Genomic DNA, 232,192 nt, shown 5'->3' on the forward strand with positions numbered 1-232,192 from the left:
ACCCACACCAATCCCTTTCTGTTGACGGGGCTGATGGGAATCAATTTCTGCTCTGGTAGCTCCTCCTTTGTAAGATGAGGAGAAGAGGCACTAAAGGGACGGGGCAACTAGGTTCTGCTGCTCTTTCGCCCTACCTCCAGGCAGTAGGGGTTAGGATTATGGTCAAGAGGCTGATACACTTGAACAGAACAAGTTCTCTCCCTGGACAGAGACGTCTAAGAGATTGGGAATAGAAAAGCTTCAGGATATTCCAGTACTTTAAAAGAAAAAAAAAAAGCTACAAAGAATGAGCCATGAAGACAGTTGCTGTTTGATATAGGCCAATGGGAAGAGTAAGACAAAACTTCTTGGCTACTATCCTCCTCCCACTCTAACCGTAGACTGTATTGTCCTACAGGAGCCAACAGGACAGCTCTTTCTCCTATAACTGAGTGTGTGCCCAACATTCATTTTTACTTGGGATACAGAAGAAAGGGATATCATTTGAACTTGGCCATCTTTTATACAGTCCTCTCAAGAGCTTTCAGTTGAGAATATGTAGCAAACCCAAACAAAGGGGCAGAAGCTCACAACTGTTAGCGACATTGTCCTATGAGACAACAGAGATAAAGGAGGTTTGTCTACCCTTGGGTAATTCTTGGCTGACCCTCTTCCCTTTGCACAGTAAGTACAATGCCTGAATGGGGACCTCTGTCCTCCAACCCAGCTGAGCCCCACCCTAGCCTGGCCCACACACCTCCCCCTTCTATCCTACTGCTAGCACACAAAGCACCTTTATTTCAGTATTTTTTTCCACGTGATGCACAAACAAGTCAAAATGTCACTTATCCAAAAACCCAACGTGCAAAACAGAAAGGAACCGGCACAGACAGGCCCCCTTGGCCCTGTCCCCTCCCCAGGGCTGCCCCCTCTTCCCCCACAGTACTTGGGGGAGCTCCCACCTTCTCTAGGAACAAAGGCAGGTCCTCCCTCGGTGCATCACCCGGCACTTAGTGCAGCTGTGGGGTGAGGAGAGGGATAGGGCCCTGTCGTCTCATTCCCAGAGGGGAGCAGGTGACTCCGCAGGGCACGGCATTGGGTGCAGGCAGCAGAGCGCTTGCCCGTGTCAGTGGCTCCGGTGAAAAGTGTGGCTGCCATGAGCTTGCAGGGTGTTGGTGGCAGCCAGGCAAGTGGGGGTGGAGATGGTGTCCTTAGTTGGGGGACAAGTCTGGAGGGCAGCTACCAAATGCCACTAGACCTGCCTCCGGGGGGAGCGAGAATCCGGGCCGAAGCTCGCTTTGGAACATGGTCATCGATTTGAGAACCTGTGGCAAAAAAGGGAGACAGAGAAGGTGCAGGGTCAAAAGCAAACTGGCAAGGAGAAACCACATCCTATTCATCCTGTCCCTACAGGATCATTACAAAGACCAGGAGAAATATCACCCTGCATTTATCATTTAATTTTTGTAAAATAATTTATTTGAAATCATCTTCAGTAGAAAACAAAATAGGACATGTGTGAATGAAAGGATAGAGATGGGTTGGCAGTCTTTCAGATTAGCTTTGCACAGCAGATACTCCCTCCTGTGATCCATGAAGAGAGATTTCAAAGAGTTCCTTAACATTATTAATAAAGTTTTGTGAAAGTCCACAATTCTTGATTGTGGAATTTCCAGCACCCAGCTCTGTAGAGTAGAACCCATAGATTCCCCCTCCCCCAGTTTCATCAAAAAGGTATTGCAAGTAATATATATGATCTGGAATTGGAGGAACTCTCTGTGATTCTCTTGTCATGGTCAGATCATGACCTGGTAACCTTGCTGACTAATGGATCCAGAAAGGTTCCAGAGGGAGCCAGGGGTTGTCCTAGCAGTCTACTGCACTATGCAACTGAGACCTTAGAGCCGCTTGGAATGAGAAGGCGGTTTTGGCCATGGATTGGATTGTACCCATGTGACCTCTCCTTCCCATGGATCCCATTGCGCTCTGTGGTTTATGAAGGAGCTGAGGGAAATGAAATGAGAGAAGACAAGGCCGCTGTAGGACACCGAAGGATTAATTCAACCAAACAGGGATAAAAGCCTCTATTGAGGCCTATCTTGTGGTAGTAGGGGCAGTGAAACAAAATTTCTCTGCCCTTATTGTGTTTGTAGACTGCTGTCGAGGGGCCTTGTTTTGGATGACCTGAACCCTTCTGGAAAAGGGTTCCCAGAGATTAATCAGCAAGGTTGGGTGAAGGAATTTTCAGAGCCTCTGACAGACAAAATGACTCAGATTCATTCCCAGTTAGATACCAGCCTTGGTGCAGATCTGATGGAGATGCCTGGGGCATAGTCTTTCTTATTCTGGGAATAAAAATCTGTTGGTCCTGAGGAAGAGGACAAGGACATTTTAATTGCAAGATCAGCCACCTGCTCCCTCCTGCTGCACCTGCCCCTCCCATCCACCCATCCCATCAGGTACAGTGGGGGGCTGCTGGGTCCCATCTGCGAAAGAACTCCCATCAGATGGGTCCTAGAGCCTTTTCTGTTGCAGCACCTGCCTTCTGGAACACCATCTCTCCTGAGGTTAGATCAGCCCAACCCTTATGGCCTTACAAAAATCCCTCAAAATGTGTTTTTTTTCAGCTAGCCTGGGGACCCCTGGTATAGTGTTGTCTACATTTTACTGTTTACATTTTTACTTGTGGCCTTGTTTTATCTGTGTTCATTGTTTTGATTGCTTTAATTGTTCTTAATTGTTTTAACTGGTTTGCCGAACGTTTTTAATTGTTGGTTTTATTGTACACCACCCAGAGTCATTTCACGTGAGATGGGCAGCCATATAAATTTGACAAAGAAATAATCTGGAAGAGAAAGAGATGTGCTGAAATCTAATAGGCACCATAAGCAGCATATTGCAAGTAGTTAACCTGAACATTTTATTTTGTATAAAGAACCAGAGGGAAACCTGAACAGTGGCCATAGTCTAAGTGATGGTGAAGGATAAACTTGTTTCTCTTTTCCGGCCTACCTAGGGACTACATCTTGGAAGCAATTTATATTTTGATTAAATATTAATGGGACGTTTTTACGTATTAAAAATAGCAGCTTTAGAGAGGAGATTTTTGTTGGAATATAACAAGAAATGAGATAGTAACGTCTAAACAATATTAATTGTTATGAAAAGACCAAATAAGGTCAGATCTATTAAGAGTTTGGATAGGACTCCATCAAAAATCCCAAGCTTTTCAAAAACTGAAAACATGCTGGGAAAAAACTAATATTTTTTTTTACATAGTTAGCAAAGAAAGTACATAAATGTGTCCATGAAATCAGCAAAGAACTGAGCTGGAATTGAGGGAGTCTTTATTCTTTTAGCAAAAGGTGATGCAAAAGCAGTTTCTTCCATTTGTGTAATTAGTATCGTGTGATGTACTCAGTTATTAGGCTTTCCGAGACACGGGTAAAATAAGACTGCAGCCGTAATGTTTGGCAAGATCCCTTTATAATGAGCACAAACTACATCTTTGCTTTCCATTACAGATTATAAATCCAGACTTGCCAGACTGGACCATCTGGCTTCCAAGGAGGATTGAAAGAAAGGGCTTTTCCCAAAGCTGATGCTATTCTGCCTTTCAGTGTCCACAGTTGGTGGTTGTGCTGACTTCACTTCAGCTACCTTTTTCCTTTGGACCTTTTAGGTGCATATGATCCAGCCAGAAATGTCAGTTCCACTTTAGTTGTTCTGCGCATACCAGAAGGGGAGAGCTGAAGATGGCTCTCGGACAACCATCACTTTACAGAGCTATAGCCAGTAGCACTTAGACTTATATATTGCTCCATAGTGCTTTATAGCCCTCTCTAAAAGGTAAAAGTAAAGGTTCCCCTTGCACAAATGTGCTAGTCGTTCCTGACTCTAGGGGGCGGTGCTCATCTCCGTTTCAAAGCTGAAGAGCCACTGCTATCCGAAGACATCTCTGTGGTCATGTGGCCGGCATGACTAAACGCCAAAGATGCATGGAATGCTGTTACCTTCCCACCAAAGGTGGTCCCTATTTTTCTACTTGCATTTTTTACGAGCTTTCAAACTGCTAGGTTGGCAGAAGCTGGGACAAGTAACGGGCGCTCACCCCGTTACGCAGCACTAGGGATTCGAACTGCTGAACTGACTGAGCCAATCAGGATCAAATTCCTGGCAGAGAGCAGTTAGCCTGCAATGCTGCATTCTGCACTACGATGGCTCCTTATAGCATTGGCATATGTTTTCTTGAAATTTTTGGCTGGGGTCAAATAATATGGCAATCCTAAATGAGCAAAATTGGCATCTTCGTTTAAGGTACTACGCTGCAACAAAATACATTTATAGCTGGTCCACACAAACTGTTAAGATTATAGCTGGATTTGTTGACTGGTGAATCCACAAACTCTTCAACCCCATTTTAGCTGCTGCTAGTGGACGATGCGAACATAGTCCGCTAGCCTTGGAAGGTTGCTAAGAAATGCTTTATGCAAAGAAACATACAAACCAGCTTGCTATTTTAACGCCGCCAAAATACTCCAACAGACTATTCTTTCTTAAGCTCTTGATTCAACCTCCCTACAGATAGTTGTAGTCAACTAATTTTATTTCTGCCTTTTCCTCTTTGACACATATCATCTTCCGCCTGGGTCTTCCAATCCTCCTTCTTGTCTCTTTTAGCCAATACACAGTAGAAGCCCTCCACCCCACCTGCCCACCCATGAAAAGCATCACACATTCTCTAAAAAAAAAGTCAAGACAAGACTAGGAACAGGCAGTGCAGGCATCAAAGTAAATCAGAATGGGAAGTAGCTGTTCAGAAACAAAGGCATGGAAGGATGAAGGGGGAGGGGGAGCTCAGGACCAGATCCCAGTCCTAACAGGAAGTCTGGTCCCATAGGTCGGCTGTATAAAATCAGCCAATTCTTCTAAGGAAGGACTTAGAAAGTAGCCCTGTGAAGATGGGGAGCGAGGAGGAAGCAAATAATACACAAGGCAAAGACATAGAGGAGGAAGAGAGTAATGCTGGCGACCTGAGTCAGAGGAGCATGAAGGGTGGGCAGGATCTGCCATTTTGCTATCCACCCCAAAGAAGACTTGCTCCAGCCCCCTCCTTACCGGAAAGGCTGAAGCCGGACTCGTGGAGGTCCCTCATGCCCCCATGTCTTGTGGCTGGCCGAGTGGGGGTGTCTGCAAGTGGTGTCCCCGTCTCTTTTTTCCCAGCGTGCACAACCATGGCTACGTCCCCCAGATATGGGGTGCGGTCCACGCCTTTAAGCTTTAAGCTCTAATTAAAAAAAAAAATACACAAAATAAAATTCAGCTTTGGCCCTCCCCAAAATACTATCTGTGGAAACTCATAATCTTTGGAGAGCCAGGCCTTAAGGAGTTAAGACGCCTAGTGTGAGAAATCCGGATTAATCTTTTGGAGTGGATGATGGGGTTAAGACAAGTGTGAGCAAATGGCCCAGCCAGGCCTTCTTTGGCTGGATGAATGTTAGAAGCCAGCTGTACCTTTGGCCAGAATCTGACTTAGTCAGCTGGATCTTGCACATGCCTGATAGTTTTGGGATGGGTTTCACTTGGAGAGGAAATACTGCTGAGTTGCAAGAAACAAGCACTACCATGATGGCAGGATCTATGCTAGCTTCCTCCGGAAATATTTTTTCTGTAAGATCCCTCACTTTTACCTGATTTTTTAAATTTATTTTTAATTATGAAGAAAATTTATATGGCTGCCCAATTCACAGTACTTCAGGCAGCTTATAGAAGTACAAAATTAATTAAAGCCCATCCCTCTGGTGATAACAATCACTTGACAATAATTATTCTCCAAAATAAACACTTCTTATTCCCAATACATCTCTCCCTCTTCCCTTGAAATTGTCCCCTAGCTGATCCCACTCCCTGTTTCCATAACTGTATTTTTCTTTCTTCCTGCCTCCCCCCTTCCCATATGCAACATTTGATTTTTCCGTATAAAATTAAAGCTAATTTTATGTGGTGTAGAAAGGGGTGACCAGGAAGAAGAAGGCTGAGAGTTCCCTCTCTTTTCCCTCCCTGTGATCATACTAAGTTTGTTCTGCATTGCACAGCCTCATTCTTTGGATTTCTTCACTGCATTTCAGAACACCTGAATTTTGGAAAGGAAGTGGCTTTTAGCTCTGTGTTTGAAGGAGTAGAACAGGGCTGTCAAACTCCCGGCCTGTAGGCTGGATGCGTCACATGCTGGCCATGCCTACGCCCAGTTTAGCGAAGGGGAAAAAATGTCCCGATATGTTACGTCATGCTGCCATGATGACGTGAGTTTGACACCCCTGGAGTAGAACCACAGGGCACAGAACTCTGCCTCCTCACCTGGGCAATCTGAGAGATTTCAGAAAATCTAATCATGGTTAAAAGCTTGCATTTTATTTGAATAAATACTGATATTGGAACCAAGGGGCACCACACCAATCATGCCCATCGACCCTCTGATCTTCTGAGGATGTAAATCATCCCTCCCAGTGAAATCTCTTCCTCCTCTTGAGTCCTCCTTCTGCTTAGCAAGTATCTAGCGAATTCCTTTTCTCTCTTTCCCTCAATTTCTATCAACTCACTAACATTAAACTTTAACATTAAACATTAAAATCTGGTCATGGCCAATTTTCTTTTTGTAGGAAGAAGACTATAATTTTATTTTTTTAAAATCCCTTGAGGTCACTTTCTGCAGCTGTTCAGAAAACGAGAAACTCCAGTGGGAAACCTGTCCCTCCAAATGGTTGTTTCCACCCCCATTTTCCTGAAATCAATTACTGTTCCAGAAACCAATATTCATAGTACTTCTCTAAACAGAACCCTCCTCATTGTGGAGAACTTGCTCTGCTCAACCATCTCCGCTTCCCCCAAAACCATTCCTACTTTCCTTAGCAGCAGGAAGTGCTTTGGGTTCTGTCGAATAATTCACAGGTGATTTAGCCACTAATGTGTTATGGATTGTAATGTGTAAGATTTATGTGTTATGGATGACTACCAGTGTTAGGGGAAACATGCCTCTGAGAAGCATTTGTTGAGGAACATGATCCAGTAGATGTAACTGCAGTCATGGACTGTTGTGGCCCCCTTGAAGTTATTTAATTGGCTGCTGTGGGAAACTGGACGTTGGCCATATAAGCTTTTGGCTTACTCTGTGTGTACTTACTGGTCTTTGGCCACTGATCCTTTAGTATAATAAAAATGCATTTTTATTTGCAATTATATTGCTCCATCATTATGCCTTTACTGTACCTTGTTTTGCAACCCTTACCTCATTTTCTATTACAACTGTTCACTATCCTAAGGGAATAACTGTCCTCAGATCATTTTTGTAATGACATCTTTATTCACCATGCACTTTTCTGCCCCAGCTTTTCATATTGTTGCTCTTCTGTCATGCTGAGTGACTGATTTGCTAACGTACAGTGTGAATTTATGGAAAAGGGATAAGCAGTACAGTGAAATCCCTCCCAACCCCACTTAGTCACATGTCTTTTGACTGCCTTTTTCCTTGTCCCTTTTGGTACCTTTTCTCGCTGTACCAGTTTCTTGTACACAGAGTCTGGAAAGGAGCGGAGAGGGCAGAACTTCCCGGTGCCTTCAGCACACATAAAGACTCCATTCTCGTAGACGACACGCCCGTGGCTTATAGTAACCAGTGGTACCCCATGGCAGCGCATGTTCTCATACAGGTTCACATCACCACCCTGGACCTGGGTACTGGCTGAGATGGTCCTAGGAAAGAGCAAAGAGCAGTGAGATCTGCAGGGAACTGGCTCTACTATCTTAGCACTGACAGCATCTGGTCTTTTCCATTTCTAGACTCTCCTAACTCAAAAGAAAGGGAAGGCTGTTGATCAACCTTAGTTGTTTTCAAAGCATGAGGGTAGAACCACTCCAATGCTTAACAATTATAAAGTCAAATTGAGGCCATAGGGAATTCAAATAAAAGGCAACAACTGATTCCAATAATTTTCTGGAAACTTCTTTCTCCTTTCTAATTTTCCAAAACTCATACAATCTGAGTTATTAAAAAATGTAACATGTTCCCATCATCTTTAATATCAGGAGGAACATAAAAAAAAATTAGGGTCACATTAGCATTGCAGGAGCCCAAGTCAACCTTCCTCTCCTCTCTCAAATTCTTAATCAAAGAGTGAGGGCAGGAAAACTTGGGAAAAAGTTTATTTATAAAATGTGTATATATCATATTTATATTGTGCTTTATGGAAAGGAGAATCGTGAAGCAGGACATATTTGAAAGGCTCTCTGAACAAAGATATTCTAAGTGTAACGTTCTGTTTAAGACCTTGCTAATGTATCTCTTAAAGCATGTTCTTTCTGACAGAGGTGAGATCTTTGCAACATCTACTATGTATTGGAGAAAGGTGCAGGATAAAACTACAGGTAAATAAATAGAACTAATTTTTTGGTCAAAGAAATAGAAGCCTTGCTTCGTTTCTTAAAAACCACGGAAAAATCTGTGAAGATTCTTACTTAATATGCTGGTTTCAGGAAGTTCAGGGAACCAAATCAGATCTTCCTTTCTATTGACTTAAACATCTGGTGAATTTCAAGGGGTCAACTTTTAACACCATTTGTCCTGAGAACTTATAAATGAAAAAGTGGCTAGGCCTATAGAACATGTTTAATCAGTTCAGTTGAAAACTTAGATGGCTTAGCTAGCTTTTTAACACGACTTACTAGATCTTTAAAAGACACTAGATCAGGATATTCTTATTATGATTTTCTATAACAATGTTTAGATATTATTATTTTGCTTTAATTCCTTAATTAACTGTATTTTCTATATAGAGTTTACTTCCAGTGTGATTGCACTGAATATTTCTTTTTTTTATTCACTGTCCTTAAATTTAGATTATACTGACTGCTACAAATTTAGAATAAAGCTCCATCAGATGATATAAGAGGACTTAAGACTAAATAAATATGACACTTGCAGCTTAATCCGATTACTTACTCTTATTTAGATTTATTTTGTTTTTAATATCTTTCTTTAATAATATTTATTGATTTTACATGTTATTCTCATGAAAGCCATTGTATACATCTTAATTTAAGGAGAGAAAGGTGTAACAAATAAATAGATAAGTAAATGCAGTATTTTCCTGGAAAAAATAGTCAGCAATTCTGTCAAATGGAGTACCTCAAAGAAGAAACTTCATTTAATGACTCCATAATCTAGTATCATCATTAATCTAGTCTGACAGTTTTCTGCTTTTTGCAAATAAGCAGCCTGGTCTAACCTATTGAAACACCATCCTTGACACTGGACTAATTCATGTGGAAGAATCACAGGTTTCTGGCTTTATTTTGACTGTTACTGGAATATGGATTAAAATTCCGTTCTCTCTGCACCTAGGTCCTGGAAGATTAAATAGATTAAACTACTTAGGGATTGTTTTTGAATAAGAAATGCTATACAAAAGTTTTTAGTAAAGTAGTTTTCAATTTATGCCACATAGTCGATAGTTTTTTGCTGTGCCAGTCCCCTGTCCTATTGATTGGGGAGTCCTCTTGTCTAGTGATTAAATTGACATAGGATTGGTTTTTGCATTCTCCATAGAAACACTAACTCAAATATTTATGGCATCAGGTCTTACCTTAATGCTAAGTTATAAGGTTGCCTTGAGGCCAAATATTCTGCCCACTGGCTCTGCCTTTGAGGGGATCAGGTAGCAATTTTTTTCTGTGGCTTTATGGTTTTGTTATCTGGCATACTGAGATCCTATGCTCACATGACAATGTGATGTGGTAATTAAAGTGTTGGATTGGCACCGGTTAGATCCAGGTTTTAGTCCATTCTCAGTCACAGAAACTCGTTGGGTGACTTTAGACCAGTCACTTTTTTCCCCCAGCTAAACCTACCTCACAAGATTGTTGTTGTGGGGGCGGGGAGAATCAGGGGATGGAGCATTATGTATGCCACCTTGAATTCTTGAACGAAAACTGGGATATACATTGGTTAATGAAATGATGGACAGTTTGATCATTCAATCAATATTTAGATACTGTGGTTAATATCCTCTTTCCCAATACCTTACATGGCAGTTAGAAGGACTAGCACATGTTCCCAACTATCTATCCATTCATACCCTTGGATATTTCCAGTGGTATAAACAGAGTTAAGTCAGCAGTTGCAGCCACCTTGGGGTCCCTGGCACAAAGGGCTCTACTTGGATTTTCACTGTTAAAAAGCTCCAAGGCAACATCTCCCCATACAGCAATCTAAACATCTTATCCTGCTCAATGGATTAAGGCTAGCGAGATAGGAAACAGGGTAAACATGGCAGACAATCTAGCCATCCTCTGCACATCTGAAAACTGTCAAAGTTGAGAAACACTGAATTAGAGGGACAGCAAATAGCCACCAAACCTCTCTTTTTCTCCACCTAACAGTCATCCAGACTCTTGATCTGGCAGCCCTAAACCTGCTGGTGCTATCCATTGGCAAAAGAGTGCCCTGAGTCCTCACTGCTGCCATTCCTCCCTGAAAGTGATTTTTGTGTATACGCCTTGGCATCAGAACCAAACCTAGTGGCTTCTCTCATGATTAATGTTGGGATGTCCCGCATCTGAAATTTGCACAGACATTTCTCTGTGCTAGGACTCTGGCTGTTCCTCTCTTCCCAATCCCATCTTCCCCAGTGCCTACTTGGTGGCCTCAGGGTCCCACACAACTACGTCTGCATCGGCTCCAGGAATGATGCGGCCCTTGCGAGGGTACAGGTTGTAGATCTTGGCAGCATTAGAGCTGGTGATTGCAACAAAGCGGTTCTCATCCATCTTGCCCCCTACCTGCAAAGGAGCAGAGTCAGAAGATTCAGTTCCTGCTCAGGATGAGGTTTAGAGTTATAGAGTGGTGGTGTTAAAAAATTTTATTTGGGAAAAGGGACTATAGTCTCTGGAGGGGGGAAAGGAAAATTAGTTTGGGGGAACAGGTAGTAAAAAAAAGCTACCGGTTGGTCTGAACCGGTATTTCCGACAATCAGCTGTGCCGCGTGATTTATATTCGCTAGAAAGCAGGAAATCCTGCTTTCTAGCAAATCTAAATCGCGCGGCACAGCTGTTCCCCCCTTCGCTGTTCTACTTACCTTGTTAAGCCTTCTTTTTCTGCGCAAAGTGCGCGTTTGGCAAGCAGTGTGTATGGGCGCGTGTGCAGTGTGCATTTGGTACGCATTATGTTTGCTATGTAATGCGCATGTGCACGCAGCGTGCTTTTGGTGTGCACTGCGCATGCATGCGCACGCAGCACACATTTGGCACATACCAGACATGTGCAGGCAGTGAACCGATAGCAATCCGCGGAGGATTTCACCACTGGGTAAGAACAACAACTGTCTGCTGTTTCCTGCTTACTCTCTTATATGAACCATCACTTATTGCTCAATTCTTTATTTGCAGTTTATTTTTCCTCAAATGCTGTGTTCTTTTCTTCTTTTCTTTTCTTTTCTTTTCTTTTACTAAGGCCCAGCTTTTAATTTGGATGATAAAATGATATGCAAGTGTGCAAGTATAGAGCTACAGAAGCCACTCAGTTGCCTCAGAGTGTGAGATGGATGGCAAATAAATTTAATAATAGTAATAATAGTTACAGGGAACTGCCTTTTCATGAAGATTGTGACCAAAGGATAGATTTGAAAATATCAATCTGACAGCCATTGTTCTTATGCCCATTGGGGACAAATGGCTTTGAAGACTGAGCTTGTGATGGAAAGCAGGAAGCTATAGAAGAATGGCATAGAAACACTAGGTAGGAGTCTGCTATACTATAAGATGAAAAATAGCAATTACTTATTGAATGGATTTGGAATCAGCCAAAATACTCTTGGGTGATTGCCAATAAAAGAAAATAATTCTTTTCTTTAATAATAAAATACAAAGAGTATAGTGGTTGCAATGTACAACTTGACCAGAGAGCTCCCTTCTAATTTTTGGACCAATCACATTTTCAGCCTGACTACTTCTCAGGTTTGTATTGAAAAAATTGAAAAGAACCAATTATATAAGCCACTTAAGCTGTCAGAGAAAAGGCAGAATATCAGTGAATGAATGAATGAAAATATAAACAAAAGCAGTAACAAATAAATCTAGCAGCAAAAAAACCAATCCAATAATAAACACTCTTAATAGGTGTTAGCATGTATTCATAAATAAAATTATTTTTATCAACTTTCAGTAATGTATGAAAGCACCTCAGACACATAGAAGATACCTTTTTCATATGGTAATTGGCTGCCTTCTCAACGAACAGAAAGAAAAGAAAGCAATGTAATTATCCTGAACAGGCTTCTTTTGAAAACAGAGAATTTCCTTGGGAAACCGAAGCACAAGATAACAGCACCTGATTATTCTTCATTTCCTGGAGTAACTCCCATTCACAACTCAGTGTATTTTTTTTTCTTAAATTAGAGAACTTAAAAGAATTTAGCATTGCCTACTCTATTTACAAAGCAACTTATCTTCTCTAAGAGTGAAGCAACGGGAGTTTGCCAACTGAGAGCCATTGGGAGGAATATATTATCAAGATAAAAATGGAGGCTGAGCATTAAATTTATGTGTGTAGCTGCAACTAAGACCCAGAAAAAAACACTCCAGAGAGGGAGAATGGAGTAAGAAACAATTTCAGGAAGCATAGAAAGAGAGGGAGAGTCATTTGAGCAACACAAATCAGATCTGGAGAATTTCCAGAAAAGGAATGAAATAAATCCTTACCAAAGCCATATAGAATCTTAGAGAACCTGTGTGGAAAACGCTAACAAATTTCTTAGATTTCTAACAAATAGTTCAACTTTTCTCCTTTAGGACTCTTGGTCTCCAGAACATTTTCACTTCCAGTTCTATAAGGAAGAAGTTATATTGCAAGTTAACTGTCATAAATTTTAAAGATTATCATAGAACCACAAAATATGCTGTGGTTTTTTTTAAAATGTGAAGTCCTAAGAAAGTGTATTCACATAATGTTCCAAAGGCTACATACAGTTCAGCTTCAGAGATACTTTCTGTAGATGACACTCCCCAATAACAGTACCACAACCAAAATGGCTCTCTTTCACGCCTTGGGTAACTGCATCTCTTTGGGATAAGCCATTCAGAAAAGTCCTTTGGAAATGAGCTTGAGTTGATAAGCAATGACAGGATTGTGAAACCGAAACAGTGGATTGTTATTGTGTAACAGGATAAATCATCTACCTCACAATCCAGCCTCCTCGCACATGATAACCAAAAAGCTGAAGGAAGGCTGTCTTCCTCACTGAAAAGCTTGCAAGCCACAACTGTGCCTCAGAGCTTTTCCAATTAGTTGTGACCTCTATGTCACAACTATCACTGGCTCTGAGAACAGAAACTTCACTATTCATATCTAAACCGTAGTTACCTGGAGATTGAGTATTTGAATAGAAAGAAGAGCAAAGAAATTACAAAAATGTGGAACTGCTTCCTCAACAGAGTATCAGGAAAATGGATTTTGGGAAATTCAATACAAAAAAAGACCAGTATTCTCTCATTGTTAAAAAATGGGTCAAAGGAGGTACAGATAACTATTGTATCAGTTAATTTAATTTTTTTCCTCCTGATAAAAAGCATTAACAGATAGGTATCAGAGATCCAGAAGAATAAGTCCTGATGAACAAAATCAGCCCAGCTTTTGAGAAGCTAACTCTTATTACACTGTTCTGCTAGATTTCTTTAGGCATATCAGTAAGTAAATAGATTGGAGCAAACTGATAAGATATTACATATTTGGAGTTTTAAAAAGCTCTTCACCAAAGGCTCCAATGAAATTAACCCATTGGATAAAAGCACAGGTCTTTTCATCTGGCTAACAAATAGTAAACAGAGCCTAGAAATAACTCTCAAAATAATCTTTCTTCCTAGGAAGATCTACATAAGGTGAGCTTCCACAAAGTTCAGCATTGGGAATCTGTTTTAGTATTTATTAGGAGTGAGCAGAAAAAGACAATTTTGTTGATATCACAAGTAATTCAAGACAGAAAAATGGGGGAAAAAACAACAGATTACAAAGGGCTTCAAAAGGGTATCTTCACATTGGTTTAATGAGCTTTAAAATGGCCAATGCAGTTCAGTGTAAGTTAGTGCAAAGGGTTGCATACTGAAGGAAAAGCTCAGAAGTCTGAATTAGCAAATAGTTACACAAAAAGGGTATCGCGTTTTATAGCACAGTGCAAAGTCCAACCCAGTATATGGCTGCTGCAAATAAGGTGAATTCCTAGGCTAAAATCTCTAGCAAAGGTACTGAAAATAAAACTGAAGTATGGTAATGTCCTTGTAGGGCTGCATTTGAAGCATTGTCCCATTCTGGTCCCTTTAAAATGACATCCAAGAACTGGTACAGAAACAGGCACTGAAAATGATGAATGGAGTAGCTCTTCTAAGAAGGAAAACTGATGGCTTGATTTTTCAAAAGAAGATAGGTACTGTAAGGGGTACTATACTATACTTCCATGTTGGAAGCATCAAAGTGCTTCTGTGGTGAAAGGGTCAGCCGGTGACATCACTGCTGCCCGGGGGATGCCCAGTTAAGGGTTCCTTTCATGTCCCTGTTAAGTTGTCCACTGAAGTGGTACTCATCTATCTACTCATGGTTGCCCACTTTCAAACTGCAGGGTTGGCAGGAGCTGGAGTGAATGAGAGCTCACCCCGCCATGCGGCAGCAACCAGGTCTTGAATGCGAGCCTGCCAATCATCAGCCCTGTGTCATAACTACGTGAGCTGCCACGCTCCTAGGTAAGAGATGAATGTGGTAAAGATACATAAAATTGGGTTTTTCATGAAAAATGTGGCTAGCAATTTTTTTTTCATAATATTAAAAATTGGATCATCCACAGACACAAAAAATGATAATCCCATGATTTACTCCTGCAGAAATCTTATTTCTGAGATCAGTAAACTCTGCTTATGGGACGCGGCGGCTCAGTGGCTAAGACGCTGAGCTTGTCAATCGAAAGGTCGGCAGTTCAGTGGTTCAAATCCCTAGTGCTGCATAACGGGGTGAGCTCCTGTTACTTGTCCCAGCTTCTGCCAACCTAGCAGTTTGAAAGCACGTAAAAAATGCAAGTAGAAAAATAGGGACCATCTTTGGTGGAAAGGTAACCTCATTTTTTATTTCTCTACCAACTTAGTATATTTATTTCTCTACCAACCTTCCCTGCTCCTATTTAGGAAACCAGAATGGGCATCCTTCTTTCTTAACAGCCAAATTCTCTTTGATACCATTACTTACCACTCCACGTTCCCAGATGACAGCCATACGGTCCTGTACCCCACTGACTCCATGGGGGATCTTAGTGAAGTCTTCCTTCCCCATTGCCTTCTGTTTAGTGGTGAAAGGGCAGTGATCAGAGGCCACAACATTCACAGTGTCACTGAGGGGAAAGATAAAGGAAACCATAGGGTAAATCTTAAGTACTGTTTGTTGTGCTGATATTTCACCCTAAATTTCACATGAGTCGTAGGGTTGAGTGGTCTAAAAATTTCATGAATGAATGAATGAATGAATGAATGAATGAATGGTCACAGACTTTCCCTTTCAGATCTGCCCTTTTCTATCCCTTTTAGATTACGTTGCAATTGGTTCTTCAGGTATTTACTAGAGTTAAGTAATCCAAAGCTTCTTACTTGGCAAGCAAACTCATGAGGTAGGCGGAAGTGTTTGTATCTAGCCGCAAGGGTGGCACCGTGACGTAGGCTGCTGCATGGGACCAGTCTTGGTGATAGTAGTGTAAGCCTGTTAGCGTAGTATGTGCTGTGGTGGTCTCTGCATACACAACCTTCCCTGCAGGTAAGAAAGGGGAGAAACCATTGACCCCCAAAGAGTTAGATCCAATCTTTTTAAAGAGTTCATTACCTTATAGGGTGATAAATAGATAAGGCGACGCATCAGTCTTTATCTGATATTGAATTATCTGCATAGAGTGAGTAAACCCCTGGTAAAGACTTTGAGGAAACTGAGCATAGAGATTGGAAGAGGAAAATAGCACTCTTTATAGTGCCACATTTAAATATATAGCTATTAAAATGTAGAAAAAGTCTTTGGAACCAGGATGGGGTAAATGGCAAGGTAGGATTCAAAGCCTTCTTTCCAGCTGTCTTAAAATAATAATAAACACCATGTATTTTGCATTAAGTCTTTGCACTCAGAATCAGAAGTTGGCTCTCACCTTGCATTTTGGCTGTAGCTATAACATCCCCGGCTGACATGCTAGAAACGTTGACCAGATAGACAGGGCAGTGAGTCTGCCAAAAGAGGAAAAAGGGGGAAAGCATCAGATTGAGTGGTGAACTAAGTTTCACAGTAGAATATATACAGAAGGGTGCAAAATATTCTAGCTTTTTGCAAGGAATTGGATAATGAAAGTAGCCTATGGGAAATTAGGGCTCAAGTGGCCTGTTGTAGAATGAGAGCAAAGAATCCACCCAAGAAATTTCCTTGAAAAGAATAAACTTGTAGTGGATATAAGGGCTCAGCCATTAGCTCTAAGGTGGGTAAATTTGGTTCCCCAGGGAAGAATGGGGAGAGCTGGCTCTTACCCGATTAGCAATGGTGATGACACGATGTGTAGCTTCAGCCTCTAGCTGCAATGAGAAAAGGACATGAGACAGTGCAAAATATAATGCATGTTACTTCTCTGCTATTAGTACCCCATGTGTGCTTAAAAACCCTACCACATCACTGTCACTCAAGCAATGTTCAACTATTTTAAAGTCAGCTTGAACAATTGATAGCTTCATGGTAAGGTATTCTAACTACAATATGTCAATAATAATGTGCTATAAATAGCAATTAAGTCAGTGAGCAGACATAATCATGTCGACTGGGGAGGGGGATTCCCCCCCTTCCATATCCAATCACACAGGTTCATGGGACGAGAGAAGAAGGAGCAATTTCTGACTGGAGGATGCATGAACATGTGTACATATACCACATGGCATTTTTACCTCTTCTGGTCGGCTGATCTCAATTCCCTCTGGACCAGTGATGCCCAAATCCAGAGCTTCTCTAGCCCCCTGTACAGAGAATCAGAACAAAAAGTTCAGGATTGAGAGAGCAGTATCCTTTTCTTCTTCTTGATGCTTTAATTACACATTTTGAAACCAACTTCATAATCTGGAATGCCAATGCATGATCTAAAGGTTGTGTGAAGTGTCTCCCACTTCACATTTTCAGTGCGTATGGTGGCTGAGATGGTGATTCCAATCCATAATTCTTATTTATTTTTATTTATTTATTTATTTATTTATTTGATTTGATTTATATGCCGCCCTATCTCTGCAGGACTCAGGGCGGCTCACAACAATAAAATATCCGAACAAAAACGTGTTAAAATACATGTTAACCCCCCCAGTCCAGGCTAAACAACCATGTCTTTAAGTCGTGGCGGAAGGTGCGGAGGTCAGGGGCCAACCAGAGTCCCAGAGGAAGTTGGTTCCAGAGGGTAGGAGCACCCACAGAGAAAGCTCTGTTCTAGGGGTCGGCAGTCGACACTGTCTAGCCGACGGCACCCTGAGTAGGCCCTCCCTGTGAGAACGCACTGGGTGATGGGGAGCTGTTGCTGGTTGCAGATGGTCTGACAAATATCCTGGACCTAAGCCATGTAGGGCTTTATAGATCATCACCAGCACCTTGAATCTCACCCGGAGGGCAACCGGCAACCAATGCAAGTCGCGCAGGAGAGGTGTAACATGGGCGTATCGGGAGCCACCCATCACGACCCGCGCGGCTACATTCTGTACCAGCTGAAGCCTCCGGATGGTCCTCAAGAGCAGCCCTAGGTAGAGAGCGTTGCAGTAGTCAACACGGGAGGTGACTAGCGCATGAGTGACTGTGCGTAGGGCATCCTTATTATATGTGAAAATAAAAAAAATGATGATACTGGATTAATGAGAGCACAACTGCATGGGTAGTGTAAATTGCTTGTGGAAACACGTCCAATTGTTCAGATGACACTAATGATAAGAATGAGAGTATGTGTGGGACAAAGGCAAATTTTGCAACATTCAGAAAAGGATGATGGAGAAGATGATGTGCCCATCCAAACAACTTGCATCTTGGAAAAGTGGCAATGACACTTTGAGACCCTCCACATTCATGAAAACAGTGGCACTCAGATCCATCTAAGGTGGCATTGTTGGACACACCCTACCATCCTCTAAAGCAGCTTACCTCAGCCACTAGCTCGCCATTCTCAGCATGAACACGTGCAATCGCTCCAATATCTTTGCAAGCACGGAACACCTGATAGAGCTCACTGTCTCGGAGCATGTACAAGTCTTTGTATGTCATGAACATCTGGAACGAGTTGACACCCTTCTCTCGAACCAAAGTTTCCATTTCTGATTTTACCTAAGATACCAGGAGGAATGGGGTTAAGAAAGAATACATTAATCACTATTTGTAATTTTAAAGAAGTCCTGCAGACAAAAATATCCTGTCCATCCACTCATAGACAGAAAGGATAGGAAAATACTGCATGTCTGAAACTCAGAATTCAAGGTCTTCAGAACTGCCAAATAAAAAGGTAAAAGATCCATGACGACAGGATAGAACCTGCATTTTAAAATTTGCCTTCTTGCCGCCCCACATTGTACCCTAACCAGCTCATCGCTAGCTCTGAGCAAGAAACTTCATAGCATATTGGTGCATAGTAATTGTGTAAAATCACCCAAACTTTTGCTTCAAGGATAAAATTTTAAACCTTAGCTCTACGTATTTGCATACCAGCTAGACAAGCTCTGTGATACAGGGAAGTTGTTGTAACTCTTGTTCAGGGGCCCTGAGTCACAATCTGAATTTTTCAAGAATGTCCTTTCACAGGTTTATCTGCTCTGCTTGAACTTGAATGTTTCATAGGATGTTATAAAGTCATCAGCACAAAAGGTAGGATATAAAACAAATCATATATATATATCAAGTTACATGTAATTGTATATATGCATAATATGGTTGTCAATGGTTCACATGCAGCCCAAATGTCTAAAGGAAAAATATTACATGATATTCTATAATCACAAGCCCTAAAGCAGCTAACTGCAGCATGCTCCTTCCTCCTCGGTCACCATCAGAAAAAGGACAAATGATAGCCCAGAAAGTTGTACAAGAGGGCTAAGCCAGGCCCTCCATAAGGGATATAGGGACAGCTTTCCTTAGGATGCTAACGAAGTCTTTAAAACAGGAGTCCTGATACTGACAATATTTTTAACGAACTTAGCGAAATGCCATATGCAAGGGAAAACTATAGCTCAGCCTACTGCCTTGCAGAATTAGAAGCAGTACAATAATGAATGAACCTCCTAAAATGGGTAAATTGAGTAATTATGTAAAGTGTGCTATATAACAACAGTCACTAAAAAGCCATTTTGGAGTTACAAATTGAAGCATGAAGTGAATAAAGTGTTTCAAATTTTTCTGCTTACTACTTCACTACTCCATACTAGTGTTTCTCCATCCATCTCTTTCCAAATGTACTATACTACAAATCCATCGGAGTTCATGATTTTGGGAGTTGTAGCCCTGGGCTCAACTTGGAGAAAGCTCTTCCAAAGCATGTTTCTTCTTAAAGCTTCTGGGACCAGACATAGAGGATAAAACCACCAGAGAAGAAAATTCAGAGCAGAGTGAACAGAGTGAAAGAAAAAGAGTTCAAGCAGAGTATTGTCAGAAACTGAGGGTGGTAGGAGTTTGGAGAAAAAAACGACTGAGCTGCAGAACCCAAACAAAAAACTACTGTATCCTCAATCACCCAACCTGGACAAGATGACCAGAGGATAGATGTATATAATCCAGTAAGCAGGGTCTGTAGTTCCTGAACAAGCTCCAGATATTTGAGGCTAAATACATACTTTGTAAGAGGAACTGCACAAGGGCCTGAGTTGAAGTAGACCCCAGCAGATGATAACATGAGGACATGAAAATGGATGGAAACCTGTACGCAACATTGGCAGAAAGCTGGGCTGTTGGACGATGATGATCATTATCCTGGATGAACAGGGCAGGGCCACAGTTCAAGTTCAATTTTTGGTAGGATTTGACAGGGTACTGCCAGCTACTTTAGAGGGTCACTTCTTGTCAATTTAGAACAGTTTTCAATGTTATAGGATTAAGCATTATTTAGATTCCTAAAATCTTTAATCAGTATGCCCAATTATGGTTGTTGCAGCATGGAGAACCACACTGAAGGCTAATTCTGGAACACATATGGTGCCATTGCAATGCAAATCTTACATATTTGCATTCAAATGTTGTACCTACATAGGAATCCAGTATTGGGTCTTACTGGTTCTTAAATACACAAATCTTAACTTATGGGTTAGAACTGCAGTCAGACCAAATGTGGTTTGCATCAGCAGCACACCCACTGTACAAAGACATGGAAGAAATTGTGTGCTTTTAAAGCAATGTTAATTCCTGGTGACTATCTAGATTAGTTGCTGCAGTTTTCTTGGCAAGATTTTCCATTGCCTTTTTTCTGGGGCTGAGAAAGTAACCCAAGGTTGCCCAATTGGCTTTGTGCCTAAGGTGGAATTAGAATCACTGCCTAAATATTATGCTTGCTAAAGAGGATTTTTGATCTAAAAAGATTGAAGACTAGTACCCGGTTTCCCCAAAAATAAGACATCCCCTGATAATAAGCCCAAAAGGGCTTTTGAGCGCATGCGCTAAAATAAGCCTCCCCCCGAAAATAAGCCCTCCCCGACAAAATTTAAACGCAGAGCTGGAAATCAGGTAAGACGGCAAGAGGAGCCCCAACTTGCTCCATATGCCCCAAAATAATAAGACCTCCCTGAAAATAAGGCCAAGCGCTTATTTTGGGGTTCAAAAAAATATAAGACAGGGTCTTTTTTTCGGGGAAACACGTTAGTACAGAGGGTATTAAACTAGACAATTTTTTTAATTGCTTCATATTCCCTACCAGGTTCATCCCTCTTACCTTAGGTGCCCACCAGGTGATGCCCATATGCAGGGCATAATCACAGCACACTTTTGGGTCAGCCAGGCTGCGACATTTCTCATAAGCATCAAGCAGGGAAATTTCTTTATCTGGAAGTACATGTCCAATAACCATGGTGGTTCCCCCAACCAGGGCTGCCTACATATGGAGGAAGAAAACAACTCTTTAGAGATTTATTATATTTATATACTTGAAATTATTTCTATTCCTTTCTTGTATCATTTTTATAACTTTCAGGGACCTAAATATCAATAATAGTAATTATCTCATATTAGCAAAAGTATGGTAATATATTACAGGCATTAGCAACAGTAGGATATTAAATTATTTAAAAATCCTCCCAACACAAGAATCACATTATTTTAAATAACTGAACAAATAAAAAAGGCTGTTCACTTTATATTGAAAGTTTAGCCAGATGATACCAGATAAAGACTATATTCAATAGAGAATAATCACAACCCATCTTGCCTCCAATAGCAATGCAAAAAAAGTTTTTAGATAACCTTTAAAAATTTTCACATACAAAAATAAAAACTAACAAAAACTAATAATTGATGTAGAAGAAAGAATGAAAAAAGAAGCAAAGCTAGAAGTGCAGAAAAAAGAAAAAGAAATACAAAATGACTTTTATAGCAGGTACGTATAAATTTGAGTTATTAAACTCGTATTCTAGGTTTACTACATAACTGTCATTTTTTTCTGTTATCTAACTTTTTTCTAATCATCAAATCCATGTCATAGTTTTATTTTTTTCTGCTTCATGTGAAATGTTTGAAAGTACAGGAAAAAATCTTTAGCTATTAAGATATTAATAGCTAAATCTTTAGCTATTTTTCAGTTTTCTGGCAGTCAGCTGATTTAGAAAGCCAATGGGAATTTTGCAGGATTTTAGAGGTAGAATGGTAGATTCATTTGTTCTGCTTTTCTGTTGATTTCTCTTCATTTCTTAAGAACAAACTATGCATTCAAAGAAGTCTTGAACAGATTTCTGCAGGTCAAGAAGTGCTATACAGAAAAGCAAAACATTTTTATTTTTATTTCTTTGTTGCTGGAGGTAAGCAGAGTTTGTATGGTTAGTATCTATCAGGAATGTTAGAGTTGTGTCATGCCTTAGATTTGGGGTTTGTGGAGGTACACTAGATGGCCTCCAAAATCATTCTTATTAAATGTATTAGAACATCTCTGGTTCAGGCATGTCTCTAATGGGACATCATTGTTTATATGAAATGTTTTTTACTAATTCCAAGAAGCCTTTAACTCTTCGTCCTCCAATTTTAGAAGTGATGAGATAGGCACTCAATGATGGAATGATGAGATAAGCACTCAATATGCTGAGAAATACTCTTTTAAAAGGCCAGAGATAGGTAGTTCTACTTAACAATCCAGAAATAGATAACGGGAAATCCTTGATTAAACCAAGCCTAATCAATTCAAAGAATAATGCCTTCTAGCCTCATCACCCCTTATGTCCCCAAAGTGTGGGACTACAAGATGTTCTAACAGGTCATGAGATATAGAGTGGAAGGAGTCATCCTTCAAGTACCCAAGTGCTGCCCAAGTACTATAAAGAGTTTTAAAGGTTAAAACCAGCACTTTAAATGTATTTAAACTGAACTGGTAACCAGCACAGTATCTATGGCATTAATGTTACATGTTTCCAACACTGGAAATTAGCCTGCTGCATTTTGTAATTTTTATGTAGTCTTTAAAGACAGCCTCATGTGAAGCATTTTATTATAATCCTCATGGGTGGTAAGAAGGACACAAGTTAACTATGCCAAGTCCTTCTGCACCAGGTAAGACTGCAATTAGCATACCAGCTAGAGCTGGTGGTTCTTGCGTCAGTGATTAAGCAAGAACTGAGAGTACAAAACAACCCTCAATTTGCGAATCTGCTTCTTTACAGGTAGTACCTGCCCGAGAGATGGCTTTGGTTGCTCTTCCAGGTTATTTTTGTTGGGATTGGATGGGGGTGATGTGCCTCTTCTGTTGCTTTTAAATTTCTTGGTGGGTTTTTTGATACTGTTGATATGAAACCATTGTGGGAGATCATGTAACAGTTTGAGGCGTGGTATCATTTCACTGTAGGCTGTTCTACTGGGGATGCCTAGAATGTATAGAAAGGCCTAAGAGGGAGAGAAGAGATCAAAATCGAAACAAAATGGAGTTGTTGTTTGTATATCAGGATTCTCCAATACTAGCATGGTTGGAGAACCTGATATACAAATAACAACTCCATTTTGCTTTGATTCAATTTCAATATGTTCCCTCCCACCCAATTTCAATAAAGATAATCTGGAAGAACAACCAAAGCCATCTGTACCTGAGCTGAAGTCTGATTGAAAAGGGTCAAGATTTCTAGAGTGATGAGGTTTGATTTGCCACAATTGTCTGAACAATCCTTCTCACAAAAGGAAGGTTTAAGCCTGGCCGGTAGTCTTCTAGGAACATAGGATCCAGAGACGGCCTCTTCAAAAGGGGGCATACCACAGCTTCTTTCAGGGCTGCTGACAACTCCCCCCTCAAGCAAAGGGATAATTAACAATCTCATGAATACAGCAGTGACTTATCCTCCCTTTCAAAAGCCAGGATATTAGCTGAACAAGGGCTCCATGTTCAGCAAAACAAATATTGGCAGGGAATCAAAAGGAGAAAGCTACTGCCCATATGCTTTCCTTTGGAACTTCCTGATAGGAAAGCTAGGCCGGAGCCAGCAGAGCTGTTTGGTAAAAAATAAAACCGCCCAGCTTCAAGGCCGCTAGAGACCATGCCAAGAATCTGGAATCTGTTAATTTAAACTACTGCAGCAGGGCAATCAGCCGTTTTGAATGCCTTTGTTTTTGTCTGCAGTAAATAAATCTTATCTGAGACTTTCACGTGTCTAGATAAAGAGCTGAGCTGAAGCAGGAAGTATCTATGATTTACTGCTAGCTCCAGAGAAATACAGCTTGACAGCTAGGAACATCTGGCTAGTTTCTAGAAGAAACAGCATGTAAAGTTCAGATCAGAAGTAGGGATTTGAGATGCTAATGAATTATAATACATCTCATCCCTGACAAAAATGGATATTCTGACAGGGGCTACCAGTCCTCTCTCCCTGGACAAGGCAGATGTTTTATTGGCTCCACTATTACAAATTAAACATGCCAATAACCTATCTCAAATAATCAGAAAGTTGGTATAATATATGTTAAGTAGATATACAATAACTTACTCAAACAAAAGGAGTTGCTTTGAATACTGAATAATCCATGTTTCACTGCCTGGATTTTTATGAATCCCACCCTGCCTGAGACCCAGGAGATGTGCTTCTACTAGGGCTAAACCACCATCAATCTGACCCGACATTGCAGGCAATTGCACACAGTGTCTCATGAGGACTGTTTTGAACAGAATAATTTCTGTCATAACAACCACTTCTGGTTTCTTGCCAGTCTAACTTCATCATTTGCATTATTGCTTTGCTCGGTTAAAAAAGGATACATGTACCGCATTCTGCTTTTGGGTTTTGCCTCTGCTTTAACTGAAACCTATTCAACAGGCACTGCAACCCCAGAAACAGTGGAGTGGAATGCTGACAAGCCCCAAACCCAATGATGTTGTGTGATGACATTTTAGGACAGGCATCAACATATACAGTATGGGTATGTGCACACAAAAGCTGTTGCAGACAGGCTTCTACATTATCCCAGACCAGAAGAGAACAAATTTAAGACCAGGTGATAATTAAGGCGTAGACACAAGGACTTCCTTATTATAGTTTCTAGGGATGCCTGTCCTCAACTTATATCACGAGTGGACTGATATATGAGGACAGGGTGTTGACAGCTATTTGTCTAAAATCTGCAGACAAGGAGAGTTTTTTAGGACAATCTCGGTTTTTGTCAGGAGATGGTCATCACTTCTGATTTCTATTGGCAAGCAATGTATCAGACAGGACTGTTTATTACTGTTTAACTTCCAGAATCTAACTACTACCCCGTTTCCCCCACGATAAGACATCCCCTGATAATAAGCCCAATCAGGCTTTTGAGCGCATGGCAATAAGGCCAAGCACTTATTTCAGGGTTCAAAAAAATATAAGACAGGGCCTTATTTTCGGGGAAACACGGTAGCAACAGAGGTGGGTTTCAAATAGTTTTACCACCAGTTTGCTGCGCACTGAAAATGTGCGCATGCGCCTTCCATGCATGCGTTTTGCTCGCCTGCACGGCTTGCACGCGGCTTAGAAAATGTGGCTAAATAGGACAGCATCGCACCGGGGCGGATGGGCAGGCTCACCCGCAGGTCCCCACTATCACCTTGCCTGAACTGGTCCGAACCAGCTGAATACCACCACAGACTAGTAACCTTTACTGTATATTTCTTCTGGAAGACTTCCAAGAAATTCCATGACTCTCCATTTCCATTCAGGAAAAAAATGGGACTGATAACTTCCTTCAGTTTTCTAAATGGAGAAACATGGAAAAGCTATTACAAATTGAAGCAGAAACCAGCATAGATACTGGGACAGTGATGCCAAGAAATTAATTTTAGATAAGCATTATTTTGAATACAAGGCTGAAGCCTATTAAATATGATGTGTGAAATGAATTTCCCTCACTTATTAGGCTAGAGATGAAGTGAAGGAGAAATTTCAGCAAATACTGGGGAAAGAGAAAATGGAGTTTTAAAAAAAAGCTTAATGGTGTTTAGACCAGGCTGTAGCGTAGCAGCCCCAGTTATGAGCTGGACTTGTAGCTTATCTATCTATCTATCTGTCTGTCTGTCTGTCTGTCTGTCTGTCTGTCTGTCTGTCTGTCTGTCTATCTATCTATCTATCTATCTATCTATCTATCTATCTATCTATCGTTGTTGTTAGTTGTGAAGTCATGTTCGACCCATCACGACCCCATGGACAACGTTCCTCCAGGCCTTCCTCTCCTCTACCATCCTCTGGAGTTCATTTAAGCTCACGCCTACTGCTTCAGTGACTCCATCCAGCCACCTCATTCTCTGTCGTCCCCTTCTTCTTTTGCCCTCCATCATTCCCAGCATTAAGCTCTTCTCCAGTGCCCTCCGTTCCCAGCATTAGGCTCTTCTCCTTAGGTGCCCAAAGTATTTGAGGCCAGATCATCTTCAGGATCTGGCCTTCTAAAGAGCAGTCAGGGTTGATCTCCTCTAGGACTGACCGGTTTGATTGCCTTGCAGTCCAAGGGACTTGCAGGAGTCTTCTCCAGCATATCTATCTATAGTCATGTTCAACTATATAATAAATATATTTTTCCTGAGTTTGTAAATGGAGTTAGTATATTATAATAATATCATTATGATATAATGATGCATTTATTTAGTATTGTTGTTGTGCAAGTAATTCTCAAATAGTAGAGGGATCGGTAAATTGGCATTCATGTGAAGTTGACTGAGGAAAGATACAGATTTTTTAAAAATTTTTTAAAAAGGAGATCTAGTCAGTGTTCTGTATTAATAAAAGCTAGGAGCTTCTTTTATTTGCAGTAAATGCCACTTTTACTCCTAAAAAATAGAAAACAGGGAGTCTTTTTAAATTGATAATCAGAAGAATAATTTGGTGTAGTCACAACAATCTTGTTCAAATCCAATCATTTACTGCCTCTCAACTACCACCTCCCATCTGGGGATCACTCTCCAAAGCTAATTGAAGGAATTGTACCTCTTCACATGCTCACAGCTAGTATCCAGTAACAGAATCAATAACTCCCAACATTGAATCTGTTGCGATGTTTGGGCATGTGTCCAAGGAAGAGCAACTGCAGATTCATATTAAGCTTCTTCTTGAAACATGAAGCAACCAGACACTAATTTAAGTAGCCGGATAGGCAATAGTTGAGTGTATATATAATATGAGACAGAAAGTGAAACTAATATTTTCATATTTTTATTAAGACTTAGTATTATAAAAGCTTATAATATTGACCTTATAGACATAGTCTGAGTTACATTAGTAATACATGAAGCATTTTTGAGAGTCTTTTCAACTGAGTGACAGTTGATAGAAATTAAACATGTTCCACATAACTGTCTTTGTCATTTAAGAAAGTAAGTTGTTGGTGAAAGACCTGAAATAAATCTTTCCTGTGGAAGATACAATTCAGGGAAACTTATCTGTAAAGTTAGCAAGAGCAAGGGCAAGTCTGATACTGCTTCAAAGTGCTTTACAGCCCTCTCTAAGCAGTTTACAGAGTCAGCATATTGCCCTCCCCCAAAAATCTGGGTCTTCATTTTACCGACCTTAGAAGAATGGAAGGCTGAAGTCAACCTTGAGCCGTTCAGAATCAAACTCCTGGAGTGAGCAGTGAGTTAACCTGCAGCACTGCATTTTAACAACTGCGCCAGCACTGCTCTTAGTTCAGTCCATAGCAAAAGGTCTGGGAATATTATTGAGCAGCTTTTTACAGCCTGTGCACCCTCCAAGCATGTGGATTTCAATTCCTAGAATTCTCTAAAATTCTCTAATTCTATAAAAATATATAGGCAAATTGATTTGAAGTTTAATCTATTAAATCAATTAATCAGAATTCAGGTTCCACACTAAGGCTGTAAAAAGCTAAGGACATAATGCCCCAGTTTCATTCCACTACTAAGCTTCATAGCAACTCATATTATGTCTTGCTGTTGTCTAGTGAGTACAGATGGATTCAGCACCAAGAGCCTGGACAGCTCCTGACAACCTCAAGAAAAGATAGCAACAGCAAGCAGATGAGCTTCAAGCTATTTAAAAAGGGGGCATTTCTGCCAAAAGTTGCTTGCTTGTCAGATGGGTAGCTATATAAATTGATTTAATAATAATAAAACTATCAGATACTCTATTTAATAAAGTAGCATTTGAAATTGGGCTTTGGCCAGGCTGTGATGAAAGCTAAAGCTATTTCTAAGTCTCTATACAACCAATGAAATCATATGAAAGGCCATTTTCAGGCAGTTTTTTGGGCCATTTTTTGGGTGTTTTCAGGGTGTTTTGGCCCCGAAAAACAGCCCAAAATGGCCAGAAAACAGGCCAAAAAATGAGCAGGGGTGGCACCAGCCAGTGGTGGGATTTGCCGGTTTGCCAAATTGCACAGAATCTTAACTACCGGTTCGCCTGAACCAGTGCAAACTGGCAGCAGCCCACCTCTGCCTCTGCTTGTCGCCACAGAAGCAGGTTGGTTTCCTATAAGACTTACATACAAGAGATGGATGAATATGAATAATTCCCTCTTGAGAAGAAAGGAAGCAAAGGCTTCACAACAGCTATATAATTTCCCTCAACCAAGGTCCTAATTTACTGTATGAAGCTACAGCTATGAAAACTTCCTTTCATGGACTATTTGACACCTTAAGGATTAACTTTATTTTGGAGCACAAACATTCATATGCATGTAATTCCATCCATCATTTGACATGGAAAATGATGGTTTGGGAACAAATAATGTGAAAGATTGTGCATATCCCAAGAACCTGTTCTGTTAGTAATTTGTTCCTCAAACACATAAATCAATAATTATTGAAGGATAGACATTTAAGATTTAATTACAGTCCATAACTGAGTCCATAGCCCATAACTGAGACTCAATTACAGAAATAGAAATGTTTCAGCATGGTTATTTTCTAAAGGTTTTGCAGCTAAGATTCCCTATTGGTGTATCCTAGTTTATTCACGCATGGCACCAAGGATGCAGAATGCTCCACCACTTAACAAATTTAGGCTCCTTTCTTCTGATCTTCTTTTGTAAGGCCAAGCATCATTTCTGTCCCAGCCAGCTGTTCATCCATTCTTTTTGGCTGGCTGTTTACTGCTTTGCTTACTTATTATATTATCTGTACTTCAATTCTTCTTTCTAGGAATTCAATACTGGAGTGGATTCAATTGAGAATGAATGACTTTTGATAACCTGGTAAAAATTATCTAATAATAGCTGATTAGAGATTTGAATTTGGTAAGCAACAGATGTAGCAATTCTGAATCAATTCATTTCTGGGTTAATATAATGATTGATAAACTAACTAAACTGGGTTCCCAGTTTAGGTTCTATAGCTTAATAAAGATTAACAGTGCACAAGTTTATCCCCAGTCCCATTGTTTCAGGATCAACTAGAAATTTAGAATTAAGCCAGTATTGTGAATGTCAACTAGCATTGCAAACAGAATCATACATTCGGTTTGCCTTCTGATACAGAATCATTTTCTTCATAAGGAAGAAGTACTCTCTCTCTCTCAGTAGGCAGAGAGATAATCTCAACTCCTCCCTTGGCTGGGAGTAGGTATACAGGTCATATAAAGTTTTTTTGTAGAAATAAATCAAAGCTCTATACTAACATAGTTTAGAAGTTATGAATATAAACATGAGGGTTACATAATTTGAACTATGCAGAATAAACAAAAATATCTGGTTTCTCCTATATTGTATAATCTTTTCTGACACTTTGAGTGCTTTAAAAACAAAGGCCTATTCAAGATGAAGGTGCATGCTAGAGCGAAAAAATAATTAAACTAAGAGCAGTCTTCTCCAGACTCTGATGAAAGTAGACTTTTCAGGGAAAAGACATTCATTGGTAAACTACAGAAGGGACACATTTTAAGAGTTTTCTGCTTTTATAGACCTAAGTGAATGTCCAGCTAGAGAATGTGCTAGGATTCTTTGAATCCCCACCCAAGGGTAGCTAAGTGTTTCTGTTTTTCTGGACTACTACAGGAAGTTATATACCTAATCTTAGCTTCTGTTCATCCTGCCTTTGCATATTAATTTTATTTGGAATATTGTCGTAATCTGTATTATTAAAGGTAGCATCTCTCCTGTTTCCCAAAGGAAATTGCACCATTTGTAGCAGACCACTGCCATCTTGTGGTCCACCTGAAACATTGCATATACTTTTGTAAATACAATTTTAATTAGGAATTTTATGTTTTAAAATAAAGCTTGCTTTTTAATAAAATTGTTCTACTTTCTAAGGAACAGCTGAACTTCTAGTCACATAACTATACATGAAGTGATCAGGAGGTTATACTGCAGAAATTATTTCAATTTTTATATTTTTAATAAACAAATTGTGGCAAGTTCTTAAAGAGATGGGAGTACCAGACCATCTTATTTGTCTCTTGAGAAACCTATATGTGGGTCAAGAAGCAAAAGTGAGAACTGGACATGGAACCACTGATTGGTTCAAAATTGGGAAAGGAGTCCGGCAAGGCTTTATACTGTTGCCCTGCCTATTTAACTTATATGCAGAGCACATTGTGAGAAAGCGGGCTAGATGAATCAAAAGTTGGAACTAAGATTATCGGGAGAAATATCAACAACCTCAGATATGCAGATGATACCATTCTAATGGCAGAAAGTGAAGAGGAACTAAAGAGCCTCTTGATACGGCTGAAGAAGGAAAGTGCAAAAGTTGCTTGAAACTCAACATTAAGAAAACTAAGATCATGGCTTCCGGCCCTCTCAATTCCTGGCAAATAGATGGGGAAGAAATGGAGGTAGTGACAGATTTTATTTTCCTGGGCTCCAAGATCACCGCAGATGGGGACTGCAGCCAAGAAATTAAAAGACGCTTGCTCCTGTGGAGGAAAGCTATGGCAAATCTAGACAGCATACTAAAAAGCAGAGACATCACCCTGCCAAAAACAGTGCATATAGTCAAGGCTATGGTTTTCCCAGTTGCAATGTATGGCTGTGAAAGCTGAACTATAAGAAAGGCTGAGCACCAAAGAATTGAGGCCTTTGAACTATGGTGCTGGAGAAGACTCCTGTGAGTCCCTTGGACTGCAAGGCAATCAAACTGGTCAGTCCTAGAGGAGATCAACCCTGACTGCTCTTTAGAAGGCCAGATCCTGAAGATGAAGCTCAAATACTTTGGCCACCTAATGAGAAGGAAGGACTCACTGGAGAAGAGCCTAATGCTGGGAAAGACAGAGAATGAGGTAGCTGGATGGAGTCACCGAAGCAGTTGGTGTGAGCTTAAATGGTGTTGAGACTCTAGAAAGAGTGCAGAGAAGAGCAAGAAAGATGATTAGGGGATTCGAGGCTAAAACATATAAAGAACGGTTGCTGGAACTGAGTATGTCTAGCCTGATGAAAAGAAGGACTAGAGGTGACATAATAGCAGTCTTCCAATATCTCAGGGGCTGCCACAAAGAAGAGGGAGTCAAGCTATTCTACAAAGCACCTGAGGGTAGGACAAGAAGCAATGGATAGAAACTAATCAAGGAGAGAAGCAACCTAGAATTAAGGAGAAAATTCCTGACAGTTAGAACAATTAATCAGTGGAACAACTTGCCTCTAGAAGTTGTAAATACTCCAACACTGGAAGTTTTTATGAAGAGACTGGGTAACCATTTGTCTGAAGTGGTGTAAGGTTTCCTGCCTAAGCAGGGGGTTGGACTAGAAGACCTCCAAGGTCCCTTCCAACTCTTTATTCTATTCTAGTCATGCTTTCGCAGGTGAGCTGCCCTTTCTTTTTCCAAACACTGCTGCTTCAAACACTCAGGATACAAATACTTGGAAGCTTCTTTAGGACTTCCTGTCCAAATGAATTAATTCATAGCAAATATCAAGAGAGCACAGCAAAAAGTAGGCAAGCCCCATAAAATAATCTTGCTTAAATTTTTATCTGTAATATGATCCTGCTTGAAAAAACCCAAGAATACAACAGAACATTAACATTCGTCTGAACGTGGTTTGTAAACTCTTATCTGATCCAGTTGACAAATGAATTTATTTCAACTGCAAGGCTGATCTGGAACCCCCAGGCTTGTGGTTTGCAAATCTTAATACAATCTCGTAACTAAATGCAGGCTGAGTATTTTTAAGTAATCCCTTTGAATAGATGCATGATTCTTCTTTGTGGTTTTTTTTAAATACATAATTTCTGAATTTTAAGGTTACCTACTAAATTCAGATTTTAGGAATATGTGTAGCCTGTCTTCAGATATTATACTGTTGACTTGGAGAGGAGAGGGAAGGGAAATGGAAGCAAATAACTCCTGTACTTTGTGTGTTTGGTTTAGCTTCTGACCCAAAGCAGACTACCATGGAAGTGAGAGATTGGATCTAAGTCCAGCCCACCTTGAATTCCTTCTACTCTTATCCCCTACTAATTTCCCTTTGCTGCTAATAGTTCAGATTCTTGTTGACAGTTCAAGCTTACAATTAGACATGATACCAGTAGTGGGTTTCAAATCCCGGCGCTATCAGTTTGCTATCGGTAGCATGTGGGTGCATGCGCTTGTTTTGTAAGCGCACGTGTGACGCTTCTGCCCATGTGCAGAAGCTTCTGCGCATGCACATGGCATTTTTGATGATATCTGGGCGTGTGGGCGGAAATTCCCGCCACCGCTACCAGTTCGTCTGAACCGGGATGAACCGGAAGAAACCCACCACTGCTTTATACCCATTTGAACTATCTAGATCTCCTGATTTTCCTAATGTGTGACACTACTCTTAAAAATATGTAGCAAGCAGATCACCGCATCAAGTCTGTGATTCTACTGTAAATGCCAATGGATGTCCACTGTTCAGGACTCGGGTAGTTTATGAACTAATCAGAGGACATCTATGACAGTCAAACATTTCTCTGAAGTTGTGGAAATTGAGACAAAAATGTATGATCTCAAGAGAACAGGTGCACACAAAGAGGCAGCTGATAATTTTGATGAATCATGACTGTTCAAGAATGAAGAATTATACAGGTATTCACTCCTAGATTATTTTCATTCTCACTATGTAAGAAGCATGGAGGGAGGTGAAAGGTGAATCCTCTGGAAAAGATATCATACAATAAGAAGTTCTATTAAACCCCATTTGCATTACAATATTTTGATATGAGTGGATATATTTTGAGATTTGGCAAAAATGGCTGCCATGATAGGCACAAATTGTTGCTATATTTCCACTTCACAGAAAAGCATACTAATGGGATCCAAAGACAAGTAATCTGCCCCAATCTGTGAACATGTGTCACATCTTAAAACAGAAATCCATATCTCTGAAACAGAAATCCATACCTCTGAACACATAATTTTCTGCTCCAAAAGAAACAAATTTAACAAAAAAGCAAAGCAATAAAGCCAAAATATAAAAAAATAAAGTATAAAAAGTAAATGTAGCACATGATGTTGGAACATAATCTAGGTTTTATGAGTTCCCTCTTAGAGGGTGAACTTTCAATTCATACACCATCATAATAGGAAAATTATGCTCCTTTTTCCTACTACTCTTTGGTTTTTTCCTGACTCTTCCCTGGATTATTTCCAGTCTTTTTTTGTTCCCCATTCGTCATTCCCAAGTATCCTTCTTGCTATATAAAGAAACAAGAGTTATTCACTGAGGAAGAGTGAACAGCCCACCATCACCTCTGAAAAACTTTAAACATTCAGTTAAATTAAAAGTAATAGGTAAATAAATGAGATAGATTAGCACAGTATTGTGAATGCAAAGAGATGTTCCACAGGCACTGATTATTTTTTTCTTTTTTAAATTTAGAGCTATGTATGTTACAAATGATGTTGAATTGCTGTTTTGATATCACAGTGGAATATCATGCAACTTCTGTCTGACTTTTCCCATAAGATACAAGAATGGATGAGCTAAAGAGGTATTAGCCTGCTGGCTCCACAAGGATGTAAGCACAATATATATAATTGAAGGATTAAAGGTGACTTTCAGATTCTAACAGCCTCTGCTTTGCAAACAAGTTCAAGAACAAGAAGATATTTCTTTTTGCCTAAAAAGATGTCTGAAAGATTCTATTTGCCAACTTCTACATGAATCAAAACAATAGAAATTGTGATAATTCAACAGTACCTGCAGAAAAAAGAGCTTTGATAAGTAAAAATAAAAATAATTTATAATCATTACGAAAATAGAAAGAATGTTTTTTTAAAAAAAGCTGGCAATAAAGTTGTTTGAGATTACCATTATAGGGGTGAGAAGGGAACTACAATGGGCAGAAGCAGATAGGTTTTTATTACCTATCTGTAATTAACCTGTATTTAAAACTTATTTTGCTAAGGATTAAAAGGAGCTCACTTGATGCTTTAAAACTTGTTTGTCATTAAGAGATGACAAACAGTTAAGCAATTTTCAAAAGTGATTGAAAAATAAGGCTTGTAGTTATATAGGCTACAATATAACTGTGAGATTGATTGAAATCCCTCAACTCCCAGCCACTTGATTCATGAATCCAGTGGTGGGTTGCTCCCGGTTCGCACCGGTTCTCAAGAACCGGTAGTAAAAAAATTTAATAGTTAGGAAAACCAGTAATAAGATTGGCTGGCCACGCCCCCGAACCGGTTCCCGGCCCGGTCGCCGTTCACTTACCCACCCACTCCCAATCTATGCTGCCTCCTGAGTCCCAGCTGATGGCTAGAGGGAAAAAAACTGTTTAAACTCTTGCCGCAGGGCTTCAAAGGGCCGCCCTACAGCTGATCAGTGTTAAAAGAAAATAAATGAGTAGACCAGTGCCTGCAAAAATAGAAAAAACAGCCCCTTTCAGCTTCAGTATAGGTTAATTAGCACAAGTTGATTAGATCTGCCTCCCGACTCTCAGCTGATTTGCTCTCAGCTGTTTTGCGCAGGGATCAGTCTGTTGCTAGCTGCAAAGAGTGCTGGAGAAGATTTTTTTTTTCCCTAGCTATGCTGAAAAAATGAAACTGAAACTAAAGCAGGTTCTTTGCTGCAACGTGACAAAATGAGGCAGAGAGAGATCTCTTTTTCTTTTTCCTCACCAAAAAAGGTAGGTACAAACAATGGGAAATTTAGGGAAAAAGAGGAGAGTTCAAGATTTTAAAACACAAAAGAAAAAAAACTATATTTAACTAGGGAATTGTAATAATTGAGATACTATTAATTGTATATTGTGTTGAAAGCAGAAATGGTTAAGTTGTGGTTTGGAGGAATATATGGGGGAAATTATTTGGTTTATTATTATTGGTAAATATAATTAATTGATTTGTAAGAAATTGGATTGCATGGAAATAATTGGAATATTCATGTTCATATTGATTAATATACAAAAAAGATAGTTATATAACTAATTGGTTTATATTAATATGTTGAATTTATATTAAACAACTGTAATATTACATAATTAACCAATGTGAGGATGGATATAAAAATAGATGACAATGGGAAGGGGTATAATATAGAATAGGAGGGAAAAATTGAATTTGATTAAGATTAGAGATGAGGATGAAGGGTAATATTGGTTTTTAAAAAAAAATAGATGAGGAATAAATATGGCAAAAAGGAAATATAGAAATTGTAAATTTAATTGAAATGACTAAACACTGTTTAAATTTGTGAACTGGCCAAATACTCTGTTCAAAGAAAACACATTGTATGTTTGTATGTGTGTTTCTAATTATTGCTATTTATTCATATTTGTTCTCTTTTATTCTTTAAAGTTTAACAATTCATTCTTTATCTTAATATCTTTATATTTGTTTGGGATTGGCTTTCTTCCCTTTCATCTTTTTTATTGTACAGCAATCTTTCTCCTCAAACCTACCACCTCTCTCTTTTCTTTCCTTCTAACTTTCTCTTCTCCCCCTCTTCTTTTCCTCCCTACTTCCTCTTCCTTTCTCCTTCTCCTCCTCTCTTACCCTCACTCATACTCTAATTTCCCTTCCCTTCCTTCCTCCCTTCTCTTCCTTCCCTCTCTCTCCTTCCTTTTTCCACCTCTCTTCTCCTTCCTTCATCCCTCTCTATTGCTGTATCCTTTTGTGCATATGGACTACTCAGAGGGCTGAAAAAGTTATTTTTGACTGGTCCTCGCACTTTTGACCAGTCCTCGAATTTATGACTGTCCTCACATTTTACGTTTTTGCCCTATCTTGTCACCATGGTGAAGAGAAGCAGTTGTGAAATGAGTGACACGGTTGATAAGAATGCTACAATGGGCATAAATGATGACCAGTCATAAGTGCGAAGACCGGTCAAAAGTGCGAGGACCTGTCAGAAATGACTTTTTTCAGCCCTCTGGGTAGCCCTTTTGTACATATGGACTACTCAGAGGGCTGAAAAAGTTATTTTATTCTCGCACTTTTGACCAGTCCTCGAACTTATGACTGTCCTCACATTTTACGTTTTTTGCCCTATCTTATCACCATGGTGAAGAGAAGCAGTTGTGAAATGAGTGACATGGTTGTTAAGAATGCTGCACAGGCATAAATGTGAGGATGGTCATAAGTGTGAGGACCAGTCAAAAGTGCGAGGACCTGTCAGAAATGACTTTTTTCAGCCCTCTGAATAGTCCCTATATACATACCCATGGCCACCCAGTCACATGACCAGCTAGCCACGCCCACCCAGTCACATGACCTCCAAGCCACACCCACAAAATAAGCCACACCCACAGAACCAGTAGTAAAAAAAATTAGAACCCACCCCTGCATGAATCAATCAAAAACATTTCAATTTCTGCAGTCTACTCACAAGGAGCTGCTCTCTAAAATACATGTCAGTGATACCATAACTTCTCCTTTTTCCAGAGAGAATTCGCTAGCCAGAATTTGTCAACTGGCTGTCGATCTCCACTGCAAGGCTGTCCCCGCTCCTTCAGGGATTTACAGTTTGCCATGAGTCCTCACAGGAAAATGACAAGGCATACAATTGTTTTGTTCACTATGTCAAGATAATTCTCATCAAAATGTCCATCTTCAAAATGAGCAATCACCAGCCAGTCATATCCAGCAATTCAAGTGGTTTTGAAATTAGAGAGGAAATAAACTAACACACAAGCTCAATGATTGTTTAGATGCTACATATTATCATATATGGTGGACCTGCAAGAAAGCGAAGGCTTTTTGGATAAAAATTTGGTGGGTTATGCAAAATGTTTTGAAGAAAAAACTTCAGTTTTCTCCACAACTGTTTTTATTGGGTATAGTTAAGGGTTTTACATTGGGTGAAACAAAGCTGATATTGTATATGGTGACAGCAGCGAGATTATTGATAGGTCAATATTGGAAAAATGATGCTATGCCCACTATTGAAGAATGGACTTTGAAGATGGCCAGTTTTGCAGAGATGGCGAAGATTTCAGCATATTTAAAAGATCAAACTCAAGAGACTTATGTATGGGAGTGGAAAAAGTGGATAGATTATGTGCAGAATAAATATCAAACTAGGAAATATCAGATAGCTTTTAGCTGAATGTATTATGTAGGGATAGATTAACTGAGTTCTATGAAGATATAAATAGTTCACAGGGGGTGGAGGGGTTTACGTTTCAAAAAATGTAATTTTGATTTGGATTTTATCTTGAGGAAGTCATGGGGGGAGGGGAGGGCTAGGGAGGGTTTGGTGGGGGGATTTGGGGAGAAAATGTATTTGTAAAACTTTTTAAATTAAAAAAAAAAAAAAAAAGCAGAAGGCTTCCCTGGAAGGCAGATACAATAACATTTCTTAAGAAACAGTGAACTCCCTCCCTCCCAAACTATATATATAATGGCATTATCTGAAATAGAAATTGTGAGGTAAACCTTGATTCTGTAGAAATAAATATCACCTCTCTGCCAGGGGTGGGCTGCTGGGGATTCGCAGGGGTTTGGGAGAATCTCTAGATTCTGTGCAGTTCTGAGAACCCCCAAATCCCACTCCTGACTGGCCCCGCCCCATCCACCCTTCCCCTCCCAGGAGTCCCGTGGCCCGTTTTGGATGCAGGTAAGTGCAGGGCACGCGCGGAGGCTCGGGGAGGTTGAAAAATGGGCCTACCAGAAGTTCAGCTCCAGAGGGCCTCCGGAGCCTGGGGTGGCCGTTTTCGCCCTTCCAGAGGCTTGAGGAAAGCCTATGGAGCCCGGGGAGGGCAAAAACGCCCCACCCCTGCTGTTGTGCAGGAGGCTGACTAGGCCACGCCCACCCAGCAACCGGGCAGAGAACCCCTGCTCCCTGGTAAGCAGAGGCATTTATTCTGAAACAGGAGGTCAAGATAGTAGATCAGCTGTCTCCCAACTGTCACAGAATGATTAGGATGAAAGGAGCTGGATCATTAAGAATATACTGAGTTTCTTTGGAAATATAGGAATGTTGTAACCGCAGACTGTCTCATCCACAACCTTACTCTGCTCTAGTACACTTTCTGGTAAGACAAAAGAGTTGACCATAAATTAACAATAGCAGGAACTAGGAATGGGTCACAGACGGATTAAACATCCATTTACAAGTCCGCTTGAAGAAACCCATTAAGCTATTGTTGAAGCTGATAAAGTGTATTGTCATTAAGAAATAGTATTCATAAATATACCAAGCTAATTAGATTCAGGAGTGTAAGAGAATGAGTCCCATCTTTCATATTGACTTAGAACACTACTGTAATATTGTCTGTGGAAGAGCAGACAGAATCTCAAAATTAGGAGCGCTGGCACAGTCATAAGCAGCAGCAACTACAAAAATTATGAATATTTGAGTACATTTGACCCTCTGTGAGTTATGAGAGGATGATATTTTTCTGAATATCATCTGAATATTTTCTGAATATTCTTGACACGGTAAAGACTAATGAGGAGGGAATGGAAGTGGGGACTTGTACATCAAGTATTTTCTAATACAGAGCTACCCAATCATAATATGGAAATATATGTCCTTAAGGTCAACTTATTCATCATAGTCTGATATTCAGTATTCAAGTCTTTCATTAAGTCACCCCCATTCCATTCTGCAGGTATTAATTTTTTTATTTTTCAATCATCTCAAGAGTATCATCCATTATGGTACTGAAATTATTCTCAATAAAACAAAATGTATTTTATGTGACAGTTAGTCTTCTGCAAAAGATCCGGCCAGAACAACTATTTTTTTTAAAAAAAATCTTCAATTGCCAACTGACATTGATTATTATTTTACTGTGAAGATGACTAAATTAAAATTCAGATTTGATAACTCGAAAGCTGATATTATATCTTGCAGGTTTAAATATTTGTAATCTTCTTTAAAAAGACAATAATTCTTGCATTCCATAGCATCTAATGTATCACTCTCTCTGGCAACAGATGTAATATAAGATTGAATAAGTGGTGATCAATAAAAATAGTATATGAATTGCCTCCATGACAATGAACTTTTGAAAAAGTTGATTTTCAGATGTTGAAAAACAAAATAGCAATCATATTGTGGAACTCGAGATAGTTTTCCAAACTTGATGAAGATGTTCCTCAAGCCTTATTTGCTACATTCAGAAGTGCTTGTAGAATTGGCACAATCATAGGTATACAGATTTCCAAATGCATCAGCTGCAAAACTGATCAATCAAACAGGAGATATTGGTGAACTCTTAGCTCAAGGTGTGTTCTCGCCCACAGAACCTTGGGACACAGTGATCCTTATATCCTTATCCTTATTATGAAAACATCCTTATGTTCCAAGTCATATTCTGCTCTTCTGGAAATCCTTCCATTGTAGGTGAATAACTAAGCTGTTCTTGAAGAAGTAGCACAAGGCAATTTTTTAATATGAAGGCAAGCATGGCTGGATGGTAGATTGTGATTTTATTGCCATGCCATTGAATGTTTAATATAACTTTTGATTTAATTACTGCATATTTTAATTCTATTACTATAATGAGTATAAGCAACTTCGAATATTTTGTTTCTTTGAGTAACATGTAAGTAAGTATAAATAAATACATAGACTTGCAGGTTTCAACATTACCAAGCTTATCTTTGTTTCTTGGAGCATTATTTCAAAAAACACAAATGCTGGGTTGCAACCAATCCATCATTTGTGTTTTCTAAAAATGCCTATAAGGTAAGACCTATGGAAGGCCCAGAGGCACACTTATACACAAATATATAGCCTTCCATTATATAATAAATAATAATAATAATAATAATAATAATAATAATAATAATAATAATATGAAAAATAGAATACAATCGAATAACAGAGTTGGAAGGGACCTTGGAGGTCTTCTAGTCCAACCCCCTGCTTAAGCAGGAAACCCTGCACCACTTCAGACAAATGGTTACCCAATCTCTTCTTAAAAACTTCCAGTGTTGGAGCATTTACAACTTCTGGAGGCAAGTTGTTCCACTGATTAATTGTTCTAACTGTCAGGAATTTTTTCCTTAGTTCTAGGTTGCTTCTCTCCTTGATTAGTTTCCACCCACTGCTGCTTGTCCTATCCTTAGGTGCTTTGGAGAATAGCTTGACTCCCTCTTCTTTGTGGCAGTCCCTGAGATATTGGATGACTACTATCATGTCACCCCAGTCCTTTTCATCAAACTAGACATACCCAGTTCCAGCAACCGTTCTTTATATGTTTTAGCCTCCAGTCCCCTAATCATCTTTGTTGCTCTACTCTGCACTCTTTCTAGAGTCTCAACATCTTTTTTACATCGTGGCGACCAAAACTGGATGCAGCGTTCCAAGTGTGGCCTTACCAAAGCATTATAAAGTGATATTAACACTTCATGTGATCTTGATTCTATCCGTCTGTTTATGCAACCTAGAACTGTGTTGGCTTTTTTGGCAGCTGCAGCACACTGCTGGCTCATATTTAAGTGATTGTCCACTAGTACTCCAGGATCCCTCTCACAGTTACTACTATTGAGCAAGGTACCACATATACTGTACCTGTGCATTTTGTTTTTCTTGTCTAAATGCAGAACCTTATTTTTTTCACCATTGAATTTGATTTTGTTGGATAGCGCCCAATGTTCAAGTCTGTCAAGATCCTTCTGTATCTTAAGCCTATCATCTGGAGTGTTGGTTATTCCTGCTCAATGTTAAATGGATGGGAAGGAAAAATCAGCAGAAGTCAAGTGATGTTTTGCTGGATTCATTGTCTAGTCATGAATAAAGCATTCTTCTCAGAAACCATCTGTGTTGGGAACTCAAGTCTTCCCACCATAATCTTTCTCACATACTACAACTAACTACTGAATATCTCATCAACAGCCTTAGATGAGGCAATCCTTTGAGTGCCCGCTTTCCCACCTGCCCACTGCAGCAGCATGCACAAAAGAGAAATGTACCTTGGTGCCATGATAAAAATCATCCACACAGGTTGCATTCATGAAGGTTTGGTGGAAGTGGGTGCTGGTATCAATACCACCAGGGATCACCAGCTTGCCAGTGGCATCTATGACTTTGGCCCCACCAGGAATCATGAGTTCACGTCCCACCTGCTGTATGATGCCATTCTCAATATAAACATCAGCTTCGAGGGTGCAGTCATCGTTCACCACTTTCCCCCCTTTGATGAGGATCCTCATTATTGCAGCGTTGGCAAGCATGATTCTGAAAAAATTAAGGCAGCAGACAGGTTAGAAGAAAATTGAATTGGCAAAACACAGTTTCAGTCCAAACAGCTGATGGCCAAACAACTCTGTTAGTTTAACAGAACAACCGTATTAGTATTATGGTTGGTCACAGAGTCATACAGATGTTTAGACTAGAACTACATTTTTGTCCATCTATCAAGTCCTTCTCAAGGATCAGGGATAGACAGATGTTGAATAGTCATAATCATAATCATAATTGTACAGTTTATTGATATTGCTGTACCAGGAGATGCCAGAGTCAAAGAAAAAACTGGAAAAAATCACGAAATATCGTGACCTGGCCATCAAAACTACATGGCTATGGATGAAACATGTAACAGTGATACCCATTGTCATCGGGGCACTTAGTACCATGTCCAAGAATTTTACAAAACACTTCAAGAAATTGCAGCTTCCTGCAATAACACCAGAAAAACTGCAAAAAACTGCGCTACTTGGAACATCATATATTTTAAGAAGGTACTTGGTTGATACCTAGGATGATGGCAGCAACCCGTATCAACCACTAGCACCAGTCAATCGTATTTGCGACACATTTTTAAATGTTCAGTTGACTGAATTTCAAGTTTAATGAATAAAAGAGATGATGATGATGATAATAACAACAATAATAATAATATAATACACAACAATGTGAAATCACAGCTGTCAGTTCTTTAGCTGGTGTTGGCCTTTATTTGCATCGAGTTTTTCTCCGGGATGTCATAACGTATCAGCATAGTGTATGTGCAGATCCAAGCAATATGGCTTTTTGTAATTGACAGATGGAAATTTCATCAATGCACAGATTCATCCAAGGCTTTTTGGTATGGCACCCAGTATGTGGATAATTATTACTTTTTATTATAATAAATTATTGATAATTATATAATCAACTAATAAATTATTACAGCTTACAATATCCAATACTTAAAAGACAATTAAAAACATAAAGATAAGGCAGCAAGGCCAAAGACAACCATTTCAATTTTTTAAAAATCCAATTAAAATCCTCGACATACAACAGTTCATTTAGTGACCCGTTCAAAGCAGGGGTGAAATGTAAAATTTGTTACTACCGGTTCTGTGGGCTTGGCTTGGTGGTGGTGATGGGTAATGTGACTGGGTGGGCGTGGCCAACTTTTTTTTTTTTTTTTACTTTTCAAAGCATTTTTTCTAATGCTTTGAAAAGCCTCTGGATCAGGCAATTCAGCTGGGATCGTCAGAGAGGCTTTCTAAAAAATACCTTTCTGCTGATCAGGCAACTCAGCTGGGATCATCAGAGACTTTTCAAAGCATTTTTTTTACCACCTCTTCGGCCAAGAGGTTGCAGAAAAAAAATGCTTTGAAAAGCCTCTGAGGATCCCAGCTGAGCCACGCGATCATCAGAGGCTTTTTTTTTTAACTTTTAAAAGCATTTTTTCGTCGGAAGAGGTTGTAGAAAAAATGCTTTTAAAAGTAAAAAAAAAAGCCTCTGATGATCGTGCCGCTCAGCTGGGCATGGGGGGGGGGCTCGCAGGGATTTTTGCTACCGGTTCTCCAACCACCCGCCGCCATCACTACCGGATCGGGCGATCCAGTCTGAACCCCTGGTTCAAAGTTACAATGGCACTGAAAAAAAGTAATTTATGACCATTTTTCCCACTTACAACCATTGCAGCATCCCCATGAACATGTGATCCAAATTCAGGAGCTTGGCAACTGACTCATATTTATGGTGGTTGTAGTGTCCTGGAATCATGTGATCCCCTTTTGCGACCTTCTGACAAGCAAAGTCAATGGGGAAGCCAGATACACTTAAAAACTGTGTTACTAACTTAACAACTGCAATGATTCATTTAGCAACTGTGGCAAAAAAGATCATAAAATGGGGCAGAATTCATGTAGCAAATGTTTCACTTAGCAACAGAAATGCTGGGCTAAATTGTAGTTGTAAGTCAAGGATACCTGTACAATCAGTGTTTGTCAGGCATACTAGTACCCTCAAGGCTGGGAATAGAGCTGAGTTTAAAGGCCTTCCAGAACCCCAGGAAAGTGGGTGCTTCATTTTGGGGGCATGCTTTTCCAGAGGTCAGAGGAAGAAACAGAGAAGACATGTTTCCTTATTTCCCAAGATGAATTGAAGGAAGTGGAGTGCACCCATTATACCTGAATGTACCAGGTGGGAGAAACAACTGAAGATATATGGTGCCTCAGATATCAGGTCCTGAAAGGTGAGAGCCAGGCATGAAAAGCTTTAAAAATAATAACCAACACCTTGAACTTCATTCAGAACCCTGCTGGCAGTCAATGCAGCTCACAAAGCACCAATGGTAAATGGGCATAACAAGAAGTGCCAGTTACTGCTTGCACCACTGAGTTCTGAACCAGCTATGGCTTCCAGATGGTTTCCTAGGGCAATACTATGGGCAGTGCATTTCAATAGTCCAATTGTGAGGCAACTAGGACATGAGTGCATCTAAACGGCCTCCTGGTTGAAGAAAGGGTGCAACTAGTGCAAAAGATGAACCTGCCCAAAGGCCCTCCTTCCCAAAGTTGGTGATTCAATGAAAATTGTCCAGGATGGTTGGGTCCAGCAATGAGGGAAGGGTGCACTACTGTCTACTTCTAGGCCAGTAGAACTATCCCCTCTCTTGGAGGCCAGTATCACTGCATGGACTCAACTGTCCTGCATGTCATTTCCTAAGTAGCCTTTACAATAGTCAGAAGGATCAAAGATCTAACAAAGAGGTGGCTAGGTTAACAATCGTAAGGATGTTGTCCCTCTTCCCAGGTAATCAAGCATGATTACACCTGCATACTTTGACTGGTCTAGACATCTCTAAGATTTTCCTGCATTCTTGTTCTTCAGCGCTATTCTGATTCCAAAAATGAGACATCTGAATGGCTACCACATACTGAGTTTCCAGACGCAGACAACAGGAGCTATGAAAACATACAGACATACAGTACTATGCCAGTGCTGCATAAAGTTGTGTTCAGTGAACAGATATGGACTCTCTGAAAGCTGGGAGTTGGGCAAATAAGCTCAACAACTATATGATCCCCATTTCTGGGCCCATGAGAAAATAGTTGTGGGCTTTTTTGCCCAACTCACAGCTGACAGGCAGATTGGGACAGGGCAGTTGAAATACTCTATTATGCACGATTTTAGTTACAGTCCCTTAAAATCAGAGGTGAAAAATGTACAAGAAAAGGCAACCACCATCACCAAAGGAAGGGTTAGATAATTTATTTGGAGTAAAATGACAACATTTGGGGCTTCTTAGCTTAGAAAAAAGGACAAATATGCAAATGTGACAAATGCATAAAATTAAGCAGAAAAATTGATAATAGTAAAAGATGGTATCATTCACTGAAGGCAAATGGGAAAATAAATTAGGACTGAAAATAATCTTCTCAAATGGCACAATTCAATTAGGAAATCTACTCCTGCAAGTTTTAGTGACAACCCAACTTGAGTAACTTAAAAAAGAGATGAGATAAATTCATAGATAACAAGGTTTCCAATAACTACTATTTATTTTGGCATATATTTCTGGAATCAAAGACAGCAGGTTTCATGGTATCAGTTTGTTTCAGTATTCCTCCTTGTAGAATGCTGGAACTAGAAAGACATTCATTTTGATTCAGTATGATCCTTACTATTTTTTTATCACATTTCTTTAAAATATACATAAACAAACCACTTTCAAGCTCAATTCATTACTTTTAAAGGACAAAGGAACTTCTATAAGATCTTAGGAAGCCATCCTTTAGTGGGAGAAATATATTCTTGAGTTTGAAAAAAAACTTTGTTCATGTGTATGTACAGCATGAGAGAGGGAGGGGGACAGGGATCAGTCTTATTCTAAATACAAGCTAATGTTTTGTTTGTGTGGGCAAATATATTCATGATAGCCCCAAAAAGGGAGAGATACCAATGGCTCAGTGACTAAGACGCTGAGCTTGTCGATCAGAAAGATCAGCAGTTCAGCAGTTTGAATCCCTAGTGCCGCGTAATGGAGTGAGCTCCCATTACTTGCCCCAGCTTCTGCCAACCTAGCAGTTCGAAAGCATGTAAAAATGCAAGTAGAAAAATAGGGACCACCTTGGTGGGAAGGTAAGAGCGTTCCGTGCGTCTAGGGCGTTTAGTCATGCTGGCCACATGATCACGGAATTGTCATCAGACAGCGCTGGCTCTTTGGCTTAGAAACAGAGATAAGCACCACCCCCTAAAGTTGGGAACGACTAGCCTTTTTGTGCAAGGGAAATCTTTACCTTTACCTTACCAGAGTCCAATGGCTACAATGACTCCTGTGATAATTCTACACCCATGCAGTTTCATTGGAGCTGCTAGTGGGGAACAAGGAGAAAGCATGTGGTTTTCATCAGGTGAAAGGCAGCACCAGAATACTTAAGAAGGGTTGCTGGATATAGACAAAATCCACACAATGAGACTGAAACCACTCAAGGAAAGCAGTCCTCCTGCTTGTCACAGTCAGTTTCAGAACTGCTGGAAAAGCTGTAGCAAGACATAATAGGGCCAATCAGTTATTCAACAACCAGATCTCAAGGTTTCAGAAGCACTTCAGCTCAACGATACTAACGGATACAACCGCTTGAAAAAGTAGAACTAGAGATGATTGGGGGAAAAAACAGTTTGTCCAAGCTTCTAGCCATAAGATCTGTTTATTCACCTTTCGGCACCATTCAGTCATACACAATACAGAACTCTGTGGACTCTAAACAGAGTGCCAGAATATTGCAGGAAGGGTATCTAATGATAAAATATGCAAAAAAGGCAAAGCAAGCAGACCAGGGGCACTCTACAGAGGAGACAATTTATTTGCTCGGCTTATGGCAAAGAATACAGTTTTGAGATTTGCAGCTATGGAAAGCTATACACAAGTACATGAAGTTTAGAGCTGAATTAAACATAATTCTTCCTACCCCATTCAAATGGTTAAACCCTGCAGCCCATAAAACAGCCCAATGAATTTTATCTCACCTCCATACCCATAAAATCAATGACTTAAGGTGGATTTTGTACTGTCATTGGAGAGAAACGCTGCAGAACAACTGCAGTCAACAGCTGTGAGTTTGCAGTTATAAAACTGCAGCTATAACTTTGTCTCTTCTCATAGCAGCTGAACACATCAGAGCAACAACTGAGGGAGGAAGAAAACCCAGATTTTGTGTAGTGGCCATCTTGGAAGACTGACACATACACAGCACCAAGCTGTGCAAAGTGCAACTATCTCACAACAACCTTAAAAAGGATTATCCCCTCTGGAATAGAAAACTGAAGCTTCCTCACCAGGACACTAGAAGATTATGGATCAAATCCTGAGAAATTCAGAAATGAATTATTTTCCTTTTACTTAAAGTGATGGAAGAATTATGCAAAATAAAAAACACCCCGCACTCGGCCATCTTACCCAGCTCTTCTTCCTCTGCAAGGCCACTAAACATCACCTACACATCAGGGGTGGGTTTCAAATTTTTTTACTACCAGTTCTGTGAGTGTGGCTTGGTGGGCGTGGCATAGCTTGGTGGATGTGGCTTGGTGGGCGTGGCAGGGGAAGGATACTGTAAAATCTCCATTCTCACCCCACTCCACGGGAAGGATACTGTAAAATCTCCATTCCCTCCCCAATCCAGGGGAAGGTTACTGCAAAATCCCCATTTCCTCCCAATCAGCTGGGACTTGGGAGGCAGAGAATAGATGGGGGTGGGGCCAGTCAGAATTTTTACTACCGGTTCTCTGAACTACTCAAAATTTCCACTACCGGTTCTCCAGAACTGGTCTGAACATGCTGAAACCCACCTCTGCTACACATCATCAAGTCTAGAAACTCCTCTAATAAAAGAATTAGAACAAGGATAGCAGGAAGGACTCATGAGACTCTACAGAGCTATCAGTTAAAAAGACAATCCTGGGTTCCTTATTACTCCAAAGTATTTGATTTGGAGTAAAGCAGGTACCTGTTTTTTAAAAAGAAAAAAAAACCACTAGAAGCAATATGATTACAGTATTTGACCAACTGAAGTTGCACCAAATTGCTGCAAACATTCAGGTTTGAAAAATTCTCATCAAGTAAATTGAACTGCAGAATTTGCAGAATCTCCTGGAGGGAAAAATATATATATATCCATGGAATGGAATTACTTCCAGAAATTATGAAAGACTGTTGAACTGACTTTTGGCATATTAGTACTGGGTCCTCTGATTTGCCTATTCTCTTTTGTATTAAATGTGCCTATATTCCAAGCCACATTGACATTTCCTTTCCCTCTTTCAGGATTCATTCCTCTAAATGTTTGTATCCCCAACTTCCATACTTGCCTGCTTCTTCTTGCCACTCGCTGTTGCTAGATTCCCCTCCCACTTTCAGTTTTAAAAAAGTGTTAAGAAGACCCAAGCCCACAGCCCAAGGATTATTTAGTACACAGGTGGCACCAAATGTTTCCTTTTAGCAGCTTGGGACTAATAAATGCCAGTTTTTCTTCTCTCCAGGGAGAGAAGCAGCAATGAGATGATGAAAAATCCCCACAACACAGAGAAGCCTTTGTGTCCTCAAATGAAAAAAATCCCCACTATCCCCTTTGTCCCATCTCTATTGTTCACACTCCCTTCTGCTGCCCACTGTTATTTATTTCACCCTATCAAAACCCAGAGGGTTTTTTCTTCTGAGCCTATTCTAGCACCTAACACATTTAAGGACATCTTTAAGACAGTAAGAAAATGAAAATGATTCTCTAACATCATTTGCAAAGTTACTAAGCCTATTGCATGGACCCTAGATGCAGTTTTAGACTAAAAGAGCAGGAGTTTATGAGTGCAAATTGGTCCCTCTCCCTCAGTCCCAAGACTAGATTCAGCTGGGGGGGTCAGCTGTGCAATGTCTGAGTGGGAACTCCTCCTTCTTGTGCCTGGGCATTAGACCCACTGAAATAAAGTTAGACATTTCCTCCCCCAAAAAAGTGATACAGAGCATGGGGACCAGTTTATTTATATTTAATTTCTCCCTCTACGGATGCTTTTTAAAAAGGTGCTTCACCCCAACTTCTTCAGGCCCTTTGCATCTTTGTACATTTGCAACTAAACTCTCCCAAAATACACAATACCCATGATCATACTACAATTGCACAAGACAAGCCATTATCTATACCTCTGAATACAACCTCAGGGGTGTCAAACTGGTGGCCCACAGGCCAGATGTATCACGCACAGGCCATGCCCACCCCAGCTCCGCAAAGGAAAAAAACATCGTGACACGTCACATGACGGCAACGTGACGCGCCGGGTTTGACACGTGAATTGGATCATCTAGATATGGTTTTTCTTCGTTCCAAATATTAACTTTTGAAAGGTATTTCCACAAAAGGAGATCCATTTCAGTGGGGCAAAGACAAAACTGGATATACTTTCATCAGGACCCGAGAGATCAGACCAGGGGTGGCTGCTGGGGGTTTGCAGGGGTTCAGGAGAACCTCTAGCTAAGATTCTGTTCAGTTCGGAGAACCCCCAAATCCCACTCCTGGCTGGCCCCGCTCACCCTGTCCCACCCCTCCGAGGAGTCCCCACACGGTCCATTTTGGATGCAGGTAAGTGCAGGGCATGTGCGGAGGCTCGGGGAGAGCAAAAAACAGGCTTACCAGAAGTTCGGGAAGAGCCTTCGGAACCTGGGGAGGCTGTTTTCGCCCTCCCGGAGGCTCGAGAAAAGCCTCTGGAGCCTGGGGAGGGCAAAAATGCCCCCACCTGCCATGGTGCAGGAGTCCGACTAGGCCATGCCCATCATGGCCACACCCATCCAGAAACCGGGCAGAGAACCCCTTGCTAAAATTTTTGAAGCCCACCCCTGGATCAGACGGATACTGTACTTGCAGTAAGCGAAAACAAATGAATCACATTACAGCTTAAAGAGCGATAAGTAAACACAGCCAACAGAGTTTCTTCCTAACATTCAAGCTTTACACGTGCAAAGCAATTAAAAAGCATTTCTGGGATGGCACAGGTCCATGAGGGATTGTGTGAGTTCATAAATACCTGAATTGGAACAGAATACATCAGACTCTGTTGCCCAAATGAACTGGAGACAGGAAAAGAGGAGAGTTTTTATCCTCAATGAAGCACAAAACAGACATAAACATTTTACAGTCGAAGTAAAGCAGAGATGCTTGACCAGTTTGGTGCTGGGATTTAGAGGCAGCAGGAGGGCATCTTACAGATTTTTACTAATAGCATATATGAAACACAGAGAGAATCCATCCATTAAAACATGCCAGCAAAAATCAGACACCAGTTATTTCTCTTTCACAAAAGTGCCAGCAATTTTCAATAATGACTGGTGCATTGCAGCACAGAGATGAAAGCAGGTTTTGTTTTGGTGTGTTCTCTCTTTTTTTTTTTGACAGGAGCTGTTAGTGAAAGCTTAATGAGCAAAGGGGTTTGAAAAGATTCCAAGCAATGACAGCAGTTGATTTTTATACAGCTCTTTGTTTTGAAGTCCATGTAGTGAATGTTGACAGTCTGTTGAAGACAAGGATCATTACAGAGATCTGAAGGTAGGCAAAGGAACTGTACATCTGTGGCCTCTTTTAGAGACTTCTGCATTTCTAGGGCAAACTATGAGTTTAATTTTCCAAAGCTGTCAAGGAAGCCACATTTGGTATAAGACGTAAGAGTACACAAGTCAAAAGTGGTCTCCGGTCACCATCTTCTAGAACCATCCTTGTAGGTTTGCTGTCACTCCTGGGGAATGCACAAAACCATGAAACTGGTAAAGGAACAAGAGGCACAGACGGTAATATATAAGCCCCCTCATTTCTAAACATCTAAATAGAACAGGGAAACTCAATTTCAAGAGCTAAGAAATATGTGGCATAGTTTGGCTGCAGAAAATCTTTCTTTATCCCTGAGAGGCTAAGTATATTTAGAAAAAGGGGCTAATGAACTGTTTAGAAAACAAAATCAAGACACTGAGAAAGTGATAGGCAGCAGCATAATCAGTGGTGGGTTCCTCCCGATTCGGTCTGGTTCCGCCGAGCCAGTAGCGGTGATGATATGATGTCCCCGAACTGATTCTCCCCCCCGCCCTCCCATCCCCCCACGTTATCCTTACCTTTTATTTGGTCCCACCCCCAATCTATTGCTGCCTCCTGAGTCCCAGTTGATGACTACAGGGAAAAAAAACTGTTTAAACTCTTGCCGCGGGGCTTCAAAGGGCCGTCCTACAGCTGATCAGTGTTAAAGCAAACAAATGAGTCGGGTCGTAAGTGCGAGGACTGGTCCTAAGTGCGAGGACCTTCCAGAAATGACTCTGACCAGCTAGCCACGCCCACCTAGTCACATGACCTCCAAGCCACGCCCACAGAACCGGTAGTAAAAATAATTAGAACCCACCCCTGAGCATAATGTACCTGAAGTATTTCAAAAGTAACACTGACAATGTCAGATCAAAACCTGCAAGTCACAACACTGGAATACAAAGATAGGAAAAATGCAACAATGATGGGCAAATCATTTTTAGAAATCAATAAATAAATTATTCATGGCCAGTTGCTGATCTCTCAATGTTCAAATATCACACTAGGGTTGGCATTAGCCTTCAAATATACTCAAGTGTCTCTAGACTTTTCTTTTGGTGACATATTGTCTCTGTTCTAACTGGGCATGCCACATGGCAGCCATTCTATAAATGGGCAATCTCCGCCACAGCAACCATAATGTCTATAATATACCATCAAAATCCCAAATGTGGTAACTCATCAAAAAGAATGAGGGATCCTATGCTAAGTCATGATTTAATGAAACAAACAGAATCGCTTCATTTGCATGAAGCCATTCCTAATTGCTGAGTTTACTCATTATACTAAATTAAAATTTTTTAAAAAAATACAATACAATTTAGCAAAACATCTCTGAAAATAGAACACTCAGTGCTATTATTCCGGCTACAAAAGTGAGACCAGGCAATCCCAGTGATTTGCAGACATCTAAGTAGAATAGGGAAACCTATTCAATTCCTAAAAGTGGGAAATATATACATAAGGAAATAAGTAAATAAATACATAATGCAAATTAGCCCATTTAATTAAAACCAAGTTAATTTCTGCAATCTCTGAGAAGCTTATAGAAAACAAACCATGCGACAAATTCAATTTCAATACATCCTAAATTTCTGTGATTCATCGAAAGCAGCAATACTCCATTGCTGCATCTTTTTCAGCAAGGATCAGTCCTTAGACAGTCCCAAATTCTGGAGCTCTTTTGACAATCCCAAATTCCTCCCATTACAGCAATCACAAAACAAAACAAAACAAAATAGTCCCTTGGTAAAAGAAAGGCAGGAAATTAAATTCAAGTTTCATCAGTTATCCTAAATTAAATTGGGCTGCTAGTTCTTCTAGTCCAGAGTGGTTTGCCTTGATGACTTCAGCTCATTATTTTCCATTACCAGTTATACATTTGGGGCTTGAACCCACACATGAAGCATTGAGCTAGGGTTCTTCCATATTCAAAAACCTGAACTAAAATTCTTGCCTATCTTAAAAAAGAAAAGAAAAAAACCCAAAATACAAAATTTCGTACATAGATTCATTAAATATGAGCTATACTTAAATAGATAATACTTGTTTCCCAACACAGTACTGGAGATGTGAAAATATAGAAGTTTTGGAAACTATCATTACAAAAAAATTATCTCAGAAGACTCCACAAGAAAATGCTCACTTAAAAACTGAACAAATGTATTAGTTATATCATCTGCACATGCATATTCTTAGTGCTTAATAACCAAATATTTGAATGTTGTATGAAACCTCCAGTCCAAAAGGGTCACAAGTCCACAGTTCCACTGGTAGTGGTTGCTTTAAGCAACAACCTTCTCTTTAATAAAAATGAAAGGCATCTTAAGAAAGGGGAGAACCAGCAATCGCCAGATTCTTGGTTTCTGTCAACAGTGAGTCAAATGCCTCTGAAACTCACTAAACCTAACAAATCCTTAACAACCCCATTGCACCATTCCACACCTTCCATGGACTGATGTAAATTGTGGTTTCCAAGTATGGTCCTTAACAGATATCACAAAGCTTTGTAGTGTTTTTAAGTCATCAGAACATGCTCACTTAATGGAGTACACCTATTATGCATGGACACTCCATTCAGCTACTATAGCCTTTAGTAGATCTATAGTTTAAATAGTTAGCTAGTTTATTATTGCAGATAACCAAAGTTCACAACAGACATCAAATTAGATGCATCATTGAGTTAAAATAATCAACTTCTCCTTTTCTTCCCATCTTCCTTATTATTATACCTATTATATATTATGTTGACTATTTTAATGCAAACAAATACTATAAAAAGACCTAAACAGAATTGGGACTGGACCTGTAAAGAAAGAATAACTAATTGTTCCACGGGTGAAATGTAAAATTTGTTACTACCAGTTCTGTGGGCGTGGCTTGGGGGGGTAATGTGACTGGGTGGGCATGGCCAACTATTTTTTTTAACTTTTCAAAGCAGTTTTTCTAATGCTTTGAAAAGCCTCTGCCAATCAGGCAACTCAGCTGGGATCGTCAGAGACTTTTCAAAACATGTTTTTTACTACCTCTTCAGCCAAGAGGTTGCAGAAAAAAATGCTTTGAAAAGCCTCTGAGGATCCCAGCTGAGCCGCGCGATCATCAGAGGCTTTTTTTTTTACTTTTAAAAGCATTTTTTCGTCAGAAGAGATTGTAGAAAAAATGCTTTTAAAAGTTAAAAAAAAAAGCCTCTGATGATCATGCGGCTCAGCTGGGCACGGGGGGCGGGGGCCCGCAGAGATTTTTGCTACCGGTTCTCCGAACCACCAGCCGCCATCACTACCAGATTGGATGATCCAGTCCGAACCAGGAGCATTTGACCCCTGAATTGTTCCCATTTCTTCAATCCTGAAAGAGATACATGCTACTTACAAAAAAATTATTCCAAAACATAACAGCAACATTGATATGCATATGAAAGGAATTTATAGGATGGCAGAGAAAAGGTTAAAACTTCCATTGGTCAGACATAATTTGCATGAGTTTCCAACAAAGCGTGTTGCATTAAAAATACATGAACCCTGGATAAAATATGCATTTAATGTCAAATGTTGTTCTATCTTAAGTTATTAGCAACAACAATTCCATTTGTTGATAATTATGCACTATTGGATCACATTAGTTCATCAATTCTAAACTAGAGAGGATACAAAGAGAAAGAATATTTGTATAACATTTTATTTTTCTGGTTTTTGAAATCTATTTAAAACTTTTATTTAATAAATGTTCCAGCTTCCATATTAAGAAATAAGAAAAAAACCCAGTTGTCTTCTGCATAACCATTGCTTTGTGAAGTCTCTACTCTGCCATTATTTCTTCCATGTTTTCTTCTAAATAAGGTCATACTATTGGAACCATTGTAGGATAACACCAATTTTAAAGTCATTACGCAAGTTACGCAAGTTACTAATGGGCTTTGAGGTCCAAACAAACTGTTGGTTATCATGTTTAAAACGTATGAGGAAAACTTTCCATTTTCCTCATAAGGCATTCCAAACTCAAATAAAGTAGCATGATGACTAAAATACAGATCAAGAAGGCACCAGATCCATGTCTTATATATACAAGAATGTGTTTAAAGCAAAACATTCATTATGTGTACATTAAAAAAATACTCTAACTCCCAGGAGGATTATTTATGTGATCTTACAGAATTAAGAAACTGAAAAATATACTTCTAAATAGTTTTAACACTCTCAAGTTCTACATAAATGGTTACTATTTAAATTTTCAAGCTCCAATCCATTACTATTTTGTTTTCAATACAGTGGGACTTCCTTATTTTTAAAATCTTTATATGCATTTTCTTACGCGCGCACACATTCAAATGCATCACATAGAATGACTTAAACCTATCTTGTTAAGGCAGGAATATCTGCTTAAAAAAAAGCAAAACTTGGCAACTGAATTTTTAATATTTACTCCACTTTTTTAAAAAAAAAGATTGTAGGGCTAAATAGTTTAGAAGCCAGCTGCAAGTTGTCTTTGTATCTATCTAATATTTTAACCTTTTTTTCAGGATGGGATAGAATTGTTTCAATTGTGCCTGTTTTACACATTTATATATTGAAATCTGTAACTCTTGATTCTTTGACAAATGCATGAAATAAATCATTATCTTTAGACACTCTAGTCTAGAATGACTAGGTGCATTTAGGAAGCTCTGAATTACCTCAAGCAAGCTGCATGCTTCGGAATATAATTCTGTTATATATCACATCATGTTCAATTCCTCAGAATTAAGCATCAATTATTTAAAAAGTGACACGAATCTTTTTATGTTACAATATGAACTGGAATAATGTCGAAAAATGAATTCCTTTACCATCAATGCCTTTACTCTTTTTTCCAACAAGAGAAACCATGAAAAAGAAGTTACGCAGAGTAAACAGCCATAGCTAAGGAATCATCTAGATTAAGGGCTTCAAACTCAATTTCATTGAGGGCCACATCAGGGTTGTGTTTGACCTCAGGGGGCCAAGGGTGTGTGACCAGGGTGGGCGTGGCCATCTCAACATCTGTTTTCAGCAGTGACGGCCTCCTGCAGCCCTCTGCCAGCAAAAACAGAACTCAGGAGTGCTATGCGCGCCTCCCCAGCTCCATTTTCACTGGCAGAGGCACTGCAGGCTGGTCTTTTGCTGTTTCCAGGGTGGCCCCATGGGCCAGATCTAAGCACCCCATGGGCCTTGAGTTTCACACCCCTGATCTAGATCACCAACAGATCTATGCTTTTCTATTCAGTGATCTCTACCACCTAGCTGTATATAGCCACGCTAGGAGTTTGCTTCTTGCAGCAGTCATATATGATCAAAAGATCTTAACCAAAGAATCACAGAACTTACCAGAAGGCAGCATTTTCCACATTGCTAATGTGGAACTGGAGACCCGGATGAAGAGAATGTCAACCCACTCAACCCAGTTCCAATTCAGTTTGATGGGATTTTTCTTAATCTGAAATTCAGCCACACTAATTCAAATTATAATTGCAGAAGATCTGCAAGCTCCAAGATTGCACAAAGCTGAAGAAACCATAGCTTTAAAAACAAAAGTAAAATATCCTACAAGTCAAAACTTGAGTCTATAGACACATTCATACATTGTTTTGTTTTCTTTAATTTTTTTAATGGTTGTAAACCAACATGAGTCATACTATTTTGGTATATAAAAGTTAAATAAATGAGGTAATGAACATTTTCTTGGCAAAAATATTGAAAGTCATTGGTCATCTTCTTTTGGGATGATTTTCAACTTTTCAGACTACCCATCTAATACTGGCTTCCCTCCAAATTGAGAAAAATTGGAGCACTGCCAGGAACCTTAGTGAGCTGAATAGCACAAAACTACCTGTCAAATATTCCCAGGTGCTGCCTCTTGCTAAGATTTAATACAATGTACTGAGCCACAAATTAGACAGCCACATTTTAGCCTAATGAATTTTATGAATCTAATCAATATGGTCATGTTGGGATTCAATTTATTGCATAAGTCCAGAATATGAATTCTGATTAATGCACACATATCGTATTATTGCCTTTTTTTCCACTTGCTCTTTCTTTTTCCTACTCTTTGCCTTTAGTGAGGATAAGTGAAACCCCTTTTGATTGGGTAGGTTAATTTCTTTTTCATTCCTGCCCATTTTTTTGTTATCTTTGCCATTCTCTATTGTTCAGTTTTATATTTTTCTTGTTTTCAATGTTTTTACTTGTAAATCACCCAGAGCCATTGAGTGATATATATGTTTAGTAAATAATAATTATCCTATTTTGGCATCCCTTCCTTTTCCCACTCCTTCATCTTCATAGCCTAATGTAATGCATAATGTTAACTAAGTCAAAGTGTCACATAGTGGCATTTTATTTTTGCATTGTTGCTACATTCAGGGAGGATTAACCCCTTGCCATCTTCAGCCTCTCTCTCCTCAGTCAAGAAGCATTGATCAAACCTCTAAGTTCTCCAATGAATCCTGGAACCACCTCTGAACTGGTAGGTAGGAAAGGCAAACCCAACATAACATGAAGGCACACTTAGCAAAAAAGAAAAAAGAAACTAATGCCAAAAGCAAGGAATAGGCCAAATACAGGATATCGGATGCAGAGACAGACAGATTGACCACTCTGCATTTAGATGGAACCAAGTAACACAGAGCTTTAGCTTCCATCTGAAAAAAGTGATGGTCATCCTTGCAAGAATAGAAGGAGGGCATATTTTCTCCTAAGAGAGAGATATACATATCATTATATATGCATGACCAGCAGTAGAACTGCAAGTAACGTAGGAACTTTGGTACTCCTCCTGTAGAGAAATAGCTTGACGCATTTCAATCAGGTTTGATTGAGGCTTCATAAAGATTGAACTTGGGCTTACAGTCATGTTCACATTGTTTCTGTTAAGGTAAAAGTAAAGGTTCCCCTTGCACATATGTGCTAGTCGTTCCTGACTCTAGGGGGTGGTGCTCATCTCCATTTCAAAGCCGAAGAGCCAGCGCTGTCCAAAGATGTCTCTGTGGTCATGTGGCTGGCATGACTAAATGCCAAAGGTGCACAGAACACTGTTACCTTCCCACCAAAGGTGGTCCCTATTTTTCTTACTTGCATTTTTTATGTGCTTTCGAACTTCTAGGTTGGCAGAAGCTGAGACAAGTAACGGGAACTCACCCCGTTACGCAGCACTAGGGATTCGAACTGCTTTTCTGTTAGCAGTTTGTAAAATTGGGTTTATGATTTTTTTAAAAAAAAAAACCTTAATTTTTCTCCCATTTCTCCAAAGGACAGGGCTCTTTCAATCAAATTTATCCTTGAGGAAGTAGAACAATAGTAATGCCTTAGTTACAAGGCTACTATATGGTGTTGTCCATATACCAGGAGGAGAATGCTCCTCTTACAACAATGCAGGGACCCACTCATCCATGCAATGAAGAAATCCCTTCATGACTCTGGATATCAGGCCAGCTCAAGACATTTTATTGTCTTGAACAGCTGCAGCATATAATTAGAGGTTCCCTTCACAACTTGCAGCTCTGTTACAACAACCAAATGTGCATAGCACAACAATGAAGAGCCAGGCAGCTCCTGGTTCGAACCCCACTCAGTCACAAATTCCCTACAGAATCATAGGCAAGTCATTTATTTTTTTAGCCCCACTTGATATATGAGGATATTAATCCTTGTCTAACTTCCAGGCCTGCTACAGGAATAAAACGGATATAATACTTGAATATAAAGATACCCAATCTAGTTACTAAAAATCTAATGAGTTAAATCTGCAGTACTATGAAATCAGCTCAGGAACATAAGGCCAAGCCTCTACTTGGAAGTGGATGGGGAGAGGGGTTAGTTTATTTGCAGAGGGACTTCTGCACACAGAGCAGCACTGTGTTTTAATTAGACTATAGAAGCAGTAATTAAACAACTATTGTTTGTGTCACAGCAACCTGACTAAAGGCAGCTGCTGCCATGCCCCATCAACAGACCCAACTTTCCTAGGCAAGTTCCAACTCTGGTGCATATTTTTTCCCCATCCATAATCATTGGTCATATTTAAGGAGGAGGATGGAGATCAGGAATCTAAAGGATAACAGGTTCAGAGGGCCTCAAGTCTTCTGCAAGAGGAATAACTGAACAGCCCAAAAGGAGAAAGCAATCTATGTGTGTGTTTGTGTCTGTGTTGAAATAATTCCCGAGCACCAATCTCAGGCTCTATGGGAAAAAAAGATTTTTCTAAGCCTTAGGCCAGGGTAACAAAAACTTTATTTGTATACCAGTTTTTGTTCAACAGAACATTGCTCAAGACAAACACCTACATAAACCTGCTTGTTCCCAATGCATTATCAGAAAAACATTTTTCCACATCCATCTGAGTACAGAAACAGTTCGTAATATTGAAAGTCTAGTATATTGTTAGGAAATTAAATTCCATTGACTCTTGTAAGTTTTATTTCTGACTAAACATGCTGAGAGAAAGAATTTCTCTCTAAAAAAAGGAGGAAACAACTCCAAGGCTATTTGCACGCAAAATGTATTCTATTAATCAAGAATCAATGCTTAGTTTAACGCAAAGATTTAGGTGGGCTTTCCTTCTCCAAAGAGTCCAGGCTGGGCAATCAGTAACTCCCTTGATAGATGTCAGGGAGAAAGCAATGTGACAGAGAAAAGGCTGCACCTATTGTATCTTCTAGCCTAATTGCATGGATGTCCCACTTAGCTCTAATTGTATTAGATATAAAGAAAAATCAGGCATAGAGAAAGTTGTGAGAAGGAACAAAATGCAGAATACCTGTCCTTGTTCAGTATACTGCATAGAGATGAATTCAGCATAGGAATCTGATTGTTTCTGGTTTTTAAAAGGCAGGGCACACCTTCCCCCCCTAAATCCACTAATCAAACGTATCTCTTTTCCCTAAAGGTTCCTCTACTTAGACTTCATATCTGAATGAGTACAAGACTCATGGAATGACCTTTCCATCAGGTCAAGCATTCTTTTTCCAGGGAGATTACTTTTAACTACTATATGGTTTATAATGGACTAGTAGATCAATGAGAAGCCTCCCAGAACAGTCCTAAGCAGGACTTGAGCACTTCAGGCATTCTAAGACAAAATGGCTCGTATGGGATGGATGGAAGTCTATAACTCAAAGCAGAATAGAACACAAAAGGCAGGTTGAGTGAAATCTTCATTATTACAAACAGGCATCATTGGAGGTTCTTGGCCACTCTTTCAACATGTACTGGTGGCACAGAAGCAGATACTAACTACAACCTTTGTTTTTTTTAGATATGGCTCAGAGGCAGCTCTTCTAGAAAAGCAATCTGTGTGCATCATCTTTCCCAAATCTTATAAATTACTTAGGTTAGTACTATACATTAAACTTTGGAGCTGGATTATAAAATGTGCTTACCTTCCCAGAAGCTGTTATGCGCAAATAAATAAACCATACAATGACATGACACAACAGGCCAAGGGTACAACTGAATGCTGAAAATGCTGAGCCACAAACAAGCCAGCCTCCTTTACTTTTAGCCTGAAGGGTTATACAAATCCAACCACTAAGGCAATAACAGCAACTTTTCAATGGGTCTGCCCCATTCCCTTTTCTCTTTACAGAAGCTGCCCAGAAACTCCCCCTCCCGTTGCTAAATCCATAGCCTTTCTCTCCACTGGGAAGCTGGGAAAGGACCCTTCCACCTGCTGCCTCAGTTTCCCTGCTGGGAAACAGGAGGGTCACCAAGTCTAGACAGGCGCTGGAAGGCCGAGTCTACCAAGCTGGAGCTGCACTGGAAAGGGGAGGTCGGCGAAGCCCGACAAAAGCCCAGCCCTGCGCCAATTCCCAGTGAGGAAGCCATTGTCAGTAGGCAACCCACCCCCAGCATCACCAGACCGAAAGAGCCGGAGCCGCCGCCCCGCCCTTCTTCTTGCGCGTCCCCCGAGAAAGGGCAGCGACTAGTCCAGCGCGCGCAGACAAAGGCCCCACCGTCGCCCTCTTCGCCTCTCCTCGCCGCAGGCGCACAAAGAGCGGGCGCCTCCAGGAGCATCCCAAAGGGAGAGGGAGGCGTCCGAGCAAGGCGGCGAGCGTCCGAATAAGGCTCCTGTGCCAAGGCCGGGCGCAGACCTCCGGCTACACCCTTCCCGCCAATCGCCCGCGGCCTCAGCCAGCCAACTCGCCCGGAGGCAAACTAAGCACCGGGGGGATGGGGGGGGAGAAGGGAGGGTGCGTACAGGTGCAAAGCATCCCACGCCTCCCCGCGCGCAGCCACCCGCCCTTCTCCTACAGGCGATCGATGCTGCTCCTGGGCTGCGACGGGCAGCAGCTTCTGCTCCCAAACCCCGAGACAAAGGGGGAAGACACGCCCCGGCTCATCACCCCCATCGTCCGCCCCGCGGAGAAAGCAGCCCCCGAGGCAGCTCCCGCAAGGCGTCGAGGGGACCGCGCGGCTCCCTCTCCGCGGCTCCGCTATCTTTTAACTAAGCCCGCAGATGCCTTTTTCCAGGTAGACTCTTCATCGGTTGATTGATTGATCGGGTTGGTTGGTTCGCCCGCCCGAATTCCCGCGTCTGCAGAGAGGGATGGAATCCGACGGCCTCCCCTCGACACCCTTCTACTCACCCTGCGATGACTGTTCCCAACGCCCGCTGGCTCGCTTGTCCGCCGCCGATCGTCCTCGCCCAGCTGCCACCCGCGTTCACCTGCTTCCCCCCGAGCGAGGAGGAGGAGGAGGAGGAGGAGGAAGGGATCCTGCCCTCCCTCTATCTCTTGGACCAATGGCAGCTCTTCCCTTGCCTCTGAGGGGGCGGGGCCCTGAGCAGCAGAGAACTACGATTCCCGATAGGCTCAGCGCCAACCAGAGGAACAGGCCTTGAAGGGTAGGGTGCGGCCTTCTCCATCCTCTGAACCGGTGCCTAGGTTACCATGGTGATTGTGGAGTAGGCACTGGGGCCTCTTTGAGGACCAAAGACGCCCCCCTAGTATAGGGCATATTACAAGGGGAAGGCTTCCCTGGTGGTGAAGGTTGCATCTAGGACTGTAACTTGGACTGCAAGCTCAAGTTAGAAACAAAAAGATGATGGGAAGGCAATACTGGGACCATTAAACTACACAGATCTTAACTGTTAGGAATACAATGTTATCTTTATTTCTTGTTTTTGCTTTCTACAACTCTGGTTAATATGGTAGCCTGGCCTGAATTGGAACCAGTTTTGTCACCTGTATTTCAGTGTTGATGGCTTTCTGTTCATTCTATATGAATGAATGAATCTGCATGTCCCAAAGCAATGATAATTTGGTGCTCTTTAGAGAAAGTAGGCAACACAGGAAGCCATGTTTTATCCTTGCTATCACCTTCAAATCCTTTGCATCTCAGTCTCCCTAACACATATAAAAGCACCAACTGCATAACCCAGATTAAAGTAGACCACAATCTATTACTTGATAAAATAGAAAAATATGGGTTAGACAGCATCGCCTCCAGATGGATTCATAACTGGCTGACCAATCTCACTCAACATGTAGTCCTCAATGGAACTGTATCTACATGGAGGGAAGTATGCAGTGGAGTACTCCAAGGCTCTATCTTGGGTCCAATACTCTTCAATATTGTCATACATGATTTAGATGAGGGGATAGAAGGGGAACTCATCAAATTTGCAGACAACACCAAGATGACAGGAATAGCCAACACTCTAGAAGATACGGAAGGATCTTGACAGACTTGAACACTGGGCCCTTTTTAACAAAATGAAATTCAATGGTGAGAAAAATAAGGTTCTGCATTTAGGCAAGAAAAACGAAATGCACAGGTATCGAATAAGTAGTACCTGTCTCAATAGTAGTAACTGTGAGAGGGATCTTGGAGTCCTAGTGGACAGCCACTTAAGTATGAGTCAGCAGTGTCCTGTAGCCACCAAAAAAGCCAACACAGTCCTAGGCTGCTTTAACAGAGGGATAGAATCAAGATCATGTGAAGTGTTAGTATGGCTTTATAAGGCATTGGTAAGACCACACTTGGAATACTGCATCCAGTTTTGGTTGCCACAATATAAAAAAGATGTTGAGACTCTAAAAAAAAGTGCAGAGAAGAGCAACAAAGATTATTAGGGGGCTGAAGGCTAAAATATGTAAAGAACAGTTGCAGGAATTGTGTATGTCCATTTATTGAAAAGAATGATGGATGACACAATAGAATTATTCCATATTTAAGGGGCTGTTGCAAAGAAGGGGGGGGGACATCCTATTCTTCAAAGCACCTGAAGGCGAAACAAGAAGCAATGGATGGAAATTAATCAAAGAGAGAAGCAACTTAGAACTTAAGGAGAAATTTCCTAACAGTAAAAACAACCAGTGGAACAGCTTGCCTTCAAAAATTGTGGATACTCCAACACTGGAGGTTTTTAAGAAGAGATTGGACAACCATTTGTCTGAAATGGTATAGAATTTCTTGCCTGAGCAGGGGGGTGGACTAGAAGACCTCCAAGGTACAGTACCTTCCAACTGTTCTTAGTCTGATACATAGTAGCATACCAGTACATGCCAAAAATGGAATGTCGAAGTTGGAAAAAAAGTTTTTTTCATCTTTTGTTCACTTTGCATTAGATTGAATTTACTAGATTTATTATGGCCATCCATTCCAGAATCCTCTGTGGCTATTGTTTTTCTCTTGATTATGAATAATTATTCTCAGTAATTTTGTACTGCCTATTTGTCCATTCAGAGAAAATTTATTTTTGCAAATATAGAATTTTATAAACAAGACCCTCCAATATCATCACCTACCACTAATGCTAATCATTTTGTGGGGGAAAAAATGCTAGAAATTTTAATCCATCCATTTATGTCATGTCATCCTGCACTGTTCTTATTTCTGGTCATAAGAATATTGCCAAAGAAATGGGATGGCTTTTTAAATGAATGAAATAAGAATGCATCAGCTAGATTCTTAACTACGCTTTTTATTAAAAAGTCAGATGTTCTGCTGAAATAGCTGCAATGAGTGTCAAGTTAGTTTCCCCAAATTCATTTTGAAATTTTATTGATGATCTTTAAAGTTTTTAGCGTTTTAGGTCCAAGAAAAATAAATTAAGTTCTTTTCTTATGTGACAGTTCAGCTGCTAAGATTACCCTTGATTGAAGGCTTACTTAGGTGTTCCTAAATTTTGTTTAGTCATAGACAGGAACTATCTTGATATTTGCATTATGTGCTCCACATGTTTTCTCCTAATAGAAAAAGATACGTCTTAAGGGCAGATAGGCAGAAACAAATAAAAGTAACAAACTTGGTAATAGTATTGATATGACAGTATTGCTGTCATCTGGTCCTTTATTTTATTCCACTGCTCTTCTGCCAATGTCATGGTTTATGCTTTTTCTTTTATTTTATGCTGACCAATTTTGCCATTTAATTTTAAAACATTTTAAAAGTTCTAACAATGGTCTTGAACTATTTTAAAGAACATATGGTATTATTGTTTTAAACTTTTTAATCTTACAGAAGAGAAGAAATAAAGTTATGGAAAGCATCACCTGTGATATAATGAACAAGCAAAGAGGATATAGCTCTATAATGAAGGTTAGAAACTTTTAAATATGCTTCCGAAAGGTCAGTCAGGAAAAAGGTCCAGGACCCAACAAGGCACAAAAGTGGTATAAACTTACATTCAAATACAAGGCTTTTTTTAAAAAAAACCAAAACAATAGCAGTTGTTGCAATAATTGTTATCATCCTGATAGCACTTTTCAAAATTCAGAGTGTAAAAATTGTGATAAATCAGGGGAGTTTAGGGGTTAAGAAATTGGATTGGGGATCACAAAGGGGAACAAGGGAAATACAGGATGATGGCAAAACCAAGGAAGAGTCTAGTAGTAATTGAAAATGGAATCTTACACTAGAGCACCCTCTCCTGGGCAAAATCTCCCACTGCATCTCAGTTTTCCACAAATGCCATTAGTATATTGCAGAAAATATAACTTTAAAAAATAGAGATAGAAAACGTCCTGATCCAGACACTTGCATTCTTAAATCCAAAGACTATGCACACAACATACATGGTGTTTCTTGTTCTGTTTTCTCAGCCAGGAATACTATGCATTTTTCTGCTGCGTGCAAGGAATATTCAGCAGAACTAGATTATGAAAGCTGCCTGTCTATATTTTTTATTATCTACCTTGAGTCTTTAATATGACATGGCCCAGAATTCTACCAGCAAAAATAAAAGTGATTTAATGGCTTATATTCTTGTTTGTTACTTGCTGTTGTATAAAGAGCTGTGATGTCTTGGTATACTTTTCTCAATTTAATAATGTTCAGTAGAAAGTACCATTAATCTGTTTCTCTGCCTCTGACACATGCGTGTGCACACATATAGGCACATGCACCACCACACAAAGGCATTTTCTACACCTGGTAAATCTAAAGGTAGCTTGAATAGTTAGTCCTTCTTCCTGATCAGCAAGAGGGCAGAGGAGACAGACTAGTACCTTGGACAGCGAATGGAACGCTATGCGCATTCACAGCGTGAAACCTCTGCTCATATAAACTCCGTTCCTGCTGATTGCTGGAAATCTCCTTTGCCAGAACCAAATTTCCTTTGGTGTTGTGTAAATCCAAACACTATATTATCATGTTCCCTGAACCCTCCATATTAAATCATCCCGTAGTTTCAGCATGTGAATCCAACAGGTGAACATTGCATTCAAGGCTAGGGATTTTGGGCATTGCAGCACAGCAGTTTTCTTCCCAAACTCATGCCATTAGTGTGTATTTAGCATGGTATAAACATTTCAGAATAACTAAACCTTTCCTCAACTTTAGGAAATATCTTACTAAAGATTAAGGGCCAAATAAAAAAATATTCCTTGGCCCAGTCTGTCTTCTCAGAATGTGAGGAAATCTACCATGGCACCTAGGATGAATGGAACTTGCTTGAACAACCATTTGTCTGAAATGTTATAGGGCGATGGCTAACCTTTTCTGGACCGAGTGCCCAGAGTGTGTGAATGCGCGCATGCACCCGAACCCCCAAAATGCAATGCATTTATGCCCCCCCTCACGCACCCTGCCCCATGGCAAAGACCCGAAGACCAGCTGGCCATTGGGAGGCACGCACACAGGCGCAGCAGGGCTGAACTGAGGCGACAGCTCATGTGCCATCAGAAGGCGCTGCGTGCCACCTCTGGCACGCATGCCATAGGTTTGCCATCATGGTTATAGGGTTTCCCACTTGAGCAGGGGGTTGGACTAGAAGACCTTCAAGGACCCTTCCAACTCTTGTTATTCTGCTTGTGGTCAGACAGCAGTTAGCTCAGATACTCAGAAAAAGGCAGATAGAACTGAAGATGTACTGCAGTGGGTTTCCTTAGAACTTGGGAAGAAATCCAGATATTTGACGTTTATTCAAGAACCAAAATGGCTGCCTGTATTTTTTGTATAGAGATGAGAAACAAATATTCCCATTGGTTAACGGTGTGTAAATACCATGTTTTCCCAAAAATAAGCCCTCCCCTGAAAATATTTAACCGCATGCACGGCCGGTCCCCACCATTTCCTCTGGTTAGGGTTAGGGAGACAGAGCTGGAAATCAGGTAAGATGGCAAGAGGATTCTCGTCTTGCTCCACACGCCCCAAAATAATAAGACCTCCCCGAAAATAAGGCCAAGCGCTTATTTCAGGGTTCAAAAAATATAAGACAGGGTCTTATTTTCAGGGAAACACGGTATTAATATTTGGCACAATAAACTCTGGACTCAACTTGTGTTTTGTAATTTACTGAACTAGCTGGCTAAATTTTAGCATGTTATGTGAACTGTACTCTGTGGTTAGTTTGTGGTTCAATAAATTTGTTACTACTGAGTCATGAGTAAGTCTATCAAACAAACATAACTGAAAAGCAGCATTAATTGAATTCAGGTAGTCTTATTTAGCATACGTAATTAAAAGCTAGATTAAACACTGATGGAGTGCTATCAAGTCAGTGTTGATTCTCAACAACCATGTAGATCTTCTCTGGAGAACCTATCCCCAGCTTGGTCCTTTCACCAATGAATCTGTAACATATAATTGAGTCCATCCTCTTTTCTTTCCTCCTTTCCCAGCATTATAGATTTCCCTAGAGACTTAAGTCTTCTCATAATATGTCCCATGAATAATTTTAGCCTGTTTGTGCCTTGAGTGAGAATTCTGGGTTGATTTGTTTGGTGGCCCGTTTGCTTGTTTTCTTGGTTATGAGTAATAATGTAGTTGGATACAGATTTTAAAATCTGTTTATTTTAATCCACATTGAGTGTTCTTGAGCAACATTTTCCCCATTTTCTAACTGACCAAGAAATTAATGCCCGAAGTTGAATGAAGTCAATCCTTTTAGCGCTTTAAAATGTCTTTGTTTTTAGAACTTCATGTACATATTAGTGTAATTGTTCAGCCAAATCCAAGCAGCTAAAGTACTGCAATCTGAAGGATCCCTGAAGGAAATCTGCAATTGACAAATATTGTTCCAAAAAAGCCATTTTGCTATTATGGAAATTAAATGCAGAGCATAAAATCCCACTTGACAGACAGCCCTTGGGCTCATTCATTGAAATATTGGATAAAGAATTACAGGGCTATTTTAATAGTTTCCTTGTACTTTTCAGTTCTTTCATAGTATTGGGCTATGTCCAACTGTAGCCTAACAAAGTGTCCACGATGTGTCACGTGAAGCAGTTTGCACAATACAAGTAGTTGCCATTTAGTAAAAAATTGGTCAGCAGTGCTAAGTGAAAAATCATGACAACATTTATTTTACTTCAGCTTTCCTTTGTAGTATCAGAAGGATACGGCCCTAAACAGCTGAGTGAACTGAAATAACAGAAAAGATTTCTGGAGTAAGATTCACAAGGCCGGGTAAAGGAGCAAATCTTATAGCATGGATCACCGACCCCTGGTCTTTGGACCAATACCAATCTGTTTTCCACAGAATCGGTCCCTGGTGCCCAAAAGGTTGGGGGCCATTGTCTTATCCCCCCCAACCCCGGCCACCGCCTTTGAAATGCTCTCTGATGCTGGGATAATTAGCAAGGTTTGTATTTATATTCACTGGAGAGAAAGGAATTACAAGAGAGTAAGTAGGTACACAATGGGGCATACACACTCAAAGGAATGCACTGGCAGCAGCTGTTAAAGCCTGTATAGGGCCTTTTGATTTACTACAATTCAGATTGTAATGTTGCTGTGGTAAGCAGAATTAAACAAATCATCATGGTTGTTAAGGAGACATCACGTGACTGCAACTTGTGATCTTTCCTGCTGGCTTTCCTATTGACTTTGCTTCTCAGAAGATCAAGCTATTTTCTAAAGCACCCGAAGGCGAGACAAGGAATAATGGATGGAAATTGAACAAGTAAAGATTTAACCTGGAAATAAGGTGAATTTTTTTGACAGTGAGAATAATCAACCAGTGGAACAGAAGTTGCCTTCGGAAGTTGTGAGAGCTTCATCACTTGAGACTTTCAAGAAGAGATTGGACTGCCATTTGTCAGAAATGGTGTAGGGCCGAGGTGGCGAACCTATGGCACGGGGGCCAGAGGTGGCACACAGAGCCCTCTCTGTGGGCACACACGCTGTCGCCCCAGCTCTGTTTCAGGTTTCTGCCGTGCATGTGCGTACACCTCCCGCTGGCCAGTTGATCTTTGGGTCTCTGCCGCGTATGTGCGGGGCATTCGTGGGGGCGAGCATGCATGTGCGGGGGGCAGGTGCATGCCTGCGCCTTGCAGTTTGGATGGGGCGCGGGTGCATGCATGGGGTGCTCACACGTGTGGTGTGTGTGCACATGCGCTCACACCTTGCAGTTTGGGTGCACGCGCACACTTTGGGCACTCGGTACCTAAAAGGTTCCCCATCACTGGTGTAGGGTCTCCTGCTTGGGCGGGGGTGGTGGTGGGTTGGACTAGATGACCTACAAGGTCCCTTCCAACTCTGTTAATCTGTTAAAATGGTTGGGAAGGTTGCAAATGGCGGCCAAGTGATTGCAGGATGCTGCAATTATCGTTAAGTATGAACCAGTTGTTAAATACCTGGATTGCGAGAGCGTGAATGTGGGGACTGACAATCATAAGTGTGAGGACCAGTCACAGGACTACTTGTGTGAAACTGGTCATTAGGGTCTTGTCAATTTCAGGAAACAGCTGTAAGCTGGTAAGAGAGATCTAACCATCTAATTAAGATCACAGAGCTGAGCCTGTTAACTTTCTCTTAACATTTTAGGGAAACCTATGCTGTGGAGAAAAAAAGAGGTAAATTGTTCAGGCAATCTCCACTCTGTGAGGAGAGGGAAAAAGACAAAAAAAAAAAAAAAAGGCAGGCATAGAAAGTGTACTGACTAAACAAGTAACAGATACCGTGAAGATTATTAATGTTGGAACAAAGTCACCATTGTAACTGCAAACAGCCGTGTTTGAAGCACTCAATATTTTATATACTAAAAATTATTTTATATTATGCAAATCACAATATAAATTTAATTAGCAGCATATATATTCATAAAATAAAGTGAAATCTTTAGTGCTGTGAGCTGGGTTGTTTGCTTGGAGACATTTTATTACCCAAGTAGGCAATATCATCATTGCCCCATTTATGTTACCTTTTTGGGTAATAAAACATCTGCAAGCAAACAGCCAAGCTCAGAGAGCACCAGGTACCCCATAGCTCAACCTTGAGCTACATATTTTACTAGATATGTAAATATTTTAGATATTTTACTAGAAGACTACTCAAATCTTCTGCTCGAAATAAAATTCCCTATACCACCAAGCTTGAAATTTTAGGTCTGTATAGCCTTGGTGGCGCAGCAGACTAAAGCACTGTTAAGTAAAACCAGCTGCCTGCAATTACTGCAAGTTCAAATCTCACCAGGCTCAAGGTTGACTCAGCCTTCCATCCTTTCGAGGTAGGTAAAATGAGGACCCGGTTTGTGGGGGCAATAAGCTGACTTTGTATAAAAACGAACACCGCTTTGGGGGGGGGGGTCCCAAAAGCCCTACTAAGCAAGTATATACAAAAGTATGAAGGCTATTGCTTAACGCATTGTAAGCCACCCTGAGTCTCCGGAAAAAGGCGGCATATAAATCGAACCAATAAATAAATAAATATAGCCTCGAACTATGCCGTCTACATTCCGACCTACGCTTAGTTCATAAGATTATTTACCAAAAAGTCCTACCCATAAATGAGTACTTTTAATTTCAACCTTAATAACACAAGGGCTATCAATAGATTCAAATTCAATGTAATTCGCTCTAATCTTGATTGTAGGAAATATGCCTTCTGCAAGAGAGTAGTAAACGTCTGGAACACTCTACCTGATCCTATTAAGTCTCGCTAATCCCATACCTTTTACCTTAAAACTGTCTACCGTGGACCTTTCATGTTTCTTAAGAGGTCCCTAAATGGGGCATGTATAAGCGCACCAGTGTGCCTACCATCCCTGTTCTACTGTCCCCATTTATATGTAATCATTCTATGTGTTTATGGCTGTTTTGCCTATTTATATCCTTTTATGTGTGCCCATTTTTTTTATGTGTCCATGTCTATGTCTATACTGTTACTTGTTTCCTTGTACTTGTTGACAAATAAATAAATAAATAAATAAATAAATATATTCTCTTCTGTTGGATAAAAGAAAGTACATTATATATACTAGAAGAAATGAATGTGAACTATAATATACAGTAGCTTTAAGTTGTTCAGATAGAACAGCTCAGAAAATTTTCCTAGTGCATCATTTTCAGAGGAAAAAAAGACACTATATACGCCACCCTCATCTTTCTAGCATGTGTTCTATTCATAACTAGAAATTCAAACTAGGGTTCATTGAACAACAATGAAGAACTACTATTTGTTATTTAACAGGCTATCTAGCTGTGTTCACAGAACTTGCGAGAACCATACTGGCAAAGATCGAGTGGCTACATTTGCGCATGTTTAGTTATTGCTTCTGTTGGGTTAGTTTCTTTGGAGCTTAGCTTATTGTGCAAACAGTCAGTTTGATTAGTTTATGGTTCATTGTGTTGGGCAATCCCCAAACCAGGATTAATTTAATGTTAATTGAATTGTGCAAACGCAATGTTTTAGAATGCCATTCTAAAGAGGGTTTGGAAAAAAAAAAGTTGTTGAAAGTATCCTTCTCAGAAATTAAATCCATAACTCTTATGCTTTCATATGAATTCTAGCTTCTCCCCCTACAGCAGTTATAAAAATTAAAGACAGCCACAATATTATTTTAGTTTCAGCTTAGCAACATTACTTCCAGATTCGTTATGTTCTTATTAGAAAAATGTGCACATTTATAATTAAAATTTCCAAATACATTTGTATTTTGAATTATAGTTTACCACTGTTGTGGATCACGTGCCATCAAGTCAGTGTCAACTCTTAGCAACCATACAACCATTCTTCCATGATGTACCCATTTTCTATTATCTATTTTTTGCCAGTAGTTTTAACAGCACCTACTAACAGGTTCCTGTCAACGTCATGTATGTTTCCTAGAAGTGTATTCTGTAGAGAAGTGCTTCTACAAATGCAGTGAGTAATTTCAAAATAGGAAGCAAATGCTCTAGCGTTTTCTGTATTATATGTGACTTTTTTAAAAACTACATGAATCTGCAGCAATGTTATTTCCCCGTTGATACGGTGTGCTGCCCATTTTATGCAACTTGGGATTCCTCGGGTGCTACTTTAATCCCACCAGCACTGCCTCAGAGCACCTATAAACACTCATGGACACAGGGATACAAAAAGCACATGACAGCAGACAGCCTCCTTTTTTCTTTTCTTTTTGCACAAAACAGAACATTTATTCAAGTGTTCTCCAGCACAAGTACATCAGCAAGGAGCCTTCCTTATTCGAGTGTTCTGAGCACAAAAGAAAAATGCAAAGGATGGGATGGAGGCGGAACGGACAGACTTTCTAACATCTGCTGCACCATTGACCTTTTTAATTAGTTTATAAAACAGCTATGTCACGAGCAATACTTACACAGAGATACAACAGCCTGCCCATAGGGATGAGGAGGTGGGCCTCCCCAGCCCTGGCAAAGCAGAACCATACTCTGAAATGTACATTATTTATTTGTCAATAAATATAGAAGCAATCCTAAAAAAAAGCGTCTGAAAAGATGGGGCATCCCAAAATCATCCAAAAAGAAAAAGAAGGATTAAAAGACGGAAGGGCTGGGAGAATGGAACTGAAAGAAGGAGAGGAAGGACATCTGGGTTGAGCTGCATGGAATGTCAGATGGGAGGCGGCTGGAGAGCAGGGAACAGGGCTAAGCTCTTCCCAGGATCTCAACACAGTTTATTCTTCAGCATGAATACATGATTTCCCACAAACAGTAAAGCGTCTCAGCTACTTCAATGTCTAAGCTAAAACACATGAAATCTTTTCCTTTAGGTTTCAAGTACAAAGTTAAAATGCCTTTTTTTTTTTATAATAATATATAAGAGTAAAATAATAGAGCTCTTTTAAACTTCACTACAAGAAAAAACAAAACAGTCATTGTCCAGACAGCAGACTTAAGTTAATAGAGATCTGTAATAAAACTTGTTTAGCACCTTGGTTGTCACCTTGTCCCTCTGCAAATGCCAAAGGAATTCAGGCAATGGGGGCAGGGGCCCGGTTGCTTTGCTTTTCAGTCTAGGGCTGTGCAACCTTGACAAAAGGCTCTTTATAAAAAGATCTGAGTCACATCAGTTTGTAAACTCAGTCTCCCCCTCTTGCTCCCCACCACATTGGGAAAACAGCTGGATTCTGTGGTGGACAGTGAAACAGGCCCAAGGCAAATACATCAGGAACGTTTGAAAGACAACACAAATAAAGGCTTCCCAAGAGGCCACTTCCAGTTTGGGGACAGAACTGGATGGGTGCAGTGCCCTGCTTGAAGAGAGGTTGGACTGTTCAGAACTAAAGTCTACTGGCAGTGCCATGAATACACTGAGGATCCAGCTAAGCTGACAGCCACTGGAACTGACTTTAGGAATTATGTGGCCAGCCCCATGTCTAAACTGAATATGCTGAAAGGAAGACTTTGGGGAGAAATGGATGTAACTACTAAAGATATACCTTCCCCCCAAATAGATTCTTCTCTGAAGCATACAATTGGAAAAAAAAAAAAAAACCATACCCCTTCCCACCATTTGGGGAGATACCTAGAGCCTCCTCTCCTTCAACCAGCCCTTTGGCTCAGATTACTCTGGCTGGAAACCAGCCAAGGACAAACTCACAGGAAGCTGCCTTATTTTCTGAATGATACCATAGATCCCTTAACCTATTACTGTCAACCCTGAGTGAGAGGATCTCTACAAGGTTTCAGGCAGGAGTTTTTTCCAGCACCACTTGGAAATGCCCGGGTTTGAATTTTTAAGATCTTCTACATGGAAAAGATGTACTCTGTCGTTGAGCTACAGTCTCTTCCAATAAATACTTCCCATTTAGCACCAGTGAAACTAGACTACAAGAAACCCAGAGGGAATCTCTCCCCCCCTAGCTTTGTGGCAAATGGGTTGGGAAGAAAGGCTTGGAAATCCTGTAAGGAAAACCTCCCTTTGAAGAATTTTGCGCAGACGGGCAGTCACCGAACCAACGACCAAGGGGTCAGAGGAAGAATGGAGTGTGAAGGAGACTGCCTATCATGGAGGCAACAGGTGGTGGGGGGCATATCTTGCCAGAGAGCCCCGTCCGAAGAAGCCACCATTCTCCCTTCCCCATTCGGCCCTGAGCGAGACCCCAGCACCCTTCACAGTTTGAAGGGAAGTGAGCAGAGGCACCTACCTGCCACCCTAACTCCCCCAAATTTTAGCACCAAGACCAACAGCCTTCAACAGAGACCTTCCTTATCTGCTGCCAACTGTTTCACCGCTCAAGAGATTGCGTTGGGGAGTGTTCATAAGAAGGCAGAGGGAGATCTGCTCTCTTCCACGAACATTCCCGCCTGCTCCTGAGTTTTGCTTCAGCATCTACTCCATCGCCTCCAAGAGCACCATGGACACAGGGAAGACAGGAGCAGAGGGGAGATGCTGTCCCCTGTGGAGGCACAGATGGAAAAGCTGCTGAGGCAAAAGCTGGTTGGTGGGGGAGTAGGGAAGAGATATCCCCATTAGCACCAAGAACTTTGGACCCTGTTGGGATCAGTCTCTGCAAGCAGAAGGGAGAAGCAGCCTCAAGTCCATGCACTGAGGATTGACCAGAGCCCAATGGCCATCCCTTATACATTGTGCATCACAGACTCATGGTGAAGGTCATTTATCCCCTTGCCCCAAAGAGTAAAGTGCACACAATTACCAAGATATACTCCAGGAAATTTTGACTCCTAAGCCAGACCTTGCACATGAGAGTTCATCAGGTCCTGGAGAGACTCTCTTCACATGAGAACTGCCCACCTTTATTTTTGCCCCTCTGTACCCTCAACATGTGTGTGGGGGGAGGAGAAAGGTAGCACAGCCAGAGTCTGATCAAGCAAAACAGGAAGTCTATAATAATTTGTGTCAGCCACAAATAGAAAGGAGGAGGGGGAGAAGGAAGGCAGCAGGTGCTGACCTCCGAACACACAAAATCACAAAGGAATGGGGCAGAAGGGTTACTGCAGCGCAGGATGGCAGGGGCTCTTCTCTCTCTCTCTTTCTCTTTCTCTCTTCCTCCCTATCCCCATAGTTATTCTGCAGCTGAATTTGTCTTTTAAGGGGCAAACGTGGAGAAAAGGAGCAGAACCAAAAGCTCTGATCAAGAACCTTACAGCCAGTGAGTTCAGAGATGACCAAAACAAGCACTGTTGGTCCTTGGGTGCTCTCTGCCTCCTGGTCTGGCAGCCAGGTTGGTGACAGGTGGAGCCCCAGGAGGACCCTAGAAAACGCCAATTTCAATAAAGCACCACTAACATTAGGGCCCCTGCCTGGAGCTCTGCAGGGGGGTAAGTTAGCCCCATCTAGCAAGGCCCAAGCCCCTGGCCTGAGGGAGGTTTGCCTTTTCAGGAAGAAAAGTATTATTGCATGCCACCCGGGGCGGAGAATGGTGCCCGTCAGCCTTCTCTCCCTTATAAGATGGGGCTGCAATCAGTTGGAAAAGCTCCCCCCACCATTCCTGCGGGCTAGCATGTGAAGCACCACGGAAGCTGCCTTCAGCCCCACCCTCTGTGGTTGTAGAAGCACCATTTTGAAAGTCAGTTGTACAGTAGTAACAGTACCTTTTATATATAGATATTTCTCTCACATAACTCTCACATATATATAAACTGTAAACAAGAGGTAAGAGCGGCTGTAGGAGCAGGGTGTATCAAGGTCTCCTGTGTGATAGGCACCCAAATACTCTATAGTGTGTGGCTTGGGGGGACCAGGTAGGACTGGGAGTTTCCCAGCTTGCGCTCGGCCCAGGAATGGCGCTGATAGACGCAAGGAGGTCCCGTTGCACCTCATTTTGTGCTCCTAAACTGAGCTTGGGCAATAAAGCCCCAAGGCCCATTCAGCTTTGGGCTTGGCTGGAAATTTCTCTTTTGCGGTGCGTCAATGGACAGCCCGCATTGCTGGGGGCTCAGCCGAGGAGCGGCAGAAACCAAACTAACAGGCAAACCCATCCAGAAAGAGCAGGAAATTAAAGGATTACCAACAGAAAGTGGGATTGGTTGGTTTGATTGGGGCATTTCAAATTGGGGAGAGGATGGGTGAAGATTTGGGTGATGGGAGCTGCATATGTATGCGGGCTGTCCTCTCCCACCCTCTCACCCACCAGCCATTTCCTCCATTCTGGTGCCACTTCTCTTCTGTTCCTGGGGGTGGTTGTGTTTGAGACTCCTCCTCCGCTTTGCCAGTTTTGTGGTTACGTCTCTTTAAACACAGGCAAAGTACTCCTTTAAGGGGGCGAAGAGATGGCGGATCACTGGCACGCTCCAGGAACGACCCAGCAGTCTCTGCCTTGCCAGGCGGCTCATGTTGGACACATCCGTGTAGTGGACCGGAAAGCCAAAGACTCTGTAAGCACAGGATGCCAAATGAATACTAAGACCCTGACATAAAAAAGCTAACAAAAGGCTGCTGCAATTTCATCTGCAATTGTAATGTGTGCTGTTAGGATTGGGGTAAAATAAATGGTTGCTATAATTGCTAGTGACCATCAAGAGGTACTATGTGATTAATTTTGCCCTTACTGAGATTCACTAGCCCCAGCTAGTGTCCATATGCCAAACCCTTTACCGCGCTTTGAATTCATAGCCCTTTGAACTTAGATTAGTACAAAGATGGGACTGATGAATCCCAGTAAAGACAAAACCAGTTCCATAATGCCTTCTACTGGGCAATAGCAAAAACAGCACTGTTAAAATATAGAAACTCTCCCTAAAGGGAGGACTCTTGAAGCTTCTAATATGAAGCCCAAATAGCTCCCTTTGGTTTATAAGGCCCAGTAGCTGTAAAGTCTGAGAACTCTGTAACACATAAAAACAAATTGTATTGTGCCAATGGAAAAAGGGGAAAAATAGATTGCACGGCAAGAGAGGCCTTTCTAAGGGCGAGTGGGGTGTTTATAACCAAACATATAACCAGGCCACAACTAAGCCATGTGGGGGGCAGGTTCTAGAGAAAGGTTATGTGCTGCAAGTTCTTCAGCTCATTCTTGAAAGAAAGCCCAGCCCCCCACACCATTCCCACCTCTCCATCTCGGTGCACCACAGGATGTCCTCCTTCTCATTCATAAAGACAGGGAAATGCTGGTCCTTGCCTTGCTTGATAGAGTTGGAACGTGTGGTGATGGTTCGTACTTTGCTGAACTACATTGGGAAGACAAGATAGACAAACAAAAAGTGATGATCAGCAGGTATTCATACCATGCATAATAAAGCTACCTCTGAGCTAATTCTTTACATTAGCCTTTGGCTTGCGGGCAGTCTCTGCGCTATTTCCACTGCCTTCCATCAATGTGATGATTATCTCTTCCTAGCCTTAATTTCTGCGTAGTATGAAAATGACCGTAAAACCAGGCTTCTCTAAGCTATTGCCATTCAATGGTGGGTTCTGTTTTCTCTCTTTGCCTTTTGAGCTATGAGAAGATGCTCTGTTTGATGTTCTCTTCTCAAACTCTTCCGTGAAGACTTGTACATCGAAACTCATTTTGGTTTCTCATGCTCACCTTAGCTATCCGGCCATGTTCCAGACACTCTTGCAATTCCAACTTATCATTCATAGTTGAAGCCAGAGGCCTGTAGGAAAACCAGGTTCACATAATTAGCTCCTAGGAATCTCAGCTCTTTTCGGTTCTCTCTCTGAAAGTTCTCTTTTAAAGTATTTGTACAATAAGAACAGAATGGGTTATTTTGGATGATTACTATTTTATGAATCAGGACTACTTTACTGAATCATTTTTCTCAAGCTGAATAAAACTGGACAAATAGTTTTGTTGAGGCCAAGAAAGTTCTTAAAATTGTCTGACCCAATTACTTCCCCCCCCCGTCTAGAATAATGTCACACACAAACACAAAACAGACTCCATTGTTTCACACAAGAAACATCACAGTGGCACAGTGGCAAACTAGATTCTTGCCTCACAATTAAGCAATTACAAATTGTTCCACTACCCCACCTCACCCAGGATATGCCAGAATTACGTCTTAGCAATTTCCCTTAATTTAAAAACCATGGATATAAATGGACAATATTTATGAAGATATTTTTAGCCTGCCTTTAGCACTACCTGTGGGTCTTCTAATGAGTCATAACCTCATCAAATAAAGACCCTGAGGCATGTTTTCTCAATGGTGCTCCTCCCACCGCCCAATGCTAAGGGCCATGTTCCTATGCCTTTTGCTTTGTAAAAACTCTTGCTACTGTTGTTACTATAGCTTTTCTCTTTTTTAAAAAACATCATACTTTCTTCCTTCTTGTTCCTCAATCCTTGAATTTCCTTCCTTGCTTTACCACTGTTATTCCATTACTTTTCCCCAGCACTGAAGAGATTAAGTATTTCAAATGGAGCTCATTATTGACTTTTTCCTGACAAGTATACTTGTTTGCAAGTCTTCCTGTTTACATCCAATCACATTCAAGATGTTTGTTTAGTGCCTATATCTCAATAAGTACATTGAATCATTGTATTTAGCCATGTTGCTGCTGACTGCTGTTAATAGCTCAATCTCTTGTCCACTGAAGAGACCACTAAAGTCTCTTCAGAAAGCTTCCTCTGCCATTGTTTCTGGACTATAGTTAGGGTTAGGATTGACCACACTGCTATCTCTATGAAAATTTACCAAGGGGTAATGAATCAATCTGTAGAGAGATGCCTGTGCAATACTTCCCCAATTCCCAAATTTGTAATGTATTGTTCCTTTTCCCTGCTGCAAATTTCCTTAATGCCCCCAAGCACAGGGTATCCCTTTCTAGCTTGTCTTTCACAAGGCAGTAGAAGCAATCCCTTCTGTGATAAACTTTCAAGGTAGATGATTGATCTGGGTCCATCTTCATAAATTGTCATTTACACTTAAGGGTTTTTTACTTGTGCTGTTATCAAAACTGCTCTGAATTGGTCAAAATATGACAGCATACCCACAACACCCATGTAACATATAAATTTGCTAAATAAATAAATAAATAAAAATAAATAAGTTATGCTGATAAAAAGATTTGTTCAAACCTACAGAATTATCAGCAAAATATACTGTATTGAAGTTGATTTGAGGCTTGAGAAATCACAACAAAACTAGCAATCTTACCTAGTTGGGTACTGAAAGTCTGCAAGCAAACAACCAAACTCAGAAAACACCAAGAACTCCACAGTTCAATCCTGAGCTACAAATATTCTTTTTTGTTAAAAATAACAAAACCATAGAAGAATCAAACTCGTGCAAATATAGACACTAGATTAGTGTTTCTCAACCTTATTTATTTTTATTTTTTAAATTTATTTGCCACTCATCTCACCACAAGGTGACCAACCTTGGCAGCTGGCTGGGGAATTCTGGGAACTGAAGTCCACACATGTTAAAGCTATTCAATAGATATGAGAAGGGTAATGAGGGAATCCAGACAAGCAATTCTTCACACATTAAAGCATCAATAATTGAACAGGTTAATACTTTTAAACAAAAAAGTGAGTCATCTGCTGGTAGTTGGTGCCTGTGTAGATAGCGTATGCTTATTAACTGACCTGTTCATGCCAGGCAGATTTCCCCAGAAGTATCGGGCTCTGTGGGCTGCAGAGACTTCTTTGGCATCGATCATCACTGGATTAGACTGTAAGAAGGAGAGAGGCAAGGAAAGTCACACTATAGGGCAGTGATGGCTAATCTTTTTGCCATCGCGTGCCAGGAGCAAGGGGACTGCGGGTGGGGGTGGGGGTGTGTCGCATGTGTGCATGCCCACACCCATAATTTTATGCACACTCCACACATGTGCGTGCGACCCCCCCCCGCTCCTGCCACGTGATGGCATGGTGGGTCCGGTAGGCCCGCTTTTCTCTCTCCCCAGGCTTCAGAGGCTTTCTAGGAGCCTGGGGAGGGTAAAAATGGCCTCCCCCCACCCCGGAGGCCCTGTTTCCCTACTTCCGGTGGGCCCAGAAGGCCCAAAAATCAGCTGGCCAGTGCGCGCATACGCACCGGATCTGAGCTCACCTGCCCACCAATATGGCTACGCCTGCCACCTGTGGCACGGGTGCCATAGGTTTGCCATCACAGCTATAGGGTATCAGAAGGAGGCTACCTCTTGAAGTTTGCAACAGGTGATTCGCCATCTGAACCTTTCCAAGATTTTCCCTCCTCTCAACCTATTCTATTACTTCAGTCACAGTCCTGGCCATTTTGGTTCCTTATAATCAGGGCTACAACCAGTGGTGAAATTCAGCCGGTTCTATCCGGCTCAGGCGAACTGGTAAGGCCGGTGGTGGGAGGCTCCGCCCACCCACCCGGACATCGTCATATCCTGTTTTTTACCCTCTGCGCATGCGCAGAAGGCTCTGCTTTGCCCAAGCCCCATCCTATCTTTTTAGGCCATGGTCCCATTCCCCCATCCCATGTGGCAGATAAGGCTTGCTCTTCTACCCAGTAATATCCCAAGACTGGCTATGGGGAGAGCCCCTCACCTCACCTCACCTCTAGGAAGCGAGAGATGTCCCTTTTGTCGCTGACGCCCATGGCCACCACATTTTCAAACAGCCAGAAGAAAGGTCGCTCATCTCCCTCCTTGGGTCTGGCCTCATGAAGGAGACGATAGAATTCAAAGAAGAGTCGCCCTGTGCCCTCTGGGTTAGGAAAGCAAAGGCAGGGAGAAGTGGATGCTTGCAAGAGGAATTGAGACACAGGCCAACAGTTTCCTCTCCGTAACCATTAAAAATCTGATTTATGGAGCGTAGGGACTTTTTAAAGCGCCGAAGATCTATCTGCTTCAGATATGACAATATAAAGTAAAAGTAAAAGCAATGCCCTGATCATAGCTTTAACTTGATTTCTCAGTTGTAAAGGCTGCGCGTTACTCAATTACATCGATTTCTCATTTACATTACAAAGATGCATTCTGAAGCTCAAGAATTTTACCTCCATGGTTAACTGGCATCTTTTGAAATACTAAAGTTCTGTTTGTGTAATCTCATAGATTAGTCACTAAAACCAGCCTATCAGGTTTCTTATTATAAGTACTCAATGTGCTAAGAAGCAACATGCACATGGATTTCTTTTCCAATCCTCAGGGTATCTGAGATAGTAATACCGTGTTTCCCCGAAAATAAGACCCTGTCTTATATTTTTTTTGAACCCTGAAATAAGCGCTTGGCCTTATTGCCATGTGCTCAAAAGCCCAATTGGGCTTATTATCAGGGGATGTCTTATTTTGGGGGAAACAGGGTATATTTTAATTTCCAGGTACTATCGAAGTATAATGCCCATTAATTCCAATCAACATGTCTATCAACAAAGGATGCTGTGAGCTGTAGTTAAGTAGTTTCTGGAGGACCATAGTTCTTTATCCCTGGATCAACTGCTTTAAAACAACATGTCCTGAGTAAACCACAGAAGGGATGGATGGTAGCACTTACCATAAAGGCCTTTCCTGGCAGGATTAACAATGGAGAGGTCATTGCAGGGGCTCCCTCCAATCACTAAGTCGAAAGGACCCCATTCCTGTATCTGTAACATATGGAGATTTAATAGTCAGATGCAGGAGGAAGATGCACCTGGGGCTCTGCCAGCCTCAGTTACACAAGCCAAAGAAAGCCTCCCCATCAAAGCTCCACGTACATGTTTCTGAGTGACATTGCGGACGTCCCCAACATACATGATCTTGCCCTGGTGTCGGACCATCCCAACTGTGATAGAATCTTCACACACCTCAGATGCTATGTATCGATCCACTTGGATGCCCAAATCCTTTAGCACAAGGAGTCCTGGAAAATGAAAACCACACTGATACTGTTGCTCCCGCGTGGCATTCACGGTACCACTTCTTTTCTGATATTAGGAGGGTCAGAACTCACCTGTGGCAATGCCATCAAAAAGTGACAGCACCCGAATGGGCTTTCTCTTTTCAGCAGGGACCGGAGGGTAAACCTTTGGTGGATCCTGCAAAAAGCAAAGGAGCAGCATGAAATGGTTGGGAGTGTAAGCTCTGGCAACAGTCACCACAGGGAGATGGCAGGAGGCTCCCGAGTTTCCCAAGAGTTGGTGCTCAACAGCAGTAGAGCCACTGGTTGACTGGTTCAGGTAGCTAGTATACTAGGGGGCTGCAAGCAACAAGAGAAACCTGAGAGTATTTGCAGATTTCTCTTGCCTTCTGAATTTTCCTGATATCAAAAGCTACTCTTTGTCCCCATTCCCACCTCCACTCCATGCTGAACTCACAAACTCTTGATCATGATTGTTGGCAAAAAACATCTGAAGGCGTGAGGGCCAGTCTTCTCGTCGCCGGAGCAGGCCATAGACACCCTTGTGGCCACACATGTAGCAGTTCCAGGGATCTTCCTTGATAGCTGCCTGAGCAGCCCCAGGACCCACCAATAAGTCCACACACTCTACACAAAAACATCTACAAAGCAAAATAATTAATGCTAAGTGTGGAATGTGCTCAGCTCAGGATGCAACAGACAAACAATGGCTTTGATTTAGGTAGTCTGGGCCCTTCTGGAATTCCAGCATATTCTCTTAGTTCCAGAATCACCTAGGCTTTGATTGTCTGAAAATACTGAAAAGTCAAGTCGAGCATACAAGCCATCTCATTCTAAATACATTTTCCCAATCCCTTGTTCTTAAGCCTGCCTTGATCCTAGTTTTCTTTTCCTTTCCTAGGTTATACTTTTCTGTTAATAGAAACTGAAAAGACAGACACAGGCTCTTCCCATGGGCGATTTTCCACAGGAAAGATGCAAAAGTTATATTAATTTTCTCTTGAATGCAAAACCTCAAGGGAGAGGATTTGGCTAATGGTGACACTATCCTAAAAAGGCAACTGGGGTGGGGATGGGGGGACGGACAGAGATGCAATCTTTCTTGACTCACCTGCAGCAATTGTTGTTCCCACACATAAGGACTTCACGGCCACCGCAGCAGATGGTGCAATATGATTGATAGCCATCATCATCATATTGATAGGCGCATTCCAAAAAGCAGTTCTAAGGAAACAAAGGTGTGAGGGATATTTCTAAGCCCAAGACATTAAGTTTCTCCCATCATAAAAGTATTTTATAACCACAAGTGTTTTTTTTTTTTAAAATCTTATCTTACAGATGTACAACAGAAAGCAATACAGTAAATGTTGCTAAATACACTCCAGACATCCATAGTGGAGGCAAATGTGGTACTTGCTCTGAGAAAAAAATATGTAACCATCAGGCATGAGCTAATCACAGAGCTGTTAACTGCTATGATCAGTTTTTGTCTGACAGGATTACAATTTCCTCTAAGGAGGAAGGTATTTGAAACATGACAGGAATTTGGAAGGATTTAATTTTTTTCTAGTAAGGGGTTTTCTTTCCTTTTGCCCTAATTGCCTTTGTCCTTTTGTAGTTCTACAGTCTCTATATAACAGGTTGACTGTCCCGCCACTCCCAAAGTCACCCTTCCATCTCTGTTCTTTCCCCACTCCCAGGTTGCTCCTGTGTCCTGTACATTCTTACCTTGCAGTTTTGGCACATTCCTCCAATGAAGAGAGGGTGTTCCAGGCTGACATTCAGGCTTCCACAGGAAATGCAGATATCTGAGAAATGGTGTAGTTGTTGAGTGAGGAAAGAAAAGAGATGCATTACCCTGGGCTAGTGAGGAAGATACCACTCTCTATCCCCTCTGACTCAATGGCAGCATTCTCCTCTTTCAAAACCACACACAGCAATAGGCTCACTGAGCATGGATCATCCTGGTCTTTTCCATTAAACAGTTGAGATCCATAAAAGGCTTTTCCCATGCTCAACTGTGAAAGTGCTGGGCTGCTTTTGGATTTGTTCTTAATGATTTTCTTTGTGATATGTTTCAAGCCTACTCTGAGTCTACAAACTCTAATGGCAGAAGGCTCCATTTGCTAACTACTGAACTGCAGCTGTGATGATCACCTTGAATTTTAGAGACAAATACTTGCAGCAGAGTAGGGAGGAATCCAATTGGTTGTCATGCCCTATACATAATTTAAGATGGGGAAGGACAAAGAATGCATTTGCTTAACCTCACCTTCAATATTCCTGCATTTCTGTCGAACCTCATAAACAAGACGTTCTAAAACCGCAAAAGAATTTGTTAAAATAAGGAATCAAGAAATGCCACAGGATCAATAAATATAGTTGAAATTGAGGGCAACCAGAAAGGCCTAGTCTGGGTCCATGAATCAAAGCCTTAACTTAGCATTTGCTGCAGAAAACTCTGGTGATGCAATACTATGATTTTAGACCTAAGGAATTACATGAATTCCAATTAGAACAAGTTCTAATATTAAAGATGAAAAAGGGAAGGCAGTTTAGTTCACATCAATAAGACAATAGCTTAACTAGGCACAACTGACAAAGTCATACAACATTTGTACAAGGTTAGTGTTAACTTTGGTTACCTTTTTTGTGCCTTGTACATGAATCTTGCCAGTGTAACTAACTTATGGTTCTATGTACTGTACAACCTTGACAGTAAATCTATAATTAGGTTGTGTGTTGGGTGAACACAGCCAATATTCTGCTAATTTATATTAATTCAATGAGTCCAGTTCTGGAACTAGCGAAAACAAGGGAAAATATTGCCTTTGTATTACAGAGTTAGACTAAATGTATTCTTGGAGAATGGGAGGTCCTATCATTCTTCCCTTTTACCTATCCACATTTTTTTTGGTTCCACCCATTTTTAAATATAATTTTTGGCAGGCTGTATGAGGCTAATATGGAATTTGGCCCCCAGAAAGTTGCTCATCCCTGGTTTAGATCAGGATGAAATTCGTGATTTATTTGTAGCTATGTATATAATCCTACCCAAGAGCTACATTTTTTTCTGGGTTTTTTTTTTTTCAAAGGCCTGCTACTGCTTGTTTGTTATGGTCTGGAAACAGACTTCCAGAAAATCTCTGCATTACTATCTAATCATCATGGGATAGTGGCAGCATTTCCCCCTTCTCCTTCACCTTCCAGTATCAAAGTTCTCAAGTTAGGGAATGGAGGGCGAGTCCTTTGAGCTTCAGAATGGGTTTTTATGATAATTCAGTGAAAGATAGGAAAAGAGAAGCAAACATGTGGGCTGCAACATGGGGAAAGGAGAAGATGAAATTAAAAGACTGAGGCATGGGAGAAAAGACCAATTATCCAGATAAGATTGGCATGCATGCCGCCCCGCCCCCCAAAATGGATGAACATCAGGAAGCCCTACATCTTGCTTTATGTAAAATGTGGACTTGTCAAAGGCAAAAACTAATATTTTTTAATACTTCCAATTTTGTCTTTTCTGCCGGGGGGGGGGCGCGCGGGAACTCGGACTACACAGACTGCCCTAATGGTCCCACAAACAGCAGCAAGAAAGAATGTTGAGAGTTAGAAGTATGCAGTGGTTTTGACTACTTGTCTATCCTCAGATATAGCTTGGGATTTGGAAAAAAAGATAAAAGTGGAGATTAGCTGGGATAAGTCAACAACCTCCAAGCTACCCATTCCATTCTGTCCCAGATATACCTCGGGTGCGCTCATCTATGATTTCCTTGACCTTAGGCTTCTCAGCTGTGCTTTTCCTTGGTTTTTTGGCTGGTGGAGGAGGGGCATAGGCAGCAGCTTCTGGTTCCCCCCACATCTCCGTGTAAACTTCTTTGTAGGGATTGCGTTCCTCTACGATGGCAGAAAGAAGTACATCAGTGTGGCAGCAAGATAAGCAGGGTGGGAAATCAAGCTTTGATTCTTTTGATCTGGAGGCTTGTCTGTCATCAGACTTCGTGATAAGATGACAGTGTGCTAACCTCCAAAGAGTTATCTGATTGTTCTTTGTCCTGTAGAATCCTGCTATCAGAATGAACAGGACTCCACCACACCTCAGAAACCAATGAGCCAAAAACACCTGTTTGGTGTTTTGGGGGCTGTGATGATTTAGCTCTATTTCATTACCTTCAGGAGGCTCCAATCCCTTTGGGCCAGATGGCTGGAACCCTCCTAAGGCCCATTCAATCATCTGTTTGTTCTGTATTTCGACCACTTTAGAAGTGTCAGTTTCATCATTCTCTGGACAGGATGGAAAGATCTTGCCTGATCTGCTGCTGGCCACCTGGAGGGGAGACAGATGGACAGAAGGGTCAACAGATTTTGGAATGAATGGTGTTCAGCTTGTACAGATGTCTTTCCTGAGCTCCATAATTTATTTTATTGTATTTACACCCCACTTTTTCTCTCAGAGTAAAAGTCACATCCATAGAATCTTCGTTAATTTAATCCCAACAGATAAGATTGGTTCAGATAGGTTAAGCTGAGCGCCTTCCCTGAATTCCATGATCAAAATGGAACGAGTTTGGTTCCCTGTTCCTAGTCCAAGACTATAACAACTATATTACATAAACAGAAATGACATTCCCCAATCTCCACATATTTTATTGGGCTTTCTTACATTCTTTTGAATTAGTGAAGTTGTCCAAGACAATACAGAAGGGAAAACAGAATCTTATCTACATAGGAAACTATTTCTCAAAAGCCAGATTGTTCCTGCATCCTAAAAATAATTGTTGAGTTTTCCCTCCTTTCTCTTCTCCTCATTTTTATTACCTTCTCTTTTAGAGCACAGTTTTGCTTGCTTCTATGAACTATCTCAAATTATTGAATGGCATGTGTTGCATAAGGATAGGTAAAGGTAAAAGTTCCCCCTCACATATGTGCTAGTCGTTTCCAGCTCTAGGGGGAGGTGCTCATCTCCATTTCAAAGCCGAAGAGCCAGCGCTGTCCGAAGATGTCTCTGTGGTCATGTGACCAGCATGACTTGACGCCGAAGGCGCACAGAACACTGTTACCTTCCCACCAAAATGGTCCTATTTTTCTACTTGCATTTTTTACGTACTTTTGAACTGCTAGAATTGGCAGAAGCTGGGACAAGTAACGGGAGCTCACTCTGTTACGCAGCGCTAAGGATTCGAACCGCTGAACTGCCGACCTCCTGATTGACGAGCTCAGTGTCTTAGCCACTGAGCCATCGCGTCTGCTTGCATAAGGATACATTGAGCAATTCCTAATGAAAGGATATTCCTTTTTCATTCTCTTGGATAGCCAATCTGAGATGGGACAGGGATGATTCTGAAGATTATTTCTGTCCATCTATGAGCAGTCCATCTCATCTCCTGCAGACTTAGATATCCTTATTCCACCATAGAAGTTAGTCACTACAGGGGAAAGACTGCCAGGGAAACAAGTCCCAGAGGAACGACAAAGGTAGCACTTACCTGCAGTACTTCATAGATGGCCTTTCGATACATGGGCTGCTTGTTATATGTGGCCTGGTGAAAGGCGCTAGCAAAGGAGCTGAGTGGAAGCAGTTTCTCCACACAGACCTGCCAGAACAAAGAAATCAGGGAAATAATACCAAGTTCTTACTTCCCTATGAATAGCATTGTGATTAACACCAGCTGTCTGCAATTACTGTAAGTTCGAATCTCACCAGGCTTAAGGTTGACTCAGCCTTCCATCCTTTCTAAGATAGGTAAATTGAGGGCCCAGTTTGTGGGGGCAATAAGCTGACTTTGTATAAATATACAAAAGTATGAAGGCTATTGCTTAACGCATTGTAAGCCGCCCTGAGTCTCCAGAGAAGGGCGGCATATAAATAAAATTTAAAAAAAAAAAAGATCTCTAAGGCTGGTTCCTCCACAGCCTCACAGAAGGCTGTGAAGTGGGAAACAGAACTGAAGACTCAGCAACACTTCAGTTTCCTTTTTAAGAGGGTTTTTTCCCCCAAAAATGTTTTGGGGTTGTGGATTTAAGGAGCAGGATGGGTATCACGAAATGTGTACTGCATATACTTAATGCAATTTTTTCATCCATCCTGAACCCGTCGATAGCACATAGCATTCTCAATACTGCTGTCTTTTTCCCTGCCTGTCACACCAGACACGATCAGATATTCCAAATAAATATTTCTCTCACACGTGTAAGAAAAAGGCAGATTTACCCCAACGCCTCCCTCTTCAGGAAGAAGCAACTTTTGGGAGACTGCAGGCAGTTCTCTTGGGAAAGAGAAAGAAGGCAGTAGAGGTAGAGATAAAAGAGAAAGCTGGGACCATTCTCCTTAGGCACAGAATTAAACTTAAAATTTCTACAAAAATCAAGAAGTTTAAATACATTAAATCAGAAGGAGAAAAATCTGATTCAATGCTGTTTCTCTTTAAATCTTTGATTAGAATTGTGCTAAATTTAATCTTTGTTTACATATTGTAACTATATTTATTTTCTTCAGTACTGAATTTCTGCCTTCAGGGAATCTGTGTTGAGCTCTTAAAATTAGTTTTAAGTTTGTCCGATCCTGTCATTGGCCATAACTTTTATATTTACTTTATATTTTCTGTTGGAACTTTTTAAAAATTCCATTGATTTGCAGTTGCTGGATTCCCAGATCAGAACAGAGCTATACTTTATCTTTTCCAATACAGATTATTTCCCACACTTTTTCAACTCAATGGAAATTTGACCCTTCTCTTCCTGGCCAGGGAGATATTTATGCAACATTTACATAATGGTTTTCACTAGCCTGATACTAATTCTTAATTCATAAGCTTGAGAAGAGTGGGAAGTCAATTGGGTTGATGGGATATCCCATAACAGGGCAGTGGAGAAGCAGAGAAGGGAAGAAAAGAAAGGCAAGTTTGAGAGGACAGAAAGCTTGACTGGTGGGATAATCTACTCTAGCAGTTGCTAAGAGGAGGATGGGAGTAAGTGCAGTGGCCTACATGGCCTCATGGTCAAGCTACTTCATGGTCTCTGAAGGCTTTGTTTTGCTCAAAACCCAGAACAACAAAGTAAGTTCTAGGTTTTCTTTCTGCCAAACCACGGCTGATCCAGTAATTTAGCAAAACAAAAGAACACAACATTTTTGCTTTTTGTTTGAGAAAAAACACATTTCTCTTTTACACATCCATAATCATTTTGTTAAGCAATCACATAAATATTTATATTTTCTAGTGTAACATGCAACAACACATCAATAATCTGCAAAAGTATACAAATTAATAACATTCAAAATGTTTACCTTTTATTTTAAATCTCTAGGATTTCAAAATATTTTTTTTTATGGAAACGAAAAAGCTAAAGATAAACCATCTATTGGTAGTGCTGATAAAAGCCAATAACGTCCTATTTGTGTGAGTCAGGGTTTCTTATAATTGCTGCTAAAAATAGAAATATCAATACAAAATAAATGGGGAATGAAAAATGACAGTGGCTGTTTTCAAAATAAAATTTAAATGAATTGTAAAAAGCAAGCAAGTTCATCATTACTTCCTATTAAAATACAGTTCAAATTTCACTGATTTTTATTTCCAGTGGAAAGGTTTTCCTTTATAAAGTTCTATCATCATTTTAATTGATACATACATTAAATGTAATTTTTAAAAGGAAGTAGTGTATTTATTTCTTGCCAGTTCTAACCACAATTAAATAATGTTTTATATTTTAGGGGAATTGCAATATTGCAAAACTTGCAAATCCTTAGTATATATTGAAACAGTATTATGGTATATTACTGTTTTGTGATTGTGGCACCACACATATCACAATTTTAGAAACAGCAAAAACCTAAAAATACTGCTGATTAATTTGGGACTCAGAAACTGGACTATACTTGCAGTTATGGAACAAAGTGCTGAATGAACAATGCTGAATTCATACATTGTACTAAACCATAATGTGGTTACTTTCATTCTGGCTTAGCACATTGCATTAATCCAGGAAACCCAACTTGTAAACTAAAGCTTATGGCACAGATACACAACTTGAAGCCTCAGAATTGTATGCAATCCTTAACACTCCAAGGAGAGTCCTAAGAGACTCCTTAAGTTGTTAACTGGTTGTACTTTCTAATGTTCTAATAAACAATTGATCAGGCTTCTGGATTCAACGCGCTGATTTTAACCTCTGAAGCACTGTTTTTAATCTGCAGCATCACAGGTATAGGAGACCTGCCTCTAAATAGGCATAAAGACATGGGAGCGGAAACTGTGAGTGATGGCAAGATAGTATAATATCCACCTAAAGAAAGTCCTTCTCGCACCAAAGAAAAACTTCTTCAGTGGGCAGTTTTATCTGCTACCTTTTAGCCAGGGGTGAAATGCTACCGGTTCGGCCTAATGGTGATGGCGGCGGGTAGTTCGGAGAACCGGTAGCGCCAGTAGTGCGAGGCTCTGCCTACCCGCTCGGTCGTTGTTACTTCTTGGTTTTAACTAGGAAGTAAACCTGTTTTTTACCCTCTGTGCATGCGCAGAGGGTCTGTGTGCGCATGTGACGTGTGCGCGCGCATTTCCGAACTGGTAGGGAAGGTAAGTAGATTTCACCCCTGCTTTTAGCACACAAAAAAATGAGCTGCTGTGCTATTTTCAGCTGTATTTTAAAATGTTTAATAATTATACAAGGATTGCTTTCAGTACTTGAAAGTTGGCATATAAATATTAGAAATAAGATAAAATAATAAAATAAGAGCACAAGAAGGACTTTTCATATGACGAAGCAGGTTGGAGGAAGTGCCCCCTCCAACCCCCAGTTTGGGACCTTTCCAGAAAACCCAGCTTGAGTTCAGTCACTTACCACAGAGAACTTCCCATCACCGAACCACATGACCCAACGGGTACCTTCAGCAGCCCGGCTCCTGCCAGTCATCCACCAGGAAACAATGCGGCCTGGCCACCAGGAGAATCCACGCAGTTTTCCCCACACCAGCTCCCCGATCCCAAACCCCCGGCCATCCTGCAATTGAAAAGAAAAAAATAAGCAAATTGTTATAGTGACTGGAAAACCTGAAGAGAATCACACATAAATACTCAGTCAATGAGGTCCAGGGTTTCTGCTAAAAGCTCTCACTTTGGATGATTTTCATGAAGGCTGCAGCACAGTTGTTAATCCCGTATGCATGATTCACAGAGAACATGCTGAAGAACAGAGAAGCCACATACAAACAAGGTGAGTAAGCAATGCTTTGGAAGAAACTTGAATGTGACTTAGGAAATGGGAAAGGCAAGGAGATGAGGCTTGAAAAACTATATAGGAGGAAAAAGCAGATGGGTAGGTATTTATTTTATTTGTTTATTTCTCACTTTTCTGAATCAGAAAGAGATTCATCTGCTGACTTTTCTAACAGTGCCAAAAGTTATTTTCTGGCAGCATCAATAGCTAAGTGAAAAGATCTGGATTTCTCATTAGCCCTCTGACTTAGATATGCTCTTGTCTATACTCCAGTCTACAACTGCCATCCTGTTTCTTTACCCATTCCACTTCAGCTATTCCCTACATCCAGACTTTGGCCTCTTTTTATTTCTTCCACATTTTTTTCTTTTCCTCTCCTCCTGTAGGCTCTTCCTTGCAACCCTTATGTTAAACAAACTTCTTCCTAAGCCCATTCTTCTCTTCCATTTCCTTGCCCTTCATCATCATGTGTCCACTTCAGGCTCTTCCATCCATCTGCAGTGCATATTCACTGCATCTAATACCGTGTTTCCCCAAAAATAAGACCCTGTCTTATATTTTTTTGAACCCTGAAATAAGCGCTTGGCCTTATTGCCATACATTCAAAAGCCCGATTGGGCTTATTATCAGGGAGTGTCTTATTATGGGGGAAACAGGGTACCTGGCTGCAGCTTCACTACATAAAAAGGAATCAGCAGGGGTGGCTTCTTCCACTAGCATGGCACTTTTGATGGGTGGCACTTCCTAGCTTTCTTTTCCTTTAATCCAACTAGCAGTAATACAATCACAAATGCCATTTGGAGACAGGAAAGGAAAGGCTAACTAGGGATGCCTCAAGAACAAGGTTTCCCAGGAGCTTAGAATGGTGGGAAAATAAACTTCTGGGAGCAGAACTCTGTCTCTGATTCACCTCATATTCCGGCTCATCGTCAGCTGACTTTGATATGCTCTTGTCTACAGCATCAGGCCCCACAGGCTCTGGGGTAGTAGCCACACTGGGAGAAGCAGGGTCAGTTGGCTGCTGTGAGGCTGGAGGGCTAGCCTCCTCCTCCTTCTGGGGCTCGCTCCGTGGTGTTTCTTCCACAGCATTCATTCCAGCAATTACCTTAGCTTTCTTTTCAGCCTGCAGAAAGAACAGAGTAAAGAAGGTAGAGAGTCATGAGAATGTTCTTGAAGAATTTATTTCTGACTTAAGTTTTTAAAGTTTTACTCTAATCCTTGATCTCTCAATAATTGTATTTTCATAATGTACTAAATTTGGTTATTGAATTAATCTACTTTCTGTTTCCTCACAACACACTGAGTAATAAAAACAACCAAAAGGAGTGGCATTACAAATTATATTAAACTGCCAAAACACTTAGGTAGGTACAATTACAGGTATTTCTTGATTTACAACCATTCGTTTAGTGACGTTCAAAGTTACAATGGCACTGAAAAAAAAAAAAAAAGACCCAGGATCAGTTTTCACACTCACGACCACTGTGAATGATCCCCATGAGCCGTGATCAAAATTCAGATGCTTAACAACTGACATGTATTTATAATGGTTGCAATGTCCCAGGGTCATGTGATCACCTTTTGTGACCTTCTGACAAGTGAAGTCAATGGGACACAATTGTATTACTAACTTAATAACTGCAGAGATTCACTGAACAACTGTGGTAAGGAAGGTCATAAAATGAGGTAAAATTCACTTAACTGTTTTGCTTAGCAATGGAAATTTTGGGCTCAATTGTGGTCTACAGGACTACCTGTATTAAGTATTCAAATCTCTGCTTATGCATGTTGTGTGAATACAAGCATTATGACAGAAACATAGGTTCACTTAATCCCTCTAAGGTTATGGAACACTTTTTTCTAAAACAAATCTAGATGATTTGAATAATTGCATCGCTTTACATGTACCACATTGTTTAGCACATGATTCTACAAGGACTCCAGAATTGAAGTATATCATATAAACTACCAGAGATTTAGATAATGTTTTACCATAATGCAAGCCGACATCATCTTTCGAACAGGAGAGAATGAATTACATTATATATTATTTTTAATTGCTGTACAATTTACAACAGTCTGCCCAGCCCCCATATCTTCCATATGTCATGTTTCTACTACGCCATACTTGGCACGCTTAAAAAAAACAACTAACAGTTGCTTTTACACAATGAAAATGTGTTGAGTGTGTTGTGTGAATCCAGCCTATATTTTATTACTGGCTGAGGAATTCTGGGAGTTGAAGTTCATCTATATTAAAGTTGCCAAGTGCGAAAAACACTGGGCTAAAAAGATAACAAGTGCTGCATTCAAATGCCTTTGGAGAGTATCAGTTTAGGGAAGTCTAACTCATCTTGCATTTGTCTTCAGAAAAACCAGAACGAAATCATTTGTATTCCCACAGTAAGGAGACTGTGATGGTAGAAGGGAATGCTGGCTTGTTTCCTGTCTATGGCAGGAAATGAAAAATTTGAATCTATGACTGCCTGGGTAGAGAGAGTTTGCCCCACTGGGACAATCCCACATTCTATAACAGAGCAGTATAAGATAGACAGACAAAAGAGTAAAAGCACTAAAAACAGAAGAAAATCAGGGAGGGCAATCCTACTATGAAAAAAATAAAAAATATGCCTTACAGTGTAGGAAAATAGCTCTATTTATTGAACTACACTGCTTTGTACATAACCATAAAATACGTAGTCAGTTAATTGCTTTTTCTCTGTTAGGAACATATTTGGGTTTCCATGAGAATGTAGGAGCTGTCAGTATTTTCTGGAATAGATAAATCAAGAATTATAATATTTGGGCAGTCAGAGATTACACTTAGCGATTTTCAGTTGGATCAAACACCAGAGTAGATGGGGGGGAATGCAATATAGTCTAAGTTATGTTATACACCTGGCAGAACTACAATTACAGTAGAGAGTAATGGTTAATTAGGATTTTTTGCTTTTTTATATTTATGTAAAATCTTGCTATACCATCTGTTGTGCCAGACCTCTCATGGCAGCATACATGAAAACACATTTTGTCCAATTTCAAATAAGGCAAATAAAATATAAATATATTAAAACCTGTAAAACAAACCAGAAGCAAGAAAAACACAGAGGATCATCAGGCTACAATATCATACATTAAACTGGTTAAAAAAAACATTCAGAATGTATTTAAGCTGCATTAAGCATATTTTATGGTTATGTTATAGTTTTTTTTATTTCCTGCCTCAAAACAACAGGAAACTGATGATTTTCAGCAAACACACTGATGAAATTTGACAGCATAATCTGCATAGTCTCTGGAGGATACAAAAAATAATGCTTGAGATCACAGGATGTCTTGATGCAGGGCTAAAGTGTCACATTAAATCCAAGCTGAGCAACCAGAATCCTGAACTCTGACCTCAAGTAGTGAGTTACATACCTCAGGCAAATTCCAAACAAAAATAACTGTGCAGAAGTAGCTCCTCCTACACATTTAGAAATTAGAAATAAGCACAAAACTCTTACTAAATATGTATTATTATGAATATGCTTATCTCCAATTGCATTATTAGGAAGGTTTAACCCTAAGACCATCCCTCTTTTCTCTTGAGAGATGAATATGTTCCAAAAAAGAGAAGAATGAAAGTATCACAGCAGTGTCTGAAGATGGGAACAGGCCTGAGCCAAAAGGAAATATTTTTCTTTAAGTTTTCTCATATCTTAAATGTCATAAATATTACAAAGGAGGGATAATTGGAAACTTTCCTATGGATTGTAAATACATCAAATGCTTATCAGTTCTGTTATTTTCCAATTCTTTGGCATCATAGTGGTCTCAAGAAGGATGGCAGTAACAAGAGGACATGGCAGAAATTAGTTCTTTCCTATATCATACATGCACATAAGAATCTGGATTAAAACAAATACTTATCTTCTCCACCTGGAGCTGCTCTAAATTGAATAGGATTTCCAGTCATTGCCAAGCATAAATCGCATTTTGAATTATGACCAGAGGTAACCGAAGTGGACTTCTATAGAACCTCATATGAAAATAGCTAAAGTGTTTTCCATACACAAAATAAAATGTTTTAAAACAGGGTGGATTTGATTTAAATCGAGTTGATTTAAATCACACTTTAAATCATGATTTAAATCACTAGTAAAAAGGCTTGATTTAAATCAACTCGATTTAAATCATAATTTTTAAAGAGCAACTGTCATCTCTGCTACTCCTTTGACCCACTGTTGACTCACCGATAGTCCCAGTATTGCAGAATATACAGCCTCATGCTACATAAGTAAGCTCCATTTCACGCTGAATAAACTAAATTATTTATGTATCTTAAATAGAAAACTATCTTACGATAGATTTTTACCCCAAAAGTTTTTTATTAAAATAAATTCGATAAAAATAAAAAAAATCCAATTTAAATAAAAAAAATCTGATTTTTTTGATTTTTTTAAAAAAAATCATTGATTTTTATCCACCCTGTTTTAAAATTAAAGGCATTTTCTTTCCCAGACACTGCTATACGCACAGGCACAGATGCACATCATATTTGATGACAGAACAGCAAGTCAAGCTGGTGATCACTGCAACTCATAAATGGTCTAAACTTTTAAATTGAGATAATGGCATCATCATAAAAAAATAAAGACACACTTAAGTCTCCTTATTATCCAAGTAAAATGTCTCCTTCTCTAAACTGATTTACTGATTAATTTTCTTTCATTTATTGCATAATTTCTAAGAGTCATAGTTTTCAGTTTTCAAGAGGCAACTGGACTTTCTGTTTTTTCTTTGAAGACGTTTAGCTTCTCATCCAGGAAGCTTCTTCAGCTCTGTTTGTACTTTCAATTCTGAAACATTCTTACCTTGCATTGGAAAGATCTCTGGCAAAACATAGCTATAAAAGACCCACAATGCAGATCTGGGGCCAGCATTAAACATTTCCTCCCCCACCCCACTCCCTTCACTGATTAGATGGGCAATTCACAGAGTGATTAAGGGCAATTTCCAGAGTGATCAGGAGCCTTCTGTAGGTGCACTCAACCAGGAATTTTCTCTCCCCACAAAATATCTAGCATTTCTTTGATACCTTTTAGATGCTAAATTATGTAAAATACCTCTTGCTTCATTATCTAACTTTTTTCACCAATGTTTTTTTTCTATTCTTGCTCTGTTGATTAATTACTTTGAATAGATGCTTTTACAGAGCATCTGTGAGCCTGCCTTTGCTTTGCCTTTATCCATACTGGCTAATGACTATTATGTATTGTATTATGCTGTTTACTACTTCCCTTAGCAGTAATAAAAGTAATTACCAAAACATTTTAGTTTATTACTTCAGTTACTTTGTGAAGTATTTGCATAAGGAAGGCCTAAATTTTTTATATTTAGCTTGCCACTTGAAATATAATCATGGTTAAGAGTTTCAGTCATGTATAAATTTTATGAACTAAACAAATTAAAAACTAAGCAGGTCTCTGCAAACATTTCATTTTTAAAAACAGGACCCAGAATTTAATGTGTACATGGGTGAGAAATACATCCCTGCTTAACTTCCCAGCCAAATACTATTGTATTTGAACAATCAATGAAGCATAAGCCAATCAAGTGGACTAGCATAACAACATGCTAAGCTATGAAAAAAAACCAATCAAATTAAAATTAAACTATCTAAACTGATCTGGTTTAGCCATGTCATGCAAACTAATACTAGGATTCTTCATTTATTTTAGATGCAGGAATTTTATAAATAACAAAACATGTATTACAGATTCCACAGCTTAATTTTTGCGTCATGAATATTTATGATGAATACTCAGGTGGGATCCCTGTGAATTTTCTCCAAATACAGGGTTAAGGAAACATTCCCCCTGAATATTATCCTATTTCCTCCCTCCACAGGGCATGCAGCTGAACTAATACAAAACAGAATAACGATAAAGGAAAATGGAAGGACCTCAGAGTGCATTCAGAAAATGTCTTGAGCATCACAAATACTGTGCCTCTGTGCTGCTCATTAAAGCAGCTCACTCGTTTTAGGCTTCTGAACAAAAACAAAACACAGCTGGTTTAACAACTGCATTGTGTAACAAGTTGACTCCATAATGCAGTGGCATCTTTTTCAGTCTCATGAAAAAGCAAACACACACATACACACACAAAAAACAACCCCAGTCACTTTAATGTAAGGTAGTCCTTGACTTATATAACCATTTGTTGCTCTGTTTAGCAATGGAAATTTTGGGCTCAATTATAGCTGTAAGTCAAAGATTACCTGTATAGCAGAGGTACAGTGCCTGCCTGGGTTCTGAAGCAGTTTCTTGGAGAATGGTTAGCATATAATAGCTATAAGTACATAAGTGCATAAGTGTGTAGCAGAGTGTTTTGTGTATTTCTGAATAGAAGTGTTCTTCTCGTCACAGCTTTAGGACTTTAGAATGCTGCATTTCTTAATTTCTGTTATATACTTTTGCATTGGAAAAATACATGTGGTCTAGTATTTATAACAGAAGGAGATAAATGGATATTTATCTGCTGTGTCTTAATCTCCTCCCCCCCCCCTTCCGAGCTTCTTGAATGATAGGAAGATACCCAAGATATGTAATTTCTTTACTGGGTAAATTATTTCAACCTTTATTCTATTTTCCCCTGCCAGCTTTTAATACTAAGAGCTTTACAGAGATTGATAGATAGAGGAACTATAGGCATCCATATGGAGTGGGGGAAATGAAAATGGCATCATCTGCATTGTGATAAAATCTGACCCCTTACATAGTTACATGCAATGTATGTGTGAAAGTGTGTTCTCATCATGTCATGAAGCATATTTCATCATTTTAGCATCACTGTGTTAGGAACTGAGGCCTATGGTGGTGATCCAGTAAGTCTGAGGAAAGGGAGTTGGTTAAGCTGTGGTGGCGCAGTGATTAGAATGCAATATTGCAGGCTAGCTCTGCTCAGTCAAGAATTTGATCTTGATTGGCTCAAGGTTGACGTTGATAAAATGAGGACCCAGATTGGGGGCAATATGCTGACTCTGTAAACCGCTTGGAGAGTGCTATAAAACACTGTGAAGCGGTATATAAGTCTTAAGTGCTATTGCTATTAAGGGAGTGGGGAGTCTGCAGGTGCTTGTGTATTCCTAAAACCATAACTTTATAGGTTGGCACAACTCAACCTGAATGCATTAACTTAACTTTTTATGTTCAGGCAAAACTACACTCTAAAGTAAACTAACCCATTAAGTTGATTTCATTTAACATGTGAGGCAGAAAAAAGTAATCAAAGTTAACATTAATCAATTTTGCACATTGTGTAAACACAGCCTGAAGATTATTAACTTGTCTTAGATAACGTATTATATCCAATTGGCCCATACAATACATAGGCAGAACAACCCTCTATGCATATGGAAAATATTCATAAAAATGATTATTATATTCCCACAGCCAGAATAGACATACACATTTATCACTGAAAACAAATGAACTTAAAACAACTTTTCCCATGTGCTGCCAGATTACAAATTCCATCATCCTGAGTTTACCTACCAATTGTGTGAAGGGTTACGGGACACATTCTTCCTTGTCTCCAGGAAATATAGTGGTGGGTGTTCTAGATTTGAAAAGAATGTAGTCTAAAATATCCCCCAAAGTAATGTGCCCGCTTTCTGACATAAGGAATTCTTTATTTTACATGGAAGAAATTTGAAACTATAAAGGTAAATAAGGATGAGACATATATGAAGAAAAGTGATGTTTTAATTGTTTGTATGTTTGGTATCATGGGTGTTGAACCTCTCTGTAGGTCATGCCCAAGTGGTTCTGGGGAAGGCTGACCTATAGGAAGAAAAGGCGATATCAAGGAAGCCCACAGTGTACACTGTGTGCTATTTCTGGGCTGTAGTAGAGAAAAACAGTGTCTGACTTTCTGAGAACTGAGCCTCCTCTAAAGTAAATGTGTTTCCGTTGCTTACTTGAAAAGGGGGGAAAAAAATAAGAGTTCAAGGAAAGATTTATGTGCCTGAGATTAAAAGTATAAAAAATAAAGAGGGCTTCTGTCTGACCTAAAACAGGTCACAATGGGAAATCTCTAATAAAAGTAGATATTCTCTTGAATTCTGAAACTACAAGGTTCTGCTGTTACTAGTAGTTTATTGTATTTATTCGCTTTTAAGATTGATAAAGCTGCCCAACTCAACCAGTGTTGGGCAGCATGCAGCAGAGAAACAAATCAAAAGAAGAAAACCCCCATTTAATGAACAATATTGTAAATGTCAAATATAAAATGGTAAGCAAGCAGGTAACAAAAGAATCACAAGGAGACTCCCAATCAACTAGCCCGGGGAAGAGTCGGGTCTTAACAGCTTTCCTAAAGTCAAGAAGAGCAGAGGCCTGTGGTGTATTTGGGGGGTGGGGGGGCAGGAGTGATCACTCCACAAAACAGGCATAAGGTGACAAGATTAAAAAGAAAGAATCTGAAGCCTGCCCTCCCGATGTTGCAACAGTTCACAGAAATCTCGAAAGGACTTTTTTCAAAAGGTAACTGAACTGTTTTTTCCTTGAGAGGAAGAAGAAGACATTCCACTTCTCATCCAAGAAGCTTCATCTGTTCAATAGAAAGCAGTTAGCTTAACTGCTTTAAATGTTTGTTAGTCCAATAGAAAGCAATTAGTTTAACTATATTTTGGCTGTATTCACGTAACAGATTTAATTGTGGTATCTTCTGAGTCTGCATGATCCTAATCCTACACTAATCCTAAACCAATAAAAAATGAGTTCGTTCAATCCATCAAGTTACAAAATATTAATTCAGGTAATATTAACTGTCGTTAGGAGAGGTTTAGAGCAGTGGTGGGACTCAAAAATTTTTACTACCGGTTCTGTGGGTGTGGCTTGGTGGGCGTGGCTGGATACTGTAAAATCTCCATTCCCACCCCACTCTAGAGGAAGGATACTGTAAAATCTCCATTCCCACCCCACTCCAGGGGAAGGATATTGTAAAATCTCCATTTCCTCCTGATCAGCTGGGATTCGGGAGGCAGAGAATAGATGGGGGTGGGGCCAGTCAGAGATGGTATTTACTGGTTCTCCGAACTACTCAAAATTTCCACTACCGGTTATCCAGAACTGGTCAGAACCTGCTGAAACCCACCTCTGGTCTAGAGCCATTAGCTGTTCACCTCTCCTAATTAAGAGTGTTGTCAATGCAGCCTTCATCCACTTATTAGTTCTGTGATTCTATCAGTTTCTCATGGCTTGAAAGCAAATGGCTTCTGCTAAATACAAATACTGGTTTTGACCTTTATAACGCTTCAGTTCTTAGGATCATACTACCTCAACAGATACCTGATATATAAAGTTTAACAGAAACTCTTCTTTGGTTACTCCTGTTTAGTGATAGCTACTCAGAAAATAAACGTCTTGGTGCTAATACTCAATTCTAGGGAGACTTGTTTAGTACCTAATATTTTGATAGAAGAGAATATTTATAGCTCAGGATTGAACTATCGAGATTTATGCTCCTTCTTAGGCAATGTACAGAGACTCTCAATTTTATTCTCCTGATGTCAGAAAATTAGGTGAGGGGCCCCTGGTGCTCTCTGAGCTTGGTTTTGTTGCAAACACTGCAGGGCACTGCATGATATGACAACATCATCAGTACTAGTAGGGAGTGGGGTTTGCTCTCAATTTATATTCTTAATGGTTTCCCTGTCAGTTTTGGTAGGAGCGGTCTTGGCTTGGTTTACCATGGTCAAAGTTTCCTAGTTGAAACTAATCTTAAGTCTGTCCATGTGTTGTGAAATTAAAGAATTTTTATCATGTCTTCTAACTGCTAGTTGGTGGTTCTGCTAGTCTTCTTTGCTAGTCTGCTAGTCTGTTTGTCCTATGTAGTGACTGTTGCAGTCTTCACATTGTATGTAATGATGTTACTTAGTTTGGTAATGAAACCTGCAAAAAAACAGCCACGCTCAGAGAGCACCACGGGCCCCTCACCTAATTTTCTGACATTTGGAGAATAAAATTGAGAGTCCCTGTACATTGCCTAAGAAAGGGCGTAAATCTTAAAATGAAAAAAATGTGTGGTTTGTAATCATGCTTCTTTTAAAATGCAAGTCCTGTTTAATTTTGTAATATTAAGTTGTACTTTAGCATTCATCTATTTAATTTTTAAATTATTTTACCTGTTGCATTTTGCACTCCATTCTATTACTGACTCTCATTTTTTTGGGTTATTTTACAATTTTAAAAATAGGAGGAAAATATTTCTTTTAAAATACTGAGAATGTTTGTGCTTGCCTTCAAGTCAATTTTTGACTGGTGTCAACTGTCTGGAAAAGCCCCTGCATATTTTTTTGGGGGGAAAACGGTTTGCTATTGCCTCCTTCCTAGGACTGAGAGGGAATGACTGGGCCAATGTCACCCAGCCAGCTTCATGCTCAAGGCAAGACTAGAACTCATGGTCTTGGTATATGGTTCAGTCAAACCCCAACCATTATTTTAGCATATTATGAAAAACAAGATCACATATTGAGCCAAGGTTAAAAAACATCCTAGGTCCTGGGGACTACACAAATCATCCAAATTTCTTAACAATATGGAGCAGTTTTCCATTGCTTCCTTTGGAAATGTTTTTTCCAACTTCGTAACTTTCAGCCCTGGAATTTTCCCTTCCAGGTCCTGACTAAAATGTATCCTGTTTAGCTTCTAAACCTCAACAAGGGTGCCCAAATACTTCTGTCCAGTGACTCTATTTCTAAAACCACAATGTATTTTGTTAATCCAGGTTAAAGATTAAGCAAACTATATGAATCTAATCACTCACCTTCAATGCTTTCTGGGTTTGCACAAGGGAGTTTTTGTTAACTCAAATGATTTCTGCATTAAGAAAAAACACTGTTTATATCTTTTGGTTTTGCAAAGCCAGCATGTTGTATGTAGAAACCAGAACAGTGAGTTTGGAAGAAAGACACAGCTCAAAATCTTTACTGAGTTACAAAGCCTCTTGAGTGGATCTGGAGCAAAATTCTCTACTTCACATGAACAATGGCTATGATATAATGCTAAAAAGCTACTGCTCTTGAGAACCTCAGAGAAAGGAGCAGGATACAAATGTCTCCTGGTAAAATCCACTTAAGAATACAAGCACTTGTCCTTGTTTGCTAACTATAAAGCTGGATTTTCAGTCCTTGTACTCTATAGCTAAATCTAAATGGCTCACTGTGTTAATCAGTGCCTACAGCCACTGCCCAGTCTTCTCCATGCAACTGATAGAAAGCCTTAATACACGAGCCTAGGGGATATTGCTAAATATCAGAAAATAACACTGCCAATGGGGCTTTTATTTCAGCGTTTAGGAAAGATTCAGAGCTTTCTCTGTTTCCCTTACAATGTCTGTGTTCCCAATACAGACCAGGCAATTGGGGAAACTGTAACTGTTAATACTTTCATACATGGTTGAGAAATGTTCTGCTATTTGAGGAGCTGAAGGAGTTTCAGAGAAAAAAAAATTCAACACCTTCAAGGGATCCTCCTTTCCCTTGAAAACAATTATATTGAACTGCTCTGACTGTATATGTTTGTGAAACAGGGTTTATCAGTAGATATCAAGAACACACTCAGCTACTAATGAGGAGGCTTCACTCTACAAGCCAAACAAACTGGGAAAGAGGAAGGAAAGAAAGTGGTCAAAATGGAAATATTTTAGAGAAGCACATCTAACTAGTTATACCTCCACTCTTTACCTGTCCCTTAGGCAAGGAACAGTTCCCTGGTTGACAGAAATAAAAAGATGTGAACAGGAACCAAGGGCTGCACAAAGTGTTGTTTTGTTTTGTTTTGTTTTGTTTTAAAAGAAATAAACAGGAGCGTTTCTTGCTCATTCTATTACTGACTCTCATTTGGGAGATCCACAACATGTGCTATTCTCCCATGAGACTGGCCAGGGCTGCAAGATTTTGGCTTCTTCCACAGCTTTCACTTCCACAGTGCTATTTCACTTAAGCCAGCTGGACTGTTTTATTCAACTACTGACTCAACAGATCATGTAAGCATTCCTTATTGGCATAATGCTCTTGCTGAAAGGTCACTAACCCCAAATACCCTGACTGGTCTAAGAAGAAGCCAATGTAGGTTTACATAGGGTGGAAGATTCATACTGGATGGTATTGGGAGTCTTCTGAATTATGGAATTAGTTTGTCCTTTTCTATGAATTAAATATATTTTATTCTTTAAAGTCACTCCACAGGCCTTCTGAAGTTGCTATTTTCTTCCTAATAGTTTCATTATTTGATTTAAATAGTTTCAAATATCTGCTGCACCAAAAATAATCACTTTATGAACCATCCTTACTATATACTTAGCAAGAGCAGATAGTTCTGAATAGTGAGGAACAGAAGCAGGTACAGGTTATGCAATAGCAGACCACAGATTGAAACTCCCTGAAACTTTTGGGTCTTCGTATGTTATGTGAACTAGGATTCACTGTGATTTACTTAGGCAGGACATATTATGTGAATACATCAGCTTTGTTTTGTAAACCTGACCTATGGTTTAGTATGTTGTTCTTCATATTTCCTCTCCAATGAATAACAAGTGGTCTTTGGAGTTTAAATTGTTCAAATGAACCTTGAAGAAGTGGAGCAAATGGAGATTAATCCCTGAGCTGTCGAGAAACAGGAAATAGAACAAGGCTGCAATCTAAAAGCAGCAGGAAGGCCAGAATGGAAAAAAAAAATGATGAGTGCAATGAGTTTCAGTTGGTTTTCCTTGACCAAAATTTATACCATATAAACTTGCAGAAAGTGTCTTCTAATGGAGCAGGACGGGGAATATCCCATTACTCCAGGACCAGATTGAAGAGAAGGGTAAAAATTTTGAAGACTCCCAGTAAAGCATTTAATCTTGTTTGCATTATATGAGACCTGGCCAAGATGACAAATGATTTTGCTTCTTGAATACTGGTTTAATTCTAAGCTTCTTGTAATTAGGGAATGTTATTTTTCTTGAATAGATTTATTTCCAAGTGCAAATGGTTTCTGGTGAGAATGTGCATTGGAAATTCAGGCCCACATTCAAATCCAAAAAAAGTTATGCTTTTACTCTTTTCCTTTAGCCAAAACCTCACACTTTTCCAATCTCAGTGGCCCCTTACTGTATCATATCATGAAGGAGCAGCCTTTTCCTCTGAGGTTTTTAAAGTGCTTGTAGGAAGTAAGAAACAGCAGCAGCCTGGCTTCACGACCCTCCACCCATCGGCCCACAACTAATATCTACCAAACTGAGAATTTTGCCTCAGTTACTGTGTTGGGTGGGGAGAAGGGGGATCTGTTCTCCCACCTCCAATATTCCTTCAAGGCATTCTGCCAGTACCATCTCCCTGCCTTTCTTCAAGTCAGTTCCAGTGCCTGTTTTCCCACCAGCCAGGCCTTCACCTCAGCCTCCCTCCACCCATCTCCACTTCCTCACATAATGCATAGTTGGTTCCAACAAGGGTTGGAGTAAGTGTGGGTCCAGGTAATCTGGCAGAATTATCATGCTGGCTGGGCATTCAAGGGGACTCAGAGAAGGTTATCAGGAAAAAATCTTCTGTTTTTCTCTTCCTCCTTTCATTTGTCCCCTTTCCTCCCAAGAAAGGCAGCAAACCAAGGCTTTGGGGCCTGGCCAGTTTGGAAAAAGAAAAATGGTAAAGCACAGGGAAGTCTCTAAAATGGAGGGCTGACAGTTTGAAGGGAAGGAAGGCAATAGCTAAGAAGCCCCCATTCTTAAGTGATTGCTTCGTCCCACTATCTATCCCTAAGGAAGAAGGACTCTTTCTAATCACAAGGGTGGATTTGACCAAAATATATATGAAGAGTCTGGAAACAATGAATCTCACTGCACCTTCTCTTGCCTTGCTTTTAAAAACTTTTTATAGAGCAGAGGCAAGCAGAGACTGCCTTCCCCCACCTCTTTTTATTCCTTCTTCCCACCCACAAAAGTTTTGGATGCCAGTTGCGTCCTGCTATCTTATCAAGTGACCAGGCAGCCTCCCTAAAAAACTAAGGAGAAAGACCATTGCCAAATAATGACTTTTTCTCCCCTCCCCTCCGTTTCTTAGTGCAGCTAATATATTCAAGTACTTATTAGCATCTCAGAACTTGACTCCCCCCCCCCCACAAAGATGCTCCCATTAAGTCCACTGCATCCTCTTCCAAAAACAGAACCCAAAAGAGAAGTTCTGACCCACCACCCTTGGGGATGCACCCCCACTGCAAAAAAATAAAAATAAAAATCGAACAAGTACTGCAGCCCTCTCGTGTATGCAATAGGCGCTGAGCGAAGCAACGACCCCCCTTCCAATTTTCCTGCACCCCCTGCTCTCCTCCATACCTGCCTGCATGTCCCAGCGCTGCAGCAGCCACGATCCTGTCGAGGGAGCACAAGCGAGGGGGCTCAGCGAGGAGGGGGCGCAGAGGGGGGGGGCCCTCGCCGCCAATGTTCTTTGTCTGGGAAACTCCGGCCCACGTGACGACGGGCCGGGCTCCTGGTTGGCCAAAATGGAACGGGGGGTGCGAGAGAAAGGTGACGGCGGGGGGAGCGGGGGGGGGACGACGACAAGAGTGCTTGCAAGGCTCGTCTGGCTGCCCCGGGGAGGAGGGGGGGGGGCGGCAGGAACATAATATACGGAATCAGCGCCACCTCCCCCTTCCCAGCACGGGGCGCAGGCTTCTCCCAAAGTTGCAAGAGGCCTTCCAGCCATTTGCGCGCCGGGGTGGGCAATCACTGGGCTACAGTGGGCGCTAACGCTGCGCAAAGGACTAAGGCTCCACTTTTCAAAACTCTTGCTTTTCACTCCGGATCAGCGGAAAACGGGACTGAGTCCGCCTAGATTTCAGGCGCTGAGCGCCTTTCGGGGAGGAGCTGCAGAGGCGAAGGATGCGCGGCCGCTCCCGCTGAGAATGAAATGCCAGCCAACACCGGTGGCAAGTACAAGTGCATGTGGAAAGTACAAGGCCTCTCCAACGCCATTCAAAGCCAAAGGGGTCAGACGCCTAAAAGTACTTTTCCGTTTGAGCTTCTGGCTCCCACCTCATAGGCAGAGCGGCGGCAGCAGGATCTTGGACCGCAACGCTTATTTACGCCTCTAAAATTACCACGGTATATGCCAGCCACCCAACCTGCTGCAGGCACAACCTCTGATCCCAAAAGGGACGAAGCATGGGAGTTCAGGGTGGAAGAGGAGCCATTGAAATGTGGAAGACGGCATTAAGAAGCCTGCACAGCAACTACGGCTAGCAAAGGGGCATTTCTCGTTTTTAAACATAAACTCTGCCCAACTATTCTCAGGCCGCAGAGGTAGAAGAAATTCCTCCAGCAGAAGCAGCACCATGTGAATGATTAATGATGGATAAGGGACTGTACACTTAAATATGTTTATGAGAAATAAAAATTAAAAAAAATATGCAAAAAAAAAAAAGAAGCAGCACCATCTTTGGTAAAGCAGAAGACACCTTCAGGAAACCTTCTGTCATCTTACATGTTCTAATCTTTTGATAAGCACTGCATATTAACATTTATCGTGGCAGCGCTGAATATTTTTTTTTGAAAAGCAGATATAATGCTCAATAAATACAATAAAATCTAAATATCAATTATGTATTACTACATTTATGACATAAAAAAGGCAAGTTATTTGAAATGAATGGCCTAAAATCTTGGCACAATGACACACTGCCCAGCATTTACTATATAACTGAAATGCTAGCAATGTTGCAAAGGAGGATCATAATTATCTCCCGACAAACTAACATCTTTTCTTACCAGAAACAAACCTTTGCAAAACAAACTCTAAGAGTATTGACACAGTAGCTGTGCTGTAGCAGCACAATTATCAAAGTCTTAGGCTCCCAGAGTACTAGACTCTGGGCCTTAATTCATGAATGATTTGTGCAAATGATTTTAATAGGGCTGAGCTACACAAAGACCTTGATCAAGAGGTTCTTGAGAGTTTTAGAGGATGTTTTTATAGTATAATTTGTGAACATTTATAGAAGGTGCAAATAGTATCTTTTATTTATAACAGAGCCATGTTTTCTGTTTTGTTTATATCCATCTTCCATACAAAACGGGGGAGGGGAGACCAATTTGTCTTGATTGGTAGCACTAGGAGCTGTCCATCACATTCCCAGGTCTCTTGATCTCTTTTCAATCTATGGGCCCACAGTCATGTACAATCTTTGGTTCAACTACCATGAACTTAAATACAGAGAGCTGTACTTCCGTTTTACCATCTCTTCTTACTCCCATTGCTTACTCTCCCTTTCACCACCGTTATTATTTGCCCACATATTGTTGCAATACAGATTTATAAGGTTTTTTTGGGGTTAGGGAACTAGGATCTGTCTTGCATGTGTAATTCTATAAAGACAAACCAATAAGCAAACAAAGGCAATATGGAGTATAATACAATATGTGAGTTCTAAGCCTTAGAAATGAAAACTGACTGGGTGAATCTGAACTAGTCATTCTTTCTCAATCGAGCCCACATCCCGGAGTTGTGAGTAAAGTAGGAGGCAGGAGTATTTGGTATGTTGGTCGCATTGAATTATATATAAAAAGGGGGATACAAATATAATGATAATATATTAAAGCCCTATGTTTATTTATTTAGTAAGTACTTTTACTAAGTCAAAGCATCAAATTACACCTACCATGTCTCAACCTTCAATTATCATATAGCAGCAGCTTATGAAAGTCTTGGCAATGATATAGACAATTATTGGCAAACCCTTAGGAATATCTGTAAGAATCTGCTGGAAATCTTCAGAAGGTGACCTCTACTTTCTGCTTTACTGTATGCCTTCCATAAGCAATTAGTTCAACTTCTGGCTACAGCAACATTACTTTTTCTTAGCAGACCAGCCAGAAGAAATGGGGATGACAGAAAGAGGGGAGAGAGAGGCAGCTCAGGTGTGGTTTTGGTCCTGCCCATTTCTGGCATGTACCCTTACTGCACAGGGAAAGCAGCTACCAAATAGGAAGAAACAGTTGCCTACTACTACAATGTAAGGTAGTAGATTTCTGAAGCACAATGGCTTTAACAGGTAACAAATTCATACCACTGAAATCAAAGTTCTGCATGAATATCTCTGTTAACGAAGTGCAGATGTGGAAATTTGGTCTTAGAACAAGTATAGGCTGCTACAACATAAACATTACTGGAGGGAAGAAATATTCTCTCTTCATCATACTGACACCTGATCAGCCTAGCTGGGAGAGAAGCAGAAATGACCCCTGCTCCCAAATACTTTTAACTAGGCAGTACTTGCACAAACAGCCAGTTCATTTGTGTACACTTGGGAATACTTGTGCTCTATCACTTGCAAGACAAGCATCAGCAAGAAGGGGCAGGGGAATACATGCACAAGAGTTTCAGGGCAGCCAACTTTCCTGAAATTTCATTTCTATTTTCTCTGTGTCAGTGGCTACCTCCTTCTCTGCAAGGGAGCATGAATGAAATGTCACCTTCTGCTTCTTCCCCCTTCAGGGGGATTCAGTTACAACATGCCTGTCTCATTCCACTGGAAGGGGAAAATCCAGCCTTGGAGGCCTGGAGCAATAGCAGTTACAGTTCAGAGCAAGTCAGAGAGTTGGGATATTTTTAGATGCACTTCCTTTAAGAAGGCAACTGTCATATCAATGGTGGTCCTGGTCTGGCCATTATTGATCTTCTGACCTGGTTCCAGGATCCTCCCATGCTTTTTGGCAGCCAAACTCAGCACATAATGAGCTTATATAAATTTAGGACAATACTCAGACAAATTCAAAAGTGAACTCTGTTTTCTTATACTGCCTTAATTTAATTAGCAACTTTTCTTCCACAGATAAATATGAAAAGGTGCCTTTTCTCAGGCATAATAGAAGCAACGAAGAAAATAGCTGCTAAGCGAGATAAACACTGAGGCAACACATACTTTAGTGTTACCCAACATTGTTGGAAAGAAAAATCTCTTCTGAATCCATAAAGAAGAAAAGTATTTTCTTCTCCTTTATTCCCAGAACCCTTCTTCAAAGGAGACACAGGTCATTTATTTCCATTTCTTTTGCTAAAAAGCATTATGCTAATGGCTTCCCCTTTCCGTTATGTCCTAATCAACCTACACAGAATCAAATCACAGAATGTGCTACAAGCAAAAAATGGTCTATCTCAACAGGGTTTAAAATTCCAGCAGACTCGTACAAGCAAATAAAACATTATGCTACAAAAAACTAACAAAGTGAACTTAATTTACTATAATGCCTAAGTAGGAACATTAAGCAATCCTCCTGGAGAAACTTTATTTCAACATATTCACAGTGCTCAATGCCATGTTTTTAAAAGAGCAATTACTGTATTCCAAAGTGGTAGAATCTTATTATCCATGTTCTTAAAGGAGCAAATATTCCAAAGTAATAAAATCTTACTTCTGCTTAGAAAGTAGAAACTCCTTCCTGTTTCTTTCTATTTATGAACCATTAATGCTCCATTATTTTACTTATGTTGAAATATAAATGAACAGCCATCTTAGGTATGAGAAACAATACATACTATGCTAATTGTTTACCATATTTCTTTATTGTAATTGGCCAATTACTTGTTTAACTATTCCTCCCTCCCACACCTCCTTTCATATGGAAGACTAGCATGTCTGACATGCTGATTTTGTAATGCCAGGAGTTTGTATGAAAAAATTAATTAGATTAGGCTATTTTTTAAAAAAAAATTAGCCTGGCAGTGTTCTGCCCAAAATGGCACATATAATTATGGCAATCTAAAATAGTCCCTTCCATGATTATTTTATCTCAATGTACATAGGAACATTGGCCCCTCAGCCACTATTGTACATAGACAATGGTTCCTCAGCCACTAATACTTACAAACTTGCAACTCAGGCTTCTTTTAACATACAGGAATATGAATTTTCCAGGCATAACCTTTGAATGAAAGCCAACACTGGGAATAAATAGATTATGCATGGTAGATTATGTGCAAGTCTCATATAACCTCAGTTAAAAGGATCAGGTAGCAGCAGATGCAAAAGGCTTCTTTCTATCAGAAACCCAGGAACATTATTGCTGCCCGTTATACTTGCAAGATTGCTATAATTAGGTATGGCTCTTGCTGGCATTGCAACTCCCTTAACCTGCCTTTTTAAACCTGATGCTATGCTTCCAATTCTGTTGAACTATTATTCTTATCTTCTTGAAATCTTTCGGCTAAATAGTGTTGAGGCTATTGCAGTCAAATCCACATAGAAGATACCAGATTGGGAAAGAAAACACTAGGATATTATTCATTACCTACCACCCTCCCTGTTTCTCTTTTATACTACCTGAAGAAAGTGCTTTCTCCCATGCAAAGTATTGGTCTAAGTTGCTCTTCCCCATCACTCAGTAACTTTTGACCCATGGCCCTTCCTATGTTGACTATTCTGATCTTTCTCTGCTACAGATAGTCCTCAACTTACAACTGGTCACTTAGCTTATTCAAAATTATGATGAACCTCCCCAGAGCTATTTATGGCCTGGTTCCGAAGTTCCAACAGCCACTCCCCTCGCAGTCACATGACTGCATGTTGGGTACTTGGCAACCAGTCTGCATTTACAAGTGCTTGTAGGGCCCTGCAATCATGTGACACATTTAAGACAAATTTACTTTTGGCTTTTGGCAAAAATGGCCCACAGTAAAAAAACAAAAACAAAAACCGGTTTGCTTTAAAATTACAGCATTCACTTTATAATCGTGGCATTGTTTAATGACCTCTGCAAAAAAATTAATAAAAGCAAGTAACTTGTGTGGGTGACACACTTTATGACCATATGACTTATGATCATAATGGGCAAGCTCCATTAAGATCATAAGTCGAGGACTATACTGCACTGCAGAGCACTTCTGATAGCTCTTTGCTACTGAACCTGGCTATTTATGAGGAACAGACCTTCTCCTAGCTGAAGGGTAGCTTGGCATGGATTGTTCTCTCTTTCTCAATAACCTTTTCTGGATTATTGAGCCACATAAACAGGAGTCTGCAAAGCACTTACTAAGGCCTCTGTTGCTCCAGAGAGATGTGGCTTCCATGGAGAGCTCCTCTTTATCTTGACTCAGGAGGCAGGGTACATCCCCTGCCTTATATTTGCTTACAGTGTGCCAATGGCAAAAAGCTGCCAGGCAGAGCTATATATAGAACAGCCAAGGGGACCTGTTGCTAGGGAGACACAGTGGTTCAGCAGGAAGTACAGGGATGGAGAAAGGCAGGGAACAAAGCACAAGGTTGAAGGCTGGGATAGCATAGCCTTGCCCATGTCAAAAGGCCTTCGTCAAATTGCCATCTTTTCCTGTTTCTTGCTGCAGCAAATGCTCATCCGTTGCAGATTTGCAGACACCAAGGGTCTTTCCTTCACACAGACATTATATATGCCTACATCAACAACTCTCAAATTTTCCACCTTCGGAGGGATTTATGTGCTGGATGCTTCTCAAGGCCTCCAGACTTGGACCCAGTGGTCCTGGTACGCATTGGCTTTATTAGAAAAGCCCCAGGGGCTGGGCTTGCCTATTCCAACAGAAGCATTTCTGACTGTAAAAGTGAGTCAGTGTGGAAGGGGGGAAAAACATTGAATGCTATCTACTGATACTTTCTCAGAAGCCTCTTTTGGAAGCCACAAAACAGTCTTGTGAGCCAGCTTGAACAAGAAACAATTGCAATATCTTCCCACTTCTTAATAACCCAAACTGTTCTTGAAAAATAACGAATGACGATGTCAAAGGGAAAACCTGGTCCCAGAGAGGGTGCATGTGTTAAGAATTGTGACCCTCTTTCATCTTATTCTTTGCTCATGGTAAAACACAATGGTGGCTAATCCAATCCATTCCAATTGACACACTTCCAAATTTATTTTTAGTTCAGTTTTTAAATCCCCAGGGAGTCTGTTCTGCTTACAAATTGCTCTCATGTCTCTTTGACCATCACCCATGTGACTCTAGTGCAACATGTGCTCTCTCCACAGAAAAACACAAGGGCTATTTTCTCTGTACAGTTGCACATACAGCCCCACCTCTGCTCTACTTGTGGCTTTGCCGGCAGCAAAACTGATGTGATCTGATGACCTTTAGCACTTCCTAGTCTTCTGCCCCTCCCATACTGCAAGACATTTTGGCTGGGGATACCTAAGGGGATAAAATATGAGCTGAAGGTGAAGTTAGGTACTGGTGAACAAAGGAAGGATATGAGCATATTATTACACATTTCTACTTTCACTGCAGAGTGTAGCAAATGGGAACAAAAGCTCCATGGGTACTTCTTATTAATAGTAATACTATACAGATCTAAGAATGGTATTGACTGAAATTTAGCCACAAGTCAGACCTACACACTTGATCTTGGCCAAAAGGCCAAGAAGCAATCAATAAGCCAACCGAGAAAAGCCACAGAAATACAGGAACAGAAGAGCAGTGATAAGCTAATTATGCACAGAAAAAAATGAAGCTTGGACTCCCATATTATAAGCCCTACATACTACGGATATCCAGGATATCCTCTGCAGTATCACTCTGAAATATACAGAGTGCTTTGAATTTGGTTCCCAAAAGCTATTTTGAAGTACACTAAGGACTGAACATGGCACCTATCTTCATCTCTTTTAAGCAGTTTTGTCTTTTCCCAGAAGTTTATGGCAGCTGCATAATGGAAGAGTCATTCATACGAACACTCCCCCCCCCAACCCATTGCATTTGGAAATGTTGCTGTGAGGTGCTCACATTTTGTTTGTGGTTTTTGGTTCGTGTTTTGCTTTTATTTTATTGCACGTCGGGTGGTCATAACTGGGGGCTGCAGATGGGAAGTGGTGGTGGTTGTGACCTTTGCTGGCATCCTGGAAGCCCTTGGAATTGCTCTTCAACTATGTAGACTCTGGAGAGCAACAGTGAAGACAGAGTGGAGCAAGAGATCTTGGAACCAGAGGCAATGAAATCTCTGGCAGCTGCAGCTGGAGCCTGAGGCCAGAGGCAGCATTAGTTACTAGAAAACATCTGGCTGAACGTCAAGGCTTGGATCACCACAGGAAGGTCTCTGGGGAAGAGTCCTGTGGTTTGACATGGTGTGGCTTCTCTTGTTGGCTGGATGTGCTGAGGTTGATGGCTAGTCTGTTAGGCTGGCAACTGGCAAGCTGAGGTGGTCAGCTAATGAGATTTTTCTGGATGTGCACTACATTCTTCGCTTTCCATCCCCCAGTGCCAGAGTTGGATATTGTGTGTGAATTAGGGTGATGCCAATCTGAAACGTTTACATATAGCTTCTTGGTTTTGAATACTAGAGCTGCCTGTAATAAATCTGTTTTCATCTATAGTATGATTTCATAATGAATAAATGCTGGTCTGGCGTTTATAATTGAATTGTGGACCTGGAGGATGGAGTTCCCTTCTTGGAGATGTATTTTGAGTTTGGCATGGGGAGGTTTTGTCATCCCTGATTCGTGAATTGTAATCTGTCATCTGTGATTCGTTGAGGCTCTATAGCACATATAACAATCTGCAAGATCCTTGAAATTGGGCTTTTGGGATTACTATTTGCACACCACCTTCTCTGATGCACAGCATGATCATTGTTTGAAATTTCTGGACTTCATTGCCACACTGGCTACAGGCAGTCCAAGATTCTTAGTTATCAAGGCTTTCAATTTGCCACTAGATGCTCAGGAGTTTATGGCCTCCATAACAACCATAAACCTGTCCAAAGTCATCAACATAAAATATACACTGATGCTCATCTTCAGTATCCCCTCCCTGGCAGTTTCAATGTGAACCAAAAGTGGAGGATTACTGCTATAAGTCTGTGATTGCTTTTTGGCTTGCTGGTGTGACCCACCTTGCAAGGAGACAGGGTCTACTGATTGGCCTGCTCCAGGCAACTATGGACCCTTTTGGGTTTCAGGGGTAGCTTGTGGTTTTCCCTGAGGACCTGATGGGTATTTCACCCGAGGCCTTGGTTGCAACCTGGAATGAGTGGACGACTGAAGCCTTTCCCTGTGTACCAATTCTGAAGATTTTCAGGAAAGGAAGTGTCAAAAGAGATGCCTGGAACACCACTGAAGGAAGACAAAGGGGGACGAGTCTGACCAAACACAAGAAAGAGTTCATATTTAGATAAAAGGTAAAGGTTTCCCTTGTCCAGTCATATCCAACTCTAGGAGGTGGTGCTCATCTCCGTTTCTTAGATGAAGGAGCCAGCATTGTTCAAAGACAATTCCGTGGTCATGTGGTCAGCATGACTATATACTGAGTGGCACAGAATACTTTCCACCAAAGTAGTACCTAATTATCAACTTATGTTTGCATGCTTTCAAACTGCTAGATGGGCAGGAGCTGGGGCAAGTATTGGGAACTCATCCCATCACGCAGCATTCAAGTCTCGAATCCGGGCTGCGAGCTCTCCAGCTGACCAACTCAATGTCTTTGACCGCTAAGCCATCACATCCCCATTATATATTTAGATGACATTGTAGCAATAAGAGTGCCACAACAATGTGATTTCTCTGCCTTTACTGCATCCATTAATAGATGAGCATTAGCCCTATTCAAGTGATTTGCTCCTTGCTAGGAGAGGTTTCTATTGGGGTGCTGTGTTGAATATTCTAGTTATTTGGTGGCTAAAGCTGGCCAGATTCACTCAGAGTTGGATTCTAAGTGGGCAGGTCCAGGTGAGATGCCTGGGACATGGTCTTGTGCATTTACCTTCCTGTAAACATCTACATGGAATCGCTGGGTGAGACCACCCATCGGTTCAGACTTCAGACTCTGGTATCATCAATGTCAATAATGATACCCAGAGGTACATTCAAACCTGCACTTTCCAAGTGTTCCTGTTGATGTCCTAAAATCTGGATACTATATGGATCTGGAAGGGGAGATGTTGACTTAGACCAGTGGTGGGCAATTATGGCCCTTTTACGACTTGTGGACTTCATTTCCCAGAATTCCTGTGCCAGCATGGTTGGCTCAGGAATTCAGGTCGTAAAGAGGATGTATTTGCCCACCCCTAACTTAGACTAATCCTGATAAGGCCTATTTGCTGGGGATATTTGGTCCCCCTGGCCTTGACCTCTATCAGGGCCTCAAAGCATGCCTTCTCTGTTGTAGTGCTGAGTTTTTGGAACTGTACTCCTCCATAATGTTGTATGGTTCCTATCTTGATGATATTCTGAAAGGGATGAAAAAGATGGCTATTCTAATCCTTGTTAGTAAGCTTCTGTTAAATTCTATTTTATTAAGTTTTATATTCTTCTGTATGGTTTTTCTAGAGTTCTATCATCAGTTTCTTTATTTTATTTATTGCTCAGGCTTTCTGTTAGGTAATGTGCTCAGATTCAGTTGAAGTTGGGCATTCTTTAAATCAATGTAAATAAATAGGCTGTTTTAAAAGGTTACAGATAGGTGCACATGCACACTGAAGAAACTTTCAGGAGTCAAATCTGAAGCATTGTACATAATCAAGAATGATGGCAAATGAAGGCATTGCACATACTCTAAATTAATACAGGCAAATTAGATGATAGCTGTGAAAGATTTTCATTATTAAAACTAATTAGTATCTTTCTTTTAGTTGAACAATCCAATCAACTAATTAAAATATATTTAATTATATTTTCCTCAACTTCAACTCAACTCTTAGCGACTATATGAATATTTACATGCAGTTTTATTAATAACGGTATGGGATTTGTTTGCCACTTCTTCCAAGATGTTTTTCTGACTTTCTAATCTAGAAATCAGCTTTGAAGTTTGACAGGTGCTACCACATGCAGAGAACAAACAAGTTTAGGAATCCCAATTTTTCAAAGAAAGGTTCTTTTTGAGAATTATGCAAAAAAGATCACCTTTGAGGATTTTTGAAATATTATCAGTGGCACATCAGTAACACACCAGCATCAAAAAGCAAATTCAATAAGTGTTATGAAACATCCAGTTTTGAAAGAGATGACTCTTTCATCAGGTATCCAATCTAATCCAGTTTGCTATTACCAACAGTGATCATCTAAAAGATTTTGGAGTTCACTGGGCAAGGTCTTGATCATCTTGATCCTCATCTTGCTCTTGTCCCGAGATCGACTGCTTCTGAGTATGAAAACTCAGTCGAACTACTGAAGTTTATCGTAACTGATAGCCCTATTCTGTTTTAGAAGAATCAAGATGTACCAGAGTTGAGAACACGAAGGGTCCATTTCAAGCTTCAACAAGCTTGTCTACTTTCCCAATCTGCAAAGGCTGAAGTATCACTGTCAAATGCAAGGTCAAATTCTATATGAGACTGAAAAACATAGTAGGGCATAAGCTTTCAAGGGCTAAATGGCCACCAAGCTACTAAAGCCTTTGTACTATCAAGCCTCCCCTAGAAGCAAGCAGTATTAATTCCATTACAGCAAAAGTGCCTTGTAGGATCTTAAAAACTGATATAACATTGCACTGCAAGATTCTCTGCTACCTTTGCTGGAACAGAAAATAATCTCTTTGTAAACCGGAAGAGCAGCTGCCCTGGGTCTTCGGAGAGGGGCGGCATATAAATTGAATAAATAAATAAATTGACAATCAACCTGGAATTCGCACTGGAATGAACACAAGCAATTTTATCTTCAATGTACTGTGCAAATTGATCATAGTAAGCTACTAAAAGTTAATAAGGGAACTAAGATGGAATGGTCATTATTCCATCCACCTTCACCCACAAAGATTGGATGCCATAGTAGCAAGGGATTTCTTTGCCAGTTCTACCCCAAAGCAATGGTCTCTATCCTATTTTGTTAGATTCACTGATGCGTTCATGTAACATATAATACTTGACCAAGCTAAAACACGTTTGTGTAGTTTATAGCTCAGCTCACTATACAAGCCTACCCATTGGCAATGAACCAGGCAATCACACTGTGTTATGTTAAAATAAGGTTAGAGTGTAGCATATTAAGTGGACCTACTACTGAGGGGCTCGTCCCATTACTCTTGCCTATAACTGCCATTTCCTAGCACCAAGCCCCAAAGAAAACCACAGTGCTTACCTGGCTCTAGTAAGTAGAAGAGGCCAAGTAGAAGGAATTATTCACAATTAGGACTTCGATGGGATTGGCAGATTTGGAATCAAACATTTCCTTGGAACGGTCAGAAAACCATCTGGAATTCCATCTAGAATTTTATAACTTCCTGCCCCATCATTATGAACTTTGAAAGCTCTCTCTTGACGTTCATAATTATGAAACTGAAGGCAATGTGTAGCTCTTCTATCTTAGTGTTAGCTCTTCTGGCTAGAAAAATTTTAGGGAAAGAGTTCTGCCTCTGTTTTGTGGCTTCCTGATTTCTGTTTCAACTGTTTATGTCTTGCTAAATATGAATTTTCCCAGACTACGAGTTCTCTATCTTAGATCTGATGATATAAGAGCATCCTGGGCATCCAATGAACATTTGAATATTTGAAACACAAACCTCAAAGTTGGCTTTGGGTGCATGAAAGAGAGAAAGGAGGAGAGTGGAGAAGAGAGAGTGGAGAAAAGAAGGGGAGAGCAAGAGTGGGGCAACGGAGAAAGCTATCCTAGAAAAAGGGTCATACATATTTAACAGTCCAGCAGCAACAGATCACACCCCCCATAACAGTTTCAAAACCACATTGTACAGAAGCAAAGCATGTCTGGAGGTGTGCATGAGCAAATACAACTCTATGGCAGCGGGCACACGCATGGGAGAATGTGAATGCATGTCCGCGTGTGCACATCCACACGCTTAGCACACAAGCCTGGTATGAAGGCCACATGAGAGACAAGCCGCCTCCCCCCAAAACCCCAAAGGTGTGCCACGAACCTTGTCAAGCTGAGCTGCCGCTGGGTTATCGGTCTGTGGGAGAAAGGTAAAGGAGAGGAGGGAGTTAGCACACACAACCACAGCAATCAGCACCTCAGACGCCATCCGCCACCTGCCCCAGGTGCAACAGGGCAAATCTGGTGGGCTACCAAAAGGCAAAGCTTTATGGTGCCACTTGTTCTGCTTGAGAAAGAATCCCTAATCCATCTCCTTTGCTTCCTAATGATGGGTGACAGGATTATAATGAGACTCACTCATGGCTCTTCAGATGTATGTTATGTTTGTCCATCACAATAGATGTGAGGTGTTTGCACTGGGTGGAGCTGTTTGAAAATCAACACATAACTATTGTGCTACGTGTCACTGTATTTCTGCTTTTAATCATTGCTGAAACATTTTCTAATCTGATTTTTTTTAAAGAAAGAAAGGTATACTGTAGAGATAATAACACTGTTATGATAACTTTTTAAAAATTCCAATTCTCCCATCACTTCCTTTTTTCAACAATTAAAAAAAAAACTGAATTGTATAGTCATGTTACAGAACTATTAACACCATAATACAAATGTTAACATTATACACTATGCTGCTATGTCCTATATCTCCACAAATTTTCTCTAAAGAAAAGATAACACTAAACTGCAGTGCTACATCTGTAATGTTTGTATTTCAGCACTAATAGTGTGCTAATATATTCACACAAAAATGCTAATTTTTAAAACATAATCTTGATAGATACTGCCATTTTGACTACGATTAAAAGGGATTTCTGGATTATTATTTTTTTTTTGAACTGAACATTATAGAATTACAGCGCTATTGTACTAATGCTCTCATTCAGAAAAAAGTAGCCAGGAAATAATTAAAAGATTAATTAAGAGAATAGGGCCATCAAGTAGCAACCCTTTTAAAGGTTTATAATAAATGTGCTAGGCTGGATTTTTCTAATTCACCACTGCCTGTACCAAATCCCCTTAACAATAAGAAAGGCAAATGAGTAGACTAAATCACACATACAAAGATTACGTTCCATTCGCATTTAACTGAAAGAACGCAAGCTTTTCTAAAATTCAAGAAAACACAGAAGAATTATGAGGAAAAGATAGAATAAGGGTAACAGGATGATGGTGCCTTGCTGATCTGTCCCAAACTCAACCCAAATAAGTATACAAGATCTCTAAGCCTAACTATTGCCCTCTCAATGGAAGCACTTCCACATTTTGCTCTGGCTATGCGACTGAGATGATCTTAGAAGGCCAGGCCATTAGGTCAGAAAGCAGCTTGAATTTATCCTGCAGTCTTGTTTAAGGACTGATGATGTGACAGTTATTCATGGCTTATGAGCCAAGAGCTACAGCTCAAATTACCATTAGTCTAAGAATGGACTTCCATCTCAATGTGCCCTGCGGCAAGACAATTATTTTGGCACAGCAACGTCTTCTGGAGGAGAATCACTTTTGCTGACTGCTCCTTTTAAATCAAAGATATTCTGCAAGGGCTTTTTGAAAAAAGCCAGTTAAATTTGTATTAAACTACAGCCTTGAACAGAGTTGCATTGTCACACTATTAAAAATAAAACAAATGGACCTCTGGAAGTGGTAGAAAGACACTAAGAGTAAAAAAGAAATGAGAAAAAATGGATATAGAGCAGTGGTGAAATCCAATTTTTTTTACTACCAGTTCTGTGGGCGTGGCTTGGTGGGCGTGGTGTGGCTTGGTGGGCGTGGAAGGGGAAGGATACTGCAAAATCTCCATTCCCACCCCACTCCAGGGGAAGGATACTGCAAAATCTCCATTCCCACCCCACTCCAGGGGAAGAATATTGCAAAATCTCAATTCCCACCTCACTCTGGGGCCAGCCAGAGGTTGTATTTGCCAGTTCTCCGAACTACTCAAAATTTCCGCTACCGGTTCTCCAGAACCTGTCAGAACCTGCTGGATTTCACCCCTGATATAGAGGAACAAGTATTTCGTGCTACCTGTAATGCAAGTCTCAGAACAATCAATGAAGGACCATTTTTATCTGTGGTGGGCCTTATCCATCCTCTAAGTATCCTTTGTGGACTCCATATGCAATTATTTCTAGGAAGTTCCTCCCCCAATCTTTTCATGTTTTCATAAGTAGGCTTTTTAACATGCTATCAGCCTATGCACTTTAGGCTGCATGATCCAATTGTGGGTTTTCTTTGAGTTAATATTGAGTTAAACAACTGGTCAACTCACGCATTCATCACTTCTCATGGAAAATATACATTATGACCATTCAAGAAAGAACAAAAAACTATATATTAAAGTTCCCATACATTATACATACTTTTTTATGAACCTTAATGCAAAATGTCAGGATATTTATTTATGATATTTATTTATCTATGAGCCTCGTTGGCGCAGTGGTTAGAATGCAGTATTGCAGGCTAATTCTGCAGACTGCCAGCAGTTCGATCCTAACCGGCTCAAGGTTAACTCAGCCTTCTATCCTTCCGAGGTCAGAAAAATGAGGACCCAAATTGTTGGGGAAAATATGCTGACTCTAAACCACTTAGAGAGGGCTGTAAAGTAATATGAAGTGGTATATAAATCTAAGTGTTGTGCTATAGGTATTTATTTATTAAATTTATATGCCACCAATCTCACAGTTCAAAGTGACTCCAATGTCCAACAAGCTTGGGGGATGTACATACCTCAAACGTATTGTGTACATTCTTTGGAGAATAAGCACATTCTGCAGTCAATGCACACAATCATCATAAAGTTCATTTTTAGTTTTGCTCTGAAGAGGGAAATGTTTGCTCCATAGGTCCTACTTTGCTATATTCTCTCCCACCCATCCTTTTAATCCAGCACACAAATATGAGGATCTGCTTTCCAACTGTTCACTTTCCTCTGATGAACAGCCTTGGGGTGAGAACCGTTGTTCCCTTCCTCTGATCAAATAAGTAATGGAAAAAAGAATAGCTGCAGCAGCAGCTTTATTTTTCTATTGCTCATCCATTCTAAAAATCTCGCACTGGAGGTATGATTGGTGGTGGAAGTTAACCCCTTTTTTGCACTGCTTCCCATAGCTTTTAAGCTTAGGAAAATATCCGTTCCCTTTCTTCTCCCCTCCACATCACTCAATAGAATGGCAGGGAACAGTAATCAGTGTTGGAGAATTGGGGGGGGGGGGTGTTGTTATAACTTTAACTGAAGTTTGTTCTGTCCCCCACTGCTCAGCTGCTCCCTGTCCATTAACTGAGCAGTGGAGGAGGAGATTAACCTTCTCCTCTCTCCTCACTTCTCATGCTTCCGTTTAACATTTTTTCCCTTAAGTTTCATAGCAGTGTGCGAAGAATGAAGGAGAGTAATTTTTAACAGGATTGTGAGGAGAACATGCATTCAAAATGCAACAGAAACATTTATATTCTTCCAAACCTGTAGACGCTGTATAAGCAATCTCCATGAGGCAGAATAACCAATTATCATATACATTAAGTTATTGAGGGACGTGATGGCTCAGTGGCTAAGATGCTGAGCTTGTCGATCGAAAGGTCGGCAGTTCAGCAGTTCGAATCCCTAGTGCCGTGTAACGGGGTGAGCTCCCGTTACTTTTCCCAGCTTCTGCCAACCTAGCAGTTCAAAAGCACATAAAAAATGCAAGTAGAAAAATAGGGACCACCTTTGGTGGGAAGGTAACAGCGTTCCGTGCGCCTTTGGCATTTAGTCATGCCAGCCACATGACCATGGAGATGTCTTTGGACAGTGCTGGCTCTTCGGCTTTGAAACAGAGATGAGCACCGTCCCCTAGAGTCAGGAACAACTAGCACATATGTGCGAGGGGAACTTTTACCTTTACCTATTAAGTTACTGATTCTGCGTGTGTGTGTGTGTGTTTTATGTGTGTACATGTGTATAAAATATATGCCTGTATAATATACAAACATACCCAGGAGCACACTAGATCAGAAAAACAGTCCAGTTTGGTGTAGTGGTTAGGATGCTAGCCTAGAAACAGGAGACTGAGTTCTAATCCCAGTTTAAGCATGAAAGTTAGCTGGGTGACTTTGGGCCAATCACATCCCCTCAGCCCAACCAACTTCACAGGGTTGTGCTTGTGGGGAAAATAGGAGGAGGGAGGAGTATTAGGAATGTTCGACGCCTTGGGTTACTTATAAAGTAATAAAGATGGGATAAAAATCCAATAAATAAATAAAACCAAATGGGAAATTTGCTGTTAGAATAAGGTGAATAAGAGTCAAGCACATCATTGGAGCAAGTTCAGAAAACAAACAGCCTAGTAAATAAATCAAATAATTTGCAAATATGTGCCCGGAGGGTTATAATGCCCATCAAGATTGTTATTTCTAGTATGAAGCTCTAAATTTAGAACTGTGCCAGAACTAAATTATGATTTTGCACAAGCAGTAGCTAGTGGTATTTTCTGGAACTGATCCACAAGTGGTGGAAAGGAAGATAGATAAGCAAAAGCAAAGAAGAAAAAAAGTCTGGATATTAGCATTTAGCTAAAAATGAATCTCAAGCCTCAATATTTTAATCTGTGGGACCAAGTTTTCATGGATGAAAAAAACTCAGGAAGCCCTTGAAGGACAAGAGTCTGGACCAGCTCCTGTGAAAAGAAATATCAAAATAGCACATGCTATTATGAAAGATGCAAGACGGTTAGTTTAGTGAGAGCTTTGAAAAATGCAGCTTAGATTCTTTTACATCAAGTGGCTTCTGCTAGCTGCGTAGAGAATTAATCCACTTAACTACCGTATTTTTCAGAGCATAAGACACACTCCCCCCTCCCAAAGAGGCTGAAAATTTGGGTGTGTCTTATACTCCGAATGTAGCTTTTTTGAAGCTTTTTTTCAACCCTAAGGAGGCACTAGCAAGTGAAGCAACTTTCCACGTTTTGCCTGCTTTTCTCACTGCTGCTCCCTCCGACAATCGGCTGTGCTCTAGAAGCTGTTTTTTTTATCCTCAACCAGGGGATAAAAAACATGTGTGCATGCACTCAAAACCAGCGAACTAATGTGCTGAAACTGACCAGACTAAGGACGCTAGCTAGATGAATACCTGGTAGGCAGATCCCCCCCCCTGCTATTTTCCGCCCAAAAAACTAAGGTGCGTCTTATACTCTGGTGTGTCTTATACTCTGAAAAATACGGTAGTTTGATGTTTAAGTTTTACAAGTGATGGAAAGGTTTTCTGGTTATTGCCTCCATGAAATGTTACAGTGAAACCAAGAGTTTAAAGAAACACATGCAAATACATAGAGCAGAGAGATAAGAAACCATGGCTTCCCAGCATACCAGAGTCCCTTAGAAGGCCAAATAACAGAGTCTCATCAATTAATAATGCGTTAATTCATTATGAAGGCTCAAGTTCATTTGTCCTCAGTCAGCATGTTTCTGAAAATTGAAGGATTCTTTGACGCAGACCATATGTCATGGCCCTTGCCCTCATTCTACCTCTGCAGCAAGGATAAAAGTGACTAAAATTGACATACAGATACGTATTATATCCATAATATGAATCCAAACATTTCACATATTCTTTAGTTTGTCTCTCAGTGATAACCACCTGCTTTATTAGTCAAACTCCCCAGGTGAAAGGATGCTGAGAAAGGCTATTCCTTTCTTGCGAAATTGGAGGGCTGCTGCCAAAGCAGACAAAGTTTAACTAGGTGGACTATTGATTTTGCCCAAAATAAGGCAGGTACCACAATTCCAATCTGTACTTGACTGTACCAGTCTCCACATATCCACCATAATCAGAAATCACATAGTGAAAGTTTTTTCAAATATTTGGTGAAGAATTACAGATAACTGTCTAATTCACAAGTGGCTATTTTGGTAAATTGCAGATCTTCTTGCCTTCTGAAGAGAAAGTTCTCCATGCTGATGAGTGTACTTCCCTCTGGAGCACTTTCCTAAGAAGATTGCAAAGCTCTTTTCAAAAGTTATTTGTCTCTCTCGCAAGCAACTCTTGAGAAATAAGCTGTAGCTGTTTTAGAGGAGAATGAGGTTACATGGCATCAGAATATTACTTTCTATACAACTATTAGGGGATCAGCTGAGCAAAGGATCTTAGCAGCAGCAAACAAGGTTGGCAAGCAAATGGGTGAAAAACAAGAATGTCACCAGCTCTTCAGGAGGAGGCCTACAACCCGATTCTAACTAAAAAACTAACAATAAATACTCTAGTATAATCCGAAATCCATCTGTTCCAACCTGGCAATGACGAAACCTGGTTTAAATTAAGTTGTGAATTTTTTTTTTAAACCATAGGTTTTAGTGTTGTGATATTTCTCATAATTTTGACACAAGCATCCGAAGAAAAGTGGGAGCAAATCCATGCAACAACTGAGAGAAATAGACATGACAACTGAGAGAGAAGATTGCACCCCCAATTTAGAGTCTAAACTGGATGCTGTCTAAAAGTATCCCTCACTATCCTTCCTTGAACACAAACTGCTAATGAAATTCAGGCATCTTAGACATTTCATTTTAGCCTATTTTCAACTGTTTATATGACAGCAAGTTTGGACTAGTGGTTAAGGAACGAGACTAGAAATTGGGAACCTGGGAGTTCTAGTGCCACCTGAGGCAGGATGTCAGCTGGGTGACTTTGGGACAGTCACTCTGTCTCAACCTTAGGAAGAAGGTAATGGCAAGCCATTTCCAAAAATCTTGTCCAGAAAACTGCATGGATTTATTCAAGCAGTTGTCAGGAGTCAAGATTGACTTGAAGGCGCACGCAGACATACACAAAAAATACAATTAAATGAAGTACAATAAAATCCAAGCCAAAATTTAAAATTAGGGAAAAGGCAGCAAAGCTGGGACAACATGCATCGGAAAATTGAATTACAAACAAGCCTGCTTGCATTCTTTTGTTTACAAGTTCCCAACTTAGCCCAGTTTTCTACTAGGTAACATCCAAAGGGGTCTAGCTTTAATGGTATCATTCCTGACAATTGCAGGAGAGGCTAGACCAAGTGTGGTCTAAATATTTATTTGGGTAGATACATGGTTGCCTTAGATAGGAGCCGTGGTGGCACAGTGGTTAGAATGCAGTATTGCAGGTTACGTCTGCTGACTGCCAATTGCCAGCAGTTCGAATATTACCAGGCTCAAGGTTGTTGTGACTCCGACCCCCGAGCCCGTTTTATCAGAGGGAGAAGACTCTGAAAGTGAAGGAGAGGAGTTGGCAAGGCCTCCCTCTCCAGGACCCTCCTCTCTGGCAATGCCTCAGGTGTCTTCCGCAGGAGAAGAGATAGGCCAGGAGCCAGGCACTCTCGAGCAGCCGCAGTTAGACAGCGACAGAGATAAGTCTTGGCTGGATCCCCAACAGCGTCGGAAAGACAAGCGCATGCAGCAGAGAAGGAGGCGTGCCAGAGATTAAGCTGAGTCACTGGACCACACCCCATAGGGGATAAAAGGGGGTGTGGTGGCCATTCAGGCTTTGTGACGGACAAACGGAAAGCTAGCAAGTCATTCTGCATTTCTGGAACTTTGTTATATGCTCTGCTTGGATTGATTTTTTGGACTGGACTTGATTATTCTTTGGCTTTTGTGGACTTTGATGTTCTCGGTCGGAGGAGATAAACCTCCCTCTGTAAGTAAAGACTATTGGCAAGCAGCCACTGGGTTGCTGCCAATTCTGTTATCAAAGGAAATTCTTGTCTGTTGGTTTATTTTAACTCTTGGTCAACTCCTGGTGTGCGTGTGTGAGACGGGGACAGAACAAAGGTTGACTCAGCCTTCCATCCTTCCAAGGTGGATAAAATGAGGACCCAAATTGTTGGGGGCAATATGCTGACTCTGTAAACTGCTTAGAGAGGGTTGTAAAGCACTGTGAAGTGGTATATAAATCTAAGTGCTATTGCTATTAGGTCAGGACCACAAACAAATATGGAAGGCGAACAGAGACTCTGCAGAACAGCAGTATGTGAGAAAAGAAGGATAATCTATAGAGTAGATAAGGACAGTTGGCTTCCAGTAAGAAAAAGACTGAAAGAAATTTCTACCACGCCACCCAGCTCATCACGCTACATCATCAAAGCCTGCCCGCCCACAAATCTACCTGCTCACCTATTCTACAATAATTATTCTCATTTACTGTGCATGCAAGCAATAGGGACCAATAAGTCTTAGAGGTCTGCCTCTATGCCACATTTCCCCAGAAGCTCCCTTGCTCCCAAGTGGCATATTAAAGTGTCCCATTACACTGTAGAATAATTACTATATTTTGTAAAACTAATGTTAGGCAGATACTGGAATCCTCCTAACGCTTTTCCCTCTATAGCCAATTTATCCCTGTCGCTACATTCTTGGGAGCCACACACACTACCAGCTCTTTATAAATGACATCTATAATAATATCTCACATTCCAAGTATCTTTTCAGCAAATGCTCAAGAGAATCCCTACCCCAGAGCCAGCCTTATTGCACAAAATGGCTTCCCACTTTATTGTCCAAATCTGAGGGAAGTCACTCACATTTCTAGCTGTTTTCCTATGCCTCAAACACAACCCTTCACTGTACTATATGTGTAGAATCATGTTTTTGTTGCTTTCCACTACAGTGTTACTCCATAGGTTGGTCTCCTTTAAACCACCATGGCTCCCCCCCCCCGAAATAAATAAGCTGTAATATGAGGAAGAAAATGTATTTTCAAACAAAGTTGGAAATTCCCTATCAAGGGAAGAGGATGGTTTACTCTGTCATCTTCTTATCTCATTCAGCTGGCCCAGCCATTTCACTCACCAAGCCACACAATGAGGAAGCAACTATCTACAAGTCTCTAAAGTTTAATGTATAATCCTGTCTCACCTAGTTAGTATCCATTTGTTATAAAAAAATTTTTAATCTTCCATGGAGAATCCTGGAACTGTTCAGAAAAGAACCTTAGCATTCTCAAACTATCCATAGGTCAACACCAAGTCCTTATCTAGCTCTAACTCTCCTAATAATTGTGTATTTTAACATTACAAAAAAAAAATACATATTCATTAGCATGAAACAGAAGTAACTTCTCAGGAGGTGATGCTGGGGAAAAGTTAAGATCTAATTGGCATTTGGAGGTTTTCCTTCATAGCTAAGGAAATTTATACATTTATACCGATGCGCCTCCTCACCTCCCTTTTCCACCTGGCCAGCCACTCATCCCGCTTCCTCTTGCTGATGTAGTAGGGATCTCCAGCTTGGAATGTCAGACGCTGCACTGGCCTTGGGCGAAGGATGGACTCACAACCCAGTCCTCCACGCAGACGGCCACGAGATCCCTAAGAGAAGGAGGGAGATATAAAGAATGTCTACTTCAAGGCATGGACACATGTGTAGGAAAAAATATTCTGGGGAAATTAAGAAAGATGCACCTGCTATTTTGCTCCCACTGGTCATGAGGAATGATCATAGTGAACCCTGAAAATACAGCTCTGAGAAAAGTCTTGCTTTGTTTACTACTGACCTAGGATTGTTTACAGGTGCCAAACATCTCTAAACCAGGGGTCTCCAACCTTGGCAACTTGAAGATTTGTGGACTTCAACTCCCAGAATTCTATGGGAGTTGAAGTCCACAAGTCTTCAAGTTGCCAAGGTTGGAGACCCCTGCTCTAAACAGTCCAAAGAACCAATAATTACTTTTACTAAGCCAAAATGACAAGCTAAGATTCCCATACTATAATTCATTTGATGTTTCTGGATTTCCAATTCAGAGTATGCGATTCAAGGATAGAAATAAATCAAGTCTTAACTGTATTCATTCTGTATAACAAAGAACAGTTATGGTAATAGTTTCCATCAAGGACAGCAAACAAGCGATCAGTTTCAAATCTTACCTATTTTTGGCTGTGTTTATACAATGCACTAGAGTAATTTTAAATGGGTTGGGTGTTAATTTGTGGCTCTATGAGATATAAAAACACAAGTATTATGTTATGTTGACTTTACTAATCCTGGTTTAGTATTTAGTATTTAGTGTCTTGCATAAATGCATCACTTTCTTAGCCTCTCTTCAAATTTCAAATGTGATTGATAATTTCAGTGTTACCTCAGAGCATTGAATGGAAGACTAGATTTGTAACTCATTTAGTCTTATAACCTCCTACAGCCCTCTTCTGCCTGACATTCCTGAATAAATATAAAAGCAACCTTAGCAAGCACTTTAAGTGGGCACCCAAAAGCTGGGTATTTCAGCAGCAGGAGAAGCAAATGCAGCATCTGCACAAATCATGTTTTAGTCTGAAAATTCCAAGTTCTCTGAAGAATTGAGATTAGAAGAAATGGCTTTATAGAAGCACCTTTTTACTGGCCTGCCTGGAGCAGACACTTCACAATAACCCTTCCCTACCATTTTCAAGGTTAAGTTGATTTTGTTGAAGAATTTATTACAGGTAGTCCTCGAATTACAATCATTTGTTCAGCGATGATTCAAAGTTACAATGGCATTGAAAAAAATTATTTACAATCAGTCCTTGTACTTACAACCACTGCAGGATCCCTATGGTCAATATTCAGGCACTTGGCAACAGGCATATTTATGATACCCTGAGGTAATATAATTGCCATTTGTAACCTTCCCAGCTGGCTTCCAACAAGCAAAGTCAATGGGGGGGGGAAAATGGGATTCATTTAACGACTGCCTGATTCACTTAACAACTGTGGCAAAAAAAGTGGTAAAATTGGGTGCAACTCACTTAACTGCCTTGCTTAGCAATAGAAATTCTGATCCCAACTGTGGTCGCAAGTTGAAGACTACCTGATTATTGATTATTTATGAAGTGAAAGTACTGAATGAATGAACACAACAGCCTCAACCAGATCTGTACAATGTACAGTGTACAATGTAATTACTGCTTTTGTGCAAGATGTGGTTTTGTTGGTGTTTAAGCTCTAAAAGATTGTCAATATCCAGAAAATGGTTAATTCAGTAACCAGGTTAAATATATTACATGACTGAACTTGTGGTTGTGGTTACTTTTGGGGTCATTCTTTTCTATAAATCTGAAGCTTGGTGTATTGTGTGAATACAGAGGTAGTCCTTGAGTTATAACCATCATTGAGTCCACAATTTCAGTTATGAGTCATCACAGTTGTAAAGCAAGTCATCGCATGATCAGACCCAATTTTACAATCTTTTCTGTGGGGCTTGTTAAGTGAATCCATTGTTTGCTGTGGGGCAGTGCTGGAAACTGGAAGTGAACGCCGTTTCTGGCAAAAAATATTGTAAATTGTGGTGAAGTGACCACAGAATCCTGCAAATAGTTGTAAATGCTGGCCAATTTCCAAGCACCCAAGAAGTTGTGGGAAGGGCAGACATCGTAACTTCAAATCTGAGTGAGTAGCTTTTTGGGTGTATGGTGTAACTTCAATTGCTAAATACCCAGTCAAAAATCAAGGACTACCTATATGCTAATTTTTTAGGGATGCAGAGCTTATAGGCCTATTAGAGGAGGTACTCTGCAGCAGTGGTGAAATCTAAAATTTGTTACTACTGGTTCTGTGGGCATGGCTTGGTGGTGGTGAGGTATTGTGACTGGGTGGGCATGGCAATTTTTTTTTTTTTACTTTTAAAACCATTTTTTCTACACCAAAGAGATTGTAAAAAAATGCTTTCAAAAGGCTCTGACGATCCCAGCTGAGTTGCCTGATCGGCAGAGACTTTTTTTCTTTTACATGCCTCTGACGATCCAAGCTCAGTTGCCTGATCGGCAGAGACTTTTTTTTCTTTTAAAAGCCTTTGATGATCCCAGCTGAGCCGCGCAATCATCAGAGGCTTTTTATTTTTACTTTTAAAAGCATTTTTTCGGCCCATGAGGTTGTAGAAAAAATGCTTTTAAAAGTAAAAAAAAAAGCCTCTGATGATTGTGCGGCTCAGCTGGGCATGGGGGGGGGGGCAGGGATTTTTGCTATCAGTTCTCCGAACCACCCGCCTCCATCGCTACCGGATCCGGCGATCCGGTCCAAACCGGGAGCATTTCACCCCTGCTCTGCAGAATGTTATGTCTGGTCAGTTGCCTATCGAATACCAGAACAAGAGGGGGAAAGAGGCAGATCTTACTTTGCTTTGGTGCACTAGGCCATAAGTGATATGACATGTTTTACCACAGCTGATCTATAGTCCATTTTTGTTTGCAATGCCATTTCCTGAAGTCCAGATTCATAATTTCTTCTAGACTAAATGAACGAAAATTGTTCATGTAGCAGACAGGCAACTGGTTGTGTTTATACAGTATATTTGGTTAAATGTGATTAATTGTGGGGTGGCTTATCATGTATATATCCAGCCCATTTGGTTAATATAAGAACACTTCCAAATGTGTTTTTTTTCCTTCAGGTTTTTAAACTTTTCAGGTTTAGCTTGTTAGGTAGTTAAACTTTCTGAATAGTTCTGAAATGCACCCATTTTTGATCCAGGCTGTTTTCACTACAAATCTGTTCTTTTCTTCCTATATGCACAGTAACACAAAATGAACAGAATAAAATAACAACAGAGCAGCAAAGAACTGCTTGTTCAATGCTGCTTGTTTTGATTTTTGTTCTCTCCTCTAGGGGGCGGTGCTCATCTCCATTTCAAAGCTGAAGAGCCAGCGCTGTCCGAAGACGTCTCCATGGTCATGTGGCCGGCATGACTAAACGCCAAAGGCACACAGAACGTTGTTACCTTCCCACCAAAGGTGGTCCCTATTTTTCTACTTGCATTTTTTATGTGCTTTCGAACTGCTAGGCTGGCAGAAGCTGAGACAAGTAACGGGAGCTCACCCCATTACGCGGCACTAGGGATTCAAACCGCTGAACTGCCATCCTCTCGATCGACAAGCTCAGTGTCTTAGCCACTGAGCCACCACATCCCTTTTTTTGTCTCCTACAACCTATCAATTTGGGGGGGGGAAAGCAATTGTCTTAAAACAGAAGTTTCAGGTTACGGAACATATACAGATCTATTAATACTTCATAAATACACTTTGTTTTTTATAAATGTGTTATAACCACCCAACCCTGATGGACTTTTGTACATGTTATGACATCGTTTGATGAAAAGGGGCTTCATTTTCATCTAAAACAGGGCTCTTTCTCTGTTTGTAAGGGCTCTGTCCAATTTGCTGTGCAACTCAGAAAATGGATAAATGTAGCTCAGCAGCTGCCTGCATCCCTTCTCTTTCAAAGTCAAAGAGAACATTCTGGAAGTATTACAAAGGCATTCTATTTGCCAAAGGAAGGGTGAGGTTTTCATGTTTATCTATCCTTGGATACTGACAGGATTCAAAACTATTCTTGTTTTACTGTTGCACAGCACAAACTCAGGAGTGAGGATACCTATAAATATGAGCAAATGTGAAGAATATCCTGAACCCTGCCCATTTGGCTCTTTTTATGTTTTATATTCTCCTAAAACAATATAAATGACTTGGAGCACAACAAATGGCTTAGCCTTCACCAAAAGAATGTCTTACAGGAAGAGCCCTGCTTCCCTGCCTTCCCTGAATTAAGGAGGCAACTGGGACCAGCATACTACAAAATTGAGCTTCTGGTGCCACTTTGTGATCTATGTCCACTAAGGGCAGAAATAGTTAAAGAATGCTAATTTCTATAACTATTGCATAAATGTGCAATTCAACTTCTGACTTATTTTCCCATAGAACAATTGCTGTCTTGGGAATAGAAGTAACTTTACTCTCAACCAATGAAATTCTCACACGATACTTGCCTCCATTTTCAGTGAGTTGTAGTGGTTTTCTTCCTTGTCATCTTTGCCTAAAAAACACAGAAAGAGAGGTTAGAATTAGTATGGGACCCTACAAAGAGCCAAACATATGGTTTCTATTGGGATCAAATGTACTTCGAGCACTTTACCTCCAACCCAGGGTCTCTTGGCCATATCACACGATAGATAATACGGGACTACCTGCATATTAAACTCCTTTGAGCATCAGAGGCACTGTTTTCCCAATTATTGGTGAGTGGAGTAGAGAATAAGTAATACAGTGTTTCAGAGTTAACACTGAAATACAATATTACGTGTACTGTAGTCTACACAACCATTCCCTTTGGCCAAGATTTTCATGTCACATATACTCAAAACATCCATTTAGCGAAGACTCTCAGCAACATGCGTTAAAATGTTTTTCTTGAAAGTTGAACTTTTATTTGCATTTATTATTAGATTTATATCCCATCTTTATTTTTTTTTTACAACTCAAAGTGATGCACATAATTTTCCTGACTCTTCAAATCTAAGCAACTAGACAAAGTCACCCAGCCAGCTTTCATGTTGAAGAAACTACTAGAAATCCCAGTTGCCAAGGTCCTAGTCCATTACCTTAACTACTACACCAAGCTGTCTCTCTTAGGAAAATTTGATGATGAATTTCCTGATAAGTTGATTGTCAGTTTCTGTTTCTCAGGCTTAAAAAGTCTGGGATAATGTAAGATGGTGGCCAGCTAGTATGAAACAGAGCCAAGCTCAGTTCCTACCCCATTTAAAAATGTTCCTGTGTGAATAATTTATATGACCACAGCAAGGAGAATCAGGGCCTTCTGAGCTTGTGGGTCTTTGAGAATAGCCTTGATTTGTATGCTGAGCCTGTTTGGGCTATGTGTATGTTTAATAAGTGAGCCTTAAGTACTCTGAATAATATTCCAGGAAAAATATAATGTTTCTTCATACTTGCAGGAATATAAATTGATGTTGGAACAATTAAGGATACTATGGAAAGCAAACTATGCAAGATAATTAAGAAAACATTCCCCATTCTTGTCTAGTGGGTACAGAATGCTAAACTAGAGTCATACTTTTGGAATTAGAAGGATATTGATTGTTCTTTTCTACATATACTGTTTTCCTTTGTCCTTCCACCTCTCTACTCTCCTCTTCCTGGAAAGTCCTAGAAAACTAGGATGCAGTTTCAGTAGATATGCTCCAGCTCTGGAATGTCTTCCCCAGAAGACATTCCCACTTGGCTGTCTCCAGCCTCAGTAAAGATTCTTTGTCCTACAAGTTTGTAAGTCTTTTTATGTTGAAACCTGTCCTTATTCTTATTAGATTTTTCCATGTTGTGAGCTTTCATTCTGCAGTATTGTTTTAAAGCAGGGGTCTCTAACCTTGGCAACTTTAAGACTTGTGGACTTCAACTCCCAGAATTCCTCATCCAGCAAAGTTGGCTGAGGAATACTGGGAGTTGAAGTCCACAAATCTTAAAGTTGCCAAGGTTGGAGACCCCTGCTTTAAAGAATTTAATGCAAGTTTTATTGTATTACATTACGGGAATAAGATAATTTGCAATTTTAGTCATTGGGCAATAAAGTCAAGGTAAAGACTTCTTAAAGTCAGAATGAATCCTAATGATTTCACAGTTTCCTTGGCAACAGTATGAAAGGGGACTGCCATTGCTGTCGTTTGGGGATGGGTTTTCTACTCTATACTTTAGCCTACAACTGTGATATCCAGAGGTTCTCCTATCCAAATACTAAAGAGGTCCAAGCCTATTTAATTTCTTAGCCCAAGCAAGATAATCTGGGTTCCACCACCTGATGAGACTTGTTGGGTAGTATACAGATTAAAAAAGAAAGAAAATAGTAATAAATAAAATTGCAAATAAATAGATTGTATCAATTAAAGCAGGCAACGGAAACTATAAAACAAAAACCTTGTAGATATTTTGAAAAGCCACCAGGTGGGCAGAAGGAAAAGAGAAAAACAGGGTTGAAAAGGTCAATCAATGATGTTGTTAGAAACTGTAAGAATAGCTGAGAGAAGAGGTCATCCCACAACAGGCAGTTAACAGCAGTTGTAATTTTAAATGGTTGCTAAATGAAAGGCTGCGATCCCTATCCATAAGCAACTGCCTATGTCAACTAAAAATGAGGGGAGCTAAGGATTGAAAGGAAAGTTAAGGAAGGAAGCTAAATTTCCTTTCATTTCCTTTAGAAATCACTGAAACATCCCAAATCCTCCTAAATCAACCAAGTATAGAACCCATTCTGTTGAAGAAATTACTAATCATAATTAATAGAAGCATCCAGATCACACCTTTTCTGACTTTAATGCCTTCATCTGTCTTTGCTCTGGCAGCAGTCAAAAGGATTTGATTGGTGGCGCAGTGGTTAGAAGGCAGTATTGCAGGCTGGCTCTGTCGTAGTTTGATCCTGACCAGCTCAAGGTTGACTTAGACTTCCATCCTTCCGAGGTGGGTAAAATGAGGACCCAGATTGTTGGGGGCAATACTCTGACTCTGTAAACCACTTAGAGAGGGCTGTAAGGCACTGTGAAACAGTATATAAGACTAAGTGCTATTGCTATTTTTAATGTCATGAAACCATCTTAGGGCAAACTGGCAGCCCTGGGCTGGAAATGTTACGTGCAGGCCATGCCCACCCCGGCTCTGCAAAGGCAAAAAACGTCATGATACGTCACGTGACGTGATCGAGTTTGACACCTGTGCCTTAGGGAGAGGCCCTTTCACAGAGAACCTTTTCTTGTAGTGCTGCAGGGACATTCTCCAAATTCAAAATAATCCATAAAGATGCACCTCTTCCACCAAACTATTAATTGTTAATTGACGTTAAGGTTTGTTTTAGCAATCTTCATAGTTTACAATTCCTAAAATTCTTCAGCTTTTTTAACTGTTGCAAATTGAATAGAATGTTTGCTATATAAAAAGATAAAGTATAATTTACTAAACAAATGAAGCCAGTAAAAGGCTGACAACGTTCATTCTAGAGAGCTGAAGAGCTAGGAAACACAGCTCCCTTTACCTGCTGGGGAGCCTCTTGGACTACTTGAAGAAATGCAGGTGAGCACTTAGGAGAAGCCCAGCAGGCAAATCAGATCTGAGGCTTGTGCAAGCTGGCAAATGCGATCTAATGTGGGGAAGGGAAGAGGAAAGAGCACCATTCTGTCTCCTTTGTCCTAAAATGAGTTGGCTTGGCCTCTTCTATTCACCTCTTGCTATAAGAGCCTCTATCTTTTTCTTATGAAAACTCACCTCCTTGCAGGTTTATATCAAAGTACCAATTTTTTGGCTATGGGGAAGAAGGAAGGGACAGAATGGAAAGCAAACTTGAGGGGCCTCAAAAAGGGAGAAAAAAGCCAAGCAGCAAACAAAACACATAGCTTATTCAAAGCTGCATAAAAGATGCAGGTGGAAAAAGGGGGATGGCAATGACTTAATGATTCCTTCCAACTCTATAATTTTATTATCTGGAAATCAAGATTGAATCTGGATGGAAATTAGTGAGTCCACCAGATGTGAATTTCTTAGATTCCAGAATCAGATACTTTTCTGTTCCTGTGCTATGGGGATACACTTTATTTTCAATTGATGGCACTTCAGTATTAGCATTTTAACTTGGGATTGTGATGAGTTCCCTTCCCTCTTTTTAAAGTTTTAAATAAAGAGCTTGTTGGACTTTTGAATTATTACATCTGCATTTTAAATGCTATTTTACTTTATTTTACTCTGCTTTAAGATGTCTCACTTTCCAAAGTAATGCAAAAACTGCTTCAATTAATAAAGCTGCACTATAACCACAACTTCAGCATGTCTACTCTGTTTGGGCCAGCAAGCTCCACATAGAGAATCTCACTTTATTCAGATTAGGCCAAACAACATTGCAGCAAGAGCTTAGAGTTACTGGAGACTAAGCAATGCAGCCAAGCCAAGCACTGCTGAGATGACATATAAGCAGCCAATAAGCCAATTGGCAAAATGCCTTGACCATACTCTACGGTCCTGCTTTATTATTTTTCTTACATCTAAAATATTTGAGTGTATAAAAGACAGTTGTTCATCTTTTCTTATTTTTAAAACTAGACAATAGGTTATTTTTGCCTTATTGAAATACAATACATTCGCTGCCCTTAGTCTTCTTTAGCTTTGCCATGTCTTTAAATATCTTAACAGTATCAACATTTCACAACTTTCAAACAGCTATCCTTTATTCCATAGCAGTGCCTCCATTCCTCTCTCCTTTCCCATCCTTTGAAAGTCCCCTCTCTTTTCTTATCACATTTTTTTTAATATTGGGATGCCTGGGGCTGACTTTCCAGAACTCAATACTCCAGGGGACAAAGACATTCTGGAGGCACACCCCAAAACAATTCTGGGATCATTGGGTAGTTCTGACCTGCCACTCGCACTCTCCCCCTTTGGGATCTTCTGCTTTCAGAGTTTGCATTTGGCAAAGACTCAGCCTGAAGGAGGCCCCTTCCCAACAAATGCTCTTGGCAAGGCAGCAGTCAAGAAGACCCCTCCCCTTTACAGGCCTCCTGCCAGCAGGAAACGTAAGCTCCCTGGGAACACGGAATTCGCCACTCTCATCCACTCCACAAAGGCCTTCCCTTGGATTTTGGGGGCAGGCTCACCCAAAAAAGAGCGGGGAGGCAATAAAAAACAGACTGGAAAGGCAAAGCAAATTCTCTTTAAAAGTTTGAAGAAAAGTGGAGAGAAGAAGACAAGATTTCTTTAGCCCACTCCTAGCAGGTAGGCCTCTCCTTGAGAAAAAGTGGGCTGGCCTCCTCAAGGACAGATTCGGGGTTTATTAAGAGGTATAAATAAGAGATGGGATAGACAGATAGAACAATCCACCACCACTAATTTATCCTTCCTAAATTCCTCTGCAACAAATCTAATCAATTGGAAGCTAAAGGAGAGAAACCGCCCTGAGTCTCCAGAGAAAGGGCGGCATATAAATCGAACCAATCAATCAATCAATCAATCAATCAATAAATAAATAAATAAACAAACAAACAAACCTAGATTGGAAACTTTGGCTAGAAATACTCTAAAAGAAACATTGGATTTTCAAGAGAACCTATTGGATGGGACAGAGAAACTCTTGGATTAGTGATGACACACTACCAGCAGAAGGAGAAATATTGATTTGGGGTTCTCACACGCAATCCAGTACTCAATCCTACAAAGAGAAGTCCCATCAGCATTTATTTCAATAGGGATCACAGACAAAGATAAAAAACAATTTCATTCCTATAAGAATATTTAAGTCAGACCTATTTTTTTGGCCTGAACAATTAAGGAATTCAAGCATTCATCTTTAAGCTCTTTTGCACAGTATAAACCTGGCTTTCTAATTTGAATGACACCTGTAAAATATCTGCACATCAGACATTGGCTCAGGAATCAGCCCCGCCCTTTCCTTGCTTCAAGGCAACTGCATGCCTTCCTTTACCTTTTTTTAAAAGCTTCACACATATGTTGATCTGTTCATTCATTACCTTATTTTAAAAAAGAAAGCAACATCTTTTTAAATTGCACAATTGTTTTGGGGGATTCTTGGTGATTTCACAAGACCTTATCAGTAAATACTGCTAGCAGGAAAGTTCTTGGGCAAGTTGCAGAACCTTGACCACTGACAGAAAAAAGATACAAAATACAACAAAAATGCTCCGCAGCTTTAAGATATGTGACATGTCAAACTATAATTCTGTGACATATCTACAAGAGAAGAGAATATATGTAGCTCAGGGTTGAACTGTGAAGCCCTTGGTGGTCTCTGAGATTAGCTGCTTGGTGGTGACATTTTGTTACCAGACTAGGTAACATTATCAGTGCATTAGTCTGGTAATGAAATTTCTGCACACAAACAACCAAGCCCAGATATCATCAAGGTCTTTACACATCTACAAGAATCCAAGGCTATTTCATTTCTTTCTTTGCCACAGGTAGCCTCACCTAAACCTCCTCTGCACTGTTCACTTAGTTTCTAGGATGTGAGAGTGTGACTAATCCTTTACAGATAGTCCTCGGCTTACAACAATTCGCTTAGTGACCGTTCAAAGTTACGACAGCACTGAAAAAAGCGACTTATGACCGTTTTTCACACTTATGACCACTGCAGCATCCCCCTGGATATGTGATCAAAATTCAGATGCTTGGCTACTGACTCATACTTGGCTACTGACTAACAACTGCAGTGATTCACTTAACAAATATGCCAAGAAAGTCATAAAATGGAGCAAAACTTATAAATAAATTTCTCACTTAGCAACATAAATTTTGGGCTCAATTGTGGTCATAAGATGAGGACTACCTGTTCCTTAGTTATCCTTGATACCTTAAACCAGAGGTCTCCAACCTTGGTCACTTTAAGACTTGTGGACTTCAACTCCCAGAATTCGGGGAGTTGAAGTCCACAAGTCTTAAAGTGACCAAGGTTGGACACCCCTGCCTTAAACTCTTTCTTGCTTAGGCTACAAAAGGCTGATCTGGCACTGTCTGTTCACCTTCACTAGCAGGTGGATCAGGACTGTCCTTGGGGGTGCAGCGCCCATTTTCCAGGGCCCGTCCCATCTCTCCTTCTGGCGGGCCACTGGGTTCGTTTTCACTTCGCTGCCTGCCCTTCAGATCGGTGATAGTGCAATTCTCAGAAGCTCCCATCTCAGCATCTCCATTGGGCACTTGCTCCATAGGGCTGGTGTTGTGGGTAGGTGGAGGGCACTTGGGTGCTGAAGCTGTGTCTTTCGGGATTTCACTGGTTTCCACCTGCAAAAGGACAAAAGCAGGAAAGGAAAAAAAGGTGTGAAAAATAGTTGAAGTCATTCACAGCTATATCTGGAAGAAGACCACGGGACAAAGGAAGCCATCAAACTTCTATAAATCCCAACTAAGGCAAACCTTGACAGATACCTGTGAAGGAAGTCCTGCTGTCTAATGAGAAAACATTTGCTTCACATCTAAACAAGAACAAATCTTGCACCACAAAGAGTAACAAACTGTAGCATATGCTTTTGCAGATCAAATACCCCCCCCACATTAATTGCATGGAATGTTATCCTGAGTTGTCAAATAAACTCATACAATGTAAGAAGACTAGGAAAAAAACCCCTACTGCTAGCTGTGAGATCTGAGGGAAAGAAATGCAGGAAAAAGAGACAGCATATTTATATGACAATTACATTAAGGATTAAATGTAAGCAAGCTGTAATAATCTGCAAAGTGCTGCCAATAGATAATTTGCATTGTTAAATGGAAACAAGGTGTATTTTGAATTACATTTGAGGTGAATAAAGATTTCCCATGGGTTAAAATATGTAGAAAGAGAGTAATTTTTAATCACTTTTTATCAAATCTTACTGATAAATTATCTACAACCCTATGTAACTAGAAGTGCTTTGGCCCCATGCATTGATAATTTCCCTTTTAAGATCTTACATAGGGCTCACTTTTAAAAACAGCTCAGAAAAACAGAGCCACAAAAATGGATGATTAGATTATGTTAAATTTATGCTTTGTCAATTGCACTAGCTTCTAGTCTGTTTGGAGATTTTAAAGTACAGGTAGTCCTCCACTTACAACAGTTCGTTTAGTGACTGTTCGAAGTTACAACGGTACTGAAAAAAGTGACTTATGACCGTTTTTCACCCTTATGACCTTTGCAGCATTCCCACAATCATGTGATCAAAATTCAGATGTTTGGCAACTTGTTCATATTTATGACGCTTGCAGTGTCCTGGGGTCATGTGATCAGTTTTTGTGACCTTCTGAGAAGCAAGGTCAATGGGGAAGCCAGATTCACTTAACAACCATGTTACTAACTTAACAACTGCAGTGATCCACTTAGCAACTGGGGCAAGAAAAGTTGTATGGGGCAAAATTCACTTAACAAGTATCTCGCTTAGCAACATAAATTTTGGACTCAATTGTGGTCGTAAGTTGAGGACCACTTGTACAGAGATTTCTTTTCAGCAACCACTACCAAATCTTTTTTTTTTAAATGGATATTTATGTTTGTTTATCATAATAGCAATAGCAATAGCACTTAGACTTATATACCACTTCATAGTGCTTCACAGCCCTCTCTAAGCAGTTTACAGAGTTAGCATATTGCCCCCAACAATCTAGGTCCTCATTTTACCCACCTCAGAAGGATGGAAGTCTAAGTCAACCTTGAGCCGGTGAGATTCGATCTGCTGAACTGCAGCTAGCAGTCAGCTGAAGTAGTCTGCAGTACTGCACTCTAACCACTGTGTCACCTAGGCTCTTAATAGAGAATAATGACAAGGAATGCCCACATTTCATAAATTAATGAGTGATGGATAAAACTTTTCCTCTGTTACTGCCTTTGGTTGTGAAACACTACAAAAAATTGCTTAGAAGTAAGAGGTCTCAGCAGTCTTTAAACTGAATAGGTAAAAACAATAAGTACGGTAGTTCTTGCATTATTATGGAAGGAAGAATACAGTCTAGATCCATTGTAATTAAGAGAGGAACAGGATTTTGCAAGGCACAGACATAGCAGTGTCTTGTCAGCCCAAAGGCATTGCTTCCTATCTGAACACGACCATTGGAAAAAGAAAGGAAATGGACATGTTAAGAAGTGTTATTCTTAGAGGGTGCTTTGACAACTCTTTTTATCACTAACCATTTGTTTCTTTCTCTTAAATTTGTTTCCCTTTGGATCTAAACTAGATCTTATGAGGAAATAAATCGTTTGGTGTGACTGAAGTAGTTGCTTGGTGTCAAGAGCCAAATGGGATTCCCCACTTATACGACACTTACTTCTGCAGTAGTTCCATGGGCTGCCTTCTTCTCTCAATCATCTTTGCTGAGGCCAATGAATTAAGATCATCTCAGAACAGGGGTGGGTTCTAAATTTTTTTATTACTGGTTCTGTGGGCGTGGCTTATTTTGTGGGCGTGGCTTAATAGTCATGTGACAATTCTTTAGGATTTAGCAGAGGTACTGGTCTACCAGGCTTTTAACTGCTTGCAGAGCTGTACCGGTCTATCCATTTATTTTTTCAGGCACTGGTCTACTCATTTATTTTTGCAGGCACTGGTCTACCCATTTATTTTTGCAGGCACTGATCTACTCATGTATTTTTGCAGGCACTGGTCTATTCATTTGTTTTCTTTTAACACTGATCAGCTGTAGGGCGGCCCTTTGAAGCCCCGCGGCAAGAGTTTAAACAGTTTTTTTCCCTCTAGCCATCAGCTGGGACTCAGGAGGCAGCAATAGATTGGGGGTGGGGCCAAATAAAAAGTAAGAATAATGCGGGGGGACGGGGGGCGGGGGGGGCAGAACCGGTTCAGTGATGTCATATCGTCACCGCTACCAGCTCAGCAGTACCAGGCCGAACCGAGAGGAACCCACCACTGTCTCAGGATCACATTTTCCTGCTGCTAGTCACAGATTTGTCTTGCACAAACATCACTTGCATATTGTCATTCTGCATCAGCCCCAATGCCTTCCTGGAGGCCTTCTCTTGCTTCTTCCCATTCACTAGGTAACTGCTAAGCTATTAGGCTTCCAGAAATGAAGGAATATATGGCTACATACTCTATTAGATAATCTTGGCAGAAATGGCAATATTTTATTCCACCTTTATTTCAATTCGGTACACAGCTAATACTCCTTCCTCCAGTTATTTTTCCCACAACCACAACCCCTATGAAGCAAGTCAGGCTGAGAGAGTGTAAGAGAGAAAGTCACCAGCGGCAACTAAAACTCATGGCCTCCTGATTTCTTGCCCGATGCCTTAACCACTAGATAGGAATTAAATAGGATTCTATGAATTAGAAGGTACATTCATCTAGTCTAACCCTTTGCTTAATATTTTGGGATAGAGGGCTAGCCATTCACTTCTTGAGTACCACCAGTGAAGGGGAAGATATCATGACATGTGTCAAATGGTTGATATTTAGTTAGTTAGTTAGTAAGTTAGTTAGTTGTCATTGCACATGGTACAACGAAATTAAATTTCGTCTTCAGTGTACATTATAACTATAAAAATAAAAACACAAACATACATCCTTTACATTCTATATAATTGAAATTGAAAACCCAATATTGCACTATACCGTTATTGCCCTGGGATAGAAGCTGTTTTTCAGCCTATTTGTCCTTGTTTTTATTATCCGGTACCGTCTGCCAGATGGTAATAGTTCAAAAAAAGGGTGCCCAGGATGAGATGCATCTTTAAGAATGTTTTGAACTTTCTTAAGGCAGCGTGAGCTATAAAGCTCTTCCAAAGAGGGGAGAGGGCAACCAATGATCCTCTGGGCAATGATGTTGACCCTCTGGAATGCTGTCCTATCTGCCACTGTGCAATTGGCAAACCATACACAGATGCAGTAAGTTAAAATACTCTCTATGGTGCAGTGGTAGAAGGCTACCAGCAGTTTTTCATTCAGTTGTTGTTTCCTGAGAAGTCTCAGGTAGTATAATCTCTGCTGGGCCCTCTTGACCAGTGCTGCAATGTGAGCGCCCCAGGTAAGGTCCTCTTTTATGATAACATCCAGAAACATAAAACTGGCCACTTGCTCCACTCGGTCTCCATTGATAAGCAAGAGCTGGATGTTTCTCATAGTCAGGAAGTTTTTCCTAACATATAACCTGAATCTATGTAATAGAATGACTTTGAGGGCCTAGGAAATGATCAGGTAAGAGAGGGAGGATCTCACAATTGCTTAATAGTCAGAGAAAGAAAGTTAGGAAGGGTTCACCCTAATCGATTAGACAGTTAAAATAGTGATAACAAGTTGTACCTTCAGTTTTGCAAGATTTTGTTAATGTAGCCTTACTATGAAGAAGATTTAGTTCATCTAGTCATGTTTCTTGTCTGGTTTACCCAGAAGGGCTAACAACTATTATTCATTAGTTTCAATCCATTGGTTCTGGTTTTATCCTCTAAGATAACAGAGAAAACATTCTCCTTTACATGACATTCCTTTAGATATCCTTCTGCTAACTGGTAATAAATCAGAACTACTACAATTTTTATTTTGACTCAGTCCTTTCAAAGAGGATACGCACCACACCTAACAATGGTGAAGAGCAAAATCCAACTTGTGCTTGACAGAAACCCATTTTTTTTTAAAATTTGATTTATATGCCGCCCTTCTCCAGAGACTCAGGGTGGCTTACAATACGTTAAGCAATAGCCTTCATATTTTTGTATATTTATACAAAGTCAGCTTATTGCCCCCACAAACTGGGTCCTCATTTAACCTTCCTTAGAAAGGATGGAAGGCTGAGTCAACCTTGAGCCTGGTGAGATTCAAACTTACAGTAATTGCAGACAGCTGGTGTTAATCATGATGCTTTTAGTCTGCTGAGCCACCAGGCCCTGTTAAGAAACATCTATTGATATCAATACCCAAGAAAAGTCTAGTGCAATTTGATTTAAGTACCCTGAAAACAATGTGGTGATCACAGAATGTCAGCATGGATTTGTCCAGATTAACCTTGTCCTTTCTTAACTATATAACTTCCTTAGGAGATCATGGGAATGCTGTAGAGATAGTGTATTTTAATTTCAGCAAAACATGTCACAAAATACCCCATGACTTTGTGCAAGCTAGTATGAGCTGGATGGCGTATCTATTTGGTGATTCCCCAGTGGGCATGAAAACCATACTCAAAGACGTCCGAATCATTTTTCATCATACTGGAGAGAGGTGTCAAGGTGGGCGCAATAGAGCTTGATCCTCAAACTTGTAATCTTCAACATGCACATTAATCTTGAATAAAGAGGTAGAGAGAATGTTTATCAAATTGCAGATGACACAGATATGGCTAGGATAGAGGAAATACTCTTGAACACAAACAAAATTCAAAAATTTGTTAAGTCAGGGAGGGGGACTGAAAATAACGATGAAATTTAGCAGAAATAAATATGTTATTCACATGGGGGGAAAAAACAAATAAAATCCATTGGTATAGGATGAGAGACTTTTAACTGGTTGAAAAGATATGTGAAAGTTGACATGGTGAGGTGGAAAGGGACAGATGGCAAAATGCTTCAAGGTTAGTAAATGAACAGCTACACTTCTGCAGACTCAAAAAAATGGGAAAAGACCCAAGAAGCAAATCTCAAAAGTTGCCAAGAAAACTGCATGGCTTCCTCTATGTAATTGCCAGAGTCAAAACTGACTCAAAGGAACAAATGTGTATATATATGCACATGTACATATATTCAGTAACATATACATTGGGTAGGATTCCTAAATTAGACTGAGAACCTCTTGTAAGTATGACTCTCTAATTTTCAGCAATTGATTTACTTATCTAACCTTCTTGAGTCTGCTTGGGTGTGAAGAACAAAGAGAAAAAATTAGGCTTACCTAATACGAAGCCTGATAATTGATTTTTAGATGCATCAGTAAAATCAGAGACAGTTTGGCAGAAATGAAATCAAGAATACTTGTTCTTCTGTTCCAAATTTTTTTACACAAAAAATCCTTGAGTAATTTTTGGGGCCAGGTAGAACAGATGCTGCTATGCAGCATCTCCATTTTGTCTTCTTCCACTCAGCTGCTCCCATTATTGCACATGCCACCAATTTTACCAACAACTTTCCTTCCCAGTATGATATATCCCATTGCCCTCTACCCAATTTGCCTTCTTCCCTTTCACACCCCTTGCCACCATCAATAATCCCACCTTCCTGATCTCCCTTTGAGCATTGACAATGTCTTTAGATTTTTCTCATTATCTCCATCACTCAAGAAACTTGGTCCTTCTTGAAATCCTTAAATGAATAAAAAGTCATCCATTCAGCTATACAATTTAAGCACTAAAAAAAAGAAACAACATTCTAATTCATATCCTGGACAAACAGGTCAAAACAATCCCATTTCATTTCATACATAGATCCAAGCACTGAAAACATGAGCATTTTAGTTTGGGCACGGTCCTTCCAAAACTAGCTATTTAATGAATGGAATGGTTTTTGCACAGAATGCTTTATAAATCCCTAGAAGCAAGTATGCTTAGCCTTATGAAACAATTACTGAGGATAGATCTGCTGTGGAAAATGACCACATTTAAGTGCCTTAAAGAATATCATAAAGGATATTAGTACGGAGTGCAGAGCATGGAATAATTATCTTCAATTACAAGAGGAAGGCAAATTGTTGTTGCCTAGTACAGAAAACTTCCCAATTATAAAAGCAATTCAGTGGTGGAAACAGTTCCGTATAGAGGTGGGAGTATCCATTGATTGGAGAGACTGGAACGTCATTTTTTAGGAATGCTTTCATTTGGATTTCTATAGAAATTGGAGTTAGGCGCAATGTGTAATTCACCCCTTTCCAAGAGCTCTTTCCATCTTATGATACCATAAGATCTAATGGTTGTTTAGGCTGATCATCTAAGCCTTCGTGCTGGGAATCAGCTCAACAATCTAATGGATGCAAGGGGAAAGCAAGAGTTGAAATAATTAGCTTCTCCCATTTCCCAATGCAAAAAGGTCCTAGAAGACAGTGCATAGTGCCAGAGGCAGAAGACATTGAAGTGTGCAAACCAAGCTGATCTCAACCTTAAGTGTTATTTCTCTGTGACACTGATTAAATGGTTAGTAAAATACCTTAGGTAACAAAAAAGGCAAAACTGCCATAGTTTGATGCCTGCTTAAAGAAGAAAACGGTACCTTAAAATCAAAAGAACTATTTTTAAGCTGCCTCAGGTTAAAGATGAAACAAATGCAACTTCATGAACACACAGTAGGAAAAAGAAGTTACTGGGACTTGCTCATGCTATGACTAGGAACAAGTGGGGAAAGTCCCAAATTCTACAATTCTGTGACTTTGTAAGAATATGCTCTTTTTTGTCTTTTGGGCAGGCTTCCAGTATATTCAAATAACTTCCCTGCTTTTGAAGCTGCCTTATCCTCATTTTCTTTCCCTGTTGTTCAACCCCAATTGTTATCTTACATTTAGTGTAATGGGAAGGAGATGTCTAGGATATGCAACATATCCTCTCCAACACAACACAACCATAACAAGCACTGAAAGAGGTTCCTTGGCTAACAGTTATTTGGCCCATACAACGTAAAGGATGATAAACTCTTAACAATTGTTAACCAGTGAATTCATTAAGTAATATCTGACCATCAGCACAATCCTGCTGCAAAATAGAGCCAGTTCAATAGACAAAAATTTTGGCATGGCATTTACCGTTTTTTTCTGATATGAGAATGAGGCGTTTCAACTATGTTCACAAACTGTTATCATTTGAGAGTAAAGAAAAGAGTCTGTCCCTTCAGAGATACCATAATAATCTCCAACTTTACATTCTATCTATCTGTCTATCTATCTATCTATCTATCTATCTATCTATCTATCTATCTATCTACCTACCTACCTACCTACCTACCTACCTACCTACCTACCTACCTATTCAATGTAAAGGTAAAGGTTCCCCTTCCATATATGTGCTAGTCGTTCCCGACTCTAGGGGGTGGTGCTCATCTCCGTTTCAAAGCCGAAGAGCCAGCGCTGTCCGAAGACGCCTCTGTGGTCATGTGGCTGGCATGACTAAACGCCAAAGGCACATGTTACCTTCCCACCAAAGGTGGTCCCTATTTTTTCTACTTGCATTTTTTACGTACTTTTGAGCTGCTAGGTTGGCAGAAGCTGAGACAAGTAATGGGAGCTCACTCGGTTACGTGGCACTAGGGATTTGAACCGCTGAACTGTCGACCTTTCGATCGACAAGCTCAGCATCTTAGCCACTGAGCCACCACATCCCTTTTATCTATTCAATGTAACAACCATTAAAACAATATTAACAAAGAGTTTAAAAACTACAATGGTCACCAAGGATAAACCCAGAGAAAACAATCAACAAAGACCTCTAAATGAGCCCTCTATCCTCTGGACCCCCAGGTCCTGATGCATATCTAGGTCTTCAAAGCTTTACAAAAGGCTGGTCAGGTAGGGGACAATCTAATCTCAGGGGCTATGGTGTTCCAGAGGGCAGTCAGTGTAAAAGAAAAGGCATGTTTTGAAGTCCCAAAAGATAATAGCCTTTAATTGAAGGGACCTGGAATGTGGCCTTCTTGTCAGATCTAGTAGGATGGATAGAACAATTAACAACAGGCAGTCCTACAAATAACTCAGTCCCATGACATGAAGGGCTTAGTAGGTGACAATCAGCACCTTGAATTCCACCTGGAAGCACATTAAGAGACAGCACTGTTTTACAGAACAAAAGTATAACATGGGTGTATCAAACAGTGCCTGTAATCCCTTGTGTTGCTGCATTCTGGACAGCCACAGAGCATCTGGATGGTCTTCAAGGGTAGTTCCATGTAAAGTGTGTTGCATATTCTACTTGGGAGGTGGAGTGTGAGTGACTGCAAGCAGTCCTTTCTGGTCCACAAAAGGGTGCAAGTAGTGCACAAAACAAAATTGTAAAAAAATCCTCCTGGCCACATTTGCTAGCTGTTTTTAGAATAGGAATTATGAGTTCAGGAGGATCCCCAAGTTATACAGTGGTGCAACCTTCTCCAGAACCAAAGATGAAAAGATCCTGGAGCTAGGGGATCCTAAAACCCAGAGACACTCAATCTTGCTAGGATTGAGCTGCTGAAGCTTGTTCTTTTCCATCTAGAATCCCCCATCCCAAGAAAGAACCACTACAGCATTGCTTAACCTGGGGCAATGATGTAAAACTGGGTATCAGCAGCATACTGAAGATATCTGACCCATGACATCAGACGATTTGATCCAATGGCTCCTTGTAGATGATAAACAGGAATGGGGAGAACATCAAGCCCTGAAGGATCTTCCTGTTGAATATTAAATCTGCCGAAAGGATTCCACCCCCCAGCAACTGGCCCAAATGGTTTAGCTGTTCTGTTCTGTTCTGTGATTGGTTGGCCGCGTTGACAGCTCATATAAAAGGGAGCTGTCAAAAGCGCGGCCGTGGTTGTTTCCAAGTTAGTTGCTGTTCTGAATAAAGTTTGTTGATTGCTGCAGCCGTCTCGCCTCAGTCAGTAATTGTGTGGATTGAGAACAAAATAGTGGCGACGAAGGTGGGATTCCTGTATCGGAGGTTCGTTGTGGAGCTGTTTTAAGAGTGGTGAGAGAGGATGGCTACGCCCCAACAGTTCGCTCCGTTTAACCCAGCAACAGAGTCATGGGAGGCATATGTGGCCCGTTTTGAATGCTTCCTCATTGCTAATGATTACCGTGATTTGTCAAGCGAACGTAAGAGAGCATATTTCTTGAGCTTTTGTGGCCCTGAAATGTTTGACACAGCAATGACTTTAATGGCCCCCCAGTCTATTCACGCAGGAACCTGGGATGAGTTTATGGCCAAATTGAAAAGACATTACGCCCCCGCACCGTCCCGCATTGCTAGGCAACAACATTTTTACCACAGGGACCAAGCTGAACGGGAGTCCATCAGCCAGTATGTGGCCGCTCTGAGGAAAGCGGCTAGACATTGTCAATTTGTTGACCTGGACGATTACCTATTGGATCGCCTTGTTAGTGGCGTAAGGGATCAAAATTTAAAGAGGCGGCTAATTGCTAAACCTGAGTTGTCGTTCCAAGAAGCATTAGATGAAGCTTGTGCGGCTGAGCTCGCTATGCTATCTATAGCCAACCTTCCCCGGGACCAAAGCATGGAGCAACATAAGGGGGAGGCTATTCACTCCAGCTCAGCGGCCAGCTCAGTGGACTATAGCGATGAGGAAGAGCGGGACGAAGCGAGAATTGTGAACCGTGTTCAAGGTTCACAGAGGCCGGCCCGGCCAAATGCAGATGTAGCCTCGCAATGCCGGGGTTGTGGAGAATTCCATTTGCGATCCGTTTGCCGTTTTAAAGATGCAGTTTGTCGCAGATGTGGCCGCCGGGGCCACATTGCCCGAGTGTGCCGGTCAGCACAGCCGATTGCCGTGGCGCCAGCACGGCTGAATAGGGATCGCCGGTCCTGGCCACGGAGGCCCAGTACACAAGATGACAGGTCCAGCTGTGGGCGGGGCCCCGTTGATGTGAATATGGTTACCCTCGCTGCTACAGCCCCGTTTCGTAAGAAGATTTATGTGGATGTCACCATCGAAGGCAAGCCCTGTCAGATGGAGGTGGACTCCGGCTCAGCTACCACGCTCGCATCCTGGAGCACGATGAAACGGCTAGTGCCGCGGCTGGCCAAACACCGCCTCACACCTTGCGATGTGACCCTACGAGACTATCAGGGCGCCCAAATTCCAGTTTTGGGGTGTGGAAAGTTCCGAGTGAAGTTTAAGAAGTTTAATGGCAAGCTGCCTATAGTGGTAGTCTCCGCCCCAATGCCAAGCTTACTTGGCCTTAACTGGTTTGAGGCCCTAGGGCTAACCATTCAAGGAGTTAATGCCATTAGTCCTGACGAGCTGGATAATTTAGTCCGGGAGTTCCCCTCAGTGTTTGATGGCAAGTTGGGCTGTTATAGGGGCACCCCGGTATCTTTTAGTTTAGATCCAAATTTCCCTCCCTGCAGGTTGAAGCCACGGCGTGTACCACTCGCGCTTAAGACTAAGGGAGATGCTGAGCTGGATAAGCTCATTTCCCAGGGTATTTTAGAACCTGTCGATTTTGCCCGTTGGGAGGCTCCGATTGTAACGCCCCTTAAGTCTGATGGCGCGGTCCGCATCTGCGCGGATTATCGCTCAACGATCAATAAGGCGCTCCTGGGCCATGCGTATCCTGTCCCTGTCGTGCAACACGTGTTGCACTCACTTGGCAAGGGTTCTGTGTTCGCTAAGCTGGATCTCTCACAAGCTTACCAGCAATTGCTGGTCGATGATGAAACTGCAGAGACCCAAACTATTATGACACACCATGGGGCGTTCCGGTGTCGTCGCCTCCAATTCGGTGTGAGTGTGGCCCCGGGGCTCTTCCAGAGCTTGATGGAGAGAATTCTTCACGGAATCCCCGGGGTCATACCGTATTTTGATGATGTCTTGATCTCCGCTACCAGTAAGGCAGAACTAATGGACAGGCTGCGCAGAGTTCTACGGCAATTTGACATTACGGGGCTTAAGGTGAACCGCGCCAAATGCCAGGTGGCAGTGCCTGAGGTGGAATTTCTGGGGTTTTTGATTAATGGCTCGGGTATTCATCCCACTCCGGCTAAAACGGCAGCGATTATGGACGCCCCACCCCCCCACTGCAAGGCAGATCTACAGGCTTTTCTTGGCCTTTTAAATTTTTATGCCATGTTCCTGCCCCATAAGGCTTCCGTGGCAGAGCCCTTACATCGTTTGCTTGACCGTGGGGCGGCCTGGGTTTGGGGTTCTCGGGAGGCTGCTGCGTTCCAGGCTGTTAAGCGCCTCCTTATTTCAAATTCTGTACTAGCCCAGTATTGTGAGCACCTGCCACTTGTTTTGGTTTGTGATGCCTCCCCGTTTGGGGTTGGCGCTGTCCTTAGCCATGCCCTGCCTAATGGCCGTGATGTACCCGTGGCCTATTTCTCCCGTACCTTAGGTCCAGCGGAACGGAACTACTCACAGCTGGATCGAGAGGCCCTCGCCTTGGTAGCGGGGGTTAAACGTTTCCATCATTATCTCTATGGACGCTCGTTCCTGCTTGTCACCGATCACAAGCCGCTTCTTGGAATCCTTGCGGGTGACCGTCCGGCCCCTCTCATTCTACCTCCGCGGATGACTCGTTATTCGACATTCTTGGCTGCCTACTCATATACCCTCCAGCACCGCCCGGGACGGGACCTGGCACACGCTGACGCTCTGAGCCGCTGCCCTGTGCCTACTCTGCTACCCGATCCTGTTCCGGCATCGGCCGTCTGCCTTATTGACTGTTCCCTGTTGCCAGTGACTGCCTTGGACATTGCCCGTTTGTCTACCCGGGACGCCGTATTGTCCAAGGTCTTGGACTGGATGGCAAGGGGGTGGCCACAGGGCCCTTTCGCACCAGAGTTTCAGCCCTATGCTAGCCGACAGCTGGAGTTGTCAACACAAAGTGGCTGCCTCCTATGGGGTCACCGGGTGGTTGTTCCGCCTCCGTTACGACATTCTCTGTTATCCCAACTGCATCAGGGCCACCCAGGGATAGTCCGTATGAAGGCCCGGGGTCGCTGCTATATGTGGTGGCCCAATCTGGATAGGGATATCGCTAATTGGGTTGCCACCTGCCCGCAATGTCAGGACAATAGTCCTATGCCTCCTAGGGACACCCCCAGGGAGTGGGAGGACTCCAGGGTGCCTTGGTCCCGCGTGCATATTGACCTTGCGGGTCCTATGCAGGGGCAAACATTCCTCATAGTGGCCGATGCGTTCTCGAAGTGGGTAGAGGTAGTCCTGATGCCGTCTACCACTTCTGAGGCAGTCATTCGGGCTCTCCGGGGGTTGTTCGCAACCCATGGGTTACCCGACGTTTTGGTGTCGGATAATGGGCCCCAATTCACGTCCACCCCATTCGAGATTTTCCTAGCCACCCAGGGAATTAGGCACTGTCTCATTGCCCCGTTTCATCCATCTAGCAACGGGTGTGCAGAACGGGCCGTCTGATCGACCAAGGACGCATTGCGGAAGTTAGGCTCAGGGAGTTGGCAAGAAAAATTAAATAGTTATCTCTTAGCGCAGCATACTACCCCATGCCCCCTTACAAATAAGAGCCCAGCAGAGTTGTTAATGGGCCGTAAGCTGCGCACAGCACTGGACCGCATACACCCCCTATATGGCCCAGCAAAACCATTAGATTCAGTGAAGCGGCACCTGCCGTTCCAATTGCGGGATCCAGTTTACGCTCGGAATTACGGGGGGCAGCCCTTATGGCTACCGGGGATAGTTGTAGGAATTACGGGGCCTTGTTCCTATCGGGTTGACATGGGCCAGGGCAAGATTTGGAAACGACATCAGGATCAGTTACGGAAACGGTGGTTGACCACGAGCCTACCTCGTGGGGAGAGTGTGTTAGCAGAACACCAGGTGGAGCCACCCGCCGTCCTGATGAATCAACCTCCTCCCTCGCCCACGGAACCACCAGTTGAAGCAACCCCAGCACACTCCCCTGTTGTGGCCGATGACGCAGTCGAGGTCACTCAGGAGGCAGACTTGGGCGACGCGTCATTACCAGGAAACAAGGTAGTTAGCAGCCCCCAAGCTGAAGTTCCCGGGCCCCGGCGATCGGGGCGGAGCCGGCAGTGGCCGGCGCACTTGCAAGACTATGTATGCGCCACCAGGGTGGGAAGGGGTGTTGAATATTAAATCTGCCGAAAGGATTCCCCCCCCCCAGCAACTGGCCCAAATGGTTTAGCTGTTCTGTTCTGTTCTGTGATTGGTTGGCCGCATTGACAGCTCATATAAAAGGGAGCTGTCAAAAGCGCGGCCGTGGTTGTTTCCAAGTTAGTTGCCGTTCTGAATAAAGTTTGTTGATTGCTGCAGCCGTCTCGCCTCAGTCAGTAATTGTGTAGATTGAGAACAAAATACTTCCTATCACCTCACCCCACAAAACTGACTATAACCAGCCCCAGAGAAAGGAGAAGAACCAGTGTAAAAGTGTACCTCCTAATCCCAGGAACCTGGCCAGGAGGATACCATGACTGATGATATCAGAAACCACTGACAGATCAAGGGTCAGGCTGCATACACAACCTCCAGCCTCTTCCACCATCCACATATATAGTTAATGCTGTTCCAGTCTCATGTCTAGGTCTGAAGCTGGTCTAAAAAGGAACCAAATAATCTACTTCCTATGGGATTTCCTGAAACTGCTGTGTAACCACCACTTATACACCACTTATACAATGATAGTTATCCAAAATCATTGCCTTGAGCAATGGCTTTTTGAGGGAGGGATAACCAAATGCCTCTAAAGCAGGGATGGAACTACCACCCCTCTCTCAAGAATGAATTCACCACTGTCAAGATCCGACAACATGACATCTCCAAGGAAACCTTAGCTAACCAGGAGAAACCTGGGGCCAACACAGGTGGCTGAGCTAATATTTTCACAAATCATGTCTATTTCATCAGGACTAACGGATCCAAGGCACGGGTGTCAAACTCGATCACATTACGTGACATATCGTGACGTATCACATTTTTTGACTTTGTGGAGCAGGGGTGGGCATGGCCTGCGTGTGACGCATCTGGCCCACAGGCCACCAGTTTGATAGGCCTGATCCAAGGCATCCCAAATAATCAGGCCGCACTGAGCTTCAATCACTTTCATGGGTTCTACCTTAAGACTATGTTAAAATGTTTTTAGCAATCTTATCTTACCTTTGTGAGGAGGGAGAAGCAACACTAAGTCTGAATATTAAGAAACAATAATTGCACCACAGATGTTTAAGCAGATTAATATGGACAAAGTAGTAGAGCCTGAGGTGGTGGATTCCCAACATGCACCTATTAATGGCAACTATACAACACCACTCACCACAGCTTACAGAGATCTTGCAAGGGAATTTCCCCTGCTGTCTTCATCACTCTAATGAGATAAACAGAAGTTTCTAGGATTTTTAAAACTATCACCTTGTATATACACAGGCAAGATGTGTGCCCTAACTGGCATCCAATGGGAAAAAAATGCTATGGCAAACTTAGTCAATTATGTGACCCAATAACAGATTTCATTAAATTTGAACCAAAACTGTGTGCAAAAAACTAGCATGTTCTGTCAAGGAGAACGAGATGAGGGGCTGGGACCAGGGTGAGGCAGAGGGCATAGCTCAACATTGCTCCAAATCAATCCATGAAATGTATCAGTTTAGAAGGTTTTCAGGTAGGAACAGATTATGTTTAAAGATGTCTCTCTTCTCCTCTCTTTCTAAAGCTCTGGATAACTGCTACCTATCAAAACAAGGAGTAACAGCTAGGCTGCAAAAGTCTGCCTTCTATTCTATTTCAGGCTGTGGTACAATTTGTGAGACCAACATACTTGATAAGGCTAGGAATATGACCCTGCCATAAAAGTCAGCTTTTCTCCATAAAATGAAGGAACAGCAATAGGGAAGATGGACCCATATTTGATTACTGCTAGGCACACATGGAGGCCCAAATGGGTCTATCAGGTTTTCACATAGATCTAGCAGAGGGGCAGTTCTGGAACTAGATCTAAGGAGCAGACTATGATTCATAAGCAACTTGTACAGTCATGATGGCAGCTCCATGTCCTGTGTCCTTATTACTACTTAATAATATTAAACAATATTTTTTTCACCAATCCTGTTCCACTCAGCTGCACTAGAACTGCTTGTAGCCTTAAGCTTTTTGTGATGCTACTCTAGCTGCACCCAAAAATCTTCCTATTCCCAACACAATGCAACTATACAAGGTCCAGGAGAATCAATTTAGATTAAGGTGATGGAGAGGAAGGGAGCTATTATATTAATAAAACCTTGTGCCTTGCTCTAGTGACAAATGAGTGTGTGCAAGATAATTGTTTCCTTGTGATCTTTTAAAATCTTGCTAGTGCGCCTTATTTAATCTGAGAATGAAGCCTCCACAAGCTCAAGAAGACTGTCAGTGTGTCTTACCCGGCAGCAGTCCTTGGGGTTTCTCCCTCCAGCCAGAAGGAAAAGATTCTGCACACCACCTGTCCACACCAGTTCCTGGCAGTGCACGTTTCCTGTCCTGCTCTGCAGAGGAACCAGCCCTCTCCTTATCGAAGACACACTTCCTCAGAAACTGAAACAAACACGCAAGCCCCAAAACACGCAGGCCCCAGAGGAACTTCAAAACTGCAGCACAGATAACATCCAAATCAAAGCTTGACTTTAATTGTGGATGGCCTTAAAATCCAGAACATTCTGCTATTGTTCTTCTTATTTTATAAACAAGGAACTGTGAATCACAAAAGCGCCAAGAATTTCAACTCAGGTAATAAACTAAAATCGGCTACGTTGTGTTTCAGTGTGTTATAGGGATCTGGACATTGTTACCGCAATCATTTTGTTTAGGCATAGCAGCTTAAATGAACAAAAGCAACTTGCTTTGTGAATCCAGGTCTGGCATGTTGTGCGAAGTTAGCCACAAGGTGTGAAATGAAATTGTCCCAATAGATACTTTAGAGTTTATGGAAAAATAAGGATGGATGTGGGGGGTCACTTTTAACACTGACCAAAGAGGCATTTTCAAACAGGGAAGAGAAATTAAACATATGTTGACTGAGAGGGGGAGAGAATCAATCACATGTGTGCAATTCTGATGAATAGAGGAAGGACTAAAATAAATTTCAGAAAGCAGAGATTGATTCACGGTGACTCAATAAAAGCAGGCAAGCTGAAATTCATCTGTAAATCTGCCTGCCTTTTAAACTTTAAAAACAAGATATAAATAACACTTCTTGTTCGCAAATGAGCTGAGTGGGAGAAACCCATCAGTCCATACTTGTGAAGTCAATGGACTACAGGTAGTCCTCAACTTACAACCATTTATTTAATGACCATTCAAAGTTTCAATGGCACTGAGACAAGTGATTTATGACCACTTCTCACACCTACGACAGTTGTAGCATCCACACAGTCACCTAATCAAACTTTGGGCATCTGGCAACTGGCATGTATTTACGACGGCTGCAGCATCCTGAAGTCCTGGGAATGTAATTTGAAACCTTCCCAGGGAGCTTCCGACAAGCAAAGTCAATCGGGGAAGCTAGATTTGCTTAACAATTGCATGATTCACTTAACAACAATAGTTACTTCCTTAAAAAACATGGCCAAAAAGGCCATAATGGAGGCACGATTCACTTAACTGTCTTGCTTAGCAACAGAAACTTTGGGCTCAATTGTGGTCATAAGTCAAGGACTACCTGAATATGTGGCTGTCATTTATGAGAATGTAGACTTGATCCTGGATCAACTCCACAAATCTTGCTCCCCCTTGCATGATTAACCTGCTTGCTCTGAAAGTTACAATTAAATGAAAAATTTCTCTATTTGTTTTATTAGACTGCATCAGTGTTTTTGAAGGAGAAGGCTTGGGTCCATATTATATGATAAAGCAAGATGAACACAGTTGTTTGGCCAAACACAAGTGGCCCATTTGAGAGGCAATAACTCTTTCTTTTTCTGCCACTGGTCTATAACTTCAAAAATCATGGGTAACATGATAGCAGATGAACCCCAAGATATCACAAAGCAAGTCTCTTGCAGTCTATCCGGTTTGGTATATCATAAATTGTGCAGGCCCAGGATGAGGTAAAGAGCCCGACCACTTCCGTCTTAGAAACAGGGATAGACTTCAACTCTTGCACAGGATCCCCTATTATGCCTATACTGGTAGTCCTCTACTTATGACCACAATTGAGCCCAAAATTTCTGTTGTTAAGGGAGACATTTGTTAAATGAATTTTACAACCTTTCTTGCCACAATTGTTAAGTGAAATATTGCAGCTGATAAGTTAATAACCCAGTTGTTAAGTGAATCTGGCTTCTCCGTTGGCTTTGCTTGTCAGAAGGACCCTGGGACCCAGCAACGGTCATAAATATGAACCAGTTGCCAAGCATCTGAATCTTGATTACATGATCATGGGGATGCTGTAACGGACATAACTTTGAAAAACGGTCCTAAGTCACATTTTTCAGTGCTGTTGTAACTTTAATTAGCAATTTTATGAAGTTTGTGTGTCTATATTTTTCTTGACTGTACACCGCCTTGAGTCCTACGGGAGAAAGGCGGTATAGAAATATAATAAATAAATAAATAAATAAATAAATAAATAAATAAATAAATAAATAAACTTTGAACAATCACTAAACCAATGGTTGTAAGTTGAGGCCTATCTGTGCATTACTCAAATAATGAAGCACAGGTACTTTCTATTAATAGGAAGAAAACTCCTGCCATCCTTTAACAATTTTTATAACTGTAAAGTACAGCAATGTCATCCCCATTTCCAAATGGAAAGGCACAATACTGAAAATTTATTAAAATGGAACTCAAGGAAATATCCATAGAAATTTACCAGCCCACATTCTTGCATAGCTGAAAGATGGGTAGTTCAAGGCCATATAAATACAATAACAGTAACTGGTTTAACTGTTATTTTTTTCCCATGTAAACCTTGGTACCCCAGAGACCCCAGAGATTGTGTGCAATAATCTAGCTCTGTCTAGGGGTGGTAGAAGTGGACAGGCCATGTGAATGTTTACAAGCTATAGCCTAGACATGGTCTATGTTACTTTGGTTGCTACTGTCTCTACTTTTTGCTTGGGTAAGATGCAGAAGATCAAGTGACTGAGGCTTGGTAGGCCAAGAAGCTGTTTAAAATTTGGAGCAATACAGCCTAGCCAACGTAAAAGGGCAGCAAGAAGAGGCAATGAAAGGGCCATTTCCAATGTTCACGTTGAAGCTGCAGAAAAGTGGTTTATCCTCAAGCTCAAAAGATCTTCAACAATTACTAGAATTAGTTCTACTGCCAATTTTTCAAGTACTCCGTGCCTGCCAGCCTACAGAGACAGCTGATGCCCGTTTCTGCTGGACAGAGAAAGCTGAGCCAAAGTTAGAACCTTTCCCCACTGTTAAATTAGAAGTGCTCTCCAACCATTCCTGAGTTGCAGAAAATTATACTGGTATGAAATTTGTTGCCTCATTATGGTCCCTGTCCCTCCTATTGCATCTATTCCAAGTCACCACCAAAGGGAATTGCTTTGGATAACGCATGTGAATTGCAGAAATAAAGATGATTAGCTGATTCCTTGGGCTTAACACGTCATCTACTGGCAGGATTTATCAGCCAGCAAATGATTTATCTGCAAATCATAGTATTATACTTCCAGATTCCTTGAGTTCTAATTGGAGACAATGAGAGTGGAGGCAATCTTACCTTGTCCCCGGTGTAAATATTTTCCACCCGTCCTTCTAAACTTCTGGCAGCTGAAATCTCCCCACACTTCTCAACATTTAAATAATTTTATCTGGCAAATGAATTATCGCTTTCATATAGTGTTAAGTTTCTAGCAACACATGTGATTTTCTTAACTTTTCATTTAATTATTTTCCTATTTTATCAACAACATTCCCAAACCACAGGTGCCCCCCTCTGCTATGGTGATAAGCACACATATTGCTGCCATGCTATAGACTCTATTGTGGGAGTGGGGTTTTTTAAAGATCCTTTTGAGTCCTGCTGACTTCCTGGACAAGTCCCTGCAGTTTCTTAGCAAGATTTTTCAGAAGTGATTTACCATTGCCTCCTTCTTAGGCTGAGAGGGAGTGACTGGTCCAAGATCGCCCAGCCAGCTTTGTGTCTAAAATGGGACTAAAACTCACAGTTTCCTGGTTTCTAGCCTGATGCCTTAACCATTATACCAAACTCACTGAAAGTGCTGGAAACCAAATTCTTGAAAAGTGAAAATGTGGAACAGTAGAATGTTGGATTCTGTGTCAAAAGTATCAATCACAAGACTTCCCTTCACTTACCCTTTATATCGGATGGTTCTGGTGTAAGAATGTGAAATAGGGCAGGCCACTCTAGATACTTCACCTGGCCCACATATGGCCTCCCAAAACATTTCCATGCTGGCCCTTTAAATACAGTTCGGGATCCAACCAAGCAGATGCATCCATTCCAGTCTCTGCCTCTGGCAGCAGAGAGACAGCAGTCTGGCTGTCATCCAGCTCTCCTCCTCGTCCTTTCCAAGCCTTGCAGCAACCTTGCTTTCCTCCCTGCCATGTCCATAGCAATCTCCCCACCCAGGCTGATCCTATTTTGGGAAGCTGCCAGCAACATAGCAGCAGCAGCAGCAGCAGCTCTTCTCTGAGTGGCCCAGCATGTGGCTGGTGGCCAGCTTCCTTCCCTGGCCCTGGCAGCAGTGCCAGAGATCAGGTTGCAGCTGTGCAAGGCAGAGAACTAGAGCAAAGTGAAGGAGTCTGTAGAGAGCCCATGGTTAAAAGGGCGAGCCATTCCCACGGCCCAATTGGCAAAGCAGCCTTCTGGGAAACAAATCTGCACAAGTCCCAGCTGGATCAGGAGTTCTCAAACCAGAGGCGGGAAGGAAATCCCATGCACAGGATAAAAATACTAGAAACCTTAATGAGATTCTGCCAACTTAAGTCCCGTTCAGGGTGGAATTCTCTGTGACATTAGATAAAAGGAAAACACCAGCCAGACTGCCTGCCTCCCTTCTGGATTTTCCTGTATTATACCAGCATGTTCTTTTATCACCAGGAAGTTTAGTTTGCTTGCTTGAGAAACGGGGAGCACTTGATTCTTCTCCAGTTGAGGTTCATAGGAGGATGAAGAAGGAACAGGGGGAGTAGATACTCCTGCATCACAAGCATTCACCACCACCCCTCTCCAGGGATAGCACTATACTCTTCAGGGTCAGTTAAAGATCTAAACAGCTGCATTTGTACACATGAAAAGCTTAACTAGTTTTAACTGGAGGAATTGTAGTTTAGCATAGTGGAAAACCTAGCTTGCTTGGTTAGTTTATGGTCTAATGTACCCTGTTTCCCCCAAAATAAGACATCCCCTGATAATAAGCCCAATCAGGCTTTTGAGCGCATGGCAATAAGGCCAAGCGCTTATTTCAGAATTTCAGCTTATTTCAAAAATATAAGACAGGGTCTTATTTTCGGGGAAACACGGTATTAATGGATTAATTAGCAACTCTATTAAATGGAATGCAGTCAAGAGTGTTTTGCTTGTACTTGATCCTGAAGGATACATTTCACCAACACATTTTTCTGTCCATTACTGCTTATGGTCTGAGCCAGAAAGCTCTGATCAATTGATGAAGCAATAATCAATCACTGCATGGATCAAGTCACAAGCAACATATGAGAAAGTGGAAGCATGCCTCATCAAGGGCTACATTTATGTCCCTGGAGTTCAATAAATCAATAGACATAATAAAGTTATAAATAGCAGAAGAGGGCATAAAGCCACAGTAGATCCAACATAAACCTTACAAGCAGCAGCAAAAATCAATCCCATTAAAAATGTAATGTATGAAGAAGTAAAATTGATTTGACTGGGCACAGACAGCTAAATTAGGTTCATATGAGGTGAACACTCTGGAGAAGGGAGGAATTGTTGATGTGTTCACACAACATCCTTAGGCTGGTTACAACGTTACCATTTCCTGGCTTTGCACAAAGACTGAATGATGAATCAAACATATGAAAAGGGTTCAGACGGTATCCTAAGGTGCTTTCCTATACATATGCATACAGGACATGTACAATCTAACCAAGGTTAAACTAATCAAGCTTACCATGTTGTACGAATTATAGAATTATCAGGCTGGAAACAACCTTATAAATACTCTAGTCCAGGGGTGTCAAACTCATAATGTGACGTATCATGACTTTTTTCCCCTTTGCTAAATTGGGCATGGGCATGGCCAGTGCATGACGCATCCAATCTGCAGGCCGCGAGTTTGACAGCCCTGTTCTAGTCCAACCCCCATGCAGTTCTAGGCAACTATGCTAGTCAATCATGTTTTGGTAAACACGGCCTATCAGTAGAGGAGGTTCTATTCCAAGTTTCAACAGAAATAGCATCTCTCATAGGTACTGTGCTAATCCCAAAAGGGCATCTACAGAAGTTTCAACATCTTGGCAAATTTGATCACCTTACAGTTTAAGAAACTTGTCTGCACAGAGATATGCATACATCTATTGCTATTTTCAGCCACCTTCTTGGTTGAAGCTTGGTTAGTTTTAACTTTGGCTTTGTTTTGGTTTGTGTGTTGTGCATGTGCAACTTGTGTTTGTGAACCGACTTACTGTCCAAATCCAGAAAATGTGTTAGGTCAGCAAATTGCTCAAACTCAGCCAGTGTCAGTGATGCATCAGTTTATAAGCCAAGAACATGAACCCTTTTACTAGAAATAGCTGAACCGTCCAAAATAGTTATTTGCAATTTTCCTGGAGGAGTTTTGTTTCTAATAAAAGTAGCCGGGTGCTTTGCCAGATGTCATAGGTGTGTCCACACAATACCCAGCCAAGAGCAGACTGAAGCTGCATGTATTCAATCAATCAAAATAAAACTGGAAGGGACCTTGGAGGTTTTTTTAGTTCAATCCCCTGCTCAAGCAGAAGACCCTATACAATTTGAGACAAGTAACTGTCCAGTCTCTTCTTAAAACCTCCAGTGATGAAGCACCCAGAACTGCTGAAGGCAAGCTGTCCCACTGGTTGATTGTTCCCCACTGTTAGGAAGTTTCTCCTTAATTCAAGATTGCTTCTCTTCTTGATTAGTTTCTATCTAATATGAATGGAATTACGAATGGAATGGAGTTACGAATGGAATTACAGGCATCAGTGACAGCATATATTTGTGTGAGTGCATATGGATCTGGGGCTTTTGTGTATGAAAAACCATATAGAGTTCCCCAACCGGTTGCTTTCCTGTAGTTTTTCTCCTCCAACAAAGGTCACAAAGCTATTCTTAGAATGCTGACCCTAGAAACTCCAGCTTTAGAGAGAAAACAGTGAGAATTTGACCCAACTCTCCCTGATCTGGTTCTCCTATTTAAAAGCCTCAATCAGAGTAGCGTCCTACCCACACCCTGGGTGACTGATCTTGCAACTCTGGACATGCAATGGCTTCCACTCACCACTGGCTGTTTCCGTTTTCTACCAGGTCGCCCCACTTTCCTCACAGGGATTCCTGGATCTGGCTTCTCCTCCTTGTTACGATTCTCCTCAGGATCTTCTTCTCCCTGCTTTCAGGAAAAAAATAGAGAGACAATATTCTTCTTAGCTCTTGAGTCAGGAGGCACTTCAGCATTCCCTGTGCAAGTTTGGGAAAAAAGCCTTTGTTTTAAAGGACCGTCTCTTTTTTAAAGAAAATATTGTGTTCCTTTCCATCAGCCTCACTAGGGGCCTGCTCCATTTAGAACACAAGAAATGCTGAGTTTGAACTTCTTTTAAAGCCACACAAATTGGTGTCGTCATGCCGTTTTCTGGTAGTGACTCTGTTTAACTTTGTACTATGTAAAGAAACATCACAGACAAATAAGGACCCTCTTTCAACTCAATCTACCTCATGGGGTTATTGTGGGGGTAAATTAGGGAAATCCCACATACACCACTTTAATAGGATAATAGAATACTCCTGTCACTGGATTTCAACAATAATGTCCTCATGCTAAGTCATTTTTTATGCTTTAATTCCATTCCTGATTTCTTCAGCAACACTTCATTTGGTGGCTTTGATTTCTCTTTTCTTCACCTCGGTCTCCCATGGCTTCCATGGTCTCACCTCTCCCATGAAGTTTACAACAAATAAGTCTACTATACATTTATTTATTCATTCATTCATTCATTCATTCATTCATTGGTTCAATTTATATGCTGTCCTTCTCCGGAAACTCAGGGCAGCTTACAATGCATTAAGCAATAGCCTTAATACTTTTGTATATACCTGCTTAGTAGGGCTTTCGCCTCCCCCCCCAAGCGGTGTTCTTTTTTATACAAAGTCAGCTTATTGCCCCCACAATCCGGGTCCTCATTTTACCTACCTCGAAAGGATGGAAGGCTGAGTCAACCTTGAGCCTGGTGAGATTCGAACTTGCAGTAATTGCAGCAGCTGGTGTCACTTAACATTGTGTCAAATTCCTAAACATCTAGTCCAGGGTGCGCAATGAAATGGTAAACAAGGCAAAAATGTGCATCAGGAAAACTTATGGACGATGGCCAAGGTCAAATCTTAAGGATTTACAGTTGACTGGGCTATCTATGCTTCTGTTACCCAGGAAATACAGGGTAAATTCATGAGACCCAGAGATGCAGCTAACAACATTTATTTTTGTTCTCTATCATGTCACAGTTTTAGGCCTTTCGGAGGCAATTATGGAAGGCTGGAGATCAACTGATGTCCAGTAACAACATACTACTACTGTTGTTAGCATCTCCTAGATCAACCTCTTCCTCTATCCACATTGTTACACAGCTATACCCTCTTTCTTTGCATTATCTTATATATATACACATTTATTTCTCCATCAATTGATGCCCAGATTGCTTTGTTAAATTTTACTTGAATGCTTCCAAATTGGCAGTTTAATTCATTATAAGCTTCGTGAGAAATTTCAATCAATTTGTCACCCTTTAGTCATTATACACACACTCCCAATATGTTCTATTCATGCTTGGGAAAGTTACAAAATAGTGTAGGATATGGAAGCTCAGTTCACATACTATATTTAATAATCTATTTTTAACAGATTTGCCTTATGGTATTGGTAAGGCATAATTTATTTAATTTATTGCATATACATACTGTAACAATTGTATTATAAAATATGAATGAAACAATAACCTACAGCTATTAAGATGCTGCCAATCTAAACAGCAGTAAGACAGTATATTTTACACATTTGTTAAATGTGCTGTATACATCTGGTTGAGTATTATATCATTAACTTTAAAAATATATTTAAGTGTTTGTAGAAATATATTAATTCTCAGGGTTATCATCATTTGTGTTATTTTCAAAAAATGAACATAGTGTTGTATTATTCTTGTTATTTCCAAAAACCAAACAATGTGCTAGAGCTGTGATGCCGAACCTATGGCACGGGTGCCACAGATGGCACACGGAGCTTATCAGTGGACACGCGAGTGTTGCCGTAGCTCAGCTCCAGCGTGCATGTGTGTGCCGGCCAGCTGATTTTTGGGCCTTTCGGTCCCATCAGAAGTTGGGAAATGGGCTGTTTCCGGCCTCCGGAGGGCCTCCGGGGTGGGAGGCCGTTTTCACCCTCCCTAGAAAGCCTCTGGAGCCTGAGGAGGGTGAAAAATGGGCCTCCCAGGCCCACCGTGCCATCACGTGCTAAAAGCGGGGGGGCGCATGCGCAGGGGTGGCACGCATTGAATTATGGGTGTAGGCACACATGTGGGCGACCTCCCCCCGCTCCCCCCACTTTTGGCACACGACGGCAAAAAGGTTAGCCATCACTGTGCTACCTTTGAAGTAAGCGGTTTTATAAATCCTAAAACTAAATGAAAAAGTACCCCATTTTTTCTAATGATCAGAAAACTACACAACTGTTAAAAAAATTACAAATCTAAAGGATCAGAACAGGATGGGGAAAGGATATAATGAATAGGGGGAAAAATTGGAAATTGTGGTGTCTGCTGAGTTTGTTTTGTAATCTGTCCATTAAAAACATCCTTCTTGGCAATGACAGAAGAGTCGTGCTAAGAAAAATCTGCCTTCACTGCTTTAATGGATACTCTGTGATTTGAAAAAAGATAGAAGTAGCATGGGAAACACTCAGAATAACATTTTGATCATGTGCAGATACCCTGTAAAAAAAAAAATCACATGAACAGAAGCCTGGCTATCCTATAATGGGGTAGTATTCAGGAGGAGAAAAAAAACACTGCTACCAGTAGCTTTTCTTCCTTAGTTGACTTTTTCATGAAATGAAAAAAAAAAAAAAAAATTCTTTCGTGTCAATACCAATCAACTTGCCTGCTACAAGCCCCAGTTTAATTTTCTTTGGGTCTTCTGCAAAGCTTATAAATTCTACTTATAAATTCCCACCCCATTATTTTTTCTTTTATTTTTTTTGATCCTTTGAGTCAAGCTCAACTTCTGGGGACAGGAACAAGGCGATATACTCATACAGACAGCGTTTTCAGAAGTCCCTTCTTTTATTGCCTTCTTCCTAGGGCAGAGAGACAAAATGACTGAGACCCAAGGGCATCCAACTTTTTGTGTCTCAGGTTTCCCTACTACTAATCCAGTACCTTAACTAAGCCACTAAACCCAACCTGATTCCCCCTCCAAAGAACAGCATAAATCTGTCCCTTGCAGATACCAGTAATTTTACTTACCAGCTTCCTCTTTGAAGCCACAACTGCTGCAAATTTATTTTTATTTCTGTAAGCTGAGTTTTGCAGTTTCAGCAATGAAAGGTTGCAGGCTCTTGCTGCATTGCTACTTTTAAGATATGCTGAATTTGCTTTAATAGTTATCCTCACCTTCTTCAATAGAGTGTAGTTGTTCCCTAGAGATGTTTGATAGAAGCTTTCTTCACCCCCAGCCCAGAGGTTGGGGAAGGGCAATTTAACCTCATGTATTTACACTTCTATAGTTATATAATGAGGTTTTGTCATTTTGATTAGAAAAGAAAGTTGACAGAGAAGACAGAAGATAAGATATGCATACTAATCAACCTTATTCTAGTATTATTTCTTGCAAGTAGAATCTTTTATTGGCCAAGTGTGATTAAACACACAAGAAATTTATCTCTGGTGGCTCTCAGTGTACATGCAAAACAGCAAAGTAATAATAATCATAATAACAAAGGATAAAAATGATACAAATGTTTTAATTAAGTGCTTATACAATTCTTTATAAGCCACAATGTAAGAACCTCTCCCCCGGATACAAGGGAAGGGCAAAACACTATTTATTAACAATATTTTTGCAAAATTTGATTATAAAAAATAAGATTAATCAAGGAAAAACTGCTTTGGCTATAAAAACTGCTTTGGCTATAAAATGCTAATTGGTAATTAAAGTGAACAGGAAGCCATTGATTAAAGGAATAGAAATTGTATTAAGTCTCTGAGAAAGGAACAAGGTGGAATCTGTTAGTTAGCAGCACTGTAGCAATAAAAAGCTTCAAAAGGCCATTGCCAGTTGGCATGGAGAGACTGGGGCTGCAGCTGCGTTTTAAGGCAAGAACAGCAGAAATCAAGTCTATGAAAAGATGGAAAGGCAGAAGAGAAAAAACTCTGAAGTGCAACATTTTGACAAGCCGCTTTACTGCATTTTCTGTACCCTACCTATAAAGCATGCAGTGCAGGGGTGGGTTCTACTTACCTTTACTACCGGTTCGCAACGGGATCGTGCACGCACGCTTGCTTTGCTCGTGCGTGCACCTTGCTTCTGCGCATGCGCAGAAACTTCTGCGCATGCACAGATCGCCGATAACATCCATGGTGGTGGGCAGGGCCTCCCGCCGGTTTTACTACCAGTTTTTGCGAACTGGTCCGAACCGGGGGCAACCCACCACTGATGCAGTGGCTATGTTAACGCAACTTGCTTAATCAAACCTATTACAAACCTAGTAGTTGCACTCAGACAACATGCTAAGTTTGTTCAGAGTTAGAAAATCAACCCTTGTCCTGAAATATAGTAAAGATCAGCCAAGGAGGCAGAGCAATGCATATTGAAATACTTTTTGCCAGTCAAGATGGGGCAAATGCAAGGTAACACAGCCAGGAGAAAATGCCCCTGAATTCTAGTACTATGTGCCACAGCGTTTCAAATCTGCATGTTTAATTCCCTTCACTCCAAATGCAGCAAGGTTGGCTAGAAAACTGTCAATACCTTATTATTTCCCCACCCCAGTTCACAGGGGCATTTTATATTTAATAAGGAATGGTGGCTAAGCATGTTGGATGATTCCCTTTCTTACTCCAAGAGATTGATCACTGTAACGCTGTTTGCACTCTCCTTTTCTCATCTGGAGGAAACCCCCATTAGCAAAAAAAAAGAAAAAAAAAAGACCTCTCTATGTACTTTGCCTTTAAAGATTGGCAGAAGTGAAAATAATCTGTGTGTTGGTTTGAAAAAGCATTGGAGCTATGAAGCTGTGGACATGCCCTGAGGTACTGTTCTTAGTAGATTAAAAGTCCGGGATTCTCAATAAAGCCCCTCCTTAAACAGAACACCACTTGCTCAATCATCCAAAGCTGGACAACCTCTCAAGGAGAACCCTCCAACCACAAATACACAACAGGGGTGGTCCATAAATAATGGATGGTAGGTTGGTGAGATTTCAAAACAAGAAGGACAAGCATACATTCTCTTTTCTTTTCCACTATTGTGTGACATTTCCTTCCAGATGGATCTGTGACTCATCCATACCTAAATCATTAGCTCCACCTGTGATTCAGCTTTAATGAATGGCTCGATTATCTTCTCTAGGAGTCCTCCCTCCCTTTCTTCTTCCATCTTGCTGTCATTACCAAATAATCCTAGACCCCTAGACCCCCTTGCTGCAACTATTAGGAAATAGCTTTGCTCAGAAGTGAACTTGTACAAGGCAGAACATCATGAAGTGGGGTTCTTATCATTTAGCCCTTTAGAAACCCAAAGCTCCAATTTTATCCTTTACTATTTTTCTGTCAATAGGGAATGTGACCTATTTCTGTTTGCCTCTTAAAACTAAGAAAAACCACACCACTAGTGTTTAAGAAATGGTCAATTTCTCACACCATGATTGGGCGTGGGGGTGGATTCAGGGATCACAAAGTTCTGCATTCTTGCTTGAAGGATCTCTTCTTCCTATATCAAATTGCCCATTCAGAGCCAGCAGCAAAAAAGCTGACCGCTTCAGCTGTGCAGATGGGAAAATGATGCAGACTTATGCTGTTGTAAACCATGGCACAGTTGTTTAGCAATTCTCTATTAGTCTTTCACACCCAAACGTCTGATCTGTTCTGACAGGATTTTGCCTTGCCAAAGTAATGAATTCTCACTGCTGACTTCATTTTGTTCCCCCTGTGGAAATAAGTGCATAATTTACATTCTTTTAATTATTGCTTTTGCTAAATATTTTTGTATTTGTATTAATTTTTCTATTATTTCACTCAGATGCCTCAAGCAACATGTAGCTGGAAAGTAGAATAAATGTTCCTTGAAGGAATAAATAAAATAATCTTGCAATGTTATGGTTGCAATCCTAATTACTAACCCCATTTTGGAATTTTCATGAATCAAGGAAAGCAGATAATTTCTATTCAACTTTTAGAAAGCATAAAGGAAATGCTCCCAATAATGCTTTAACACAAGTATTTGATGTATTCAGCAAGTCATACATGGAACTGACTTTGAAAGGCAGCCAAAAATTGTTTCAGAAAATGTCATGCAAATTATGACTATTGTCTGCAACATCTGCCTCCAGATTTGACTCAACTTCCTATATTTTTCCAACAATCATTCGAAGTGTGATACTTATCTAAACAAAGAAGGACATCTCAAGGTCCACCTGCTATCTTTTCAACATCGTGCAGGATAGGCATTCTTCAGGCCTCCCCACTGAGTGAGTTTGGGCTGGTGCTAATTGAGAATCAAGTCCTTCTTCCAGTGGCAATCCAGCTTTGCAAATGCCTCGAAAGTATTTTATTTTGTAATTTGAAACAATTGGACTTGTGCAAGCCCACCCGAAAATAATTTATTTGATAAGGGGACAAAAAGTTTAGGTCCTCATAGCTATAGATTTGAAAGATATTTTTTAGATTCATTTCAATGAGGGTTCTCCCAGGATATGATAGTGAAATTACTTTGTTTGCTTTGCTAATACCCGTGCTTCCCCAAAAATAAGACCCTTATATTTTGTCTTATATTTTTTTGAACCCTGAAATAAGCACTTGGCCTTATTGCCGTGAGCTCAAAAGCCCGATTGGGCTTATTATCAGGGGATCAGTGGTGGGTTGCCCCCAGTTCGGAACGGTTCTATAGAACTGGTAGTAAAACTGGAGGGAGGCTCCGCCCACCGACCCCAATGTCATCAGAATGCTTCTGTGCATGTGCAGAAGAGCGCGCGCACGAGCAAAGCAAGCGTGTGCGCGCGGCCCCATTGTGAACCGATAGTAAAGGTGAGTAGAACCCACCCCTGCAGGGGATGTCTTATTTTGGGGGAAACAGGGTAATCTTTATTGGAAATTAGTTGGGAGGAGTTCAGTCCTGCTAGTTGTCTTGAAACTCTCAGCTTTTCAATACCATCAATCATGGGATCAACCATGGGATTCCCCTGAGCCATCTAATGAGAATTGGATTTCTAGAGCTATTGTTCTGCATGGTTACAGTCCTTTCAGTTGGGATGTACATAGAAGGAAGGTACTATTCGGCACCTATATCACTAGGGAAGGACATTATTATGCGGATGGCACCCAGCTATATTGCTTCCTATTTTTTAACTCCAAAGAAGCAATTGATTGCCTTGAATGCTTCCTAGTATAAATAATACATCAGATGGAGAAAATGTGAAATTAAATCTAGATAAGCCACCCAGAGTCATTTTGGATATCAAGATGGGCAACATATACATTTAATAAATAAATAAGACAAAGTTGTTGCTGATAAGAGAAAAAAATGGACTTTAGGATTGAGAATGAAGCCTATTCTAGCCAGAATTTGAAGTACTCCCTGATCCCCAGCTGGCACTGTATTTGTAGGTGATGGCTTTAATAATGTACATAATTACATCTAGTATACCAATTATCACCCTTCTTAAGCAACAGTTAGCCATGTCTTGGGTATAATATGACTATCACTATGTGCTTTACATGTGTCTACTCTTCAAAAATGTCCAGAAATTGCAAAATACAAATTGTAATAAAAGATCTACGTTAACTTTCAATTAACTATAAGAGAGCACCAGGGACCCCTCATTTCAATCCTGAGCTACAAATATTCTTTTATTAGTATTCTATCACTTATACCCTACTCACATCTGAAATCTACTTGATCACTCTAACTACTTCCTCATGACAGCTAAGCTATAAACACAAGTGTCTACAAATCTGAGTCCCGCAACTTCTCCCCCCAAATCCTGGTTCTCAGTGTTTAACACTGTTTAAGAGGATCCTCACAAGTCAACAAAGCATAAGTAAGTTCTTAGTAAGCAAACTTCCATTAAGCAGCAAAAGTGCAAAGTTCACAAAATGATTAAAAATAGCAGATTTTGCATCTGTATAATACAAGTTGATTTAGTGAAAATGGAGATAGTTTAAGATCTCACTTGAGAAAAATTTTTAGTTACTACAGTGAATAACATGTAAATCAGATAGAATCTGCAGCAACAAAAACATCAAGCAGAAATTGCTTGATGCTTAACATTGCTTCAATTAGTGCAGAATTTGGAAATTAATATTCCAAATTTGTTTTATTTAGTTCTGTACTTAGAACATTTATAAATCTTATCTTCTTCCCAGTAGGCTGCTAGAAAAATAGGCAATGTACATATCATTAAAATTTCGTACAATACTAAGAAATGGAGGAGCAAATATTACAGTATAGTATTTAAGTACATTTATCAGGAGGTTTATTATCTTTATAGCCAATATAATCTCCTTCAGTAGGGAAATCCTCAAGTAAAATGCCACTACCGGAAAACTTTGTCTTGAATACACACCAATTTATTCCTTCCAAATACCAGAACATAAAACACACCTTCATATAAGAGGTAATAATTTATGAACACATTCAAATGAAAAATGGTCCAGTTATTTTACAGTCAAACCATTTTATTTTATTATTTTATTATTTTATTTCCCATTTTGTTTCAAGGCGACTTTTTAGGGATCACTTTTTAGAGATCAGTAGGCCAAAGAGGGATGTGGTGGCTCAGGGGGTAAGACACTGAGCTTGTCAATCGAAAGGTTTGCAGTTCAATGGTTCGAATCCCTAGTGCCGAGTAACGGGGTGAGCTCCCGTTACTTGTCCCAGCTTCTGCCAACCTAGCAGTTTGAAAGCACGTAAAAAATGCAAGTAGAAAAATAGGGATCCCCTTTGGTGGAAAGGTAACAGCGTTCTGTGCGCCTTTGGCATTTAGTCATGCCAGCCACATGACCACGGAGACGTCTTCGGACAGCGCTGGCTCTTCGGCTTTGAAACGGAGATGAGCACTGCCCCCTAGAGTCAGGAACGACTAGCACATATGTGCGAGGGGAATCTTTACCTTTACCTTTAGGCCAAACTCAGAATTATAAATCATGCCCAGAAGCAAACATTCATTCCAATACATCAACCCTGCATAATATATGGACTATAGGCTGCATGTGGCCCACCAAACAAACTTGTATTGGCATTTTAAAAAAATGCAATAAATCCACTGCTCCCTCCCCAAATGGTGCTGCCACCCTAAAGAACAGGCTGCTGACTTTACTGATTGCTGCCTCAGAAGACACCTCCACACCTCACTGACATGATCAGTTCATCACTGCGCTGCTCATCTAGTCAACAACTGATCAGCACACCAGCTATTCCTTTGCAGCCTGCAATTATTTTCAATGCATTAATGTGGCCTTTTCCCCTTGACAAGTTGTGCAGGCCTGCAGTACATTATATAAACCCCCCACCCCCCAGGACACCCCAACAAGATACCTAGATTTTAACTAGCTCTTGTTTCTCAGTACTATTCACTGGCAGCTTGATATAGAGTGTATCTAAAATATAATACTGGCCAGATTTTCTTTTTTATTATTATTATTTGTACATTTTTCTTTAACATATGTAAGTATTTCATAAACAGCATATTGTCTGGGTCATTTTACGTATACATAAAAGTAATGATGGTAATATTCTTTGCTTGTATATAATAGTATTCTTCCAATTTCTAATTTCCATTTGTAAAACAAATCCCAAGTTAAAATCCCAAAATTTTCTATACCCAAAAGCATAGCTGGCACACCAAATGGAACTTCAGCTGGGACACAAGTATTTTTCATCACTCTTGCTGCTTTCCTTTCCTTTCAAAAGAATCGAGATATTAAAAAACACACCCAAATAGACCACATGATATTTTAAAACAAGCTGAAATTATTTGAGGATGATTAGAGGGACTATGTCTCCCCAATGATATCTGCTCCTCATATCAGGTCTAGCAGAAGAGACTTATTGTAGGTTCTGTCTACTGGAGAATATCATCTGGTGGGAGTCAGGTGGAGGGTCTTTTTTGCTACTGAAGCTGCTCTACAGAACATCATTCCCCTCAAGGTAAGGCTAGTCCTGACCTTGGCGGCCTTCCAGAAGGTCATGAGGATTTTGCTTTGCTATCTGACCTGAGGATAAAAGAATAGAATAGAATAGAATTCTTTATTGGCCAAGTGTGATTGGACACACAAGGAATTTGCCTTGGTGCATACGCTCTCGGAGTACATAAAAGAAAAGATACATTCATCAAGAATCATAAGGAACAACACTTAATGATAGTTATAGAGATCAATATAAATCTTAAGGATACCAGCAACAAGGTTACAGTTATACAGTCATAAGTGGGAGGAGATGGGTGATAGGAACGATGAGAAGATTAATAGTAATGCAGACTTAGTAACTAGTTTGACAGTGTTGAGGGAATTATTTGTTTAGCAGAACGATGGAGTTCAGGAAAAAAACTGTTCTTGTGTCTAGTTGTTCTGGTGTGCAGTGCTCTATAGCGTCGTTTTAAGGGTAGGAGTTGAAACAGTTTATGTCCAGGATGCGAGGAGTCTGTAAATATTTTCACATTTTTGACTCGTGCAGTATACAGGTCCTCAATGGAAGGCAGTAATTGTTTTTTCTGCAGTTCTAATTATCCTCTGAAGTCTGTGTCTGTGTTGTTGGGTTGCAGAACCAAACCAGACAGTTATAGAACTTCCTCTGTAGAACTGTATCAGCAGCTCCTTGGGCAGTTTGAGCTTTCTGAGTTGGCGCAGAAAGAACATTCTTTGTTGTGCTTTTTTGATGACGTTTTTGATGTTGGGTGTCCATTTTAGGTCGTGAGATATGGTAGAACCTAGAAATTTGAAGGTCTCTACTCCTGATACTGTGTTGTCTAGTATTGTAAAAGGTGATAGTATGGGAGGGTTTCTCCTAAAGTCCACCACCATTTCAACGGTTTTGAGTGTGTTCAATTCCAGATTGTTCTGGTCACACCATGAGGCTAGTTGTTCAACCTCTCGTCTGTATGCGGATTCATCATTGTCTTGAATGAGACCGATCACTGTTGTGTCATCTGCGAACTTCAGTAGTTTAACAGATGGATCGTTTGAGATGCAGTCATTGGTATATAGAGAGAAGAGAAGTGGAGAGAGCACACAGCCTTGTGGGGCCCCTGTGTTAATTGTACAGGTATCTGATGTGATTCTGCTTAGCTTCACCTGCTGCTTCCTGTCTGTTAGGAAGCTTATGATCCATTTACAAGTGTGTTCAAATACCTCTAGCTGGTGGTGAGTGGTGTAGAACCCATTAAATGGTTGTACTGTTCATGAATTGCTGTATTGCATGGGTTTAATTATTTTAATGTTTTGTATTGTTCACATTCTGTATTTTCTGGTATTGTGTATGTTTTAACTGTAAGTCATCTGCAGTCACAAATATGAGTTGGGCAGTTAAATTGAATGAATGAATAAACAAAAAACCAAACAAATAAATGAATAAATGCTATCTGATTAAGAACATTTAATCATTCATCATGTTCACAATCTCCATGACATCAGTTGAAAAAGACCAAGGCCAAATGCAACATGTGAGACATATCCTAACATTCCAGATAATCTTTCCCATAACACTGCATATAGATGTTAAGGAACATTTATGAGACAAAACAGTTCTTTGTAAAATCTCACACCCCAGAGGCTAAATAACATTCCACAAGTATTGCATCCTTGGACTGCTCAAGGAAAGAAAAAAGTAAGGTCATCTTAAAGCTGACTGTTGATTTTTATTTTTTTTTAAATTTCCAATTTATATACCGCCCTTCTCCCTGAGGACTCAGGGCGGTGTACAGCCAGAATTAAGAACATGATGACTTACACCAATACACATCCATCTACTGTTGCCTCCTAGGTTACTTTTTGAACTTCTCAATCTAGTCTGCAACCCTCAATTTACTCCTTATCCAAGTATTAAAAGTGTTCAGTTTTCTAGTTCTGCCAAGATCACATTTTAGTTGCCACCTGCTACTACAGTATCCCAAACCACAAGTACATTCAGTAAAGCCAACTGGAATATAATCTCCCTATTACATTCCAACATAGGGCCGCTATTATAGCATCAAGGCAGTTTCCATTCTTCAACTGGGCCTGAATCCAAATAAAAAGTTATGCAGATTCCATAATTCTTTATGCTAATTATAAGCCTATTTATATCTTGGATGAATGTAAGTTGTCTGGATCAACTTTTAATAATTACAAAAATACAAACACTGGAAAGAGAGGTACGTTCCATTCCAACCTGTCTTTTGTCAGCAGCCACAGAGATGTTGTCTACATAGAGCAAGGGTCTCCAAACTTGGCAACTTTAAGACTTGTGGACCTCAACTCCCAGAATTTCTCAGCCAGCTTTACTGGCTGAGGAATTCTGGGAGTTGAAGTGCACAAGTCTTAAAGTTGCCAAGTTTGGAGACCCCTGACATAGAGGGCTGAGGACCTTCAGAGGTAGAACCTCTGACTTTGGAACACTTTTCCTCATGAAACTTGGCTGGCCTGGATATTAGGCTCATTCATCCTTTATTTGATTGTTTATTTGTTTATCCAGGAAACCAAAGCAACATAATTGTACCTCCTCCTCTCAGAGGTAGACAACTGGCCAAAGTCATCTAGTAGTTTCCAAGGCTGACAGTAGACTTATATCTATTTCTCCCAGGTACTAGTCCAGCATCTCACCCTTTGTATCACATCAGCTAGCAGCAACTTCAGTGAGATAAATCCTATTTGTCAAGATTTCTGCCAATTTATACTGATGGTGTTTAATACACTGGGATGAACAATAATGTATAAAAGCAAATATATAAAAAGTTAGGTTGATGACACCCTTCCACTAAATCCTTCTTCTGGCAGCCTCTGTTTCTTTCCTGGAGCTGTCTGAATCATAGCTTCAGCAGCCGTAATTACATGCAGTTTCCTAGGCAAACTTAGTGGGATAAAGTGATGGCAACCCTGTCAACCACAGGGCATACAGTGTAAGAGGCGGTGACTCACAGCGCCACTGAATGCTACTAGTTCAAGGCCCTACAGGTTTATGGGCTGGAGTTTAATCTAAAGGACCCTGAACTGTGCCATATTCAGTACTTGGCTGGGAATCCATTTCCATCATATCTCCTTATCTAGGCTATGTCCAGATGCTGTACTAACAGCTTGTTTCCTCAGCACCACTTCTGGACAACAGCAATTTAAAACAACTTCCTTTAGCTTAGATACACTGCACTCTGGGTCAGAACTCCACAATCTGAAGTTCTTACAGTGATTCCCTGCAATAGGTGCTTTTATTTCTTTGATTTCCATCTTAGACCTCCCATCTCCATGTGTATTTGAGGTTAATTGCTCTACCTGCAACAGTGCTTCTCCCATCATGCTCCCTGTTAGCAAATCCTTTCAGCTATAATGCAACCTGATACAAACACAATTCTCACAACCACTTCACCACGTCTCCAGTCCTACAAGCAGTAACTGAGATTGTTTTATGTTCCTCAAGGGGCAAACATCTAATTGATTCTCACAATCTGCATCCACTGCTTTCAATTTATTGGTGTCATCAGAGATCAAAGCAGGACATCTAGGTCAATACATACTGCAGGCCTTACCCAAGTTTTTCTTCATGTTTATACTGCATGTTGGATTCCATAATTGGCTCTACTTTGCCCCTATTGTCAGCAATCACAGAATTGAAACAAACTGCTTACTTCAAACACCCCTTTCATCCAACACATGCTACTTTGCTGTGTGATGCGCTCATTTCCTTGCAAAGAAAGCACACATCAGTGCCAACTCCTACATTAGGAAAAGCCTAATTATCCTCTTTTACTCTTTCACTAGCCTATAGTTTTCAACTCAGTCTGACTGAAACAGGCTTATGTTCATAAATCTAATCTTTGCAAACCCAGACTCTGATGATTGAGATCTTCCTTCACTTTTCTGGCCTGCATGATTGACAATGGAACTTGTCTGGATCATCCTGAAAGATAAACAGGCAGGTCTTCTCACTCACCATGCTTGCCCTAAGCATGCTTAGAGGATGTTTGTTTCATCACACTTTTCCTTGTCTCTGAAGCATCAAACATGGATATAAAAAAGTCCAAGTGCATCATCAACAAGTGTGAATTCTCTTCTTCCTCCCATTCTGCACCATCTGCTCTATAGTTCTCATCTATTTAATTAATTACAGCAGAAAGTTCCATCCCTAATATTTGGATTAAACAGGTGCCAAACGTTCAGCAGTTTAGTCAGAGCAATATGCAGATGGTGCAGGTGCTACCTGTGCTATACAGTTTTGCACAGACAAGTAAATAAATTCTGAAACAATTCCCAATCACAAATTGGGCTCACTTACATGCTTAATTAAATCCAATTTATGTATTTATGGAACATTCTAAGCACAAACAAATGAAGCATATTAATGTGATAACATAACCTGCTAAGACAATTGTGGGATTCCCACACTATGCTGAGCCACAGAATACTTTATCCTGCTTAGCATGTTGTGTGAACCATGATTAACCTGAAGGAGACATATGGGCCACCTAGCCATAGGAGAGAGGACCAGCAGTGACCCCAGCCTTCACCTGAAATTTCCTTACCTTGTGAGCATCGACTGTCTCCCGGTCCGCAGAAGGACTGCTGGTGTCAACTGGCCCGTTAGATGGCATTGTGGGGAAACTGGGGCAGAGGCAGCTGCTACAAATTTTTGCTTCTGGGGTTTAATTTTCAGAAGATTCCAAACTTTACCCCAAGCTGAAGAGGGATAATGGAAAAGCAGCCAAGGCAATAATCCAATGCCCCCCTCTGTTGATGGTTCTGCTCTGGTTTTCCTGCCACCTGCAACAGGAAAAGAGAAAGACGAAGGTGAGGCCCAGGCACACAATGCATGCACGGAAAGTCACTTTTGAGGGCCTCTCCCCACTTGCAGGCAATCATTAACAAGCCACAGCCTTGACTCAGCCAAGCTGGGCCCCCAGTTCTTCAGCCCATACAGTCTCAGCTCAGCAACAGAAGATACACCCTCCTCTTTCAACTTCCCCCAGTCCAGAAACCTTCCCCCTCCTCTGTAATCCCAACCATACTTCCCTTTCAGTGCACAGCAGCACCTGTTGCTACAGGGGATGTTACAAATCCAGAACAAGCCTTCTTGTTGCAGCCTCCTCTGGTGAGAACTCTTACAACCTCTTTTGAGGAACGAAGCTAGCGCCAACATGGTGGGGAAGAAAGGGAAGAGGATAAAATGGGGTGGAACTGCCCTCCAACAGAACTTTCATTTGTGTGCTAGGTGTAAGCAGTGGAGCTTTCTGCACTCTCTCCAGATCCCCGGCAAACAAACACAAAAAGAGTCAGTGCACAAGATAAGCTAGCTTACCACAGCACACATAAGAGGCCCTCAGTTTATGTCTTGTGGTAACTTTGCTTTTTGCCAAACAAACTAGGCAATAGTCTAGCACCAAAGAGGCAACATTCTTGGCACAAGGCCCCAAGATCCCATCACACTGGGCACCCTCTGCTGCAAGTAGTCCATTTGATTGCAATCTGCCTGAGTTTAGATGCCTCCTGCCTCCTAAGAATGTTCCCTTGCTTTGATTGCCTCTGTGTAAATGGAGATTCTGTTCTAAAATCTTTGCCATATCTAAGACTCATCCTCCCAGGCAACATGAATCTACAACCCTTTCTCCAACACTTCTGCAGCAAATTATACCAACACTTAGTAATACAGAGATTACTATGTTCATACACAGTGCTGGATGAAAATGAAATATGTCGTGTATTCCAACCTGCGCTCATTTTTACTCAATACACTTAGATGCTATAAACTATCAAGAAATTTCTCCTCTCTGAAATGCCATTGTGTGCAAACAGAATTGTAAGACTCAACATTTAATCAAAGGAAATGTTGAAGCCGCACAGGCGGTCCTTGACCTCTGCAATATTTACCTTTGCCTTCCCAGACTGCTCTTTAGCACATTTTCACCATTTGTCTACCTGACAGTACTATTTATGGGATATATGAACATGGGCATCTGTGGTCCATGCTTAGCAGTCAGTTGCCTCCCAGCCAAAGCTGATGATGGGCAGGAAGGAAAGGAGGACACCTTATTACAAGAAAGAGAAGAACACTAGCCAAGGTTTTCCCAGCCAAAGGAATTGTCTCTTCCTTCTAGGAATCTATTTTAGTGGCATCTGAAACATGCTTTCTCTAAAACACACACACACCAATATGCCCACCTATGTGCACACACACTTGGTGTTTTCTTAGGGTCCACTGCATGTTTTATCTCTTCCCCCACGTGCCTATTCCATGCAAAAGACCAGCATGGTTCCCTCCAAACAATTTCTTGTTATTATCAATTTTTTATTAATTTTTATCAAAAAATAAGATCAAAGTAAACTAAAAAGTAATGGAAAACTAGGGGAAGGAAAAAGGGAAAAAGTGAAAATGTGGGGTGGGAAGGGGCAAGGGAAAAAAAGATGTTGACTTCCAACTCTCTTTGGCATAGTAGAAGTTACTAACATTACAATCTCAACTTTTTATTTTTATGCATTAGTAGATACTAGCCACTTCTATAACAACAAATCTATCTAATCAACAAAAACAAAGTCAAAATTTCATTTTTTTCCCTATAAAATTCTACAATTTCTACAAATACAGTCTTATATGCCCTCCATCCATCAAGCCATAGAAAGAGAAAGGCCACCAAAGCTGCATTACTGCTGCAGTAGGAAACACAGCAGCAGTTAAAGTCCCTCTATGCTACAGGAAAGGTCCAAAGAGAATAATCATTTACCCATCTGCTCTTTTGAAAGTGCAACACCTTTTTACAAAACAGGCATAAATGAAGACGCAGCCCCTATCTGTTCTGGAGGAGTTACTGTACCATATCCCTTTCCTCAGCCCAATTGCCATCATAGTGAAAGTGCCCAGATTCCCCCCTGGAAAAAGCAGCAGAGCTGCGTACTGATTTCCACCCAACAAGAGGTGCTAAAAATAATCAGGCACAGATCAATCCCGTAAAGAAAGGGAAGGCTGGACAGAAGAGGTCAGGTCCACCCAGAAACTCTTCCCAGAGAACCCTTCTGTGGGCCCTACTGCCAACCACCCATTAGCAAGAAAGGAGATGCTTGCTGTCCCCTCCTATAGCTGCCCTTCAAGTAGCATTGGAGCTGACAGCAAGCCTCAAAATCTTACCACACTTCTTTCCCTTCTGGACTGCTCTGCTCCTTGCTGTCTGCAGTGCGGTATTCTTCCAGAATCTACCAACAGTTCTGTCATAAGCCCCCTCTTGCCTAGCCATGGTCTTCTTCCCACTCCTGCTCACTCACCAGAACCCACTCACCAGAGCCCGCATAAGAGGAGGGGCTGTTGCCCAGACAGCTCAGCTTAGTGAGCTGGAGTAGGGAAGGGCTCCTTCACTGCACGACTTGCTCCCACACAAAAGACACCTTACCAATCACTTCAAAGCAGGCTCTAAGGACATGGAAGGGACATGCAGGAGGAGCATGCCCAGCTGTTCTAGCTGCAGAGGCTGCACAAGGCTAGTTATTTTTATCAGCCACATGGAAAGCAGAAAGTGCTTGACAGGCCCTTGCACCTGCTAGCTCTCCCCCAGTTGCTCTCTCCCGTAGCCAACTAATGCAGAGAGACTCAAAAGCAAGGCAACTGATAATTCAGGTTCCACTGGGAGAGCCTGCTAAGAACTTTGCCCATTGAATGCAGAACAAGTGACATTTTTAGTACTTAACAGAGTTTGTTTTATACACAGAAATGCCTTCTCATAGGTAAGCCAGCATACTCAATGGGGTACTGTGGTGAGACAGTGCAGAAGAATGCAGCTTTGGGATACGTTTAGTGCCTGAGTGACTGTGATTGCAGATTGAAATCATGTACCTGCTCCTTCCATTCAATGAATTAATAATAGCGTTTTCATATTCTACTATTGTTTGCAACTGAATAGCACCACGGAAGTCAGAAAGTAAGGAAAATGTTCAAGCAGAGGCACGTTTTCTTCTTCTGTGATGATCATGCTACTATGTACTGATGTTTCAATGGAAACATTTCTATGCAAGGCTACTTGCTTTTATAATTTAAAGGGACCAGTTTTATTTCAGCTGGTTAAAAATCCGTTTTGCAGATGCAATCTATTTTATAAATTGAATAAGGCTTCCCACTGGAAAGTATGCAATAAATTGAAGCCATTCTTATTATACTTCTAATAAGTGAAATATATATTACAGCTGTTTGGTGAGAGTTACAGTGTTATTGTGCATCTACAGGTATGGGCACAGCACAATATCAAAATGAGCATCTGTACTTGGTAGATTACTTAGTCTAAAACAGCAAAGCAAAATGGATGCTAGGGTGGCAAACACCCCCCACCCCCCCCCAGATCCAGCACCCTTACTGGAAACATGAAACACTAGGTTTTTGAGGGCACTGTAGGAGGCATTGTAGGAGAGACAATAGTGGCAAAAAATAAAACGCATCTGGTAGCAGCTTTTCTGGCTAATAAATGTTATTAAAATGCATTAGATCATCAGATGCATAGAGTTGCTGTTCACAAACATTTATGCCTCTTAAGAAAAGCTCTAAGTTGGAAAAAGTGCTACCAGACTTCTTCTTGGTTCTTGAGGTAATGCTTGAAAATAAAACAGACACAAGACCCTCTTCTTAAGTCACCCAATGGCTCTGCAAAGGAGCAAAAAATAGTGGCACCAGCAATCCATAGCAAGAAACAAATTAAAAACCTTGTCTGATGCAACTTTGGCATTGAAGCAAACATGATTTCAATCCTGCTGAGCTGACAAGTAAGACAGGTTCAAACAGGGGCCAATTCTTATCACTTCCCTTCAGCACTGAAAATTTGGAAGTAACTAACCCTGACCTAAAGATTCCTTTTAGCTATGGTGTCACACTTCGTCTTTTCTGAACTCCATTCTCTTTAAAGCCATCACACCAAGTGCGTAACACGTTTTATGGCAGTGTAGAATATATTGTTAATTATATAAAGGGTGAAGAAATACTCCTTATTTTGACCCATCATAAATCTATTGCCACTTCATCAAGACTTGAAAAAGAAGCACTCAACCTAAGGGACCTTTCCCAAATTATCTAGTGCAGCCACATATCTTCAACCAGTCTTGATTTTATGGTCTCCTGATGTGTATCCGGTAACAAATAGCTTTTCAAGCCACAAATGGACCCAGAATATGTGCAGCTGTGCTAATCCATCTCCATAAGCAGGAAAGTACGAAAGGGTACTCTGGCAGTTCTGAATACCAGGAACATCAAAATAGGCCCTTTTTATCCATTTCTGATGGGGATTAAATACAAATGATCAAGTTGTGGTTGGCATTTAATTCCCTCAACCTTCTCTATTGGCCATAGTTTAACAAACAGGGTGGGTTTAAAAATATTTGTGGGACATAAATGTTATTGTTCAGCTTTCATCGATATAATCTGTAAGCACCCTATGAAAGCATTTGGTTAAACATTTTGAAAACTTGGAACTTGTTCCGAATGCTATTCTTATTTTTGTTCTTTTTACCATTTGAGCTACTGTAGTTTTAAAATATTATTATTTTGGTCTGTTGATTTCCCTTTCAAGGAAACAGTCAGGATATGAAAATTTTATCCTAATAGTTGGGGAGATATGCAGACACATATAGAAGAAATGAAATCACATTTCAAAAACTAAGACATGTCAGAAAACCTCCGGTGGGCAAAGGGTAGGACTGGAAGTGGCAAACAAGCCGTTTCTGGCCTCCGGAGGGCCTCAGTGGTGGGGTGGGAGGCCGTTTTCGCCCTGTCCAGACTCCTAGAGAGGCTCTGGAGGCTGGGGACAGCAAAAAACGGGCCTTCCCACCACCTCCCTACTTCTGGTGGGTCCAGAAGGCCCAAAAATCAGCTGGCCAGTGCGTGCATGCGCACCAGAGCTGAGCTCGCGTGCCCACTGATATGGCTACGCGTGCCACCTGTGGCACACGTGCCATAAGTTCACCATCATAGCTCTATAGTCACACACTTTTGTAGCATTTTGTTTCCTTCACATCTCTCCCACCTTTCAAATTATAGAATAACCAAGGGGATTTAAATCACCTTATTACCAAATGTTACATATGCTACATCCACCACATTTTACTGCAGGGTCCATGTCAAAATACACACTATCCCGTATATGCCAAATCCGAATCACGTGTGCTGCACAGGTTGTTAGGCTTTCAAAAGTCACAAGTGGGGTAGATTTATCCAGGCCTAACTCAACGGTACTGCCCACACTCAACGGTACTTTCCACACAGGCCATTTGGGGAGAAGAGCCTTTTGTTTTATTTTTTGAATTTAAAACCGCCCATCTCCCTCACAGTGGGATGACTCCACAGGTTGCATAAGTACATTGGTCTGTAAAGGATGTTTATGCACTCCTTAATTAGGCCCAACAGGATTTGAGCATGCTGCCTCCCCTGGGAACCTGAGCTGAATATTATTTTTTAAAAAAGAGAGAAAAAATACATGAGAGTAGCAGCAGCAGCATGAAGCCAGATCCTTGAGCAAAGTGGTATGAGGTACCAAAAACAATGCCATGTTAGGCACCCATGAGTTTTTTCAAATAGATTTTTAACTTACCTTGTAAAGCAACAGCAAAGGCAGTGAGAGATAATTTTTTTAATGCTGCAAATAGAAGCTGCAGTTGTACTTGGCAGCTTGATTCACCAAATTGCCTCTGCACCACACGAGAGCACAGAAATGTATTGAATTTCCTCAATAAAGTAACACCAAAGAAAGAGAGGGGGGTGAGGAGGAAAATCAGTTTGCTGAAGCCCACAACCCCCGGCAAGAGCCTGAACCATAAGGAAAAAGCCATATAATTCCCTTCTTGTTCAGGGTTTCAAAGGGAGGGAAAGGGTTTTTTTCCCCCATCCTCCAGAAACTGTTTCTTATCACACACTATATAAAAAAGAACTTCTATCCTTGAAGATGACAGGATGCAGAAAATGTGAACCAGAGAGCACTATACAAGCTGCAGCAAAACTTTGCAGGAGAGCAGGGAAGTAAAAAGGTCTCATGAATGAAAGCGAATATATGTGTCCCAGGATAATGTTGCAGGATGGGCCAGAATGGTTAGAGAGAAGTTCCCTGAGGATGGGCTCCAGCATGAGTCCCAAAGCTTGGAAGACTAAACCTCTGGTTTAGTCACCCAGATGGGATCTTGCTAAAAAGGTTTCCTTTCCCTTCTCCATCCAATTCCACCTCCCGCCAATTGCTGTTCCTGTTGGAAAGTATAGCTACATGATGACACTGTGGTCCTTTTTATATGCAAAGGAAGTGAGTGGGCATCTCCATATTTCTGCAATTAGAGTGATCAAGTTGCTCTTGAAAAGGACTTCATTTTGAGAACCCAGAATCAACTGCCAATTGTTTTCAAATTCAAACGTGCATTTATTTTCAGATGTAAAGCTCTGTAGGATAAGTATGTCTCTCAGAGGAAGCCAGGAACCATGGCTCCTTCAGCTCCACTCAGAAGCAAAACACCATGAGGACAAGACCATGGGGAGCAAGGGCCCTGTGGAACATTGCAAGAAACAGACGTGGCCGCTTTATGGAAGGCAAGATATAGACTTCACATGGTAAAGTAACCAATTTGTGGAACTTATTCTCATAAAATGTGAAGGTTGCTAATGGTAAGCATAGACAAGTGCTAGACAAAAGTAAAGGAGTAGGAGCAGAACCAAATGAGAGCCTTGGTAGTACAAGGGTTTAAGGCACCCTGTTATTAAGCTGCTTAAGACCAGCTGCCTGCAATTACCGCAGGGTTCGAATCTCGCCAAGGCTCAAGGTTGACTCAGCCTTCTATCCTTTCTAAGGTAGGTGAAATGAGGACCCAGTTTGTGGGGGCAATAAGCTGACTTTGTATAAATATACAAAAGGATGAAGGCTATTGCTGAGCACATTGTAAGCCACCCTGAGTCTTCGGAGAAGGGCGGCATATAAATCAAATTAAAAAAAAAAAAAATGACTTCACATAATTCATCCATAAGATGTAGTCCGTGTACAGTTTTTATCTGTACAGTTGAGCCATTGAAAAGCCCATCCCAGTTCATCCTCTTTTCATCCCAGCATAAGCTGAGGATCACAAAATCATCCAGAGGAAGAGCAGCGATAACTCTGAGGATTGAGAACAAGAGTAGATTGACTTGTCCTGCAAGAGAGTGACTCACAACCCAACAAAAGAAAGCCCACTCAAATGTCTGCCTTGCCAGTGAAGAGTAGGAAAACTGTCTGCTGATAGACAAAAGGCAGCCATTCATCCTGATGCAGAGAACAGGTAAAACAAAGCGGAAGTGACTCTTCTACAGCATATCATGTGCTGTGAAAAGCTGCTGCCTGTATTTTAAAAGATGACCCATTATTGCAGCTCAGTCTTTCTTTCCCCTCCTGCTTTCATGAGTCAGAGATGAATATCTCTCTCTGAGAAGCAGAATATTCAGAGCTCCCATACGACAGTGCTGAAGAGCCAGCCGCAGGAATTCAGAGGAAGCACCAGAGCCACATACCCTCTTCTGCAGGCAGTGCACTCTGCTAATAAGGATTAAGAAAATTCTGTCAGTGGAGCCCCCAGCTCAATCCTCCCATGGGCAGTCTTGTCAAGCTAAGGGGCATTGTTACCTCCAACTTGCTGAGTATGAGATCTGCCCAAGGCAAGACCAATATGAAAGGGTGGTAGTGTCACACAAGTCTCTGGGATGAGAGAGACATGACTATCTTGTTATCGCTCCTGATATATACTGTATGTGTAATAAATTTACAGCTACAACCAATTAAAAATGTTGACTCCATCCTGTGAAACAAATTTGATTAATTGCAATTATCTGTGATCCACGACTCAGACAAACATCCCAAAGGCTGTATGTCGTCTTCTGGTACAAAAAAGCATACCTTTGCAATGTGGATCCCTCCCACCAAGTAAGACAGTGCCCCTCCAGATTAGTAGAGTACCCCCACTCCCCAGGAATAAAAAGGTAGGCACAGTGTTCTGGAGATGTAGCAACACATTGGGTGGATGGCATAAAAAAAGAGCCCGGCAGAGACAAAGAGTAGCAAGTTGAGCATATTGCAGCAAGCTACTTGTTTGTCAAAATAATAAAATGTGCATTGTGATAACGCAGAAGATCTGTCCTATTACATGTTCATACTCAATATTGCAACATGAGTACAAAAGGAATGGGTTTTGTGTTGTGTTGCAACACACATTTCATTGTTTGCCTCTATGTGGATGTCCATGGCAGCAAGTCAAGTAACTCCAGGATATGGTATCCAGCATGATACACACCATATTTTCAGGAAGTCTGGGAATGGTGAAGACAAGACACGTACGTGCACATACTTTTTCATACCCAAATTGCCCCTAGAAGCATCTGCTCCCAAGTACTGAAGAATAACTATGGCAATTGTAAGTATAAAATTTCTGAGGAAAACTTATGGCACAGGGCTTTTGTTTATTGTTATTTTTTTTTTTTTAATTCATTGATGTTGTAAGCCACCCAGAAATGCTTAAGATGAGCAGGCAAACAAACACACACACACACACACACACACACACAGTAAAGTCTTTCCAAACCTTGAAGGAAGATGCTTGAGGATGTATAAACCTTTCTTTGTCCCACTTCATTAATTTTCATCATATAACTGGTTTCATGTAGGAAAAAGGAATTTTCCTACTGCCGCTTCCAAAAAGGAATATCCGGCACTCCAAATAACAATGTGGGTCATGGCATTTCTGAAGCAAACAAGCTTTCTAACGGTATAGTCAAGGATTCCAAAGAATACGCCGAGCAAACTTTATAAAAACTCATTTGATTAATGACATTTACACATCTTCTATTTACTGTTGTTCCTGCATTGTTCATGCAAAATTGCATGCATGCATGTATTAGATTATCCAGCCAGACCAAAAACCTGAGGTTTGAATTGATTAATTCCAAAATCAAATCAGGTACTTCATCAAACATAGATTTAAAGTACGGACAGCATAATTTTGTTCTGTGCCCACTTGTGTGATGTAATATTCTTGTCTCCATTTTAAATAATGTGCTAGATAAACATTTATTAGTTTGTTATTCTCTCATAAGAAAGTACTAACTATTACGATCAAGAAATTATATTAGAATTGCAGGATAAACAATTTAAATGGAAATTAAATGACTAAGAAACTAGATAGTAAGTCATACCCAGATGTTAAATTATCTTAAGATCTTATCCTAAAATTGGTGCAAATCAAGTTTCAGTTGATGTACTGTATGTTCATTTCCCTTCAAGCAATGGGACCATAAGATTAATCTTAATCATCAGACTGAATTTGTTGCAAGCAAATGTTTACAACAGATTTTTAGATTTTGTTAGAGATGATGTCAAACTGTATTCTGTCCTCCGCACAATTTTTTTTTTATTTAGAAGTAAAGGGGAAAAAAACTATCTGAAAGAATAAATGGCCTCTCGATGACATCATTAAATGTGGAGATTTAAAAGCCTCACTAGGACTGCCATCCTAACTACAAATATCCTTTGATCCCTGAATCAATTTCCTTGCTCTGTACTACTCCAACTTCAGTTCCAATAGAAGAAAACAGCTGTAGTGCACAGTTGAATTATGGACTTCTTGGTGCTTTCTGAACCTGGTTATTTGTTTGCAAACATGGAAACTAACCAACTAGGGAACATCATCTCTTTTGCAACTTCAGCCCAGAATGCCTCCAGAGTCCTTTCTCAAGGCCGACTGCTCTGGGAAGAAGTCAGAGCCAGAACAGGGCAAACAACTTCCTTGTCACAAGTGGAAAGGTCAGGAGATCTGTGCACTGGTCATAGTCTGTCTGCCCACTGCCTACTTGGGGCTGAGAAACACTCTATAAAGATTTGTGAAAATAGTCTCCCCACCCCCCACCCACACACACATGCACTTTTCAGATGAGATCTATTTTGAGTGAACTTCACAGTAAAAATAACCAAGCAGGCGATGCCTGTAAGGGCTAAAGGCACAGATTGTTCACGACACTGGAGAATTCTGCATGTTCTCCCATGAAAGGACCGACATCCCTGGGGGCTTCAATCATTGCAAGCCACTGGAGGAAGAGAGAATAGTAGCAAGAGAACTGAAACGTAGCAGTTTGCCAAGTTTCTAAATGCAAACATTCCTTTTGTATATCTCTCCCCACCCTTTCCCCCCCCTTCTCATGAAAATCAAATTCGGTTCCCTCTGAAACACGAAGAAATTTAGAGATTTATCTAACCAAGAGGCAGCCTCACCCCAGAATCTAATCCTGCTTTCCTTGAAGGGGTGGAGATAAAAAGCCCCTCTCCCAACTCTTCACCAGAGTGTATTCTAGACAAGCCACATCATTTATCTCCTCAAATGTTTTTAAACATCTAATTGGAAGGAAAAAAGACTCCTGCAAGGATGTTTCCAGCTGACCCAGCATGTGAGGGGTTATTGAGTACATTCCCCCTTGCTAAAATCCCCAGCTCACAAAAGGTCATCCCCTCTCCCCTTATTGTCCGGATCTTTCAAAAGCACTGGGCCTGAAAAATTGGCTTTGAGGTTTCTAGCGATAAACTACCCTCATTCCAAACTAGAAAGGAAGGAAGCTCAAGATAGGTAGGCAGAGATGACAAACCTTTCCCAGTCACATCAGGCGTGGCAAAACAGCCAGCAGGCAGCAAATTTGGGGGCTTTCCACCAGGAACAGGAATAGGTCTATGTACAGGCTGTTTGGTATTAAGAAAGTCACAAATAGCATACATAAAGCAAGAAATGTTATATCACTCTTGTGCATGGAGCAAACATTTGCTTTAGCAGTTGGCCAACATAATCCAGCCAAAGCAAAATCCAGATAGTTTTTTAGACTGATCCATCCAGAACTGCCTTCCATTCTGGAACAGCTCTACAAAAGCAACATGCTCTGGATCCATGCACTAACTAAATAGCCATGTTCTAGCTCTATGTACAGAAGAAGCATGTGTGCTATAATCTGTGTACAGACCAATCTATCTATACTGCCTGATTCATGCATGGATCCATACGTAACACCCATTATGCTATTTTGTTTCAGAGTAAGCTTTATATAGACTGCAGAAAGAGAATAAAGTAAACCCAAAGAAAAAAAAGCACAAGATAAGAAAAAAAGGAAATGTAGCTAAACCTAGTTGACACTAGTATCATTCACTGTATCTTTTCATACATTTTACTCCTTGAAAGCCATTCTTGTTTCCACCACATCTTTACATCACTTCCTATACTCTGTTGTTCTTTAAATTTGGAACTTCTTTCTTTCTCAGAATCTCACCAACTTCATCTAACTACAGTTTTTTTTCAGTCTTCCACTTTATTTGCACTCTTTCCTCCTATGTTTTACATGATCCTGATTCATTCTCATTGCATTCTACAATCTATTCAATATTCTCTGTGAATCTGGTTTACTGGTTGACAGTCAACAGAGTGACACTATTTGCATAGAAATGTACATTTCACATTAAAAAACAACACATCCCTAGAGTAACCACAAATATTCCTTACACAATTATCCATAAATGGATAATTCAATTGGGGGTGCTTTTTTAACCTTCTTTGCTCATTCATTTCCAAAGCAGTTTTAAAACTTTTCATCAAATGATTGTTTTGCTTCTTTTAATGTTGACTATTACTTGCTCTTAGTAATTCTTTCTCTCATCCTCATTTTCACAATAGTCTCTTACATTCATTTTTTTCCTCATCCAGTCTCTTTTGCTTCATCTTTGCACCAAGCATGCTTGCTCATTTTCCATTAGTGTAACTCCACACATTTATGTGGCTTTTCATTCTGTTACAGGCAGCTTCCCCATCTACTTTCCATTCATTTTATTCGAAAAACTAATCTATTTTCTATTACTTTTTATACAGGACTCATGTTTTTTTCCTAAAGTCCCACTTCATTTTTTTTCTTTTCCTCCATGCCAATTTCCCAATATCTGCTGCTGAATACTATCAAAATGTCCTCTATTCAAAACTCATCATCATTCTTGTATCCTTCAGTAATTCTCTCAGTCATTCATCATACACAAACTAACACATCATGCTTTTAGATTTATGTTCATTCCTTTGCCATGTGTATACATGAATAGATTTATGCTTACACCATAAGCATATATTCACCAGCCACCATTCTCAGGTTGATGAATAGTCAAATCATTTTTCTGTACTGTCTCGTCTTATTCCCACCCACCCATTCATATCACCTAACAGAATAATATTTTCTCCTGAACTGCTTTCATTCAAAAACTCATCTCTAACTCTTCCATTATCACCATTCACCGGAGTGTAACAGTTATAACAAATCTATGAATTTCTGCTTCAAAATAAACAACTTAATCACACCAATTCACATTTTATTATTTATGTTAGCCCAGTCATACTTCAACCCACTTTCACTTCTCTCCATGAATCATCACTCCAATCCACAAGACGATTACCTTCATTCGGATTTTATTATTTATTTATGTATTAAATTCTTCCCATTCTCTTAGTTTCACTGACATGTAATTTGTTTTTCTTTTGTTTCTTAGGGTTTAACATTTACTGTTCTTACATTCCAAGTTGCAATTTTCCATATGGCATGATCATCATTTGAGGGACCTTGTTGACCAAAGCCATGATATGTATTAGGCCAATTAGCTTTGGTCAATTGAGGTCTTCACATAATGCTGTTTAACTAGGTTACACCAGCCTTAGTCTTACCTGTGCCACATACAACATCCTCTGTTAATGGTAAAGAGAATGCCGGTTAGTTTTGATACATTTTGACCAGTGTGAGTAACCAGAGCCCAGTATTACTCCAAGTATGCTCATGGTATTTCTATGCAAAATGAGATATCTAATCTAAAGACTATCTTGCAAGTCAACATTATGTTGCCCACATCCCGCCAACCTGGGAGAATTGCAGTGTAGTGCCATACCTGCAGAACAGTTTGCATAATATCTAAATACAATGGCACAAATGGACACTCAAGCATCAAATGTGTTCAACTGATGGGAATGCTAGAAAATGAGCATGCCACAGTAGCTTCGCTCTGAGCCCTCCAGCTGCTCCTGGTGGGACAGATCCCCCAAGCCCCCGCTCTTCACAATGGGGAGATAATCTGGAGTTCATAAACAGCAAAAGAAACATAATGCGGGTGAGGGAGAGGGCCAATAGGGTCTCCCCTCTGGAATAATCACAACTGAGCCGAAAGGGAGAGGGTTACAGTCCCAGAGATCAAGCAAAGGGAATCTCAGAAAGTTCAGGGTCTCCTCCCCACAGCTGGGCTTCAGCCATATTTCTTCCCAAAGAGTGACAAACTCTGAACGACCCTCCCACTTGATGATGATGAAGAAGCACATCCCCCTGCACCAGGTCCTATATACACATATATTCCCTTCCTTTGCCCTTCTTTTACTCTTCTCTACACCTGGCCCCGGTTCAATGGGGTCAGCTAGTGCAGGGCAGACAACGGAACTGAACCCCCCCCCCTCACTCAGCCCTGGAAGGGAGGAGGAGACATCCGCGGAAGGAGGCGGAGCCAGAGAGCCTGGCACCGTGCCAGTCTGAAGCTGCGAAGCACGCAAGGAAAGGAGGGGGACTGGCAGTGGCAGACATGGAAAACCGGCGGGAGGGGCCGCTGCGCTGGGAGGGGGGGGAGGAAGCACACCCAGGAGGAGGCCCTTGCCCACCTCACGTATCTGTTCTGCGAGGGAAAAATTGAGCCCGGCAGAGAAACCCCCCCCCTTTCACGGCTTGCCCTTCACCGGCAACACTGCAAAGCTTTCAAGGACACAGCTGCGCCCTCCCCCCCCCGCACAGAACAGTGACAGTCAGCGCCTCCCCTCCCCCCCCCGCCTCCGAACCTGCACCAAGCAACGGAGCCTCCCGCAACTGGACAGGCCGTTCAAGAGGGGGGGCTGGGGGGGTGAATGCAAAGTGCCTGGAAAACAAGCGCCTGCTCTCTGTGAATCATCCCCCCCCCCCATTTTACAAACGGGAGGCGAGGGCAGAGACTTAAGCCAGCGAAGGGTAGCAGAAGAGGCTGGATCGTCGCACGAGCCTCCGCCCTCCCTCCCTCCGTCCCCCCCCCCGGTGCCCGGTCCCAGCTCTACAGGTGTGCGCGCGGAAAGGCGAGCAGCAGGGCGATGCCCCCAACGCCCAGCCGTGCCCCGCAGAGCCTCTGAAGAATCCCCCCACCTCCGCGAGCCCCACAGAATCACTCCTTGCCTGTTCCGCTTCCCTAATATATATATATATATATATATATTTTATCCCAATCGGGCAACGCCTCCCTTCACGCAGGGATTAACGGGGGGGATGACACGGGGCCCCCTTCGGTCATGCCAGGCTGCCATTTTTGCCGCTTCGCCCTCCTCCGTTCGCGAGAGAGCGCAAAAGGATTCCGCTTTGCAGGAGAATTTCCTACAGGGGAGAGGGCGGGGTGGGGGGGGCGAATGGAAAACCCCGACAGCTTTCCCCCACCCCGATCTTTGCGCGTGTCTCTTTTGTGCTTGCAAAAAAAAAAAAAAAAAAAAACACAACCCCAAAAAACCGATGCATCTTTGCAAAAAATAAATAAATAATTGAACGCTGTAGAGCAGGCTCGGGCGAGACACGTCTGCAAGAAAATGAAAAATAATAATAAAAGCTCCCCACCCCCCATGCGCACGTATATTTACCGACAGACACACACACACACACGCATGCACGCATACACACATGCACACAAGCAAACATTGCAAAGCCTGCCTGCACAAACGCGCTTGGGGGCAGCGCAGTCGCACTCTTCCCCCCAAACCCCCCATGCCAAGCCGTTTTCCTCTCCCCCCCACCCCGCTCCTTAAGGTACGTGAAGTTCAAGTTCGCCGAAATCCGGGGTGGGAGTTGGGGGTTGGGGGAGCATTTAAGGCTGGGCCAATCCTTGCGGGGGAGGGGTCACCCCCTGTCATCTCTCTCTCTCTCTCCCTCTCCCTCCGCTTTTCCTGATCTGCTGCCAAGAGTGAGTCCCTCAAACTTGAAGGGGGGTTGGGGGGGGAGAGGAGAGGAGAGGAGCTGAAGCCGTGCCAGCAGCCCCCCCCAGTTCAGAAAGGCGAAATTTCTGTGCATGAAAGGAAATGCAACAAGCGCCCGGTAGGGGAGGATTGCTGCTGCAATTTTGGCATGCCTGTAAAAAAAAAAAAAAAAAACACAAGCGGGGAAGCGGGGCGGGGGGGGGGGGAGAGAAACGTCCGCCAGCCTCTCTGCACCAGCCTCTCATGTCAAAGCCGATTACCCTCCCCGGGGCGGAAACACGGGAGGGCATGATGACCCTCCGTGCAAAGTGTCATCGGGACCCCCGGCCTGTTCGGGGTTTTACCTTGAACCCCGGTGTTCCTCCTGCAGCTGCTGCTTCCTTCCCGGGAGGGGGGGGGAAATCCTCCTCCTCCTCCTCCTCTTTCCGCGCTCCTTGCCTTGCCCAGCCTGTGGAGGAGGCCTCGCCCGCCGTCTCCACTGCAGCAAGAATCGGATCCGACCGGCTCGGATCGGACGCACTCGGCCCGCAGGGCCACTGGAGAACGAGAGAGGGAGCTCGGGAGTACCCGCTGCGAGACAGGCAGACAGGCCAGCCGATCTGGCCGGCCCGGTCCTAGCGCTAGCAAGGCTCTCTCTCTCTCTCTCTCTCTCTCTCTCTCTCTCTCTCTCTCTCTCTCTCTCTCTCTCTCTCTCTCTGGTGTTCCCCTGCTTGCTGCCAAAGAAGGCGCCGAGGCCCTGAGGAAAAAAGCTCTGGTTCCTACGAGGCAGCCTCTTTCATGGCTCCGAGAGCCGCCACCAGTTGCTGCCTGGATCTTAAGGGCTGCCTGCTGGCCTGTGTTCACATGAAGGAGTTCTTACTGACTGATGGGCAAGGGAGGAGGACTGTCATCCCAGCACAGGTGCCAAAAGAATTGCTCATAAATAAAACCTTTGGGGTTGGGGGGAAAAGAGCCTTCCTTTCATCCAGATCTATTGCTACGCGGTTAGTAAGTCTGTTGTAAAGCTGCCAAACGCACACTTTGAAATTAGGGGAAATAATCACCTTTTGGTTACTAATTGATTACCATTTGTTTCCGAGAAACACCCCAATGGACACCACCGGTCCTTCCCTATTGTTCACAGCCCATTGGAAAAGCCAACTGAGGTCTTGCTCTTCGTTTTGTTTGCTTTGCGTGCATCGAATATGACCGTTTTTGCTGCCAGAGACGTGGCATGGAATTCCACAAGTTACAATGTGTGTGGTATAATGCTTAAATAATTTAACAGATTTAACAGATTAATAGAATTGAAAGGGACCTTGTAGGTCATTTAAGTCCAACCCTTCACCCAAGCAGGAGATCCTACATCAGGGCTGTCAAACTCCTGGCCCGCTGGCCGCATGCATCACGGGCTGGCCACACCCATGTCCGGTTTAGCAAAGGGGAGGGGGAGTCCCGATAGGTCACATGATGCCGCCGTGACTTGAGTTTGACACCCATGCCCTACATAATTTCTGACAGACGGCAGTCCAGTCTTTTCTTGAAAGCCTCCAGTGCTGAAGCTCCCACAACTTCTGAGAGAAAGCTTGGTTGATTGTTCTCACTGTCAGAAAATTCTCCTTATTTCTAGGTTGAATCTCTCCTTGATCAGTTTCCATCCATTATTCCTTGTCTGGCCTTTGAGGGCTTTGGAAAATAGCTTAACCCCTTCCTCTGTGGCAGCCCCTCAAATATTGGAAGACTGCTATCATGTCTCCCCTGGTCCTTCTCTTCACTAGACTAGCCATGCCCAGTTCCTGTAACCATTCTTCATATATGTTTTAGTCTCCAGTCCTCTAATCAACTTTGTTGCTCTTCTCCTGAATATACCAGTAGTGTGGACTCAATTAAAGGTGATCTCAGTTGGCGCCAGAGGAACTGTGAGCAATGTGATGTCCTGGAAGGCAGGCACAGCTATGGAAAAATTACGCTTCCTGAGTCCCATTAGATCAGCGGTCCCCAACCTTTCTGGCTTGGCAGCCCGGGGGGGGCGGGGAGGAGCGGGAAATGGGATAGTTCCCTGTGAGTGGCAGGCGGGCATGCACAAGTGGCGGGTGCCTGCCACTTGCATGAAGGGAGCATTGTGCACGAGTGCAAGCAGCCGCTGCTCACGCAAGGGGAGCTTTGTGCACAAACATGCGCTCGCCCACCGCTTGCATGGCCCGGTTCCAAACAGGCTGCAGCCCAGTAGTTGGCCATGGCCCAGGGGTTGGGGACCTCTGCATTAGATGACCTTTCCTAAAGGATGGGACCCTCCTGCCTACCATAAACGGAAACCATAGAATAAGGTGGTTCCTCAAGTATCCTGGCCCCTTTCTCTCCTATCTCAAAATGCAGGTTTTTCTGTCAACATTTTGCCAAACTACTGCAGCACAGCCTGCGAGATTGGTTTTGAAACTGCAGTTGGTCCAAACTGCAGCAGCCCAGCTGGTAACTGGCATAAATAAATTGAGCAGTATATCAAGCATAGCAGTATGCATCGGTCTCACTGCTGTTTAACAGCATCTTTCCTGGTCCAGTTCCAAGTGCTAATGTTAGCTATCTATGTGGTCACTAAGAGTCAGTGCTGACCCAATGGTAAATAATCAATCAATCAATCAATCAATTTGCTGAGTTAACTTCTATCTTTCTTCTAAGAGTTTGGGTGGTATGTATAGCACTTCCATTTCCCCCTACAACTATATTTGAATGTGAGAAACTCAGAGATAATAACAGGCCCAAAATTACTCATTGAGTTTCCGAAACTGAAGAAAGATTTAAATGTGGGATCACCTGATCAGCCTATGATTTTAACCAACTAAGGTACATCATCCTGGTTTTCTAGAAATGTTTTTCCAAGAAGAAAAAAATGTATTCTGTGGCTCCTTAGAGGAGAGGGTATTTTGGAAGTAGTTTTCCAAGGAGGTACAAGTAGTCCTCATTTAGTGACCACAATTAGTACCAGCAGCTTGGTTGCTAAGCAAAGTGATCACTAGTGAAACCACTTAATGTTTATGATCTTATTTCAGATTTCCTTTGGTGTATGATCCTGCAAAGGTCGTAAATGCAAGGATTAGTTTCAGAATTACATTTTCATCATTGTCATAATTGTGAACAGTCGCTATATGAGGCAGTTGCTAAACAGGAATTACAGAAGTGGTATTCAGCAGGTTCTGACCAGTTCTGGAGAACTGGTAGCGGAAATTTTGAGTAGTTCGGAAAACCGGTAAATACCACCTCTGACTGGCCCGGCCCCATCTATTCTCTGCCAGGAGGAAATGGAGATTTTACAGTATCCTTCCCCTGGAGTGGGGAGGGAATGGAGATTTTACAGTATCCTTCCCCTGGAGTGGGGAGGGAATGGAGATTTTACAGTATCCTTCCCCTGGAGTGGGGAGGAAATGGAGATTTTACAGTATCCTTCCCCTGGAGTGGGGAGGGAATGGAGATTTTACAGTATCCTTCCCCTGCCATGCCCACCAAGCCATGCCCACCAAGCCATGCCACGCCCACAGAACCGGTAGTAAAAAAAATTTAATCCCACCATTGAGGAATTACCTATATGTAGGTTCAAGATTATCCCCACCAAATGATGTCTGTGGGGGGGAGTGAAGTGAGGGTTACAGTGCAGTGGGTGCCTCTGTGTTGTTCTATGTGACATTCAGCTTCTCTGATCTTGTGAAGTCCCCAGAAGGATTCAGTTTGGGTTTATCCCCAAACCCCTATTCAAGTTGGCAGGAGGAATCACTTTTCAGGATAGGAAGGAGCCGATTCCACCTCCTTCATTCTTGGCGTAGACATAGAGAGAATGGCCTTCAGGGATAGAGGAAGAACTACTGGCAAGATCCAGGGCAAGAATTAACATAAGTAAAAGTCTTAGACAAGCCCCTCCCTAATGCACATGAAGAGAAAGGGAGGAAGCACATTCAGACTTGCAAGATTTTGTTACTCCAACTTTACAATAAAAGTAGCATTGGCCTACATAACTTTGGTTTCTTGGTCCAGTCTATCTTGAAGAGCTGAGAGTAGAGCTCTCAGAGCCCCTTCCAAAATTTCAGCTGAATTTGTATCTTTTCTAATGTGATCACATCCCCATCAGGTTCATAAGAAGAGCTGTTATGCACTAATTCACTCATTGTTAATATTGACATTGATTTGGGTGGGGGGGCGTTCTTCGCTTACCAGCTTCTTTGCATTGCCTACCTCCTTTCTGGGCTGCAGCCCTCAGCATGCTGTCTAAAGACCCACATAGCCTCAAAAAAGGGTGTGAGAAGCACTGGGCAAACTGGTTGGGTTTGTGAGTGGTTTCCCTTAGCTAAATTAGGAGGGCGGCTTTTTTCCCCCAGAACACACTCCCTGGGGGATCTTTGAAAGGCAGACCATGACAATTCTTCTTCCAGCAATTGTTGTTGTTAGTCACAAAGCTGTGTACGACCCATCACGACCCCATAGACAACATTCCTCTAGGCCTTCCTGTCCTCTGCCATCGCCCAGAGTCCATTTAAGCTCAGGCCAACTGCTTCAGTGACTCCATCCAGCCACCTCGTTCTCCAGCAGATTCTGACAGGTTCTGGAGAACCGGTAGCGGAAATTTTGAGTAGTTTGGAGAACCAGCAAATGCCACCTCTGGCTGGCCCCAGAGTGGGGTGGGAATGGAGATTTTGCAATATCCTTCCCCCAGGAGTGGGGAGGAAATGGGAATTTTTGCAGTATCCTTCCCCTGGAGTGGGCTGGGAATGGAGATTTTGCAGTATCCTTCCCCAGCCATGCCCACCAAGCCACACCACACCCACCAAGCCATGCCCACAGAACAAATAGTAAAAAAAAAATTGGATTTCACCACTGTTCTCTGCCGTCCCTTTCTTCTTTTGCCCTCAATAATTCCCAACATTAGGCTCTTCTCCAGTGAGTCCTTCCTTCTCATTAGGTGGCCAAAGTATTTGAATTTCATCTTCAGGATCTGGCCTTCTAAAGAGCAGTCAGGGTTGATCTCTAGGACTGAGCGGTTTGATCCCCTTGCAATCCAAGGGACTCGCAAGAATCTTCTCCAGCACCATAGTTCATTCCAACAATAGTGTTTGTCAAATAGGCCATGCTGGGAAAAATAGGACTGTAGGGTTTTCCAGAAGGATTGTTGAATGTGGCAGGGGGGGCAGATCATGAGGCCCAGCCCTCAATGTCTCTGGCCATTTCCTCAGTAATGATTTATAACACCCTCTATCTATTGCCATGCCAACACTACAATAATGAAGACAGGCATAATTTTTGTCACAAGGGCTGGGTGACATCATTGGTCACTTTTAAGAAGCTCTGATGGCCTCTCTTGGATTTTCAAAATTCGACCATTGAAGGGTGTGGTACACAGGTACACACGCACAATCACACACACATACACACACATACTTACATCAAAGGAAACATGGCCGCTGGAATTGGAGTGTTGTTAGCCTCAGCCAGCAAAAGAAAGAGATTGCCTGAATAGCCCCTGAAAAACCATGATGCTCTCTCATATCAGTGAAGACAATGATTGATTTGAGCCAAGCATCATAACTGAAAACAAGCAGTGGTGAGCTCCAGGCCTGAGAGCTTCCTTGCATCCCACATTATGGAAGTGACGAGGGATCCACACTTGGAGTTGACAAATAATGAATATGGCTGTAAATTGTAATTGTTATTGCACAAGACATTTGTAACCAGACAGCATACTGTTTAATGGAAGATGGATTGTTTGTATTAAAATAAAATAAACAAATTATTAATAATAATAATAAAAAAAGAAACACAGCAGAAAGGGGAAGAGTCCCCAGTTCTTTCTCCTGATCCTCATTGCCCTGACAGCAACAGTAGAAATGGCCGCCCTTGCCTTTCTATTTGTTGTTGTTGTTAGTTGCGAAGTCGTGTCTGACCCATTGAAGTCGTGTCTGACCCATCGCGACCCCATGGACAACGTTCCTCCAGGCCTTCCTGTCCTCTACCATACTGTAAAATCTCCATTCCCTCCCAAATCCAAGGGAAGGTTACTGCAAAATCCCCATTTCCTTCCAATTAGCTGGGACTTGGGAGGCAGAGACTAGATGGAGGCAGGGCCAGTCAGAATTTTTACTACCGGTTCTCCAAACTACTCAAAATTTCCTCTGCTGGCTTTTCCAGCAAATTTGCTGATCTGATGGGTGATTTTTAATTGGGAGACTTTAATTGATTATTTTAGTAGCTATTTTTATTGTTTTCATCGTTTTAATTTCTGTGAGCCGCCCCGAGTCCTTTGGGAGAAGGGCAGCATATAAGTATAAGAAAAATAAATAAATAAAAATACTGGTTCTCCAGAACTGGTCAGAACCTGCTGAAACCCACCTCTGCTCTGGAGTCCATTTAAGCTCACGCCTACTCCTTCTCTGACTCCATCCAGCCACATCCTTCTCTGTGCCTTTCTATAGGAGCAGAGAATTTGCTGGCCTTGTTTTTTAATAAGGCAATAGAGCCACAGTGGGAACAAAAGTTTTCATTTCACTTCACAACTCCAGGACTGGAGGAAAGCACATTGCTGGGGTTATGGGGACGATTGTAAAGGAAGGGATTTCCCTTGCTCAGTCCAGAAATCCATATGAAAACAACCCTGGCAGATAGCTGCCAGCTTCTCCTTGAACACATCCAATTCCGAGTGGAGCCCATCCACCCTCTGTCTAATTTGTTTGTTTGTTTATATGATTTACAGAGCTTTCTAACTTCTGCTATTCTGGGTGATTAACAATAATTAAAACCAAATTCCCCGAATCAGATAACAATAACCACAAAATTCACGTTAATTCAATGCAGCTAAAGTCATGGAAAAATTATATCCTTCAACTATACAACAATACAGCTATACAGCTGGTTTCACCTTAAACCCAGCACCATGCCTAAGGAAATAACCATGTTCTAGAGCTTTTTGGACTCCCAACAGGATCTGGGAAGGGGGAAGATATCTGAATCCTGATATCAAACTTCTCTTACTTTTGGGAAGGTTGTTAATCCAGTTAGGATAGCCTGTAGTATGAGCTCAGCCAGTGAGATGAGAAAGAAAAAAAATGACATATCTAAATTAAGGTTGAGTTCTCAAAGTTGGTTTTCTCCAACACATTTCTCAGATGATTTATTCCTGCCTGCTCTGTTGCTAGTGACAAAATTTCTTCTGCCTACATAATTCTTCAGATGACTCTCCACCAAAGTTTGCAAATATCTGTTTGTGGGCTGCTTGTTCCTTGCTGCTCTGCTTTGAGATTCCCCACATGCTCAATTCAATGACTAATAATGACCCCACTTAGATAACACTTATCATTTGCTAACTAAATAACCCAATTATTTGCTGACACACACCTCCTCCGCCCCCCACTCCATCCTGTGAGTCATTCACTTCTGGAAGCACCCACCAGCAGCAACAACTACCTCTTGTTGCTGTAGTTGTCATCCTTTAAGGCTTCCAAGGGAAGTGAAGGCCAGAAGAGTTGGCAGGAAATAGGTGCCTTTTTAGTAGTGGCTGGGATTTGAGGTGGCTTGGTTGAGATGACAGCTTTTACCATAAAGATACATGAAGGGTTGTTCTGATGAAGACAGGTTAAGGAATGGGGTTGGCCTTTTTTTTTTTTTTACAGTTGATGACTTGATTCACTTGCTTAATTCTACAGATCAGCATTGCTAATATTCTGCAGATCACCTTCTGTCAACTCGTGGCTGTCCAAATTGCCCTAGAAAGCAGCAGAAGTTGCAAGAGTACATTACACGTAAATATCCCTTTGTCATTCCAGCAATCAGGATGATAGGCTGAAAAGGACATTGTTTTTCTTTCCAGCAGACATGTCTTAATGTTGACGGTATACAGTACCTGATGGACTTTTGCTTGTGGTTTATTAAGACTGGAATCAGTGTCCACAAACCAGGCTCTATTAGAGCCTCTCTGCCCTTCCCCTAATCTGATCTTATTTTACAGTCTGTTGATACCTTTTGGAGGGGAAATTGGTCTTCATTCAAAGCAAATGTCTAAAAAGTATGCTGCCCAGTACTTGCTTTGGAAGGTGACCTTGAGGGTGGACATCTTACGTTTGCCTTGTGCAACTATAATGTAGTTCATGTCCCAAGGGTGTCTTTCAAAAGGCAACTGGACTTCTTTTTCGACTTGAAGACATTTTGCTTCCCATCCAAGAAATGTCTTCCGTTCTTGGATGAGAAATGAAACATCTTCAAGAAAAAAAATAGGAAGTCCAGTTGCCTTTGGAAAAGCCTTGGTGATTTCAATGTTCTGCATCAGAGATCTCAAATCTGCTTTTGACACTATGCAAATATATTTTACTTATTTTGATATAGTTCCCATCTTATACAGCAGAACTGAACGGTCTAGCTCTACGACAGGGGTGTGCAACCTTAAACACTCAAAGAGCCATTTGGACCCGTTTCCCACAGAAAAGAAAACACCGGGAGCCACAAAACCTGGGTGGACGTGGCCAACTCGATGTCACTCACTTCTACCAGTCACATGACACCCCTCCAGCCACGCCTACCCAGCCGGCCATTAGGACAAAGAACCAGTTGTTAAAAAACACCAGGAACCACAAAATCCTTTTGACATATCTTTCTCTCCCCTCCCTCCCTCCCTCTCTCCCCACTCTCTCTTATCTATGTCTCTCTCTCTCCCTCTTTCTGTATCTCTCTGTCTCTGCCCTGGCCGCTTCTCCATCCCCCGCCTTCACCCTTATCTTCTCAGGCCAGGTGAGGAGTGACTGGGAGGGGAGGGTGAGGGGCAGGGCCAGCCAGTGGTGGGATCACCTGACAGGGAGCCACAGCAGAGGGCCCAAAAAGCCACTTGCGGCTCTGGAGCCACAGGTTGCTGACCCCTGCTCTAGGAGAACATTGTTGGGAAACTGCTTACGGGACTTGCTAAAGGTTGAAATTTCAAAAATCTATCTTACATCCCCAATGTTATGCCTGGAAACACCAACTGACCAGTTGAATATTGTTTGGCATCTACCAGGCTCTCTGCCTCTACATCACTCACTACCCAGAACTCAAGGTGTAGATATAAAGAACTTGAGCTGAAAATAGTGGCCCAAGTTTAACCACCTCAAAAGCAAACTGGAAGAGACGTTCTACTGCAACATACAAACCTGTCCTCAGATTTGGAAACCATTTTTCCTCAGGCAGTCTCTCCAACATCTTTTTAGAAGAAAAAATGAATTGTTCTTTACTTCCCGGGATAAATCATCCCTGAGCTGGCTCTTGTTGCACATTCATTAAGTTTTACTAGAGTTAGACCTACCATTTGGCAGAGTCAGGTTTATTTTGGTTTTCTTGAAAATGTGTCTAATTGTTTTCTCACTTATTTAATTTGCTATTTATTGTGCATTTATTCTCAGGGATGGGGAGAAATACGTGAGAATTTTCTGTTTAGGGTGCCAAAATCATTTGGCTGACCTTGGACACTGTGCTATAGGTAGTTGAGAGTGATGGGGGAAGTGTTTGTTTGGTTCTATGCCTCAGGCAGCAAAATAAGTTGAATCAACTTTGGGAAACGGCAAAGCTGGTTTTGTGCAACATGATGGATTAAGATCTATATCCTGCCTGTTAGAAAGATGCAAACTAAAACTCTGTAGGTGTGAAAAGGATGGAAACTAAAATGGCTTGAAATAGGTGTGAGAAGAGTGGAAGCTGAAATGATTCCATTATCATGAAAGGTTAGGGAACTGGTTAATTGCCCACTATCAACACCATCGTAACACTTCCCTGATCAATTATTTGGAAAACACAACTGATCAGGTGAAATTCCTTTATTTTTTTTTTTTAAATAAGTCTGTCGAAACCTAAAATTAACCTTCTGAGATTTACTTGATTGAATCAGTTGGCCAGCTTAGAGTATTTAACATGGCATGCTAACCTATCATGTTAACCCAATTAAATGTGTCATATGAACAGGGCAAGCACTTCCAAAAGTTATTGGAAATTTACACCGAGGTTTCTTGGATAAAACTGGAACAGCAAATCAAAGAATTTCTCTCATCCACAATTAAGCAAGTCACTTCTGCACATTCATCATACATGTATAGTTCAACATTCTGCTGAATTGTTCTTGAAATGAATTTGTCACAGTTTGGGGGGGGTGACACTCGTTAGGCGCCAATTTTTATCTAATGCTCAGTGTATCTTTTCAATAATTGTGTTTGTACATTGTTCCAAGCCATGATTATTGTACATTAAGAATGTTTGATTGACTAAGCCAGGGTTGGCAGAATTAAACATACAGAGCCATAAATTCTGGCTTACAGACCACATTAGCTGGGTTCACCCAATATACTAAACTAAATCATAATAAACAATATTATATTATAGTTTTGTGCCATGGGTAGCAATGCTCAGGAACATAACAAATAGAGGTGACATGTTTATGAGGTCCAAAGTACATAAGCTAAACATTGTTATCTAAAATAGCGAGCCCACATTTATTTTATTTTATTCTTTTTAGAAAAGCAGTTTCTAGAAGAGGTGAACCTTGGAATCCAGGCAGAGAAGAAAAGAGAAGAACTCCCCAAGTTTCTTTTCTTGCATAAACAAGATGTAAGACAGGGGTCTCCAACCTTGGAAGATTAAGACTTATGGACTTCAACTCCCAGAATTCCTCAGCCAGCAAATTCTGGGAGTTCTGAGAGTTGAAGTCCACAAGTCTTAAAATTGCCAAGGTTGGAGACCCTTGATGTAGGAGACTTTATGACACATGCTACCCCATAATGCATTGCACATTTTTAAGAATCTGCCCAAAGCCCCCAGTGATGGGAAGGAAGATCTCCTGAGCAGCAAATATCTTCTTGAACCTCCCTGCCTCTTCCTGATAAATTAAATACTGGCCTTTGAATATAATTTTTATTGCAACTGAACTCCGGCTGGGAGCTTCTTGCTCAGAATCTGGGCATACCAGAAATGTGGTAATAAGCAATATCTGAGTCCCATTAGTTCATCCTTACTCAATTCACATAACAGTACACATCTTTTTCAGGATCTAGAAGGAAGCATTCCTAGACTCATTGACTGGGATATCTACATGCACTACTAGATTAAGCTAAAGTAAGTTTGCATAGATCAAGTCAAGGGAACCCAACTTTGTCTTATTGTTTGAGGATGAAATGTGAACCCAGTCTCCCTGCTTCCAGTGCCATAGATAGGCTTCTTTGTTCCTCTCCTGAAAAATTCAACTGGAACTTGTATCCATGTGGAAGACATGTCCATGTGAATAAACTGTATATAAGTTATTAGATTTTGTAGCAACCTTTCATAAAATCCTGTCTTCTCCATCTCCTGCTCTTCCCCAGAAAAACTTTTCAGCCACTGTTTCCCAGAGGCTCTAGGATTACCTGCTGATTTTGTCTGGATAACACCACTGCATTCCTAGGTCATCAATCATTAATGCACAGGGCAGAGAGGAAGGTCCCCTGAGTGGGAAAGGGAAGTGGGCAGGTCATCTTCACAGCTTGGAATTGAAGGAAGAATTCATTTTATGATGATGGATGGGCGCTAAGGAACACATACAGCCACCTCAGGCCATTAAATGGGATAGACAAGGCAGAGGCCCATTAGCTCTGCCCTGGGTCACTAGTTCATGAAATTTCCCAGCTCAACATCACAGGGGAGATAATGGTGGTCACAGAAAGCTCAGCAGTGGCCACTGCTGAGCTTTCTTAAGGGGACTCAGGTTCAGGCTATTGAGAAATCATTCTATGGCAGATAGAACAACTGCATGTTTCTCTTCAAGATGGTAGAACAGAGAGTAGTATTGGCTTCCCTTTGTTTAGATATTGTCTTTTATAAAATGGCTCAAGACTTTCAGTTAAATAATTTCTCTACAGTAACTAAATGTATACTCTGTCTTCAAGCTTGGAGTTTGTTTTATTTAGAAAAAAATCCTTATTGCCCCAGATATTCTTCTGTTCTTGGTTGGTTCTTCCTTACCACATAAGCTATTAATTCCTTCTTGTTTTGTTCACAGAATAAATTCACATTACACTATAAATATCCCAGACTGACTTTATTTCATCAGTATCAGAATGGCTATGTTGGCAGACTCCTGGTTAAATGAACCATGATTTACTCAGTTAAGTTAATTGTGTGAATTGCACAACACAAGTGAGCCACAAGTTAAACACATAAATTGGATCTGCATAGCATTTTAAGACAAACTCTGGTTGGCTAGTTTTTCTTTCAATGCAGTATGCAAACTCAGCCAGTCAGGAAGAGATCTCTACCTTGTAAATGCTTATATACATGAAGCAGTAAAGCTGTATAAAATTATTTATGAGATTCATGAGCTTCTACACATTGCAATGCCATTTATGGCTGAATCTAGATTTATTAGCAAAGGGCTAGCTGTGATCAGATGGGGGTATGACTTTGATGTCCTTAGCAATTACTTCATCTGCCAAAACTTACACTAAGTCAAACAGTGGGTGGGGAAGAGAGAAATTCCAGAACATCTGGAATTTGGGAAGAGGAGGTAAAATTAAAAGGAAATTGGAGGCTGGAGAGAAATCACTGTTTCTATATTTCTTTGATCATCCTGATTGAAAAGATTCATAAACAGGCTTATCCAATTCCAAACCTTCAAGGTGAGATCTGTGTACTTAGTCAATTGAAGACCATTGCATTGGTCTTCTATATTGATTCAAAATCAATATAAAAAAGTATGATTATAGGGGAATTAAACATGGATGTTGACTCTGGGAAAGATACCAAAACCACCTTCCCTGATAAAAAAAGAATAATCAAGGATTGTTAAACCTTGTCCTGAAGAAGAAAAGCACAGCTGACCAAGACTACCTCTGTAGTACAGAATGTTTACATATAGAGGCTATGTTCGCACAACCCACTTAAACTGATTAATGAACTAACCATCTTCTGGATACCACATGGATTGTTTGCACAATACACTATGCACACACAGAAAATAAAAACTTACCAAAGTTAATAATAATGTTTACTACATAATATGAATGCAGCTAATAAGTCTTGACCTGACATTGTGTGAGTCCAGCCAAAGGCTATCAGGAAAAGGCTCTTTACAGAATAAGAAGTTTAAGATAGGCTATAAGAGAAGAAGTGATAATTGAGAAGTGTTGGAAGGTCAAAAGGCTATCAAGTATAAGAAAAGAAAACATACTTTGAACTTCAGTTACTCGCACACCGAAGTATTTCAGTGGAGGGGTTGCTCATTATTATGTTAAAAAAAGGATTACCGTAATTGACTAATTCTCAGAGGATTAAATTTAACCCAAAATAAAACAATTAATGCTCTGTCTTAAACTAATGCCATCCAGTCCTGTAATGGGAATGCCTAAAACCAGTCAGCTGACCTGTTTTGCATATTTTGTCCTCCAGGAACAAGAGCTGGAGAGAAAGAGTGGCTTAAAACCAAACCTTTTGATGACAGAAATCTTGTTTGGCCACACATGCTATAACATACTTGTGTGGGTCAATGACTTTATTGAGTCCTTTTAGAGCAGTTGCTGGTGAGCTTGGGGCTCAGTTCAGGATGCAGTTTTGAATCTTTAAAGCTCTATACCATTTGGATCCAGGTTATTTGTGGGGCCACCTACATCTTTATGAGCCTGCTTCTGTGTTGCAGTCGTTTTTATTAGCATCATATATATAGCTTGTTCAAGTTGTAGCTTTGACATGTTTTAGCTGTTTCATACACTTGTTTCAGATGACTGTATGATTTTATATAAACACCATACAGTATTGCTATTTAATTCTGTGTTTTATATTGAAACATCTTGAAAAATCTGCCGTTTTGCATTAAGTGCACTAAGGACATAAATACATTTTAAAAATAACTTCTTGGGTCCTATTCTTCCCATTTCTCCATGGTCCTGTTGCAACAGTGGTAGAATTCTCATAACAGTACATTTGCTTCAGAACTCTGGAGGCCCACTAGAACAGGGGTCTCCAACCTTGGCAACTTGAAGCCTGGTGGACTTCAACTCCTAGAATTCCCCAGCCAGCAAAGCTAGAAGACAGTAAAATATATATTTCTCTCTAGTGATTGTTCAGAATTTTTCAGGGCAGCACTGATAGCCCTAGATTGCTTGTCATGATTGTGGGCATTTACTTCCAGTTGTTAATGTGCATTCCTTCAGTCTTTTAGTTGGAGAAAAAATAAGATGGCCCCAATTTGTGTTGTTCCAACTGCTGATGTCCAATCTGTCAGGCTTCCAAGGGGACCTGTCCTTATGACTTTACTGCAAGACAATTGAAGGGGAGAACCAGTAAAATTCCCGTGGTATTGTTTTTCTTTCACTTGTATCAGCAACCAGAGGGGAGAAAAAATACTACTTGTGTTCCTTAAGGTATGGCAGGGTGATCTTGGACCAATGTGGGCAATGCCTAAGGCAGAGATTGCCTGAGTGACAGGCTGACAGAATGAACTGCCTTTTGCATCAGCTGAAATGTTCAAGTTGTTCTCAGAGGCTTTATAGCCATGATGGTGAACCTATGGCACGCGTGCCCAAAGTGGCACATGGAGCCATGTTGCCTGGCACACGCCCATTCCTCTTCCGGGTTTCTGGCATGTATGCGCGCACAGTGATCAGCTGGCCTTTTTGCATGCGGCAGAGCCAGAAACTGGGAGAGCTGGTCTTCCGTTTTCCTGCGTGAGCATGTGCGCCGGCGAGCTGATTGTTGTGCTCGCATGCACTCCAAAAACCCAGAAGAGCAGCTGGCCGAAACTGTAAGTTCAATAGCTGAAACTGGGTGCGCGCATGTGCCCTGGGCAGCTCCTCTTCCAGGTTGCTGCCCAGATGCACATGTGTAAAGCACACGCTCCCTTTTCAGCACTCAGTGCCGAAAAGATTTGCCAGCACTGCTTTATAGCATCCATGCAGCGAGGAAAGGAAACCAGTAGTGTGCATATAAATTCAGATTTCCCCAGCCTGAACACCATCCAGATATGTGCACATTGAATTCCAGAACTTCCTGGCCACCATAGCTATTGCTGGGAGTTTACACACCTGAGGTCTTTTTGTCTGGTTGGGGAAGACTGACTGGGTTCTAAGTGCCACAAAGTGATGAGTGGAAAAAAACCTGCAGCATCACCGGTCTATGATTGATGGTGCTCTTCCACAGTCTGAGGACTATAAGTGGATCCCATTTCCCATATCAAGTGACAAGACAAGGTCATGCCCCAGCTCTTGACAACATCAAGAGAAACCCTTGATTGTAGATCCTGACCTCTTGTCTTGTTCTCTAAGCCAACCAAAAGATAAAAGCATTTCTTTACATAAAAAAAATCATTTTAAAGCCATAACAAGATGCAAAAATATCCTGATACAGCACATCTCAAAATTTAAAAGCCTTTTCGCTATTGCTTTCTAACACTTTTCTACTTTCTTGGATCCCCTTTCCTGATTGTTCTCTGTTGACCTCCACTGAGAATTTTGTTCAATAAATCAGTAAGTCTCCCAGGTACATGGCAGGGTGGAGAATAGCAGTCAGGTTGCCATTTGTCATTTCCTTTCCTGGAATGCTTCACTCCCTTCCCACTTCATGATGTCCTGATTTCCATCAGCCATATTGACCTTACCTTTGGAAAGCCCGAGAAGGAAGGCAACGGGTGAACTTTTCTGGAACTTCTAAGGATAGGAAACTTTCCAGGTACCGTTTAAGGTGAGGAAGGAAAGAAGGAAAGGAAGGAAAGGAAAGGAAGGGAGGAAGGAAGGAAGGAAGGAAGGAAGGAAGGAAGGAAGGAAGGAAGGAAGGAAGGAGATAGCCATCTGCAAAGCGGATAGGATAAATCATATAATTCTTATAACTGAAGAAGGCCAAAAGTCATTTGTAATGCAAACTAGCATTACAATAAATCTAGTTTTCTATTCCTAGAATAAATCCCCCCCCTTTCCCATCTCATAATGCTGCCCGTCTAAGATCCACTTTGATCTCAAGGTGCGGAAAAAACCCAAGAGAAGACGACTCAAGTCTTGATTGAAAGCATGTTACTAGGCAGAGTTAATGCCCAACCACAGCCTTAGTTGGGCAAGACATGATTATATCACATTTTCTATGTGCCATACCTGGCCCTGGTTTTCCAAATATGGTGGTAGCTGTACTAGAGAAGGATCCATTATGTTGGCACCCTATGCAACCAGGTGACTAAAATGATTTGGGGTCACACCTTCTACATCATCCTAATGACTCTGAAAGAGGATCTGCACAGGTGTCAGAGCTGTCTTGCCTTAAGAATCTACAACCACTGAAAAGAATCTTGTCTTCCCATTGCCATTTTTTCAGGTGCCCCTGAAGGGTTAATGAGCCAGCAAGGGGAAGCATCCCCATCCAGCCCTCCCACTTCTTGGTAGGCCCCAGACAATAAGCCCCAGGAGGCATTGTGGGCTCATTACTTTCACTCTGGGGTTGAGGCCATCTGCCTTTGTGTGCTCAATGCTGGCTCATCTCTGCTCCTTTGGGGTGGGGGTAATTGGGTTTAAACACTAAACTAATGAGGTGTGAAAAGGTTAGCACAGAGAATAAACAGCTGAGGGAGCCTCATAGGGAGGGGAACAGGCAAATGGAACAGGAGAAGGCTACATCAGAAGATTGTCCAGCCAGGTCCCACTCAGATTCCTAGGTTTTCAAAGAATTTCCTCAGTGCCCCAAATGTCCAGCAGTTATAAACAGAGCCTGAGCTCCATACCAGACCCCACACCTCTAAGATAACTTCACATTGTCACTTTGGAAAGCAGCACCAGAGCAGAGCTGAAATGATAGATGGTTATAGAACAGAAGCAGGAAGCATTGACTTCGCTCTCAAACGGATTCATTGAAGTGTGTAGCAATGCATTAAAAATCAGAAACAGTGAACTGACAACAGTGAACTGCTCTTGAGGTCAATCACTTATTGTGAGCTCAAAATGGAACCGTGGTATTACACAAGCAAAGCAAATAGGAAGTACAAGAAGTAATATTTAAAAGTGGGATTTAATTGGGATGGAGATCCACTTACCCCTAGACTTTTGCCAAGTTTCATCAACAAAAAATAGCAAGATTCTGTTAATAGTATTATGGCATTTGGTACATAAAGTAATTGAAATGGTAAATACCTTCATTTCAGAATTTTTGTTGAAAAATTTAACTTTAAAAGGTCTTTAAAATGGAGAATATGGGAAGATATGCATAAAAGCATCTATAATCCTTCTCTTGTTCACTGACAGACATGAACAGTCATGTTCTTAGAAACACAAGTATGAGGGATGGTCCCCACATTTTCAAAATATTTGCTGAAGGTTTAAGAAATAGTGGTTTAAGCAAGTAGGCTGTCTAGAAATTTTGCATAGAACAACCAGATACATACATTAGTGAAGTTCATGTGGTCTCATGCAGTTCTAATGGGTGAAATCCAGCAAGTTCTGGAGAACTGGTAGTGGAAATTTTGAGCAGTTCGGAGAACCAGTAGCGGAATTTTTGAGTAGTTTGGAGAACCGGTAAATACTACCTCTGGCTGGCCCCAGAGTGGGGTGGGAATGGAGATTTTACAATATCCTTCCCCCAGGAGTAGAGAGGGAATAGGGATTTTGCAATATTCTTCCCCTGGAGTGGGGTGGGAATGGAGACTTTGCAGTATCCTTCCCTGCCACGCCCACCAAGCCACACTCACAGAACCGGTAGTAAAAAAATTTGGATTTCATCACTGAGTTCTAACATGGTGTCTGTGGATCCACAATCTAGAAGGAATTTATTTTCTCCATACACAGGGATATTCTGATTGATTGAAACTCATCAAACTCATATGTATGTGTGTATATATCTATATCTATATCTATATCTATATCTATATCTATATCTATATCTATATCTATATCTATATCTATATCTATATCTATATCTATATCTATCTATCTATCTATCTATCTATCTATCTATCTATCTATCTATATCTATATCTATATCTATATCTCTCTATCTATCTATCTATCTATCTATCTATCTATCTATCTATCTATCTATCTATCTGCATATTCTTTCTAGCCAGGTTTTACCTACGTAAGCTAAGATGTTCAGCCCTAGTTCTGTGAAATCTCATTCACAAGTTTCTGGGCTTTTTGTATCTTGCTGAAAAGCAACAACTCTGTGCTGCAATTTGGGAGACTCAAATAGCTATTTCTGCCTTGTAAGGCGTCATCAGTGAGCCACACCCTCTTCTCAAGTATCCTCCCTGTAAAGGTACAATGTTTCTTTTTCTTTTTCGTAGGCTTTTATGTGCATATTCTTTCTAGCCAGGTTTTACCTTGTGAATGAGATTTCACAGAACTAGGGCTGAAGAACATCTTAGCTTACGTAGGTAAAACCTGGCTAGAAAGAATATGCACATAAAAGCCTACGAAAAAGAAAAAGAAACATATCTATATCTATATCTATATCTATATCTATATCTATGTCTATGTCTATGTCTATGTCTATGTCTATGTCTATGTCTATGTCTATGTCTATGTCTATGTCTATCTATCTATCTATCTATCTATCTATCTATCTATCTATCTATCTATCTATCTATCTATCTATATCTATCAGCAGTGGGTTTCACATATCACTGATTCGTCCCGTGCATGCACCTTCTGCACATGTACCCAGCCTTGAAAACGTGACTAAATAGGACAGTATTATCCTGTGGTGGGTGGATGGGCCACCCGCAGTCGCCGCTACCAGCTCGCCCGAACCGGTCCAAACCAGCTGAATACCACCTCTGATAAACAGATACTCACCATAGGATTATACTTGTCTGACATAGTGGGCTCATACTTGTACTAAGCAAATCTGTGATTTGGTGGTCTTAGTATGCCACATTATGCAAACCCCTTGTGTGCTTTATAAACCATTGTTTATACTCAGTGGTGGTTAAGGCACTAGGCTAGAAACTGGTAGACTGTGAGTTCTAGTCTTGTCTTTGGCACAATGCCAGCTGGGTGACTTTGCTGAGTTTGGGTCAGTCACTCTCACTCAATCCTAGGAAGGAGGAAATGGGAAACCACTTCCAAAATCTTGCCAAAACTGCATGGTCTTCTCTAGGCAGATGTCAGTATTCAACACTGACTTGAAGGCTCAATCAACCAATCAATCAATTTCAAACTCATCTAATTGCAGTTTAGTCAACAAACCATGCAAATCATAATGTGATGTGTGAATCATGTAACCAAGTGTTCACCTCCTTTATTTTTAGTTGACTAGCTTTCTGACAGAAAGATATCTGTGCTCACACTTTCTCCAACTTAAAAGCTTAGGACAATCCTATAAAATCTAGTCATGAATTTAAGATCTGTATTTGAAAAGCTGTATCCTGCATAAGCACTTTTTGAACTTTACATATTTTGTTTGGGCCTTATGTACATACAGAGTGCAAGAATTTCATACTGTTCTTTGGGACACTGAAGACACTGAAAAGTAATATGAACAAACTGAGTATAAATTACAAATGGGATGCCATATGTCATGGAATGATTCAAGGAAGAAAAGTAGCTTTATCAGAATTAGGTGTAATACTGTAGATCATGAAGCTGAAGTGAGAAGCAAAGGAGTAAGTCCATAGGGGATCTGTAGGTGATAGGACATTGGGGAAGGAGTCATTCAGCTGGGTCCTTGCCAGCTTTTGAGGAGGCTGCAATCTATTTCCCCCCTAGACCAGGAATGTCAAACTCAACTTCATTGTGGGCAACATCAGGGTTGTGTTTGACCTCGGGAGGGGGGGCATTGCCAGGGGGAGCGTTGCCAGCTTGACATCACTTGTGTCGGGTCGCCTGTGGTGGCCTGAGTACTCTGACAGAGAAAACGGGCTCCTGAGCTCCATTTTCGGCTGCAACAGCCTCCTGCAATCTCTGCCAGTGAAAACAGAGCTCTGGAGGGCCGTGTATTTTCACTGGCAGAGGCCCCATGAGCTGGTCCTTTGCTGTTTCCAGGGCGGCCCTGCGAGCCAGATCTAAACACCCCACGGGCCAGATCCGGCCCCTGGCCTTGAGTCTGACACCCCTACACTAGACACTCAAATGCCTTCCATATTTCATATTTATTCACCACTGGTCAAAATAGAAAAATCCTTCAGAGTTGCCACTGCTCATGTATTTTCCTGTTCCTTGGCATCATACAAGGCAGCCATATCACAAAGGGGGTTTGGGGTTCATTTGTTTTTTTTCTTAGGCAACTGCCATTCCAGACAATGTATGAAGGTTCTGGAGGAATATAAATACCCACAAAGAAGCAGGGAGCATTCCTTGCACTGATACCCACTTTCCTAGCTCTGGGACCAACCAGCACCTTGGTAAAGGAATACAAACAAAGTCTGCAACGGGATTAGGCCGAAGGCCCATCTTGCCCAATAACCTGCTTCCCATTATAATTTCCAACTAGGAAACTGCAAGCCTTTAAAGCAAACAGACAGATGATAAAGCAGTGTTTTGGTTTTTTTTACTTTTTGCATCAAATTAAATGAATGTTTGGTGTCATAGAATTCTGCCTAAATCAGGCAGGCAAGGAAGAACCATCATAACCTTTGCTGCCTTTTGACAATTTCCTATTTCCACTATAGATGTGGAATAGGGTCATCTCCTCGAGCTATTGGGTCTGCTCAGGTTGTTCTATGATTTGTCTCTTTAAGTTTATTCCTGAAATCTTTCAAGGAAGTCATCTGCAATTGTACAGAAGAGGAGGCAAGAGGCCTTTGTCAGCCAGACCTGTTCAGCCCATGCTACCTCATCTCAGCAGACATTAGCCAGAGACATTGCACTGAAGCAGCAGGACTTATTTCCTTTATATCCTGCAAATGTGTTTCTGGCCAGATTTGAGTTCTGCCCTGCAGGACACTTCCATTGTTCTCTCACCTAGAAAAAGAATGACTTTGATGAGGGCAGATGGAATTATGCAGGGGATAAAGAAAGAAGGTAGGAGGAGGATGGTTACTTCTCTCAGATACCAGAAGCCAGATAAAATTGATGATCAGAGAATTCAGGATACCAAGACAAACAAGGCATAACATTGCCCAAGTACTTCAATGATGGATCTCACAAACTTTGGAGAGGATGATGGCAACTAGCTTGGATAACTAGTCATTAGAGGCAAGGGTTTTTCTTTTTTTCCCCCCGCAGGCAATGGACCTTTGAATCACCAATAGCTGGAGAGTAACATCAGAAGAGGGCTTTTCTCCAGATGTGTGTGTAGGATCACAAGGGAGAAGGAAGCTGTATCATGTGGATCTTTGACTTAATGCAGCTCTCATTGCATCATATGTCATAGGGAGGAAGGAGCTGGAATAACAGCAGATAGATTGAGAAAGTGCAAATTGCCTGCCGTTGAAGCCAGATAAGGTTTTTTTTTGTTTTTGTTTTTTAAATCTCATCAGGATTTAGGACAGTTTGTACCAGCCTACTACAGCACCTGAGTTGGTAGTTCACAAAGCCTGTTAGCCTTCCCAGACAGACTGGATAAGAAACATGACCAGATGTGCTAATTCTACTTTATCATAAGTCTACATTAACAGTATCTTGCAAGTCTGATAGTAGAAGTCTCCCACTCTCCCTTTTACTGAGAAGGTAGGAAGATTCCTTTCTGAATTTCTTTGGTTGCCCATTATGCTGCTATGGGCCGTGCCCTCTCTTATCTGATTGTTACCTAGGCAACATCTTTCCCCCTCTGCTCCCAAGGTCATTCCCACATATCATGACATCACCTTAGATACCAGCTTCTTTAATAGGAAATAATGTGACCACCTCAGACACTTTTTTAAAAAATTTAAAAGTCAACTTTACAAAACAGCCTGTATATATCAAATGCTCACCCATCCAATTTTTATTGAGCCTTAATGCACTTTTTATGCCATTTCTTGCCTGTCAGCCTGTCACAGAGTCAAGGGAATGAACATTGGGTGCTATCTAACAAAATGAAATTCAATGGTGAAAAAAGTAAGGTTCTACATTTAGGCAAGAAAAACAAAATGCACTGGTACAGTATATGTGGTACCTTGCGTGAGAGGGATCTTGCAGTCCTAGTGAACAACCATTTAAATATGAGCCAGCAGTGTGCAGCAGCTGGCAAAAAAGCCAACATTGTTTTAGGCTGCATAAATAGAGGGATAGAATCAAGATCACATGAAGTGTTAATATCACTTTATAATGCCTTGGTAAGGCCATACTTGGAATACTGCATCCAGTTTTGGTCATCACGATGTAAAAAAGATGTTGAGACTCTAGAAAGAGTGCAGAGAAGAGCAACAAAGATGATTAGGGGACTGGAGGCTAAAGCATACAAAGAACAGTTGCTGGAATTGGTTATGTCTAATTTAATGAAAAGAAGGACTAGGGGAGACATGATAGCAGTGTTCCAATTTCTCAGGGACTGCCACAAAGAGGAGGGAGTCAACCTATTCTCCAAAGCACCGAGGGGAGAACAAGAAGCAATGGGTGGAAACTAATCAAGGAGAGAATCAACTTAGAACTAAGAAAAAATTTCCTGACAGTTAGAACAATTAATCAGTGGAACAACTTGCCTCCTGAAGTTGTGAATGCTCGAACACTGGAAGTTTTTAAGAAGATGTTGGATAACCATTTGTCTGAAGTAGTGTAGGGTTTCCTGCCTAAGCAGGGGGTCTTATTCTATTCTATTCTATTCTATTCTATTCTATTCTATTCTATTCTATTCTATTCTATTCTATTCTATTCTATTCTAAAGAATGCTGCAGGGCATCCTTTCTGGATGGCAGGCTACTGCTCAGTGAACCTTTGGGGTCCACCTTGTGGCTATAGCAGCACAAGCAGGGTTTTGACATGTAGAAGGGGTGCACCATTTGGACCACCTGATACAGATAGACCTCCACTTAATGATGAAGCCCAGAATTTATGTTGCTAAGTGAGAAATTTTTTAAGTGAGTTTTGTCACATTTTATGACTTTTCTTGCCACTTTTGTTAAGTGAATCACTGCAGCTGTTAAATTAGGAACACGGTTATAAAGTGAATCTGGCTTCCCCATTGACTTTGCTTGCCAGAAGTTCGCAAAAGGGGATAACATGACCCCAGGACATTGCAACTGTCATAAATATGAACCAGTTGCCAAACATCCAGATGTAAATCAGATGACCATGGGGATAATGCAGTGGTCATCCGTGTGAAAAACAGTCATGTCACTTTTTTCAGTGCCGTTGTAATTTCCAATGGTCACTAAATGAACTGTTATAAGTCGAGGACTACCTGTAGTCCTCAAGGAGGAGACAAGGAAATAATTAAATGCAAAGTATGCCTAAGTGGTGGTGTAGAGTATATCATATCATAACTTATTTTTTAGTACTCAAGCTTTCCACCAAATGGTAGGAATATGTACTACTACGTGGCTCTGCATTGCTTCTTTTACCCGTGTGGCTGGCACCCTGTAGAGCAACTTCGGCAACACTTTGACCCCAAAGCAGCAGCAAAATCTTCTCAGATTAGCACCATACTCCCCTTTGACCTCTCATTTGCTGATGTACAGAATGCCTGCCGCTTCTAGCCCCACCATCCAGGCAGACACAGGAACGTAACCTGTTTCCCAGGGTTGCTAATAGCAATTAAACAGCCTTTGCTTTAGCCCCTCTCATTAGCAAAGCTGCATTGGCAGGCTTCCTTAGCCCAGACAGACTTTGCAGAATGAAGCTAGTCCACAGCCTCCTTATCTGCATCAACAGATACATCATTTCCTAAGGATGACTTTTGACTGTCCCAAAGGTGCTTTTTCAAGAGGCAACTGGACTTTCTGGTTTTTTCTTTGAAGACATTTCTTCACTTCTCCTCCAAGAAGCTCATCCAAGAGCTGAAGAAGCTTCTTGGATGAGAAGCGAAACGTCTTCAAAGAAAAACCAGAAAGTCCAGTTGCTTCTTGAAAAAGCACTTTTGGGACAACCATGACCTGGATGACTGAGAATCTCCATGGACATGACTTTTGACTGCTTTCCCAAGGCATTGTGGGGAAATCCTCACTTACTGATTGCCTCATTTAGTGACTAGTTGAAGTTACAACTGTGTAACTTTGTCACCAATGATCACCATCAAAGCATCTGCAGTTACATGATCGCCATTTGGATGCTTCACTTTAATGAAGTTAATGGAGAAGACAGAAGTAAAATCCTAAATTGCAGTCATGTGATGTTTCACTTAACAATCATGCACTTAGTGATGAAGTTGCTGGTACTAATTGTGGCTGCTAATTGAGGACTACCTGTAGTGGGGAATGTACTGAAAGCCTCAGACCAACTCAGCTTTTATGGGCGTAGCACCATCACCCCCAATGCAGGGCTCCTGTTCTAAAATGGCTCCAACAGCAAATGGGGACTCTGATTTACACGATGTGTGGTTTTCTTGCCTCTGATTTAGGAAGTTGTATGAAATCAAACATTGTGGTTTGTCACCACCATCTGTAGTTTACTGTGTTGTGTGAACCAAGCCTCTATAGTTTGTTCAAAGAACCCCAAAGATTACACAAAATATGGCATAGGGCAATGTGTCAAATCTAGTCAATACTAGGCCCATAACCTGGTTGACTCAGCTTCTTTGGGGCCTACATTTGAGACACTTGAACTTGGGGATACAAATCTTTCAAAGGTGCAGGGAATGCCCATAGAATGCTAAGGCAAAGCACATCTTTGTTCTATAGGTCACATTTGCATCCTGGTGAATAAAAGAATCTTATTTTCCTACTTCGAATGCTTCAAAATCCACTGGCTGCATTCAGGATTGCAGCTTCATCAAGTGCAAACCTCTGTGCCCATACCATCAATCGTCTGTGCCACTAGTGAGCTGAATGACATGTCTTGTGGGCATCAGGTTATTTCCACCAGCACCCCCACATACCTCTTCCTCTGTCCTCCTCTCCTGCGTGACTAAGCCATTTCCAGGAAGAATCAAATTATCTTCCCACGCAAAGGCAAAGACAGGTGAGTTGTGTTGAAGTGGAGTGGGCAGCGGTAAAGAGCACCACTGTGCCCCGAGAAGAAATTTCTCTCTGGTAGGAAGGGACACAGCGGCTCAGTGGCTAAGATGCTGAGCTTGTCAATCGAAAGGTTGGCAGTTCAGCGGTTCAAATCCCTAGTGCCGCATAGCCGGGTGAGCTCCAGTTACTTGTCCCAGCTTCTACCAACCTAGCAGTTCGAAAGCACGTAAAAAATGCAAGTAGAAAAATAGGGACCACCTTTGGTGGGAAGGTAACAGCGTTCCGTGCGCCTTTGGCTTTTAGTCATGCCGGCTACATGACCACAGAGACTTCTTTGGATAGTGCTGGCTCTTCGGCTTTGAAATGGAGATGACCACAGCCCCCTTGAGTCGGGAACAACTAGCACATACATTATGTGCGAGAGGAACCATTACCTTTACTTTAGGAAGGAACTAACTATTTATAAAGACCTAGATCCCTGCCCCACCTGACATCAGTGTTCTTCTGTTTAGGGAATTTGAGGGAAGAAGAAACAGAAAAGGCTTGGAATGGCCTCTACAGTCACACACCCTGCCAACCCCGGGAAGTAGACAAAACATTCTGGGCAGGCAGCTGCTGCTGCTGAAGCCAATGCAAACACACAGCAAGAGGAAAAGACACCCTGACTTTCTCTCTTTGTTCCTCTCCCTCCCAAACAGGGCTCCGGGAATTAACTGCACCCACCTACACACACCACACACACACACACACACACACACACACACACACACACACACCCGACTTGAGCAGCAGCATGACCCTTCACCTTTCCTGGCCACCGCTGACCTCCCCACTGTCCAGACTGGATGGTGCTTCCTGGCTGCTCTGTGCCTGTCTCTCATTAGGCAGGGACACGCGCTTAATGACACTGCAGGAGCCCTTTGTGGAGTTCCCTAATTATCCAAGGACAATAAAGGCTCAGGAGCTGAGCCAGGCAATACTTCCTGCAACCAGAGAGGAACAGAGCAGTCAGGTCTCCAGCCAGCAAAGCTCCCCAGGTTGCCCTGGAGATACAACAAGAGCATGTAACGTCCATAACTCAGATAATCCCCCCAGATAGTCTTGCATGGCATTTGTGCCTAGCGGTCTCCATCCCAAGGCCTTGCTACCAATCCTCTCCTCCCCTGTTGCTGAGACTAAAGAGTCACAACTGCCTGCAGAAGACCAAGGAGAGCAGGAAAAAAAAATCTTGCCTGCTTTAAGTGGTTTCTTAGGAGAAGTCTGGAAAAGTAGGTTGGTTTGTGCTTAGAGCTAGTTTGGCATTTGGGGATAATACTTGTATCTCTTGCTCTATCACGGAAGATTTCTGCTTGAGTGGGCAAGCTTGAGAAAGAAAAAGAAATATTGGTTTTTCAAACGGACACATCTGAGCTCTCCTCTTAAACAGAAATTCTGGGCTCCCAGCACCCTTTGCTTTTCCTCCTGTTGCAGTCAGCAGCCGGAGAGAGAAAGGAACATCATTTTTACGTTCTGGTTGCAGCTGTTTCTGATAATTATTTAAGAGCATAATGTTAAAGAATTCACCTTTTGTTTGCAAATTTAATTAACCTGGAAAATATAACATTTTCATTGCTGTCCATGGGGGCTATTAACATTACATACCACTAGGGCTCTGTGAATTATTAACTTAGCTGCTGAGGCCTGCAAAGTAAGAAGCTGGAAATGTAATCCACTTCCACCTTCAATTCTCCTTTCTCTCTCTAAAATGGAGGAAATGGTGCCCCTACCCTTCAGGCGAAAGGTAACAGCAAAATTCTGCTCAGAGTCACTTTCGTGTGGGATGGGTGCAGTGGTGAAATCCAATTTTATTACTGGTTCTGTGGGCATGGCTTGGTGGGCGTGGTGTGGTTGGTGGGCGTGGCAGGAGAAGGATACTGCAAAATCCCCATTCCCTCCCCACTCTGGGGCCAGCCAGAGGTGGTATTTGCCGGTTCTCCGAACTGCTCAAAATTTCCACTACCAGTTCTCCAGAACCTGTCAGAACCTGCTGGATTTCACCCCTGGATGGGTGGCTACACAAATAGGATAAATAAAAGAATGCCAAATATTTCTTATCATTAAAATAATGATAAATATTATTTCTCATCATTAAAATAATGGCAAACACAGGAAATCCCACATCAGTTCTCTACTTAGCTGTGGACAAAGAAAGTGTGCATTTTCCTCCTACTGCTTCTCATTCAATTTAATGAAAGAGATTTTGTTCAAGGAGAAATATGTCAACATTCTTCTTGGTTGACTATGGCTTCCTTGCCCATTGAGATACAAAATGGTCAAATAATATATAAATAGTCTGTTTTCCATTGGATATTAATTCTTTCCAGCGGTCTGCAGCCTCCCTGAATCCCCAAGGGAATATATAATTAAGAGAAACCATCTACTCAACATCTTTCTCATGAATTTGATGGTACTTGGCAAGTCTAGTCTCACCTCGGATTCTTCTCCTTTGAAAAACTGCCAGTTATTGTCATGGCTGGTATATTCATATTTAGGCTGTAGTCATGTCAGAGAGCAGCCACCTCTTTTCCATTCCAAACCACCTCCTCCATCACCTCCAGACAAAGTCCTTCGCACATGGAAATTCCCACACATTCCAGAGAGAACTCTATGGGGATGGGAGAGCTGATGTATGGCTATGCTGCCCCAAACAGCTGCTCTACATCCAGGACATTTCACACACCTGCCGTTCTCTGCATTTGAAGGACTGTTTTGTGCTCTTCTTCTGTCCTGGCTCCTTTGTGTTCTTCCCCAACTTATAGGGAAGCTGTGGAGTTTGACCTTTAAATGATGCAATCTTGAGCCATGGTGAGTGCATATACCGGACATCTAGAGATTCTGCTGTTCTATTTATTCGTCCAGTGCTGAAGGCAGTTTTATTTTTCTTGCCTTTTGTTGTGCAAGACAAAGGGATTGTTTATTGTACTGGCAGAGGATATATAAGCAAGGGAGCACATTCTTTAGTCTTTAGTGTTATATGGACATCATGGCAGCATTAATGGAAGAAAACAGGGTAATCTTGCTACTAAAGCTTCTTCTGTACAATATATTTGTGAGTTTCAGCAGAATCCATTCCACAATATGGATTATTTCAGTCTTTTGGCAAATTATTGCAATATGTTCTGTGTATGACTACCGTCAAGATTGATCCTGAAGTTAAAAGTGGTGCAAAATGCCACAGCTAGATTTCTGACAGATGTGCAGTATCATCACACACACGCATTACAACTGTGCTGAAGAATTTGTATTGGTTGCCAAATGTTGGTGTAGCATTTAAAGGTCTAAAGCAGAGGTCTCCAACCTTGGCAACTTTAAGACGTGTGAACTTCAACTCCCAGAGTTCCTCAGCAAAGCTGGCTGAGGAACCCTGGGAATTGAACTCCACACGTCTTAAAGTTGCCAAGGTTGGAGACCCTTGGACTAAAGCAGGGGTGGGCAACTGTGGCCCTTTTACAACCTGTGGACTTCAAATCCCAGAATTCCTGAGACAGTTTGGCTGTCTCAGGAATTCTGGGAGTTGAAGTCCACAGGTTGTAAAAGGGCCACAGTTGCCCACCCCTGTCTAAAGCATAGGCATAAAGTTACCTGAAACTTTAGTTGGATCACTTTCCCAGAACCTCTGCTACTCCAGAGGAGGTTGTGTCCTCTCTGCTTTGTTCAGTTTACTCCTTGAGGGCAATATGGCAGTAACTTTCCTGCAGCGTCGCCTACGCTGCTGAATAACATCTACTCTGCAGTATGCCAGGCTGCCACAGCAATGGGTTTTAAATAATTGAAAAGTGTTTTTTTTTTAGTTAGGCCTTCTTCAGCTATTAGCTCTCTTTTCTTTGAATAGAAAGGTTTTCCTTTAATTTTCATCTTAGTTTTCATTGTGAAATATTATTAGGATGGAGGCAGGGAGAAAGGAGATTCTTTGCAATGAAAAGTAGTTTGGAAATACTGTTAGCAAATCAAATTAGGAAAGTATTAGCTGTACTATGCCAATCATGACACTCTGCAGCTCTTGTCCCCAGTCAAGAGATTACATTTGCTTTCTCAGGTTAAGGGACTTCCTTCATCCCTCACATTCTGCTGCAGCTGATTGGCACATCAGTGGCCATCGTGATTAACAAGACCATGATAGCTGTCTCCTTGAACCTACTCTGATTCTGTTTTATAAAATATATATACAAAAATAGATATTAAAGTAAATGGTAAAATCATGTCTTAAATAAATGTCAGTCTCTTGTAACATTTTTGAAAATAATATCAGTTTAATTTTGGAACCCATCATTTTTTTGGAGGATTTTGTTCCTTGGTACTTGAGTTGAGCTAATGTCTATATTCACCCTGAATTTCATCAGATATTCAAGCACATACAAGAAGAGATGGATAAGACTCATTTATTAAATATTTGGCAGATGAGAAAACATGGCTTCTAGTTTACAGCTTTCTATTAGACTTGTTCCCAACATGTACAGGATCTCCCATATATTTTTAACAAACTTTAGTGAAAACATTTGCATTCACACATTCAGGAATTCTCTCACACATATACACATTTGCCCATGCACGAGTGGGAATACAGTTGTAAACTGGAATTATTACATTCATCCTCACATTGGTTCTCATTGTACCAAGCTTAGCTTTTGGTGGGCTGCGTAGTAGACAAAAAAGTATTAATTGTCAGTGGTAGAACTAGTATTGTTTGAGATCCAGGATGTATCAAAAAGAAAATGCATACATTCACACATACACAGTGCACAATTTCCTTGCTCTCCACATCATAATTTCTAGAGAAATTCTGCTTCCTTTTTTCTCTTTCAACAGGGAAACACAATCCTCCACTGCATCTTGGTGACAATCAGCATAGTTGACTTGCCTTCCATATCTTTGTACAGTATCATACCTACCCTAGCGATAATGTGGTCAAACTGTAGCAGTGGCAAGCCATAATCAGCAAGGGCCAAACCAATTTGCCTGAAGTGGTGTAGGGTTTCCTGCCTAAGCAGGGGGTTGGACTAGAAGACCTCCAAGCTCCCTTCCAACTCTTGTTATACTATTCTATTCAATTGAAAGCATCTAGGAACAGGGTGGATAAAAATCAATGATTTTTTAAAAAAATCAAAAAAATCAGATTTTTTTGATTTAAATAGGATTTAAATCGGATTTTTTTGATTTTTATCGAATTTATTTTAATAAAATCTTTTGGGGTAAAAATCTATTGTAAGATAGTTTTCTATTTAAGATACATAAATAATTTAGTTTATTCAGCATGAAATGGAGCTTAGTTATGTAGCATGAGGCTGTATATTCTGCAACACTGGGACTATCGGTGAGTCAACAGTGGGTCAAAAGAGTAGCAGAGATGACGGTTGCTCTTTAAAAATTATGATTTAAATTGAGTTGATTTAAATCAAGCCTTTTTACTAGTGATTTAAATAATGTTTTAAATCAAATCCACCCTGTCTAGGAATAATGGTGGGAGGAAGCTTTGTTCCAGCATCTTCTTTGCATCCCAGGGAGAATATTGGCTGTCTTGCCTTTAGTTTCCATGTGGAAGAATTATTTGTTCTGCCTCCTGTTTGGCCTAGCTGCTAGCATGTCTTATCTCAATCACAGCTTCACTTAGATGCCTAGACACATCATAGCTGTATTCACACACCAGATCAAAGACCCAGCAGCTGCATTTGCACACGTGAAGCCACATTATTTTAGTTTTGTTTATATGGTTTAGCATGGCACTAGTCTAGGGTCAACATATTGAATGAACTTAGAAAATGGGACTGGATGAATTATCAAAAATTCAGTAATCAAACTAAGTGTGTTGTATGATCACAGCAAATCTTTAATTCCTGCCTGCTGATTCCCAGACATGTGCCAACAGCTGCAGGTTCTTCCCTGTCCCTTCCAGGATGTCCTGAGGAAGAGAATTGGTCCTTTTGAAGAACACTAAAGAGGAGGAGCAGCAGCTTTCCCAAAGGAACCTAATTTCTGTATGCAGAGCAAAATCTTTTTAAACTATGAGTCTATGTGGCCAGCCAGAAGTCTGTTTCATTTTAATCTGGGCTGGCATATCCACTGCCCTCTCCCACAGCTGCAAGACAAGTCACCCAGAAAATAGGAACAGCAAAGCCCCCCAGTTGGGGCCCCATGCTGTCCCAGAGCTCCATCAAAGCCGTTGCCTCGAGAATCCTGCTACGTCTGCTTATCTTTTCTGGTCATTCACATTTGTTCATACCTACCAAAGTGCCCTCTACCTATACACCAAATTACGTGGACATAAAGGAATGAGGATGATGGACAGCTCATCAAGAATTCACACCTGGCTGTTCTACAATTCTGATAATCAAAACCAAATTCTCTTCTCAGTTCCTTTCTCCAAGGAGCTGGTTTTTAGGGACTATTTGTGGACCAATCAAAGCAATAAAACTTTGCCATTTGTGTATGTGTGTGAATGAGACAGAGAGACAGAGAGAGAGACAGAGAGAATTAATTTAATTAAATTTAATTTAATTAGTTCAATTTATATGCTGCTCTTCTCCAAATGTGAACAAGAGCAGACACACTGGCCCCTTTTGTTACTAAAATATTTTAAATACATATCTATTTTGAGGAAAGTTCAATTAATCTATGTTAACAATCCTTTTCCATGTTTAACATCTCTATGTAAACTCTCATGTGGGGACAGGTATCCCGTACCTTTATAATATCTTGGAATGCTCTAGACCAGTGGTCCCCAACCCCCGGTCCGCGGACCGGTGCCGGGCCGTGGAGTACCTGGCACCGGGCCGCGCAGTGGCCGGGGGACATGAACGCTGCAGCGCAAAGGCTCCTGGGCCGTGCGCAAAAGCTCCTGGGCCGTGCGCAAAAGCTCCTGGGCCGTGCGCAAAGGCTCCAGGGAAGAGAGCCCCGCGCAGGTACGCACGTGTGGCCCAAAGCCCCCACCCCTGCGCGCGCTCAGCGGGCCACAGTAAAATTATCAAAGGCTGATTGGTCCGCGGCGATAAAAAGGTTGGGGACCACTGCTCTAGACCCCTAGGTCGAAACTCCCTCTTTTTGGTTATCTTTTGCTTCATTCAGTGCTCTGTTTTCCCCTTCCCCCAATATTGTAATACCCCAATACTAAAACCAATTCGAAACATGACATAAACAGAAGGTACTCAGGAAAGCAGGGACTCCAGAAAACCTCATGTCCTCTGCTCCTGCTCTGTCCTTTCTCTATCGGGATCAGACTAAATTCTGTTCTAAATGCTAGCCATCCTAGCTGAACCCTCAGAGAAGCTTTACTGCTTCCTTTTTGGAGGCAATTTATTTTACCACACTGATGCCACCCACCGTATGTGAAGAAGCTACTGCCTCAGCATTGTGAGCCAGATGTGCACAATGGATCTAAAATGTTGGTCTTCCCCAATGGCAGCAGCAGCACTCGGTGACTTCTGAAAAAGGAGGCTCACCATAATTATATTTACATGTATATTTACCCATCTTCCTATCATGTGACTCAGTGCCTGCATTGTTCCTGCTTCTAGCGCCATACTGCACCAAGTAGACAAAAGATGGACGCACCTCTGTTCCTTCGCATTCACAAGCCATCTTTAGATCTGACTCCAGCCTCACAATCTTGCCTGACTCTACTCATAAACCAATAGCCATATATTGTAGGTTTTTCTTGGCCAACATACTTCAAAACCACAAGGTAGATTCAAAAGAAATGACTTTTGATACAGTGAAAAATTTCCACCCCTACAGCAACACATTTTGGCTACAAAATATTCATCCATGGTTAGCTGAAACATAGTTTATTCAATTACCCATTTTTTTGAGCTCACACAATACATTGAAATATAAATTAATCACAAAGCCTGTTTGTGATTAGTATGTCATGTGAACATAGTCTAAGTATAGCTAGGTTTTCAACTTCATTGGATCTCTGTGAAAACCGAGATCCAATGAAGTCATTTTGAAAAACAGATGACTGGGTTTTGTCTTCCAACCAAAAATATTAGACAGCACCAAACCCTGCACACAGGCCCTGAGAGCAGATCTTTTTCAACTGCAGTTGGGAGATCTTTCTGTCTCCTGGCTTTCAAAGGCACATTCACCATATTGAAAAGCATATTGCAAAATGCTTTGGAACAGATTCCTCTCCTTGCCAAATCCCAGCAGCCAAAAATGTTTTGCCTGAATTGCAAGAGTTCACACCTAGAGAAGAGAGCGAGCCAGAAGGTTTGGCAAGCATGCATGGGGCAACTGGAGTAGCAAAGCCAAATTCTCTGGGGGACCAGCTAGCTAAACCAGTAGTCTTGGGCACATCTTCAGCTTCAGTAATATAATTGCCAAGATGTTCTTTAGCAATGGGTGGCAGAGAAAGAGCTTGACCCCTTATTTTGTCTCTTTCTTGCCAAATAATATGTTTTTTTTTTCATGATTTCTCTTTTCAACTAGATCGGAGATGCAATTCAGAACCACGCAGGATCCTCAGATGAACTTTATATGTGTTCAGGGGCATTCTTCATTGTACAAGAGAGGGAACCCAGTTCAATTTGACATTGCTTCCTTCAGGACTTTGTGGCTGTTGAACTTTGGCCAGCAGCTTAGTAATATACCTGTCTCCCAAGCCCAAGTGTTACAGGTGAAGGGCAGTTTGGAGAAAGGAAGTACTTCCTTAGCTCTTGGGGAATACAGATGGAAGGATGAGTTATTAGCTCCTCTACGTACCTCAGCCTGTCAGGACAGCTTAGAAAATGTCTTAAAGTATACCCAGAAGCCCTTCAATTCCAGTAATATGAAGCATATGTTAATTAGGCTAAAAAATACATTGTGTTGAGGATAAAGTGAGCCAAACACAGGGCACTGACAGAAGCGCAGGGTAGGTACCTCTCATTTGTCTTATCACCGCCTGAACCGCCGATCCTGGAATTTCATGCAGAAATGAGCTTTTGTGTTATAATCTCCTCCTGGACTGGATTGCAAGAAAGGGCAGAGATACAACTGCATGAGAGTTGGTCTCTGGAGGTAGCTGACAGCAGGAAGAGAAGCTTTAAAATGCCAGGCCTTTTCAGCTGCAAAAGACAGGCAGGGCAATTTGAGGTTGGTTGAAAGCTGCTGTTCCTAACTCCTGAAGTTGGCACCTTGGTGCACAGAGGACCACCTGTGAAATCTAGCAAACCATCTCATCCAGCATGACCTCACGGTTTCTAGAATGGCAGGAGATGGAAATAATTTTAAGCAAAGATTATATGCTGTCATGTACTTCAGGATTGGGCAGAAGACAGAACAGGATCTACAGGCAGATTTTTGATTCTGACAAGTAGACCAATTATGGTAATGATTGTGTACTTTCAACAAGGTAAACAGCCTCTGGAATTGACTCCATTCTTGGTGACTATGTAAATTTCTAAATAGTTTTCCTTGCAACTCTACGTAAATGGTTCACTATTGACATCCACTAGGTTTAGTTAAGTTTTTCTGCTCATCTGCTATACATGATGGAGGCAAGTCATGACAGAGGAACCTAAATATGATCGCTGAATTGGAGAACCTCTGGTCCCAATCAGATATGCCTTGCATTGGTAAAATGGTTAAACAAAATGGTTAAAAATCCTCGAATTTCTGACTGTAGGTTTTGCTGTGGCCACAATAATCCCAGCTTTGGATATTTGTCTGTGTGTATTTTTATAGCTACAGGCAACTATTTATAATACAAAGGCTAAGCAGCACTTCATTTACCTAATCTGAACCAACAAAATAGGACAGATGTAGAACGTCTTATATGACTGTACAAATAGCTCTTGGTCCTACAACTGGAGTTTCAGATCTTCAAAAACAATCAGTTGAATATTTGTGCATGACTTTCTCTTATCCCTAAAAGGCAATATGGAAATTGTAAGCCTGCTCCCTGGAGAACCAATACACCCAGCCAGCTCAGTCAGAGTTCACTCCAAGGCTACTCCACATTTCCCTCAGAGCAAGCTTCTGAAAGAAAAAGGGAATCACTTACGGATAGAAGGGAAGCAGAAGGTTTCTCAGCCACCAGAACAGCAGACTGACTGGCATTTGATGTTGGAAAGGGCATTGGGTGATAGCAGTATTTGCTTAAAGCAGCTTTCTTCCACTAAGCCATCCTATAAGGCAACAACGAGAAAGCTTCCTGTTCTGAGAATTCTCTAAAGGTAGCTGCCACATGCTGGACCTTTCTCCTATCCTTCTCCTGACATCAGGACTGGTGTAAAATCCACTAGACTGCTCACAGTGAAAATCCTCATTTTAATGCCCATTTCATAAGTGAAACTGAGGGCACAATCTACCAAGTCATAACTCGATACCATCCTCACTGAAACAAGCCAGCTGAACAGGGCATGGTAGTGATAATGCTCTAGTGGTGCTCTCATTCGTTTTGATAGGACTGACAGAGAGAAATCTCCAGCTGGACTGACCTTGTCGGCCAGACCTATCCATTTACCACTAAACTATCTTTAATGGTACCCAAGTCAGTTGCCTCCTGGCAGCACCACCATCTATCTCACCGGCACTGTGTGACATGCATTCACAAACAACCCAAGCAACCTGCCATTCACAGACAAAAACAGCATTCTGAAAAGGCAAGAGGGGTTGCCGCCACATCAGAATCCACAGCCAGCCTTCATCTCTGTTACTTGGTGAAGAAATTCAGCTGGTTGCAAGTCTGCTCATGGGGGACTTGAAGATCACAAATGTAACTGCCAGAGCATGATAAGGTGTGAACAATGAAGCCCAGGTAGAGAATGGGGACAATTCACAGGAAGGCGGCTTGCATTTTCAGAAGCCATTATTCAAAAAGCTTTCTCATTGAAACAGAGATGAGGCTCTGTCCAGTTAGCACTGAACACCTACAGAAATAGGACATGCAAATTTAAGGAGATGCCCCTGCCCTGCCCTGCCCTGCCCTGCCCTCCCCCCAGAAAAGCCATTGTGTCTGTTGGAAGAAGACTGCTCCCCTGAAATTGTTGTGTTAGTCACAGCTTCACAATGGTGGATGTATCAGTTGGATCATGCCTCTTCTGAAGGATGTGGAGACATCTTTAGAATAGGAGCTCACACCTTGTTACCTGTATTGAGACATAGAGAATCTCATAGGACACCTGTCCAATAAGAGAAACACCCAGAATTTTAAATCTGACTAAAAATTAGTTTAGCCAATGGTCAGTTTAGCCCACTTGCTCTTTTCTGTGTCTCTCTCCTACTGTCAAGGTTCTTTTGTAGAGAGCCAAAAACATTAAATGAGGCTTCAAACAATTTTCTGTTTGCTGCATACACATGCCATGTGCATCTCCTTAAAAAGCTACAGGCATTTCAAATTGTTTCCAGATCATAGTCCCAGTAGGTGATTCCTTGAGGGCTCCAAGACCCACATGAAAGAAAAATTCCTTTTGAATCAGCACTTCACTGGAAGCGCAGTGGAATCTCTTAGCTGACTGCAAGAGTAGAGCACAAAGCATTTTAAGCAAGATGGGCATAATTCCACTAAGCGCTAGTAGATCTGTAATTCTGAGAGTGTAGAATTCATCACAGTGAGGTCTCCGATGTTAGGATTTCTTACATTCCCAATCCCTCTCCCATCTCATCCCATCCCCTTTGAGGTAGCTACCAAACAGGATTTCTGTCTGACCATAAATATGAAATGCTGAAATAGGCATCTGATTCCTCTGAATGAATGCTGTCAGGATGCCTAAACCACACCAGCTTTCTTGGCAGAAGAAAGAAATTTCTGGGTTCTGTGAAATCCAAAACCTTGCTACAAAAGGTCACAATTTGAACTACATGTCCCCTGTACTACGTGGGACAGTTATCACTAAGATTGTCGGCATTCGTTATGTAGCTCTGGTGCAGCACATATGTTTAATGTGCCAAAGGTGCTAGGTGTAAACCTTGGGCTGTACATATAGGAAAAAGAAAATAATTCTTTTTAAAGTCCACACGAGTTTGCTATTGTCAGTAGAGTCCACAGCCCCCAAATCTGCCTATGCATTGATAGAATTCTATCTTCCTAAACAATATTTAAAATATGAAACCTAGTAAGCAATACTCACTGGAAACAGATATTGTGACTTTTAGATCATCAGCCACAAGCAAAGATCATAAGTTATGAACATTGCTGGATATGATTCTTAGTTAGGCTGAGAACAGTGTTAAACCTGGGATGGTATGTGTAATTTATGCAGGTGGGTCCTTTACTACCAGTTTGTAATGGGGCTGCGCGCGCGCGCTCTTCTACACATGCACGGAAGCATTTTTGTAACATAGGGGTCCAGCCGGTTTTACTACCGGTTCTATAGAACCAGTGCGAACCGGGGGCAACAGACTACTGAATTTATGTCTACAATTCACTCTGTCATGACGAAAAGTGACTCAACTTTCTTTTTAGCCTAGATGGGGCTAAAAAGACTCAGAAGTTACCTCCAGTAAAATGTCTACATGAAGTGGGCAATAAACATTGCAAGATCCAATCTTGCACCAGGACCACAGGTTTAGTCTTCCAAGCTTCTGGATTTGTGCTGGAGCCCATCTTCATGGAACTTCTCTCTACTGGAATATTTGCTTTGGGCTATTCTGTGAGTCATATTTATGTGCTGCCTTCCTATTGGTTGATGGGTGTGTTGATGGCTGGCAATTGGTTGTTGTTTCCTTGTGCTGCCAAACCCTTGGCTCCTAAATACCTGATAAACTGGTGGTAAATCAGCCCAAGGGCTTAGCAGCACAAGGAAACAATAACCAATCGCCAGCCATCAATACACCAATCAACCAATAGGAAGGCATATAAATACTCTGTAGCAGGATACTTGCCCCACCCCACCTATATTAACCTCTCTGCTATTATCTTATTCTCTGTCTGTCTATGAAGAGGAAATGGTGGACAATGTTTCTGATTGAGCTATAAGAATTACAATGGCTTCTGCTTGCTTGGAACAGAATAGCCATACACTTACTTAAACCTCTGTCTGGTCCAGATTTTTTTTATTTAACCTGCAAGAAACAAAAAAAAAGTTTGGTAAAGCCTAAGATCATTTTTATTTTCATGTTTAAAATGTGAACATTATATCTCTGAAACAAGCATATGTATTAGGTCTTAGTCAATTTTGAAAAACAAACTTAAAAATAATTAGTAATCCAAAGACAAATCAGGCAAGTTAAATTAGTAGTGCATTGTTCAGTAAATTCCATTAATAATAAGGAACTATGAAATATCTAGTGGAAGAAATACGCCATTAGGTGAGCAAATATGTGTGCACAAACATATGAAAGTCAATCACATCTGTGATATCCTCAGTGTCACAGATAATTGTCTTGAAAAGAGCTTGAACTAACATTGTAAATGCTTCCTTTTCCATGCCATTTGGTCTCCATCCATATTAGGTTTTGCAGAGCTATTTTTGTACCTAACATCTACTAAGGTTGATTAAACCAAAATGTAAGAAGTTAAAATGGCAAGCCATCTAGCTGATCATTACAAACTAGATGCCAAAAGAGTCATTTGTGGAGCCCTCTGCTGCAGCTGGCAAATATACATCCCCTAGCAACAGGACCAACTCATACCCATGGCAATTTTGGGAACAAGGTGAAGTGTGCCATGTGCACTTAAATTCAGTTTTCTGATTAATCATTGACATGTTTTAAATTTGAAACGTGTTAGGTTTTTTAGCACATTCCAAAACTTGCCATATATCGGTACTTGTTCAAAGGAGTCACGACAGCTTTGCTTTTACCTCGGTCCTTCCCATTCTGCATCTTGTCTTCCTCTTCCTCCTCCTCACCTCCTTCCTCTCCCCCTAAGACAGAAAAAAGCCAGTGGCAATGAGAAAAAGTGAGGGGCCAGCTAGGGAGCAGGGAGCTGTAATGGCAGGAGACTTAAGAAACTCTGCTATTCTTTCTATAGCAATAGCATTTAAATTTATATACCGCTTTACAGTGCTTTACAGCCCTCTCTAAGCGGTTTACAGAGTCAGCATATTGCCCCCCACAATCTGGGTCCTCATTTTACCCACCTCGGAAGGATGGAAGGCTGAGTCAACCTTGAGCCTGGTGAGATTTGAACTGCCAAATTGCAGGCAGCTGGCAGTCAGCAGAAGTAGCCTGCAGTACTGCACTCTAACCACTGCGCCACTGTGGCTCACAGGTGACTTAAGGTGTGATTCCTTCTTCAAGATGGCATGGCCAACAAAGACAGAGAGGGCAGCTTTGGTCTGAATCTCAGACTCTATTTGAAGCCCAGAAGTAAAAACCTTTAACCAGATTAGGACAACCAGACATCCTTTTAACAGAAAACAGAATCCTGAAATTAAAAGAACTGAATGGTACATTCAACAAAGGATACATTACAGTCCCTCTTAACCTTCCTGAGCAGAGGTTGCATGAAAATAAATTAAACAAGATTCTAAAGATTGAGTGTGTTCATTCAGTAGAGGAAAATCCCTTCTGTATATACCATGTATGTTGGTTTTAAGTTATACTGTAAAATTCATTTCTTAAAATATGCACTATGTAGACACTTTCCTAAGTACAGGGCAGAAAGGAGTTGGGCGGTGAACTCATAGAATATGGTGGACCTAAAGTTGGAAAGAACAAGAAAGAAGAAATATCTCACAAGAGAAGAGGAACAAGACTTATGAAGAAAAGGGAGGATGTTTCTTCAGAGTAATAAGAGGAATGTACAAGTGCAACTTTATTGGCTTAAATTGTGGACTATATTCCAAAAATGAGTAGGGCAATTTTAGGCTTCAGGATTTTAAGAGGTTCCTTAAAGAGCTGACTTTGTAACTTGAATTGTCTATAACTTTTAAAAATGGGGCTGTATTTTAGCCCCACCTATTCTGAGTGGCTCTGCAGGCATCATAAAAAGAGATGCTGGAACTACCTTTTTTTGCACCACTGCTGTACGTCCAGCATAGGACAATGGAGCTCACATTTATCTGGCTTTCGAAAGTGAGCATGGATGAGCATGTTATAGAGATGTAGATTACTTGCTTTTGAGGCCAATCAGCTATGTTTGCTTAGGAGCATGGAAAATGACATTTAAAATGACCTATTAAAATAAAAAGACCTATGGCCTTTATGCAAAATCCTTGAGGCAAGATTGTAACTAATCTGCTTTTTTATTTTGTAGTGATAGGAGGGCTAGATTTAAGTCATATCTCCCTGTGGCTTCCCTGGCTGAGTCTAATGAAATCACTTTCTGATTCTTTTAACAGTCACTCAGGATGCTGTAGGTTAGAAAAAAAACCAGATTATACAGATGTAAGGTTTCGAAACCAGGCTCAACAAAGTTAGAGAGAGAGTTGGGAAGCATGCTGTTGTATCACTATGACTTCAGTCATAAAATGCCCAGCTCAGCATTAGCTGTTGGGGAGTCCTAACTCCAATTGTTTCTCTTGATTTACACAAATGAGAAGGGGTTAGATACTTTCCAGGATCTCCTTGTCTGCCTCTCATCAAAGTGGGCGCCTGCAGTTTGTTTCATCATTTGCCTGAACTGCAAAGAACTCAGCACAACACACAAATCTTGGATGCTGAACAAATCCCACTTTTTACAATTTGTATGTATCTTTTCATTTCCAAAATAAGAGAAAAACAGTCTGGCCAATTCAGTTCAGAGCCTCAGGATGCTATATTGTGGAACCAATGGCTGCAGTTCTGGAGTCCACGGAGACTAAATGTGCCTGGATTAATTCTGCAAAAACATTCAGCAATTTCCCAACTAAACAAAAAGACCTGAAGAATATCATGAAAATATTAGCATATGGTCTCCAAAGGCCATGTATTTGCATGTGTGAGGAGCAGTTATTCGTTTGCTGCAATCCTTGTTTTAGTTACCATACAAAAGAGCACAGGAGTGCCCAAGACTGCTTTCTATGAATAAATCAGAACATCCTATAAGCTGCTACAATTGTGTCATATTTTACCTATACCACAAGACCATGGATATATGACTAGCATGAAATATTAGAGGGCCTGAGTAGATTCTTTGGACCTTTCTGAGATTGATATCAAAGAAACAATTTAGTCAAAAGCAAGCATCCAATTGACAGCGAACCTAGTTTCTTCTTCAGGAACCCTCCCTAGTTGTATTCATCACATGTAAGTCAAGTGACCATTTTGGCTAGGGGAAGGACAGGATGTCACCAGTACTAAATTATTTGGGGGCCTGCTATTATTACCCACTGAAATTCTATTATGGAACCTGAGCCTTTTGTACTGAGTTGACAGCACTCTATGTCTTTCCTGGCCTCCCTATGGAGTTTGCATTCTGATCAGGCTCTAGCATCTGGTTTCTCCACAGCATTTTTGTGACCTTTTTGTGACCTGTTTAGCCTGACTTATTCCCTTGCTTGGCCATGACTCAAAGAGAACTAGATCAAAATCTACATGCATATGTACCCCAGATGATTTCTCGTATGACTCAAGCTACAGAGCTATAGCTATAGAAGGAACTGCCTAGTGGCCAGGTCATCCAAGGAACAAATTATTTCCCTCTTTAGAAGTAACTCCAAAAAAGTAGGATAAATACAATTATTTTGTTTTCAACCAGCTGGTAAATGAAAATGACTTGATTTTGTAAAGCTCCAGGAATATGCCCTGTAACATGAGTTTGTAAAGTATTTTCAAAAATTCAGATTCTTCCTAAACTTAAAACTAAGTATGGTTTGATTTTAAAATTAAATTCAGCATTTCAGATTCTAGTCTCTTTAATTTTTAAATATTCTAGTGGAAACTGATGATTAGCCTTTTTGTCTACCTAGAAAGTAGATTTATCCATGTGCCATGGATAAATTTGTGATAATTTGTGAGCCAAATTAGTTTGTTTGTTTGGGTAGTTAAAGAGGAACCAAAGAATAGGGCCCTAATCTTGTCTAAATTGCAACTGTTAGGCCTATATACCAATGTTTTTCAAATGCTGTAAACATACTGGCTAGGGAATTCTGGGAGTTGAAGTCCACATGTCTTGATGCTGCCAAGTTTGAAAAACACTGGTCTAGATTCTCATTTATTTAGCTGTAGATCATGAATGATTAGTCATTAAAAAAGGAAGGACAGCTGCAAAACTGCCTCTAAAATATATTACACCGAGGCATCCAGTCTTTTTCTCCTTATGCTGGAGGATACATTTCAATTTGTCTATGAATTATGTCTATGTTGTCCTTTAAAGCTAACCTCTCTTGATATATGCATGTACCTTTGGGGCCTCTGTTCTCCAAACTATGGCTGTCTTCCATATTTGTTTGACTACCGCTCCAAGCACCACAAGCGTGGAGTGGGCCTTGGGCCTTTGGGAATTATAGGCAACACATCTGGAGGAAAATCAAGAATCTAAATATTTAGCAAACTGCATATCATCACCTACAACTATCTAAATTCTGCAGGAAAAACATATTTCATGTTCTACATCAGCCCATTTGGGCAATTATAATTTTTCAACTCTATCCTTGAAACTGATTAATTTTTCTGGCTGGCCTTCCATTCTGCCAAAAATTGTTCTATGTTTTGATAGCAAGTGTTGGATTACGGAATATGTATGCCTTGAACCAAAGCTTGGAGTTTATTTTATTTATAATATAAATATGCTCAGATAAGCAGGAAACAAAATGATTCTTATTAGCATGA

At 41.2% G+C, this 232,192-nt stretch overlaps 2 protein-coding genes across 2 annotated transcripts; both read right to left on the reverse strand.

The window, feature by feature from the left end:
* Positions 1–1,218: 1,218 nt before the first annotated feature.
* DPYSL5 (dihydropyrimidinase like 5) lies at positions 1,219–41,211 on the reverse strand. The gene is made up of 12 exons (XM_070946844.1): positions 40,951–41,211; positions 20,961–21,119; positions 18,197–18,376; positions 16,972–17,040; positions 16,564–16,608; positions 16,194–16,269; positions 15,652–15,808; positions 15,257–15,398; positions 10,670–10,812; positions 7,521–7,728; positions 5,098–5,266; positions 1,219–1,304 (listed from the first exon to the last, which is right to left on the reverse strand). The coding sequence occupies exons 1-12, from the start codon at positions 41,209–41,211 to the stop codon at positions 1,219–1,221; spliced, it is 1,695 nt and encodes a 564-aa protein (XP_070802945.1).
* Positions 41,212–70,634: 29,423 nt separating this feature from the next.
* On the reverse strand, positions 70,635–188,908 carry DNMT3A (DNA methyltransferase 3 alpha). Its single transcript, XM_070932175.1, has 24 exons — positions 188,822–188,908; positions 174,147–174,384; positions 159,465–159,572; positions 136,451–136,709; positions 129,917–129,963; positions 125,346–125,492; positions 116,225–116,257; positions 90,287–90,499; positions 89,002–89,160; positions 85,653–85,760; positions 84,337–84,493; positions 83,914–84,063; positions 82,442–82,486; positions 81,898–81,977; positions 81,281–81,393; positions 80,627–80,810; positions 80,263–80,347; positions 80,027–80,172; positions 79,825–79,915; positions 78,887–79,035; positions 77,947–78,032; positions 75,937–76,006; positions 75,459–75,577; positions 70,635–74,783 (listed from the first exon to the last, which is right to left on the reverse strand). The coding sequence occupies exons 2-24, from the start codon at positions 174,213–174,215 to the stop codon at positions 74,642–74,644; spliced, it is 2,760 nt and encodes a 919-aa protein (XP_070788276.1). The 5' UTR covers positions 174,216–174,384; positions 188,822–188,908; the 3' UTR covers positions 70,635–74,641.
* Between the last annotated feature and the right edge of the window lie 43,284 nt (positions 188,909–232,192).

Source organism: Pituophis catenifer, unplaced genomic scaffold (genome assembly GCF_029215685.1).
Source record: "Pituophis catenifer annectens isolate HBS135680 unplaced genomic scaffold, rPitCat1.0.hap2 SCAF_1, whole genome shotgun sequence".
Classification (NCBI taxonomy): Eukaryota; Metazoa; Chordata; class Lepidosauria; order Squamata; family Colubridae; genus Pituophis; species Pituophis catenifer.

Coding starts and splice junctions, on each gene's coding strand:
- DNMT3A (XM_070932175.1), bottom strand. CDS start 174,215: ATGCCATCTAACGGGCCAGTTGACACCAGCAGTCCTTCTGCGGACCGG. Junction 84,494..85,652: donor CCATCTATGAAGTACTGCAG/GTAAGTGCTACC, acceptor TCTCCCCTCCAG/GTGGCCAGCAGCAGATCAGG. Junction 82,487..83,913: donor CATAGATGAGCGCACCCGAG/GTATATCTGGGA, acceptor TTGCGGTTTTAG/AACGTCTTGTTTATGAGGTT.
- DPYSL5 (XM_070946844.1), bottom strand. CDS start 41,211: ATGCTTGCCAACGCTGCAATAATGAGGATCCTCATCAAAGGGGGGAAA. Junction 16,270..16,563: donor TCATCACCATTGCTAATCGG/GTAAGAGCCAGC, acceptor CTCTTTTGGCAG/ACTCACTGCCCTGTCTATCT. Junction 5,267..7,520: donor AACTGGTACAGCGAGAAAAG/GTACCAAAAGGG, acceptor TTTTTTAATTAG/AGCTTAAAGCTTAAAGGCGT.